This window comes from Macaca thibetana, chromosome 2 (assembly GCF_024542745.1).
Source record: "Macaca thibetana thibetana isolate TM-01 chromosome 2, ASM2454274v1, whole genome shotgun sequence".
In the NCBI taxonomy this organism is placed as follows: Eukaryota; Metazoa; Chordata; class Mammalia; order Primates; family Cercopithecidae; genus Macaca; species Macaca thibetana.
The window spans coordinates 192,075,032-192,363,389 of record NC_065579.1 but is presented as its reverse complement, the minus strand read 5'-3'; the positions used below and the strand labels follow the sequence as shown (position 1 = coordinate 192,363,389).

The 288,358-nt window shown below is 36.4% G+C and overlaps 1 pseudogene; it reads right to left on the bottom strand.

Annotated features, from left to right (window-relative positions):
• Nucleotides 1–61,609: 61,609 nt before the first annotated feature.
• On the bottom strand, nucleotides 61,610–61,700 carry LOC126949467 (uncharacterized; annotated as a pseudogene).
• Between the last annotated feature and the right edge of the window lie 226,658 nt (nucleotides 61,701–288,358).

Sequence of the window (288,358 nt, the reverse complement as noted above, 5' to 3'; positions counted from 1 at the left end):
CACTTCCTTGTCTGTTTCCGTTATCACATTACCCTCTTTTCAGTCCAATGTTTCTGCCTCCCATTTGCAAGGGCATTTGTGATTTCTTCACGAACACCTTGAATAACCAGGGTGATTCCCCCATCTCAAACCCTGTGATTTAATCACCTCTGCAAAACCTCTTTTATTACATAACGTAACATGTTGACAACTTCTGGGGATTCAAATGTTAGCATCTTTGGGGATCATTATTCAGCTTACTACAGTTTAATATTACCCAGTGTCCATTTTTATAGTCTGGTTTTAGTCGACTCTGAAATTCAATTATATTTCAGTTGTGCACAAACTTAAAACTATAATTTTATTACCAACAATTTGGCCAAATGCTGTGTTATTTTTTAGTAATGTAATATGATTATGTATAATACAGATAATTTGGGGTTTAAAATAAGTTATTATATTAAGATTATGCAGAGATCATTCCTATTATAGCCAAGATGTGAAATCATCATTTTGAAAATGATTGATTATGTTATTTTTGCAAGTACAACTTATCAGAATACACCATATTTTGTTAGATAAGGGAGAAGAAAGAAGATGAGGCCAAAAAGGGTTTCTTAGAAAAGAATTGCTTGCTTGGTTATTTATCATTGACATTAGCTATGAAAGAGAAGATGATTGTGTAATCAAGTTTGATTTTTTATAAATTTGGGACCCACACTTTGTATGTATGCATGTATTGAGAAAAGGACATATCACTTTGGGGGCTGAGGTGGGTGGATCATGAGGTCAGAAGTTCAAGACCAGCCTGGCCAAGATGGTGAAACCCTGTCTCTACTAAAAATAAAATACAAAAATTAGCCAGGCATGGTGGCAGGCGCCTGTAATCCCAGCTACTTGGAAGGCTGAGGCAGAGAATTGCTTGAAGCCGGGAAGTGGAGGTTGCAGCAGTGAGTGAAGATTGCGCCACTGCACTCCAGCCTGGGTGATAAAGCGAGACTCTTCAAAAAATAAAAAAAATAAAAACCAGAAACAAAGAAAGAAAGAAAGAAAAGAAAAGGACGTATTACACATTTACAAAGGAGTAGTTTGAGGATTTCTCCCCACCAGATTATAGGAAACCTTAAAAGAAGTTTAAACAAATAGATAAAATGTAAAGTTGGCACTACCCTTAAAGGAAACTAGTTTTATCTTATATGCAATGCAACCACAAAGTTATGAGTTTTGTTCCACAAACTACAAAGGAATATCAGTTTCATTTCCTCATGGACACTTGGTATTCGAGCTAGTTTCACTTCTCTTGCAGTTGGAGCATCCCCACCTCCTAAAACCTGCTCACCCTGTGCTTTAATTATGTTGGTAACACAGACAACTTTTAATCCAGCATCCTCAGAGTCAAACTCTGATCCCCTCCATACCCGATTAACAACCAATTTTTGTTCCATTCGTGTCCACAGCCAACAAACAAATTCACTTCCATGAAACTGCTCCTCTTGTCTATTCTTAAGAGCATTCCAGTTAGCCTTCTTCCTCACAATCTTGCTCAGCTTCCATTCATGTTCTATATAGTGGCTCAGATGTTTTTTTTTCCTGAAATGCTAATTTAATCATGTCACTTATTTTCTAAAAGTCTTTCACGGTAACTTCGGGTTTGAGTCGAAAGTCTTTAATTTAATATACATAGATATCAGGATCTGACTTGCCTGTGTTTACCAGTTACCTCCTCTTAGATCCTTCTCTTTTGATCATCTTCAGGAAGAATTAAGTACTCTTCCTTGGGTCCTCTTCTTGACACTCATCACAGCTGGTCTGTTTTATGGATCTACAATGCTACACGCAATTTTCATAAACTATCATTACTCTTGATGACACTCTTACAAGGTATGGATTAGAAATGCCCCATTTTCAATAAAGAAACATATCTATAGATGTTATGTAACATTTCCTCTGTCAAATATAAGGTATCAAAGCCAGGTGTGGCGGCCTGCCCCTGTAGTCCCAGCTACTTGGGAGGCTGAAGCAGGAGGATCACTCAAGCCCAGAAGTTCAAGGCTGTAGGGAGCTATGATCACACCACTGCACTCCAGCCTAGGTGACAGAACAAGACCCTGTCTTTAAATAAATATTTAAAGAAATTTAAGTAGCAGAGTTGAGATGTGACCCTGTACATATTTAACTATTTTCTGTACTTTCTACTACACTGTAGTTCATCTATCACCAAAATGTTGTGCTTATATCTACTATAATAGTTAGCATAGCTCTCCGCTTTCTCCACACTAGATAGCGGCTCCTTAGGGAAGGAATATCTGTATTCTAAGTATATAATATTGGGTCTAATACACAGTTCGGTCTTCATTCAATGTTTTTTGGATGTTTATTACATTTTGAGAAACTGGTTCTCCCTTCAGGACAGTGTGGCCAGAGAGCAGTGATTTGTATAGACAGGAATGGAAAGGCATGTGAGTAGAAGGATTACAATCAACAAGGAGAATCCAAGTCCATCCCTTAGAAAATTTAGATATAGTAGGCAAGCCCTATAGAGCCTATTTATTCCTAGATTCTGTGCTTTTGGATTGTATATATGCCCTTAGATGAGGAGCCAGTGTGCCTAGTGTGATTCAATTTTGGAGTGACTAACTGAAAAAACTTACATTAACACATTTTCTAGCCAATTCTGTGTCTGCGTGTGTTTAATAACATTAAGATGAAAACAATCATTACTAATATTTTTAGAGCTAATTTTATTTGAAACTCAAAATTAAGCAATTAAAAATACAGATACTGTTGAATTGACCTTACTGATTAATAATAGGAAGAGGAAAAGATGTTTTGAGTAGTTAGCAAGGATAAAATAAGTTGTCAATGCATCCAGAAAAAAAAGGATGTAGGTTTCCAAGGATTTTGGGGAAAACAGGCAAAATAGGAGGCAAAGCGGGAAAAACTATGAGATGTCTTGTGTTTTTGTTACTTTGTTTCTTTGATTGCAGCAGTGGAGTGTTTCGAGAACACAATGGAGTTTATCCAATCAGGGTTAAAATTTCAGTAAGGATCACATGAGCAATACATCCATCCTGATTATCGGACACAGGACCAGGGTGTTACAAAAAATATTATTATTGAGAACAACAAAAAGAAATAAATGGTAGTTAATACTGGAGCCACATGTTGTCTACCTAGTTCTGTCGTTGTTGAATGCCTGAAAATAATCTGGGGGGAGTTTTGACTATGGGATAGAATGTATTGTATGTGAAAAGTCCCTCTATTCTTGCATGCTTGAGAGTTCCCAGGTATAGTATATAACTATTGTTTCTCCCAAATAACTTTGCTAGAATGAGATGTAGACAATTAATCGTGTAGTTGTCTATCACATGTTATGTGTCCTATTCTGCAGACATGATTCTTCCTCTAGAAGAAATTTGAGACTAGGAAATGAGCAGAGGCTCATTCTCCTTGTTCTTTGTGTAAGTTGGCTTATGATGAGAGTCACCATAAAGGCCCATGTTTAGTATCACCCAGGAGATTAGGAACCACATAAAGACAGTAATGGGTCTAAACCAGGGAGCCAAAAAGTGACTCTTACAAATTAAGAATAGTTTGCCACTGTTTAAAATAATCCTGGTTTACTTTTTATGCCTAATTCGGATCCACATCTTAGAGCCAGCAGCCATCCAGATGGTGGTAGTTCTTTGGGACCTGACATGATTTTAAAAGGTCACCTCAGGCAAATTATAACTGGCACCTCTTTCTTATCAGAGACCAAACATCTGTGAACTTGCTCCAGTTCTGAGTCATCCGTGGAGCCGTTTCCCATGGCAGCTCCTTGCTGACTTTCTTTCCGGGTGAACTCTGTGAACGATTTATTTTTCCTATTAAAATTGTCACATGCGTTATATAGACAGTCCCACAATGTTCCTAAAATTTTGCCACTGAAATTTGAGTCAAGAGGTACTAGGTTTTTAATTTAGAACTATACCATAGATTTACTTTCAGTGACATTAACATTAGGGAAATGTCCCCCATAAAAGGTGTATTTTCTTCACTGTAGTGTCACTACATCCCGGCTAACTTACAACATCACCCCAGTGCCTCTATGCTAATAAAAATAACAAAATATGTATAATTGCATTATATATAAATAAAATACTGTATTTAAATTTTATGTTCCGGAAGTTTTGTCCTCTTTCGTTTTTGGGGGGGATCGAGTTTCACTCTTGTTGCCCAGGCTGGAGTGCAATAGTGTGATCTCGGCTCACTGCAACCTCCACCTCCTGGGTTCAAGCAATTGTCCTGCTTCAGCCTCCCAAGTAGCTGGAATTACAGGCATGGGTCACCAGGCCCAGTAAATGTTGTATTTTCAGTAGAGACAGGTTTTCACCATGTTGGTCAGGCTGGCTTTGAACTCCTGATCTCAAGTGATCCACCCACCTCGGCCTCTAAAAGTGCTGGGATTACAGGTGTGAGCCTCCTGTCCCCTTTCAATATTAGACAGTAAAAATGCATTAAAATTATGAGTCAGTTGTTCACGTTTTCACATTATCCTTCAGTACTCTCTGGTTTTTCTGTTGTATATAAGCATTTGTTACATGGATATGTTATGAAAAGAGGCAGATTGGAGAATGGTCTCTTCTAGTTTACCACCTTGAAGTGTGTACGTAAGAATTGATGCTCATATTGAAGATACAGCGGCCATTAATTATGAATGAAAGTTTACGTTATGCTCAGTGTAGTTTTTTGCATTTAGTGAATTTTATTTTATTTTTTTCTTCCACACACCCACTTGAGTAATTACAAAGACTCATGCTCAGTAGTAGGGCCTTGTTCTGAGGTCTAGCCCTATACCTAACATCTGGTTTCTTAGCTTGGTTTGGGTTAATGAACTTTCCTACAACTTCTAAAACATAGTATGACTTGTTTAGGCCCTTGTCTGTTTAACAGTCTTGATATAGGCAACTCATCCTTCTCCGTTTTGTGGATAACATGTTGTAAATACTTTTTGGTGTAACTTTTACAATAATAAAAAATAGAAGTCCCAAATATTTTTAATTGTTCCTTGATTAAGATTAGGTTGAGAGAAACTTAACTGAAAGACGTTTTGAGAAAATACAAGTGATTTCGAAAATAAAAATTACTGGATTAACAATAAGCCTCTGTTTATGTTGATAAGAGAAGAGGCTAACAAAGGTTTATGTATCAGGTACAATGTATTTATATAGAGTCATACATATTTTGTGCCTTATCATTAGAAATTTTAACTTTTAAGTCTGTTTGCCAAATGATAAAAGACTTTCCTATAATTTTGAATTTTTTTATTGTTGTTAGAAGGTTAGTTGACATAAACTTTAAGGGTATGAATATTTGATATAGAAAGCTAAATTCACAAGTACGTTATTTGTAGAAAACATGTTTACTTAGCTTAGGTGGTAAATTATTTTTAGCATATGAGGTTGGATTGCCTCAACATCATTGGATTAATTAACCTGTGAACCCCAACTCCACTGATCCAAATTAAAAATAAATTGATATTACACAATTCACTATAAATCAAAATGCAGAATATTGATTTTTTTCTTTTGAAACTGGCCAAATTATGTCCCTTTAAGCACTACCTCTACTACTCACTCCCATTTACAGGGTATGGTACCTGTAGGCATGTTTTTCTTTTATGTCCACGGGTGATACAGCCATCAATGAGCATGCGACCCAAGCTAGCCAATCAAATTATCTTTCTTGCATACATGGAACTGGGTTTTGTGACATTGGTGTATCACTGTGGACATTTAAAAAGACAGGATATGTCTTGGACAAGGAGAAGCAAATAATACTGGTCTTAGAAACAAATACGAGACCACAAAGAAAGCAAAGATAAGATGTTTGGCACTAAGAAGAAAAAGAGAATGTTACTCAAGTTCCTTGATCCTTTCTAGTTCTTCTTAAAGCCTGGCTACATATTGTCTACCCTGTGTTTTATGAGATACCTTTTTATTATTTCTAATGAATTATCTGCTTTGGTTCAAGTTTCTTTGAATGGTATTCTATTTCCTGCAAACTACGGCTCTGAATAAAAATAGCCTTGTGCAAATTTTTCGGATCCCACGTCTTATTACTGTTTGGAGCCCTTGATGTAAAACATTTATGAAAATGTTACTGAGGCTGTTGTATCTCTTAGACATCTTCCCAGGTACACATGATTGTATTTCTAGTACTAGCTATATCGATTCTCTAAGTTCCTTAACCACTCTGGTGTTTAGTCTTGGGCTTGGTTTAGGTTATTTGATGTCCTCAAGTAGCCTGCCTTTCTTTTAATTGCTCAAGTATGGTGCACTGGTATTATTCTTTGGACTTCCTTGGTGACTGTCATAATAGTTTGTTTTATATTAAAGTCATCGGGGCAAGTCAATGTCTGTTATAGCAAAGATTGCAGATTTAGAAATCACCTAAATGTGTTATAGAAAAATATGAATGTCTGGAGTGGGGTTTGGGACTCATTTTTATTTATAGAATCCGAAGTGCAGCCTCATTTGACAACTGCTAACCACTCTTAGAATAATATAAGCTCCCGAAAGGGACACACAGATCCATATGACCTTCAGTGAAACTCAATGACCTTCCATTTCCCCACTTATAATTCTGGTTTGAAGGACATAAGCCGGCCATAGTGGTAGGTAGCAAAGTTTTCAGACTAAGAAAGAAGGAGGTCTAACTTCCTCATTAAGTGGCCATTTCACTGTTTAAACCTGTATTTCATTTACTCTTCTCTCTTGAAACCCTTAAGAAATACAATGACTTTCTCCCATTTTGGAGGAGAACTTCAAACCACAATGAACTGAAACACTTGGAAGACCTGGCAGAATTAGAGCAGATCCAGTTCAAGGGAGGTGAGAATTAGATTGGTTCAATTAGGTCTTTGTATTTTGTAAACAAACAAACGAACAAAAAACTATTTTCTTTCCTTTGTGACTGACTGTACTACTCATTAAAATGGTGGAATTTGGGGGGCCAAAATCATGTTGGAGACTGAGGATGTTGGTCTCTTTCTCTGTTCCAGTCCAAGTTCACAAATGGTTAAGTCCAGTGTGTTGAAGTAGCAAAGCACAAAGAAATTGCAGGCCAACTTCTTGAAAGAAGACATACATGTGGCCAAGAAACATATGAAAAAAAGCTCAATATCACTGATCATTAGAGAAATGCAAATCAAAACCACAATGAGATATTATCTCGCACCAGTCAGAATAGCCAATATTAAAAAGTCAAAAACAAACAAACAAACAAAAAAACAGATGCTGGCAAGGTTTAGGAGAAAAACTAATACTTTTACACTGTTGGTGGTAGAAGTGTAAATTAGTTCAAACTTTGTGGAAGACAGTGGCCATTCCTCAAAGACCTAGAGGCAGAAATGCCATTTGGCCCAGCAATCCGTTACTGGGTATATACCCAAAATAATGTAAATAATTCTATTTTAAAGATACATGCACACACATGCTCGTTGCAGCACTATTTACAATAGCAGACATGGAGTCAACCAAAATGCCCATGAATGATAGACTGGATAAAGAAAATGTGGTACATATACGTCATGGAATATTATGTAGCCACCAAAAGGAATGAGATCATGTCCTTTGCAGAGACAAGGATGGAGCTGGAAGTCATTATCCTCAGCAAACTAATGCAAGAACAGAAAAACAAACACATGTTCTCACTTATAAGTGGGGGCTGGATCATGAGAACACATGCACACATTTTGGGGAATAACATATACTGGGGACTATCAGGGTGTTGGGAGAGGGAGAGTATCAGGAAGAACAGCTAATAGAGGATGGGGTTAATACCTACGAGATGGGATGATCTGTGCAGCAAATATCCATGGCACACATTTACCTACGTAACACACCTGCACATCCTGCACATGTACACCCGAACTTATTAAATAACAGTTGAAGAAAAAAAGAACACTGAATGTAGTTAGCGCTTAGGTCAATACAAAAAAAAAAGGAAAAAGGAAATTGCAGGTCAAAGCCTGGACAGTAAGTTTTCCATATAATGTCTTCCACATAAGGATACCTGCACGTTTGTAGCTGCGTGGTGAGTTCAAGAACCTGGGATACAACCAGATACAACCATCACTGTCTCTTTTAATTACATACTCAACTAATATTTAACATACTGCCTTATAATTGTGCCTATGCTTTAATAGTTTTTGAATGAATGAAGAAAAATGTTCTTTATTAACTTCTTTTGTAATGTTTTTGAACTTTCAAAGAAAAATGACTTCATGCTTTGGAAAAGACTGCAATCATAATTTTCTTCCTAATTGGGCTCATCCTCTCTGTAATTTGGAGACAGGTAAGTTTGTGCATATGGATTATGATAGTCATGCACATAATAAATCTCTTTTAGTGTTTGGCATCTAAACTATATTTTCAAATCTGATTCTAAAAAGAAAAATGAGGATAGCTAGATATATACATACATATTGCCTAACCTCTTTAAAAAGCCTTGTCATAGTATTAATAAAAAAGATATCTGAGAATATTCTGGCAGAGTTCAGATTCTTGATTAAAAGCAGACATATTTTGTGTTTATGCATTGGTAATTATGTTGTTCACAGGAAAAAAATGACGCACCATTATGTATAATTGGTAAACAGATGGGGAGATATTTGATGGACTTTCTTTCTTGTTTGTTTTCCTTTTAAAGAAGAAAAAAGGTCATTTTCTTCCCCTCACTTAAAGTGGTAGAGAGCAGTGTAACAGATGTGGCCAATTTCATTCTTGGAATGATATTTCTTGAAAAAGAAAGGGAGGAGGCAAAAATATTTTGGCATATATTATCTTCATTCTATGTGGATCATGGACAGAATTTAAAACAAAATATATGTATTTTAAAAATCTAAAACAATAATTTAAATCTTTAGAATCCTGATTTTGCAAATATGTAATACGTAAGGAAATCAGAGTTTTGCAGTATGTATTTTCTGGAAATGTAGTTTTAAAATATGCCAGTATTCATTATTCAAGACAAAAGCTCTGTGATCAAATAAATTTGGGAAAAACTAGTTTAAACAAGTCATACAGATTTCTTTATTGTAGTACTTTTCAGAACCTTTAAATGCTTATGTGGACAGTGACTACATATATGTAGTGTGTATCTCTCTATCTCTCTCTACACACACACACACACACACACACACACACAATCTATTTTATAGAGAGAACAGTTTTCAAATGCGTATTTGACTATAGAACTAGTTTTTTTTTTTCTCCTTAGGGTATCATAGAGAGAAATGTTCTGAAGAACATACTTCAGAACACTGAAATGAATGTTCCTCAATTCACCCATTAAGTCTTCAAGGTTGCCTTTGTTTATTGATTCACTAATGAGTAGACTAAATGGTATTTGACTGGCCTCATGATGTTAAACAATCTCAAATAAATGAATTGTGTACTGGTTGTTATCTATATTCTGGCTAACCTTTCCCTTTTGTCTAACCTGTGGAAGAAATTCATGATTAAAATATGCTTTAATTGCAACCAAGAAATCTTTGTTAGCTGGGGGAAAAAGAGCTCCATTTCTACCTTGAAATTATATCAAGCTGTAACTCTGGGTAGTAAAATACTTAGAGCTTCGATGAAATAAATCATTGTAATAGCAATATTCATCATCATTATTATTTCCTCAGAAAGAGAACTGGCTTCTGGGTATTCTTAGACTAATCCCATCTGCCACCACAAAATTTGGACTTTGAAGCAAATGTATTAGGTATTTCCTAGATCACATCCCTGGATAACAAAGAGCTTCATTAAATGTAGAAAGCTCTCCATAGCCTTTGCCTCCCACTGGTTTAATATATAAAAGATTGTGCTAGATACAGAAATTGTATTTACATTCCTAAATCCACACAGTATCATCAGATGTTGTACGAGACAGGCCGAAGGTCACTGTCTACCAAGCAGTCAGCAAGGCCTCATGTTTGGATTCAACTCCTCTCTTTGATTCATTTCGATTTAAAAAAAAAAAAAAAGCAGCAGTAATAACAATGACACGAAAAATTTAAAGCCAGTTTTTAAGTAATGATAGCCTGCAACCTCTGCAAGAATGCAAAGGCCGGGCTCTGTGTCTCACACCTGTAATCCCAGCACTTTGGGAGGCCAAGGCAGGCAGATCACGAGGTCGGGAGATCGAGACCATCCTGGTTAACATGGTGAAACCCCGTCTCTACTAAAAATACAAAAAATTAGTCGGGCTTGGTGGTGGGCGCCTGTAGCCCCAGCTACTCGGGAGGCTGAGGCAGGAGAATGGCGGGAACCCGGGAGGCGGAGCTTGCAGGGAGCCGAGATTGCACCACTGCAGTCCCGTCTGGGCGAAAGAGCAAGACTGTGTCTCAAAAAACAAAAAACAAACAAACAAAAAAACAACAAAAGAGTGCAATGCAAAGATGTTCCAACTGAATACTATGCTGACACCAGCTCTGGTGCTCTTTCACATCCATGCAAAGCAGAAAAGAAAAAGCTACCTAGAGCATGTGCTGACAAATGAACTAGAAAACTGGGAAAGTCTGCTATGGAAAATTACAAGGCTTCATAATAGTAATATACAGATATGATTTAGGTAATATACAAATATGATTTAGGTAATATACAGATATGATTTAGGTAATATACAGATATGATTTAGGTAAGATACTCAGGCCAGGCAAAAAGCTATTTTAATTTTCTGCGACTCTAGCTTTAGCTCAGGCTGTGTGACCTAAAGCCAAGGAACTATGTAAATGTCTCTCGGAGACATCTTGCCTGACAATGTTGCGTGTTTCTCTGCATATTCTTTAATGGTAACTTTGAAATTAGTGTATATAACTATTCTAATAATCTATGCAATGGTTGAATCTAGTGTGGAAACTGTTGTGACAGTGGCCGGCGAGATGACTGAATTGGAACGGCTCCAGTCCGCAGCTCCCAGAAAGATCAACGCAGAAGGTGGGTCATTTCTGCATTGCCACCTGAGGCCCCGACTCATCTCACTGGGACTGGTTAGACAGTGGGGGTAGCCCACGGAGGGTGAGCTGAAGCAAGGATGGGCATTGCCTCACCCAGGAAGCACAAGGGGTTGGGGAAGTCCCTCCCCTAGACAAGGGAAGCCATGAGGGAATGTGCCCTGAGGAACGGTGCACTCTGACCCAGATACTATGCTTTTCCCACGGTTTCAGCAGCCTGCAGACCAGGAGATTCCCTCAGGTGCCTACACCACCACCAGGGTGCTGGGTTTCAAGCACAAAACTGGGCAGCCATTTGGGGAGACACTGAGCTAGTTGCAGGAGTTGTTTTTCATACCCCAGTGGCACCTGGAATGCCAGAGAGGCAGAACCATTCACTCCCCTGGAGAAAGGGCTGAAGCCTGGGAGCCAAGTGGTCTAGCTCAGCAGCTCCCACCCCAACAGAGTCCAACAAGCTAAGATCCACTAGCTTGAAATTCTCGCTGAGAGCAGGGCAGTCTGAAGTCAACCTGGGATACTTGAGCTTGGCGGGGGAGGAGTGTCCGCCATTACTGAAGCTTGAGTAGGTGGTTTTCCCCTCACAGTGTAAACAAAGCTGCTAGGAAGTTTGAACTGGGTGGAGCCCACTGCAGCTCTGCAAAGCCACTGTAGCCAGAATACCTCTCTAGATTCCTACTCTCTGGTCAGGGCATCCTTGAAAGAAAGGCAGCAGCCCCACTCAGGGACTAATAGATCAAACTCCCATTTCCCTGGGACAGAGCATCTGGGGAAAGGGGTAGCTGTGGGCACAGCTTCAGCAGACTTAAGCATTCCTGCCTGCTGGCTCTGAAGAGAGCAGCAGATCTCCCAGAACAGCACTCGAGCTCTGTTAAGGGAGAGATTGCCTCATCAAGGAGGTCCCTGACCCCCATGCCTCCTGACTAGGAAACACCTCCCAGCAGGGGATGACAGACACCTCATGCAGGAGAGCTCTGGCTGGCATCTGGCAGGCGTCCCTCTGAGACAAAGCTTCCAGAGGAAGGAACAGGCAGCAGTCTTTGCTGTTCTGCAGCCTCTGCTGGTGATACCCAGGCAAATAGGGTCTGGAGTGGACCTCCAGCAAACTCCAGCAGACCTGCAGCAAAGGGGTTTGATTGTTAGAAGGAAAACTAACAAACAGAAAGGAATAGCATCAACATCAACAAAAAGGATGTCCTCACAGAAACCCCATTTAAAGGTCACCAACATCAAAGATGAAAGTTAGATAAATCCATGAAAATGAGAAAAGAAGTGCAAAAGAACCAAAAATTCCAAAAGCAAGAACACCTCTTCTCCTCCAAAGGATCACAACTTCTCACCAGCAAGGGAAAAAAACTGGACAGAGAATGAATTTGACAAATTGACAGAAGTAGCTTCAGAAAGTGGATAATAATAAACTCCTCTGAGCTAAAGGAGCATGTTCTAACCCAATGCAAGGAAACTAAGAACCTTGAAGAAAGGTTAGAAAAATTGCTAACTAGAATAACCAGTTTAGAGAAGAACATAAAATACTTGATGGAGCTGAAAACACAGCAAGAGAACTTCGTGAAGCATACACAAGTATCAATAGCCAAATTGATTAAGCAGAAGAAAGGATATCAGAGATTGAAGATCAACTTAATGAAATAATTCATGAAGACAAGATTAGAGAAAAAAAATTATAAGGAAAAAACAAAGGCTCCAAGAAATATGGGACTGTGTGAAAAGACCAAACCTATGTTTGATTGGTGTACCTGAAAGTGATAGGGAGAATGGAACCAAGTTGGAAAACACTCTTCAGGATATTATCCAGGAGAACTTCCCCAACCTAGCAAGACAGGTCAACATTCAAATTCAGGAAATACAAAGAACACCACAAAGATATTCCTTGAGAAGAGCAACCTCAAGACAAATAATAGTCAGATTCACCAAGGTTGAAACAAAAGAAAAAATGTTAAGGGCAGCCAGAGAGAAAGGTCAGGTTACCCACAAAGGGAAGCCCATCAGACTAACAGCGGATCTCTCGATGGAAACTCTACAAGCCAGAAGACAGTAGAGGCCAATATTCAACATTCTTAAAGAAAGAATTTTCTACCCAGAATTTCATATCCAGCCAAACTAAGTTTCATAAGTGAAGGAGAAATAAAATCCTTTACAGACAAGCAAATGCTTAGAGATTTTGTCACCACCAGGCCTGCCCTACAAGAGCTCCTGAAGGAAGCACTAAACATGGAAAGGAACAACCAGTACCAGCCACTGCAAAAACATATCAAAATGTAAAGGATGTCTATGCTAGGAAGAAACTGCATCAACTAATGAGCAAAATAACCAGCTAACATCATAACGACAGGATCAAATTCACACATAACAATTTTAACCTTAAATATAAATGGGCTAAATGCTCCAATTAAAAGACAGACTGGCAAATTGGATAAAGAATCAAGACCCATCAGTGTGCTGTGTTCAGGAGATGCATCTCATGTGCAAATACACATGTAGACTCAAAATAAAGCGATGGAGGAAGATTTTCCAAGCAAATGGGAAGCAAAAAAATGCAGGGTTGCAATCCTAGTCTCTGATAAAACAGGCTTCAAACCAACAAAGATCAAAAAAGATAACAGAAGGGCATTACATAATGGTAAAGAGATTAATGCAACAAGAAGAGCTAACTATTCTAAATATATATGCACCCAATACAGGAGCACCCAGATTCATAAAGCAAGTTCTTAGAGACCTACGGAGACTCAGACTCCCACACAGCAACAGTGGGGGGCTTTAACATCCCACTGTCAATATTAGACAAATCAGCGAGACAGAAAATCAACAAGGATATTCAGGACTTGAACTCAGCTCTGGATCAAGTGGATCTAATAGACATCTACATAATTATACACCCCATATCAACAAAAATTACATTCTTCTTAGCACCACATCACACTTATTCTAAAATTGAGCACGTAATTGGAAGTAAAACACTCCTCAGCAAATGCAAAAGAACAGAAATCATAACAAGCAGTTTCTCAGACCACCATGCAATCAAATAAGAACTCAGGATTAAGAAACTCACTCAAAAATGCACAAGTACATGGAAACTGAACAACCTGCTCCTGAATGACTACTGGGTAAATAACAAAATTAAGGCAGAAATAAATACGTTCTTTGAAATCAATGAGAACAAAGACACAATGTACCAGAATCTTTGGGACACAGCTAAAGTAGTGTTTAGAGGGAAATTTATAGCACTAAATGCCCATAAGAGAAAGAGGGAAAATCTAAAATCGACACCCTAACATCACAACTAAAAGAACTAGAGAAGAAAGAGCAAACAAATTCTAAAGCTAGCAGAAGACAAGAAATAACTAAGACCAGAGCAGAACTGAAGGAGATAGAGCCATAAAAAACCCTTCAAAAAATCAATGAATCCAGGGACTGTTTTTTTGATAAGATTAACAAAATAGATAGACCACTGGCTGGAGCAATAAAGAAGAAAAGAGAGAAGAATCAAATAGACACAATAAAAAAGGATAAAGGGGATAACACCACTGATCCCACAGAAATACAAACTACCATCAGAGAATACTATAAACATCTCTACACAAATAAACTAGAAAACCTAGAAGAAACAGATAAATTCCTGGACACATACACCCTCCCAAGACTAAACCAGGAAAAGTCGAATACCTGTAGAGAACAATAACAAGTTCTCATATTGAGGCAGTTATTCATAGCCTACCAACCAAAAAAGCCCAGGACCAGATGGATTCACAACCGAATTCTATCAGAGGGACAAATAGGATCTGGTACCATTGCTTCTGAAACTATTTAAAACAATAGAAATAGAGGGACTCTTCCTTAACTCATTTTATGAGACCAGTACGATCCTGATACCAAAACCTGGCAGAGATACAACAAAGAAAATTTCAGGCCAGTATCCCTAATGACCATTGATGTGAAAATCCTCAGTAAAATACTGGAAAACTGAATGTAGCAGCACATCAAAAAGATTATCCACCATGATCAAGTCAGCTTCATCCCTGGGATGCAAGGCTGGTTCAACATACATAAATCAATAAATGTAATCCATCACATAAACAGAACCAATAACAAAAACCACATGATTATCTCAGTAGATGCAGAAAAGGTCTTTGATAAAATTCAACAACTCTTCACGTTAAAAAGTCTCAATAAACTACATACTGATGCAACATATCTCAAAATAATAAGAGCTATTTATGACAAACTCACAGTCAATATTACACTGAATGGGCAAAAGCTGGAAGCATTCCTTTTGAAAACTGGCACAAGACAACCATAACCTCTCTGACCACTCCTATTTAACATAGTGTTGTAAATTCTGGGTAGGGCCATCAGGTGAAGAAAGAAGTAAAGGTATTCAGATAGGAAGGGAGGAAGTCAAATTGCCTCTGTTTGCAGATGACATGATTGTATATTTAGAAAACCCCATCATGTCAGCTCAAAATCTCCTTAAGCTAATAAACAACTTCAGCAAAGTCTCAGGATACAAAATCATGTGCCCCCCTCAGGATACAAAATCATGTGCCCCAAAATCACACGCATTCCTATACACCAATAATAGACAAATAGAGAGCCAAATCATGAGTGAACTCCCATTCACAATTGCTTCAAATAGAATAAAATACCTAGGAATCCAACTTACAAGGATGTGAAGGACCTCTTCAAGGAGAACAGCAAACCACTGCTCAAGGAAATAAGAGAGGACACAAACAAATGGAAAAACCTTCCATGCTAATGGATAGGAAGAATCAATATCATGAAAATGGCCATCCTGTCCATAGTAATTTATAGATTCAATTTTATCTCCATCAAATGACCATTGACTTTCTTCACAGAATTAGAAAAAAATATTTTAAATTTTATATGGAACCAAAAAAGAGCCCATATAGTCAAGACAATCCTAAGCGAAAAGAACAAAGCTGGAGGCATCATGCTACCTGACTTCAAACTATACTACAAGGCTACAGTAACCAAAACAGCATGGTACTGGTACCAAAACTGATATATAGACCAATGGAACATAACAGAGGCCTCAGAAATAATGCCACACATCCACAACCATCTGATCTTTGACAAACCTGATAAAAATAAGCAATGGGGAAAGGAATCCCTATTTAATAAATGGTGTTCGGAAAACTGGCTAGCCATATGCAGAAAAATGGAAACTCGACCCCTTCCTTCACCTTATACAAAAAATTAACTCAAGATGGATTAAAGACTTAAATGTAAGACCTGAAACCATAAAAACCTTAGAAGAAAACCTAGGCAATACCATTCAGGACATAGGCATGGGCAAAGACTTCATGACTAAAACACCAAAAGCAATGGCAACAAAAGCCAAAATTGACAAATGGGATCTAATTAAACTAAAGAACTTCTGCATAGCAAAAAGAAACTATCATAAGAGTGCACAGTTAACCTACAGAATGGAAGAAAACTTTTACAATCTATCCATCTGACAAAGGGCTAATATCCAGAATCCATGAGAATCTTAAACAAATTTACAAGAAAAAATGATCCCATTAAAAAGTGGGCAAAAGATATGAACAGACACTTCTCAAAAGAAGACATTTATGTGACTAACAAACATATGAAAAAAAGCTCATCATCACTGGTCATTAGAGAAATGCAAATCAAAACCACAATGAGATACAATTTCACACCAGTTAGAATGGCGAACATTAAAAAGTCAGGAGACAGCTGATGCTGATGAGGATGTGGAGAAGTAGGAACGCTTTTACACTGTTGGTGGGAGTGTAAATTATTTCGACCATTTGGAAGACAGTGTGGTGATTCCTCAAGAATCTAGAACCAGAAATACCATTTGACTCAGCAATCAAACTACTGGATATCTACCAAAAGGATTATAAATTATTCTACTATAAAGACATATGCACATGTATGTTTATTGCAGCACTGTTCACAATAGCAAAGACTTGGAACCAGTCCAAATGCTTATCAAAGAGAGACTGGATAAAGAAAATGTGACACATATACACCATGGAATACTACACAGCCATAAAAAAGAATGAGTTTATATCCTTTGCAGGCACATGGATGAAGCTTGAAATCAGCATTCTCAGCAAAGTAACTCAGGAACAGAAAACCAAGCACTGCATGTTCTCACTCATAAGTGTGAGTTGAACAGTGAGAACACATGGACACAGGAAGGGGAACATCACATGCTGGGGCCTGTCAGGGAGTGGGGGGTTAGGGGAGTGATAGCATTAGGAGAAATACCTAATGTAGATGACGGGTTGATGGGTGCAGCAAACCACCGTGGCACATGTATACCTATGTAACAAACCTGCACATTCTGTACACGTATCCCAGAACTTAAAGTATTAAAAAAAATACAAAATAAAAACAACAACAACAAAAGTAAAGTGAAACATTTTTCATGACCCATATAAAAACTATAAACCTTGACAAGATCCCATCAAATTATTTGAATAATTTGGCAGAGAATATGTATGTTGTGTCATGTAAAATTGTTAATATTCTGCTGTTTTTTGACCCCAATACATCAGTTTTATATTGTTTGAGATTTAAGAAGAGGAAACTAAATGTAATTGTGGAAACTACTACAAATGGAAATTTCACATTTTGCTCATCTCTCCTTTTCTGAATCTTATTACATGCAATTATAAGAAGCCAATTTACATTATCAGCACTCAGCCTAGTAGTCTTACTGAACAAATCAGTATATTGTCTGGTTATCATTTAATAATGAAAGAGAAAAAGTACTTTCTTCAGACAACAAAAACATAAACTTTAGTGGATATTTCGGTAAATTTTACCACATTATATTAAAGCCATTTGTATTTTAAGACAACCATAATCTAAGTTAAGAGACAAGTGCTAGACATAGAGATTTTGCGACTCATATAACAGAGACTATAACACGAGAGATTATTAAACAAAATGTATAAGAAACTACAAATTAATAAGCAAAATTCAACAGCCCACTAGAAAAATGGTCAAATATGAACAGGTAGCCATTAAAAAGTAAATATTAATGTCAGACTTCTATAATTGTCATGACAAATTACCACAAAAAATTTATGGCTTAAACAAAACACACTTATTATCTTATACTTCTTGAGGTCAGTGGTTTGAAACAGTTCTCAACACCCTAACATCAAGTTGTCAGCAGGCTGCATTGCTTTCCAGAGGCTCTAAGGGAGAATCGTTCCTTCTTCTTTCAGATCGTTGGTGAAATTCAGTTCCTTGAGGTTGTGTTACCGCAGTCCCTGTTTGCCTGCGGGCTATGAACTGAGAGTCACTTACAGCTTCTAGAGGATGCCACGTTCCTTGGCATGTGGTATTTATTTTCCATCTTCAAAGCCAGTAACGATGAATGGAGTTCTTCCTCCACTGAATTTCTCTGACTCTGCTGCCATCTTGTATGCTTTTAAGAGCTCTTATGATTACATTGGGAAAACCCAGGTTCAGGATAATCTTCCTGTCTCAAGCTGTTTAACCTTAGTCACATCTGCAAAATCCCTTTACCAATGTATGATAACATATTCACAGGTTCCGGGAACTGGGGCATGGATATCTTTGTTGCATTGGATGGGGAGCACATTATTCTGCCTACCACATTCAAAACCATTTGACATTCAGTTTAAACTAATTTGTAATCAGAAAATGTACATGTAAGCAATGACATGAAATTGAATTAAAACCACTGAACAGGTTGTAAGTTGTATTTTGTTTCATCCATTGAATTGGCAAAGGTTAAAAATTTGACCATATCAAAAGTTGGCTGGGATATGAGGAAACAAATACTGATGGTGGGGGTATACATTGCTATAGATAAAAAATGAATGGCAGATAGCCATGCCCACATGTATAAATAAAATCTATATATTATGGATGGGTATATTCTAGATATGTTTGTATTTCTATAAATTTGCATTTTAAATATTTTTAAAGTGCAAAAATATAACCATCAAAATTATCAGACTGATTGTCCTAAGAAGAGGGAGGGTAAAGAGAATATGATTTGGGGTCTTAATCAAAAGGGGTGTTATTTTGTATATAATTTATATTTCATTTTCTTCTTTTTTAAGCCTGGAAAGATGATATGTAAAATGATAAAATACTAACAGGTCTTTATTGCAAAAACTGAGATACAGAGTTAGTTTTTTATCTATCTATCTATCTATCTATCTATCTATCTATCTATCTATCTATATCTATCTATCTAATCTATGTATCTATCTATCTAGTCTATCTGCTTGGATTTTTAAAATTTCTGAAATAAGTGTATCTTTAACCAAGGAAAAGGAGATGTCTTTAGACTATACACACACAGGCATCAAAGTATCTTCTGGTGACTACAGAACAGGAGCGGGCAATTTTGGGGGGTAAATCATGCCTGATGCCAGGTGATAGAAACAATGTATATTGGAAAATAGCCACTTTAAACACACTGTGGCTGCTTTCCTGATACAACGGCAGAGTCGGGTCATTGCAGCAGAGACTACATGGCCCTAAAAACCAAAAATACTTACTATATGGACCATTTTACTCTTTTTGCTCGGAAGGGATACCTCATTAGAGCTGGCTAGCGGTTGTGTGAGACTAGAGCCCGTCGCCTAAACACAGTTATGTGGGTTACAGAAGTATTTCGCCTCAAGCAAACCAGGTAGATCCTTAAAAACAAAGGATCCCAGTGTCTGATTAAGTGTCTGGTTAAGAATAAGTGCTAAGGGAATTAAATGCAATAGATTACTGTGCCTACCATCTCACCGTACCTGAATCCACCACTCTCTGCTAAATGCCCAATCTTTTTAGGTAAGATGCTTGATAGTGTAGGTTTTTATTTCTCTTTTGATAGTTTTCTCCTATGCCCCCTTCTAGTCTGTCTTAAAATCTTGCTTCTGTTTTCTCACCTCAGTCTGAGAGTCATGCTCTGTGAATCGCAACAGTACACACGATTGTAAGCTGCTTTTTATACTCTGAACATGATTAAACCTTACCTTCCCACCACCCCAGAACTGAAAGTAAGCCTCAGTTAGAAGGAAAATCAGTGCATGTAGATACTGATATGAACCATTCTAACTCATGCCAAAATACTGTATCTCAGCTCCTTGCTTAAATATGAATATAGTACTTTTATGATGTGATGGCTAATTTTATTTGTCGGCTTGGCTAGGCCTGGCACCCAGATATGTGTTCAAACATCATTCTGGCCGTTTCTGTGTGAGTGTTTCTCGATGAGAGTGGTATTTACATTGGTACACTTTGAGTAAAGCAAATTGCCCTCCATAATGGGGGTGGGCCTCATGCAGTAAATTGAAGGCCTGAGTAAAACAACAGAATGATTTCCTGCAAGCACGGGTGGCTTCCGCAGCAGGCAGCATTCAGACTTGTGAGCCACAGCACTGACTTTTCATTGAATACTATGGTTTAAAGGTTTGTGTCCCCTCAAAAGTCATAGGCTAAAATTCAAAGCCCCAGTATGATGGTATTAGGTGGTGGGGCCCCTGGGAGGTGATTAGGTCATAAGGCAGGAGCCTTTATGAATGGGATTGAGGTTTTATAAAAGAAGCCCAGAGAGCTATATGAGGACCATATGATAATACAGCTAGAAAGTACCTTCTGTAATCCAGGAACGGGCCCTCACTCGACAATGAATCTGCCTTGATTTTGGACATCCCAGTATCCAGAACTGCGAGAAAAAGATTTCTGTTATTTATGAGCTACTCAGTCTATGGTATTTTGCGATAGTAGCCTGAGTAGACTGACACTGCATTCTGCATCTCCAGTCTGCCGGCCTGTCCTTCAACTTTCCAGCCTTTATAAACTGCACGTATTAGTCCATTTTCATGCTGTTGATAAAGACATATCCAAGACTGGGTAATTCATAAAGAAAAGGAGATTTAATGGACTCTCAGTTCCACGTGGCTGGGGAGGCCTCCAAACCACGGCAGAAGGTGAAAGGCATGTCTTCCATGGCAGCAGGCAAGAGAGAATGAGAGCCATGAAAAAGGGGAAACCCCTTATAAAAACGTTAGATCTCATGAGACTTATTCACCACCACGAGAACAGTGTGGGGGAAATTGCCCCCATGATATAATTATCTCCCACCAGGTCCCTCCCACAACATGTGGGAATTATGGGAGCTACAATTCAAGATGAGATTTGGGTGGGGACACAGCCAAACCCTATCACTGCATGAGCTAATTACTTAAAATCAATTATTCTCTCTCTTTTTATCCCCCATATATATATTATATATATATATATATATGCGCACACACATGCACACACCTATTCTATTGGTTTTGTTTCTCTAGAGAACCCTGACTAGTATATATGACTCATAAAGTACGTGACTAATTAAAGATGTTTACTTCTAAAAATTCAGAGTAGATACATGCAGTCAACAAACCCTTAGGATATTTAACATTTAACAACAAACATATGACATGCATTATTTGGGAAGCTTTCAATCATTATAGTAGTCAAACTTCAAGATGGATCCCAATGATCCCAGCTCCCAAATGGTATTCATACTCCTATGTAGCTTCTTCCTACATGAAACCACGATTAGTCTGTGCGACCAATAGAATATGGCAGAAAGATACAGATTCACAGATTCCTTCAATCAAATCACAAGGCCTTTAAAAAGTTTACGGAAGTTGTCCTTTGGCTATTTTAATAGAAGCCCATAGTGGATAAAAAGTTACCTCAAAGCAATTTGTAACTGTGGCTTTTGTTTAATGGAGTGAACCTCAATAAGGTTCAAGGAGACAAAACATATTTTTACAGAAGGTTATATTTAAAGAATCACAGAGAGCTTGACGGAAAGGGACAGAGAGTAGAAAATTAAAGCCCGGGACTTCCAGATTTCTGCAAGTAGGAGGCAGCTGCAAACACGTATTTCCTTTTGTGAAAAAGAAAGGATAACTCAGGTCAGAACCAGGATCCTAGAGGGTGAAGAAGAACCACAGTGAATCATTTGCAGGCAGCAGTTTGACTGAGTCCTAATCAAGGAACTTTCAACACGTGCCTGGATGGATTTAAGCCTCGCTGTGGACCAGTAGGTGTAACTCTTGTTTTCTCTAGTTCCAATGGGAGTTCCTCCTTCAGCTCTTCTGAGCTTGTCCCACCACTGTGTGTTGGTCTTGTGTGTGTTGGAAGGCGAGTGTCATCATCTCTTTAGCTCACAAGACTCCAGATTGAAAAATATCTGGACACAAGGTGCTTTCTTAAGGAATTACACAGAAATAGACTCCTTTGCACCCGGAATTGATGTAGATGATAAGATTCTGGATGTCACACTGAAATTGAATGAGATGAGACTTTGGGGTCCCTGGGAGGGGATGAGAATATTTTGCATGTAAGATAGTCATAAATGATTGGTGCAAAGAAGTTAGACTGTGGTAGCCATCCTTCAAGATGGCCCCCCAAATCCCCAAGTTCTAGAAATGAGATTTTTTTGTAGTTTTTTTCCACATTGTAATAGGGATGGGGTCTGTGACAAATAGAATATATTAGAAGTGATGACATTTCACTTTTGAGATAGATTACAAATGAAACTGTGACTTTTATCTTGGCATTCTCAATCCCCTCACCCTCCACCCCCCAAGTTTGTTTTGTCTCTCATCTCTCTCTCCTTTCTTCACATCACTTACTCTGGTGACAGTCAGCCTGGTATGTCATGAGCAGCATCACTGAGAGGCCTATGTGTTAGGAAACTGAGGCCTCTGATCTGTGGTCAGTGAGAAATACTACTGATGGCTACTGAATGTACTTGGAAATAGGTCCGCCACTCTCAGACTAACTTTCTGCACATTTCATCCTAAACCTTGACTGCAGCCTTCTGAAAACATTCTGAGCCAAAACTATTTGGGGAAACCACTGCCTGATTCCTGACTCTCATAAACCATGTGATAAAATAAGTTTCTTGTTTTAAGGTGCCATGTTTTGTGGTAATTTGTTACATAGCAATTAATAGCTACTATAATCATTCAAGGGTTTATTAATATCTTACCAGATATCCTACCTTGGTCAAGGTGCTATCAGAGATAGAGCATAATATCTGACCTCTCTATAAGTCAGGTCTCAATTCTGAAAACAGAAGCCACTGTAGGAATTTTTAACTGGAAATGTTTGATAAAAGGTTATAGATGCTTAGAAAAATACTGAAAAACTTGAAGTGCATGGTCAAGGCAGAACCCTTAGGGGCTGCTGTTTGAGGCCATGATTGGTATCAGGAGTTCAAAAGGACACCTCTGTGAGTGAATGAAGATGGCATAAAAAAGTGACCCACAGCCACTGCTGCTCCTATAGACCTTGTCTGAACATCTGGTAAAGTGGAGAAAGGACACAAGAATTTCACTGCAGGGAAACAGCATATGACTAGAACATTACTATCAGCATAATCAAAGAGGCACAAAAAATGACTCCTGCTTCATTCCCACCCTCCAGTTCTTCTTCAAGTAAATCTAATTAGTGAAACCTGATTCTCTTCTGGAATCTTAGTAGCAAAGTGATCTGGGAATGTTTTTAGCTTTTGAATTTCTTCAACTTGAATGGAGTTAGAATGGATGTTGAGAGCCAATTCTCACCCTTTACCATAGTCTGTGCACACAAGGGGTTTACAAGCTTAATAGAATGACAAGATTAACATAATGTGACAAGATTAGAGATGGGGCATGTGCTAAATTGAGTGTTACAGCTTAAGTTCAGCAGAAGATCAGAGAAAAAGATTAGAGTGTGATGGAGAATTCAGAGAAAGTTCCATGAAATAACTTAGCTTTCAGTTAGGGCTTGAAAAGATGGTAGGAGTTGAATAAACCTAGATAAAAGTAGTATTTAATGCAGGTGGATAGCAAGAGTGAAGGCAAGAATTAATGCAGGTGATAGCAGGTAGTTAGCCTGACTCTTACAAAGAATAAGGAATGAAAGGTGGTCATAACAATGGACTGTGAAATATATACAGCTGTGAACATTGAGGTAATATCTAAATATATTGCATGTGGGTATATGTGTACTCAATGTCCATAACATTCATTTATGTAATCATGTAAAATTATGTGTATATTGTCATTAAGTAGATTTCTTTCTTTGTCAGATACTAATGGACTTAGACTAAACTAGAGGAATATTCAGGACCACAGATATTTCAACATTTCCTTCCTTCCAACCCTGGTCATGTTTGTGCAGTGACTACGAAAGTCTTTAACAATTTTTTTTTTTCTGATTTGTATTTTGGTTTCCTTATTACAGAAATAAGGCCTTCCCTGAACTCCTTAACTCTTCCCAATTCTTTCCCTATTGAGGGACTAGATCTGTTCTCATATTTTCTTGGCTATTGACCATGGTTCTTCTAAATAGAGATTTTTGATGATTGTTATATGAACCTGGCTAATTTTGAATAGTGCATGTGCCTAGAAATTGCCTGCTGCTGTGTCTCCTCACTTAGGTCAGGTCTTCATCCATTTTGATATATTGATAGTAATAATAATGACCATTTGTTGGGCATGTATTTGTTTGAAATGCTTGTTGCCTGGTGCCATAAAGAAATAGCACTTGAACATTAATTTACTCAGCAAGGCCATTTTTACTTCCTGCAGAAAGGGTACACTCGCCAGCAGTTTTGCCACAAGTGTACACCGAACAAAGAAGACAGGGTCATTTATAACCTGATGCGTCCCCACTACTGCTGTGTCCAGTTTCCATTGGCTGGAATGGGACCTCACATTCTGTATTTGTCCCGATTGGCTAGCAACTTGGAACTTTTTAAAAGAGACAAAGGCAGAGGAGAACAAAGGAAGGAGGAAGTAACTTGTGGAATGCTGAGAAAGGTAAAAAAACACCTTCAAATAAGGAAGAGGAACAGGCTATGACCTACTGCTTGCTTGGACCAGTATAAGTATGCCTGGACAAATATTTAGGCTAAATTGTAGGAGCTAAGAAGATAAAGTACATTGATTTTTTTTTTTCTCCAAAGCTAGCAGATATTTAAGAATGTTAGCACAGGTCTTTGAATCAATTTTGCTTCTAAGAGAAGTTACTATTTATTCCTAATTAAATGGGGTGGAAAGTCTTTGAAAAGGAATCTCTACTTTACTTTTTACATGTTTTATCCCAGAAAAGGTGTTAGGTACTTTCTAAAAACTATTTCTAATCCAAATATATGTTTCTGTTTCCATTTTACAGATGAGAGAACTAATTTAACTCCAGAACCTGTACTCTTTATATCATAAAAATTAAAACACAAAGCACGATCTTTATATGAAAATATCTCAGACCTCACAGCTTACAAAATGTTGCTATTGTTAATTGTTTCATCTGATCCTCAGAATAAGATTGTGAGGCAAGAAAGGTAGGAAAATTCTGTCTTCTTTTTTTTTTAACAGTTTGGAGAAGCAACTAACTTCTCAGTCACCTGCTCTAGAAAGTTGAGTACTTAATAAACATTATTATATTTTGATCAAGTCTTATATAAAGAAAATTTGTGTCCCATGTATATTAGATAGACACATAGAAAGGTAAATAGACTCATGTAAGGTTTTGAAGCTTAGAGAAGTTTGGAGATCCTCCAATATCACAAAGTACATATTTTGCCACAGTAGAAATTGGTAAAATGTGCAGTAGGAATTGGTTATGATAAAATTTCTTTCCCTATAATTGACTTCATTTTGATCCTAGTTAAGTTTTCCATGTGTAGATGAATCCAAATCTCTCACGGATTCATCTACACATGGAAAACGTGGAAAGGGAAAACATCAAACATTGGTCATGTTTCTGAGTCTCAACCAAATCTCTAATGTCTTCTGCTAATTAATGCATCATTTTCAACAGTAGAAGTCTCAAAACAGCATTGTTAGGTTTTTTCTTTTGTTTGGCTCTTTACTACTGCAGACCACAGAAAAGTGATCTTTGGCCAACTTTATAGGTATGTTTGCATCATGTTGGAAGATGAGTTTTCTGTTAGGGTTCACTATCCACATAGATGTTTTAGAAAGTGCTAATGCATGAAGTGACCTCAGAAAATAAAGTTTAACCTCAAATTTTAAAAAATTGAATTTTAGTTATTTGTCAGGACATGGAAAAGAATTATAACTTCAAAATGACCTTCAGTTCTTAAATTTCATCTTTTAGCAATTAGACCTCACAACCAGCCTGCCCTTTTCCGATCAAGAAACAAAAATTTATGCCTATGTAGCATCAGAAATTCCTTGGTTATAATCAAGAGGAACATAAAGGTGAACATTTTCATTAGTGCATATCATGAACATTGTGGAGAAAAGAATTATAACCCACCCCACTGTAATCCATCTTCTCTGAGGAGCCATTTTAAGTGAGAGAAAAAAAAAAAAAAATCCTTGGCTTTTCAGTCACTCCAACTTCTTAAAATAAGTTTTAAAGTAGCACAGGGAAAGTTCTCCAGGAATGAAAAACGCTGCTTGGTCTCAGCTAGAGCCATGAGAAAAATCTGTACGCTAGAGACAAATGATTCTACATCAGGAATAATGCATTCAGTTCTAAAATCAGGGATATTGATTGAAATCCAAGAGATAGATGTGAGTCTTAAGCCTGTGGAAAGAGATCTAATACATTTTTTCATATGTTTAATTAATCATGGTCATTATGAGACCAAGAATTAAAGATAATGCATCATTTGTCTGAGCTTTATTGAACACTTCATAATTGCATAAAATCTATGTGATAATTCAAATATCTTGCTTTTAGATCACAGTGAAGGGATTTTGTAGTTTAAGAGTAAAAATTAAAAGTTGTTGGGAAAGAATCAATTGTAGGCTAAATAATAATCGATTACTATTTCAGTAAAGACCACAGAATTACCTTCTAGACTAACAAATTTATGGGTAGATGTTCAAGTTGCTGTTCTTATTTACTCAAAGGAGTAAACTTTCAAATGATCAGCTCCTAAACTAATCATGCTGCAGAAAATCAGATCTTCTTAACTTGTTGTGGACTCAATTAATATAAATTTCATGTTACGTAGGCAGAGAATTTTGGATTAACATTTGCTTATACATGCTGATAGGCCCACCAAACTATGCAATTATGCCAGGATAATATTAAAAAGCTTAGAATTAATCTTTTTTTAAGCCCAAGGTTATATGAAAAATATAGAACATTTACAGATTAACTTTGCAATAGGCACTTCACACATTTCTCACATTCTTATTTAATCTTTGTCATCGCACAAATGATCTTCTGTGGTGGCATCATCTTCTCTTCTTTACATCTGAATAACTGAACTCAACATCATGTAGCTGGAATTAAGCTGGGCTTTTACTGACACCCACCTTTGTGCCAGTCTTTGGGAGATCGCACATCTGACTAAAACGTTCACACTTCTCTGAATCCATGTGCAGTGTCCTTCTACTATGGCTTGGTGACCTAGGTTTACTCCTGGGGCTTGCTTTGACCAGTGGAACTTCAGCAGGCATGACACAAGCCAAGGCTTAAATGGAGTTTGCATAACTAGACTTGATTTGTGCCTCTTTCACTACCGTGAGACAAACATATCTCAGCTAGTCTCTTGGTTCCAGGAAGACGAAAGAAAGGTGGCCGGGCGCGGTGGCTCAAGCCTGTAATCCCAGCACTTTGGGAGGCCGAGACGGGCGGATCACAAGGTCAGGAGATCGAAACCATCCTGGCTAACACGGTGAAACCCCGTCTCTATTAAGAAATACGGGCGAGGTGGCGGCGCCTGTAGTCCCAGCTACTCAGGAGGCTGAGGCAGGAGAAAATGGCCGGAACCCGGGAGGCGGAGCTTGCAGTGAACTGAGATCCGGCCACTGCACTCCAGCCTGCAGAAGCACAAGTTCAGTCAAGTCCAACTAGGTTCAACCTAGATCAATTTGCTCTTAGATGTGTCCGGATACTTGAGCTGAAAGGATAAATGAATTTTTTTTTTTTTTTTGAGTTGGGAGGTGGTTTGTGATGCTGCAGTCGACAACCAATACACAATTGTAAACTCTCTCCCCTGCTTTTTGCAGATGATAAAATGAAACACAGTGTCTCACAGGAGAAACTTACAGAAGTGTTGAAGCATCTTTGCTGTCTGTGCATAAGAAAAGTTCAACACTAATGTTAAGAGGTAGGAGAGACTGGGTTTAGGCGGTTGTTAGTTTTTCTATGTGGAAACAGTATTTGATGTTCTCTATTAATCTAAGACAAAAGATGAGAACCAAAAGGGAGGAGAGGATACTATCCATGATGTACTGTAGTGACACACCAGCATACTTCTGAGTATGTAAATGTCAAGAGGAAGTGTTCTGGCTCGCTTGCCTGTGTGCGCCCTTCTGGAAGAGGTAAAATATAACAGGCAAGCCTCACTTTTGTAGTTAAAGTAACCATGGAAATTTTAAACGTTCCATCATGGATTGACAAACTGTAGCCCATAAGCCAAATGTAGCCTGCTGCCACTGTTTATTAAGTTTCACTGGAGAAGACAGCCGTATCTCTCATTACATATTGCCTATTGCTGCTCTTCCTCCACATTAGCAGAGGTGAGCAGTTGAGAGAGACATTACAGCACATAAAACTTAACATACTTACTGTCCGGCTCATTTTAGAAAATGTTTGCTGGCCCTTGCTGTAGAGTGCTGTAGGGAAGGCGTGGCTGGAAGACGTTAGACTAGAGCAGGAAGGTACAGTTGATCACGTGAGGAAATTGTGTAGGTGTGGTTGTTGCTGTGGTTGTAATATTGTGGTTGTACTTAATGAAAGAGAAAAGAGACATGATTTCAGGGAATTCTCACTGGAGTCCATTGTGAAATCTGAGGTCAATGCTTCTGTCATTCACTTGTAGAAAATTATTGAATGGCTTATCTACTTTAGAAAACCTTATTTTGATGCAGCATCTTTATAACATTAGTGTCATCCCAAAGATTTAACTTGATTTCTAGGTGGAAATTTGAACCAAGAGAAATGGGACGCTCTGGAAATGTAGCTAGGCCCAGATATATTTTCTATAAAATATCGTGTGTGTGTGTGTGTGTGTGTGTGTTTAAAAGGTATCAGTCAGATATTCCCCCAATAATATATATGTTTGGATCAAGTACAAAGTGTAGACATAACTACAAGGCATATGCTGTCTGACCATATTTCAGAGCACCTTAAATTATTATTTGTTGTGTGCGTCCTCCAGCCCTGACAAATCCCGAAGGACCAAATAAATACTACACTCCTTTGCACTTCAAAGTTCCTCTGAGTTTTACTGTTCAAATTACGGTGGTGGCTGCTTTCCCCCTCTCTATTGCTTGTTCTTTGTCTGTTTTCACACTCCTCCCGGCTGTGTAATCACTCATTCTCTCTCATTTATCACAGCCTTTCCCGGTCCTGACTACACTATCTCCCCATTTTTGTCATGGTGCACTGGTACATTACAAATACAATTAAACCTCTTATGATATTGCAGCTTTTGCCCAACACATCCCAGCTTCAAGGTTGAAAGATTTCTGATATTACCTCCGATATCAGTTCTTTCCCATTTATCGGCAGTGTCTGGACTAATGCAGTAGTGTTGCATTAATTAAAGGAAGCATCTAGTAATACTGCTGTTTTTGCCAGTCTGACACCGAATCAGGAGTCTAATGCCTGCTCATGTTTTAAGAACCATTTATCACCCATGTCATCCCAATGCAGCCAGCTGTCTGAGCCGAGCCTCATTTGCATTTCATCAACCACAGGCTCTGTTTCTCCATCTCACTCTCAAGTGTTTGTATAGCAGCTCTAATTTTTTAAAGCACGTTTTTCAAAGAAGGAGCTTAGCTAAAATTACTATGCTCCATAGAAAGTTGATTTCAATACCAGACACAAGTCTCCATGCTGATTGTGGCCAAAGTGAGTAACACAGACTGTGCCTTGAATTTGTTCTTTCTCTTGGTCAGGTGATGGAGAGATGGGGAGAGCTGTAACCACTACCTCACTCCCAAAATTGGTACAGAAATTTTATTGATATTTGCATTTGATAGTAAACATAAAAATTCAATTTTATTTTCTGATTATGAAAACAATTTATTACAGTAACAAATGAAATATATTTGATTTCATTTCATCATTCATTTTGCACTTGGCCCTCTGTTCTTTTTACTCTCTCCAATCCCACATTACATAACCTTTTCTACCCACCACAGCTTTTTAGACATATCTTGACAATGGCCCACATTTCCCAAAACAATGGAAAATCAACCAATGAAACTATGCAATTTGAAGCCATTTCAAAATAAGTTCAGCATTGGTCTTCATAATTTCAAAATCTGTGTAATTAATGTACACATTTTCTTTTGTATATATGTCTTTAATATATCCCCCTCTTCTCTCTGTTGATCCAAATGTTAATACCTCTTGAGAAAATTTACCTTTTCCTTTCCAAGGCAAAAGTAATACTTCTCCCTTTCCTTGAATCATTTTCATAGTAAATACCTTTTCAGGAAGCTTATGCAGGATGTGTGTGTGTGTGTGTTGGGGGGTGGTTGGTTGAGGTTGGGTGTGTGGAGAGTGGGGTGGAGGAAATTATGTTAACTCACTGTGCCGTAGACTTGTTCACCCTCAATGTTTGGCCTAAACCAAATCCCTGGAGATAATTTTTTAGAGGCAATCATCCCTTTTTATGTTCTCTCTTTTAAACCCAGATGGTCAGCAGCAGTGGACACCTGTCTCCCACTGAGACCATTTGATAAAGGTCATTTAACAGTTTTTCCTGATAATACCCTTCAGTCACCATGGGGTTGGTTTCAGATTCCATTCAGTGACCTAGAAACTTGAAAGCGCTATATCCATAACTAATCCTTTGGGATTTCTGGTCCTCAATAGGTAATTATTTCAACAAGTTTCTTTTTGAAAAGAAAACGATCTTTTGGAATTTTTACTAAATTGAATGGGAAAATAAGAATTTTGTATGTATTAAATCTAGTTTATATCTCAAGCACATTTTAAGATGAATATCGCTTAAATTTTAATCAACCATTAAGAGCACAAGAACAAATACTTTCTAATAAACTATGTAAAAACAGGTTTTAATTTGATTATTAAGAGTAATTTATTGTTACGTATTTGATAATCTTCCTAATCCATTGTAAAAACGCCTTACATTTTCAGAGCTGCAGAATGTGTTTCAGTAATAAAACTTATGTTCTAAAATCCCTTTTAATGCAGTCAGGATACTATAATTTATTGCATAAACACTGTAGACTTATTTTCCACTGACTTGAAAATGCCATATTAGTCCATCTGAACTAACATTAATTTTTCAAACAGTAAACTGATTTTCTGTAGCTTGTATGCTGTCATATATTCACAAAGATTCATAAAAGAAACATTTATTCTTTTACATTCTTTCATATCTATTAATGCTTTTATGTTCTCTTTATTTTCCTTCAGATTTACGAACTAAGACATTAATGCTTGAAGCTGAAACTTGTTCCCTCAGCTTTTGTACATGTAAATCTCTTTTTATATTACAACTCTTCCTGCCATGTTCAAGGCTATTAAAATATGTTCACATTTTTATAGATGGATTGTTTTGTAAATAACATTTTTGTAAATACTTTCCCTTTGACTACTTTAATTTGCTTTTGTGTTTTTTCATAATCCTTATAATATCATGAATTTTGAAAACATGGAATAAGGGCTTCTGATATTAAGAAGAATGGGTTTAATGAAATCAGCTCATTTGGTTTCTGAGTATATTTTGCCCCTCGTTAGCAAAACCATCATAAAATTGTGACTGAAGATGTCTGTTAGTTGTATGGATGCATCATTTTAAACACTGGCTGGGTATGTATATGTAGTCATTTTTTAAGATAGAATTTTAATTTTAGAATAGCTCTAGATTTCTAGAAAATTGACTATAACACAGAGTGTTCTCACATACCCCACATCCAGTTTCCTCTCTCAGTAACTTCTTATACTGGTATGGTATCTTTTCAAAACTAACAAACCAATATTGCTATCTGATATTAATTAAAGTCCATACATTGTTTATATTTCCTTAGTTGTTACCAAATTTTATGAAGCGATTTTGATAGGAGAAAAAATTTACGCATATATGTACAGATTGACCACTTCGAAAGAAAGAGGGGAGGTGAATAATAAGAGACTCTGATGTTTTGCTATAATTTCGACAATCACAGTTTTAAATCATGGCATTTTCCAAAATTTATTAGCTATGTAATCATAGTCAAGCTACTTTGCGTCTTTAAGCCCTACTTCCTTTGTGTAAACGTGAGCAAAACAATAACATCTTTCTCACAGATTGGTGATGAGCATTAAATAAAATGTTGCAGATAAAGTTCTTAGTAAAGTCTGGAACATAGTTAGTCCTTAACAAATGTTGGCTATTTTTGGTATTATTACTAAATTTAAAGGCTGAGAAGCAAGCAGACTGATAGTATTCAGAATGACTCATAGAATATTTACATTGGTTCAGACTGATAGGTATTTTCACAGAGCCAATATTCACATTATCTCCAGGTACAATTTGCCCTATGAGACACCTGATATAGCAAGTAGCCCATCAGCTATCCAGCAGTAAAAACTAAATTAGAGGAGGGAAGTCCTGTTCCAACTGGTTTGACATATTGTGGATGAATTTTTAAGTTTTAGTGAAAATAGTAATGATGGTTTCATCTTCAAAGTTTTGTTTCACCATTTCCCAAATAACTTGCAATTATTGTAGTGTAACCGCTTAAAATTCTGATGAAACGTGGGAAGAATTCTTTTTTCTAATTGATACTTTGTGAGTGCAGCTACTTTGCACTGTGCAGAGAGAAAAAAATATATATTCCAGGCATTCACCAAATCTAACGTGGATGAACAAGTCTTTAAATTTCCTCCTGTCCTCATAAAATTTCAGATCAAATTAAAAAATTGTTTTTTTCACTACTTTTCTTTAAGAAAATGTAAGAGAAAAAGAGAAAGAAACACATGTTTTGAAGGGTAGAATCTTGGCAATTATATCAGATTGAAAAATCCAAATTTGGATTAGCTTCAACCCATCAAAGATTCAAGAACTGCTGCAGTTCTAAGAATGAGCCAGAAAAATGGGTGTGCATCGAGGGGAGGGAATTAGGAAGGGAATCGATAGCCATTCAGACATTTTCCCAGCATTAAGGCTTCACGAATTTTGCACTGGAAGGAAAGATTTATAAATTAAGAAACTGAGTATCCAGTCCACCCTAGGATAAATGCTGCAATGTGCCAAAGCATTCCTATTTGAGTATAGTTTTGTGCTTTGCCAATCATAACAATGGGTGATAGAATAATAAGAGCCTGCATGAAGCACTGTGCTAATGATAATGTTCCCAGTAAGAACAAAAGAGAGGTGATTACTTTTAAACATCATTGAATATAATCAAACACTGGGTAGGCTTGTCTGTATTTAGATGTTATAACTCTACATTTACAGCTATAAAATAAAAAAAGATATGAAATTTCTGTGGTTAAGAAAACTATTTATTATTACAAATGGGAATTTCTCTAGATGGTGAATTCTTCTGAATTAGTTGATTTCATGTAAGTTGATTTGCTCAGTAACACAGAGTAGACTTCTTGTCTATAGGAATGAGGGTGCATTTGATTAAGATCCATTATTTTCTTACATGTATATCTGTTTTCTGTTCTCCCTCAGAATACATTCACAAAACAACACGCATCTCTTCCACCAACTTCTCCCCAGAACACTGCATATTCAATCAATGTCCACAAACATTAGATACAGAACGTTAAATTACTATTAGGTTAGTGCAAAAGTAATTGCAGTTAATGGCAAAAATCGCAATTATTTTTGCACCCACCTAATAGTAACATTGAAAAACAATATTAGTAATTCAACATCAGAAAGGTCTTCAGGAACAGGCATCACCACAGACAGGCCAAACTATTATTTGTAGGGCATTGTAGTAAGTTAGAATTTTATCAAATTCATAAATTAATGCATATTTTGTTAAAGGATATGAACAACCTGTAGTATAAATTTGATCTATACATCGTTGGGAGAACAAAATAATAAAATGCTATAATAGTAGCAATCACGTGGTGACCTTTCCATCACACTTACAAATTTCATTGCACTTGTCTATTTGTTATTTCATGTGTGGATGGGGTAGCTGAGTGGTTGGGTCAACAGATGTCTTATAGACAGGTGACTCCCTTCTATACCCCATTCTGCCATTAGTTGATGTGTACTTTACTTTTCCTTTTTTCTTCCCATTTCACTACTAGTTTAAAATCCTAATCTTGAGTTCTAAATCACACCTAATTTTATTCATGTGTAGTTGTACCTGACAAAGAATCACACCACATAAATCCCATCCATTAGAGGTGTGGTAGAACGGACACAAAACCACTGACATTGATTACTTCAGTGCAGGTGGGGTTGCAAATGCAGAGGATGAGAAGGAGAAGATTTTTAGTTTTTCTTTATATAAGTTTACCTTATTTATTCTAATACAAGGCTCCAGTATCATTTACAATGAAACATTAAAACATTTTTAAAAGTTCAGGTGCTTAATGTTCTTTAAACTAAGCATAAACTCATTTATTGCAACAAAGGCAGCAATTTATTTCATTCCTCAGATTATTGATTCTGATATAAATAAAACTGTTCAGAACTTGCACAGAGATATTTAAACAAGCAAACAAACAAACAAAAACTAGAGAAAAATTGGGAAAAAAAGAAATGCTTTTTTTTTCTTTTATTACTTCATCATTGTTGATGGTCTGAAAACATCCAACTTACATCTCCTGAATTAAAACTGATATTTTCTTGGAGAGTAGTGAGGAGTGGTTGAGGGTAGATAGAAAACATAGTGTATTTTGAAAAATATAAAATTTAGAGAAGCTTAATTCAAACACTCCCTGTGTGTCAAAGAGCTATTAAATATAATTTTCATGATTTTAATATAAGCGAATATGAACTACATATGGTCTAAGTTTCTTTTAAGTTGCACATGGATTTCAAATGTAGGGGAAAAAGATCACTTGGCAAATATGTTTTTGGTTTTGAAAAACTTCCAAATGTTTAAAAAGTACTTTTCAAATCAACCATAGCCATATGCATCCAGGTTTTCTCATCCTCACTATTGAAGGATAAAAAGAACGAGCATTAAGGCAAAATAAATGGAGATGTGATACATATGCTGTAAAACTAAAAATCAGTTGATTCTCTGGGGAATCAGTTAAAAAAATAAATTTGGTCCTTATGGCAATTTAATCCAAAGAATCTAACACTTTTATTCTTAGCGACTTAGGATCATGGATGATATTAATCTGTCACAAAATGATCCTATGACTATTTCCAGAAGTGGAAAGTGCAGAAATAGAAAATGCATATCATGTTGCTATTTCATTTTGTTCCAAGTCTTGTTACTATCAGTGGAAAGCAGTGTTCCAAAGGAATGAACATTTAGATAAATTATGGCATGAAATATAATTTTTAATCCTTCATGCATAGATACATTGATAATAACCGAACATCTTTGGCATCTGGCTTCCAGATACAGTGACGATTCCCTCACGGCATCTAGAAATTAAATAGATGTGTATGAACACTTTTTTCCAAAAAATGTAAAAACGTTAAATGTCAGTTATTTTGAAATAAGTTGTTTTTTAAAATAAGAAGCATTTTAACTAAAAATTACAAAATAGAGTGAAATATTTGGACAATTAGTTGCTCAATGTTTTTTCCAAATAACAGATGAAATATATTTGGATGTTTTTTGTTTTAAATAAACGCAAATATATAGATGCAAAGCAAATCAAACGTTGCTACAAACAAAATATTTGTGTTGTCTACAATTCTCAAATATTGAATAACATTCAGTGAACTTCAACACACGCATTTGATGTCTGTTAAAATTCATTATAATAAATTTCGAATTAGATACCAAAATGAATACACGATTTTCTTATCTTTTAGTGTCTGTTGGTTTTTTCTATTTTCTTTCTTTCTTTTTTATTTTTTTATTTTTCTGAGGTGGAGTCTCACTCTGTCACCCAGGCTGGAGTGCAGCGGTGCTATCTCAGCTCACTGCGACCTCTGCCTTCCGGGTTCAAGCGATTCTGTCACCTCAGCTTCCCGAGTAGCTGGGATTACAGGTGCGCGCCACCACGCTCAGTTAGTTTTTGTATTTTTGACAGAGATGGGGTTTCACCATGTTGGCCAGGCTGGTCTAGAACTCCTGACCTCAGGTGATCCACCCGCCTTGGCCTCCCAAAGTGCTGGGATTACAGGCGTGAGCCACTGTGCCCAGTTTTTTTTTTTTTTTTTTTTTAAGGAATAAAAATAAATCAAGGCATAGAAAATTTGGTGTAAAAGTATTTTATTTATTTATTTATTTATTTCACTTTTTTTAAAAAAATTTATTTATTATTATTATACTTTAAGTTGTAGGGTACATGTGCATAACGTGCAGGTTTGTTACATATGTATACTTGTGCCATGTTGGTGTGCTGCACCCATCAACTCGTCATTTACATCAGGTATAACTCCCAATGCAATCCCTCCCCCCTCCCCCCTCCCTATGATAGGCCCCGGTGTGTGATGTTCCCCTTCCGACAAATGGGATCTAATTAAACTAAAGAGCTTCTGCACAGCAAAAGAAACTACCATCAGAGTGAACAGGCAACCTACAGAATGGGAGAAAATTTTTGCAGTTTTTTTTTTTTTTCTATTTTCATTACTAAGACTAAATAATAGTTATGTGACTGAATACAGGTGATCATTTTACCAACTCTTTTTGGCAATTTTTTGGTCATTTTTGATTAAGTACAATTTTTACAAGTGAATAAATGTAGATTTTATAGCACACATATTTCCCAAAATATAATATAATATATGTGTGTGTATGTGTGTGTGTGTGTGTGTGTGTGTATTTGAGAAATAAAAGAGTATTATACTTTACTCAAACAACATCAAACATGCATTCAGGTAAGTTTGATGAGGAAGGTAATTTTTTAGCCTAACAATGAGAATGTGTTACTTGATAGTATCAGTTATGTGACCCTTCCACACTGATATTTTGGGTGCAATTGCACCCTCTTTGCCCTATACTCTTGGGAGAATAGAAGGTTCTTCTTCACACTTTTCTATTCATCATAACTTCTCCTGTAGGACAACCTAAAAATAAATTTCCTGGAATATATTAAGGAAACAAAAACAAACAAATATAGAGAAAAAAATAAAGGTAAGTGTTTGGGAGGGTGAGAAATCAAATTCAGTGAGGTTTAAACTATATCCCATACAAGTACCCCAAAATTGTGCTTTTGGATAAATTCACCTTGGATAGAGACATAGTCAAGTGATATATTCCCTTTACCTTTTTAAAAAACAATACATATCTCTATCCTTGGAAGAGAGGCAAGGAGTGCAGTAGGGTGACTGTCTTTGATTTCTGTTGGGGTTCAGAGGAAGTGTAACTTGCCTAAAAGATACCTTGACTTGTGTCACATTTAGCTATTCGTTCCTTTTTATTTAGGAAAACAGCCTGTGCCTGCTGTGGCTCGGGCTCTTATTTCCTTTTCTTGGGCTTCTTGGACCTCATAAATGATAACTCTACTTTTAGTCTTGCCTTCTCCAAAGGAACCTAACTACTAGCATCACCTTCATCATCCTAAAGCATGACTCTGCCTAAGAAAACCCCTATAGTTTACATTTACGTTTACTTTATATGTCTCTTAATCTTTTGAGGAATGCCTCTCTATTCTGCATGGTAAAGTTCTATTTATTACAACTATGAAACAGATATTTCCTTCTTTTCTTATTTTTTATATACTGAATTACTTTATTATTGCCAATCAAAATCTGCTTTGCTAAATTATTCAATATAAGCTTGCCTCTTCAATTAGACTTTGGAATTCCTGAGATAAGAAATTATGTTTCATTCTGAAGGTGTGCTTAAATCAATGGAAAGATGGTTTGTCCAAACAGGATATAGAGGAATAGAGTTATTCTGTACACAGTCACCTTTAGTTGCAAGAGTAGCTAGAAATAGGAGTTATACAACTTTTTAAAGACATGACCTCATCAGGCAAATTCTAAAGACTCTTCTACCCTTTGTGGTAAAAAAGTGAATTGCCAGTAATTTTACAAAATGTAATATAAAAATAAGTTTTTAAAAAACAATTTAATGATTTTGAATACTTTCATCCAAAATTGTAATGTTCCCTAATTCTTGAGAAATCGGGCTAAATACGAAGACTTTAAAGAATATCTCATGCTTTCGTCTCTTTGCTGTAATGTTTAAAATTTCTCTCTGAGCAGTGAAAGGACAAACCCAAGCCATGCCATCACACACTTTCCTAGAACAGTGGATCAAATCCCATTTTTCTCATATGAAGGACGTTTCATCACATGGCAAATGACCAACGCTGCTCTTTAAACTGTAAGGCAGCAAAGTTCAAGCACTACCTTGCACAATCAACCGTTTACAGCGTCATTCTCTCACTGTCATTATACAAGTTACTGAAATGAGAGAATCTAAATCTTATATCTGAGATGGGCTCGGGATACAGGGTGTTGATTAGGTTTGGTCATGGTGGGCACAGGGATGACAGCAAAGAGGAACCCCAAAACAATTATTCTTTCTATATTAAATTTAAAATAAGTTGTTTTAATTGTACAATTGAGGTTGGATTTTCACTGAAAATGAAATATTTCAGTAATGAGTTAAATTTATTATGAAAAAATATTTTTAAAAATCTAGTGGCCATCTTTTTCAATTATCTATCTATCTATCTATCTATCTATCTATCTATCTATCTATCTATCTATCTATCTATCTATCTATCTTTATCATCTATCTAAAGGTCATATCTATCTATTGTTCCTTTAAAAATAAAACAGAAAATAGGGGCCGGGCGCGGTGGCTCACGCCTGTGATCCCAGCACTTTGGGAGGCCGAGGCGGGTGGATCACGAGGTCAGGAGATGGAGACCATCCTGGCTAACACGGTGAAACCCCGTCTCTACTAAAAATACAAAAAACGAGCCGGGCGTGGTGGCGGCGCCTGTGGTCCCAGCTCCTCGGGAGGCTGAGGCAGGAGAATGGCGGGAACCCGGGGGGCGGAGCTTGCAGGGAGCCAAGATGGCGCCGCTCACTCCAGCCTGGGCCACAGAGCGAGACTCCGTCTCAAAAACAAAAAAAAATGCAGGCCGGGTGCAGCGGCTCACGCCTGTAGTCCCAGCACTTTGGGAGGCCGAGGCAGGTGGATCACAAGGTCAAGAAATCTAGAGTATTATGGCCAACATGGTGAAACCCGGTCTCTACTAAAAATACAAAAATTACCTCAGCGTGGTGGCGGCGCCTGTGGTCCCAGCTCCTCGGGAGGCTGAGGCAGGAGAATGGCGGGAACCCGGGGGGCGGAGCTTGCAGGGAGCCAAGATGGCGCCGCTCACTCCAGCCTGGGCCACAGAGCGAGACTCCGTCTCAAAAAAAAAAAAAAAAGAAAGAAAAGAAAATAGGGACACTGATATTCATTCCTTAAAACATGCTTAGTGGAGACACTGCAATAAATGGTCTATGAAATGAGAGCCCTTGCAGAAGCCAAGGAGCCTTATAGGTGCTGACCTTGATACTCCACTCTGCAATTCTGCACTTCACTATGTGGGCATTCTGTGCTTCTTACATATATACACACACACACACGTATATATAATATATCTTACATATATACACACACGTATGTACATATATCTTACATATATACACACACATATGTATATATAATATATCTTACATATATATATTCTGTTATGTTTATTTCTAAATGCTCAGTTTCTTTTCTGGAAGAAGACATGTGCTGCCTCAAATTCATTAATTTATGGTCTGAAACTTGTCCCTGACCTTCCTCTGGATGTTTTGAATGCAGTATACATAATGTTTAAAAATACATGGGCTCAAGTATGGCAAATGAAACCATGCAGTAATTTGTTAATTGCAGGTGAAATTGGCCACTCACCTCTTTTACTGAAAGAGCAAGTGATAGTGACTAATTGCACTTCTGAGAGCTCTAAAAGAACAAATTGTTACCGAGTAACGGAGCAACCCAATTTTGTTGGACATGCTGAGTCTCATGTGGAAAGAAAAGCCATGGTAACACGGATTTTGTATATATCCGCATATACACCTAGTTGTGTCTGCTGAGAGAAACTGGAAACAGTGACAACCCAATGGAAATGATAGACATGATACCAGGGCTAGGAGAGGGAACACACAAGATGAGCCTGGCATAGCCTATTATGCCAGAAAGCAATGACATGCTCAAAGCTATGGAAACATCAAAACTGTACAACAGCCAACCTGAAGCATTCTCATTGAACAAATATGCAACACATTAGGTATCAAAACAAATCATGTTACTAATAGATTATAGCCCAATACTATATTAGTAAACTACAAACCCATACTGATACATTAAATAAATAACTAATTGAAAACTTTGATAAGGAATATGAATATGAGATATTTGCATAGTTTCACAATAACCCTCTCCCAAAACTCTTAAAAATGACAAAAAAATAATATACAGGTTTATAATGGAGAAGCTGGCAGATGTCACCTTAAGCAAGTGAACAAAGTTTATCTTTAGCAACAAGGGGGAAAATTGAAATCAGATAACACTGGATGGAATGTAATGAAAAGAAAATAGCATCATTTCTATGAGATTCCTGCACATAACATGATTTTGAAAATAAAAATACATTAGACACACCCAAAAGAGGAACATTGTGCAAAATAACTGGTCTGTAAACTTCAAAAGTATCAAGGTAAGAAATTAAATAAAAATAAATAGGTTGTTCCAGGCTGAAGGAAGTAGCGCAAGACAACCAAATGCAATGCCTGACTCTGAAATAGATCTGTTGGCTGTAAAGACATTTTTAGAGCTATTGATCAGAAAATACAGTGATTTTTACTGTACTTACAGTTTTTCTATAAGTTTGAGATCATATGTCTCTTCTCATTTATTAATTGACTTACTTCCTTTCCTTCCTTCCTTCCTTCCTTCCTTCCTTCCTTCCTTCCTTCCTTCCTTCCTTCCCTCCCTCCCCCCTCCTTCCCTCTTTCTTTCTTTCTTTCTTTCTTTCTTTCTTTCTTTCTTTCTTTCTTTCTTTCTTTCTTTCTTTCTTTCTTTTCTTTTTTTCTTTCTTTCTCTCTTTCTTTCTTTATTTTCTCTTTCTTTCTCTTCCTTTCTTTCTTTCCTTCTTTCTTTTCTTTCTCTCTCTTTCTTTCTCTCTCAATATTTTTCTCTCCCTCCCTTCCCCTCCCTTATTTCCTTCCTTCCTTCCTTCCTTCCTTCCTTCCTTCCTTCCTTCCTTCCTTCCTTCTCTCCCTCCCTCCATCTTTCTTTCTCTCTCTCTGTTTTTTTTTTTCTTTCTTTCTTACAGGATCTTGCTCTGATGCCCAGGTTGGAAGTAGCACAATTATGGCTTACTGAAGCCTCGACCTCCCTGGGCTCAGGTGAACCTCCCAACTCAGCCTCCTGAGTAGCTGGCACTACGGGCATGTGCTACCATGCCTAGCTAATACACGTATTTTTTATAGAGACAGAGCTTCCCCATGTTGCCCAAGCTGGTCTTAAACACCTGGGCCCAAGCTATCTGCCCACCTTGGCCTCCCAAAGTGCTGAGATTTCAGGCATGAGCCACCATGCCTAGCCTCTTTCCCTATTTCTTGACATTTAAAATGAGTGAGCAAATGTTAAAGCATTGATTGTCTTGTCACTTGAGCACATTAAATATTTTAAGGTATAGTAAAATAATGCAGTATTATTTTATTTTACTTGAGGAAATGGAAATGTAAGTCTAGTTAGAAGATATAGAGCTTTTTTGGGCTTAACTCTTACAATTTTATTTTTCAGTTTTAGAAATGTCATTATTCTAACATTTAAAAATTAGTTTTGACTAAGTCAAGTAAGTAATGTAGTTTTTAATTTATTAAGACTTTGTTATATTTGCATATAAGCTGAATATTTATTATTTTATTCATTAAAGAAATACTGACCGAGGGCTTGTTTGGTTCCAGGCAATAGGTCATAACATTTAGCAAAACGGATCCAAATATCTAACCTCATGAAGCTCTCACATTCTAGTGGGGAAGAAAGAAAATAAGTAAATTAGTTATATGTTTCAGATATATGCACAATGGAGGAAATTTAAACAAAGAAGGAGAAAGAGAGTGGGGGGCTCTGCACCTTTCGATAAAGTAGTGAGGAAAGATACCGCTGAAAGGGGGACATTCAGCAAAGACCGCGGAAGGTGACCAACCGTACCATGCACATTCTTAAAGCCCAGGAGGAAGTACTGTTCTGTTTTGGTTAACATGATATGGTTTAACGTGTTTCTGAGTCAGGTGAATTTTCCGATGTGGAAGAGACTACTGAGTAGATTGTTCCATATATAGAATAAGGAAACAAATGTCTGCTTCAGGGGTTGAGCGCCATTTTGAAAAATAATGGACAAAGTCTTTGTTTGGGTATAATAGATGTAAAGCATCCTGCATAGGACACAAGCATATGCAAAAGTCAAAGGAAAAGCTGGGGAGCAGCTTGTTACCATAAGAAAGGGAAAGTCTGAGGGAAACAAAAGGAAGAAATGAAGAAAGAAAGGAACAAAAGAGACAGAGAGAGAAAGAGAAATTGTAAAAGAGACGAAAGAAAGGGCAGGGAAAGAGAGAATGGATAATAGATCAAAAGAAGGAAAAGCCTAGAGCAGGGTTAGGGAAACTTTTTCTCCAAATGACCAGATAGTAAATATTTTAGGCTTTACGAATCAAAAGGGAGCTCTGTCAAACTGCCCAACTCTGCCTTTGTAGTGTGAACGCTGCCCCAAGAAATACATAAATTAGTGTGACAATGTTGCCATAAAACTTTATGCATAAACATTAACATTTAAGTTTTGTATGTCACAAAACAAGTCACAAAATATTTTTTCTTTTTACTTTTTTCCGCTATTGAAAATGAGAAAAATAAACATCCTTAGATGACAACTCTACAAAACGGACCACAGTTTGCCAGTCCCAGGTGTAGAGACACAGAGACAAGCTGCCTGAGCCAATAGGATGCAGTGAGAGGGAGAAAGGAATCAGGTCAAGTATCTTGGCTTGACAATTGGTGGGTTCTTCCTCTTCTCAAAGCTTCACTGTTTTAACCAATGAAGTGAGAATGTTACAATAGATGAACATCAAATTCTCTTCGTACAGTCTCTTTTATTTACTTTATTACTGTTCACTGTTTTAGTTCAATTATTTGCAATAATCTTAGACAAAATATGTTTCACCCTGTGGGTGTTGAAGTTCCTTCTTTTAGGCCCTTTAGGAATTGGTGCCACTGTGATTTCAGTGATGCGTTCCCAGAAAGTCCCTGAAATGACTGCGCTCAAGTGCAATGAGGTACTTCCCAATATGGCCTGGCCAGATGCCAGTAGTTTGTTTCTAAGTAAGAGCCATTCCTAAGTGGTGGATGAAAATTCTCACCCGTAGCAGCTTATCTCATTCACTCTAGTTTAGACTTCTTTAAGAGGCCAGGTGCACTGAGGTTTGGCGTTGTAATGGTGAACATGTGCTCCCTGTTGAAACAACCGTTGCTGCACTGCTTCAGGGTAATGGGGTGTAGAGTCTGACTTCCTATTTAACTATTTTTAGTATGGTTTCAAATTTATATATTTAATGAGGAAATATTCTGGGATATTTCCAATGTTTCAGGATTTAGTGTTTGTAAGGTCTAATATAGTTATGAATGCTAATTCCAGGAAATATATGGCGTCTTATGGTAGCAAACAAAAGATATTCAACTTATTTAGATTGTGTTTCTAAAGACGGTCACTATAATATCTCCCATTCCACTCCCACATCAAGCTTTAGAATCGATTAGGCCCCTCCTCTTGAATCTGGGCTTACTAGTGACTGGCTTTGACCAATAGAAGGCAGCGGAAATGACGCTGTGTAACCCCTGAGGCCAAGTCTTATCTGCAGCTTGAAACTCCGTTTCCTTGGGGTTCTCATCCATCTTCTACTGGAGAGCCATCGAGAGTAAGGGGCACAGCCAGCCCTGAGCTGTTCTAGCCATTCAAGCTGAGACACCCTAGACATGGCTGAATTCATTCACCAGTCAGCCCGGTACTCCAACTGAACCTGACCTCCAGCTGATAACCCAGCTGAATGCCGCCCAATGAGTAAGGAAATGCGACAAGGAGTGGAGGAAATGCTCAGGCAGACACACCCACCCCCTAAATTCCTGACCCACAGAATCTTAAGCAAATGAAATGGTTCTGGTTTAAAGCCATCAAATGTTAGGTTGGTCTGTGGAGCCACAATAGATAACAAAAACAAACTTGACACTAATTAAATTGAGAATGATCAGTTATACCACGTGTACTTTAGGTAATCTGTGCGTGGCTTATCATCAGCTGGCTTCTCTATGGTAAACCGGGCTGAAACCTGTAATGTTCACACTATATACCTGCCTTATTTTCACATTCATTGTTCTTTAGATCATCTTTCTTGCAGGTTAATTTATTCAAAGTAAAATAATGAAGTAGTATATATACAATTTAAAATTATCTACAATAAATTTAACACGAATTAATTCTGGTTTATAATTATTAGAATTAGCCATTTGATCGTAATGCCAATAAAAATGCAGTTCTGTTCTGTGGAATGTAGTGTTCACTTCTCTAAATAAATATTTTTTAAAATAACTAGTACATTAGGGAAAGATGAAAAATTAATTCGTATGCTGTTAAAATTAATTTTTTTCTTAATGTGGACGTGAAGTTGCACTATATAAAACTATTTGTCATGATATGATACATCTGATATTTATTTTAATCAGAGCTTATTTGAGGTTGGCCTAATGTTTTCTTGATGCTCCTGTTTTAAGACAAAACAAAAATGAGAGTGTAACTACTTAAATGGTAACACAAATTGATGTTAATAAATTAGTACCTTCATAAAAGAACTCCCAATTTTACTGCTAAAAGCACAGCAATGTATGCAGCATTATGTAGTTTAAAAGGCACACTGATAAGTGCCTATATTCAAATCCTTTTCTGTGCCCTTTGTGTTCTTATCTTCCCCAGGCCAGCAGACAATCCTGCTTTTCACTAACCTTTGGCACGCCACCACCAGCAGTAAACTGTGCGCTCCTTCCGAGTCCCTGAGCTTCCTTAATTAGCATCACCTGTGGTATGTTCCATTCGGAGCAGCCCCATCAGCCACACGCACCTGCTTTAGTGTCTGCGGGTAGAACAAGACTCAGTGTCGCGGGGCTCCCGGGAGTCCATCTGCATGCCCTGAAGCAGGAACTAACATCTCCAACAAGCTTACTGCAGCCCCTAACCCTACTCATTATGCCTCTGTAAGGTCGAAGTGAAATGCTACACCAGAACCTGAACAGATTCACCATGTAGTGACCCAAAAAATAAAGCAAAACATTTCCTTCATGTTCAAAATAAAAAATATTTGATTTTGCTCAACAAATTGTCTTTCTACCCTTTCAAGATAAAATATATTTATTTTTTATATTGAGGTTTGTACTAAACCTTTTCACGAACCACAGAAGTGGCAAACATTTTAATTTTTTGTCAGTAGGTTTTAAGCACAAACTTTGAAGTACATCTTCAAAATATACAAGGTGATGTTTTCTCTTAAAATATTGTAATGGTATAAAGAATTTCACATGCAAGTTAGGAGGGTAACATTGACACACATTTAAAATAAAAAAAATTTATAGCAATGAATCATAAAAAGGTATAATGAATGTCTGTTACTGAACGATGGATGAAACATAGGTAGTTAAACCAAAGGAATTTTAAAAGGCTTAATTTGAGTTCTTCTCATGAACTCACACTTTTCTTTTTTATGCCTTTTTTCTTTGCCAAGAAGAATTTAGCTGTGACACATAATGGGTATATTTTGTTAAAGCTAAGTTCTTTCAGTGTCAAGCTATTATATCTTCTACATACAGAGAAGAGTTGGTGCCAAGATTTCTAACAAGTAGGTACACATTCGTCTTCAAACAGAAAGGCACTAAAAAGCATTGTGTTGGTAGATTGATGTGTTGAAAGATATGCAATGAAATTCTGACTCTATTAGAGTAACGGCTGTTTTTAATGGGAAAAAAGCCTGTAGATTAACACTCATGCTAAAAACAAAGGGCTTTGATCTTCTTGCCCATTTTGTAGTAAGCAGCACATATAATTATCCTATTATAATTTCAAAACAGAGCAAGAACATTGCCTTAATTATTCTAGGTGTCACCAAACAGACTAATTATATATATTCTGTTTATATATTTTTAAGTAAAATTTAAGAAAAAAAGGAAATAAAATTTTGCTGTTAAATGACTTCCATTTTCAGTAAGAATGTCTTATATATGTAAGGACTAGCCACTATAATTTAATCTTTATTAAGTTTCAATTTCCCATTTCATGCTCCAAATGCATGAATCATACACTTTTAATCTTACATATGAGCAACTGAGGACCTGAATGTATCTTTTTGGGGTTGTACTGTTATTAATGATTAAATATTAGTTCCCTGATTCTCAGTCGAATGCTATTTCCGCTACATGCGGTCACCTTCCTTCACTGACTTTGAGTCTCTGAATGTAAAATGAAAAGATGTATTTTAATAAGTAACAGTCTAAATTAAAGAATTAAAGTTCGACAACTCCTTATACCTTTTTTTTTTTTTTTTTTTTTTTTTGAGACGAAGTTTCGCTCTTGTTGCCCAGGCTGCAGTGCAATGGCACGATCTTGGCTCACTGCAACCTCTGCCTCCCGAGTTTAAGTGATTCTCCTGCCTCAGCCTCCCAAATAGCTGGGATTACAGGCATGTGCCGCCACGCCTGGTTAATGCTGTGTTTTTAGTAGAGACAGGGTTTCACCATGTTGGTTAGGCTGGCATTGAACTTCTGACTTCAAATGATCTACCTGCTTAGGCCTCCCAAAGTGATGGGATTGTAGGCGTGAGCCACTGCGTCCGGCCTGCTTTTACAATTTGTAATGGGATGCATTTCTTTTAGAAAGTGGTCTGAAAACAACCCAGAGTGCTGGATTACAACACGGAGCCTGTGCTCTTGTAGTTGTAAGGGAGTTAGAATTCATTCCACATGTCTTAGTCACCAGGGGTCACCAAGAGATTTAGAAGTTTTTCAGATAAAGAAAAGGACAACTCAGACAAAATTCGAATTCTATAAATCAGCAGAAGGGAAAGGACATAAAATATATAAACAGAAGCTTGTTCAGGTCATGGCATTGCGTTGTAGCAAAACACGGACAATAATGTTTAAAGTATAAGATCAAAGACGCTTGGTTATACTTATGAATGCAACATTAAGGTAGCGTTTTTCAAAATACACTATTCAGAATGTAAGTTCCTCATTATATTAAAAGATTTTAAGTGAAAACAAAAGTGCCCAGTTCAAATATATGTAATGATAAGACTGGATAAAAAAAAGGTGGTACATACATACCCTGGCATGCTATGCAACCATGAAAAAGAATGAGATCATGTCCTTTGCAGGGACTTGAAAGGAGCTGGAAGCCATTACCTTTAGCGAACGGATGCGGGAACAAAACCACAAATACCATATATTCTCACTTGTATGTGGGAGCTAAAAGACGAGAACACTTTGAACCAACACACACTCAGGCCTGTTGGAGGCTGGAGGGCGGGAGGAGTTAGAGAATCAGGAAAAATAACTAATGGGTAGTAGGCTTAATACCTGGATGAGGAAGTAATCGGTGCAACAAATCCCCATGACACAAGTTTATCTATGTTACAAACCGGCACATTTAATTTGCTCCTGAAATTAAAAGTTAAAAAACAAAAAGCAGAAACAAAAAAAAAAAAAATGAAAAAATGGCATACAGTATCCCTTCTTGATATTTGCAGTGACTGATCATATGACAGGTTCTGTGAAGTTATTCAGTAAAGATACGTAACTTTGTTTCACGAGTGTTTCCCAAACTTGCTTGACAGCAAAACCCCATTTTCAAATATTAGCATTTCATAAAACACAGTTGGAAATATTGAGTTAACGTGTAGCTTGTGTTCGGAGAGCTAAGCAGAGTTCTGTTATCCATTCTCAAGCAGAAGTTTCATATCTCTTCTCTGAGAATAAAAAAGGTGCAAAGTATCATTTATGATTACCAGTTCATCTTTAGTGGCATTTATTTTTCCTGAACCAAAAAATAAAAACAAATTAAAAACACACAAATACTTAAAAAAAAAAAAAGTAGCTACTTCAGTATGTAAAAGACGAAACTCACATCTTGGATTCATTCACTTTTAGAGGTCATCTGTCATGAGAACCAATCACTTTAAGTAAGATTATAGATTATCTCCCATCCCTAATACACACACCACACACAGACTGATAGTCTGTTGTGTGTCTGTGCAGTGTAAATTAAAAGTGTCAGGACTGTATGTGGTGCCTGGACTGTATAGACACCTGGAAAGTCATTAGACCACTTTTTATGAGTTTTACTTTCTTTTCTGCCTCTGCCTCTGTCAGTATGGAAGAGGAAGAGAAAGTTTCTTGCATAGAAGTTAAAAGAAAAAAAAAATACCAACTAACTAAACAAACAAAAAAATCCCCAGGGCTCCCTGTAGAACAAAAGCTTTCATACAAGAAAGATACAGAAGAACCCGGCAAAAAGGATTTGTCAATTGGTCATAAGAGCTGGCTGAGAAGTTGTTCTTGCTGGTTGCTAGTAATTCAGAGGAATTACTAACAGCTAGTCTTATCCCTTGCTGCTGCGAGGCCTTAGCTATGAAGGTCCTATTAGGACATAGGTGTTAAACCTTTTTCTGTACAGGGCACATTTCTATTAGATCATGTGGGAATGTGTAAAGCATGGGTAGTTTGCATTTTTCTTTCCTGTACAAGCTGCTCAGGACAGGGGTGGGAGTGAGTATATAGCCCTGCAGAGTCTGGAAATTCCAGGCTTCTTTTGTTCACAGATGGTGGAATGGATAGAACAGCTAAAATTTGCTGGGTATTTTTTCACATACTAATTTAGTCAGTTCAAATCTAATATTGACTTGTGACAAGCTATGTGGTGATCTCAGAAATGTGATTTAAGCAAGTATCACCAAACAATTTAGCGTTACCTTAGTATCGAATTACAAGCTCCAGAGTAAACCAAATCTCAATGATGAAACCATTAATGGTTTTCCTCTGTCCTCAAATATATAGACTCACATTCTCAACAATTCATGGGGCATCGAGCTAGGGCTTTGTTTAATGTAGAATCTGGCCGTGTGAAAAATACAGGCACTGAAGTGGAAAATATTTTTGCATTCTTCTGTGCCAGCATTGCCCTTTTCTGTCAAGTTGCACACACACGTGTCCACAATGGGAGCAGTATTTACAAGCTGCATTTTACATAATTCCAGGGAATGACTATCTACTCTTCCACTGAAGAGAATTCCCTTGGCACCCCTGCGTGCCACTCAGTCCTGCTGGTTCGTTGGTTCTATTGTGTATCCTGCAGAGTGATACATGGCAGCATCTTTGCCTGCTGTAGCCGAAGTGGAGTCATCCATCATTGCGATCACGGGAACTGAGGACCTTATGGACTGGGAGTAAATTATGAAGCTATGAGGAAGGTGATCATTTTTGCAGAAACAGCTATTTTATGTTCCTGTTTTCTACACTATCCTTTCTTTCTTGTCTGGGATAATGAAAGAGTAAAAGCCATAGGACCAGTTTTTGTCCTTTGGATTCATGCTGAAGGAAGAAAACACAATCAATAAAAATGCACTTAACGAGCCTAAGATTGACTGTTTTTTTTCCGTTTATTTTGCATTTCAGGTGTAATTCTCTGTTGACCTGCTGTTAATGCTATGTAGCTGTGGATTTCCCAGATTTAAGTGTGTTATAAATGGATAAACTTCACCACGTGGAATGATTTAAACTAACTGGTTTGAGATCCAGGCTGGGCATGACAAAGGAAAAGTTGTCAATTACCTTTAGTGAATTTCAGTCATATAGAGCCAAACTAGATAACTCATTCTTTTCATACCCTTTCATCTCTCGCATTCTCCTGCAGTGAAAGCATCAATCAATGCCTGAAAATACAATCTGAATTCGTAAGTTACTCCAAAATTTATAATTTTTGCTTTATGTAATTTACATGTTTTTATTGTATCCTAGTGAATTTAGAATCAGTTTAACACTCCTAATATGGTAAAATATGGTTAGGTAATTTAAAGAAAAGTGACTCCCCCAATACAATTTTATAAATTAAAATGAAGATTAATACAATTTAAATAATGCTAATGCATAACCAAGTGGACTGAATATTTTTTCTTCCATCAGTTATTCTACAGTTATACAGTTTGATCTTGTAAAACCTATCAGTACTCATCTGCTTTGCCGTTGTTATACACTCATTGGCTATGTTCTAATAGATGAGTATTATACTGTTATGAACACTTACTACTTCTTTCATACAATTTTTATATTTAAGAAGTGATTATTTGCTTTATTAGAGAAGGCTAAATAGCTTCACTTTGAAGACTTTCTTTAACATAAATAATACGATGACTCTTCCATATAGTTACTTTGCCAAGGCTCTAATAGCAAAATTATGTCACATATAAACCAACAACCTAGTTAATGGAATCTAAATTAATATTTTTAATTCAGAAGGTAGATTGTTTTTTACAGACAGTAAGATTTTAAGGCAACATTGTAATTAAATACTGCATACTGGAAAGAGACTAAACCTAGGTTACATCTGGTTGCTGTATATGAAAGATAAATATTTAATGCAAATGAAACTAGCATTTTTGAAACCAATATTTACCTTTTATTTAGATTGACCACACACATACTTTTTTTGTACCATAGCTAATGAATGTTTATGCAAAGTGCCAACATACACAGTGGTAATAAAGTATAATGAAAATAAATGTTGGAAAAGAAATTAAACTTTCTTTGTATGGGGAAACGTTCTTTATATGAAGCATACCAAAGCAAGCTAATTCTACCATGTTTAAATGCAAATTTTATTGAGACGAATCAAAGGCAATGAAAGGCAGACATAGTAGTTTTATTCTATTTTAAACTACTTTATTGGCTACAGCTGCTGTTTTTGAATGAAGCCAGTCTCTTTACTTTATTGGCAGCAGCCTATATCCAGTCAATCTTTCATTAAGGAACAGAAAGTTCACTACCCTGAAGAATCCTTCCATCACTTTGCTTTAACCGGTTAGCAAAATAACGAAAGGGTAACTGTGTTAAAACATTTTATTTCTATATTTTTAGTTAAAAGCTTAAAATTGGGGTGCTTAGATATGTAGGACTTACAGGAGCACTAACTAAACAAAGATGGTTCTTGAAACACTCTTACATGTTGCATTCATCATTTTCAGTTGTGTGAAGGCTATCCATACAAGGGTAGTCTAGATGGAATACTTTTAAACATTTCTACAACAAGCCTAATTCAGATGCTAGATAGACCAAGATTCTAGGATTTCACATGTCCTTGCAATGAAATATTGAGACTCCTATTTCAAAGATAGATTTATAGGCGTGTATGTAACCTAGGTTGCTCAAATTTCACACGAATATCCAAAAGCAGATTAAATTCATATGGTTTTCTATATGAGACAGAAAAAAAACTTTGGATGTGCCACCTTTGTATGTCTGCTTTTACTAAAAGCTAAGTCGCATAATCCATAGTTTGTGGCCTCTGATGCTTAGCAAGTGTCTTTGCTGTTTTTTGTAAGATAGTTTCCAGATCTACAGCATAATTTAAAAGCAATTTATGTAATTGACAAAGTGAGAGATTCACATGTCATATCTTAAACAGTCATCTGGCTGACACGCACCCTAACATGACTAAACTCTTCCAGTAGTGCATTAATTTGCTGCATGAAGAGTTAATAAAATTCATTATTGAACTAGTTGGAACTAGGGAGGAATGTTACTCTAATCCTTGGCATACATAAATTTCAAATATGTGGATTACAAAGTACTTCACCTTAATTAAATATAGTATAATTACGTCAGTTTTTGAGTCTTATCATTCACTTGGAAAATAATTTCCACCTATAAACTGACATAGCTAATCCAAAAGTTATACAAATTTGAAAGAAAATACACATAATGTCCACATCAGAAGCAAACAAAAAAGTACTCAGCATCGTCTGACTCTACTACTTCCTGCTCAGAATTTGGAAGTTTCACTTGGTAGGTTTCGATGCTCAGTATCTTTATATTGAAGCACAACTATTCTGATATAAATGATGGAGCATGCATGCTTTTCTTCCATCTAGTCATTTGAAATTTTCTCACAAAATAGCCCTTAACTGTTACAAAACTTGATTTTTATATTCCCAAGAGGAACCCCAATTTCTATTTGAAGAACATTGGGATTATTGTTTCATAGGAAGGCAATCATTATGGTGCCTTTGGCACTTGTGACTGATTTTCTCCATTTACATGTTCCTACATATTGTTAATCCTTCCCTTGTGTACTGAAAAGGCATCTGGCATTAGTCAGTAGTGAAGTAAAGATCTTCTGTTTGTTTCAAAGATATGTTTAAGGCCCCATATCTCTGATGTAGAAAATGCATGATTATTCATTTTTAAAGCCAGTTGTGTAATTTAAGATTGTTTTTCAAAATCGAAACATTAAAATGCATAAAACCAAAGCTTGAAAAGGGAAATTAACTTTTAGATAGCTTTATAATAGCAAAGGATTTCCAACATAATTTTTGTAAGAATTGGTGTATTTTATCAGACATATACTCTATCCAGCTTGTTTTTGTATTTTATATAATCACCATAAATATAATTAAAAAACCCTTGTCAGAGTGGGATTTTTACTGGGATCCTGGACAACAATGACATAAAAATACAATGTCAGAAGTGTAGGAATATCTCTAGGACATCTACAAATGATAAGAAAATTTCCAAATGCCCTGTACCCAACGGTACACCCAGAAAAGTCCTCCTTTTGATCTTGGTAACTCGCAATGTTTAGAATCCCAGGCTAAACTTCCCCCTGAACATTTCTTGGACTTTTCATGTAGTCTGTTACCTCTAGCACTTTTATCTGCTTCAACCCTAGTGAAATATTGAATAAACTTGTCTCAAGAATCAGACAAATGATCACCCAGCACTGCCTTAGTTTTAATTTCTGTGCAGTGATTTTTGCAACTTATGGAATTGGAACCAAGACTTGGTCAACTGTTGTCATTTATTTATATCTGACAGGGCTAGAAGGCACACTGAGAACAGCCAACGGATACACTGAATTTAAAAGCTCAGCTAAGGAAATCAGATCTGTAACCATGAAGAAATCAAGAGTCTTGTCATGATTCAAGATACAGATGGAGGTCCACTAAAATTTAAGCTCTATGAGGATAGTTCTATGAGTTCATAGAATTTAAGTTCTATGAGAGCAGATATTTTTGTCTGCTTTATTCACTGCAGTAATTACACTAGAATATAGTTGGTGCCCAAGAGACATTTGTTTAATGAATGGGTGAATCAATAATATATACAACATGAGAACAAAAAATAGAGCAGATAGTTAAACAGAAGATGATGGCCAAGAAGAAAGATCAGGAACTAGAAGTCAAACTAGTTGGTAAAATATAAATCAAACAAGCAGTCACACAGACAAGAATAAGAAAACCCCAAAATATGAAAGCAAGATAGCCAATGGAGTACTTGAGCATAATAAAGACGGCCTTTTTGGGAGTGCTTTTTATGTGTAGATATTGCTCTAAGACTTTCACATGTGTTACTTCTCTTTGCCCCTCACATTATGCTACTGTTAGCATGTTACAGAGAGGAATGTAAGTCACGAGAAGACTCCATCTTGTTTAAAGTCTCTATTTTAGAAAGCGGTAAAGATTATATTTGAGTCAGAGCTTCTGCCCCTGCTATACTGCCTCCCTTTGGACCCCCTGAATATAATGAATATTTAACGGAGCCTGGCATAGGAAGCAGAGAAATGGAAGCACAACAGTAGGAAGAGAGCTTGATTTCTAGCCAAACATCAAGGCCAGCCAGGAAAATTAATAAATCGGATTACTGTCTGGGCAGACACCAAACCTAAGGCTTAGTTGACCCAGGAATTCCTGTTGGAACAACATATTGGAAGCACATGGTAAGATACGGACAGATTATGGGAGCAGGTTGTTTTTGTCTTTTATATCATACTTCAACCACTTTAATTTTCTTAGTCTAGTAATTTCCATTTTGTGAACATTAAGCAATTTGTGGATTACCAAAGATCAGTATTTACATTTTAGTTCCTGATCTGTTGGTTGGTTAAATATATATGATAAAACACTCCTAAAAAGAGAGTAATTGTTTTTCAATTCACTTGCATTTTGTACTTTCTAGGAGCATGTGTGTAATTTGAAAAAGTAAAACAAAAAACCCATACATTTAAGAGATATTCTTTACTTGATTAATTGGCCCACTGTGGTGAATTTGGATTGTTGAACCATTGGATGAAATCAGATGGCCACAGAAATGTCATCTGAAGAGCTGACTTTAAGCTGTAGTAGTAACTACCACTCATTCAGTTCTCATTTGCTATCTGCTTGTATATTAATTAGCGCAGGTTTTCTCACCCTTGGCACTGTTGATATTCTGGGTAAGATAATTCTTTGCTGTGGGGGACTGCATTTTAGGATGTTTAGCAGCATCCTGGTTTCTACTCACTAGATGCCAGGAGCAAGCCCCTGTAAGAGTGAGGTGCTCAGGGCACAGAATGTAATGTGCTCTCGGATTGTGCCTCACCTCACTGTGGTTCCATGTGTGACAGATAATGTCAAATGTTCCTTTAAGGGCTAAAAAAATTCTACTCACTGAACCACTAAGTTAGAGGAATACGAATAGTTTTATCAACTACATTACAAAATGTATAAATGGGATCTATAATATAAAAGCTTATTTCTCATTCAAATAATAGTCCAAATATGTATCACTTGCCATGAGAGACTTTTTCCAGGTGAACATTCAGAGACCCAGGTTATTTGCACATTGTGCCTCCAATATATTCCGAGCCTCTTATTTTCTGCTGGTGGAGAGGGAAAGAGTCAAAGGAAAGAGACGCTGTTCTGCTGTGGCCATTGGAAGCGCACACACGTGACTTGAAAGCTGTATCTCAGAGGTACCAGACTTTGACTCACATTACATTGGCTACAACTCAGTCACATGGCTATTCCAAGGAGATTTGAAAACTGTAGTCTAGCTGTGTGCCCAGTATAAAGAAGAAACACGTATTTAATGAAGAGTTTACGCGTACACCCTAGAAAGCACAGAAACAATGTTTGTGTGAAAAAAAGAGAGAAAGAAGGGGAACGGGAAGAAATATGACTCCTAAAACTGGAAATGATTCAAAAGCACTTTGATAGAGAAATGAATAAATAGTTGGAATGCATTCACACAATTGAATATATGCAGCCATAAAAAAATGACCTGTAGCTAAACATGATATCAGGGATGAACCTTTGGAAGCATCAGGACAAACTAGCAAGTCTTGGAAGTTCACACTATTATACCTAATATAAAATTTAAAAACAATCCCCAAATTCTTCAATATACTCGTTAGGCACATGATAAAACTAGAGCAAGAAGCTGGGAAACACAGAATGCAGAATAGCAGTTATCTTTTAAAAAAGATGCAAGGGGGTTGGGATAGGAGAATGGCACAATGGTAGATGAAAGTTATTGGAAATGATCAATGCAAGTTATTGGAAATGGTCTTGTTTGAAGGCTGAGTGATGGGCTTAATGTTATGCTTCATATTATTTTCTTAGTAACTTAAGTATAATATTGTTTATGCATAAATAATGCATTACAATAGAAAATATTAATACAAAAAGATCCAAACAGAACAAACACATTAGTATTTATTTAGTATGGAACATCATATATTTTCTGAGCATTTGCCAATGGCAAATTTAACCAAATTGGTAAAGCATTATAACTTGTACTAGTTATTGTTAAAACCTTCTTAAGACAGGACAAAGCAGTTAATTTCCAGTATGAATTTCTGGTACTATATTTCAATATAGCTTTAATCACTGTTACTTCGTGATTTATTTTGATTATGGCACATTAATTTTAAGATTTGTTATTACACTATTTTGAATAATAAGGAGGAAATTGTTTTTCACTCTATTATGTGCTTGAAAATGTGATTTTTTTATTTCAGAGAAGAGGCTTTTACCTCCAATATTTTAAAATTTTAATGCTGTCTAAGGCAAGAGAAAAATACAGAAGTATACCTTATGTTAAACTCTACTAGTATAATCTACTTAATTTGATGAGGAATGTAAAAAGAAAAAAACTTTATTGAGTCTGCTGTTAAAAATAGCCTATCTATACACTGAAGAGTTAACTCATATCGGAATGGAAAACCAAGAAATAATCTTTTGGAGCACAAATATAGAGAAATAGCATCAATTTACCCAGATCAATGTTGTTTGTCTGTGGGCCAATTAGTTGACAAACCCTTATTATATTCAAATACCCTCAATTTAGTAACCAAATTAGAATGTGGGTTTGGATGTTGCCTAAGCTGAGGACTTTCTTTCACCTTCTCGGATCCCTGTCTGATGTATTCTTTCATTTTCAGTTTGGAATCTATTGTTGATCATAGGTACTGATCACATTCCGGGGCCTCGTGGTAAGAAAAAAGGTACAAGAAATTCACTTAATCCTTCTTTTTCCTTTTCTCCTTTAATATCATAAGATACAGAATCAGAGAAATGTCTCATAAGTTAATTGGCAATGGATGATTTATAAGACTGTATTAATGACTTAATATATGAGAGCATTTTAAAAGAGATTTCACATGAAGTACAAAATACCCACTACATACCCATAAAAATTTAAAAAACAGAATTCTATTCCCGGTAACATTTAGTTATCATTTAGGTTTGAACGTTCAAGGATATGCATATTGTTCAAGCATCCTTTTTTTTTTGGTAAAAGTACACACAAAATTTCAAGCAAATAAATTTGCATAGGAATGGTCATGATATTTTGACAAGTTCAGGATGGATAAATATAGAACTGACGCAGAAACTGTGATGCCTGACAGACATTGGTGTTTGCCTCATTATTGTCATGGAAATTGTGTATAAAAATAAATTTGACAAGCTTTGTTATGTTTGGTGCAATTGAAAAAGTTGTTTGTGTAATTCTTTTGATGATTAACTGACTAGAGTTTTAATGATGCCATTGAAGAGAAAAACAATGAAGCATCATTCCTAGCAACTGGTACCGAGAAGCATAGAAAATGATCCACAGTTTGCAGATTTACCTTGAATACAGCTGTTGGATGAATATAAAATTTGAAGAGTTGGAAGAAAAATGAGATACAGAACCTAGCATTTATAATGAATTATCAAATGTGAGTAATTGCACTCAGTTGAACCAAAACACTTAGATTTTTGAAGCTGACTCATCATTTTAATAATTTCCTTTTAAAAGCTGTTTTACGCCTAATAAATTCATATAACATCAAAGTGCTTTAAAACACAATCTCTATTTCTTTCATTAGATAAGGAAGAAGTGAAATTTAAAGTAAAATGTTCCCTTTAAAAAATCTATTTTTGCATGATATAGTGATTACCCCACTCTTTATTCTGACTGTCTGGGTTCATGATTTGGCTCTCCCTGGTGGCAATTGTGTACTCATAAAGTAGTTTTTGGAGAAAAATTTGGTTCACAGAAGCAAAATTTGCCAAAGAGAAAGAGCATGAGATTATATGCAGGATGGAGGTTAGACAGAAAAGGAAAAACCTTGATTTCACCCTTGCTGATATGCTAGTTGTTCAGGGCTATGACCCAGAGCCCAGGACCTGTGAATGTAAACTCAACTGACAGAATTCTCCCTGTCAGGGATAACCATGGTATCTGATTTTATCACTTCTACAGGGGAGCAATATTACCAGTACATACTATTGCCTCTCTCAAAGAAGAAATGGCACTCATAAAACTATTGCGTTTTCCTAGATTTATAAGAAGAAAAGGGAGTACAATAAGGCACTCGTTTGATGTGACTCTCCTTTTTTGTTTTGTGTCTTCTAAATTTCTTAATTTTGATTTCCCCGCTATGCCTAGTGTTTACTGGAGCAACTATATTCCATGAAGTAGAAAGAAAGATTTTCATACACTGGGATTTACAAACCCTTACATCTTCTTCTTTTTTTTTTTTTGAGAAACACTAAGAGATAGATAACAACTGGCCATTAAAGAATAAAGTAATACATAAACATTTCACCTGCACTGAGTGAATTTAAGACTTGGGCAGTAGTAAACCAAGCTGTGAGGCATTTTGAATTTTCAGGGTCACATAACGCAGTTGTGTCAGGAGACTATTTACTGGTGAGCAGAGACCCCAAAAATGTAGGCCTTCTGAGCCTTCTAAAATTTGTGTTGATCATTCTATAGACTTTCAAAAGTTTTACTGCGTGTGTTTCTATTCTTAAATGTTTTGTTCAGTTTTGCATGTTTTTGAATGCATATAAATGAAATCATGCCATAAATATTCTTTGAATACAGGCTCGTTAAATTAATTTTCTCTAAGATTTGACCGTATTGTTCCATTTAGCCATTATTCACTGGTTCTTCTTCTACCTAGTATTCAATTTTTGGATATAACACAATTTATTTATCATTCTTCTGTTTATAGATATTTGAATGTGTTCATTTTTTTCTTAATGCAAACAGTGCTACTTAAACATTGTCACAGTTTTCTCCTGGTTATATACAGGTGGCTGTTTCTAGTTATATACAGTTATTATGGCCTAATATTTGACCCCCACACAAAACAAGAAATTCATTTTACTTGGTAATCAAATAAATCAAAAGTTTCACAAACATCAGAAGTAATTCTCATTCAACGCAGTCTCATATTTTTATTCCATTGTATTACATTTATACTCTATACCATGTCATTTTAGGTTGTTAATCTCTGGTCTCTCTCCAAAGGCCACAACCACAAAGCCAAGAGCGTAAAAGTTCTAGTATATTTATCTTGACAAAGGAATTCAGTTGAAGGCTGGTTCACTTTTACACCCATCTATTTGAGATTCTTCTTTTACTGAACATTACTGGACATTAGAAGATTTCCTGCCAGATGGGCATCTTATAAGTATACTGTATATATACAAATGTATATATACATTTTTACACATACACAAGCACAGGATTATTTGTCGATTTCAGCAGGAGTTTAGTATCCAGTCTGCAGTGTGGCTAGAAATGGAAGTACTCAGGTTTTGAAATCTTAGGAAGTGAGACACATATTGGAATTCTGTATTTCCAGAAGTGCTAGATGACCTTGTTTTGGAAAAAATTTCCCATTAAAAACAGACAGAAACTAGACAAAATATAAAAACACATAAAATTATAGCTATTGGTAGAGATTAGAGATCTACCAAGGCATCAAGAAATTAGAACACAATCCCACAGAGTGGCAAAGTCCAGGTTCTCAAGGAGAAGCTCTCTGTGGACATTTGCTACTATGTCCCCTGCCCCTAGTCATTTGCTTACTTAAAAGCAGCAGCTGAAAGGCTGAGAGCAATTCAAATGTAAACATACAGGTAAATGGAAATGGATATTGGCTGTATAAGGCAATGATAAAACAAGCATTTTGGCAATACATATATCACATGATAATAATAGCACAAAAGATGGGAGGAAAAAATGAAATTAAAGTAATATGGTCCTTATGTTTTCTCAGAAGTGGTAATAGTATGAATAATATTAGATTTTAACAGGGCAAAAATCACTTTGAAATCACTAGGACAACTCCAAATGGAGATTTAAAGAATATATAGCTTGCATGCTAAACAGGAGAATGGAATTAAGCAATAAAGGGTAGCTACCAAAAACTACATCAATTATTACAGTTATTGGGAAATAATAAAATATTTTTTCTCTGAGAGCTTGGAAATGAATGAGAATATCTTCTATTACTATTTATTTTCAACATCATATTAGAGGTTCTAGCCAGTGCAATAAAGAAACAAAAGGTATAAAAATGAAAAGGAAGTAGAAAGCTCATTATTTTTGTGACATAACTGTGTAGGTAAAATATGTAAATGAATCTACATATGAACTTAAAATTAATAGGTATGTTTAGCAAGGTCAGAGAATTCAAGATCAATATTAATTATGCTTCTATATACCAGCAATAAACAAGTCAAATTATGTTTAAAAGTCATACCACTTATAAAAGCATAAAAATTATAGCTAATATAAGAAACTTAATGAATATCCACCAAAATGACTAAAATTTAAAATACTGGCCAGGCATGGTGGCACACACCTGTAGTCCCAGCTACTTGGGAGCCTGAAGTAGGACTATCACTTCTGCCTGGAAGGTCGAGGCTGCAGTGAACCATGATCGCACACTGTACTCCAGCCTGGGTGACAGAGCAAGACCTTGTCTCTAAAAAAATAATAAAATAAAATAGGCTGGGAGGGGTGGCTCATGCTTGTAATCCTAGCACTTTGGGAGGCCGAGGCAGGCGGATCACCTGAGGTCAGGAGTTCGAGACCAGCTTGGCCAGCTCCGTCTCTACTAAAAATACAAAAATTAGCCAGGCGTGGTGGTGCATGCCTGTCATCCCAGCTACTTGGGAGGCTGAGGCAGGAGAATTGCTTGAACCAGGAGGCGGAGACCGTAGTGAGCAGAGATTGTGCCACTGCACTCCAGCCTGGGTGACAGAGCGAGACTCCGTCTAAAAGGAAAAACAGTAACTAAAATAAAATAAATAGTAACAGTTCTAAGTGTCAGAGAGAATGTGGAGTAATCGGAAGTCTTTTAGCCTGTAGCAAACCCACCGTTAGTAAACAGGCAAAAGAGAACCTTACGGTTGTTCGCCAAGTGTTTGCAGCAGCATTATTTGTAATATCCCCAAATTGAAAACAGCCTAAATATCCATCAATAGTAGATGACTGATAATAAACAAATTATGGTATATTCCCAAAATATAACACTAAATCGCCATGAAAATTAACTCACTAGGGCTACCTATAACAATATGCATGAATCTCACAGAATTTTGTTAAAATAGAGTCCTAACACAGATAAATATAGATTTTTTTATTCCATTTTATAAAAGTTAGCAAAATTGATCTATGTAGATAGGAGTCAAGATAATTCTTAACATGGAGGAGGAAGGCTAGAGATAATTGAGTGAGGACATCAGAGCGACTTCTAAGGTCCTAGTAATATTCTATTTCTTAATCTAGGCCGATATGGGAAAGGCTAGAAATGAATTTTTATTCATAATCTTTATTTTTCACTCCTCTCTCTGAGCCCTTTGTCATATGACTTTAGAGTTTCTCTGATAAAGGCAGAATCTAGCTCCCTATATGACCTGTTTTGGTTAATAGAATGAGGCAGAAATGAAGGTATGTCTGTTCAAAGCCTAGGCTTCAAAGGCCCTTATACATTTTTTTTTATTTCATTTTAAATTTTTGTGGGTACATACTAGATGTTTAAATATCTCATGAGGTATGTGAGATGTGTTGATAGAGGCAGGCAGTGTATAATAATCACATTATGGGAAATGAGGTATGCATCTCCTTAAGCATTTATTTTCTGTGTTACAAAAGTCTGCAATGCTTCACGAATTTGTGCAGAGGCTATGCTAATCTCTGTATCATTTCAATTTTAGTGTATATGCTGCTGAAGTAAGCACCCTCATGCATTTCTATCTGCTTTTTAGCATTTCTGCAATCACTGTGAATAGAACATGTCTGCGTTAGCCTCCCAAAAGGAGGATGGATGGGCTGTAGAGGAGAGACATACCAGATGTCTTACTTTGGTTGTGTTGTTATAACAAAATACTTTAAACTAGCTAATTTATAGAGAACAGAAACGTATTTTTCATGGAGGCTGGAACCCATGATCAAGGCACCAGCAGGTTCAGATCTAGTAACGGCCCAATCTCTGCTTCCAAGTTGGTGCCTCGTTGCTGCATCCTCTGAAGAAGAGGAAGGTTGTGTCCTCACCAAGCAGAAGAGGTGGAAGGCACAGAAGGGCAAAAGAGAGAGGGGCAAACTCCCTCCACTGAGTCCTTGCATAATGACATTAATCCATTCATGAGGGCAGAACCCTCATGACCTAAACTCCTCCCCAAAGACCCATCCTCTCAATACTTGCCTTGAGGATTATGTTTCCAACACACAAAGTTTAGGGGATACACTCAGACCATAACACCAGGTAAGCTGCCCCAGCCAAATGCAGCCTAGAGCGAGTCCCTGTTGGTATTTGCAAATGCACAAGTAAGCAGCTAACTGCAAACACAGGAGTAACGCTAGACACGTGGGCTCTGCTCTTGGCTGGATTCGGCAGGTTTCCTTTAGACGGGAGAGTTCTGTTTCACGTGGTTTTCGTTCTCTCCCACAGACTGATAGGCTAGACCAGGTGTGTCTTTCTCATGACGATGGCATCAGCTCATGTAGAACAGCATTTTACACAAGGTCTCTTGGATTCTTGACTTGGAACTAGCTCTCCATAAGTTCTGCTTTATTCCATTAGTCAAAGCAAGTTAGTTAGATGACCAAACCCCAAATGAAGGGACAGAGAAATGTCCTTTTTTGTGGAAAAAACTGCAAAATCTCAAGGCAATAGCTTTAATCAGAGGAATTGTGAAGTATTGGAGCCATTAACACAATCTTTGACTCCTAGAAGGATATCACACAGTAAATAAGTAATTACAGCATAATTCATTCATTAAAATTATAGTAAGTATTATGATGAAGAAATACTGCATGGTAAGCTCTACATGGAAAACAAAAGAGAAAACAAATACATTGTTAAGCGTTTCTATTTCAAGATTACAATCCTGGATAATTATAATATTGACTATCACATCTCCATAAGAGGAGCTATTTAATAATGCACATGATATCTCATCTGTATTTTGTTAAATGCATAAAACTGACATTAAGAAACAAAACTAATATCCTAGCTATGTAAAAATCTCTGATTGTTTTTCTATTTAATTTTGAGAGCTAAACAAGCCAGGCTATTTCCTTCTATCTCCGATGACTTTGCACAGAACTTTTACACCATTTGGGATTCCATACTATGTGGTTTTATATCTTTAGGTTTGAGGAACATATATATTGAGAGATTATGAGGGAGTGAGGTAGGGAATTATTAGGGAAAAAATTTGTCCTCAAAGTGTTAGCTTTGCAAAGAAAGAAAAATGCACCAGCATTTATACTTTCCTGGGTATCTCGTTCAGGGCCCTTCTCATTATTCTACTGTCCACTCCTGACCCCCTCTGCAGGACGAGGAAGGAGTATCTCATTTGTCCACGTAATCGGTTGGTGTTTCAAAAGCTCTCTTTTCTCCCTTGACTGCCTTCAAGCAGAGTAAATTCTTCTCTTTTTCCTCTTCAAGTGTAATAAATCTTTGGGGATCTATCCTCTCTTACAATAGGGTGGAAAGATGAGGAAGAAGCTGCTGTTTTGAAGTTTTATCTGCATCTAGGTAGGCAAACTCAAATAAGAGTGGGATAAGCAAAATATCCCTGAGGTATTTTCCGATCTAGTTTTACCAATAATGTATACTTAGATTCTGATTTGGCTTCTTCTGGCTGCTGTTAGTCGATTGGATTTAAGACGGCTGCAAATTCTTTGACATTCCTTCCATTGAGAGTGGGGTCTATACCCCCTGCCCTATAAATTCAGTGAGGAAGTGATGCTATGTAACTTCCAAGGCTAGGCATACAATTTCCATGCAGCTTTTACCTTGTTCTCCTAGGACAATCACTTTCCAGGTGCTTCCTCTTGGGTATCTCAGAATCCAGCTGCCATGAGAAGAGAAACCTAAACCACCTAGGGAGGCCCTGTGTGGGTATCCGGCTTACAGTCCCAGCTGAGGAAGATTAAATCAGGCACCACACAAGGAAGTGAAAGAGGCACCAAAATCATAGACCAGAGACCAGTCATTTTTGTTGGACACTGTCTGAATTCCTGATCCACAGAAGCAATTAATTAATATAATCAAATGGTGTTTTTTTTTTTCAGGCCACTAAATTAGGGCGCATTTGTTATATAGCAATAATGACTGGTACATTTGAGAAAAGAGCATGGATGAGGGACAACCATACATCCGTGCAACAGATGAATCATACAAAGGAAAAGGACAATTCTTGGGAAAGAGAACTCTCAGAAATGTCAATCTGTTTCAGGAGTTCAAGCCTCATCAGGATCCAACTGGCCAGAATCGGTTGCTTCCAGTTAAGCCCCTAATATTCAAAGGCAACTATTAGCGCAAGTCTGAAATGGTTTTGGGAATGTGATTTTAGAATGACCGAGGCCAGACTGTAATCACTAGAAACACGAGTATCATCCACCTGGTCAGCTCCATGCCTGCGCCCCGGAATGATGGGAATATATGTGTATGCAGCCTTAATTACAGAAAATTTAAAAATAGTTGTGTGTGTGTGTGTCGGTGGGTGGGTGGGTGTACTACCTTAGAGAAAAAGACAAATGACAAGAAAACAAATTTATATTTTGAGTTTGAGTTTAGTCATAATACATACTCATCTTCAGATATTCTTTAGATACACACACACACACACACACACATATACAATCACACACATACATATCTCCCAGATTTAGAGCAAACCTTCATCACCTCTTCTATTGTCTTCATTTTTACCTATATTTCTAACTATGAAATTACTATTTATTTGAATTGAAGATCCTAAGATAATTGAATATTTATTTTCTCTAGTACGTGTCAAGTATGTTAAGAATTTAAAATTTCGGTAATAAGGATGAGACAAACAGACAAAAACCTTTAAAATAATTTAATAGCTGAGGTCATCAAAACTGTACTATTCCCAGAATTTAATGATCCAAGTTTTTTGTCCCTCTTTCAATATTGCAGAATGGTTACAAAATTTATTTTGGAATTTTAGTGTAAAATTTACGCTATTTTAGTGCCTAATTCACATCCTTGGGAGAACAAATTAGTTTACCTTTGTACTGGTTTAGACTCAGTTTCAAATTACAGGTACTCACAGGCACTAGCTTAAGCAATATGGAGTATTTATTACAATGATGCTAGAATATCTCATAGAATTGAAGGGTAGGCATAAATTTAGTTCTCTGGAATTGCCTGAAAACAGGAACTAGGAAGTTTTATGCTCTCTTTGTGTGTGTTTCAATTTCCTCCTTCTCAAGGATCAGCTGATTCCAGTTTTCCTGACCACACAGCCAAACAACACTAACAACAACAAAACATGGCTGCTGATGAACCCCCGGTTGACATGTTGCTCCCTGGAGCAGACTTCTCTTTTTCAGTCTCAACTTCAAATTCCTAGGGATTGAACCATGAATAGCTTAGGCTAAGTCACCGTCTTTGGGGGATGGACTCCGATGGCCCTGCCCTGTCAGGCCTGGTGAGAGGACAGGGCCATGCTGCACAAAACAGCTTCCCGGACTGACTACTGCCCTCCTGTGGTGAAACGGGGGAAGCCGCTCCCAAATAAGGGTGGTATGAAAAGACTAGTCAGAGGGAGCTCCCATGAGAAATCAATAATGAATGCAAATTCTGTATTTTGAAATTCCAAAATGAATTAATAGGGAGACCAATGAGTTAAAAAGTCTTGCTTTGCCACCTAATGTGCTTTCCATGTTGGAATGCTATGCAAGGCATCTGCCAGTTACATTAATCCCTTCCAGGAGCCTCCACATAACAACCAGGTCTATATCTATCTAGTCAAGTTCTGTTCCCTTTGCATTGGCTATGCAGTTGATTTACAAGGGATTCCTCCCCAGCACAGTCTAAGGGGATCAAGGGGAGAACCCCACATACCAGCGACACACTATGCTGGATTGTGCCGGTTAACTCATCAATGCATTCTTTTCCAGATGAGTTTGAGTTGAAATCGGTTACCTTGACATTAGAGTCAGTGCAGGTGCAGCAGGCTGTACAGTAATAGCTGGACATCAGATAGGTAAAATGATTTCCATAGAGCCCAGATAACACCTGTTTTAGCAGAAATGACCGGTACTGCTGCTTCTGATTCAGCACATCCAGACCAATAGAGCTGGGGTTGTATGAGTACTGTAAGAAATGGACATTTCAGGCCCCAAGTGGCTTCTAAGGCCTGCTCTTATATTTCCTTATTTACCAATAAATTGTTAAAATATGTTCCCATCACCTGAGAAAAACTGAATATGATTCTGTGCTATGCAACTTAAAAGAACCTATTTGATACACTTCTCAGGAGGCAAACAATTGACAGTGAGACTGAAAGGATGCTCAGATTAACAGTAAATAAATTTGAAAAGTGTTAGTTTTATTGGTCTTAATAATGAAAAATAGTAGTGATAATAACAATGACCACAGTGCTGACCTCTTTATAGTGAGTGCTCACTGTGTTCCATTGAAAGTACGGCATTATCTGAACCTAAACAGCACACCATGTTCCATTGAAAATACAGGCATTATCTTCACCTGAACAGCACATGGGTCCTATGAGGTTGTTTCAATGTTACCGTTCTCATTTTACAAATGAGGAATCTGAGGCTCAGAAAAGTTAAGTTTCCCGAGATCCTGTAGCCAGGAAATGATGAAGCCAAAAATGTGACGCAGAGCCTGAGCTCTTCACCCCTTTGTTGAACTGCTTCTGTGGGACTTTTTAAAGATATGGAGTATTGAGAACAGATCACAATTTCATTTTGAGTAACCAAGTAAAGTGCAATCTAAAGACACATACATAAAGGACTCCCAGTAGCAAATATGTGGTTTACCTTTCCACATATTTTCCAAAATATTTGCCCTTGGATACTAATCCTAAAGTATTTCAACATCTGGTTCAAATTACACATTTTGCTTTATCTATAAAACTGCAAAACGTTATATCATTAGCACCAAGCAAACATGTGTTCCTCATTATGTTTTATTCTATTCATATTGAAATAATTATTAAAATGACTTCAGTTTCTCTATTTTCCTTATTTACTTGTACTATTTTAGTAGCAAATAAAGTGTTTTATGTTAGACTAAAAAGCCATATTGAAAATTTGGGAAATTTTATTCTTTTATCTTGTTTTTGCAAGTCATCAGCTGTGATAAAATTTTAAAAAGTTATAACCCAGAGTTTATTAAAAATAACTCCCACTCTAATAAACCTACTCTTCCAAATGTCACCAATTATTATTTAAGAGAAATTGAAAAGACTTTTAAAAATGGCTTGTCTCTATTCACCATCCTAGGATTCTTAACACTGTGGACCACCTCCTTTTTCTAAATGACCACAAGTTTTAAGAGTGGGAATAGAAATGTGAAATGGGAAGAGGAAAATACTATTTGGAACATTGGTGTGAAGGAGAATAATTATGTAGCGTAGTAGGTTGCAGGTATGTAAAGATTAAATAAAAATTGTCATGTGTCTTTATTTGTTTTCTGAGCTTGTAGAAATGTAGAGATGTTTACTTCGAACAGGAAGGAAATAGAATGGGAAAGTTGGAGTCCCAGATAAGGTAGCAGATGAGCTGTGAAGCAAAATCCGTGATAGTGAAAGAGATGGGAAAAGGTGCCTCCCCATTTTTCCCTGCGACAGGCTGAACATTAGATTTGGGGGAAATGTGACACATCCCTGGAAATGAAAGAGGGTAGAACATAAAGATCAATACAAATCCGGAGAGAGGTACAGATTGAGACCGGGAGAAAGAAGTGAAGCCCTCTCTTCTGATGACCACTGACATGACGACTACTATCCTCTGTTCCTTTACGGTTTTTTTCTTGTTCTTGTTTTTCTCCTCCTTTTATTATTCTTTTAAACAAGCCTAAAATATTTGGTATTGAAACACAGCTCATTTCTGAGAACACAAAGTTATAATTGGATTTTGGATTTCCATGCTGCAACATAAAATAATGTTATAGTATTTTTAAGATAACAAGACAGAAAATATTGTAATGAATCAAAGACCAGGCTGAAGAAACCTGTGGCAGAAAGAAATTGAAAGCATATATTTTCCTGGATATATAATATTTTCTTTAATTATATAAAAGTCAAAAAATAAATTAAAAAGGCAGAACCCAACACCTATTGGCTCCATTTGGCCATAACCAGGTTTATACCATAGGGCCCAACCCCTTCACCTGGAATCTGGCACCTGCACTCTTGAGTGAAACGATTATCTATAGCATCCTCATTCTTTATTTTTGAAGGTTATTAGGAATATTCATTTTTCAGTAAAAACTTACAACTGTCATTTGTTTTACTAATTGAGCAATTATTTCAATCATTTGTTAGAACTTTGCTGTTTTGAGGGTTTATTCTGAAAATAAAATGACCTTGAATGTTTTCATTTTAGTTTGGATAGGAAAAAACAAACTGAATACCGTGGTACACGTATTCATTGAAATTTTAAATTACTTAATTTTCATCCCATGTGTCCTGAGGGTAGAAAAAGAAAAGTACTGATGAAAAACAATTGTAAGACATTTTACACACCACTAAAAAAAATAAATAAATTACTGTAGGGCCCATGTAATACTCTTTTGGAATTTTGTTTTATCTGAATAAGTTTCAGACTGAATCTCTTTAGTTAACTTCATTATCTTAAATTCTGCATTAAAGATAATTACACTGATATATTTTACATTTATGGTCTTTTCCTCCACTCTTTGTGAATGCTATTTTTAACTTTTGCTACTTCTACACCCTGAAAGTCCAGAAAGAACATAACTCTGCATGAAGGCAAACAAACTTTATGCATCTTCTGGGACACCTCTCCCAGAAGGGTGATTTAGTAAATTCATCCCTTGCACCAAATGTTAAACCTCTATTTAGGCAACTGCTGGCAGAAAAATGAAATGCATTTTATTATTCCATGTAATGCTAGATTTTAACGAACTATATTATGTTTGTAAAACTATCTAAAGGCAGCTAATGTAGGTATAAAATGTGTTATCGGGTTCCAAGATGGCCGAATAGGAATAGCTCCAGGCGACAGCTCACAGCGTGAGAGACACAGAAGATGGGTGATTTCTGCATTTCCAACTGAGGTACCAGGTTCATCTCACTGGGACGTGTCGGACAGTGGGTGCAAGACAGTGGGTGCAGCCCAATGAGTGAAAGCCAAAGCAGGGCGAGGCATCGCCTCACCCGGGAAGTGCAGGAGGGAAGGGAATTCCCTTTCCTAGCCAAGGGAAACCATGACACACAGCACCTGGAAAATCTCGTCACTCCCACCCTAATAATGTGCTTTTCTTAGCAAATGGCGCACCAGGAGATTATATCCCGTGCCTGGCTTGGAGGGTCCCATGCCCATGGAGCCTCCCTCATTGCCAGCACAGCAGTCTGAGATCTAACTGCAAGGCAGCAGGGAGGCTGGGGGAGCGGTGCTCACCATTGCTGAGACTTGAGTAGGTAAACAAAGTGTCTGGGAAGCTCGAACTGGGTGGTACCCACTGCAGCTCAAAGAGGCCTGCCTGCCTCTGTAGACTCCACCTCTGGGGACAGGGCATAGCCAAACAAAAGGCAACAGAAACCTCTGCAGATGAAAATGTCCCTGTCTGACAACTTTGAAGAGAGTAGTGGTTCTCCCAGCACGGAGGTTGAGATCTGAGAACGGACAGATTGCCTCCTCAAGTGGGTCCCTGACTCCCGAGTAGCCTAATGGGGAGGCACCCCCCAGTAGGGGCAGACTGACACCTCCCACAGCCAGGTACCCCTCTGAGATGAAGCTTCCAGAGGAACAATCAGGCAGCAACACTTGCCGTTCAGCAATATTCACTCTTCTGCAGCCTCTGCTGCTGATACCCAGGCAAACAAGGTCTGGAGTGGACCTCCAGCAAATTCCAACAGACCTCCAGCTGAGGGTCTTGACTGTTAGAAGGAAAACTAACAAACAGAAAGGACATCCACACCAAAACCCCATCTGTATGTCACCATCATCAAAGACCAAAGGTAGATAAAACCACAAAGATGGGGAAAAAACAGAGCAGAAAAGCTGAAAATTCTAAAAATTAGAGCACCTCTCTACCTCCAAAGGAACGCAACTTCTCACCAGCAACGGAACAAAGCTGAACTGAGAATGACTTTGATGAGTTGAGAGAAGAAGGCTTCAGATGATCAAACTTCTCTGAGCTAAAGGAGGAAGTTCAAACCCATCGCAAAGAAGCTAAAAGGCTTGAAAAAAGATTAGACGAATGGCTAACTAGAATAACCAATGTAGAGGAGTCCTTAAATGACCTGATAGAGCTGAAAACCATGGCACGAGAATGATGTGACAAATGCACAAGCTTCAGTAACTGATTTGATCAACTGGAAGGAAGGGTATCAGTGATTGAAGGTCAAATGAATGAAATGGAGTGAGAAGAGAAGTTTAGAGAAAAAAGAGTAAAAAGAAATGAACAAAACCTCCAAGAAATATGGGACTATGTGAAAAGACCAAATCTATGTCTGATTGGTGTACTAGAAAGTGACAGGGAAAATGGAACCAAGTTGGAAAACACTCTGCAGCATATTATCCAGGAGAACTTTCCCAATCTAGCAAGGCAGGCCAACATTCAGATTTAGGAAATATGGAGAATGCCACAAAGATACTCCTCGAGAAGAGCAACTCCAAGACACATAATTGTCGGATTGACCAAAGTTGAAATGAAGGAAAAAATGTTAAGGGCAGCCAGAGAGAAAAGTCGGGTTACCCACAAAGGGAAGCCTATCAGACTAAGAGCAGATCTCTCGGTGGAAACTCTACAAGCCAGAAGAGAGTGGGGGCCAATATTCAACATTCTTAAAGAAAAGAATTTCCAACCCAGAATTTTATATCCAGCCAAACTAAGTTTCATAAGTGAAGGAGAAATAAAATCCTTTACAGACAAGCAAATGCTGAGATATTTTGTCACCACCAGGCCTGCCCTACAAGAGCTCCTGAAGGAAGCACTAAACATGGAAAGGAACAACCGGTACCAGTCACTGCAAAAACATACCAAAATGTAAAGACTATCTATGCTAGGAAGAAACTGCATCAACCAATGAGCAAAATTACCAGCTAACATCATAATGACAGGATCAAATTCACACATAACAATATTAACCTTAAATGTAAATGGGCTAAATGCTCCAATTAAAAGGCAGAGACTGGCAAATTGGGTAGAGTCAAGACCCATCAGTGTGCTGTATTCAGGAGACCCATCTCACATGCAGAGACACACACATAGGCTCAAAATAAAGGGATGGAGAAAGATCTATCAAGCAAATACAAAACAAAAAAAGGCAGGGGTTGCAATCCTAGTCTCTGATAAAACAGACTTTAAACTAACAAAGATCAAAAGAGACAAAGAAGGCCATTACATAATGGTAAAGGGATCAATTCAACAAGAAGAGCTAACTATCCCAAATATATATGCACCCAATACAGGAGCTCCCAGATTCATAAAGCAAGTCCTTAGAGACTTACAAGGAGACTTAGACTCCCACACAATAATAATGGGATACTTTAACACCCCACTGTCAACATTAGACAGATCAATGAGACAGAAAGTTAACAAGGATATCCAGGAATTGAACTCAACTCTGCACCAAGCGGACCTATTAGACATCTACAGAACTCTCCACCCCAAATCAACAGATATATATTCTTCTCAGCACTACATCGCACTTACTTCAAAATTAACCACATAGTTGGAAGTAAAGCACTCCTCAGCAAATGTAAAAGAACAGACACTGTAACAAACTGTCTCTCAGACTACAGTGCAATCAAACTAGAACTCAGGATTAAGAAACTCACTCAAAACTGCTCAACTACATGGAAACTGAATAACCTGCTCCTGAATGACTACTGGGTACATAACAAAATGAAGGCAGAAATAAAGATGTTTTTTGAAACCAATGAGAACAAAGATACAACATACCAGAATCTCTGGGACACATTTAAAGCAGTGTGTGTAGGGAAATTTATAGCACTAAATGCCCACAAGAGAAAGCTGAAAAAGATCTAAAATTGACGCCCTAACATCACAATTAAAAGAACTAGAGAAGCAAGAGCAAACACATTAAAAAACTAGCAGAAGGCAAGAAATAACTAAGATCAGAGCAGAACTGAAGGAGACAGAGACACAAAAAATCCTTCAAAAAATCAATGAATGCAGGAGCTGGTTTTTTGAAAAGATCAACAAAATTGATAGACTGCTAGCAAGACTAATAAAGAGGAAAGAGAGAAGACTCAAATAGATGCAATAAAAAATGATAAAGGGAATATCATCACTGACCCCACAGAAATACAAACTACCACCAGAGAATACTATAAATACCTCTATGCAAATAAACTAGAAAACCTAGAAGAAATGGATAAATACCTGGACACATACACTCTCCCAAGACTAAACCAGGAAGAAGTTGAATCCCTGAATAGACCAATAACAGGCTTTAAAATTGAAGCAATAATTAATAGCCTACCAACCAAAAAAAGTCCAGGACCAGACGGATTCACAGCCAAATTCTACCAGAGGTACAAGGAGGAGCTGGTACCATTCCTTCTGAAAGTATTCCAATTGATAGAAAAAGAGGGAATCCTCCCTAACTCATTTTATGAGGCCAACATCATCCAGATACCAAAGCCTGGCAGAGACACAACAAAAAAAGAGAACCTTACACCAATATCCCTGATGATCATTGATGCAAAAATCCTCAATAAAATACTGGCAAACTGAATCCAGCAGTACATCAAAAAGCTTATCCACCAAGATCAAGTGGGCTTCATCCCTGGGATGCAAGGCTGGTTCAACATATGCAAATCAATAAACATAATCCAGCATATAAACAGAACCAAAGAGAAAAACCACATGATTTTATCAATAGATGCAGAAAAGGTCTTTGACAAAATTCAACAGCCCTTCATGCTAAAAACTCTCAATAAATTCTGTATTGATGGAATGTATCTCAAAATAATAAGAGCTATTTATGACAAACCCACAGCCAATATCACACTGAATGGGCAAAAACTGGAAGCATTCCCTTTGAAAACTGGCACAAGACAGGGATGCCCTCTCTCTCCACTCCTATCCAACATAGTGTTGGAAGATCTGGCCGGGTCAATCAGGCAAGAGAAAGAAATAAAGGTTATTCAATTAGGAAAAGAGGAAGTCAAATTGTCCCTGTTTGCAGATGACATGATTGTATATTTAGAAAACCCCATCATCTCAGCCCAAAATCTCCTTAAACTGATAAGCAACTTCAGCAAAGTCTCAGGATACAAAATCAATGTGAAAAAATCACAAGCATTCTTATACACCAGTAACAGACAAACAGAGAGCCAAATCATGAATGAACTCCCATTCACAATAGCTTCAAAGAGAATAAAATACCTAGGAACCCAATTTACAAGGGATGTGAAGGACCTCTTCAAGGAGAACTACAAACCACTGCTCAATGAAATAAAAGAGGACATAAACAAATGGAAGAATATTCCATGCTCATGGATAGGAAGAGTCAATATCATGAAAATGGCCATACTGCCCAAGGTAATTTATAGATTCAATGCCATCTCCATTAAGCTACCAATGACTTTCTTCACAGAATTGGAAAAAAACTACTTTGAAGTTCATATGGAACCAAAAAAGAGCTCACATTGCCAAGACAATCCTAAGCCAAAAGAACAAAGCTGGAGGCATCACGCTACCTGACTTCAAACTATACTACAAGGCTACAGTAACCAAAACAGCATGGTACAGGTACCAAAACAGAGATATAGACCAATGGAACAGAACAGAGCCCTCAGAAATAATACCACATATCTACAACCATCTGATCTTTGACAAATCTGACAAAAACAAGAAATGGGGAAAGGATTTCCTATTTAATACATGGTGCAGGGAAAACTGGCTAGCCATATGTAGAAAGCTGAAACTGGATCCCTTCCTTACACATTATACAAAAATTAATTCAAGATGGATTAGAGACTTAAATGTTAGACCTAAACCATAAGAACCCTAGAAGAAAACCTAGGCAATACCATTCAGGACATAGGCATGGGCAAGGGCCTCATGTCTAAAACACAACAAGCAATGGCAACAAAAGCCAAAATTGACAACTGGGATCTAATTAAACTGAAGAGCTTCTGCACAGCAAAAGAAACTACCATCAGAGTGAACAGGCAACCTATAGAATGGGAGAAAATTTTTGCAATCTACTCATCTGACATAGGGCTAATATCCTGAACCTACAAAGAACTCAAACAAATTTACAGGAAAAAAACAACCCCATCAAAAAGTGGGCAAAGGATATGAACAGACATTTCTCAAAAGAAGACATTTATGCAACCAACAGACACATGAAAAAATGCTCATCATCACTCGCCTTCAGAGAAATGCACATCAAAACCACAGTGAGATACCATCTCTCACCAGTTAGAATGGCAATTATTAAAATGTCAGGAAACAACAGGCGCTGGAGAGGATGTGGAGAATTAGGAACACTTTTACACTGTTGTTGGGACTGTAAACTAGTTTAACCATTGTGGAAGACAGTGTGGCCATTCCTCAAGGATCTAGAACTAGAAATACCATTTGACCCAGCCATCCCATTACTGGGTATATACCCAAAGGATTATAAATCATGCTGCTATAAAGACACGTGCACACATATGTTTCTTGTGGTACTATTCACAATAGCAAAATCTTGTAACCAACCCAAATATCCATCAATGACAGACTGGATTAAGAAAATGTGGCACATATACACCATGGAATACTATGTAGCCATTAAAAAGGATGTGTTCATGTCCTTTGTAGGGACATGGATGCAGCTGAAAACCATCATTCTCAGCAAACTATCGCAAGAACAGAAAACCAAACACTGCATGTTCTCACTCATAGGTGGGAATTGAACAATGAGAACACTTGGACACAGGAAGGGGAACATCACACACCGGGGCCTGTCATGGGGTGGAGGGTGGAGGAACAGATAGCATTAGGAGATATACCTAATGCAAATGACAAGTTAATGGGTGCAACACACCAACATGGCACATATATACATATGTAACAAACCTGCACATTGTGCACCTGTACCCTAGAACTTAAAGTATAATTAAAAAAAAATTCTAAAATATGTTTTTCAAAGTAGCTCAAGGAAATGCATTTCTGATATCACTGTTACATGGAAAAAAAGTAAGTCTTTTCAAAATACTGTGAAAATAAAAGTGTTAAATATTATCTAGGGCTACTAAATGAGATGCTTAATGTTCTTTTGTAGCTATCATGATTCATCAAATTATTTGGTTATTTTTGCTGTTGGAAACGCTTTAAATATATATTCATAAATTTTTTTAAAAGATTTTTCAGGATTAAATCATCACTTCAAACAAATTAGAATGAGATATATTGAGAGTACTATAAATTGAGTCAATATTCATTTCAACCACTTTCTAATACAATTTTCTTTAATAAAAAATCTGGTAAACTAAAAAGAAATGAACAAATTATCAATAGATAAATAGATGAACACATACATACATAGATAATTACCATTTTCAGATTCTTTTGCAGATGGACTCCCACACAGCTGTGGTTCCTCTAAGTAGTTATAACTACATCAAATCAGAGGAAGGAAGCAAGCAATGAATGAGAGGAAGCAACTATATTGAGGGATGTTGGCTTCTTTAGAAAGCATGTAGCACAGGTTCAGTGGGTTTATGCCTTGTATTCTGGTCTAGTGGAAGTCCTAGCATATAATTCTTAAAATTCTTAGTGCCTAGTACTATAAAAAATAGTGTTGGGCTTTCATCTGAAGATAATTAAATATGATTGAGCTTTTTCTTAATTTCTGTTGTTACTGTCCTTCTTGGAGATTATTCCTGTTCTCTAAGACTCTAATAAATCTCTTTCTATTTAAGCAAATCACACAGATTAGTAACGAAAGGGACACTGATTTAGGTTAAAAACTACACTTGTAAAAAAAGAGTATCAGAATTTGGTACCTAGTGATACAGGGGTGAAGCAGAGGAAGACCAGCTCCTAGGCGGAGAGGAAGAATTAAGTAGGTGGGGAGAGAGAAAGAGAGAGAATCTGAAAGAAAGACTGGGGGTAAGCTGTGAGGAATGAAAGTAATAGCAACAGTCCCAGAAATGTCAATGAATCTTTCCAATACTTAACATTAATGGTGTTGTTCATAAAAGTAGGCTGCCCTGATGGGATTTTCATGGGATAAAATGCAAATTATCCCATGCCATTAGATCTTACTGTAGAAGCCACAGATACCAGCCAGATCACTTCTATTCTCCATTACCACCTATGAAAATTAACATTGAGTGTCAATTTGATTGGATTGAAGGATGTGAAGTATTGTTCCTGGGTGCGTCTGTGAGGGGGTTGCCAAAGGAGATTAACATTTTAGTCAGTGGGCTGGGGGAGGCAGATGCACCCTCAATCTGAGTGGGCACCACCGAATCAGTTGCCAGTGTGGCCAGAATAAAAGCAGACAGAAGAACCTGGAGAGACCAGACTGGCTTAGTTTCTCAGCCTCCATCTTTCTCCCCATTGGATGCCTCCTGCCCTTGAACATCAGACTCCAAGTTAATCAGCTTTGGGACTCTTGGACCCTCAACCACAGACTGAAAGCTGCACTGTGGGCTTCCATACTTTTGAGGTTTTGGGACTCGGACTGGCTTCCTATCTCCTCAACTTACAGACAGCCTATTGTGGGACCTCACCTTGTTATTGCATGAGTCAAAACTCCTGACTAAACTCCTCTATCATATTAGTTCTGTCCCTCTAGAGAACACTGACTAATACACCACCTGTGGTGTCAAATGTGTAGGCTACTTACCCAGCTCACTACTATCCTCCCTCAGTGTCCCAGAACTCCCCAATAATTTGTACTCTTGATTGGAAACAGCAGTTCAGATGTAGACACATGTTCATCTAGGATAGTGTGTACCTTAAATTTTATCAATTTTTTATTTATTTTCTGGACACGGGCAGATTTGAGACTAATACATAAGTCCATATCTTATTATGCTTCTTTTTTTCTTGAGTGGAAAACCTTGCCTTCCTGTTCTACTTCATCCTATACCAGTGCTATTGTATCTGTTTGGTAGACCTTTTCCTCTTCTCCTTTAGCTATTTCCTTTAGCTTTAAATGTCTATCCTTCACTGCAGTACTTCTCAAGATTCATCTCCTTCACAAAGACTTTCAAGATTACTACAGCAGGGACTCTCCATATTTACTGAATAATCCTGTGGCACTTATTGCTATATAAAGATAAGCTACTTTTTTTTTGACTGTTTTATTTAATTATGCTACTTTTAATTTTTTGACTGTTTTATGTAATTATTTGTTAAATTCCAACTTTTATATTAGACTCAGTGAGTACAGGTGCAGATTTGTTACATGGGTATATTACACGATGCTGAAGTTTGGGATACAATGATTCCATTACCCAGGTAGTGAGCATAGTACCTCACAGTTAGCTTTTCAACACTTATCCCCTTCCCTCTCTCCCCACTCTAGTAGTCTCAGTGTCTATTATTACCATCTTTATGTCCATGTGTACCCAATGTTTAGCTCCCACTTATAAGAGAGAACATGTGGCATTTGGTTTTCTGTTCCTGCGTTAATTTACTTAGGATAATTGCCTCCAGTTGCATTATATTGCCGCAAAGGACATTATTTCATTATTTTTATGGCTGTACAATATTTCATGGTGGATATATACCACATTTTCTGTATCCATTCCTCCATTGGTAGGCATCTTGGTTGATTCCAGGTCTTTGCTATTGTGAATAGTGATTCAATGTACATACAAGTGCATGCATCTTTTTGGTCAAATGATTTATTTTCTTTGGGATATATACACGGTAATTAAATTCTGGATCAAATGGCAGTCATGTTTTCAGTTGAGAAGTCTCCAGACTGTTTTCCACAGTGACTGGACTAATTTACATTCTTACCAACAGTGTATTTACATTCTTACCAACAGAGTTCTGTTTTCTCCTCAGCCTCACCAACATCTGTTGTCTTTTGGTCTTTTAATAGTATCCATTTTGACTGTTGTTAGATGGTATATCATTGTGGTTTTGATTTGCATTCTGTGATGATTAGTGATGTTTATCATTTTCTCAAATGTTTGTTGGCTGCCTGTATGTCTTGTTTTAAAAGTGTCTTTTTATGTCTTTTGCCCAGTTTTTAATGAGGTTATTTGATTTTAACTTCTTGAATTGGTTAAGTTCTTTATAGATTCCAGATATTAAACCTTAGATGTATAACTTGTGAACATTTTCTCTCATTCTGTATGCTGTTTACTCTGATGATCGTTTCTTTTGCTGTGCAGAAGCACTTTAGTATAATTAGGTCCCACTTGTATATTTTGTTTTTATTGCAATTGCTTTTGGAGATTTAGCCAAAATTTTTTTGTTAAAGTCAATGTCAAGAAGAAAAATTCCTAGGTTGTTTTCTAGGAGTTTTATAGTTTGAGGTCTTACATTTAAATCTTTCATCCACTTTGAGTTAATTTTTGTATACGGTATGGTGAAAGGTAGTGGTCCAGTTTTGATCTTCTGCGTATAGCTAGCCAGTTGTCATTTATTGAATAGGGAGTTCTCTCCCCATTGCTTGTTTTTGTTGGTCTTGTTGAAGATCAGATGGTTGTAGGTGTGCGGCCTTATTCCTGAGTTTTCTATTCTGTTCCATTGGCTTTGTGTCTGTATTCTCTTCTGTTCCATTGACTATGTGTCTTTTTTTTTTTTTTTCCCACCAGTACTATGCTGTTTTGGTTTCTGTAGCTTTAGAGTATAGTTTAAAGTTGGGTAGTGTGATGCCTCCAGCTTTGTTCTTTTTGCTTAGGATTGCTTTGGCTATTCAGGCTCTTTTCAGTTTCACATGAAGTTTAGAATTTTTTTTCCTAATTCTGTGAAGAATGATACTGGCAATTTGATAAGAGTAGCACTGAATTTGTAAATTGCTTTGGGAAGTATGGACATTTTAACAATATCGATTCTTTCAATCCATGAACAATGAATGTTTTTTCACTTTTTTCTGTCATGTCTCATTTGTTTCAGCAGTGTTTTGTAGTCTTCCTTCGAGAAATCTTTCACTTCTTTGGTTAGCTGTATTCTTAGGTATTTCATTTTCTTTGTGGCTACTGTAAGTGGGATTGTGTTCTTGATTTCACTCTCAGCCTTGATGTTGTTGGTGTAGAAATGCTACTGATTTTTGTACATTGATTTATTTCCTTTATTAAAGTTGTTTATCAGTTCTAGGAGCCTTTTAACAAGGTCTTTAGGGTTTTCAAGGTATAGAATCATATTGTCAGTGAACAGAGATAGTTTGACTTTTTCTTTTATTATTTGAATGCCTTTTGTTTCTTTATTTTGCTTGATTGCTCTGGTTGTGACTTCCAGTCCTATGTTGAACAGGAGTGGTGAGAGTGGGCAGCCTTGTCTTGTTCCAATTTCAAGGGGAATGCTTCCAGCTTTTGCCCATTCAGTATGATGTTGGCTGTAAGTCTGTCATAGATTATTCCTATTATTTTTAGGTATGTTAATTCAATGCCTAATCTGTTGAGAGTTTCTATTTTGCAGGGATATTGGATTTTATAGAAAGCTTTTTGTGCATCTACTGATATGATCATAGGATTTTTGCTTTAAATTTTACTTATGTGGTGAATTGCATTTATTGATTTGCATACGTTGAACCAGTCTTGCATCCCAGAAATAAAGCCTACTTGACTGTGTTTTATTAACTCGTTGACGTGCTGCTGGATGCAGTTTGATAATATTTTGTTGAGGATTTGATAATATTTTGTTGAGGATTTTTATGTCTACGTTCATCAGAGATAATGGCCTGAAGTTTTCTTTTTTGAAAACTTCACGAAGTATGCCAGAAGACATATTTTCTGGTTGTTGTGTGAAGTGTTCTTTAGATATCTACTAGATCCAATTGGTCAGGTGTTATGTTTAAGTCCAGAGTTTCTTTGTTAGTTTTCTGCCTCACTAATCTGTCTAATGCTGTCAGTGGGGTGTTGAAGTTTCCCACTATTATTGTGATCTATTTTGTAGATGAAGAAGAACCTGTTTTATGAAACTGGGTGGTCCACTGTTGGGTGCATGTGTATTTAGGATAGTTAAGTTTTCTTGTTGGATTGTACCCTTTATCGTTATGTAATATCTTTCTTTGTTCTTCTTAATTGTTAGAGGTTTAACGTCTGTTTTATCTAACATAAGAATAGTGACTCCTGCTCTTTTTTTTTTTCTTTTAGAGGATATATATATATTTTTTTCAACACTTACTTTGAGCCTCTGAGATCATTACATGTGAGATGGATCTTTTGAAGATAGCAGATGGTTGGGTCTTGTCTTGTATCCAGCTTGCCACTTCATGTCTTTTACATGAAGCAATTTGTCCATTTACATTCAAAGTTAGTTTTAATAAATTAGATATTGGTCCTGTCATCATGTTTTTAGCTGATTGTTACACAGACTTGGTTGTGTAGTTTCTCAATAGTGTCTGTGGACTATGTGCTTACATGAGTATTTGTGGTAGCAGGTTTCAAATTGCTTTCGATTCCACGTTTAACAGTCCCTTGAGGACATCTTGTAAGCCTGGTCTAGTTGAAACAAATTCTCTTAACATTTTCTTGTCTGAGAAGGATTGTATTTCTCTTTCATTTATGAAGTTTAGTTTGGCAGGGTATGAAATTCCTGTTTGGGATTTCTTTTCTTTAAGGATGCTGAAAACAGGTCCCCAACATCTTCTGGCTTGTAAAGTTTCTGCTGAGAGGTTCACTGCCAGTCTGATGAGATTCTCTTTGTACATTACCTGATCCTTCACTAGCTGCCTTTAAGAGTTTTTTATTTGCATTGATCTCAGTGAATCTGATGACTATGTGTCTTGGGGATGGTCATCTTGTATAGTATCTAGCAGGAGTTCTCTATATTTCTTGAATTTACCCCTCAATCACTCTTATGAGATTAAGGAGATTTTTTTTTTTTTGACTGTATCCTAAAATATATTTTCCAAGTTATTCTCTCTCCTTCTTTTTCAGGGATGCTCGTGAGTCACAGATTTGGTATCTTAACATAATCCCATATTTATTGGAGATTTTGTTCATTTTGTGAAAAAAAATTTCTTTATTTTTGTCTGCTTGAGTTGATTTGAGCTTCTGGTTGGTCTTTGAACTTTGAGATTTTTTTCCTTGACTTGGTCTATTCTGCTGTCAATACTTCTGATTTCATTCTGAAATTCTTGTAGTGAGTATTTCAGCTCAAGAAGTTTAGTTTGGGTCTTTCTTAAAGCAACTATTTTGTTTTGCATCTCTTGAATTGTTTTATTGGATTGCTTGCCTTCCTTGAATTGGGTTTCAACTTTCTTCTGGATCTTATTGATCTTCCTTGTCATCCAGATTCTGAATTCCATGTCTGTCATTTCAGTAATTTCAGACTAACTAAGAACCCACTGCTGAGGAGCTAGTGGGCTCATTTTTGAGGTAAGGGGATACTCTGGCGTTTTGAATTCTTGTGCTGATTTTTTCTCTCCTTGGAGTGGGGGCGGTCGTTTCCTTTAATTGTGGCATAAATTGAGTATAGTTAGTTGGCTTCATTTCTGGAAGTTTTCAAAGAAATGTTGTTTCTTTGCATGCTATTACATTCTTGCCTTTGGTTTTGTAGGAGAGTGAATTAGCATTTTTTAAATTTTTATTTATTTTTTTATGTCATAGCTTGGGCTGTGATCCATTAGATGATGCTTGAGAGCAACGGACAGTATATAGGCTCTTACTCAGTCATGTGGCTGCTTTGTGTATCCTCATTTTCGCAGCTGTGCTTTGTGGTGTGAAGGGGAGAGAGGTGACTTCTCCATCACTTCCACTCCTGAGCCTTGGGGGAGCTATCTCTGATCACTAACATTGTGCCCATGTTTTGTGTTTTTGTTGTTAGGTGTTTTAGGCCATGGGACTCCCTCAGACAGTGGTCCAGCTGGGAGAGATTGGCCACACGCTTACCAGAACAGCCCTGTGGAGAGAGGCATGTCAGTTCCCACACCAGCCCATGAACCTGTGTGACTCACTGCTCTCAGTTTTCTGAGAGTGTGAGTTTCTCCACCCAAGTGCTGGGCACAGATCCTGGTTTGGCACTCCAGAGATATGAGTCACAGCCTTGGGGCACCAGGATCTGCTCATGGCTTCCTCCTCTGAACTCTCAGGGTTGGGTTCCAGGTGCACTGGGAGATCTGAAGGGCTTCCAGGCTGCTGGAATGCACTGAGGTGGAGCCAAGCACCCAAGCTGGGCAGCAGAGGCTGCACTATGTACACACACACCTGTGAGGCAGCCAGCCAGGTGCACTGGGAGGGGCTGGCAGGCAGGCCTGCGTGACAGATGTGCCCTAGTCCTGTGGGAAATTTGGCCCTGCTTTCTCCTGTTCTGGTGGTGAGCTAGGGCCAGAGCCTCTTAGAGGGGAAATGGGCAGCCCTGGGGGTTGGGCGTCTATGTCGAGGCAATAATAACAACAAAATCTTCTTGTATCTAAAAAATAGATATTCCAAAGATATAAACTAAGAGTAATAAAAAAAAAACAGAGCTTAGCAAATGAAGGTACTTAATAAATGTGTTTAAATGAATGAAGAACCAGGTGGTTGAGATACTGTACCTCCAAGCAGAGGGCATTGTAGGTGGGTACTTCGTAGCTAATTAATACCCATGGCTAATATGGTCATTCAGAACATACTTTACTGAACTGCAGACATGCATTCTCAGTTTTCTACGTTGCTTCATGACAGTGGACATTGAACTTCTAGAAAATTCTACATAAAACCTCCCTCAACATCTCTCTATATTGGTAGCAAATAATTATTTCATCTTTCAGGTACCTTCTGAATTTTTATTAAACTCATAATAGGTTTTCTCCTTTCCCTCATTTCTTTCTATGAACAAATGTCCTCAGTTTAGCCACACTCTAAAAGATACTTGAGCCATGATTAAATAATTCAAAGTCTGTATTTGAACTACCTGTGTTCAATAACAACAGTCAAAGAAAGTTTTATGCAAAATGCATGCCTCACCTTGTGTAGAGCTCAATAAAAGTGAAACATGAATGAGAAAAGTGAAGTACAAAATATGGCTTTCAGCCCTGAAATGACCCAGCTCCTCAGAAGACACAAAGGTCAAATTGTAAAGGCACGCCAATATATTTTGCCAAGTATACTGAGGCTACTGCATTTAGAAAGCTAATTTGCCTGACTAAAATTGTGACAAGAACAGAGGTTGGCACAAAACTCAATACGTTTCATGTGGCAGACACTGCAATAAATAATAGAAATGAAGAAGTGAGTGAATTTAGTCCAATTTTATTATAAATTAAAGTCAGACTAATATCCTATGTTATTGACTAAGTGTACCATGCCTATGAAAGTGCAGAAAATTACAAGGTGGATGTGAGATAACTTAGTACTTAATCATCCTCAAAAATAAAAGTTAAAAAATGTTTCTGACCTTCACTTTCATGTGTGAGATTCGATACCTGTGCAAATCTACAAATGGGCTGTTTTTTCATAGCGTGAGCATAATTGGGCCGTAAAGTGCATAAGGAGGATTCGCTCAGACGACACTTGACCATGTGAACCTAACGACATTTGACCATGTGAACCTAACGATAGCTCTGCCACCTGGGACTGGCTTTATTTTCACAGTACATTTCACAAATAAGGAAACTGAGGCACAGAACAACCTATCTGGAGTAGGTCACAAGGAAAACCTGTGGCAGATATCAAATTCTGATTCTAGCTACTAGAAGCTGAGAAGGATTCAAAGCCACTCAGTCTTTTCACCTCCTGGATTTGTATTGCTTGGGCCATGTCACCATGGATATAATGGCTGATGTACATAGGCTAAGAAATTTTCTTTCAAGACAATTTAACCAATTACTCAGAGAGTTGAGGCTATGAAAACCTAGCTTCAGTTCTTCAAATAGCGTTTCAAAGGCCTGAGGACATGGATATGTATACAAATGTATACCTGTGCACTTTTTCAAAGTTAAGGGAAGTCACGTGTGTGAAAGAGAAAGGCCACATAGGGCAGCGGACGCTCTTTAGTGGATATGCAGTCACTTTGGCCTTATCTATGGCCACCCTCATAACTGAAACATCTAATCAACCATAGACATGGCTACTGTGTATTTTAAACTGTCTACAACAAGACTAATGCATTATTTAAAGAAGGTAGTTCATTTCAGACATGACTATATATGATTTCTTAAAATATAAATGCCTTGTGAGATTCTCCATTTGAATTAGTACACAGATATTAAAAGTACCTTTCATAGACATGATGTGTAAATTTTATTATCAGTGACAAAATTCAGTTGAAGCCAGAAAAATAATATACTGTTTTCAGTATATTATTTTCAAAATTCTCAAACACTTTTAAATTGCTTTGGGTAAAATCAAGACAGTCTTGGACAAAACATACAGTCACATGAAAAACAATTTAAAGAGAATGTGGGTGGAAGGGAGAAATAATTGCCTTGATGATGTTTTTGCAGACTATTGTGTGATAATTTTATTCAGCAGCTGCTGTCTCTCAAAATATTGTATGATGTCAGAAATAATGAGTCATGTGTATTCCTAGATCAAGACATTCACTCCAATATATGTTATCAAGGATGATTCCATCTTGAATTTGAAAAGCAGACCAGGGACACTGGCTTCCTTATTATTGGAAATACATTGAAATGTAGAAAAATATTAATATGCTGATAAAATTTATATATGTATATAATCTTTCCAAGAATATCTCTAAGTAAATGTATATGAATAAATGCAATTACCTAAATACACATTTCCATATATATTTCCATATTACAATACATCTATAAGCTTATTTCTAGTTAACATGTAGTATAGAGCAATTACCTTTTAAAGTTTTAATTCTATGATTAGATGCATTTAACAAAATAATAACGCTAATGCTGATGCTGCTGATAATATTTGAGTTGACTTAAGCATATGAGAAGAGAAATAATTAAGATTTTTGGCAAGAATTGCTGTTTCCTAACAACAACTGGCTCAGTTTAATTCCTAACAAGGTCATCATCTAATCCCCAGTAAATTTGAAATCTAAGTTTTAAGTCAGGAACAGATGTGATGTGTTAACTGCAAACTTGCTTGTTTTGTGAGTTGATAGTCTACAGTTGAACTGCTTATTCATCTATTAATTTAATGAAATGGAGATTTTTATTTTTATTTTTCACTTGGTCAGTTACAACTTATTTATTATTTGCTTTTTTGAGATGACGGAGTCTCATTCTGTCACCCAGGCTGGAGTGCAGTGGCGCAATCTTGGTTCACTGCAACACCCCACCTCCCAGGTTCAAGGGATTCCCCTGTCTCAGCCTCCTGAGTAGCTGGGACTACAGGCACTGCCACCACACTCGGCTAATCTTTGTATTTTTAGTAGATATGGGGTTTCGTCATGTTGGCCAGGCTGGTCTGAACTCCTGACCTCAGGAGATCCGCCCTCTCAAAATGCTGGGATACAGGCGTGAGCCACCACGGCCAGCAAGCCAAAACTTCTTTCTTCCCTGTTCTTACAAGGTAGTGTTTATTCTGCTATAAGATAACCTCCATGCGGCTGTGTGAAGAGCAATTTAAACACCAGGGAGGGATCCAATGTTACTCTTTCTTCAGCTCCAATGAAGGTGTCTCCCTGTCTCACACAGTTTTATTAATAAGAAGAAATCATCAACATAAAAAGGCAGTCTGGTCAGAGGTCCCCTTCTGTTCTCTGTCTTCCTTCCTCTTTGTCTTGTCTCACCTCCACCTCTTTGTCTCCATTCCTTTAGGGATCCCCTAAGGGCCACAGAGAACACAAGAAGTAGCAGTGAAACCTGTGCTAAGTGACACCGTGGCCAAGACATAAGCAGAGTAGATGCTCATAGACGGCACCAATTCAAGAGGAAGCGGCTGCTCATAGTGATACTCACTTCCCCGCCCACGTTTCTGTTCACTTGGGCTGTGCAGCACCTCTTCTGTGGTGTCTCTTATTTTTCACTTCCTGACACATGGTTGCCCTGTATTTTTATTTTTGACAACAGGTGTAGCTTTGGGCCTTGCTTCTAAATGTGAGCAGCAGTGACGTGTGAAGTGTGACAAACCAGCACTCAATTCTCCATGTACTCTTCTTAGTTATGACCTCGAAAGCTTTTCTCCGCATGAATCTTCACATAGATACAGGGAGTAAAGTCTTCTAGTAACTGGCATGGTCGTGTAAAAGAGAAATAACCTTTTATTGGATTAAACTAGTGATAATATGTGAAAGCTGTAAGTATCCTAGCTGTAAAAATGTATATTCATGCCAGACATGAAATAAATGCTCAATAAATGTGTTTTCTCACTCATAATTCAAGCAACATATTTCATTTCAAAGCAAGAGAAGACTTTAGATAGCAATTCTAGCTCTTAAATCTTTGTTTCCTATATAAAATGAGCAAAGATTGATTTTTAAATTCCATTTTAATAACTTTCAATAAATATCAATATTGTGTGAACATTCTGTTCTACTGTTAAAACACTGACAGAAACTGTGATGCTTAGCTTCAATTCCATTTGATTTTATTTAAGCTGCAGCATTTCAAAAAGCAACACTTGAATTTTCCATGCACCGAATTCTATGTTGAATCCATGATAATTAAATGATGTGTAGGCTCTGCATTTAGGCATTATAAGTAATCTAGAGAGAATAAAAAGTATACAGGAGCATATTCATAGGTTACATACAAATATCACAGCATTTTATATAAGACATTTGGACATTTGCCAGTCTTGTTATCTGATGGGGGTCCTGGAAACAATTACCTATGAAAACTGAAGGTCAATTGTAGTTTCCTTTCCTTTTTCTTTTTTATTTTTCTTTTTTGAGATGGAGTCTCGCTCTGTCGCCCAGGCTGGAGTGCAGTGGCACAATCTAGGCTCACTGCAAGCTCTGCCTCCTGGGTTCACACCATTCTCCTCCCTCAGCCTCCCGAGTAACTGGGACTACAGGAGTTCGCCACCATGCCCGGCTAATTTTTTGTATTTTTTTAGTAGAGACAGAGTTTCACCGTGTTAGCCAGGATGTGTGGTTTCCTTTCCTACAACACACACAAATACACACACAGACACACACACACATCCATGAACACTGAAGGTCAACTGTAGTTTCCTTTCCTACAACACACATACACACCCATACCCCATACTTAAGACTCACTCATCCTTAAAACTTCAGTTCAAAACATTATTTAAATTTTATCTTATTCAGATCAACTTCGTGTCACAATTTGGACAGCCTCTCATTCTCCGCTGTCCATAATGACCTGCCATGTGTGTCTTCCAGTAGTTGTAACATATCATATACTCATTGCTTTTTTTCTTTCTTTTTTTTCTTAAACTAGGCTGTTTGTTCTTCTGAGCAGCCTCAATGATTCATTCATTACTATATTCCCATTGCCTTACACATATCTGACAAATAGTAAAAGCACAACAGATGCCAGTTAAATGAATGGTAAATATAAATTAATATAAATAAATAAATTTTTCTTAAATTATCTGTTGCTTCTCAAGTTTTCTTTTCAGATTATCAATTTATTTAACAAATATTGCATCAATGCTTACTGTGGAGTAAGAGAATGTAAAACATTTATTTGTAATAAAATTAATTTATGTTACACAAAATTAAATTAGTAATTAAATAAATTATATCTGTTAATTTTTATATTCTATCAGTTAACATTTGTTGGGTATTTCTGTGTGTGGTATCCTTTTTAAAATGGAAAGAAAGGAAACAATGCTCCAATTAGGACATAGGAGGCATTGTGATACTCTTAATAAACTGAATACTATTGTAATTCACAATGGTCAATAAAGGAATTCCTTTGTCTTTACTTATGGTCTGGGGCTATGCCAGTGTGTTTATGCTTATAGTCAAGTAGCTAGTGTGCAGCCCTTCAATATAGAGGGTCTGTCCCTATGGTTTAAGTCACAGTTTTGATGGACCAAAATAATCAGGGACACTTGGATTCCATTCTTGTGCTTTGCAGTGTTGGCAGCCTTCCAAGATTAGGACAGATAATGTTCTCATTAAGCTGGTGGATGAGATTATCTTCCAAGCCGTTGATAAAGTCTATGACAATAGTAGGCCTGAGAACTGACCCCAGTGGGACAGCTCTCAATATGCGACCCTAGTTTATCCCATCATAATTGATCGTCACCTACGGGTATGACCTTCCCATCAGTCATACATTGACCTTACAAAATTTTCCAAATTTCTTCATGAAAAATGTCATGTGAGTCTGTGTCAGAGTCCTTACTAAGATCCAGATCTATTCAATGTCTTGCCTTTTTTTTAACCATCACTATCACAAAAATGTTAAATTGTTCTGGGGTGATTAACTTTCGTAAAATCATACTAAGTTATAGTTGACACCTGTGGTTTTGAAAACTATTTGGTAGCTAACAATTTTATGATTATATCTGGTGGCAATCCAAATATTAAAAGTAGGTGGACTAATCTTTACTTAATTTTTCTTTTCTTTTTTTTTATTTTCATTAGGGACAGGGATGCACTCTGTAGCCCAGACTGGAATGCAGTGGTAAGATCGTAGCTCACTGTAATCTCGAACTGCTGGGCTTCAGTGATCCTCCACATTATCCTCTTGAGTAGCTGTAATTACAGGTATGAGCTGCCAAGATTGGCAATTTATTTATTTATTTGTAGAAATGGGGTCTCTCTATTTTGCTTAGGCTGGTCAATTTTTAAAATATATTATTTTAAATTCTATATTTTTCTATTGCAACATGTCCATCCTATAGCCTCATACTTCCTAAACCTCTTGCTTTGTCTCCCTGACTTTGCCCATGGCTCCTCCCTCAATATTGCCTCTGTGCTGGATCAGAATTCGCTCAGTCCTGCTCTCATCAAAATCACCTGACTTGTGTGTGTTCCGTTCGTCACGTATTAACTTCCATTTGAAATATTCCCTTTGAAATGCTTTCTGTTTTGAGGATAAAAACAATTCTACATCCAAAGTGCCTAGCAAAGAGACTGGCAGAGTGTAGGCGCTTAATCAGTAAATACGTGCTGTAGGGTTTTATTCTTAGACTTTTCCTTGAATATCACTTTTGTTTTTGCCTTTCCCCAAAACACTATATCTGGTTGACAAAGTGCTCCCCAGGAATCCATAGTAGCAGAAAAGCATTTGCACTTTCTTTGCTCGCTGCAAGTGGCCAGATGCAGTAATTTCATCCTCTTCTTCAGTTTATCTTGACAGAATTTGCTTTCTGTCCTTTAATGCAGTCATTTACTGAGCTCCCCAGACATTCCTCCTCTTTCCTCAGTGATTTCAGCACCTGGTCTATATTTTCACCCTCTGCCTTGCCTCCTGCAAAGTTTATGACTGTAGAGTATAATTCAATCGCTTCACAGTTTTTCTGTCTCCTTGACTCCAGTAATTTAATTTTTACCAGCCACAAGCATAACCATATAACCCTCCAAGTTCACGAACACTGAAATGTTGTATTTTCTCATAGGTGACATGCTCTTACTTGTGTCTAACCATGCTCATCTAAGTATTACTACATTTAGAAAGTAATTTTAGAGATACTCTTAACATGAAGAGTGTTCAAAAGGACTTCGATGATCATCTTACAATTAGACAAGCTGCAATGGGAGAAGATTTGACTGGAAGGACCTTAACGACAGTTCCAACACCAGTGAGAGCTTTAAAACTGCCTTCAGATAGCATTTTTTGACTCTTGATCTAATTCCCATCCTAATCTCTATACCCAGTGACTGCAAACTTATTTCCCTGAAATTTAATTCAATCCCACACATATTTTTTGAGCATCTTTTATTCACGAGATATAGTTCTAGGAAGTTGGTATAAATCAGGGAGCAAACAGATAAAGCTGCCTGCCATTTTGGCACTTCCATCCTTTGCTTGAATTCTCTTGCAGAATGTATCATGTATTGTCTTGTATATATTGTTGATAATTTCATGGGGTTTCTGTGTTCAACAGAATCTTAGAACCAGACAAATTATTTTGTTTTCTAGTTTATGTACAGATTTAAATCTCAGTTTACTGTTTGTGGACAGGTTAAACAAGATAATGTTTAGAGTGCCTTGGATGATGCCTAACATATAGTAAGCATCATGCCTGTAATCTCAGCACTTTGGAAGGCTGAGGTGGGAGGATTGCTTGAGGCTAAGAGTTTGAGACCAGCATGGCCAACATAATGAGACTGCGTTTCTGCACTAAAAAAAAGAAAAATTGTCCTTACCATGATTAGTGTTGGTATTTTAGAGATCATAGTAAAAGTACTGCTTTTAAAATTATAAGTGCCCAATAAATTGTAAATATTTGTTTTATCAATACTTTTGCATGGTACCTCCTTACTGAATAATAAGCTCCCTGAAGTCAAAGATTGTCTCTTTCATTCAATCTCTCTTTTTTTGTGTGATTTCCTATATAAATGGCACATCATTGACATTCAAAATGTTATTTGCTGTGTTGCATTTAGTTAAAATACTGTAATTTCATCTTAATTAGCTTCTAGGTTTTTATTTATTCTCAAAGTTTTCCAAACTATTTTTAACACCTACCATTTTGAGAAAAAAGAACTCAAAGAACTAAATTATAAGATATTGTGGATCTAAATGTTTACTAGGTTTAAAAAAATGTCAAATTTCACTCTTCTGTTAAGAAAATTGTATTTGATTTTCTAATTATAATTGAGATTTACTTGGAGGATAGACAAATTATGATATATATGAAAGTTTTAGCTCTTCTTATTGAACTGAAATGTAGGACATCTTGTCTAAACCTGGATTTTAATTGAAGGAGAGGCAAATCTGAGAAATGTACACATAAAAGGTCATGATGAGTAGGTTTTTTTTTTTAAAAAAAGATACAAATAATCTAGTTTGAGGACAGTGAAATTCAGTTTCCAACATTTCCATAGCCCAGGTTTTCTATATTTGGTATGCTAATGATTAATCAAATCACAATCAGTATGCATTTTAAGCCACAATGCAAATACTGAGCTTCATTTGGTGATGTAAATACATGATCATAATTATGGAAATTTTATTGGGTGAAGGGCAGCAAATATTAGTACAACTAATGTGGTCCTTATTTGTGAGGTTCTAACTGCCTCAATCTGCCACAGGCTGCTAAGGAAGCTGCCACGCTGTCTGTTTTTTCATTGTCATTGCTAAAAAAACTGGAAAAGAACACTCTTTGTAAATGAGCTAACCTACTTCTACAAAGTCCTTTGCTATGCTTTTCTAGATAACTTTATGATACCTTTATAACAAAGTGGCTCAGTCTGTCTTGCTTCAGTTCTCTAGGACATCAAAATGAATATTTAGAATTGTCTTACATATGAATAATGAATCATTTCAATAAAAAATAATCTGATGGCCATTGTTTCATGGGATTATTCTTTAGATTTGCTGCAACATGGTAACTGAGCTTTTCTTTTGAAAGTGTGAGATTTATTTTTCAACACTGACTGACGACAATAGCCTGTCTCTGAAGGAGTTAAACCTAGCTGCTAAGGAAGGCATTGTTTTATCTCTGTAAGAGCCATTTACTGCACTGTCTTCCACCTTGAATTAGAGGTGGGCAAGATAATCTTATCAACAGTTCAAAGCAAATCCATCTTTGGATTTCGAATTATGAGATTGCACTATATATTGCAGATGGTCTCTCTTGCATTATTTCCAGTTATTTCCAGAATTCTACAAAGCAGATTAGATGTTTGTTAGATGAGAAAACTGAGAGAGATATAGTTAAATCACCTTGGCCATTTGCCTTAATAGTCAAGCTCTCAAATTATTTTCTTCATTTTTAGTCAGAAGGTTATATTTTTTGCATAGGATGATATTAACATATACTATAATATACAATGTATTACAAAGCTTAAGCAGTAGAGAAATATATGATACAGGAAGAGATAGACCCACATAATCACCTTCTCCTTCCAATAACTGTTTTCAGTTCTCTTTCTTCCTTTTTCTACACATAATAGCCATATATATTTTCATTCTTTTTACTATTTACAAAAATGTAACAATAATGGATTCTATTCTCCACATACTATGAAAAATTTGTTATAAATTTTTCTCCCCTTAGTAATGGGGGGGGGAAATAATATTATTTCTGTGTGATCATGTTTTTGTACATGTATTTGGATTATTTTAAGTTTTTTACTACTAGTAAAAATGTTACAGTAAGAATTCTTGTTTATAGATTTTTACTCTCAGGTAAACTTTTGTTTAATTTACAAAATGTAGTATGTATCATAAATAATATGTAGTTGAATAATTACATATGTATTTCATTCAATGCACTATGTGAAATAAATATATTATTTCATTCAATTCCTGACAATACACAAGAATTATTGACTAAATGTCAGAAGATGATTTAAAAAAATGAGATCACATTTTTCTAAATTTAATCTATGAAAATACCTTTACTACTTTTTTTGAAATAAATTGGTCAATATTGTGTATTTAACTGTTTAGTAAACCAAGTAAAAATGTATTTATCAAGTATTCACAATGGAAAATGTGTAAGCTACTCACTTGTGGAAGAAGGGAAGAAAAAAAGAATTAAGACTTATTTAATCTCTGTTATGCTCCAATCATTGTGTGAGACATTTTTTACTGTCATTCTAAAATCTACAGATCATTATGTACATTATGAATTACTACTAATTTTATTGTAATATAATCTGATGCTTCAAATGGTAAAGTAAATGAATAAGCAGATAAATAAAACCCAAGTTTACAAAGTTTGTAAGTGGTAAAGTTGAGATTTGAATCAAGTATCTGATCCTAAGATTAAAACTATTCTTATTTCGCCACACTGCATGTGATATGAGGCAAAGATATGAAATGTTTTGTGAGTAAACAGTCTATTATCTACTTTGCTTATAAGTGGCATATCTATACAGAGAGATATAGATAAGATATATGGTTTCTTATAACAGTGTGGTTTCATGAATTTATTTATACATTTTTTCCTGTAAAAAGAAACTTAATTCAGCTGATTGATTTTTTCCCATGGGGTACATTAGGGTAAAGGTATCAATGTTGCAAACTTGGACAGAGACTTCATTTTAGAATCCAAATATTAAGTTTCTGTAAAAAGCTAAAAGTAAAAATGCAATCTCTTTAATAAGTCCAGGTTACTACTAACATTGTGGAAAATGTTAACACGAACATTAATGAAACACTTTGTAGTGTAAAACAATCATAGAGGATTTGCCAGGAATTAGAGCAACATGATGAAGCACAACATAGACAAACATTACGCGAGATTATTTATTACACATAGCTCAGAGTGGTTACTGAGGACTCCTGTCATATTCTGATAAACTGTAAATCATCAGTTCAGCTCCCGCATATTCGGTACAATCCCTTCTTTATGGTAAGTGCATCTACCCTTACGACCACAGTGGCGGCTTTTTCTCCCACACTTGGAAACAGCCAGTAAATATCGAGAATTTATACTCACACAGAGAGATCTTCTGTGAAATCTTATATGTATTTATTTCATCTTAAGAAATAGTGTAACAGTTGATCACATGTTGCAGAAACTCCTCCATGACAGTAAACTGCACATTCCTATTAAGTGAAATAAACTATCCCAGATGCCAGAATCCCACTGAGGGAAGTTTTCTGTGAAAGCATTCGTTGCAGAGACATGGACAGCTCATTCCCTAGGAAATATTCATTTACTATAACGTCAGGGTTTTTATTGTACCACCTGCAAATTTATTAGAATAAAACACTGTATTTAAGGAAACTTACCCTAGCAGTCATAAGGCAGAAGCAGTTAATGACAGGTGTCTTCTAAAAGAAAAGCATTGAATGTCATTAAACTAAAGCAAGTCACATGCCTCTGATTGTGAGTAAATTGTGTAACCATCAGTAAATCCTTGTCTCCCACAATTTTGGGGAAGTGCTATTATACATGGAAAGCAAAGGGGTCAGTGCCTTGGTAAAGTTTAGCAGAATCTTTGTTTCTTACTCTTGGCTTTTTGAGTAGTATAAAACACTAGCCCAGAATGTATACATTTTAGGAATGAGCTCATCCTGGTCACTGGTAAGCATCTTGAGTGTTTTGCCAAGCCTACCACCAAAAGGACTCATTCCGATTCCAATAGGAACTCTTCTCACCCATGAAATCCTCCAGAATCTGGAAGATCTCACCATGTGATTGAGATATAGGGACCCTCCGACACAGAACAACACTTTCCAATTGGTCATATAGTGGAAACTGATTGAAGAAGGAGGATACTGTTTGCATGGAAATAATCTCACTTGCCTTTCTTTTACTCTTTACATTTTTTTCAGTTGAAAAATGTACAAACTATAAAGCTTGACACTTATGTAAGAATGAGAAACAATGGGAAAGGTAAAGAGAAGAGATTTTATAGCAAAATACCTGGGTTCTGCCTCTGACCAGCTGTGTAACCTTGAGCAATTCCTTAACCTTTGGAACTGTAGCTGAGCCCCATTATGGGAATTAAGAAGCCAATGTATAGAAAGCATTTTGCACACATTTGACTGATTCAAGTACATACTTAATCTATAGGGGTTACAAAAAGTTTCCAAGGAACTGATTTTGCATTACACTCTAGTGGACGAGGCCACTGTGAACTTAGATAGTATACTACTCAAGCGTGTGTTAGGTCTGGGGATTGTAAAACGAGTTGCTTGAAATTAGGGCATAAGTTATGTAGCAGAAAATTTGAATATTTAAGTGTTATTAAATTAACTGATGACAAGTGCTTCTTCAAACTGATTCTATAACTCTCTGTTATTGCCCCTTGAATAACTCTCTGTTATGGCCCTGTTCTGCTCCTGGAAAATAACGTCAGCCAGAAGGGTTTTGAATACACAAAGTAGATAGAAATAGTTGCTAAGGACAGCATTAAAATTAAGGGATAGTGATCAGGTTTCTCTGTAGCTGTAGGTCTGGCATCAGGCCCCCTCTGAGAATGCGCAGTTAAAGCCCTCATGTGCCCATTACGGAGTGCCTAGCTCCGAAACAAATGTTATGGTCGCTTTGATGGCACTTTTGCATCAAGATTTTGGATCTTTTCCTGCTACTCTTTATCTTTGAGCATACAACGACTACCCAGTGCCTGAGATCTCAAGAGACCAGAACAATCTCGCCAAATAATTTGTTGGCTCTGTGCCAAAGATCTTCATTTCTGGACCTGGGAGTTATGGGTAGTGGGTGGCAGTGAAGCAAATGCATATGCTTAAAAATTGGCAGAGTACATTGCATTCCGTACCCTGCCATGCCATGGCGTGCAGGAGCAAAGACAGAGTTGAACAGCCGGCAAACCTCTCCCTTCACTTGTCCCTTGGAAGACTCTCCATATAACGGTGTAACAATACTATATGGCAAGAAGCATGTGATCTCAGCTAAAGTAGAATCCTCTGAGGATGCAGCATTGGAATACTCCTAACGATTGTGAAGTAGAGTGCATCTTTAAACCAAATGTAATGTTATGGTTTATGTTTACAAATGCATGTAAGCAACACAAACCTGACCTTCTCTATGCCCCGCCCTGATGAGGAGAAACAGTATCTTTTTGTTCAATCCTATGCATTTAAAACATTGTTTTAAATATTATGTATGCATTACTTTGATAACATGAAAAACAAAATCATACATAATTTATTATAAATCCACTAGAACCCAATTTGTCTCTAAGAATGTTTCACCTAATCTCCTCAAATTATGATTAAAGAAGTGTTTGGCAATATCATCAGCACAGGATAAAATGGATGTCTGTTTTAAATATTACTTGGCAATAAAATCAGTTTGCTTTCCTATCTATCTATCTATTTATCTATCTATCTATCTATCTATCTATCCATCCATCATCGTCTATCATTTATGGAGTGACTAAGATGAAAATTAGGGCTTTTGTTAAAATGTAGCCCATCAAAGACTGGGTATCACACTGCTATATGAAAATGGCTGATGGGACAGGTGATAGGGTACACTGGGTGATATGGTTTGGCTTTGTGTCCCCACCCTAATCTCATCAAGAATTGTAATCCCCATGTGTCGGCGGAGGGGTCTCATGGGAGCTGTTTAGGTCATAACAAATTTCCCCCTTGTTGTTCTTGTGGTAGTGAGTTCCGACAAGATCTGGTTGTTGGAAAGTGTGTGGCACTTGCCCCCTTGCTCTCTCTCACCTGCCACCATGTAAGATGTGCCTTGCTTCTCCTTTGTCTTCTGCCACGATTGTAAGTTTCCTGAGAGCTCCTCAGGCATGCAAAACTGTGAGTCAACTGTTTTCTGTACAAGTTACCCAGTCTCAGGTAATATTTTTATAGCACGGTGAGAACCAACTAATACACTGGTCATGTCTTCCAGTCAACAGCTGTGCCCATACCCACTAAAACATTATTTGTGTAAGAGCTAAACAGTTCTTTTTTTTCCCTTACTTTTTATATTGTAGTAATTTTTTGACCTAATTATTTGGAAACTAGTGGAGAACATTCTCATATACCTATCACCAGGCTTTCCCTAATGTTAAATACTTACAGAATAATCATACAATTATCAGAACTATGAAATTGACATTGGTACGATACTATTACACTACAAATTATATTTGAGTTTCACCAGCTTTTCTTTACCACTTTTTAAAAATTATTTCTGAAGACAATCCAGTGTTCTGAAGACAATCCTGCATATCTCTTTAGTCCCCTCCAAGCTTAGCACCTCAGACTTTCCTGTCTTTCAAGACACTTTGAATAAGTACTGCCCAGTTATTTTGTAGATTGTCCCTTAATTTGGGGGTGTCTGATTATGTCGTTATGATGCTAACTGATTATTTTGCCCATTAATTGATGCAGTTTTGTCGTAGTGTTGATGGTCTTTACAATTTGATATGTTTTTGCAGTGGATGGTATGGGTTTTTCCTTTCCATGTTTAGTGCTTCCTTCATGAGCTCTTGTAAGTCAGGCCTGGTGATGACAAAATCTTTCAGCATTTGCTTGTCTGTAGAGGATTTCATTTCTTCTTCACTTATGAAGCTTAGTTTGGCTGGATATGAAATTCTGGGTTGAAAATTCTTTTCTTTAAGAATGTTGAATATTGGCCTCCACTCTCTTCTGGCTTGTAGGGTTTCTGCTGAGAGATCTGCTGTTAGTGTGATGGGCTTCCCTTTGTGGGCAACCCGACCTTTCTCTCTGGATGCCCTTAACATTTTTTCCTCCATTTCAACCTTGGTGACTCTGATGATTATCTGTTTTGGGGTTACACCTCTTGAGGAGAATCTTTGTGGTGGTCTCTGTATTTCCTGATTTTGAATGTTGGCCTGTCTTGCTAGGCTGGGGAAGTTCTCCTGGATAATATCCTGAAGAGTGTTTTCCAACTTGATTCCATTCTCCCCATCACTTTCAGGTAAACCAATCCAACATAGGTTTGGTCTTTTCATGTAGTCCCATATTTCTTGGAGGTTTTGTTAGTACATTTTCATTCTTTTTTCTCTAATCTTGTCTTCATGCTTTATTTCATTAAGTTGATTTTCAATCTCTGATCCTTTTCTTTCACTTGATCGATTCGGCTATTGATACTTGTCTATGCTTTGTGAAATTCTGATGCTGTTTTTTATTAGCTCTATTAGGTCATTTATGTTCTTCACTAAACTGGTTATTATAGTTAGCAATCCCTCTAACCTTTTTTTCAAGGTTCTTTGGTTCCTTGCATTGGGTTAGAACATGCTCCTTCAGCTTGAAGTAGTTTGTTATTACCCACTTTCTGAAGCCTACTTCTGTCAATTCATCAAACTCATTCTCTGTCCAGTTTTGTTCCCTTCCTAGTGAGGAGCTGTGATCCTTTGGAGAAGAAGAGGCATTCAGTTTTTTGGGATTTTCAGCCTTTTTGTGCTTTTGATTTGTTTTGTTTTGTTTTCTCATTTTCATGGATTTATCTACCTTTGATTTTTGATGTTGGTGACCTTCAGATGGGGTTTCTGTGTAAATGTCCTTTTTGTTTATGTTGATGCTATTCCTTTCTGTTTGTTAGTTTTCCTTCTAACAGTCAAACCCCTTTGCTGCAGGTCTGCTGGAGTTTGCTGGCGGTCCACTCCAGGCCCTGTTTGCCTGGGTTTCACCAGCGGAGGCTGCAGAACAGCAAAGATTGCTGCCTGTTCGTTTCTCTGGAAGCTTCATCCCAGAGGGGCACCTGTCATATGCCATCTGGAGCTCTACTGTATTTGGTGTTGGGAGGTGTCTCTCAGTCAGGAGTCATGGGAGTCAGGGACCCACTTGAGGATGCAGTCTGTCCCTTAGCAGAGCTTGAGCGCTGTGCTGGGAGATCTGCTTTTCTCTTCAGACCTGGCAGGCAGGAATGTTTAAGTCTGCTGAAGTTGTGCCCACAGCCACACTTTCACCGAGATGCTCTGTCTCAGGAAGATGGGAGTTTCATCTATAAGCCCCTTACTAGGGCTACTGCCTTTCTTTCAGAGATGCCCTGCCCAGAGAGAAGGAATCTAGACAGGCAGTCTGGCTACAGTGGCTTTGCAGAGCTGTGGTGTGCTCCGTCCAGTTTGAACTTCAGGAGGTTTTTGAGTGACTGTGAGGGGAAACCACCTACTCAAGCCTCAGTAATGGTGGATACCCTGCCCCTCACCAAGCTTGAGTGTCCCAGGTCAACTTCAGACTGCTGTGCTGGAAGCATGAATTTCAAGCCAGTGGATCTTAGCTTGCTGGACTCCGTGGAGGTGGGATCCGCTGAGCTAGACCACTTGGCTCCCGGGCTTCAGCCCCATTTCCAGGGGAGTGAATGGTTCTGTCTTGCTGGCTTTCCAGGAGCCACTGGGGTATGAAAATAAACTCTTGCAGTTAGTTCGGTGTCTGTCAAAATGGCCGCTCAGTTTTGTGCTTGAAACTCACAGCCCTGGTGGTGTAGGCACCCGAGGGAATCTCCTGGTCTGTGGGTTGCTAACATCATGGGAAAAGTGTAGTATTGGGCCGGAGTGCCCTGTTCCTCACAGCACAGTCCCTCATGGCTTCCTTGGCTAATGGAGTGAGTTCCCTGACCCCTTGTGCTTCCCAGGTGAGGCAACACCTCGCCTTGCTTCCGCTTGCCCTCCGCAGGATGCACCCACTGTCTAACCAGTCCCAATGAGATGAGCCTGGTACCTTAGTTGTAAATGCAGAAATCCCTAGTCCTCTGCATTGGTCTCGCTGGGAGCTGCAAACCGGGGCTGTTCCCATTCGGCCTATCTTACCATCCCCCCTAATATTCATTTTTAAAATTCCTTTTGTAGTACATTGGATAATGGTCATACACAGATATCTAGTCTTAATTCCTGGAATTTTTAAATGTGACCTAAACGGAAAAAGTGTCATTGCAAATATAATTAAGAATTTTGATATGATATGAGGTGATTCCCTTCTGTTACCCAGATGGGCCCTAAATACAACCAAATGTAATGGCAAAAGCTGGAATCACTTTTGCTGCAACCTACTAGCTTCCAGGAACTGTGAAAGAATAAATTTTAGTTATTTTAAGGCACTGGGTTTGCGTCAATTTTATATAGTGGCCTCCGGAAATTACCACATCCTTCCTGGTCTTCCTGTCTTGCTGGCTATTAATTTGAAATTGGGGATATTTTGAAGGACAGCCTTGTTTGGGAGCGGAGGCATGCCTTTTCATGCCAATTCTCAATGTTAAGTCACCCCTGGATAACGAGTAATTAATGTATTAATCTTAAATGTACTTAGAAAAACTTGGGTTGCCACATCATTTTATAAGGCGGCGTAAATATTTTGGCATGGTGAATTGTTCTTATATTACAGATAATATTTGATGACATGATGAACTAAAGAAATGCCGGGGTTTTTAAAAAAATGCCGTAACACACCGAGGAAAAAGCAAATATGTGGCAAGGATGCTTTTCTCAGTAACCTGACATGCCTGTCTACAACCTACACCATTTTACTGAATTATTCCTATGAGGTTAAAATATTTCTATTAGGTTAAAATATTTCTATTAGGTTTACTGGGAGAATCTGGATAGAGGAATACACAATTTTATTTTTGTTATCTAATTTAATTCAACAACACATAATGAAGCACATAAGTGCACACACACACACACGTGTATACATATATACATATATGTATGTATGCATGAGTAGCCAAAGTGGTTGGGATACGGATCAGGACGATCCAGTGCCTAATTTTAAATTGTTTCTATTCAACAGTAAAATAGATTTGAGTAAAATAATTTTTATGGCTAGAGATACATATCAAATAATTTTACACATGAAAAAATGGTATTGAATATGATTAACAAAAATACAAATATTTTAAATGCACTTTAGTATTTCTATTGTGATTTGGATCCAGAATTTTAAAAAAGCTTAAAACACCAAACTCCTCTCACATCTCTTAATGTCTATGTCCCTCCGTGGCGAGGCTCCTGGAGATTTTATTTGTCATGAAATGTTCTCATTTATCTCCCCCATGCACAAGAGGAGGTTGAAGTCAGCCTTCTCACCTCACCCCTCAATGATACTGTCAGGCAAACATCCTCAATGACTGACTTGCCAATTAATTCAGTTGTCTTTAAGGTTTTCTTTCCCTGTTCCTCTGTTGCATCTGACACTGTTGACTCTTTCCAACTTGAAACATCCCTCCCTTGTCTTCGATGAAACCATGGAGATTAGAATAATATACTAGTTTATCACTTGCCCAAAATATAAACTCAAGAATGCTTGTATAAAAATGGATAAATTACTTTTCTAATTTTATTATCTCATAATTTTGATATATAATCTGACATGTTTTTAAGTGTAAGAGTATAATAAAATTTGTGCACATGTTAATATATAGAAGAGGTCAGGTTGCATAATTTCAAGTTGCTTTATGTTATTTCTCTACTAACTAATACAATATTTTTATAAGTCAATAGTACCTGGATTATTTACAACAAAATATTTCCTACATTTTCTCTTTAAGAATATGTTGGAGACGAGGTGTATTAAACTTACATTATAAATTAATACTTTTTTGAGAGATTACTATTAATATGCTGAAGGAATTGGCAACACATCATCTTTAAACACTTATCCCTTGTAAAACTATACTTTTGTTAAAATCGTGGAGTTTTATTCCAATTGCAATTTTATGTTGTACTTGAGTACTTTTCATTTTGTTACATTAATATAAGGTGGTATTCATGTGCTTTTCAATTCAATTCTACTCTCGATAGTTTACATATTCCAAAAATATTGCTTTAGTTTCCTTTTCATTCTATTTATATTCCCAAACTAAGTAAGTTACCTTTAAAATATGAATGTTTAGCTCTTTGTAACTCAAAGATAAAAGTATTTTTAAAATCTTGATCTCCATACTGTTTCTTCCATCATTCAATACTTTAATTTTTCAAATCTTAACTAATTCAGTGGAAAAATAATTTTATTTTAATTTTTAAAATTTTTATGAATACACAATAGCTGTACATACTTAAGGGGTACATATGATATTTTGATACAAGGACACAATGTGTAATGATCAAATTAGGGTAATCAGGAAATCCATCATCTAAAATGTTTATCATTTCTTTATCATTTATCATTTCTTCTTTATCATTCCATAAAGAAGTGGAATATTCCACTCTAATTCCACTTCTTTAATTAATTTGAAAACTACAATAAATTATTGTTAGCTATAGTAATCCTATTGTGATACCAAACACTAGATCTTATTTTTTCTAATTGAATTTTTCTACCCATTAATCAGCCCCTTTTATTTCCCCCAGCCCACCACTCTTCCCAGGCGTTGGTAACCATAATTCTACTCTCTGTCTCCAGGAGATTGATTTTTCAGCATTCACTTAGAAGTGAGAACATGCAGTATTTGTCTTTCACTGTTCCACTGTTGCATCTGACAGTGTTGCTTGGCTTATTTCACTTAACAAAACGGCCTTCAGTTCTATCTATGTTGTTGCAAATAATGAAATTCCATTCATTTTTTATGGGTAAATAACATTCCATTGTATATATGTGCCACATTTTCTTTATCCATTCATCTGATGATGGACACTTTGATTGATTTTCTATCTTGGCTATTGTGAATAGTGCTGCAATGACCACGGGAGTGCAGATATATCTTTGATTCACTGATTTCCTTTTTTAATAATGTATATTCAGTGGTAGAATTGCTGGATCATACGGCAGTTTTGTTTTTGGCTTTTTGAGGAACTTCCATACTGTTTTTTAGTGTCTGCACTAATTTACATTGCCCCCAATGGAGTATGAATGTTCCCCTTTCTCCATGTCTTCATCAGCATTCATTGTTGTTTGCATTTTTGATAAAAGCCATTTTAACTGTGGTGAAATTATATCTTAATGTGATATTTTGAAGGTAAATATGTCAAGAATTTTTAACAATGTAAGACTATCTCCCCAAAGTAGTCTGGGCAAATTTCCAACATAAATGGGCTCTAAAAGCAGGGTCAGGCCTTCAGGATCAATTTCATCTCTTGGTTTCTAATTGAAAAAAAGACATAGATTACCCAAATTCCTATATTTTAAGTTTTCTAGCATAAGCTGGATCAAATTCTTTGGAATTTTTGTTTAAAATTGTGAAATATATTGAACTTTTAAAAGGTGATTTAAATATGTGTGTGTGTGTGTGTGTGTGTAATTTAACAATAACTAAATGGTCTTAAAGTTCTTATCAATCAGATTAATAGAATATGACTAGCATATTAAATTGCCACTGTGAGTCCTTCTATTTTGGCACCCACTTTTCTATCTTCCAGGCTAAATGTCATGGAGAATTTGGATTCATGGTTCATTTGTTTTTCCATCATACTCCTGTTGGATTTTCTCCTAAGAAATAGAAAGACATGAGATTGAAGAAGTTAATTGTTCAACCCAGGTTATAGATGAATGGCATTCCCGAGAAATTAGAGAAAATATCAACAAACTCCTATGGCATGCCAGGAAATCAACCAATCCAAACTGAAGCAGAAGGCTGGCAATTCAAGGAAAGAGATCTCAAGAAAAAAGAAAAAGGGTGAATAGATTCCTTGGGATATATATTGTATGTTAGAGGAGTTTAAACTTCTGACAAAGATTTGAGGATGAATGCAAAGACTAAGTAAATAAGAATTACTTTAGTTATCAACTCCAACATGATAATGATAAAAGAAAGGAAATGCAATGAGGTTACATGTTACAGATTATCTGTAAATAAAACTTACCAAGATGAAATAATATAAATCTCAATTATTAATGAAAAATAATAATGCAATAAATCTGGTAAGCTATGGGACTCAGGGGATTTTGGGCGTTTATGTGTATTTGCGTATTTGTGAATTTATTTCTGTGTACAAAATGTGGAGCATGAATAAGAGCTAAATATTCTTCCTATATTTAGGAGGTCAACAAATTAGAGCTCAGAAAATGAGGAAAAACAATAAAACATGACAGTTAATATCTGGACAAACATAAAAAAAACAGCCAAAGTGTTAAAAATAATTTGCTTCTCTAAGAGAGGCATAAAGGATGAATATTTAATTTTAATCCTTTGTCTAAGGATTCCAGAAAAAAATCAGCATCTAAAATGATACACAATAAATATCCTATCAATAAATATTCCATCTATATCCCATGTGCTTGTTGTTGTTTTTTTCTTTTTCTTTTTTCGAGACAGGGTCGCACCGTGTCGCCCAGCCTGGAGTGCAATGGCGCAGTCTCGGCTCACTGCAACCTCCACCTCCACCTAGGTTCAAGCGATTCTTGTGTCTCACCCTCACGGGTAGCTTGGCTTACAGGCGTCCACCACCATGTCCAGTTAATTTTTGTAGTTTTAGTAAACACGGGACTTTGCCATGTTGCCAGGCTTGTCTCGAACTCCTGTCCTCAAGATTTGCTGTCTTGAGTGAGAAATGATTTGTTTGCCTAAACCAGTTTCTGTTTATTTATGTAATAATTAAATTGGTGTAATTTGGATCTTTTAACCTGATTTTTTTTTTTTTTGACAGAATGGTCAGTAAAGACAACCATCATATGATATATATTTAGCCTTTACATCATTTTATGAAAATATTTGCATTTATAATAACCTTACTGGCACTAAACTATATACATAGAAATATTTACATTAATATCTCCCATTTATTTCTATTCTTAATAATCTATCCTCAGACCTTCTTGTATTCCAGGAACCAAGTATTTGCTGTTGATTCTCCATAAGGTAGAAAGAGATGTAGACCTCCAACTCTACCTCCTTTTCATATTAAATTATATTCAACTGCCTTCCTGGGCTACTTGGAAATTCATGAAAATGGATTAAAATTACATCATTTTTTGAGTTATATTTATAGTATTTAAATTATCTTCTTCCAAGTTTTATCACTTCTGGGCAATTGGCTATAGCTTTTATAGCTGGTGAATTTGTTCTCTTTAGAATTAGATTGGTTTGCCCTTTGGAAAAAAAATTGTAGTTTCATCTGTGATTTAAAACAATTTTTATTAGATTCTGAAATATTTCTGTTAGGTCAGTGTTTCTGAAGTTACTAGAGTCATATTTTTTGTTGTACCCACAGTAGATCCAAGATACAATCAAAGGTATTTTTCACTAAAATGCTGTTGTTTATTTTTATAAATTTGATGACAATATAATCCAACGTAAATAGTAATAGAATTATCTAACTTTTCTATTTTTAAAGGAACATGTTAACTGCTTACTTAAAGAATATTTTAAGCCCCAGAACTTATTATAGTTTTGATTTAGCAAATCTGTCATTAATTAGATGAATGGATCTGTGCTCACTATTGATCTCTATAGCTTTGAATAATAAATAGCAATGGCATCTGCTTATATGCACCCAAAGCTTTGTGTGACTTCCAAGTATTGAATTATGTATTTCATATAAATGGATTTTGTATTTTATGGGTTATTTTCTTCCAATATAATTTCCACCTGAATTCAATTTTCATGTGAGGAGTCAGCTATCACAGCCTAACATAGACAGCTAGATAGGATACAGGGAAAATTAATGCATACTGGTAATATGGATGATCAAACATCCATCCATATTTGAAGTAATTTGTTGGGAAAAGTATTCACTCATGTAGTTTGTGAATGTGGTAATCAAATGTGACCAAAATGCAATATGCTATAACGGAAATTCATGCAAATAAAAACACTTTCAAGTGTAATTTAAATCCATAAATATATAATAGATTAAAAAGGGAAGTAAATGATTTTAGTAGGACATTCTTGTTTTCTGAGAACAATCTTATTAAGAGAAATCAATTGTTCTTACCCAATAAAATGTCTTTTTTTAAATGTAAAATAAAATGTGGTATAAATAAATTAAATCTTATACAGTATGGCATGTAAAACTATTTTTATATATTTAAAACTCATGTCATACCAATTGTGAGATAAACAAATGAACATAATTTACTCAAAAGATTTTTATTTTTGATATAATTCTTCACGCACTTTTAGTCCCTATGTACATAAGTTTTAATTTCTGACAGGACAATATTCAGTACCTAGTTATGTTTTACTACCATATTTTAAATATTATTACATTGCAATAAAAGAAGTATCAGTTACATTGTATGATGGGTTAGTAGTGCTAACTTCATCACTGCATTTACCCCTTTGTCTTTATTAAAAAGTTATGTAACTATCCCATGATATATAAATTTAATCAACCTTTAAGATCATAAGCAAAATCAATGTAACATTTAATTTTTTTAATATATACAAATTCTTTTTACCACCCATTATATTTTAAAATGAGGTAACACACAAGTGAAAATAAATTATTTTTAATAAAGTTTTACATATTGTATATAATATTTGTAGTGCCTCAGTCATAGAGATAATCCCCAGAGATGTGCGTATCAAGCATTATGGCTAAGTGAACTACATGATATCACTATGTCTGCACACATAAAGTTTACAAGTTAGTGAACACTTCATTATCCTCAGAGAGAGGACAAACTTGTTTGATCGTTATTGTAGATGTTTGACTCTGGATATTTAAGAGAACATTTTGCTCAATTTTGCTATGCTGAAGAGACAATTTAATGAGTAAAATAATGCAGAATGCTTAAAAGATATTTTTTGGAGCATGGAAAACCAGTTTTAAGAAACTTGAAGTGTTATATGAGATACATCCCCCATATCTGATATGGTATGAGTTGTCCTGGTACAGTGTTGAGTGGTTTCAGGGTACCTTTATGAAGGTTATACAGGAAAAATGAATTGTAATTCACATATAAAGTTTTCATTATAAAAAGAAAGAAAATCACTCTTTGTCACGTCAGTAAAGGGTTTTTTTTTTTTTTTTTTTTTTTTGAGACAGAGTCTTACTCTGTCGCCCAGGCTGGAGTGGGATGGCTCACTGCAACCTCTACCTCCTAGATTCAAATGATTCTCTTGCCTCAGCTTCCTGAGTAGCTGGGATTACAGACGCACACCACCACGCCTGGCTAATTTTTGTATTTTTAAGTAGAGAGAGGGTTTTACCATGTTGGCCAGGCTGGTCTAGAACTCCTGACCTAAGGTGATCCTCCTGCCTTGGCCTCCCAAAGTGCTGGCAAGCATTTTAAAGGTGGCTAATTAATATGACAATATTAACAGTTGACATTGACCGGCATTTACTATGTGCTAAATACTGATAAACACTATGAATTGTTCAATTTAGTTTACTTGATTATGGTAATGTCTACACAACAACGATAGCAAAATATTCTAATACAGCAAAAAAGTGACTCAGATGTATTTTTAGATGTTTGAAAAGGTTGTGTGACTGTAACATGTGGCTTACTCAATTGATTGTATGCATGCAGATGGTTAAGCCTTTGTTTCCTTCCTTGAATCTCCTAACACTTTTTGATTAACAACAATAACAACAACAACAACAAAAAACCCTCAAATTTGAAACACTCTGTTAACTGCAAAACCATTGGGAAAGGTTTTTCGTCAAGACAAAAAGAATGAATAAGACCTGCTATTTAAGAGCACAACAATCAATATTTAATAGACTATTTAATAGACTACAGTCAATAATGACTTAATTGTACATTTTAAAATAACTTTAAAGTGTAACTGGATTGTTTGTAACTCAAAGAAGAAATGCTTGAGGGAATGGATGGCCCCTTCTCTATAATGTGCTTATTTCCCACTGCATACCTGTATGAAAACATCTCATGCACCCCATAAATATATACACCTAATATGTACCTACACAAATTATGTAAAATTGAAGAAAAAAGACAGTGTAGTAAATTCAAGTGTGACGCAGCTCTCTTTTCCACAATGATAGAGAAAATACAAGGAGAAAGTGATACCCAAATCAAAGAATGGAGATGAGTTGTTTAACATATTCATGGCCCAATTAAGGACTAGAACATCAGTATGAATACCTCTAAAACTAGAGAAAAATTTCATTTGTATATGACCATAAGAGAAACCAAATAACACGATTCTATTATGCTAGCTCAATGCAGCCATCTCAGCCATGGTATATGTATATTGGAGGAGAGGAATAAATAATTAAATAATGGGCAGAGAGGAAAGAAGAAAAAAGCACAGTCATGCATTTTGCAAATTTTCCTGACGACCACAGTTGCATGAATATAAACAGATATATAATTGTATATGTAAATATTATGTTAAAATAAAAATAAATTGCAGGATTAACATTTATTGGATGATTAAAGAGGAAAACGTATCTGAGAGAGCCAATTTGGGGAAGCCTGGAAAATTCAGTGAAAACTGGAAATCTGATCCTCACGCTTCTAACCCAAGATCCAGCAATGTGTCCTCACTTGCATCAACTCGACCATAAGCTTTATGTAAATAGTCTTGGAAATAATGGCAACGGAACTAAATAAAAAGTTTTGGATATCATAATCACACAAAGTTTGTGGGCTGCTAGAATTCCTCTTGGCTTTTACATTGAAGATCTCTGAGGGGCAGCTGATGCTGTCAGAGTGAGAAGAAAAATCACCTGTGGATGATGTGTTCTGGTGGACCATTCCAGTGGTGAAAGAACAGTCAGAACTGAGGTTCAATTTCTTGGAGTCTTTGCCTTTGAGATGAAATAAAAATCCTGTCTGGCTGCATACCTCTAAGGGGAAGTTTCTTTCACAGCTGGAGCAGGCCCTTTTCTAAGAGCCAGGGAAAATATCTGTACCCCAAGAAGAAATCACAAGCCTTCCTGAACTTCTTTGTGTCTCTTTGCTGCTCAAGGTCAAACGAAAGGAAACAGACCATCAGCTTTTAAGAGAAGTGTGTACAGGAAATAACTATTTACTTGACATGTGTCTGTACTGAAAATTCAAGTATCAGGAGACCTCTAAAGCTGGTACTTTTTAAATTTAGGTTAGCTGTTCTAATTTGTTTATTTCCTGAAACACTGACACATTAAATGTGATTCTCTAATGGTTTGTAATGGGTCATATGAGACATGTAAAGCCAAAAAAATTGTTACTCTTCGACTCTTCACTACATCCCTTCAAGCAAGATGAAATGCTGAATTATAATTAGTTTTGTATATACTAATTAACAATATACCAAAAACCTTGAAAAATAAATAGTCAACAGAGTACCTTTTCTACCAATTTCATTTGTAAGCCAAAAGACTACACCAGCCTCCTAAATATTGGCAATACATTCTTGCTTGTTTTTAAAATAATAAATATGAAAATACCTTGATTACAGGCTCTACAACTTGAAGTATATGTTTTCTGGCTATTTCAACATAAGATTTTTGTTGTCATGGTTGTTTGGCGCAGCACTAATGTTTATTTAGACCTTCACCTGACCCTTGCTGATGCATATTTGTTAGACAACTTTTGCTTACAAGTGATAGAATAAAATGATGCCTGAGAAGGTGCTGGGTGATTAATAATCAATGACTGGATGAGAATTCAGATGAAGTTTGTTTTTACTTGCTGTATCTCTATCTCTATCTCTATCTCTAGTTCTACCTCTATCTCTCCTTTTTCCTTTTCTATTTCCTTCTACTGTGGATGAAAATTCCAAACAAGAGGGTAAGTGGAAAGCTAGCTGCTACAGCTTCTAATTCTCCCACTACTGTAACTTCACCAACTCTCATTGTGTAACTTCACCAACTATCATTGTGGAAAAGAGAGCTGCATCACACTTGAATTTACTACACTGTCTTTTTTCTTCAATTTTATATAATTTGTGTAGGTAGAAAAGTCCCAGGGAAGACTGTGATTAGCCTAACTACATCTCATGCCTACTCCCAACCAATCTCTGTAGTATAGGATTGAGAAGATCTCATTGGTCAACGTGGTTCATAAGTCCACTCGTGTCATGGGGATGGGATACCAACTTTAGCAGCACCACTACCCTCATGGTACAGTTAGGTTTTGTATCCCCACTCAAATCCCATCTTGACTTGTAGGTATTCCCAGGTATCAAGGGAAAAACTAGGTGGAAGTAAACTGAATCATGGGGTTGGTTTTCCCCATGCTGTTCTTATGAGAGCGAGTGAGTTTTCATGAGATCTGATGATTTTTTAAGGGGCTCTTTCCCATTCGCTCGGCATTTCTCCTTCCTGCCTCCTTTTGAAGAAGGTGCCTTGCTTCTGCTTCACCTTCTGCCATGATCGTAAGTTTCCTGAGGCTTCCCCAGCCCTGTTGAACTGTGAGTCCATTAAACTTCTTTTCTTTAAAAATTACCCAGTCTCAGGTAGTTCTTTAGAGCAGTATGACAACGGACTAACACACCCCACTAGAACCAAGGCATTAACAATGGGGTGTTTCCTCCAAGGAAAAGCTGCTGGACACACTGTTCATGTTCACTGTGGCCGGAACTTAAATTACAAGCCAGAACTAGAAATTACAAAGCAACCCGGTATGTATCAATATTAAAATCGTTATTTAGTACTACAACAATATATTCGGGTCCAGTCAGAAAGTGACACCAGTAATTATTTTAACAGAAAAAAATTAATGTAGAGAATTAGTTAAATCAGTACTAAAAGGCTGAAAAAACAAAGGCAACACTGAAGTATCGGAGAGGGGGAATGCAAGAAGCAGCTATCATCTCTAAGTCTGAAAAAATCCACCTTAACAATAAAAAGCTGGGATTATTAGAAGCTAGAAGAGCCAACAAGTATACGAAAAAATGCTCCACATCATTAATCATCAGGGATATGCAAATTAAAACCACAATGAAATATCACCTCACAACTATTAAAACAGCTATGATCAAAAAGTTAAAAGATAAATGTTGGTGAGGGTCTGCTGGAAGGGACACTTGCACAGTATTGGCGGGAAGGTAAATTAGTACAGCCATTGGGGAAAAGAGCCTGGAGGTCCCTCAGAAAGTTAAAAATAGAACCACTGTATTATTCAGCAGTCCTACTACTGGGTATGTATCCAAAAACCATAAAATTAGTTTGTCAAAAAGATTTTTGCACACCCATGTTCATTACAGCATTATTCACAATAGCCAAGATATGTAAACAATCTAAATATTTTTCAATGCAAGAATGGATTTTTTAAAGTGTAATACACACACACACACACACACACACACACAATTGAGTACTATTCACCCTTGAAAAAGAAGGAAATTCTGTCACGTCCCATATGTGGATAAACCTAAAGGACTTTTATGTTAAATGAAATAAACCAGGCACAAAAAGACAATATACCATGTGATCTCACTTACAGGTGGAATATAAAAGAGTCAGACCCATGGAAACAGAGAATAAAATGTTGGTTACCAGAGGCTGGATAGGGATGGAGGGGCCAGGAGAGGATTGTGGAGGAATTGGTGAAAGGACAAAAAAATTCAGTTAGAAAGAAGGAATAACTTCAAAAGATCTATTGTAAATTGTGATAACTGCAGTTAATAACAATATATTTTGTATTTGAAAATCACTGAGAGTAGATTTTAAGTGTTTTTATCACCAAAAAATAAGTGAGATAGCAGGTATATTAAATAGCTTGATTTTGTCATCTCACAAAGTATACATATATCAAAAGATTATGTTGTATATTATAAACATATACCATTTTTACTTGTCAATTAAATTGTTTTAAAAAGATTAACTTATTCATACAAAAAAAAGTAAAAGCTAGAAGACTGGGTCAGATGGAGAACCCAGAACTGGGGGGAGGGAGTATTAGCCCACTAGTGCTGGTATCTGTGGGGGGCCAAGACACTTGTTCTTGAGATACAAAAAACTGACCTGGAAACAGATGTTAAAGATTACTGTTGAAGTAACGCTGAAAGGAAGAGAATGCAGAACACGAAGTAAGTTTCTTCTTCCTCTTCCCGCCTTCCAGTCCCTTTCTAGTTCCCCCTATTGGCAGAGCCTGAAGAGATCCCAGGTGGCACAGTAGAAATGTGGTTTATAATTCCCCAGACACAGTGCCACAAAGAAGAGCATAAAAGGGTGGCTTTGAAGCTGTGAGACAACAGCTTGATAATCAGCACATCGATGGCAACATCAATTCTGCATCAACTGGAGAATATTTTATGCATCCACAGTGGGTTTTATCTGTATCTCTAGATAGAATAGTAATTAGAACACATACATCTATGTGCAAATTGCCACCGGCTATCTGTTGCACTCAATCCTTTTTCACCACTAGTTTTTTTTTTTTTTGAGACGGAGTCTGGCTCTGTGGCCCAGGCTGGAGTGAGCGGCGCCATCTTGGCTCCCTGCAAGCTCCGCCCCCCGGGTTCCCGCCATTCTCCTGCCTCAGCCTCCCGAGGAGCTGGGACCACAGGCGCCGCCACCGCGCCCGGCTCATTTGTTGTATTTTTAGTAGAGACGGGGTTTCACCGTGTTAGCCAGGATGGTCTCCATCTCCCGACCTGGTGATCCGCCCGCCTCGGCCTCCCAAAGTGCTGGGATTACAGGCGTGAGCCACCGCGCCCGGCCCTCTCACCACTAGTTTCTTTAAACTTTGTAGTTTGACACCAAGTTCTTTCTATTCTGGTTAGATATTTCTAGAATCATATTCTACTTAAACTTTGGAGCATATTCACCATGTTTTCAGAAAGTGAAATTTCTGAAGCTTTTCTTTAGATTCTAAATTTGGAACTACCAGCAGTTCCTTCTGAGAGAACAGGTACAACCAGGTTCATCATTTTCTTTAATAGTATTTTTTCCCTCTGCCTCAATGGTTGCAGCTTCAAAAGAAGCTGTACTAGTCTCATCTCTGTACTTTGGCCTGACAAAGAATATATTGACAATTGGAGTGAAGACTTCTTTTGTAGCTATCTTTCTTGGAATTTCTCACCCTAATCTCTCTCCTATATCGGGGAATTTATTACAAAAACTGAGCATTTGAAGTTCTCTGAGAATAGTGTTAAAATCTAGCATATTTAAACAGAAACAATTTTTTACAGGAGTTTTGTTTCCTTTCAGTTCATACTGAACATTTTGTTTTAAAAAATACCAGTTTTTTAATTTTCAAAGAAATTATTGTTTGAATTTAATTCTACTTGTTTTCTTTTCTTTCAATATACATTTACTTTCTCCATAGGATATTTCAAACAATGTATCACAAATACTGAAATATTTGGATGATTTTATAGTCAGCCTTAAAATTGATAGATAAAAGAAAAAATAGAAATTAGTATTTTATGACAACAAAGATATTCTGAATTCTATCAGGAGTACTGCAGCAACCTTGATAAGCCTGCATAAATGATTTGTTCTTGAAAATTCACTAAATAGCAGTGGAAAAGTTTAATGTGGAATCTAACCACAGCTAATTATACACATTAGCTATGTTGAGTAGTTTGCTAGCCCAGATAACCTTTAAACTTTGGCTGTAATGGTAATTTACCTAATGGAAAGGCTTAATAGAAATATTATAACAAATGTACCTCCTTAGGTTTACTGAGATTGAATTGGGAAGTTAGAAGACATGAATGTGCTGTGCACACATACTGACAGAAAACCATGTTATTTTAATGATTCATAATTTCTAATTAGCCATGATTATTCTGAGTGGTTGTGGATATACATTTTAATTGTATCACATACTGTAATTTCCAATTTCCGCAGAGACACTGATGAAGTGAAAGTCGTATTGCAAAGTCATCATTTAAATATTTGAGAAATGGAATGCTTTAAGAGGGATAAATTTCCACAGCTTAATTATAATTTTTATTGATCTCAGAAGTCAATTTTGCCTTGGTAATGCAGATGGCTGTCTTTCTTCTCTTCCCTAGCTCAACATCATTCTGGGAATTTGAAAATGAATGCAGTGCCTCTATCATGCATTCAGCATTTAGAAGACAAAAGAGTTTTAGAGGAGCTGAAATAGGGCAAGTGGAGCAAGTAAGAAAATATCTTTTTTATAGTTTGATAGTATAGTTTGGGTTGAAATTGAATGCTGAAGTTTCATTGAAAGCCATACCTTCATATTCGTATTATACAAGATTATTTCATAGAGCCACCTGAAGAATACTTAATCAAATTCAGCTTGTTTGTAGGATTTAAATTTGAAAAGAGTTACTAGTTCTGCAAACAAAAGACAATTGCTTGAGTGAGACATGTCTCCCAACAGCTTGTACTGTGAGAAGAGGAAATAAAGCAGGTTATTAAATGTGTATCTCCATTATGATTAGAATTATGTGAAACTACTTGATGGTCTCCTCTAGATGTAAGGACATTTTGTGCACTTTGTAGATCTTGTAATATATGGCACATATGAGCTGAAACAGGTCTATTTAAGACAGTCCTCTTGAAAGGGTAAACATCTCTTCATTTGAGGCCCAGAAACTCAATATAATAATTAATATCCACTAAGCCAACACAAGGAACAGTTTCTTAACTTGGGATTTTATGAAATCAAGCAGGGGATTGGTTATGAACAAATACACCTGCATTTGGGTTGATAAATAGGTATAATTTACAATAAGGTTAACCAAAGCAAAAACTGCTTATCTAAAGGGTAGATGATATTCAGTGGAGTTTGGGGTGATCTTTCACATCCTCTTCACCAAGGAAATGATGATAATACTTGCCAAGATATGACCAAGAGAATAATCTCTGCCTTAGATTTTTTGGATTTGGATTTCTTTTTTTGCATTGTTTGATTTGATTTACACCTCTTATGTTTGTCTTGTGCAATAGCAATATGTTTAGTTATAGGCCTTCCGTATATAGATCCCAGTTACTAATTGCAAAAAAGATTGCTTGAAATTTACTTAAATTACTGTCACAATGCTAAGTAAAATTGTTATGAATTCTGAAAAATGCATTAATAGATCAGTTAATAATGCATCCATACATAGATCGCGTATATACTATTATACTTACTTCAAATTACCAAAACATTTTCATAGCTATTGCAATTAAAAGAAATATAAGTGGAAATGTACTTAGTACAGTGCTGGAAACACACTTCAAATTCTATTATTTTTATTATCATTATATATTCCCTAATAAGAACTACAAGTAGGGTAAGGCACTGACATTAAAATAGTATATGTGATCCCTACCATCTTGAAATGCATGGTTTAGCAGCAAAATCACACAATTACAAAATAAAATAAATACAAATTAATAAGTACTATAATAGTCCAAGTGTAGGTGGCCTTGAAAATACATAACAGGGTCAAGTTACCTAACCTAATGGCTTACTTTCTTCTTGTATGGCTGAAGGTCTTTATGCAAATAGTTTCAGTGCTCAATAAATTCTTTTTAAATGAAAGAATGGCTTAATTTGAGCTTTCTCTGTCCCATTTCCAGTTTGTTTTCAATGCTTTCTACATTCCCTCTTTGCACATATATTTTACTTTCCAATCTTTTCATGGGTAAAAGCCCCTTTTATTTGGGTGAGAGTTGAGGGAGCAAGTTATGCTCCTTGCTAACTATTTTTAAAACCTTCTAATTATCTTCTCTACGTGCAGCAACTTAGAGATTTAATTGTTTTGCCATTTTGCACCCAATGCTAATTAAGTTAATTTCTTCGATATGTAGTATTTTATTACTTCACATAGATCCTGGGGTAGAGATATAGACAGACACAGAGATAGATTAGCTTAAAGTTAACGTTCCTGAGAAAAAACCAAAAATGCCTATATTGAGGGTTTATCACTGGAGACATCAGTGATCAATGACCTTTCTACAAAAGAAGACAAGGTTATCAAAAAAGAACGGGTCTTCCAATTACAATCACAAGTCAAGGGGACATTTCCCAATTCCTATGAAGTGAAGCCATTTAACTACAGTTCAAGGACCTCAAGGATTCCATCACTGGACTTGGAGGGGATAAGGGTGATATTTGTAAACATTGCAGACAACTTTTGCCCTCTGCGTCCATCTGTGAATCTTTCTGGAGAGCGGATCCATACTTTTTAATCTATTTCTCAAATGAGGCCATGACTCTAAAGTGGCAAGAATCCCTGGTCTCAACAGTGCGACAAGGCGACTTAAATCTACAAGAGAGCACCGAATGACCTGAGGTGTAGGACCAGTTGTCTCTTCCGGTTGGAACTAGATGGCTAGTGGTGAGCCCCTGTTCTATTTTCTTTCAAAACTCAAAGGAATTCATCACAAGTCACTTTTCAGTATGAGCCAAGCACCAAAAACGTCTCTATTATGACAGTCTCCTTAAAGATTAGCTGGTTGATTTGAAACATAAAAAGCCTTCTAGCGGGTGGTTTTCTCAAAAGAAGTTAGTCGGGAAATAACGTGAGGAGATTGGAAGGAAAATCTTTACGACATTCGATGCTTTTCACGTTATGTAGCGGGGACAGGGGGATATTGCTTCATACCTGCTATGCCATGGCGTATCATGTGACCTGATAACCTGAGGATACCTTGAACTTACAGGACACTCAGCCCTACTGGAGTGTCATCTTTATACATAGGTAGCCGGGACATGCCATGAACTTTGTGTCACCCTGTATAATCTCATGAGTGGCAGCACTTTGTAGTAATCAAGAGCTCAGACTTGAAGCCAGTTTTCCTGGTCTCAAATACTGGCCCTGTAATTTATTTGTTCTTCCTATTCCGAGCACCTTTCTTAATTATCTCTGCCTCATTGTAAAATAAGGATAATAGTTATGTTACCTACTGGATGGCATAGTTTTTAGAATTAAATATTATTATGTGTTAAGTACTTAGAAGAGTATCAGGCACATAGTAAGCAGTATTATGTTGAAAATAAAATCTGGTCTTAAAGTCCGTGTTGCTAGAAAGGTAATATCTACATTCCTAGTGATATGGTTTGGCTCTGTATCCCCACCCAAATCTCATCTCTAATTGTAATCTCCACGAGTCGAGAGAGGGGCCCGTAATCCCCATGTGTCAAGGGAGGGAGGTGATTGGATCATGGGTGCTGTTTTCCCCATGCTGTTCTCATTAAAGTGAGTGAGTTCTCATGAGATCTGATGGTTTTATAAGCATCTGGCATTTCCCTTGCTTGCACTTCTCTCTCTTGCCGCCTTCTGAAGAAGGTCCTTTCTTCACCTTCACCTTTGCTATGATTTTAAATTTGCTGAGGCTTCCCCAGTCATGTGGAACTGTGAGTCAATTAAACCTCTTTCCTTTATAAATTACCCAGTCTCAGGTAGTATCTTTATACCACTGTAAGAACAGATTAATAGAGCTAGAATTCTTAGTTTTGATTTATGTGATTGACAGATACTGCTTCTCTCCACTGAGTCTTTGAACCTCTCTACTGCCTGCTGCAGCAAAAATTTTGGGCTGAGATAAGAAGAATGAAAAGTAGTCCCAGGTGCTAAACCAGATGTGGTCCTGGCCACTAGAGCAATTGTTAATAAAATATGCTTCAGACACCACTGCTTGTTGGCGTTACGGGCGGGTTTGCTGTAAGGAGTAGGAAAGTGCCAGAAGAAAGAAAGAGCACCCTCAAAAGAAGATGATAGGAATATGGTTTTGGACAACTTATCAATGTTAGTGATTTTGCCTGGATTTTGCAGTTCAAGAAATCCTGGATGATTCACACATGCATTGTCCTAAGGGTATCTTGGTGGTAGGAGTGAACAAGGGGGTCATGCTACAATCTGAATCTGACTCAAGAGGCAGTTCCTTAACTTCAAAGTGAACACTTTTTCCTAAGCCTTGAGATATACAAATAAATGATACCATGCTTCATGCTTTAATCGTAAACCTCTTGATTTAAAAATGAATCACTTCTCAATCTCTTAATCTAATTTGAGCCAAAAGACACTGGGACATTCTTTAGTAATAATTTTAAATTAATCTCTTTAAATGAAAGTTGTGAAAAATTTTTCTGTATGTTGCCATGCAGTGCTGATCTCAACAGTGAGATGTTGCAGTTGTAATTCCAACTGGAATCACTCGCCGTACTGAAGATTTCTGCTTACTAAAGATTTTAAATTAATGTGCTCCCAGCGGTTAGTAGAGTAATATCATTAGTTCCACTGAAACTCCTTCTCAATCAAGTTTATCACTGAAGTAAATTTTCTGGATAAATCAAGTCCCCTAATGATACTATTGATAAAATAGATTGTGCAAAGACTGACTAGGTAAAAATTATCCTCCTGATTTATTATGTCTCTGTTCACAGAATAAAGAGATGTATGACGTGATGATTCCCAAATTTGGCCCATCCTGAGAATTATATAGGGAATTAGGCTATGGGGTTTTATTTATTTATTTATTTTAAATAAGTGTTTCAAGTAATTTTAGAGTCAGAAAACGTATCAACATAAAGTAAAGTAAAAATGGTTAAAACTTTCTAGAATATTTTGGGGAACGCAGATGGTTTTGGGGGACTTATAAATATTCTCTTCTGGGCTTTATAATCATTGCTTCTATAAATGAAAAAACTAGAATGAGGAAGCATGAATGAAATTAAAAGACTAAAGGATGCAAGCTTTACAAACCAATTCAATTCAACAAAGCTGACACATTTTTACATAATGAAAACAAAAACATAATTGAAAAAATTATAGCTTTAATTCAAATCTCAAAACAATAATCATGCACCTTAAGAATCTTAAAATGTTAGCAGAATTTTGTGAAACTGACAACATGACAGAAAAAATTATGTATTTGTTTAGTGAAAACTCACAGGAAGAATGGAGACTAATATAGCTTTAAGTATCGACTAGGATTCCTCCACAACAGTCAAACAGTTAAATCAGAAACATCAATTTATTGGCCGAGCACAGTGGCTCATGCATGTAATCCCAGCACTTTGGGAGGCCAAGGCTGGCAGATCACCTGTGGTCGAGTGTTCGAGACCTCCCTGGCCAACAGGGTGAAACCCCATCTCTACTAAAAATACAAAAATTAGCTGGGCTCGGTGGCACATGCCTGTAATCCCAGCTACTTGGGAGCCTGAGGCAGAGAATCGCTTGAACCAGGAGGCAGAGGTTGCAGTGAGCCGAGATCACTCCACTTCACTCCAGCCTGGGTGACTGAGCGAGTCTCCGTCTCAAAAACAAAACAAAACAGAAACATCAATGTATTGAAATTAGAAAATGGTAAGGGATGAGGTGAAGAAAATTTATGTTTTTCAAAAAATTTAGGTTAATAAGATCGATTATGAAAACACATTAACCGCCAAAGAGTACAAAGCTTTTTACCTGTAATACAAATCAGTGAACCAGAAGTTACTTATACTTTGTTCCCAATGTCAAATTCCATCCACGGTACTCTCTACCGTCTAAACATAGTCCCATCGCTCTGAATTCCAATACTAACATCTTAATTGATATTCTTGTCTTCCCAGATCATTGGCCTATACTTTTCTATAACTCCCATCTCTGAGATTTTTTAACTATTTCACTTTTCTAGGTCTCAAACTGATCTGTAACTTTGTTTTTTCAATGCCTTATTTTATTAGACAAGTTTCATACACACACACACACACACACACACACACACACGGAGAGAGAATCTATATAGTATCTATATAATCTCTGTCTTACTCTGTGTGTGTATATGTGTGTGTGTATGTACATATATGATTTATTATGAGGAACTGACTCACATAATTATAGAAGCTGAGCAGAGAAGTCCCATGATCTTTCTGGAAGCTGGAGATACAGGAAAGCTGATGGTATAAATCCCAATCTGGGAGCAGAAGAATGTGAGATGAGATGTCTTAGCTCAAATAGCAAGGCAGGAAGAAAGGAGTGAATTTCTTCTTCCTCTGCCTTTTGTTCTATTCAGGTCCTCAACAGATTCAATGATGCCCACTCATAGTGGCTCATACTGGGGAGGGCTGTGTACTCTACTGAGTCCAGTGATTCAATGCTAATCTCAGCTGGAAACACCCTCGCAGACACACCTCCCACCAAATGTTTAGTTTAGGCACCTCGTGGTTGACATAAAATTAATCATCACACCTACCAACCCCCAAAGTGTTTTATAAACTTAAAGGCTTATGCATAAATGCCAAAGATTATCTTTATAGAGATATTTTTCTTTAATCTCAATTTAGAGACTATTAACTAGAAATACACAGCTTCGTGATCTCTCGTGCCATCAACCTGCCCCCCGCGTTTGCATTCATCACCATCATCGTCAATATAACTAGGCATGTTGTCATGGTTATAAGCCCAAACTGCTCTGGAAACACCATCACAGAAGTTTTTCTTTCTCATTTCAATTTTAGCCTTTTTTTCTCCCAGCATTTATGTCCCTGAAATGGGAGACATCCTCATTAAAGAGAATTTCAGAATGATTTCTAGGCCCTGATCTTTGCATAACTCTATACACTTACTGACAGACCAGCTCACCATGGAGAAGCAGGTGGTTCCAATTGTGCAAATTCTTGTTTGTTTTGGTTATTTTGGCCATTTGTTTCATACATGATCATATCATTTTCATTTCGTACTTGAAGACATGGCTGACTAGGAGTCCATACCAGTAATACAACTTGTTACAGCTGTGATATTTTCTTGCTCATTTGTGTTTGCTTGCGTGTCTTCCAACCAGGTTGCTCTGCAGGCAACTACTAAACACTTGTCTACTTTTGCCACTATTTAGATATTCAAACACTCATAGCTGAGACTCTTATGTAATTGCCTTCTTTTGACACTGTTTTGGATTCATTCCCTTATTATTTCCTCTTTTGCATACTTAGCATTCCTATAAATAATCTAGTCATTTAAATATCAATAGGTCAAAATATAATACAAGCAAATAAGTAAATGAAAAGGCCACTTCCAAACACTCCTGCCTGTCAATATAGAACCCAACTCTGATAGATACCATAACCAATAGTCTTTCCTTTACAACAAATTGCGTATCTTAGTTTCTTTGTGCTGCTATAACAAAATATCCCAGACTGCATGATTTGTACACAACAGAAATATATGTCTTCTAGTTCTAAAGGCTGGGAAGTCCAAGATCAGGGTGCCAGCATCTGGCGAGGGCTTTTTGCTGCATTCTCACATGGAGGAAGCAGAAGCGCAGAAACAGGCAAATACTGTCCTTGTATGACAGAAGTGCAAAAGAGAGAGAGCCCACTCCCACGAGCCCTATGGATGGGGCTCTAACTGATTCACGAGGAAGGATCCCTGAAGGCCTAATCACCTCTTAAAGGCCACACTTCCCAATATTGTTATTCTGGGGATTAAGTAGCAATATGGATTTCAGAGAGAATAAAAGCATTCAAACCTTAAAACTGCCTCTTACCTATGGAGTTGAATTTAATTGTACATCTCATTTCTTTTTTCGTTTTAAAACTAACAGAGTATAATAAAGATCTGATTCTGATTTGACTTATTGATATGAAATCCTAGGATAAAAAATAATGCCCTTATTATATCTCATTTACTAGAAGTTAAATAACACCATTGTACACCATTTTAAAATAAGTACTATGGAAACTAGTAATAGAAATGACACTACAATTTTTATGTAACCAAATCTACATAATCAATTTTGTTGAGTGACAGAAATCTATAGGTCAGTCTCCAACATCTTTAAAAATATGGGAATCTTTAACAATCAAAAATGTAATACAATTTGTATTAGAATACCTTAGAATCTGACAGAAAATTTACCCATGAACAAGTAATGGGAAGAAAAAAACATGTGTTTCTCATAAGACATGAGAAATACACCAGACACTTAATCAGAGCTTTTTGGATACAGCAATAATTGATTTCACGTTTGCAGTGATGTAACAGAAAATTTTTATCTGAATATTATCAAGAAGGGATAAATAGAAAATTAGAACAATCAATATACTCTGATTATCCTTGAAAATAAATATAAAATTTTATCCTTAATAAAACTCAGATATCCAAGTCACCCTCCCACTCTTTCGTTTGAATGTTTTTCAGGTAATAATTTGAAACTATAAAAACTCAGAATGAAACTGATTGTAACAGTATTCAAATTAATATAACTAATATAAAATCATATTTTCAATTATAATAAAATTCCTAATGCTGGTGATATTTTTTGAGAGCCTATATTATCCCAAGGATATCATGGCAAATTTAGAGCAAATGAGTTCATCAGTCTTCATTTGTGTAATATTCCTTGTTTAGTCTAGAAAGAGGACCGCTGATTGTGCATTTATAATTTTAGGTAGAAACTTGTGTTAAAAGATTATTCAGATTAATCCTGTTGTTTTCATTCTTGTTCCTCAGAGCACTAAAAATTTTGCTTTAGCTTTTCTAAGCCATTGCATATGGCTAAAGGATTTATTCTCTACCCTGATCTTTTATGCTTACCCCTGTTTGGGATCTAATCTGCCTCCAACAATTCTTCCCTAACCTCTGTTCATTGCCACATAACTATAACCAATTATTTGTAATGACATATTCTTCCATTGAAGACAGCAGGAGTGAAAGATTGGGGAGAGGGGAGATAGGGAGAATAAGAACATCCACACTTGCCTGTACATGACTTTATTAATGAGTTGATTCTACATTTTGAATACTTTGTCAACAGAGACTATGATTCCTAGCCCTCAGCACTGTTCCAAAGCACTCCCGATTTCCCAAGAAGCATACCCCTGCCAAACTAATTTACAAAAAACAAGTTTCAACTGACTTTCTTAATATAATTCCTAATATAATCTTCACTTACAGCTTTATTCACTCATAACCCAGAGTTCTTTTTCTAATGAATACAAACCATTTTTGCATACTTTAGCTAATTTACAAATCGTTTTGAGAGTTGAAAATCATTAATTAGGCTCTGTCAGTAGATCCTTTATTAGGTCGCTGTGAACACACATACATCTCTATGACTAGCCTTTCTTACTCTGATTCTATTACTGTTACTGTATTACGACTATATTACTATTATTATTACAGAACCTGGGCTAACGCCCATATCAAGATATCACAGAGTTTTTCTTTCTCATTTCAATTGCGGCCTTTTTTCTCCCAGCATTTATGTCCCTGAAATGGGAGACATTCTCATTAGAGAGAATTTAAGAATGATTTCTAGGCCCTAATCTTTGCATAACTCTATACACTTAGTGACAGACCAGCTCACCACGGAGAAGTAGGCGGTTCCATTTGTGCAAATTCTTGTTTGTTTTGGTTATTTTGGCCGTTTGTTTCATATATGATCACATCATTTTATGATAAAACCCATCAAGATATGGGCTTTAGCCCAGGTTCTGTCACTAATCACGTGACTTGGACAAATCCGAGGCATATTACTGTGAAACAGAGGAAAGTTAAGTTTGAGCACCCATTACTTGTGCATGCTTCTTTTGTTACTACAAGGGAACTTATCAGTATGATGCATGATTATATGTCTTTGTAAAATTTATAGGAGTGGTATATTTTGATGATAATTGATAAGATTAAAGCTTCTTTTTGCTCCAAATTCCCCTTTGTTAGACTTTTCCCCTCATTTGATCGCACTTTAGTGGTCATTAACACTTTTTGGATCTGCCTAGGGGAAGTTGAGTTGAGGAGATATTTAATGTAGGTATATGGGGTATATGTATGTGGCTTGTAGCCTTTTTTGTAACTAATTAGGTAGGTAGCCCGTGTGGAATGACTTTTAGAAATATGCTTCCGATCACTGTGTTGCTATATCCAAGATGATGATACGAAGGCATAGAGCCAGTGTGTCAGTCAGTTAACTAAAAAACAGTTTTTTCACTTTCCTGATTTGTGCGATGCTTGCAGTGTTGAAAATTTTCAATTGCTGTAACCTAATAAGGGGAGTCATATCTCATCATCTTTTTGTATTCTCTTTGTTAGAAGCAAGTGATATATTCTACCAAATTCGAGGACAAGAGATTACACAAAGGTGTGGAAAACAGCAGGCAGAAAATCACTGGGGGGTCATCTGGGGGCACTGACCACCACGCACTTTCTTAATTCGTTTTTTCTCTAACACTAATAGTCAGGATGCATTTGGTTGAAACTCAAATTGAGTAAGCTTAAGCAAAAAGTGTGTGTACTAGCCTCAAGGAATCCAAAGAAGCATAGAAAAATGATTACCTGAAAACACGGATGCTGCTAAACCACAGAAACAATAGGAATCTGGAACTCAGATACCTCCAAGACCACTTCTTAGCTTTGCTTCCCTTTGCAAGATAACCCAGCTTAGATGATTGCCCAGCCGTGGACAATCAACTGTGGTCAAGGAACTGGGTACTCTAATTGGCCTAGATTAGATCAAGTACCCTCTTTGGACTAATAAAATCTGGTTAAGAGACTCCATTTTAAGAATGTATTAATTGAGCCTGGGAAGTTGAATCTGTGGTGAGCCATGATCACACCACCGTGCTCCAGCATGGGCAACAGAATGAGACATTGGCAAAAAAAAAAAAAAAAAAAAAAAATAGAAACAAGAATAATTTATTAAGTCTTAGGCAAGTGGTAGAGGCAATTTCCAAAATATGACTGTTAACTCCAGACCACATATAATTATCCTTTGATACACATGGAATTGGTTCTAGCACTCCTAAGAATACCAAAATTTCCAGATACTCAAGTTCCTCATATAAAATATCATAGTATTTGAGTATTACCTATGCACATCCTCCCATATTCTTTAAATCAGTTCTAGATTAGTTATAACACCAAATTTAATGCCTACATATCACTTCATTCATACAGATACAACACAGCACTCAGCATGTGTAAACTCAAGCTTTACTTTGAGAATCTTTGTGGATTTATCTTTCAGAATATTTCCACCCACAGTCTGGTAAATCTATGGATGTGGCACCCACAGATACACAGGGCAAACTCTCATTTATACATTATGACAAATCTTGAAGAAGTGTTTTTGTTTGTTTTGTCCTTGGAGTAGTCACAGGAATTGTTTCTTTGTAGTAGAGCCATATTGCATGAGAATTTATCTGCTAATACTTGTAGACCAAATACTACCAGACCAAAAACTTGTAGTAATGTGTATCCTAATCATTGTTATAATTCCAGGATTTAGCAGGGTCTGGTACCTGGGAGGTGCTTAATGTATAATTACATGATAAATCAATCACTTATTAAAAAACTAAATCTAACATAATATTAATATTTAGAAAACTAAATTTAATGTTTCTTGATAGTACTAGACTGAGCTTGTATGGCAGTTCAGGAGCTCACGTGGTTTGAACTCTGTTCTTTCACAGTGGGTTCACATTTATTGCTTCTTGAAGCCAAGGTGAACACTGAGGAGGGAATTTCCATAGTTTCTTACTTATTAGCAAAGGCTGCCTGGGATTAATGGCAGTCCAGTTGTGTCAGCCACTTCAAATCTTCTGACAAAGTCAGGTAAATAGAGAAGAGTAGAGGAAAGGTAAATTTTAGTACAAGATTCCAGCAATAATTTAAGACAAAGATGGAGACAGGGCTGAAAAACAACATCACTGCACATGAAACTATAAACAAGATTTTTCTGTTTTTCCGGATTGGTTGCCCACCACTGGAAAAATCAAGGTGATTCTTGATTAATTCCAAACACAAGTTAGCAGCTGTTCTTAATTTCTTCTTTCTTCTTTCTCCTTTCTTAATGTCTCTCCACCTTTTCAAAATCTCTCTTTAATAGAAATATTTGACCTCAAGTTTTCATCTCTGGTTTGGAAAATTATGCAAGCTACAAGCTGTGGCCCTTATTTTTAGAAGTTATGTACTAGAGATCTCCTGTCTACTCCCAGCTCTTCCATCTTTTCTATGGCTGTATCAACTTTTCTGAATGCGTTCTTTATGTAAAAGGAGCAGGCGAAACCAGGTACATAAGGAAACTTCTAACTCTAACATTTTGTGGTTTGACGTATCTCTTATGTTAATAAACAGGTAACACCTGGTCACAGCATATGCCTTCACAATCAATTGTTGGAACTTTCTTTTCAAAAAGGGATGAGAAGGGAAGTGTACAGAAGGAAAAACATAGTTCACGTGGTAGGGCATTGTAGCCTTTACACTGGGATGCTCCCCGTTTGGTCTGTAAGTTTGTGTGTGTGGGTGCCTGTGTGTGTGCGTGCACGCGTGTGTGTGTGTGTGCACATGCCTGTGTGCCTGTGTGTGGTGCATTTTGCTTATTTTTAAAGTTGACATTTTTTTCTGTGAAATTTGAGTGACTTTATGGTTGTCAATATGAAGAAAGAAAAATTTAAAAGCAGGTAAAAATTGATTTCTATTATTAAAGTAGTTATCTAATGGGGGTAATTCTCAATCTATATCTGAAAAATGCATAAAAACATCAAAGTAATAATTTAAAGTTTCAAAAATTAAATAATACTGCTGTAGTGATAGTGGGAAAAATTTCATCAATTTTTATATAGTTTATTATTAAAAGTTTTTTGAAACAATGATACAACAATGATTTAACAAACAATGGTTTATTAAAAATTCTTTAGGATTTAAAGGAAGCACATGAAAACATGACTGACTTACTCTTCACTGTTTATTCAATAGTACTCCATTTCAATTTTTGTTTCCCTTTGTAAGTTATCAAAAAGGAGAGTTATTCCTCCTAATGTGAATCAGGGGACATTTAAAGAAAAGACATCCCTCATTTTTAGCCTAGTCATTTAATTCCCGGCCAAGGAAACTGGACAGGCCTCTATTCATTTGGAGGCAGGAAGATGGCCAAAACGGGATACAAGAAGGTTTCAGAGAAATAATTTTCTCAGTTCCCCAGGGGCTGCTGTATTTCTCATAGGCTCTCCAGTGGAAAGATTGAAGAATCACACTCACCGGATTTTGATGCTGGTAATATTAAGATTTTGTTGAAATGAACAAATATCAATTGATTTTAACTTGATCTTCACCTCAGCAAAAATCAATGTTTACTATCATCTTCTCTCCAAACCATATGCATCTCTAGCTAATAGCATATTTTATGATGTCAATTTATTCTGAGTTCTAAATAAAAGTGAACCAAGCATTAATAAATTATCATTAAGGTCTCCATGAATATTAGAATTAACTCAAGTAAGTTTTATTTCAAACATTTAATGCAATGTGAAATTATTAAAAATTTGAGTAAATAATAGGCTATTTTAAAAGCCCATGACACTAACTGTGTCCTTTTGCCCTTCCTCCTCTCATTACTATTTCTTGCCTTTGAATATATTTCTAATGTGGCATCAAGTTCTGGATCTATAAAATAGAGGTCATGCTTTTCCCAAAAGAGAACTGTGAAACTTTGACTAACCACAAAAATCACTTTCAGCTTTTCAACACTGCAATTGTGCCAACTTGCCAATTTTAACTTTTTAAAAATTTTATTTCATTTAACTGGGAAATTCAGGAACTTCCTACAAATGCAAAAGCACTTTTAAAAAAGTGTCACAATATTATATAAAGTAAAGTAACGTAAAGAATGATCTTTATGAGCAGTTTCCCTAAAAATGTGGCTATGAGTTTCTGGCAGCCACCACCTTGATATGCATGCTCACTGAAGCTTCTGACCTGAACATGTAACAAGAGAAAGAGAAGGAGAGAGAAGATCCCCAGGCAGTTTTGGTCTGTTGTCCTGTTTGAGTATGTCAAAGGGGTAGGGGTCAGGAGAAGTGCTAGGGAGGCTTCAAGTGCTGACAAGGTGGGCATCTGTAGTCTAAGGTCAGGCTCAAACTCATCAAATAGCACCACATAATTGTTCACTTCTGGGAGGACAGACAAGCAGATGGGTCCTGCTGACACAAATCAAATCATAGACAGGGGTGACTCATTTTGAGAAGAAACATCATAAATACAAGGAGGCAAAAAGGATCAGCAGTAAATGAAGACGGGCCTAAAGGTAGAAGTTATTGCCAAATCATTATGGAGAGCCTATATTTTATGGCAAGTGGTAGGGAACACGTGCGTTATGTGTTGAGCTTTCACATCTGTCTACATTAGCAAGCATAGTTTCTTTAAAAACTAAGAACAGCAATTAATACTCTTTCTTGATTTAGCATGTCTAATAAGCAGTTGCCTATAATAACTAGTCTTATTCTGAGCTATCATTCTTAGCATTTTCCTGTCTTGTAAAACTTGCCCCCACAAAAGATGACAAAAAAGGCACGGATTTCCTTAAACATGGATCAATTTCATTGCATTTCCTTTTCATCTCCATCTTTTTTCTTTCTCTTATCACCTAGCAATACTTGATGAGTCCGTTTTACCACAACCCCAGTTCCTATATCTACTTGTAAAACACCCTACATTTTCTCTTTCATTTTCAAAATGTTTCTCACTCTAATAGGCAAGCAATATTTTATAGAATGCTTTTTATAATACCTTCCCCACTGGGTTTTCAATTTGCCTAGTTACTTTTAGATACATGCTCTGAAGTTTTGCCGTGGCTTCTGTTATTAGTCTGTTTTCATGCTACTGATAAAGACAAACCCCAAATTTGGTAATTTATAAAGAAATAGGTTTAACAGACTCACATTTCCACGTGGCTGGGGAGGCCTCACAATTATGGCAGAAGGCAAAAGACATGTCTTACATGGTGGCAGACAAGAGCGAATGAGAGCCAAATTAAAGTAGAAACTCCTTATAAAACCATCAGATCTTGTGAGACTTATTCACTACCACAAGAACAATATGTAGGAAACTGCCTCCATGATTCAATTATCTCCCATTAGGTCCCTCCCACAACACATGGGAATTATGGGAGCTACGATTCAAGATGAGATTTGGTTGGGGACCCAGCCAAACCATGTCAACTTCTATTACATGTAAGCTTCTTAATTTTTGTGAACAACACATGGGAATTATGGGAGCTACAATTCAAGATGAGATTTGGGTGGGGACCCAGCCAAACCATGTCAACTTCTATTACATATAAGCTTCTTAATTTTCATGAACAACCACATGTGAAGCACCTCATATTTCTCCATTCATGGCAACTATCATCAAAGGTCAGTATGTGACACCTTTTATTTTACTCATTTAATTTATCGCTTTTCCCCCCATTCCAAAGTTCATCTCCTTTCTGTACCCCATAGTCGACTCACTCAAATGTGTTTGTTATGTATCTTAAAATTTGTATGCCTCCCTGTATTGTTGTCTGATGTGGATTGTAGACTGCCAACTTTTCATTGTATTCTGACTTGGCAGAGAGCAGAGAGAAGCAAGCTTTCTCTGGACTCTTATAAGGACACTTTTCTCATCTGAGGGCTGGGCTCTCATGACCTCATCTAATTCTGATTACCTCCCAAATACTCCACCTTCTAATTCTATCAAATTGCAAGGTAAATTTTTAACATGTGTATTTGGGGAATGCAATCATTCAGTCCACAATACACAGTATATAAATACATGGGAGGAAAATGATGATCTCTGACCATTTATTTTATATATATATATAAAATATATAATATATATGTATATGTATGTATAGCACATTGATTTGTACAGTTTAGACCATTATGATATATATTTCTTTTTCCTACAAGGGGAAATGTACATTTACAGAAACTTTTCTTTCTAAGATCATATATATCAGGCTAATGAGTGTGGGCCAAGGCTGCATGTATTACTTCTGGCCTTGAGTGTTTAATTGCTGTGTTGGACCCCTCCAGATCTTTATCTTTCCACTCTTCACAATGACTGACAATGATTGACAATGATTGAGGTGGGTTATACTCCATCAGTCTCAGAAGAATACAACAAGCAGAGTCAACCTGAGACGGACTGGCGGTGGGAACAAAAATCAGACTTACGTTGTTTCAAGTGTGAGGGATGTGGAAGTTACCGCAACATCACCTCATTTCTCTTGAGGGATACAATCATCATAAATGTTCCTTCCTTGTCTCGTAGGAGAATATTTTTGGGCTGTATAACCAGGAATAGTAACACTGTGTCATAGGATATATGCAGTTTTAATCTGAATAAGTACTGCCAGAGTGCTCTTCAGCAAGATTAAGCTGGTTTGGTTTTTCCACATCCCCACTAATACTTATTATTATTCAACTTTCCAGTTTCTGCCAATCAGATGGTTGTAAAGTGGTAAATTATTTTACTGTAATTTACATTTCTCTGATTATAAATGAGCTTGAGGATCTCTTCATATAGTTGATAGCTATTTGTGTTTCACTGTCTGTTTATCACCTGCTCATATCATTTGCCTGTACTAGCTTCTTCTCATGGAATGTATGTTGAATATGGTATAGCATATTGATTTGTACAATATAGGCTATTTTTTTTTCCTAAAAGGGAAAATATACATTTACAGAGACTTTTCTTTCTAAGATCACTCATAACTATTTCTTATGTAACTGAAAGGACTTTTTTTTGTACACACTAATCCTTGACATCACTGTAAAATCTGATATGCTGATCTTCCAGCGTTGCTTGGAATGTTTTCTTCTTTTGAGTTCTTTGTATGTTCTACATTCTTTATCTATTCTATTCTTATTGCTACCTTTCAACTCCTTTCATAATTCTTTTTAGAGGTTTATGTTCAGCCTTTTGGTCCTGTCTCCTGCTCCTTCCCCCACAAGGACTCATGAATCCAGCTATTTCCTTTATACTCAATATGAAGTCTCCCACCTTATATTTTGCTGTTAAGGTTGCAACTCTAACTACTGACATAATGCCTCTACCTGATTGTCTTATCATTACCTCAAACTCAGCAAGTTAAGATGAAAATAAAACTATCACCTGGAAAAGCACGTCTAATTCATATATACACCATTCATGTCACTTGTAAATCATCACTCCTGTCAAGATGGAAACCTTGAAGTAAACTTTGATGTTTAATTCTCTTTTATCTGCTAAGCTTGGGTGATGGATTTGCATTTCTCCATTGCGGATATGCTTTTGCTTTGCCCTCTTTTCTCTGACACCACTTTTCACTCCCCATTGCTGCTTCCCTACCAAGAAGTTTACCACCTCACACTCAGAGCAACGGAAAGCCTGCTGCCTAGACTCTGTGTCTAGGGTCTTACATGGCTTCACACAGATGCCACATTTATTACACTGTTGTTGCTTTACATATTTACAGACATTTTTTGCTTTTTCTAATAAAACAATGCATAGCAATATTCTGTTATTAGAAGAATTAAATAATGCAGAATTGTGTAGAATAACATAGAACATTCCCCTTTATATTCACTCACCCCAGATTAGTCTTCCTATCTTTTTGTCCCAGAGGAAATCACTGAAACTGTTGGTGTTTCCAGGTACTTAAAGGATTCATTTATGCAATTTTATGCATGCATACATAAAGCTTATTTCCGCTGTAATTATTTATAAGTGGGTTGATACTTTATTTTTTAAAATAGAAAGGTGCTTTTTTTTTTTTTTTTTTTCTTTTTGAGACAGTCTCACTCTGTCACCCAGGCTGGAGTTCAGTGGCACAATCTCAGCCCACTGCAACCTCTGCCTCCCGGGTTTAAACAATTCTTCTGCCTCAGTCCCCTAAGTAGCTGGGACTACAGGCACCCGCCACCACCCCCGGCTAATTTTTGTATTTTTAGTGGAAACAGGGTCTCAACATATTGGATAGGCTGATCTCAAACTCCTGACCTTGTGTTCTGCCCGCCTCGGCCTCCCAAAGTGCTGGGATTACAGACGTGAACCACTGCACCCGGCCCACTTAGCCTTTTATATAGAAGATCTTTCTATGCTAGGAGATGTGGTCAAATCAGCTATAATTTCTGTCCAATGTAAATGACAAGTGGAGGAGAGGAGACTGAAGGCAAGAGAACTGAAGGAAGCTTTTACAGTAGTTCACCTGAGAGTCAATAAAAGTTTTCCCTAGGTGAGTAACAAGTAAAATAGGAGAACTGGACATTTCATTTAAGAGTGACTTAGGAGATATAATTACAATCAAATTTGTGGAATGTGTCATAGATGATGGTAAAAACTACCGGTTTTCTAGTGTGACAGATGAGAGTATAAGTGATTAAAATAATTAAGATATGAAACACAGGGGAAAAAATCAGACAGAAGAGGCAAGGGATATTGACTCTTGGGAGTGCAAACAACAGGCACATTGACTTTAACTCGTGAGGAATTATAATTTCAGAATTTAGATTCTCCCTGGGAATTTGATAATGAAGAGAGGAGTTTTATATTAAAATTGTGCAGCCTTTTTATTCCTGGTAATTTATTATCAAAAGTTTATTTATTCAACATATTGTGGCAATATTGTCATAGTGTCTTTAATTTCATTGCTTATAAAATCTCAGATAGGCTCTGTCAGACAGCTTGGCTAGAAACTTTTGGACAGGAAATAGTGTGGGGGCTGAATATAAAGTTTGGTCACAGGAAACATTAAGAGTTAATTTTATTAATATATTGTTCTGAGAAATTTTAAAGCCTTCTAGGTGTAAAATCTATCCTTTGCACTGGTGATCCCAAAAGGAGCCACAGTGAATTAGCTTTTTGTAATCAAGGAAGGTAGGGACAGGACTGTCTATATGATATTGTTTGGCTTTGTCCCCACCCAAATCTCACCTTGAATTGTAATGATCTCCACATATCAAGGATAGGGCCAGGTGGAGATAATTGAATCATTGGGCCAGTTTCCCCCATACTGTTCTCATGCTAGTGAATAAGTCTCATAAGATCTAATAGTTTTATAAATGGGAGTTCCCCTGCACAAGCCCTCCTGCCTGCTGCCATGTAAGACATGCCCTTGCTTCTCCTTTGCCTTCCACGATGATTGTGAGGCCTCCCCAGCCATGTGGAACTGTGCATCCTTTAAATCTCTGTTTTAGAAATTACCCAGTCTCGGGTATGTCTTTATTAGCAACGTGAAAACAGACTAATGCAATAAATTGAGACCAGTAGTGTGGTGCTGCTGTGAAGAGGACATCCGTAGCTGTGGTTGGCAATTGACTTATTGTTTAAGGCCAGAGGGTTAAAAAAAAAAAAAAAAAAGTTGAAGGCTGGAGTGGAGTATTACTTTCTCAGTCCTTCAATTCTCATGATTAAAAAGCAAACAAAAAAACGCCTCATACATTCTTCCTACTTCTGTGATTTCTCCTCCCCTGGAAAGTAGGATTCACTTAGCTGATTGCTGAGTTTATCATAAGAAAATGGCGTAAAGAGCTTGTGATCGTTTCATTTCCTCGTCTTTGGGACATAGCTGCCTAAAGGAAATGTATATCCTGCCATGGTCTGTGGCATGTGGTAAAAGGGGCCTGCCCCCGAAATGGGAGCTTATATTGTCCAGTACTTCTTTTGACATAAATATTCCTAAAATGAGATCCATTGTTAGGAATTTCCACTAGCCCAAAAATGTAAGACTTACTCTCCAATGTTAGCTTTACTAATTAATAGACCCACATTCTTAGAGTATCATTTGCTTTACTCTTTTATTTCTCAACTTGCCTAGTATTTGAGTAAAGGGGGGAAATGATCCTGCTTATTGGGAAACACCTGAAACTCACTGCTCACATACTCACGTCTGCTGTGGTAGTGTGACGGCAGCCACAGATACTACATAATGAAATAATTGTGGCTGTGTTCCAAAAACCGTCATTTATGGACATTGATATTTGATTTTTACACAATTTTCACATCATCAAATATTGTTTTTCTTTTCTTAACCACTTAAAAATGTACAAAGCATTCTTAGCTTGAAGGCACCAGAGTAGACCCACAGGCAATAGTTTGTGAACCTTAGTTATAGTGTCAAATACAATATTTTGGTATTATTATCTCTTCCTCAAGAATTTTCAGAAACTTTATTTTGTATGTTTCAGTCCTTCTTTCTACTACTGGCTTCCTGATACTCCATAATTTGGCTTTCATACCTTTAAAACACCAAAAAGCATATCATCCCATTGTAGTTTCTAGCACCTGATTGCCTCTCAGGAAATAGTGTTTTTTTAAAAGTCACTATTTTTTTTTTTAAATGTACTTTCTCTTCGCTATAGTTTGAATGTGTCCCCCAGAAGTTCACCTGTTGGAAACATAATCCTTCTGCCCTCATAAATGGATTAATGGATTGATGAGTATTCTGCCCTTATGACTGGATTAATGTTGTTATCACAGGAGTGAGTTTGTTATTGAGAAAATAGCTTTGTTATAAAAAGAAGCTCTCTCTTGTGCTGTTGCCTTCTTGCCATGTGTTGGTCTCTACCATAATATGATTTAGCAAGAAGGCCCTGACCAGATGCCAGAACCATGCTCTTGGACTTCCCAGCCCCCAGAACAGTGAGTTAAATACATTTCTTTTCTTTATTAATTACCCAGCCTGTGGTATTCTGTTATAACAATAGAAAGTGGACTAAGGCTCTGCTCTATGAAACTTGTTTCTTCAATATGCTTGGTCACTTTTTCTTTTCTAAATTTAAATATTATCTCCTCTAAGATACCCTACTGAACTACTTTAATTCCATAATATTTCTGTTTTATGCTGAGAAAAAAATTTTGGTGGAGGTTAATATTGAGACTGTTTTCTAGTTACTATTTTATATTATGGTTTTGATAAGAAGAAAGAGAAGGAATAAATACAAAATGAACTCAGAAAATGTGGCATTGACATTTAGAGAGTATTAGAGAGTATTTTTTTTTTTTTTTTTTTTTGGTGGGGGGGAGTTTTACCTTGTTGTGTTTTTATGTAAGAAGATAGTGGCCAATGTATTTTTCAATATCTTTTTGTGGACAGAACAGAGAAAGCATGGGAGATATAATTTATCTAAACTATTGGCTAAGCATACATTTCCATCACAACAATTCAGTATCAATCCGGTGTAGACCACCAAGTTCAGGGGTGGCTATGGGACAGTAAAGTTAAAAAGAAAATAGAGTTAAGAAGGAAAAGAAAGGAAGAGGCACACCTGTTTATTCATTCTTCCTAGTAGCCTTTATTTAACTCTGTCTTATCTGTGAAAGACAAAGTAAATTTTTTGTGATGAATAGTTTTCTACAGTTTTTTTTTTAAAGGAAATATGTACTGCAGTAAAAGGGGAAATATTTAAAGAATGTTTACTCTGCATCCCTCTTGGGCAGCTATGAAGCTCAGTAATATTTTTAATATTCTAGATGAATCACCTCTGCAGTTATACTTGTCATCTAAAAGGTGAAAATATTGTTTGGGGGAGGAAATAGCTTTATGAAAATATTTTCAATGGTTTTCTTTTTTGCACAGTGAGAAATGTTTGGTTTCATATCTCTAGGCATCTATTGCCAAATAAGGATCCAAAAATTGTGCCAATTTATACTCTCATCAATTATGTAGCAAAATAACACATAATCTTTATAAAGGCATTTTAAAATTCCACTTTTATTTGTATTAAAGTCAGCTTTTTCTCCCTCATTCCCCAACATTAAGTTGAAGTTGAAATGCTGTGTCCAAAATTGTATTATTTCATTTTTCATTTCAACTACTATTTCATTTCATTTCAACTTGATATTCCTTTTCCAAATTTTTGATTTGACATTTAATTGTTTTTATTTCTTAAACCTAGGAAATTTGTCACTAATCCATTGAAAAAATATAACAATCTCATTTGGATTTTTATTTCCTTATGTCTATCCAGTATCAATAATTATATAAAACATTTCTTTTCCTGTATCATCTGTCTTTCTTACAAATATCGATATGGTTCTTTTCTGTGATCCAAGAATTTGTTCACTACCTCACCTTGATTTATTTTCCCAGTCACACTTTCTTTTGCAATTAAATTTATGGTCCCTTTCACCTTCAATGCTTTTCAGACAATGTTGACTTTTTTTCTGTATCATTGTCAAAAAAGTTTTTTTAAGTATTTAGAGAGTTTCTTCTAAGTAACTGCCTTTAATACAGCAAAGCTACTTCTTTTCTAATATTTCAAAAGGAAAAATCTAAAATAGAATAATGTCAAATGAAATTCCTTCACTAAAATTCATCATATGTCCTATTCTCTCTGTGTAACATCTTTGCTTCTGTCCTGGTGCACTGCATGCATTTGGCCTTGTCGGCAACATGTATAAACATGGCTGGGAGCCGTGGTTGTGGGCCAAGATGTCCTTGATTTGGTCAAAGCTGCAAAAGATATTTGAAAAGGATAGCTATTTTATAAAGAAATGAGCTGGTTAACATTTGTTGGCAAAAGTAGAACATTTAATTAAAGTATTTATTTTCAAATGGACATTTCTGAGATTAACTTAAAGGTTAGTTGTACTGGAATCTTTGTATTGTGTACAAAGCTAGTATGATAGCAGTTTGCTTAGGTATAAGGACAGGGGTACCCATTTAACCCAAAACATGCGTCATAAAGCTTCTCTTAGATGACTATGTCTTTACAGTGGAACTATGTCTACTCCCACTATATTACATTGTTTACTATGTAAACAAAATCTTAATAAGAGTACAAAACTAAGATCAACTATACTATTACAAACACGTATCTCTCTAATGTCAACATAGGCCTAGCTAAATAGGTATATGTTTGAAAATTAAAGGTATGTCCTGTACATGTAGTTATAGTGCTAGTGTAGTAGTTTTTAAACAATTATGTCTAAGTAATTTCTTTGTGTGCTTTTGTGATTTAGCATTTTCACATAGTTACATATTTTAATTATGAAAATCAAATGTAAAATATTTTTTTAAATTCTTGACTTTGTAGAGATAAAAGAAGGCCCTGATATAGAGATTCAGAAACTGACAAATGTCCTATAAGATACAATAATATCTGAATTAAGACAAACTCATAGAAATAGTTTTATTGTCATCTTTTCTGAGTTGCTTTCTAATTTGCTTTTTCTATAAACTCAGTTCTCCCTCTCCCTTCTTGCTTTTCTCTCTCATTTGCTGCATAAACAAAAATTAGGACAAGACTTGGAAACAGGAATAAGTTGAGATCTTGCTTATCAGTTTTAAATGGCAAAATTATTTTCTTGATGGTTTTATGTTGTACTCAATGAAAGGAACTTTCATGCCAGGGCTAAGCAGCTAGTCAGCAAAGATGGAAGTAGAATGTAGACAGGAAACATGGAAGTCTAGAAAGGAATCAAGGCACAGAGAAAGGCTCAAATTGTGAGAAATTCAAGGACTGAAACAAAACAGTACTAAAGATCTGCAAACCATCCCGTTATCAAGAAATATGCATTTAAAATAAAATTCAAACTACATAGACACTGAAGAAATTTGGTGAAAAAGACTGAGAGGTCTTTGACCTCTGGGAACTCACAGTCAAGTGTGCGGCGTCAAATCAAACACGAGGAAACAAGTGAAACTGACCATTTTAGATAGTAAGAAAATACGTCAGAAACAAGTTTATGTGATAGAGATTGCCACGTGAGGGCTATGTTAGGGTCTCCAGCAAAAGTCTCTCTGAGGAATTGATATTTCGTAGAGCTGAATAATGATGAGATGGAAGGTGGGAAAAGCGAGTAGAGAGGCACTGAAGAAGAACACAGCTTGTTGTGTCAGAGGAGTAGGAGGAAAAAAATGTAATAAAGTGTGGCTGGAGTACATTGAGCAAGGAAAAGAGACAGGATGGCAGACAAGCCGTGCAATTTAATAGAGGGCTATAAAAGCCAGAGCAATGTATTTATATCTGATACTAATTGTGATGGAACCGAATGAAGGAAAGCATTAGACAGAATTAGGAGACTCCTGGAATGGACCTGACAAAAGATAATAGAGGCTTGGATTAGGATAATAGCGGTAGCAAGAAGCAGACAGATTAGTTTAACATATGTTTTCGGTGCATACTCTGTCAATAGGTTTTGCTGTTGAATGGACGTACAAAGTGAGGAAAAATAAGGACTTAAGGTAACCCCTTAGGCTTTTGTCCAGAGCGTTACCTGGTTGGCGGTATTATTTGCTGAGTTGGGAAAGCTGAGAGAAGAGCAGGTTTGGTTGGGGAAAAAATGAGATTTTGGTTTTGTCTACATAAAGTGTCTGATGCTTATTAGAAATACACATAGGAAAATAAAATAGGTAGGTAAATGTATTAGTCAGGGTTAGTGGAAAGGGTGTGGATTAGAGTCATGAATCTGGGAGCTATTAGCATATCTCGATGTTATATCAAGCTCTGGGATTGTATGAGATCGTCTAGTTGGGAGCATGGCAGTAGACACGGAGGCCCAAAACTGAGGAGTGGTCCAGCACTTAGCGATCAAGCAGAGAAGCAGAATCGATCGAGAGGATACTGAGAATGAGTGCCTGGAGGTAAGAGGAAATCTGAGAAGTGTGATGTGACAGAGGCCAAGAGAAGAAAAGTTATAAAAAAGAAAGATAAGGCCGGGCGCGGTGGCTCACGCCTGTAATCCCAGCACTTTGGGAGGCCGAGGCGGGCGGATCACGAGGTCAGGAGATGGAGACCATCCTGGCTAACACGGTGAAACCCCGTCTACTAAAATTACAAAAATGAGCCGGGCGCGGTGGCGGCGCCTGTGGTCCCAGCTCCTCGGGAGGCTGAGGCAGGAGAATGGCGGGAACCCGGGGGGCGGAGCTTGCAGGGAGCCAAGATGGCGCCGCTCACTCCAGCCTGGGCCACAGAGCGAGACTCTGTCTCAAAAAAAAAAAAAAAAAAAATATACATATATATATATATATATATATATATATGATAAAATGAGTGAACTGATATTGAGATTTCAATTAAGAAAAAGCAAAAAAGTGACAAGTGGACTTTTCAGCCCGGGACTCTTTAGTTATGTCCATATGGATAGTCTCAACAGAGAGGTGGAATGAAAGTCTATATGGACTTAACTGGAGCAAGTATGCGAAATGAGGAAGTAAAGGAATTACAGACAACTCTTCAAAATGCTTACTATTAATATGGATTGAAAACATATGTGGAGAGGAGATGGAGGATATTGGATATTTAAAGGCTTATAGGAATGATTTAGTAGAAGGAGAGAAATTTCGGATGCAGGAGAGAGAGAGGATATTTGCCTAGTGGGGTATCAACTTTTGATAGAGGGAAGGGCAATTCATCAGTAATAACAAAATAAAGGAAAGAGAGAGTGAGAAAAATGCTACTCAAATTTTATGATGCGAAGATGGAGGTTTTTCTTCTGTTTGTGTTTATTTTCTTGTCAGCAGACAGCAAGAGGCTGGAGAAAGTATGTAGTGTTCGAGGTAAAAGGAAAAATAATAATTACTTACATAAAGTGTGAAAATAGGCATTGTTGAGTTCTACTGAAATGTATTGTCTTGATTTTAATTAGCTCAATCAGTAAATATGTTTATTGTTTTGTTCCCACTGATATCAAGGTTTAGGTACAGACAATGAGTAGGCAGATAGGTTTAATAGCCTAATCAGTATTATATTTTCAAAATACATGTAATACTAAAATAACCAAAGTAAATATTCCCATTCAGACAAAGGAAAGGAAAACACAATACAGACAGTGGAAGTAACAATGCTGACATCCTGATGAATAGACATTGTGAGGAACCCCATCTTCTGGATGGAGAGTATCTTGAGTAGACCCTGAGCCACTTCTTGACAGAACTTTCTTTGTTTAGTGTTCTCTATGGCTCCTCGTTCTGCCTTCTAACAACTCATCCTTTTCTGTTATTTTTCTGGCTGTAACTGAAATAGGCATTGGCAAATGTGACCATCTTGCCCCTGAGCTCTTAGCCCACGTTCTGAACTACATGGTTCACTATAGCTTATAAATAATCAGTCTCTTCTGTGAGGCTGCTAATTCTTTGTTAAAAAAATAAATAAATAAATCTCTCTCTAAAACCTTTTTAATAATCTTGTCCAGTATATTCCAGTGACCTCCATGTGTCAAAATCTAGGCTCACTGTTCTTTTCCGAATAGTGTTCTTTTTTCTAGGCATTATTCATAATTTGTGATGTGTGTTTGCTTTCTTAACCCTATCCGCTCTTGTTAGACTTAGTAATGAGTAGGTACCTTGAGCATGTTTTTCAGTGGGAAAGCCATAGGCTTTGTCAGTTTTCCTAGAGCATTTTTTTCCCCGATTCAAAGTATTTGCTTGGGATTATATCCTGGGTCCTTTTTCAGGAATACCACACAACCAAATCTGAAGAGGTACTAGTAAGGCTATTGGCCATTTCCTTGATCAAATTCAGCTGCAACTCTAAAATTGTGAGCAGGCCCTTTTAGATCCATGGTCCTCTCATCTTTATGTTCTACCTTTTGGGGTTGAGAAGTAGTTGCCTCTTTCAACCCTGAAATACCCTGATATTATCCATCCCTTCAATGCCTTCTTGAGCTTACCAAGTCTTTTCTGAGCTTATCCATTTCTTGAAAACATTGTGAAATGCAGATGCTTTGTTTTCTGCCATTTTCTAGAGCTACAGGCTGATCTTCTTTCTAAGTTACAAAATATAACAGTTTTATCCAATATTTTATTACTTCAAAACTCTAATCCTATTACATCTACCCTTCACATTTTATCTAATTCCTCACCAATATATCACTAAAAACAGTACCACATATTTTAGAATTTTTTTCACGTGAGCAACACTCCTCCATGTACAAAGTTTAGTATTTTTAGTAGCAGATAGTTCCAAAGTCTCTTACTCACACTGCAGTTTAAAAGCAGGCATTACATGAGGTCCTGGGCAAAATTAGACTCTATCATTGCACATGCTTTTAAAATCTCTGTGGCAGGAAAGAGGACATTGGGATTTCATGTTTGGTTGTTAGAATGTCTTCCTGAAAATAAAGCAATTGCTTTGTTTATATTTTGTTAGCCAAAGCAAGTCACATTGCCAAACTAAACTTCAAATTGTGCAGGAGAATGCAATCCTACCAAACCTAGAAGGAGACGAGTCCCAGAATATTGGTGAAAAGCCATAACAACTAACACATAGACTATTAAAAATATTTGTTAAAAGAATGAGAAGTTGCTGCAAGGAAGTAAGAAACCCAAAATAAAACACATGGATATGTGTTTTTCTTTTTTCTTTTTTTCTTGTAATAAGAGGCAATGACAGGGTACCTAATGATTTGGTGCCACAAGACTGGAAGGAAATTATTTACCTGGGTAAAAATACAAACATAACTTGTGGGTGACCTGTTCAAAAAAATTTGAATTCAAAAGCAGATGTCTAATAGCAATTAACTGGAGCAACAGATGATTAAAAACCTCTTTCTGAGAGTGAAGACATCATATAAAATAGTATAGTTACAAATAGCCTGATTAAAGAAGTATTTAGTTGTACAAGAAACCATGTCATAATCGGATATATTAACTTTTCTTTCTCCTTCAAATGAGATATTCTCCTTGTATAGGTAGGAGTCGAAGCAGGTAATGCAAAGGAAAGATGTCTGGACTGGAGTCATGAGATCTCCTTACAAGCTTCAGTGTATCATAAAGAAGTGTCTTTCAAACTTGAGTTCCTCACAGTCTCTGTTGTGGTTGTCCCTTAGAAACAATACTAAATTCTCCATCCACTGCAGTCTGGCTCTGCCCCTAAGGCTCAACTCAAAATGTCTACTATAAGTTATTTTTCTCTCTGTCCACATTGTTTCTTTATTATTTTATATGTTCTTCACAAGTCACCAAGATTATCGCCTATCAATTAGTCGCTTTATTTCCAGAGTGCCTCCCTCTTCCCCAACTCCCCAAACTCACTTCCCGCATGGTTTCAAGAGTGATCTAGCCTGCAGAAATGCTTGCTGTTTGTTTAATTGAACTAAATGTTCTTGAATGATGTTCTCTATCAATTTGGAAGCAGGTTGGGTGCGGATTCTAAGAAGAGAACAAATATTTTTGGTTTATTTGTTTTTGGAATCCATACCTACATCATCACAAGGAAAAACTATTTTGTGACATATTTCTATCCTTCCTGTCAGGACCAAGTTTAAGTGTTTTCATAAACATAATCTAATAATTAAAGTCATACCAAATGATATGCTTCCAGATGCTATGCCCTCATATATTGGTTTAGTTCAGAAGACCTTCATGTTGAAAGTTTGAAAATATTTGAGAGTAGAATGCCCACAACTCTCCTTTTCTTCTAGAAAAAGTGTGACACATGAGGAGGTATGCTACATTCCAAAAGGACTGCTTGAGTGTTCTAATTTATGAAGACAAATCCAGAAAATATGTGTGGGAATGGCTACTAGTGAGAGGTGACAATGTGCTAGCAGCCCTCACTCTCAGCGCCTCCTCAGCCTCCGGCCTCGGCTTCCACTCCGGCAGTGCTTGAGGAGCCCTTCAGCCCACCACAGCACCGTGGGAGCCCCTCTCTGGGCTGCCTGAAGCCAGAGCCTCCTCCCTCTGCTTGTGGGGAGGTGTGGAGGGAGAGGCGTGGGTGGGAACCGGGGCTGCACTCGCAGGCCCCGTGTGAGCACACAGGAGCAGCCAGCAGGCACCCCTGGCCCAGGGCAGTGAGGGGCTTAGCACCTGGGCCAGCGGCTGCAGAGGTTGCACCGGGTCCCCCAGCAGTGCCAGCCCATGGGCACTGCACTCAAATTCTGGCCGAGTTTAGCTGCTTCCCTGTGGGGCAGGGCTCGGGACCTGCAGCCCGCCATGTCTGAGCTCCCCACCTGCGGTGGACTATAGCGCAGCCTGAGCCTCCCGGAAGGGTGGGCGCAGCCCCCCGCTCCATGGCACCGGTCCCATGGACAGTCCAAGGGCTGAGGAGTGCAGGCGCGACTACGGACTGGCGGGCAGCTCTGCCTGCAGCCTTCGTGCAGGATCCACTGGGTGAAGCCAGCTGGGCTCCTGAACTAGATGGGGACTTGGAGAACTTTTATATCTAGCCAGAGGATTGTAAATACACCAATCAGCACTCAGTGTCTAGCTCAGGGTTTGTGAACACACCAATCGGTACTCTGTGTCTAGCTAACTCTGTATCTAGCTAACTTGCTCTCTGTGACTCCGTGTCTAGCTCAAGGATTGTAAACACACCAATCAGCACTCTGTCAAAACGGACCAATCAGCTCTCTGTAAAATAGACCAATCAGCTCTCTGTAAAATGGACCAATCAGCAGGATGGGGGGGGCAGATAAGGGAATAAAAGCAGGCTGTCGGCGCCCACCTGCGGCAACCCGCTGGGGTCTTGTTTTTTGGCTCTTGGAATAAATCTTGCTGTTGCTCACTCTGTGGGTCCATGCTGCTATTATGAGCTGTAACACTCACCGCAAAGGTCTGCAGCTTCACTCCTGAAGCCAGTGAGACAATGAACCAATCAGAAGGAAGAAGCTCCACACACATCTGAATGTCTAAAGGAACAAACTCTGGACACACCATCTTAAAGAACTGTAATACTTACTGCGAGGGTCCGCAGCTTTGTTCTTGAAGTGGGTGAGACAAAGAACCCACGAATTCCAGACACACTAGGGATAAAGAATAATAGTGGAAGAAACAAAAAGTTGGATCAGCTGATGTTACGGATACGGGCTGAGTAAGTAGAGACTCTGTATTTAATATTGCAGCTCAGGGAGTTAGAATGGGCTTAAAACCATTTGATTCATTGGCTCTAACATGAACCAAAAAAGTGGTCCACAGTGCGCAAATTGGAAATGCCAGCCCTGTCTTAGTTTAATGTAGCAGAAGATTCAAAGGCATGGGGAGGTCGGAATATTAGATTCGTCATTTAAGATTTACCCACCACCGTGGGAGGATCCAGAAGGCATACATTTCACCAATACTGTGAGAAATAAATTGGTGAGAGGAGTCTTGGCATCCTTGTAGAGCTCTGTGATCACTCCTCTACAGTCAAGATCTTACGGTGGGAACTTCAGTCACTGAATTGGGAAACCTAAATGCAATGGAAGCAATTGGATCCCAAGGTGGCAGGGGCCAAGTGGTACCACACAGCTGCTGCAGGCAAAGAGAATGTGGGTACCATAGCAGATGGTAGAGTCAAAACAGCAATCAGAAGAGTCTGGCGCATGTAGAGCTAGCATAGCTGGTTGATGGTGGTGTTCCTACAAGTGAAATATACAGGATTCTGTCTTAGTCCATTCGGGCTCGTATAACAAAGTACCATAAACTGAGTAGTTTATAAAACCACAGAAATTTATTTCTTACATTTCTGGAGCCTGGAAAGTCCAAAGTCAAGACACTGGGAGATTTGCTGTCCACTGAGGGCCTGTTTCTTTACAGATGACTGTCTTCTCCCTGTAACCTCATATAATGAAATGAGAAATCTCTGCCAGTCCTCCTCCAGAAAAGAACTAACTTCATTCATAAAGGAGGTGTACGCCTGACCTGATCACCTCCGTAAGGCCCCCACATGCTAATATCATCACTTTGGGGATTAGAATTTCAATATATGATTTTTGGGGGTACATAGCATTCAGTTCATTGCAGAGGCCTGCTAAATTCTTATTTCTTCTATAGAAGTGGAAAAGTTCTAGGTCAAGTGAACAAAAATCCGACCTGAATTGTACAACCAAGAGTCATAAGCCCTCAATTGTCAGACTTTAGTCAGAACTCATTAAATTAAGGTGAAGTCTTAAGAAAGAACCCTAGGATGCTGCCAGAAATGCAGACTATCAATCTTTCTCCCAACCCTCCCTAAAGGAAGCTTTGATTTTAGGATGGTATGTCAACTTCTAAGTACTTTAAATATTGAATTAGAAACTGGAATTTCTATAATAAAGAAATTCCTATAATAAAGAAATGTAGATATACTTAAGATGTTTAAATGTAAACATGTTTTCTTATTAATTATACAACTGGTAACATTTTTAAAAATTCTATCACAATTGTGAAAGACTATGGTGTGTTTTCTATTAGATAGCTATGATAAAAAATAATGTTAATGCTCACATTTATTTAGAGCTCTGTTTTGGTATTTTAACTTTGTGTTCTGGGTTATTTCTCAAATAAATGAGAAACTTAATTTGATGTATGCATATTTGAATATTGGCATGATTGGACATATTCAAAATTATGATTTTTTTCTCAATATAATTCACAATAACTATTATCCTGAATAGGTAATCTGCAACTTTTTTATTACCTCTCAATTTTCTTTAAAATTTTCCATCCTTAATATAAAAATTAGAGCATAGAAGATTTAAACATGAACCTATTACAAAAAAAAATCCACACTTTTGGCTTTGATTTTTACAGTAGTACAGATGTGTACATATATGCTCAGAGCAAAACGTCCTAGTCAATTTCACTTCCATGATTCCATGATGGGGGGAAGTAATATATCTTTGATTTTGGTTCACATGTTTTTGATTCAAATATATAGCAGCATTCTATTCCATAATTTGAAAATAAATTTAAGGATTTTTAACAGTAAAATCATAATCTCTATTATCCGACCCTTAGGTGATTGAATTAGATAGAATTTCATAATTTGATCCACTTCAGAATTAATAATGTGTTGTCAATAATAATATTTATGGTTAAATTTTAAAATGTAATAGAAGAAACACAGTGAGCCTGACAAAGCTTGTTAGTAGTTGTAGAGTTCTGATGGAAGGATAGGGTATTTTGTAGAATCAGCATGCCAAGGAGAAATATCTCCACTTGTAAGCTTTGTCACAGGAGATTAATTAACAAAGTAATATCACGTCTTAATGGAACACCTTCATATAATTTTGCAGAGCTGAGATTGAGTGTCACTAATATAACGTAATTAAAAGTAAGTATATTATCAAAACTAACATATAGTCTGAAATGATCTAGCAAAAAGGCATATATTTTCCTCAAAAAGGGAAAAATATATTTGACTAAGTTTTTCATGTTGAGTAGAAAACTTTTTTGATGGGGTGTGATCTATACCTTGTTTTATAAAATTTCACTACTAGGCGTTGTAAAGAAGCACTATATATAAGAAAATCTATTATTCTGAACCATCGACACTTGTACACTTGCTATTTTTGTCTGAAAAATGTAGCGAAATAAAACTCAATTTGTGAATTGAATTTTCTATAATATAACTTCTGATAAATTCGGTAAAGTGTATTCTGCTTGGCAAATTTCCTTAATTTACATTATACAGTTTCAAATAACCTTGGTCAATATTCTAAATCAGCTAGCACCCAACTATACACCTTTAAAAAGAAGTTTGAATAGGTATTTTTCTCAGAAGGAAAAACGTGTACTTGTATTCTCTTCTTTAATAATTAAAATTATGATTCTATAAGATAATACTAGTTTTTTTTCATTTAGTGCCCTCACAAAATGACATTTTCAATTTTTAATTGTTGATAGGACATTTTAAGCCGTAAGTATCAGAAAACATAAAAAAAAAGACACCTGTGACATCTATTGAAAAAAACTTTTTTTTTCTTTTTATGAAATTGAGATAATCCAGAAAATGTTGCCGTGACATTGTTACAGTTCAACTAGAAGTATCTATTTTTTAACTGTTTTGCCTTGATTTCTTCATTAGTTATTAAAGTTTGCTTAGGCTCTGAGCATTATTTCTCTCTTAATGTATATTATTCCTATCATTGATGTATCTATTAAGTTGAGACATTAAAAAATAAATCAGGGGAAAAAAAACAGTGCTTAGGCAAATAAGCCATATAATTATTTCTATCTAGACACAAAGAAGGTCATATAAAATGGAAAAATTCATAGGACATAAATGCATGGAAGGGGAAAACTCTAAAACTTTATTTAATATGAACATATAAAATTTAATAATTTTGCTCTGAAAGGCACCATAAATCTGTAAGGTAAGCCTAATTCTTTTTTATATTGTGAATTTTCTTTTTAAGCAAAAGTGCATGTCCTTTTTTCTCCCTCGTTCACTGTAGAATAAAGCATTTTAGAAAAAGCAGAAAGTATCCTGTCATCTCCCATTTCTCTCTACAATTCTGAGTGTGCTCACTTAATCGCACAGGAGCTACAAGATTTCTGCTTTAAAATATTTATCAATACCATCTGAAATAGCAAGTCTATTGACACCATTTTTCCAATAGTATGGGCTCACTCTGTATGTCTGTTCATACTTTGGTAATTCTTGCAGTCTTTCATTTTTAAAAACTATTTGTATATCTGTGTTGGTGATTTGTGATCAGAGATCTTTGATGTTAGTATTGTAACTGTTTTGGTGTGCCATGAATTTCACCCATGTAAGATGGCTAATTTCACCCACACACATGTGTTTTCTGACTGCTCTATCAACTGGCTGTTTCCCATCTTTCTCTCTCTTTCTCTCTCTCTCTCTCTCTCTTTCTCGCCCCCCACCCTTTGGGTCTCCATATTCCCTGAGATACAATGTTGAAATTAGGCCAATTAATGACCCTACAATGACCTCTAAGTGTTCAGACGCAAGAAGGAGCCACAAGTATGACGGTACCTGCTCTTTCTTTTGCTCAGAGGGCTTTTGCTTTGGCTCTAGTTGACATTCCCTCATCAGTCAGCCCTCATCAGTCAGGCTGTCTCGTGTAGGTCCTCCTTGGCTACCCAATTTAAAGCAATGCCTTCATTGACTCTTTTCCACATTATTCCTCATAATACATTTTTAACATCTAAAATTATCTTGTTTATTTACTCTTTACTTCCACATTGTCTGTCAATCGTCAGTTAAGTTTCATAAAGGCAAAGAGCTTGTCTTGTGTTGCACAGCACTGAGAATATGCCTGCCACAAAGTACGTGTCCCACAAATATTCTGTAATGAGTAAATGAATGAATGAAATAATTAACTAAGACTGGTCTTGATGCACATTCTTCATGTTTCTAACAATATATAAACTGGATGATGTATTTCTCAGTTCTTTAAATCAATTGACATTAAAATGAAAATAGGAGTTCAGTAACAGAAACCAGTATCAAAGCATAAGTTTGGACTTTGTCTGCACCCTACTTGGCTATATGATGGCAAATATCTGAAACTGCTGTTTCATAACAGACAGAAATATTTTTTAGGATTTAATATGAATCTCAATTTCAATTGGAAATAAATAGTATTGCATGGACCAGCCATTCATTTACATGTAACATTAAATTGCGTGATTGAAATATGTAAGAATTCAAGGGAAAAAACCATGATGTCTGGAATGGATTATTAAATGATTTATAGAACTCACTCTAGAATTTAAAAATTTTTTTGTACTTAATCTGAAAAGGAACTTTTTTTTTTAATAATTCCTGATGCTACAGTGAAATCAATAAACAGAATGTTTAAGAAGAAAGTGGTAAAGCTAGTGGGGTATTTGGCAGCAGAATATAATGAGATTTGTTTTATTGGTTTCAGTTTGCAATGCTGTCTAAGAGCAAGTTATCATTGTCTTTTAAAATGTTTATATGGTCAACACTAGCACTGAGCAAATGGGCTTTCGGGCTGGCTTGTTGTTCTACTTAGAGAAAATATAATTCAGACTACAGCCATGGGAATAATTTATTTGCCAGGGTTAAGATTGCTCCTAGATATACGGCCCTTGTACCAAATATTTAAGAGCAAGAATTTACTGCATTGTCTGCTTTTATAAAAGTTTTACATTCGGAAAATCAGAGTCTAACTAGAGAAATCAAGTAGAATTAGCAATGGGAGCCAAAATATTTCTTCGTTTTGTTTTCCCTATGTGTCACAACTAGTCTTTAGAGAACTCCTGTGCGTAAAGAACAAATATTGCTATTTCTGTAGTCAATGCAATGAAGATATAAAGTTTGGGATTCACGTTTTAGGGTCTGAACTCTCAAGATCTTTTAGCATCCCTTAAAAAGTTTTTCCAAAGCTGTTCAACTTAAGGTTAAAGCAAAATTCTAAATTCTTTATAGTGATCTAAATCCATGAAATTATGGAAGAAGTGCATGAAAGAATAAGTTAGAATGAGGATAATGATGATGAAGAGGAGTGGGATAAGGGCATTAGAATTGTAGAAGGTGAACGAAGGTATTATAGCAGTGAAGAAAAACAAGATAGGGTACTATCAGGTGGCAGACATTTAGATAAATGACTCCATGTTAAAATATGACAATATTATCATGGTCCTCTGTGACAATCCTGAGTTAATTGATTAAAGAAAGATACTGTAAACTACAGAGAAGTCTATCTTCCTCACATCACATATGCCCAGCTGCTACAGCCGGAGTTTCAGCTGAAGTCAACAGAATGGCTTTCTTAGCAGTGAGATCTTTCAGAGAAATGCCCATTTAAACAATTATTCATTCAATCAGCAAATATTTATTAATCTCTATGACCTAGGTACGGTGATATGTGTTGTAGATAAAGTTGTAAACACAACAGACAAGGACCCTTCCATACTGATGAGATTTGATGAATAGTAAACAAACAAAAAATATAAGGAATTACTATAGATCACATCAATGTCTAAAGGATATAAAAAGGTTGATATAATAAACAGTAAATATTTACTCTGTCTGGAAAGATTCTGTCTGGAAAGACTCTTCTGAAGAAGTGATTGAAGGTTGTTTGAGATGTAATACCAATAAGATGAGAGTGGGCCTACCATACAGTATATGAAAGAGAGAGAAAAAAATCTAGCAGAAAAAATAATATGTTCAATTAAAAGTGACCTGTATCTTTAAGGAACAGAAAAACAACAAAAGATCCAAGTGGCTGAAATCTGGTCAAGAAAGCACAATAGTATGAAATGAGGTTGAAAAGGAAGCAGATTAGAAAAATCAAATCAATAGTGTTTGGATTTTATTCTACCTCCAATGAGACTTTTAAATGAAAAGAGTGCTATAATGTGGTTTATACATTTAAAACATCACTCTGGCATCTATATGGAGATAGATGAATGAATATGAAGGCAGGGAGACCAGATAGAAGAGAATTACAGAGAACTGGAAAACATGGCATTGGCTTGCATAAAGAAGGCAGCTGTGGAGATGAAATGACATAAGACACAGAAATATATCAGATATGAGTAGGACTTCCTGATAAATTAACACAGAGTTAGAGAAGGGAAAGATTCAAGGTTACAGAAAGGAAATAACCAAGGATAAATAGCAAGCTTGAGTCACAATGTAATTATCTGAGACAGAAAATATTGAGGTAGGGAAAAAAATTCTTATTTTGAAAGTTGTGGAGAAAGAAGACTAAAGCTTTTCATACAGATTCTTTAGGAGTTTGAGATTGATAGTTACTGTGGAATAAATGTTTGTGTCTCCCAAAATTTACTTGTTGAAAATCTATTCCCCAATGTGAGGTGTATTAGTCAGTTTCCACACTGCTGACAAAGACATACTGGAGACTAGGCAATTTACAAAAGAAAGGTTTAGTGGACTTACAGTTACACGTGGCTGGGGAGGCCTCACAATCATGGCAGGTGAAAGGCACATCTCATATGGCAGCAGACAAGAAAAGAGAGCTTGTGCAGGGAAACTCCCACTTACAAAACCTTTACATCTTGTGAGACATATTCAGTATCATGAGAACAGCATGGAATAGACCTGCCCCCATGATTCAATTACCCCCCACATGCTCCCTCCCACAACACATGGGAATGCAAGATGACGTTTGGGTGGGGACACAACCAAACCATATAATTCTGCCTCCGGCCTCTACCAAACCTCATATCCTCACATTTCAAAACCAATCATGCCTTCCCAACAGTCTCCCAAAGTCTTAACTCATTTCAACATTAACTCAAAAGCTCACAGTCCAAAGTCTCATCTGAGAGAAGGCAAGTACCTTCTGCCTATGAGCCTGTGAAATCAAAAGCAAGTTAGTTACTTTCTAGGTACAATGTGGGTACAGGCATTGGGTAAATACAGCCATTCCAAATGGGAGAAACTGGCCAAACAAGAGGGCTACAGGCCCATGCAAGTCCCAAATCCAATAGGGCACTCAAATCTTAAAGCTCGAAAATGATCTCCTTTGACTTCATGTCTCACATCCAGATCATGCTGATGCAAGCGGTGGGTTCCCATGGTCTTGGGCAGCTATGCCCCTGTGCCTTTGCAGGGTACGGTCCCCTTCCTGGCTGCTTTCATGGGCTGGCCTTGAGTGTATGCGACTTTTCCAGGTGCATGGTGCAAGCTGTTGGTTGATCTACCATTCTGGGGTCTGGACTAGGCAGTGCTCCAGTAGGGATTTTGTGTGGGGGTCCAATCCCACATTTCCCTTCTGCACCGCCCTAGCAGAGGTTCTCCATGAGTGACCTGCCCCTACAGCAAACTTTTGCCTGGGCATCCAGGCATTTTCGTACATCTTCTGAAATCTAGGCAGAGGTTCCCAAACCCAAATTCTTGACTTCTGTGCACTCGCAAACTCAACACCATGTGTAAGCTGCCGAGGCTTGAGGTTTGCACCTTCTGAAGTCACAGTCCAAGCTCTACGTTTGCCCTTTTCAGCTATGGATGGAGTGGCTGGGATGCAGGGCACCAAGCCCCTAGGCTGTACACAGCATGGGGACCCTGGGCCTGACCCATGAAACATTTTATCCCCCTAGGCCTCTGGGTCTGTGATGGGAGACGCTGTCACAAAAGTGTCTAATATGTCCTGGAGATATTTTCCCCCATTGTCTTTTTCATTAACATTTGTATCCTTGTTACTTTTGCAAATTTCTACAGCTGGCTGGAATTTCTCTTCAGAAAATGGAATTTTCTTTTCTATCTCATTGTCAGGCTGCAAATTTTCTGAACTTTTATATTCTGTTTCCCTTTTAAAATTGAACACCTTTAACAGCACCCAAATCACCTCTTGAGTGCTTTGCTACTTATAAATTTCTTCTTCCAGATACTCTAAATCATCTTTCTGAAGTTCAGAGTTCCACAGATCTCTAGGGCAAGGACAAAATGCTCCCAGTCTCTTTGCTAAAACATAACAAGGGCCACCTTTGCTCCAGTTCCCAACAAGTTCCTTATCTCCACCTGAGACCACCTCAGCCTGGATTTCATTGTCCATATCATTATCAGCATTTTTATCAAAGCCATTCAGCAAGTCTGTAGGGAGTTCCAAATTTTCTCACATTTTTCTGTCTTCTTCTGTGCCCTCTAAACTGTTCCAAACTCTGCCTGTTACCCAGTTCCAAAGTCGCTTCCACATTTTCAGGTATCTTTTCAGCACTCCACACTCTACTGTTGCCAATTTACTGTATTACTTTATTTCCATGCTGCTGATAAAGGCATAACTGAGACTGAGCTATTTACAAAAGAAAGAGTTCTAATGGACTTATAGTTGCATGTGGCTGGGAAGACCTCACAATCATGGTGGAAGATGAAAGGCACATCTCACATGGTGACAGACAAGAGGAGAGAGCTTGAGCAGGAAAATTCCCCCTTATAAAGCCATCAGATCTCTTGAGACTTATCCACTATCATGAAAACAGCATGGGGAAGACATGCTCCCGAGATTCAATTACCTCCCACTGGGTCCCTCTCACAATGTGTGGGAATTCAATATGAGATTTGGTTGGGGACACAGCCAAACCATATCATGAGGGTATTTGAAGGTGGGTCATTTGAAAGGTAATTAGAGTTAGATAGGTTATTAGGGTGAAGCACACATGAAGGTGTTAGTGACCTTATTAGGAGTTGGAAGGATCAGAGCTTTCCTTCTCCCTCATGTGAGGACACAGCAAGAAGACAACTACAGTCATTAATTGCTTAATAATGAGGATATGTTCAGAGAAATGTGCCTTAGGTAATTTGGTTGTTATGTTAACATCATGGAAGGTACTTACACCAACTGAGATGCTACAGCCTACTCTACACCTAGGCTATATGGTATAGCCTCTTGTTCCTAGGCTACAAAGATCTGTACAGCATGTTAGTGTGCTGAATACTGCAGGCAACAGTAACACAATGGTATGTATTTGTGTATCTAAACATGCCCAAACATAAAACTGGTACAGTAGGAATACAGTATAAAAGATAAAAAATGGTACTCTTGTATAATGGCACTTATCATGAATTGAACTTGCAGAACTGGAATTTGTTCTGGGTAAGTCAGTGAGTGAATGGGGAGTGAATGTACCCTACCATAGACTTTATAAATACTGTACATATATGCTACACTAAATTTATTTAAAAATTTTTTTCTTTAATAATAACAGACTGTATATAAAAATTTTATTTTTTTAATGGTTTAGCATTTTTGTAATAACACAGCTTAAAATACACACGTATTATACAATTTTACAAAAATGTTCTCCTTATTTCCTTATTCTTCTATAACTTTTTTCCTTTTTTTTTTTAAGTATACTTTTAAAACGTTTTTGTTAAAGCTAAAACACAAACACACACATTAGCATTAGCCTACATAGGATCAGGATCATTGATATCACTGTCATCATCCTCCACATCATGTTGTACTGGAAGGCCCTCAGGAGCAATAGCACCCATGGAGCTGTCACCCCCTCTGATAACAATGCCTTCCTCTGGAACACCTCCTGAAGGATTTTTATGTAAGTAGAAGGAACACATTTTAAAATAACAATACAGGCCATGTGCGGTGGCTCACGCCTGTATTCCCAGCACTTTGGGAGGCTGAGGCGGGCGGATCACAAGGTCAGGAGATGGAGACCATCCTGACTAACGTGGTGAAATCTCGTCTCTATTAAAAATACAAAAAATGAGCCGGGCGTGGTGGCGGTGCCTGTGGTCCCAGCTCCTCGGGATGCTGAGGCAGGAGAATGGCGGGAACCCGAGAGACAGAGCTTGCAGTGAGCTGAGATTGAGACACTGCACACAAGCCTGGGGACACAGTGAGACTCCATCTCAAAATAATAATAATAACAATAATAATAATAGTAATAGAAAAAAAGAAAGAAAATGGAAGAATAAAAATTGAAAACAACTAACATATTAATCATTTTGGGCTGTCATACACTGGGTGGCTAAAATAGCAGAAGTTTATTTCTCAGAGTTCTGGAGGTTGGCAAGTTCAAAATCAGGGTGCCCATAGGGTCAGGTTCTGATGAGAGCCTGTTTCCTGGCTAGCAGATACAGTCATGTGCTACAATATGACATTTCAGTCAATGATAAACCACATATACAGTGATAGTCCCATAAGATTATAATGGAGCTAAAAAATTCCTATCATTTAGTGAATTGTAGCTATGGTAACATCACAATCCCTTAGTCGTGTGTTTGTAGTGATGCTGGTATAAACGAACCTATTGCACTGCCAGTCATGTAAAAATATATGACATACAATTATGTACAGTATATATTTGATAATGATAATAAATAATTCTGTTATTCATTTATGTATTTAGTATGCATTGTTATTTTATTTTATTTTATTTTGAGACGGAGTCTCGCTCTGCGGCCCAGGCTGGAGTGAGCGGCGCCATCTTGGCTCCCTGCAAGCTCCGCCCCCCGGGTTCCCGCCATTCTCCTGCCTCAGCCTCCCGAGGAGCTGGGACCACAGGCGCCGCCACCACGCCCGGCTCATTTGTTGTATTTTTAGTAGAGACGGGGTTTCACCGTGTTCGCCGGGTGGTCTCAATCTCCTGACCTCGTGATGCACCCGCCTCCGCCTCCCAAAGTGCTGAGATTACAGGAGTGAGCCACCACGCCTGGCTTATTCTTGCATTTTCTAAACTAATAGAACCTTAATTTTTAGCTACGTATGTGGCCTCCTAGAAGAAAAATTACATTTTCCCAACTCACTGACAGACGTGACCATGTGACTTGGAATGCAAGCATAAATGAAGGAGTACAACTCTAAGAACTACCTTAAATGAAAGGAATGTGCTCCTCTGACGATTTTGTTCCTCTTCTTCTCATTTGGGCCATGATTGGTTAGTGACTGACAGATTCACTGACAGTTCGTCCATCAAGAAGAGAGGTCTAGTTCCTCTTCTTTTGTATCTGTGCTAATTCTAATGAACTCCTAAAGCAATGCTGGTTATTCTGGCTTTTTGATCACACTTAGAGCAGCAAGGATGTAATGGTCATCATTATCATTCTTGATGACTTTTGAAAGGGGAATTTGGTTAGCATGACTGGTAGTCATTAATACTGAATGGACTGCAGAGTGAAATGGAAGGTAAGGAACTATCAATAAATCATAAATCCTCAGTCTGAGAAGTTTTACAATGAATACTGGGAGTGAAATGCTAAGCCATCCAGAAAGAGATATAGGATAATGGATGTGATTGAGACATGAGACATGGTGGAAACTGCTTTTATCTTAAGTCAAATAATTCAATTTAGAACCATGTAGATAGAAAAATCAGAATGAAATGGAAGAAACAAAGTCTTAAAGGAAATTGGCAGTTGAGGGAGGTATGTAGTTCAATATGGCCTGGCACAGAGATAGGAGAAACCTTATCATCCTCACCAACCCCTGTCCTCTGTGCACTCACTTTTCTTTTTGTAACTGTTTTATGTTGTTACTTACCCATTCTGGAGATCAGATATTGCATTCTTTTAAAACATCACTTTTTCACCTAAGAATGTATTGTTAAATGAAAAAAATCAAAGGGCAAAAATGATAGATGACTGGGTTGGTTGATGGATAGATAGATAGAAAAGAAGAGCAAATAATAACAACTGCTCCTACAAGAATAATAAAACGGAAAACTGAAATTATTACTGACAGAGTTTGAGAAAGAAGGGAAAACAAAGGGAAGTGACACTGTTCTGAATTATCTTTTTACATAGTTTTAACTCTTGGAAGCATGTTAACGTTTTACATATTCAAAAATTAAATATAATTCAAAACAATGAGAAGAAACAAGAATTAATTTGGAAACAAAAAAACCCCAACTTTGTCTTGAAAGGATTATATAGTTACAACAAAGAATAAAAACAAAGCAAAGGCAAATTAAAGAAAGTTGAATCAAAGCAACTTTTGAACATGGTATATATCCTAAATTCTGGAGTGAGATGTGGGGATTGAGGGAGGAATGCCAAGAAATGATGAAATCTTTTAGTAGATGTTTTCGTACTGGTATAGATGAAGCAATCCTTAAATTATGATAGATTTGTAGGATTGAGCAAATAAATAAATCTATTGATATTGGTGGAATCCTGGCTTCTTACTATGGTTTAAGGAAAATGTAAATATGGTATGAGGTGAGGAGAGAGAAGAAAGAACCATGTTGGGGTGGATTGCAGTTGGAAATACCAATATGCATTTATGTTGTAAACACTAGTTCTGTCTACTGCCAAGATAAAGAAGACAGGAACTCCAGAGGCAATGAGCATGTCTAGAATCCACACACCTCTACATTTTCCATGACCAAATAGCAGCTATCCTCGGGGAATTTTCCAATTCATATTCTAGAACAGTGCATATTAAGATGAGTATGGAATAATTTGTTACACCAAAAACTTGAAATGTGCCTAAAAAATGATGAAGCCCTGTTAAAAGGGCGCTTCCGTCAGCTTGAAGGTACACCCACCAGCCAAGACTAGAACAAGATGATAAAGCAGAGAGGGTAATGAGCGATAAACCGTTGGGGAAAAACTAGAAATGAGTGAGTCCATACTCAATCAATAAAGAAAGAAAAGAAGGAAGGAGAAGGGAGAGCTGTTCCCTAAGGTAGAATGCTGATCCATAAAGGCTGAGAAAATCCAGAAGTTAGAAAATCATTATATGAAAGTCATCAAATTTTTTTTCAGTGAAATATGGAGGGGGATTTTGATGAGAAGCAGTATTTTGCACGGCCTTACAGGGTCTCTTCACAGATCCCTTGTAACATGCAAAAATAAATATGGTAACTCTATAGCAGAGAAACCAGAAATCCCATTATCTGTTGATGCAAATTGACATTGACATTGAGGAATAGACTGTATTGTGAACCTCCTAATGTCACCCTGAGGAGGACACAATGTCTCCTAGATAGAATTCATATCCAGCATACATATTCTGAATCTAAATGTGAGAAAAGTTCCAAAAAACCCACTGAAACACACTACTGAAAAGAGACAGGAGGGTTTGTATGCTTCAAAATTTACTATCGGGCTAGGCACAGTGGCTCATACCTGTAATATCAACGCTATGAGAGGCTGAAGCGGAAGGATCACTTGGACCCAGGTGTTTGAGACTAGCCTGCGCAACATAGTGAGAACCCATCTCCACCCACCCCCTGCAAAAAAAAAAAAAAAAAAAAAAGTGTAGCCAGATGTAGTGGCACGTGCCTGTGGTCCAAGCTACTCAGGAGGCTTAGGTGAGAGGATTGCTTGAGACAAGGAGGTTGAGGCTGCAATGGGCCATGATCATGTCACTGCACAGCCATCTGGGTGACAGAGTGACACCCTGTCTCAAAACGAAGAAACAAACAAAAAGAAACTGTCACAAAAGACAAAGAATGTCTGAGATAATGTTCCAGATCAAAGAACATGACAACAAAATACAATATGTGATTTTGGACTGCATCTTGGACTAAAGGAAGGAAAGCTGTAAAGAGCGTTACTGACAAAGTTGAAATATGTCTGGTAGGTTACATAAAGATTATGCCAAATTAAATTTCCAATTTTTTTTTTTTTTTTTTTTTTTTTTTTTTGAGACGGAGTCTCGCTCTGTGGCCCAGGCTGGAGTGAGCGGCGCCATCTTGGCTCACTGCAAGCTCCGCCCCCCGGGTTCCCGCCATTCTCCTGCCTCAGCCTCCCGAGGAGCTGGGACCACAGGCGCCGCCACCACGCCCGGCTCATTTTTTGTATTTTTAGTAGAGACGGGGTTTCACCGTGTTAGCCAGGATGGTCTCCATCTCCTGACCTCGTGATCCACCCGCCTCGGCCTCCCAAAGTGCTGGGATTACAGGCGTGAGCCACGGCGCCCGGCCAAAATTTTTTAACTATACAGTGGTTATGAAAGAATATTCTTGTTCTCAGGAAATACACTGTGAGCCATGTAAGTGTAAAGCAGTAAGAAAAAATGTGCAGATATACAGACATGTAGATGCATACAATGATAAAGAAAATTAGGCAGAATGTTAACAATTTATAAATCTGGATAAAGGATACACAGAGCTCTGTGTACAATATTGCAGCTTCTCTATGAGCATGGAATTATTTCCATGAAAACAGTAATACAGCATAACTTTTTAGAAGTAGGGGTTTTGTCACATACTGCAGGATAGACATCCAAACACTTGTGAAGTGACCATATAAATGAGTTTAAAAAGTATATATTGCACCCCAATGGCAATGTTTTTTCTCTATGTTTCTAAATGTACCATCTTTATATGTTCAAAATGTAACATGATTTCATCAAAGAATGAGAAAGTAGACTGATATTCAAAGATGCAAGACAGAAAAGAGAAAATAATACCAATTACCAAAGGGAAAATATTTTTGAGAAGACTACTAGATATGTGCTACAGGTTAGAAAAGCATATATCAAAATCGCTGTGACATTTTCCAATGTTTTCAAGCATCATGCTTAGCTTAATCATTTAAAAGCTTAAAATATGTAAGTTTAACTCCTCAGAAGCTGTACTCTCAGTCTCAACTTGTCTTGACCATAATATATCAAATTTACCAATGAAAGCAGATTTTATACTGATTTCTCAAAGTAGGAAACCTGCTATAAACTTCAAGAGATATAAATTTTTGCAACCACACTTGTGTCAAAGATAATATGAAGAATGTTGCAGCATCCTTATTGAGTATTAAATTCAGCTTATGGGTAGTTGAAAATTGATATCCATTAAGAAGGGAAATTATAAAGAAATAAACATTCACTGGTATATCATTATTCTTCTAATATTGTAGTTGCATTGCTCATATAAAGAATGTAACAATATTTAAAGGTCCTTATTTTGAAAATTTTCTTTCTTTCTCACATCATTCTCCCTCTACTCTGAACATGAGTTCTGGTACATTATCTGCTTTCAAGCGTGAATAAATATATATCTAATATTTTTTTTAAAAAACCTACTTTATTGCAATTATGTAGTCATTAATTATACATTACAAATGAGACAGATTGATCTTCACTTGTATATGATGTTTTTGGAAATTATGCTGAATGTGAACTACATAGTCAGCACTTTCTAATATATAGAAGACAAACTCTTCTTAAAAGATTGAGATCAATTTTCTTGCATTTTGCTGTGGTTTTGCTGCTTTTGCCTTATGTCTTGAAATGAGAGGTTAGGCCAACAACTAGACAGGTTCTGCATATTTTAAATGATGATGTTTTGCCTTGAGGTTGTTTCACGCTGGCTGTTCATGGAACCTTTGGGGATTTAAACATTAAAAGAAGGGGAAAGTGCCAACTCTAATTTTATGCACTACCTTATTCTGTTAATTTGAAAAATGTTGGGTTGTCTTAGTTAGAAAAGGTTAATCTCAGGAGTCTGGCTCATAAAACCTGTGCAAACATAGATGACTAATTTGGGTAGGGAAGACAAAAAAAAAAAAAAAGCACATAAACAAATATATATGGTTGAAGGAAGTTAAAGAAAATTCTTTGGAATATTAGACATCGATATTTAACAAAACAAATTTAAATACACCATAAAAACTTAGCCCAAAGCAGCACATAATAGAATAATACTGTGACATTCTCAGTTCTATTGATGTTTATGTGGGAGTTGCAAGAACCACAATTTATTAAGAGTAGGGAAGAAAAGATACTATCTTTTCCTCACCCATTGCAAGGTTCATGGGCTGACAACCCTAGAACAAAAGACAGATTAAAAATAGAAACATATAACAAATTCATTTAGCTAAGGTTTTTCCTGACATGGGAGCCTTCAGAAATGAAGAACAAAAGATACAGGAAAAAAATCATGGTTAGATTCAGTGAAGAAAGGACAGTCATGTAGAAGCATAATTGGTCAAAAATAGTATGCTCTAATGGCAATAAACTCAGGATGAACCCAGTGAGTCCTGCCTGTTAAAATTCTTCTTGGTCTCCAGGTATAGAGCAAGACACCTGTGACATGAGAATATTTTGACCTATTTTCATGACAGAAAGTTCACATAATTTCTCTATAGCCAGCTTTCATACAGAAAGTCAGAAAAAGATTGGAGAGTAACCTTTCTGCTTCTGCTGTTCTCTCAATTTCCAAGATGTCATATTCGGGGTAGTGTGTCCGAGCTCCAACATAAACGTCTATGTTATTCTATAATTGATATGCTTTGTTGTGTCCCCACCCAAATCTTATCTTTAATTGTAGCTCCCGTAATCCTGATGTGTCATGGGAGGGACCTGGTGAGAGGTAATTGAATCATGGGTACGGGTTTTACCCATGCTGTTACTGTGATCATGAATAAATCTCACAATATCTGATGGTTTTCTATAGGGCAGTTCCCCTGCACATGTTCTCTTGCCTGCCTCCATGTAAGATGTGGCTTTGTTCTTCCTTCACCTTCCACTATGATTTTGTGGTCTCCCCAGCCATGCGGAACTGTGAGTCCATTAAAACTCGTTTTCTTTATAAGTTACCCAATCTTGGGTATTTCTTCATAGCAGTATAAAATTGGGCTAATACAATAACAATGACAAAATTATAGATAGATTGGTTTCTCTATTTCTCACAAGTAAACTGTGAGCTATTTTTTTCTTATTTTGTACATGAAGAAATTATATTCTAGAAATTGAATTAATGTATGAGCTCACACAGCTCAGAATTGGCAAAACTATGATGTACATTTTGTTCAATTCTTCAGAAGAGATAAATTATAGAGTTGTATGTGAACAAGGTCAATCTTATCTGATTAAGTGGCAATGTTTACTATGGCTGGATGAGAGTCACGGAACTTACTGTTGTTTTACTTTGGACTTTGGAGTATTGAGAAAACTGAAGCTCAGTTCTATGCATGGTTGTGACTCCCTAAGCCCAGATGAACTACTGAACTCTGTGTCCCAACATCACTGTTTGCAAAACCATAGTATGAATTAATCTCTATCTGCCTTCACATTCCATACACATTAAGCTGACTTCTTACCCTGACTAAGCCAGGTAGCTTATATGGGATTCCCTGTCAGAGACAAAGAGTGGTAGAAGCAATCCAGGGGCTGGAGTCATATAAGGAAATGTGGATCACTTGCTCACAGCCTGCTGTGTGTAAAGTTTAGGATGGGTCACCTGGAAGTGGGAACTTTGTTAGCAGGTGAAATAATCATCCCATCCAATGGATCATCTACCCAAAGGGATGAGGCATTCAGAAATAAACCACGTACAAATACAGAAACAGAGATTGGGTGTCATTAAAAATGAAGAGGCTGGGAGCAGAGGGCAGCAAATGTTAACTCATACAATTACTTGAGCTAAGTAGTAGGTAGATGCAGCACTGAGAATTAATGGAGAAGGAGGCTCAAGAAGGAGACCCAGACCTGGCTTGTAGTATTATTTTTGCTGTATGATCATTACTACTACTTGTTGTGGGCTGAATTGTGTCCCCCTAAAAGTGTATGTTCAAGTTCTAGCCTTCAGTACTTGCGAGTGTGACCTTACTTAGAATATTTCTAGGGATTGAATTAATGTATGAGCTCACACAGCTCAGGTCCTTGCACATGTAATTAAATTGAGATCATACTGGATTAGGGCAGAACAAACTAAAAATGGACAGTGGAACAGAATAGAGATTCCAGAAATAAATCCAAATATATAAGTAGTCCCCTTCTTATCTAAAAAGAATATGCTCCCAAATCACAAGTGGATGTCTAAAACTGCAAATAGTACCAAATTCTATATATACTATTTTCTCCTATACACAGATACTGATTTAAAAAGTTTAATTTATTAATTAGATGCAGCAAGAGATTAACAAAAATAATAAGAATATAGAACAACTATCATAATATACTGTAATAAAAGTTACATGAATGTGGTCTCTCTCTCTCTTTCTCACAATACTTTATTAAATTGTACTCACCTATTTTCAGACCACATTTGTCTGCAGATAAATGCAACTGCAGAAAGCAAAATTGCATTTAAGGGTGGACTACTGTACAGTTAACTATTCTTTGTTGATTGTACATTAGTAAATAAAACCACAATGGGGAAAAGATAGTCTCTTCAATAAATGGTGCTAGGAAAACTAGATGCAAAAGAATGAAGATTTTTATCTTATACCATACACAAAACTCAACTGAAAATGGATAAAAGACCTAAATGTAAGACCTGAAACCATAAAACTCCTAGAAGAGAACACAGGAGAGAAGCTCCTTGGCATTGGCCCTCACAATATATATATATATATATTTTTGTATAATACACTAAAAGCTCAGGCTACAAAACCAAAAACAAAGAAGACATAGATATTGCCAATAGGCATATGAATAGGTGCTCAACATCATCATCATCAGAGAAATATAAATTAAAACCAATATGAGATATTATTTCAAACCTGTTAGTGTGGCTTTTATCAAAAAGACAAGAAATAACAAGTATCGACAAGAGTGTGAAGAAAAAAACAACACTTGTACACAGTTGGTGGATTGTAGATTGGTGTAGCTATTATGGAAGTCAGTATGAGAGATCCTGAAGAAATTCAAAATAGAACTACTCTATGACCTACAAATTCCTCTCCTGGATATATGCACAAAAGAGGTAAAATCGCCATCTATTATGGTTTGACTGTGTCCCCACCCAAATCTCATCTTGAATTGTACCTCCCACAATTCCCACATAACATAGGAGGGAACCAGCAGGAGGTAATTGAATCATGGGGGCGGATCTTTCCCATGCAGTTGTCATGATAGTGCATAAGTCTGCCAAGAACTGATGGTTATATAAAAGGCAGTTCCCCTGCACAAGTTTTCTTTTTCCTGCCGTCATGTAAGACGTGCCTTTGCTCTTCCTTTGCCTTCTGCCATGACTGTGAGGCCTCCCCAGCCACGTGGAACTGTGAGTCCATTAAACCTCTTTTTCTTCATACATTACCTAGTCTTGGGTATGTCCTAATCAACAGCATGAAAATGGACTAATACACTATCTTATATCTGCACTCCATGTTCATTGTCGCATTGTTCACAATAGCCAAGATAGGGAAACAAGCTAAGTGTCCATTGATGGACAAATGGATAAAGAAAATGTTATACATAGACACAGACACACACACACACACACACATATTTACACACAAACAATGGAATATTATTCAGCCATTAAAAAGAAAGTTTGCAGCATTTGCCACAAAATGAATGGACCTGGAGGACATTATGCTAAGTAAAAGAACCCAGACACGGAAAGAAAATATCATATTATCTTGCTTATATGTAGAATCTTAAAAAAAAAAAAAAAAAGCCAAACATACAGAGATACAGAATAAAATAGTGGTTATTCAGGGGCAGGAGTCAGGGGAGGAACTGGAAGATGCAATTCAAAAGGTATAAATGAGCAGATATGTAGGATGAATTAGTGCAGAGAGCTTATGTACAGCATAAGAACTATAGTTAATGGAATTGTATTGTATTAGGGACGTTTGTTAACTAAGTAGATTTTAGCCACTCCAATCACAAAAATAACTATGTGAGATGATGAATATGTTGATTTGCTTCACTATAATAGTCATTTTACTAATGTCTAGATGTATCCCATAATATCACGTTGTAAACTTCAAATATACATGACAAAATTTATTTTTTTATAAAAGTAGACCAGGCATGGTGGCTCATGCCTGTAATCCCAGCACTTTGGGAGGCTGAGGTGGGAGGATTACTTAAGATCAGGAATTGGATATGGACCTGGCCAACATGGTGAAACCCCAGTCCTACTAGAAATACACACAAAAAATTAGCTGGGTGTGGTGGCTCATGCCTGTTGTCCCAGCTACTCCTGAATCTGAGGCACGAGAATCCCTTGAACCCAGGAGGCAGAGGCTGCAGTGAACCAAGATCACGCTACTGCCCTCCAGTCTGGGTGAGAGACTGTCTCAAAAAAAAAAAAAAAAAAAAAAAAAAGTAAGGAATTTACAGTCACTGAAGGTTTTAGTATAAAGATATCAGAGTTCAAAATTCAGATATTATTTTCAAGAGTCTGTAAATATCCTTTAAAACATAAATTTTTGCTTGCTTCTGTCCTTATAGTAATAGAGCTAGAAAGCAGAGCAAAATGTGGGCACACACACAGGGAAGAATGCCATGTGAAGACAGAGGCAGATATTTGAGTGATGCATCTAGGCGCCAAGGAATGTCAAGGACTGTCAGCAACCACCTGTACCTAAAAAGAGGCAATGAAGAAGGAAGAATGCTTCCTTAGAGACTTCATTTCAGATGTCTAGCCCCCAGAACTAGGAAAATAAATTTCTGTTGCTTTAAGCAACCCTGTTTGTGGTACATTCTGATGGCAGCCCTAGGGACCTACTACATTACTGCCATCATCTTGGCTGTTTCATACGGCCTGAGGAGCTGAGGAATGGCTTTCTTCCAATTACATACACAGGCATTGGGGTGAGTGTCCTATAGGGGCTCAATATTTCTTTGGTTCATTGGTATTCCCCAAACCCAAAGTGAGTCCACATTGCTTTCCAAATCAACTACTACTATAGGACCAGAAGCTAGAAGAAATTTTGTGTTTTAAGGAGTATTACAGACTCTCGCAAAAAACATCTGGATTCAGAATTCTGATGATCTCTATGCTAAAACTATACATTGTGACTGTATTTTCCCCCATTTTACTTTTTTGTTTGTTTGTTTCCCTAGCTACAAACCCCACTTCATTAAGTAAGAATTAAAGGCAAGATAAAGAAAATTGAATCAGTAGACTTAAGAGTGGGGCAAAAGGGGAAAGGAGAATGAGAACAAGATTATCACTTAAGTTCAGAGTGATGTATGGGGCACACATTTTCTTTCTAACAGCATGTATTAAAAACAACAACAAACTAAGTATGTGATTTAGGAAGGCCATACAACAAAACCAATTACTAATAGTACTTTTACTGATACTACAACCAAACAGGAATTTCTTTCAGGACTTTGTTATAAAGAACAAAATTCTTGAGCACACTATACAATAGACTTAGGGCTATTTTTATAATCATCCTCCATACAGTTTGAGGGTTTCTCCCAAACAACATGGCAGTGCATAATCATAGCTGCAAACTTCTGAGCTCAAGCAGTCCTCCCAACTCAGCTTCTAGAGTAGATGGGACTGCAGGCATATACCACAATGTCTGGCTAATTTAATTTTTTTTTTCATACAGCCAGGGTCTCACTATATTGCCCAGACTGGTATCAAACTCGTGATCTTCCTACCTCAGACTCCCAAAACTCTGGGATTATAGGCATGTACCACTGTGCCTGGCCTTTGGCATGGTTTTAAAAGGGCTGTTTCAGCAGACAATCTGAGGGTAACTGAACATAACTGACCAGGATTTGATCTACTGGATTGGGAATTCACATCTGACCATTGTCCCAAGAGGTTAATGTCCTACGGTTTGGGGTTGATGTGCCAATCCGCATAATCTCCAAAACATCTCCTCCTTTCCTTCCCCTTTTCTTCCCTTCCTTTCTGTTGCCACCTTACCTCCTGTAAGAACAGTTCATTCATCCTCTCTGACGTCTTTGAATTTCCAGTGGTTATTTGGTTTAGGTCCTGTTGTTGGAACACTTACTGCACTAAGTAATAAATGTACAGGGAAATAAATGATTCTATTTCATTTGGAGGAGAGGAGTTGCTCCTACTATCTACTCATAAGGGGGGCACTAAAATGATGACAATTACGTGGAGGCATGGATCAAGGGTCCTGAAGCCAAAGGTGGTCTCATAGTGGCCAATGAAAGAGAAATGAAAGCAAAGGGGCCTAACTGTGGCCTAAAATAAAAAGTTCTAAATTTTGCTCCAATTCTTCAGCCATTTCTGAAGATTATTTGTGTGAATAAATTTAGGAATCTAGAATTTAACATAAGATTTCTTTGTGAATCAGAAATTCACGTTTTAGCTTTGGCTCAATGGCTATCATTTTACTTGTGAACATTTAGCCAAGTATGTAAGAAGCTTAATTTCTACATTTGTAAAATGGGAAATAATTGTCCATGATTACCTTTGGGGAACTCAGAGAACTTGAGATCGTAAATGTGAAAGTACTTTGAACATTATGAAAGCCAATAAATATGAGATAATATTGAAATTTCAGTAATCAAGAATGTTGTAGGACTGTAGTCACCCTGTTGTGCTATCATATACTAGAATTTATTTACCGTATCTTACTATATTTTAGTATCCATTAACCATTCCCACTTTCCCCACCCCCACTTCCAAGCCTCTGGTAATAGTTATTCTATTCATTATCGCCATTAGTTCACTTGTTTTCATTTTTAATTTCCACATATGAGGGAGAACATGTGAAGTATGTATTCATCAAAATTAAAACTAAAAAAAAAAAAAAAAAGAAGAAAAATTTGTAGGAATGTGGTAACAGAGAAAGTCAAATAAAGTGTGGCTGAGATTTTTTTTTGTCAGAATCTATATTTTATCATGATATTTTAGGCATAAATGAGCTAACTAAATCTCCATTGGAAGTATTGTATCATCTCTGTCAAATATGTTAGTAGAAAAATTCAGTATTCTGTGCTGAAAAGTATTATTCTCCTAAATAGTGTTTTCAAATACTGTTTTCTAGGTACCACTTTTATCATGTACAAATATGTAAATCTGGAAAGAAGACACAAAATTGCACTATATTTGCCATGGTAGGATTATGAATGGTTTATTTTATTTGTAAAAGAAATGGCAATCAATGAATATTATTTAAAAGTTGCCCTCATAGGGAAGAATTTCTGCATCTTGAACTAAGGATAAATAATACAATTTATGTAGAATTTTGCTTTTGGCACCATTCCAAAATGAAAACTTTTGATATTTTATTATTCATGAAATTTCATGAATAATACTTCACTTTCAGTTGGTCATCATCACAACTTATTATCAAATTGCATTCTTGTGAAAGACACCACGCAAAATAAAATAATGGAGACGAACCCTGCCACTTTTCTATTCTGTGAAATAATTGCAGAGGAGAGATTTATCTCCAGACTTTTGGTCTCTCTCTGTTTGTTACTAAGGAAGGAGGGCCTTTCCTATTTTGTATCCTGAAAATGCTGTGATGCAGGAGAGATTTCAGAGAAGACAAGCCACATTGCATGTCAAAGGTGGACCTCTGAAAATGGAACCATTTCCCTAATCTTTGCCCTGCAGACACCTAGAGATGCACATGTTAATGTGTCACTCCTTATATACATGAAACACGTTCAGTACGAGCGAACTGAGGGGGAGGCGTCTGCGGCAAAAACAAGCCCCGATTCTCCACGAGTTTTCGCCTTTTTCTTTTTTTCATTTCTATTGTTCTTATCCTCGTCACTTTTAGAAATAATAGTTTAGAAATACAATTTAGCAATTATATTGCTAACTATAAATATAGAAATTATATATGATTATATAATACATATAAATATGCAATATAATTACATATTACGTAATGAATAGAAATGAAATATAGCACTACTGTTATAATGGATCAAGCACATGGCAATGATAACAATTACTGTTTTCCTCAAAGAGAAAAAAGTACATCTTTACCCGTTACAAGTCCAGGATAGGAATCCCTGGGTCTCTTCTTGGTGCTACCATCAAATAAACTCCCTTATCCCAGGTGCTCTGCTCTTGAGGAAACCTTCTCACCATTAAGACTGATACAGAAGAAATAACCACTGAGTGGCTATATAGTCATAATTATTTCTGAAGCATATGTGGGTGTTGTTTTAAAAAGCAATAAGGTATAAAATGAAGCTCTTTGCAAGTACTTCACCTGCATTTAAACATGAATACAGATACCTATGTATATAATTAGATGTAATTGAAATAATATGGGCCCTCCAGGCGAGACGCTATGTTGTTAAAGGGCTTTCAGTTGCTTTCTAAAGAGAATTAAATTTCCTGGAAAATAGAAGGCTTCGTGAAATATGTATCACAAAGGATACATTTTTCCCAACCTCCACTTTTACCTAGTTAACTAATTATCATTTCCAAATATACACATACACACAAATTCATTCATATATATTCTGCTCAAAACTATTTCAGAAAAAGCATTTTTCAGGTATTTTTAATCTTAAACTACATGCGAACCTACATTTTTTTAAAAAAGGAAAGCAGATTTTAGGTATATCTAAAAAAGGAGTTTTATCATTTCACTGTCCAAGTAAACATCCATAAAGTGTCAGTAGATATGCATGTTAGACCCACGGTTCACCGTAGAGGTGGCGGTAGCATTTTGTTTATTTTGCTTCTGAGGGTAGGGATGGGGTCTTTACGGAACGCTGATCAGAGATATTCTTGGACTCATACTCTGTTCTAAATATCTGTACTTCTTTCCACATGCTTTTGGTTCTTCACACCATTTTCTGTTTCTATTTTTGTTTCTCATCTGTATTAGGATTCTCCAGAGAAACAGAACCAACAGGATGTGTATATGTATATGTACAGAGAATTATTTTAAAGAATTGGCTCGTGGAATTGTGGAGCCTTCGTGGATCCAAAATCCGCAGGGTAGCCTGGCAGGCTGGAGACACCAGCAAGAACTACAGTTTGAGTCCAAAGGCTGTCTGCGGGCACAATTCGTTCTTGCTCACGGGAGGTCAGACTTTGCTCTACTAAGGCCTTTGACTGATTGGATGAGGCCCAACCACATTAGGGAAGGTAATCTGCTTAGTCAATCAACAGCCATTGATTTATACATTAATCTCATCTGAAAATGACCATTACAGAAACATCCAAAATACTATTTGACCAAATACCTGGCTACTATGACCCAGCCAAGTTGATAGACAAAATTAGCCATCACATTACCTACTGAAAATAGTCATCTTGCCATTGTCCTCTGTGATTCTTTAGGAAGTACTTTTCAAAAGACACAGCAGGGAATGTTTCTCTGTGATAAAACCATATGAAGTAGGGGGAGAATATGCCTTGTAATTTAAATCATAGTTTTGCTGTTCTCCAGATGATTTACTTTAGTGAAATTATTTACGCAAAGCTTGCTTTTTTATCTGTAAAATGAGGATAGATCTTTCCATTAATTTGCATTTCATTAATTTAGTCCTATTTGAGATATATAGATTGAATTATTAGTTTTCTAATATCTCTAGGATTAAACATATTTTCTCCAAGCTATTTTTTCTTGTTAATTTTTAAAAATTTACATTTGTATAGTACCCAAAATTTTCAGTTAGATTATCTCCTTACAATTCCATTGGATGCAGTGGGTTTTATGGAAAAATATCTGGAATCCTGTCCTAGCCAAACCTATTTTCCTTCAGTTTATTTTCCTCACTGTTTAAATTTTAAATAGACGAGGATATAAAAGAAGAATAAACACTAAGTAGCAATTACCTATAATAGTCTTAATAGTATAAAATTTAAAACTGTAATGAAAATTGGAGATTATACTTAAAAAGTAAGTTAAACTTCGACAGTAACTACGATCTATTACAGAAACAAATTCACTTACAAGGAAGTAACAGGAAGACAAAGTTTCTGATGTTTTCCTCAAATTCCAGTTTGATCATTTGGTGTCTCCTTGGCTCTTATCTCTTTCTAAGGGCAACCAGTTGTATTTTAGGGACACTCAATTAAAGTGAAGTTTTAATTAGAGTTGTTTGATTAGTAGGTAGTCGTTGAAACTTTAAGACAGAGTTTAGGTTGCTTTGCTATTTAATTCATCCAAAATAGTCTCACATCTTACATTTTGGCTACCCTTTTAGTGAGAAGTGCAGTGATATGTACATAGGATATTACAAAAAAAAAAAACGCCCAAAACATTGTGACATTGTGAATGTAATAATTACAGTGCTACCTCTGTCATTATTTTAAGAAATTATTACTGGGAGAGAACAAAAGTAGATATTTGAATGGTTACTAAATAGAGAATTACTTTTCAAGGAAAATTGTATTCACGTTCATTCTCCTAGTGGTATTAAAGAGGAACAAATGTATAGCAAGAAAAAAATAGTACATCGCTCAGTATGTTTTTCATAATTAAAAATGCATCTATAATTCAAAATGACTGTACTTAAAATCTTCAACTGATATGTAATATGTTCACAGATTAGAAGACTATATAAAGTCCAAGGATAAAAATTATATAGAATGCTTACTCATGTGTTCATATAAAAAATTGATATGCATATACACATACATGACATCATATCAAATGATGATGATATATATCAAATACCTACCATTTTCCCCCCAGAGAACAACAATTTACTTTCTCTCTTGGTCAAACTTCATCACTATCTTTGGTTTTTCAATCACAAAACTTGTACAGGCAGAAAATAATCAACAGTTTTACTCCAGAGTGTGTGCAAATGTTTTCATACAGCTCTGTTATTAACAATAATGACCTCAGCACAATGGATTTCCAGGGGAATTAATGACGGAGGTTAATGGCCCGAGGCAAAGCCAGCCAGTCATGAATCCCTAAGAAATGCCTTGTGCTTTGATCATTATTGCTTCATTACAACATAAAAATAATCAGAAACAATTACAGTCAGAACTATGGGAACAGTTCAGCCTTGAAAATTAACTCTATCAGGCTTGAAGTTGAAGATTCCATTGCTTCCAGTGAATTTAATATAAACAATCCTGAAACCAAAAGAATTAATACAAATGATACAGAAACACAATGTGATCCTGAGTGGCCAATATTCCAATTGAAATCAGAACCGTGGCTGGCTAAGCAAAGAAAGTGAAATGAGCCTGTACAAATAAAACACCAAGCAAATCGACCTGAACTTAGAGTTTTTAAAAAGGGATATTTGTCTCATGCTCAGAAGAAACGAAAAAATGCTTTCTTCAATGGTACTGTATTCTGATGAATTCCAGTAAAATATTAAAACGGAAGAAAAAAATAATCCTTTAAAAATTTTTGAAATAAATTCCACTAGTGTATATATATATATATTTTTAATTTGTGAGCAAAAATAAAAATTATTCTTCATTTGTACATAATGTAAACCTTTTGCAAAGCAATACACTGTTGCATTAAAAGATGCCTGGGTAAATTCTTGAAATTGAACATGTATATTTCATAAAAATAAGATAACATTTTTCTGCCATATTGCTCACTAACAATGTCCTCATCAAGAAAACCAGTAACTTTTTCCATAATTCCCCCACTCTTAATTGAAAATCAGTATTTGACATAAAGTAGTTCTTTATAAAAAACTTTTAGATCTCTTCTCTTTTTTTCCCTTGGCTTTTCCCTTCTCCCAGGTTTATCAAGGTATCGTCTACATAAAAATCATATATATTTAAGGTATAAAACTAAATGTTTTGTATAAATATATACTGTGAAATGATTACCACAACCAAACTAATTAACATAGCCACTACCTCCCACAGTTACCATTTTTGTGTGTGGGGGGTGTCTTTGTGTGTAATGTGAGCTTTAAGTTCTACTCTCTTAGCAAATTTCAAGAATACGATACAGTATTATTAGCCATAGCTTTCACGCTGTACATTAGATCTTCAGAACTTACACATCCTGAATAACTGAAGTTCTGTACCCTTTAACCATCTCCTCATCGTCTTTCCCTCCTCCCTGCTCCTGGCAATCACCATTCTACTCTCTGCTTCTATGAGCGTGTGTTTTTTGGATTTCACATATAAGTGAAATCATGCAGTATTTGTTTCTTTATCTTTCCTTTTTTTTTTTTTTTTTTTTTAGATGGAGTCTCGCTCTGTGGCCCAGGCTGGAGTGAGCGGCGCGATCTCGGCTCCCTGCAAGCTCCGCCCCCCGGGTTCCCGCCATTCTCCTGCCTCAGCCTCCCGAGGAGCTGGGACCACAGGCGCTGCCACCACACCCAGGTAATTTTTGTATTTTTAGTAGAGATGTGGTTTCACCATGTTGGCCAGAATACTCTAGATTTCTTGACCTTGTGATCCACCTGCCTCGGCCTCCCAAAGTGCTGGGATTACAGGCGTGAGCCGCTGCACGTGGCCTGCATTTTTTTTTTTTTTTTTTAAGAGGGAGTCTTGCTCTGTGGCCCAGGCTGGAGTGAGCGGCGCCATCATGGCTCCCTGCAAGCTCCGCCCCCCGGGTTCCCGCCATTCTCCTGCCTCAGCCTCCCGAGGAGCTGGGACCACAGGCACCGCCACCACGCCCGGCTCATTTTTTGTATTTTAGTAGAGACGGGGTTTCACCGTGTTAGCCAGGATGGTCTCCATCTCCTGACCTCGTGATCCGCCCGCCTCGGCCTCCCAAAGTGCTGGGATTACAGGCCTGAGCCACCGCTCCCAGCCTTGTTTTTCTTTTTGTACCTAGTTTATTTCACTTAGCATAAGGTACTCCAGATTCATCTATGTTGACATAAGTAACACACTTTTCTCTTTTTTAGAGCTGAAAAATAATTCCTTTGTATTATATATACCATATTTTCTTTATTCATCCATTGATAGACACTTGTGTTGTTTTCATATGTTGGTTATGATGACTAACGCTGCAATAACTACGAGAATGCAGATATCTTTTCCAAATACTGATTTTATGTTTTTAAAAATAAGTACTTTAAAATCTAGGCTGTTGGAACCTTAAAATATTTTGAGCCTTCAGGAAATATAATTATGGAACCTGGGTCACCTAAGCTGGCAGCTGTAACCTAAGCAGCTGTAACCTTTGTTGCACTGATTATAGACTAACCTTTGTCTTTACCTATGTTGTTTTGTAAATTGCTGTAAATGACTAAAGAACTCCAAGAAAGATGTCTTCCCTCTAAACTGTTGTCCTTTATTGTAGATTAACTTCCCTCTTCTCTTTCTCACACAAAAAATTCATGAGTAGCACATTGTCTAAGTTAGACAGTTACACACACTCATAAACTGAGAAGGAAATAAAACCGAGCTATAAAGAAAAGAGAACAAGCTGTAACTAATTAAATTTCTGTAACTTATAAACCATGCTAGTATAGAAAACGTTATAATCCTACTAAGTTTCCTTGTTTTCTGACTAGTTAAGCAAGACTATAACTTTCATCTTCAGAGTACTAACCCCATTTTCCTGAGGTCTGTGTTTCCTGGATGACAATCCTCAACTTTTAGCTGAAATAAACTCTTTAAAACTGAATTTTGATTCTTTCAGCTACTTCAGGATGACAACATATAATTAGAAGTGGGATTGCTGGGTTATAATGCAGCTCTTTTTAAAATATTTGGAGGCATCTGTAAACTTTCACATAATGGCTGTACTAATTTATATCCCTACTAATAGAGTACAAGAGTTCCATCCTTGCCAATATTTGTTATCTTTTCTTTTTGATAATAGTCATCTTAATAGAATGCTATGAGGTGATGTGCTATCATATGAGATATAAGGTGATGTGTTATGATGGTCTTAATTTGCATTTCCCTAATGGTTAGTGATGTAAAGCACCTTTTCATATACCTATTGGCCATTTATATGTCTTCTTTTGAGATGTCTACTATGGCCCTTTCCTAGTTTTTAATTGTGTCCTTTTTTTCTCTCTATTGAGTTCCTAATATATTTTGCGTACTAATCCCCTGATTCCATAGATTGTCTCTTCACTCTGTTGATTGTTTCTTTGGTTGTGGAGAAATTTTTAGTTTGATGTGATCCCGTTTGTCTGTTTTTGTTTTGTTTGAGGTCATATCCAAAAATTAATTACGCAGCTCAATGTCAAGCAGCATTTTCCTAGTTTTCTGCTAGTACTTTTATAGTCTCATGTTTTAACTTTCTGTCTTTAATCCATTTTCAGTTGATTTTTATATATGATATGAGATAAGGTCCAATTTTATTATTCCATATGTGTATATTCAGTTTTCTTAGCACCGTTCATTTACTAAAGAGATCTTCTTTTTCCTGTTGTGTATCTTGACACTTTTTTCAAAGGTCATTTTACTGTAAATATATAAATTTACTTCTAGGCTCTCTACTCTGTTGTCTTGGACTATATGTCTGTGTTTATGCCACTATCATATTGTTTTGATTCCTATAGCTTTATAGTGTATTTCAAAATCAGATAGTGTAATGCCTTTAGCTTTGTTATTATTCAGGATTGCTTTGGCTATTTGGGTTCTTTTGTGGTTCCATGTGAATTTTAGGATTTGTTTTATAAGTCTGTAAAAAATGCCTTTAGAATTTTTATAGAAATTCCCTTGAATCTGTTCAACACTTTGGGTAGAATGAACATTTTAATAATAATAACATTTTCAATCCATGAACACAGAAGATTTCCACTTATTTTTGTCTTCAATTTCTTTCATCAGTGTTTTATAGCTTTCAGTAAAAGATTATTTACCTCCTTGGATTCATTTATTCCTAAGTATTGATAGTGATAGGAGGTGGGCAATTTCCTAGGCAGACAGGAATGAGTCCCCAGTGAAACTCAACCTTTGAGCCACAGACAGTCTAAAGTCTGAAAAACAAGCTACAAGTTCCAAATAAATTTGTAGACCCATTGAGAGCTCCCATTTACATTTGGTGTGCTCTCTCCCAGTTGGTCCTTATCCTTCACATATTTTGTATATATCTACCCATACCCTTCCTACACTATTATGCCTATTTCTGAATGGTGCTTTTTCTAGCATAGCAACAGACCAATCAGCATGTGCTTACCCATTTCAAGTCCATAAAAACCCTTAAAATCAGCCTTGTGGCCATCAACTCACCTTCAGGTCCCCTGTCACTGTTGAGAATTTTCTGTCACTCAATAAATTCTACGCTGCCTTACTCACTCTCTGTTGTCTGTGTACCCCATTCTTCTAGGCTGTGGGACAAGAACACAGAACTCATTAAACTATGGGAGTAAAAGAGCTGCAACATTTCTTGGGGGCTTATCTGGGATTGTAGGAAGCCTGAGTAAAAGCAGACCTATGGCTCTTTACTTCCACTTCTGAGGCTTCTCAAACTCAGAAATTTTCAAAAACGGATAAAACACCAGGCCTCTGTCAGTCAGTTAAGAGTGAACAGCGTGGCTGCCGGTCTACAAGACTCAGAGGATATGCTGTTGAGAAGGGCTTGGTCAATCCCCCTTAACCCTCAGGTGCTGGGAATGTTGGCCTTGTTCCAATCCACCTTCCTTTCACGGAAGTCTAGCCATTGCATGGGATCGGAATAAGGTCCTAGGGCAACAGCCAGATGTCTGAGGCTACACCTTGACATTACTCAAGCGCCCCTAGACCAGCCCCAGTCCATAGCAGCCCATTTGGTTGTCTGGCAAAGACTTCCAATCTTTCCTATCATATTTTTTTCCTTCTATTCTTCTGGGAAATGTTATGTTATGAGAAATGTTCATGTTAGTGTCTCTTTAAGAAATTGGTTCTTTTCGGGAAAGCATGCCTGGCTATGCCTGATAATGTTAAATGAGATGGCAGCCAAATTGGAATTAGAGAGAAAGCATATGCAGGGACTGCCTGGATCCATCTTAGTCTTGAGCTTACATAGAATTCAGACAGTGAAATCAAAGGCAGTCGGCGAGGAGGGTCCAGCCTGAGCATAGGTAAGTGTAACTGCTTCTTCCAGCCTGATCCTCCCCTGGTCATGAATGGCAGTGGCACATGCATCCATGACCAAGGTTAGCCTGAGGGATGTCTCGGACTCTAGGATAGCAGAGGGAAAGACCAAGAGACACCTTTTTCTCCCCCTCTCTTTCCAGATGGTTAGCACACCACCTTCAGCCTGCACTTCTCTTGAGTACATCTTGAGACACTGGGACTCCTCTGATACTCAGACTCTAAGAGAAAATGCCTGGAATTTTTCAGTACCAAGGTATGGCCTGGCTATAATATGGAAGACAGGAAGGCCTGGCCAACTGGGGAATGCATTAATTATAATACTATCCTACAGCTAGATCTCTTCTGCTGGAGAGAAGGAAAATGGTCTGAAATTCCACATATACTGGCCTTCTTGCCCTATGGGATAATCCCAAGCTCTGTCAGCAATGTAGAATTGACCCTGCACTTATAACGGTGATATCTATCAAGGCAGATTCAAACCACACATAGGAGAAAAACCGGTCTGCATCTTTAGATAAGGAGTCAAAGGCACCTGCACCAGCCCAGATCCCAGCTCCTCTTGGACCATCTTGTACCCTTTATGTAGGTCCCCATGTAGACCCTCATCTCATCCTGTCAGAAGAGATCAATATGGACACACTCTGGCGTCACTTCTTCCTTTACAGGAAATGCCTAGTGGATATGATTATTTCAGAGTACAAATCCCCCTTCTTTACAAGATGTGAAGCAAATGAAAGGGGATCTAGGAAAATTTTCTGACAGCCCTGACAGGTATATTGAAACATTTCAGAACCTTACTCAAGTGTTGGAGCTTTCATGGAAGGATATTCTGTAACTTCTCATTCAGGCTCTTACAGCTTCAGAGAAGCAGGCAGACTTACAGGCCACTGAGACATTTGGAGATAAAGTGTTTGTTTATTATTGTGGCACCTCCAAAGAAGGGAAATAAATTAGGGAGCCCTTTCTGATAGGCAAGCAGGCTGAACCCACTGATGATCCTGGATGGGACTCAGCTACTGTTCTAGGAAAGTGGCAAAGAAAACATTTGCATACATGGATATTGGAAGGTCTGAGGAGAACTACAGCCAAGCCCCTCAATTACACTAAGCTATCAACCATAAACCAAGGGACTGAAGAGCATCCCTCCATGTTTCTGAAAAAATTGGGAGAGGCTTTAAGTAAACACACCTCTCTCTCTTTTCCGACTCTATAGAATGACAATTGCTTTTGAAAGACAAGTTTATAACCCAAGCAGCTCCAGATGTTAGAATAAAGCTGCAAAAGTTAGCTATTAGACCAAGTAGTACTCTACAGAGTCTCCTGAAAGTCGTCACCTCATTATTTTATAATCAGGACCAGGAGGAAGTCCAAGAAAGGGAGAAAAGGAACTAAAAAAGGTGGAGGCACTAATAGCCACTATACAGGCATATACACCACAAGACCCCCAGGGAGCTTCTCCTTCTATTAGCAACTGTTATTGTTGTGGCTCCTTCATTCCCATAGTTTGGTGAGTGGAAGGAAGGAGCACCCAGCGGCTTTTTCCCTCCCGTGCTTGGCAAATGGGAGGGTTGCAGATCTTTTATTGCCACTGCCTGCATCTTAGCAAATGGAAGGGTTACAGCTCTTTTGTTCCTGCTACCCACACCTCAGAGAATGGTAGGGTTATAACTCTTTCATTCCTGTCACCCAAAGCTTGTTGAGTTTTGAATTCTTGTCCCACAACCAAGAGGAATAAGGTATGCTGACATCAGAGAGTGAGTAAGGAAGAGAAGAATTTTATTGAGTGACAGAAATGAAGCTCTCAGTGGCAAGAGGGAACCCTGAAGGCAGGTAGCCATCTGAGAAGCTGATTCTGTGATTTTTGTAGGCTTACAGTGGGGTAGTGTGTGCTGATTGGTCTATGGGTGGCCTTGAAAAAACACCATTCAATTGGTTAAAAGGCATCATCCAGAAGGAACCAATCAAGGGAGAGTGGGTGAGACAGGGATAGAAGTTCTCACTCCAGTCATGGAATCTATCCAAAACTGGCAGTTTGGTTTTCAGGTTCAGGCTGTCTTTGGCTTCAAAGTCAGGCTTCACTGGGGACTTGTCCCTCTCTGCCTAGGAATTTGTCTGTCTCCTGTTGCTGTAATGATCAGTGTGATCAAAGGGGCCATTATGAAAAAGACTGCCTTAGAAATCAGAAGAAGTCCCAACACCCTGTCCAGGCTATAAGGGAGACCACTGCAAGGTGGACTGCCTCTGGAGATGTAGGTCCCGAGGTTCAGAGCCAGTTTCTCAAAAGGTCTAACAGGACTGATAAGTCCCAGGGCTCTCCTCCCCCACTCTGATGGCTCAAAGTTACATTATGTCATCCAGGAGCCCCAGGTGACTCCTGAGGTATTAATAGAAGAAAAGAAGGTGGACTTTCTACTCAATACCAGAGCTGCCATTTCTGTTCTCCTCTCTAATCCAGGCCTCCCCTCCTCTCTTGGCATGACCATGAGGGGCATCTTAGGAAAGCCTCTGAAAGACAGTTTCCTCAACCCCTTCATTTTAGCTGGGGAGACCTTTTGTTTACTCATGACGTTTAAATTATTCCTGGATGCCTGACTCCTCTGTGAGGTAGGGATATTTTAGCTTGTATGGGAACCACCATCCTTATAGCTCCAGGGAAGACTCTTTGCCTTCGTGGAGACTTATATTAATCCAGGACTTTGAGCAATTCAGGAAAAAACTGACTAAGCCACAGCAGCTATACCACTCCAAATCAATCTCAAGGGTCCCACTTCCTTCCCTAACCAGAGACAACATCCCATAAAAACAGCAGCTAGGAAAGGGCTAGAAATAATCATTAGTAACCTAAGGATTCAGGGCCTTGTTAAACTCTGCAACAGCCCTTGTAATATCCCAATATTGGGGGTACAGAAACCCAATGGGGAATGGAGACTGGTCTAGAACCTCCACTGTATTAATGAGGCTGTGGTTCCAATTTATCCAGGGGTTTCCAATCCCTATACTTTAACTCAGATACCCAAGAGAACTAAATCCTTTATAGTCTTGAATTTAAAACATGCCATTTTCTGCATAATGTTACACCTCAGCTCCCAGTATTTGTTTGCATTTGAGGATCCCTTCAACCAGACCACTCAACTAACCTGGATGGTGTTACCTCAGGGATTCTGAGACAGCCTTGACTGGTTTGGGCAGGCATTGTCAAAAGATCTCTCTGAGTTATTTCATGCTCAGGGTGAAGTCTTATGATATGTAGATGACATTCTCCTCTGTGTCCCAACTAAGGAAATTTCTCAGGAAGGCAGTAGGGCTCTTCTCAATTTTCCTAGCTGATGAAGCATATAACATTTTAAAGTCCAAGACTCGGCTCTGTCAGACTTCAGTGAAGTACCTTGGCCTGGTTTTGTCAGAAGGGACCAGGGCACGGGCAAGGAGAGAATTGAACCAATTTCTTCCTTCCCTCTTTCCAAGATGTTGCAGCAATTAAGGTGATTCTTGGGCATTGCTGGATTCTGCAGGCTATGGATACCTGGGTACAGGGAAATAGCTCACCCTTTATACCAACTAATAAAAGAGACTAAGGAGTTAGGAACGCACTCCTTGATCTGGGAACCTGGGGCTTTATCAGCCTTTGACCAATTAAAGCAAGCCCTACTTGAGGCAGCAGCCCTAGATATTGGAAGAATATCCATCTGCAGCTGAGTAGGGTGCAAAACTTTTGGCACCAATCAAGTGAGAAGTTTGCTCAACTTTAGTTTTTCAGAGTCATGTAAGCTGAAATAGTTGAGAGGTCTATGGTGTCAGCTATTGTTTGTGATCTTAATCTTCAGTCCTCTTCAATTATGACACAAGCAAGATTATATTTTTTCTCATAAGTTGATGTGTATGGTCTGCCACTGTGAACTTCATTTTCAAGATTATCTTTTCCCTTCTTAAAGTGAGGTATCTATTTGTAAACTGATGATTTCATTGTTCCCATAAACTTTTTGTAAAGCATCAGTAATTTCACCATTCTTCCACTCAAACTTCACTATACGATTGATGTTTGTCCTTGCTTCAGTTTTAGCAGAATTTGTGTTGCTGTCATAGGGGCCTTTTTCAAATTGATGCCTTGTCTTTAGTGCTTCAAACTAGATCCTGTTCAGGCATGTCATGACAAATTATTGTGTATTTATTTTATTTTAGTGTAAATAATTGAAATCCATGCAAGACTTTTATAATATGCATTTTCCATAAAATTTTGGCTTGTATCTACAAGAAACACATTTTAAACATAAACGTATAAATATGTTAAAAATAAAAGTATGGAAAGAGGTGTATACCATGCAAGCACAATTAAAAATAAAGCCGGAGTAACTATATTAATATCAATGGAAGCAGACTTTAGGAAAACTAAAATTAAAGAAAGACAAAGAGGGATATTATGTAATGATAAAGTGGCCTGTCTTCCAAGAAAACATAATAAATCTGAATATGCATTCAACTTATAGTATAATTTCAAAAATACATGAAACAAAAGCTGATAAGAACTGAAAATAAAATGTATCCAATTCACAAAGACAGTTGAAGACTTTAATAGTCATCTTTCAATAACTGATAGAATAAGTAGACATAAAATCTGTTAGCATATAGCGAGACCTGAACAGTGCTATCAATCACCTTAACATTGATAGAATAGTCCAGACAACAACATTAAATACACATTTACTTCATGTACTTAGAATATTAATCAAGATCTATGTATTAGGAGCCACAAAACATATCCTAATAAATATTAAGAATATAGATATCATGCAAAGTTATGGTTTTAGGCCATAAAGAAATTTAAAAGACTATAAAAGGATTAAACTAGAAATCCTTTACAAAAACATATCTGGAAAATTATCAAATGTTTGCAATTTTAAAAAATCATACTTCCATGGGTCAAAGAGGAGATCTAAAATAAATGTAAAAAGTACTATGAACTAAGTGAAAATAAAATTACAATATGTTAGTGTGTGCAGGATGCAGTTAAAGCAGTGCTTTAAGATAAATTTATGGCATTAAGTGCTTACAAGAGAAAAGATGAAAGTTGCAGATCAGGAAACTAAACATCTTTCACAAGAAACTGGGAAGGCCAGGCACAGCGGTTCACACCCATAATCCTGGCACTTTGGGAGGCCAAGGCGGGCTGATTGCTTGAGTCCAAAAGTTCAAGACCAGCCTGGGTGACATGACAAAACCCTGTCTCTACAAAAAATACAAAAATTAGCCAGGTGTGGTGGTGTGTACCTATAGTCCCACCTACTCAGGAGGCTGAGGTGGGAAGATAACTTGAGCCTGGGTGGCAGAGGTTGTGAGCTGAGATTGCACCACTTCACTCCAGTCTGGGCAACAGAGGGAGTCCATACCTCCAAACAAAACAAAACAAAAGCTAGGAAAAACAAAATGAAAGCAAATTACACATTAAGCAAATAAAGAAATGGAATAATCAAGATAGATAACAGCAGAATCAAATACATTTAAAACTAAAAATAATAGAAAATTCAACCAAATCAAAAGTGGCTTCTTTGCAAAGATCAGTTACAATAAACATCAATATTGTCCAAAGAAAGAAAAAAGAAAAGAAGAAAAGTCACAGTTTACCAATATCAGGAATGTGAAAGAAATCATTACTACAAAGTCCACAGACATTGATAACAAGGGAACAGCATGAAAAACAAATAGATAAAATAACTATTTGAAAGAAACGGTAATGAACTGCATATTTGTGTCCCTGCCAAGACTCACGTGTTGAAACCCTAATTCCAATGTGATAATGTTTGAAAGTGAGACCATAGTTGATGAGAGGGGAGTCCTCATGTATGGGAGTAGTGTTTTTATAAGCAGAATCCAGAGAACTAGCTAGGTGTTTTTTCTGCTGTATGTAAAAACATGAAATCAGCAACCTCTAATCTGGAAGAGGGTTCTCACCAGAACCCAGACATGCTGGTACCCTGATCTTGGACTTTTAGCCTTCTGAACAATAGGGAATAAATGTATATTTTTTACAAGCCACTCAGTCTATAGTCCTTTATTATAGCAGCCTGAACTGATTAAAACAGATAGGATCTATAAGACTTCACCCAAGAAGAGATAGATACCCTAAAGATTATTACAATAATTCAAAATTTGGATTAGTACTTATAAATCTTCCAATGAAAGAAAATTTCCTGTACAGATAGTTTAACTGATGAAGTCTACCAAACATTCAAGAAAGAAATAATTCAATTTCTGTACGATCTTTTCTAGAAAATAGAAGAGGAGGGAATACTTGTAAGGTTATTAAATTATTTTATAAGGCCATAGTTACATCAAAACCAAGATAATAAAAAATTACAAATCATCATATTCATAAGTATGTATAAAAAATCTTCAAAATAAATCAATTCTAGGAATATATAAGTAAAGTAAAACAACATTTCACAACCAACCATAGTTTATTCTGTGAGTGCAAGACTGGTTTAATGTTTGAGTATCAACCAATGTATTTTATCATATTATTAAGTTGGTGCAAAATGTATTGCGGTTTTTGCCATTACTTTCAATGGCAAAAACAATTTGGTGCAATACCTTTTGCACCAACCTAATAGACTAAGAAAGAAAAGACATATGATTATTTCAACAAATGCAGAAAAAAAAAAAAAAAAACTTGACAAACTCCCTATTTCATTAATGATTTAAAACTCGCAGTCAACTGGGAATGGAAAGGATGTCCTCAGCCTGGTTAAGAGCTTTAACAACGGACCTGCAGCCAATATCTTACTTAAAGACTTATTTTTCTGTTCCTAAGATAGAAAAAAATAAAAGGGTGTCAGGTCTTATCACTCCTATTCACCAACACACTGGAAGTCTTGGCACAATAAAGCAATGAAAGAAAATAAAGGCATCTGGATTGAAAAAGAATATTCAAAACATTCTCCATTCGCAGACCATATGATTGTGTATGTATGTAGGCCCAAAGAGGCCACAAAAACGTCCTAGAATTAAATGAGTTTAGCAAAGTTGAAGTGTATAGGTCAATTTATTAAAAAATCAATTGTATTTCTCTATACTCGCAAAGAACAATTGGAATTCAAAACATTAAAAAAATACAATCTACAATAGCACCTTCCATAGCCATTATTCTTACCCCTCTGACACACACACAGAAAAAATACAACTATTGCCCCATCTAGCTATATATTTTATTCAATTTATGCCCAATTACTGCCAGATAATGAATTTCATATTGTCTTCTTTAACACAGCAGCCTAAAATTGAGTTGTGCTTGTAAGAAGATCAACCCACTGGAGACCCCTTCATTATATATGAGAAAGGCCTGAGGACATAAGAGACCTTAGTTTCCTCTGGAGAGTTGCCTGTTACAATGCAGTCTCCAGCTACCTTGTGCACATCTTACAACTCATGTTTTAGTTAGTTGTAATGTCTCTGAGTAGATAGACACTAGAGACAAGGATAGACACAGCAAGGCAAGCACAGCAAAACATGATTTCATATTTTCCAAAGAAAAAATGTCACTTAGGGAAATATAAATATGATATACACACACACACAATATACATGCACAGTCTCTCTATACACACAATATATATACACAATGCATATATTATATATGTGTGTATTTATAATATATATGTATATATAAAACAGATTTTCTGTCTCTTCTTCACTGAGTATTCCTCAAATACCAGAAAAATAAGATAAAATAGAAGTGGAAAAGGATAAACTTGAGGAATGTTACAATGGAAATTATAAAGGTAGCTAAGAAAAATTAGTATTTGAAAGACATCTACCTTATTATTTTAAGATGTATTACTATGATTTTTATGTTAGAGTGGCATTACCCATTTTACCTTTTAAAAAAAATATAGAGAGTCATAGTTAATTTTGTTATCAAAGAGTGTCACTAAAAATTTGTATTCTCCAAGTTCATTCCAAGTTTGCGACAGTAGGGAAGGCTGCCAACTTGTGGTAAAGAAGGATCCTCTTCCCTCAATAATATCAGTAAAATGTGTGTGTAATAGTGTTCCATTAAGACAGATGTTATGCTCTTGACTTCCCTTCTTGACACCAAGATCTTACAAAATATACCAAGTTTTGTTTGCTTGTTTTACTCTTAGCTGTGTTCATTTATACTTCAGCAAAAATAAAACAAGCGTTTTCAGTATTACTTCTCTTGATAACATCATTTACTTTCACAAAAATATATTCTCTATATATGACCTTTAAAGTACTTCTCTTAGAAGTGTTTGCAATAACTGTTCTCAAAATTTCTATTCTCTGAAAATATATATCTTTGTTCACATTCAGGACACACATACACACAAAAACAAATCCATAGTCTATTTAAATGCAAAATATAAAGAAAAGCTGAATTTCTTACACAATTGAGCAACAATTAGTTTTTGAGCAAATATTATGTACCTGGCTCTGAAAATAAATTTAGATGGTGGTTTATGCCCACTTCAGGGTTAGTTTCTAATTAGAGAGACATGTTTAATATGTGTTAAGCACTAACAAAGTAAGTATGTATGTAATTTTTCATACTGACCAAGAAATATATGCATCAAGTTCTACATGGAGGAACTTCACATAAAATGATATCCATAACTTCTCTCTGACTCCAGAGGAACAGGACAAGGCTCATCTGACTGGGGAACTGACGAGAAGGAGTTCGGCCTCTTTATCCTTGTCTTGTCCTGTCCAATCTGCCTGCTCAGGTTCCGCCTCCCAGGTTCACGCGATCCTCCTGCCTCAGTCTCAAGTTGTGATTGTCCAAATTTGTGCTGAAGTAATAAGTTAACAAACTCAAAACTAGCTGCAATCTCAGTGCAGCTTAAACTCTAGGTCAAAACTTCCAATTCAACATTTTCTTGTAAGAAAGATCGTATTTCAAGCCTTATTCGTCTCATTTGGTTCTAAATTTGTGTGGGAGGAAGAAACATTAACTTTTGTCACTCTAAAACACCACTTTTGGCTATTAATGCAAAGAGAAGCAACAGAAACTGCAGAGCCCTAGGAAATGCCAAGAGAAGGTAGCCTGAAATGGTTTATACTGGGCTTGAAGGATGAGCAAAACTCAGTTAAGTGTAAGAGAAAAGGAATTCAAGGCATGTGGATGACATGAGGAGGAAAAATAACCACAGAGGTAGAAACGAAGGTGCTTTATAGGTTGGTCAGGGAAGAAACTGACCTGGCTTTGCTGGATAATTCTCAGGCGTTTATAGTGACCATATAAAAATGAAAGCCTTGAAAAAGTAGACCAAAGAATAAAACTTGATTCTACAGGTAACAAGTAAATATTTCATGTACTGGAAAGGGGGACTGAAATGATGAAATAGTTTTTTTAAGGATAATTCTGTTCATGATATAAAGGAACTGGATGGGGAAGAAGGGGAAATGGGCAGTTAGACCAAGAGTAAAAGTATCTGCTGGCAGAAACCGTATTCAGCCTTAGACTCTAACAATCAGAGTGTAATGGGAAGAAAGAAGGACCTTCTTACACAAACTGCCTATGTTTCATGGGAAAATTTGCTCTGTGCACATACCACTTTTAGAAGAGCAGAGAAAAGTAGGCCTATGGACTATGGACTTAATTTTTTTTTTTTTTTTGACAGCATCTTGCACTGTTGCCCAGGCTCAACGACGCCATCTGGGCTCACTGCAACCTCTGCCTCCCAGGTTCACGTGATCCTCCTGCCTCAGTCTCAAGAGTAGCTGGGATTACAGGCACACACCAACACACCCGGCTAATTTTTTGTATTTTTAGTAGAGTTGGGGTTTCACTATATTGGCCGGACTGATCTCAAACTCCTGATCTCATGATCCACCCGCCTCAGCCTCCCAAATTGCTGGGATCACAGGTGTGAGCCCCCGCTCCCAGGTGGACTTTGCATTTGAATAGTGTTAGTAATCATTCGGAAAGAGGATTGGATTACAAATATACATAATCGGCTTTGATTACCAAGCATTAATTTAGAGAAATTGAAATTTAAAAACTTAAATTGGTCTATAGGATAGTTTTGATCTGTCTCTACATATAAGGAAACTAGGTATTAAATGGAATTTGTTCAGGTTACATAATTTGTGTACAGCTGGGATGATACCAGGCATATGACTTTCTATGTCCAGTTCTCTGTCCGCTAAGCCTTGCTGCTATGGGCTTACTAATGCCAATCACATGTTATGGGGTGAATACCCCAAATAACATACAAAATAATGGTGATAAATACCAGGATAGGTTGCCCCTTAGTAATAAGTAAACATATATGATAAAGGAAGCATTCAGGTTATTCAAAGGTGATGCCATTGAGATGTAAAAGATTGATTTCATGTCCCACATAATAATCCTGGATGCCTTTGCTATTTTATATTTGTATTCTCATTTGAAAATGCTACATATTTAATCCAGAAAGGAATTTGATCAAGTTGCTTTGGTAGTGATCTGAGGTTTTGCAGTCTCACCAAATGATACACAGGCCCTGTTATAGCTAATGCAGCAAAGGAAATACCCCATATGTAGCTGGGACTAAAGCAATGTAAACATATTTGTGTAATGTTTCTAGACCCCCACGCAGCAGTACAACTCGATTGCAAACATCATCCAGAAATCTGCAGTTCCTTTTAGTCACTCTACAAAGAGCTGCTGTGTCTTCGGTTTTAGTGAACAAACAATTTGCTATGTGAACAGCTGAAGCAAGCTGTGTCAACAAGACAGAGTTTGAATTATGACATGCTGCTGTGTCTATGAAAGCAGAAGAAGGGAGTACATGATTATGGCCTAGAGCATGTGGTTAGGAAGGGAGTAATGGTAGCTCTCCAGCATCAGTTGCTGATGGAAAACATCTGCTTCTTTCCCTGTCCCCTTGAAAGATTCTCTTGGAAAATAGGCCCCTGATGCTATCACTCGGAACCAGGTCAGTTCCTCATTAGACTTCTGGGGCAACATTTGAATCTGTTGAGACATCGTTAAAAAAAACAGCATGAATAACTTGTGTGATGAAATAAAAGGGAATGTGATAAGAAAATGTGAAAGCTTACTGCATTCTCAGCTTTAAAATATCATCTGTGCTTTAGCTCCTAATTTTCACACTTCACAGCTGCTAATGGATCTCAGTGGAACTAAAATAAGACTGTTGAAAGCAAGATAGGTCTTTTTGTCATCTCTGTCATGTTTCTTTCCTTATTCTCACATAGAAAGTTCTTACTTGCCTCCAAGTCCCTTGATATCAGCTTGGTTGCTTTTCTTTTCACTTTCTAATGCGAGACTCTGTCTTCTTCTTTTTGGAGGAAAAGCAATGTCTTCTGCAGCCACCAAAACGATGGGGATAATAAAGGATGATGGGTATCGATGGCTTTCCATGTCTGGATTGATTGCTGTGAAAGTCACTGGAAACAAAGCAACGTAGGGAATTTGGTGAGGTGCCCTGGTACCAAGAGCTTGAGGCAAATATTTCAGGTGTTGGAAGATCCCATAGTCCCTTAGATTTGATATGTTTCCAAGCAAAACAAACAGCATTCCCTCAGGCCTCTTAAGATGCTTAACTAGTGCAAGGAACAGAAAATTCTAGCTGATTCATTAATGGCACAAGAGATATGAAATTAAAAGGAAAACGAAACGGAGTTCACTCTCTTTAAAAGCACTGATGGCTTTGCATAATAATATCAACCTTTCTAAGAGAAAGACTCCTGGGGTTTCTCAGACAAATGTCATCTCCAAAAAAGTTTTAAATTCCTTTGTTCATCTATTGCATTTCCTGTTAGGAGTCTAGAGTTAAATGTCATTTAGATATACTGACATAATCTCCTTTGAAGGTTTTAGACCTTATAACTCCATGACCAAACTGTCCTGTTGTACAGTTTATCTTTCTTTTTTTTTTTTGGAGGATGTTTCTAACTGCTGAAGTCAAATCCTACTTCCCTGAGCGGTGTTGCTGTTGTGGTTTTTGCCTGTGTTGCTTTTCTTGTTGTTCTGTTAAGTTTTCTCATTTTTAAATTCATGCTAAGGGTGAGGAAATAGTTTATCTGCCCAAAGTACAATAAGAAGTTTTTAATGACTTTCTTTAGACTATTTCTATTTCCTATTTTTTTCACATTTTCTACTAGCTAAACATTATAACATCTCCTTTGAAAAGACCTTGTTAGTAAAAGGCCAACAACATTCATCTCATCCAAACCATGCTAGCAGGCATTCAAAATATTCTAGTTTCATTATTTCATTGTTTGTCATTATGAGATAAAATTTTTCTAGTATGCCTTGACTGTGACTTATCATCAATAATTTGAACTTATGACTCTGCACCAAATAATACAAACTGTAGCTTTGATTATGTGGCGCGTCCCATGTTGCAATGGCACTTTTGAGTAGAACAGAAAAGATATTCACTGCCAACAAAAAATACCGGAAGAAAGAAGATTATTTTCAGAATGTAGATGCAAAGTTAGGCAGAAGGTTTATATATAAATACTTCACATCACACTCAACCAACTCAAAGTCTTTTCATTTAAAACAGTCACTTCACAAGTATTTGGAATCTTCTAGGTATAATGGAAGGATTATGGGCTTTGTAACTGAACATGGTTGATTTTGATTAGCTATATGACTTTTGAGATTTACCCTCTCTGATCCTCAGTTCTCATTTATTAAATGGATTTAATAACAACAACTGCAGAGTGTGGTAGTGAGGATTAAATGAATTTAGGATAGCATCTGGCAAACACACTGAATATATCATATTTCAGGCACCGTAAATGTGCAGTTAGAATATAAGTCTACTTCCCTTCTGTCAATAAATACTTCCATTTAATAAAGCATCTGACGGCAGGAATTTTACAATTTAGTTGAAAAAAGTGAATAAAGCAACATAACAAGATTGATGTATAAATTTAGTCCAGTTTATGAAGAATTTTGAAAACTATGAAGAATACTTTAGAATTGATGTGGTATACGGCTGGGAATAAATTTGATTCATTGAGCAGAAAGTAACCTGCTTGTAGTTTCGTATACGGTTGGCAAAGAAGAGTTAGAGAGAAGCAGCAAGTGGGGCAGCATTTGCTCAGAGTGGGCAGCTCTAAATCTTTGCTCCAGTTGATGGGACTATTTGGAAGTGAGAGATGGGAAACCACAGTGATAAAATTCCTTGGGCTTGTGCAACAGCAATTATAAACAGAAATAGCTGTGGTATTTATGGGTTCTACGAGTTGATGCGAACAGGCTTTGTTAATATACACTGAGTTTCTAATGAATTCCAGACAAAGAGTTCCAAATGAATTAGAACTAATATTTCTGTCAGAATAAGACAAAATGAAATGACATTAAGAGTAAGACAATGGAAGATGCATATATAGCAGCACTGGGACCCAGATTTACTAAGAAATAACCTTACCATTACCAGTGTGTGACAAACATATTGGAAATAATTGGATTACATGGGTGCTATGGCCGTACATACTATATAATTTTCTTAATTTCTATTGTCTCATATATATATATGTACACACACACACATACACATACACACACACATATATATATGCACACACATACATATATGTATGCCATTTTTGTGGGTATATATAGAAAAATATTATGTTAACAACCAGCAAATAAAATATACTTTATTCTACATCTTGAATTAATTTCTTCTTGAGTTTTAAATAAGTTCTCATTACAAAAAGAATTTCATTTTTAGTAAAATGTCTGTAAGCTGGGTGAGCACAACTGCTATGGCTAGCCATTAACTCTCTTAAAAAGAGAAGCAAGATGAAAGAGAAGTAAGCAGAGAAAGTGGAGAAGGAAAATATATTAGTTAAAAGAAAAGTAAGGACAAAAACCATATAAAATGGAATCCAAGTAATGCAGCGGCATAGAAGCCATGTCAGAAATAACATTTTGAAGTAGGGAATAAGGGTATCCCATACCTTGACAATTCAAAATGGAAGCAAATTGAGAAAGAAAGGAAGCATTGATTTTGGTGGAAGGTCACAGGTGGCCTTCCTGATAGCAGTTACCACAAATGGTGAAACTTAAGTGGTAAAGAAACCAGGAACTGTGAATCTAAACTCAGAGAAATAGAAGTGGTAAGTGCAGACTAATAACTCATTAGACTCTAATGATCTGTCATTAGAGTCTAATGAGTTATTAGAAATAATAGTTTTTTGGAGGCACCATGGAATATATTGTTTTGAAGAGAAAAGGGTATTTATTTTTGAAGTAGGAGATCTGGGTAACCTTATGGAAAGAGGGAAAGGAGCTAATTCAAAAGATACTGAAAATGCATGGGGATGCGAGTCAGAGGAGTTACTGATAAAACCTAGTCTTTTGTAGATGCCAGGATAAAAAGGAATCAAACATTAAAATATTATGCTAGAATACAAGGGAGCCATTGTTTTTCTCAGAAATGAAAGGGGATTAGAACAAAACTTTGAATAATTTTTTTAAAAAGTCCGAATAGCTACCATGAAGAACAGAGTAAGAAGGGAACAAGAGATGGATATAAGGATGATTGAGCTATAGGTAGGGCTCTATGAGCTTAGTTACAGTAATTATTATATGTAATCAATTATGTGTGTGAACTTTATATATCAACTTTCAACACGGTGGAAGACAGAAGAGAGGAAATCACAGGTATACACATGATTAAGCATTCAGGAATGCAGTGTAGCCCAAGGAGATGAGTGATTCTAGGGTGCTTTAAAGGGGACCTTGGGATGACAGATCACAATGTTCAGTCAAACCAGAGAGGTGAGTGGACTCAAGAGAGAGGTGAGTGGACAAGAGAGGTGAGTGGACTCAACAGAGAGGTGAGTGGACTCAAGAGAGATGAGTGGACCCAAGAGAGGTGAGTGGACTCAAGAGAGAGGTGAGTGGACTCAAGAGAGAGATGAGTGGACTCAAGAGAGGTGAGTGGACTCAAGAGAGGTGAGTGGACTCAACAGAGAGGTGAGAGGATTCAACAGAGAGGTGAGTGGACTCAAGAGAGAGGTGAGTGGACTCAAGAGAGGTGAGAGGACTCAATTTCATTTAACAAACATTTATGTAAGGTCTCCAGTTTCGAGACCTGGTGCTAAGTCCCAACTAAGTGAAGAGAGAAAAAGACCAGGAAAATGAACAGGTGCTGAAGGATCAGAGGTCACAATGAGAGTAAAGAGTCAAAAAAACACAGAGCAGATATGAAAGTGGAAAGTGAAGTGTATTAGAAACTGTCAGTACAGAAAAATAATTCAAGTTCCAACTATAGGCAAGGTCTGAGATAGGGCTTTGTCAGCTGGCAACTCTTCAAGTCATGGCAGTGGAGAAGGTTAAGAAACTCTGGTGCTAGAATGCCATACAGATTTCAAAGTAATCAATTAAAGACTAAGTAGAAAGGTGCAAAATAGTCTGAGAAAGAAAACTTATTGATAAAATCAATAATTTACTTTTATGAAACGGTCAAGAATAGTAGCCACAGGAATTACAGATAAGAAATATGGAGGACATCATGGACTTCAGGAAAGGAAGTTTTGAATAACAGCAACGATTTCAAAAAGTACTGTAAACCAGCAAGAAAAAATAAGACCCATACTGACCACTCCTAGTTTACTCACTTTGAAGGGTCATAGAGTAGATTTGTGTTTAGCTTTGTAGGAAATTGCCAGATAGTCTTCAAACGTGTACTATTTTATAGTATCACAAATAATTAGTGAGAGTTGTAGTTGCTCATCAGTTTTATCAAAATTTGGAGTTTTTATTATTTTGAATTTTAATCATTCTAGTGGTTGTGTAATGATATCCCATGGTGGCTTTAATTTGCATTTGCCTGATGATTATTGATTTTTAGCACTTTTTCATGTGCTCATTGGCCCTTTATGTACCTTTTCTTTATGAAATGTTTGTTTAAATAGTTTGCCTACTTACAACGAGTTGTTTGATGTCTCATTATTAAATTGTAAGATTTCATTATATCTCATTTATTATTGTATCTCTCTTCTTTCATTTAGGCATTCTTTAATTTTTGTCAGCAATATTTTGTAGTGTTCAGTGTAAAGCTATTGCACTTTTTTTTTAGGCACCTTATTTTTTATTTCAGATACAGAGGGCACCTGCGCAGGTTTTGCAGGTTTGTTACATGGGTATATTGTGTAATGCTGGGGTTTGGGCTTCTAGTGAACCCATCACACAAATAGTGAAGAGTGAACAGAGTACCCAATAGATAGTTTTTCGATCCTCACTCCCCTCTTTCCCTCCCTGCTTTTGGAGTCTCCAGTGTTACTTATTTCCATCTTTATGTCCCTATGTACCCATTGTTTGGCTCCCACTTAAGTGAGAACATGCAGTATTTGATATTCTCTTTCTGGGTTATTTCACTTAGTCTAATGGCCTCCAACTCTATCCATGTTGCTGCAAAAGACATTATTTTCTTCTTTTTTATGGCTGTATAGTATTCCATCGTGTATATGTACCACATTTCTTCATCTAATCTACCATTGATTGGCACCTAGGTTGATTCAATGTCTTTGCTATTGTGAATAGTTCTGCAATAAACATGCGAGTGCAGGTGTCTTTTTGATACAACTTTTCCTTTGGGTAGATACCCAGTTGTTAAAATTATCCTTAAAATTTAGGTTTGTTTTGATAGCAGTTACCACAAGTAACTGTGTTTTGGTGCTACCATAAGTGCATTTTTAAATTTTTCAGCCTTATTTCTTAATTATTTGTTATTATTTATAAATACAATTAATTTTACACCAACCTTATATTTTGTGACTTTGCTAAATTCACTTGTTTGTTCTATTATTTGTTTTCTAGATACTTTAATATATTTTACTTTAAAAAACAATGTCATCTGTGAATAAAGAGTGCTTTACTATCCCCTTTTTTATCTATTTGCCTTGTATTTCTTTGCCTTGCTTTATTGCATCGGGAAGGACATCCAATACAGTGTTGAATAAAAGTGATGCAGGCAGATATGCTTTCCTCATTACTAATCTTATGGGAAAAGTGGTTAGTCTCTGACCTTTGAATATCATATTAGTCATAGTTATTCTATATATTTTTTTCATAAATTGTAGGTCTTCTCTCCTTATTTGCTAAGAGCTATTAGATAAATAATTATTGAATAGTTTCAGAGACTTTTTTCTTCCATCTATTGACTTGATAAAATGATTTTCCTCTTCTTTCATTAATATGGAAAGTTACACTCACTTTTTAAAATGTTAAACCAACTTTGCATTCCTCACATGATTTCCCAGTTGGTCATTATGTGGATTTAACAGGTATTGATGAATTTGATTTGCTAGTATTTTGTAGAGAATTTTTGCATGTATGTTCACAAAGGATATTGGTTTGTAGTTTTCTTTCCTTGTAATGACCTTGTCTCATTTTGTTATCAGGGAAATTATTGTTTTATCAGACAAATTGCAAGGTTTTCCTATCTAAATTTCTTTTAAAATTTGAAAAAAAAATTGCATTATATTTCCTTTAAATGTTTTATAGAATTTACCAGTAAACCCATCCTGGATTGCAGATTTCTTTGTGAGAAAGTATTGGTAATTTCGTGTGTGTGTGTGTGTGTTTGAATTTTTTTAGAATTCTGTTTTTATTTATGCATTTAATTTAGTTAACGTCCTTTGCAGTATTTTCTAGTGGTTACTCTAAGGAATTGCAATGTGTATCTTTAACATTTCACCATTTACTCAGTGTTAAAACTGTAATACTTCATGTAAAATTTAAGAAATCCCAGCCATATAGGCCCTCACACCTTTCATCCTCTCTGCTTCAGTTTTCTGCCATGTTACAGTTATACAAACCACATAATACATATTTACACTTTTAAATAAAATTACATATATTTTAAAGAAATTAAGAGGGTAAAGCCTTGTATTAGATTTACCTTAATATTTACTATTTCCAGTGCTCTTTGTTCTCTTCTGGATATCTGAGCTTCATTTTGTTATCGTTTCCCTGTCTCTTAAGGATTTTCTTACAGCCTTCCTTATAGTGCTGTTCTTCTGATGATGAATTAGATTATGTTTATCTCCTTTTTTTCCTTGAAAGTTATTTGCAACAGGTATAGACTTCTGGGTTGACAGATTTTTCTCTTAGCACTTGACGTGTCTTTCCACAGACTTATGCACTCCATTATTTCTTACGAGAAGTCTGCAGTAATTTATATTTTGGAGCTCTTCTTTTTAATGTGTCATTTTTTTTCTTCTGGCCGATTTCAAATCTTTTTTTAAAGTTTTTTTTTTTTCCAGCAATTTGGCTTTTGCTTTATTTCTCAATTTCCCCTCTTTATTTATCTTCTCTCCTTTTGAAACTCCAATTAAATATCTGGCAGACCTACTCTATTCCTCCAAGAATAGACCCCCATTTAGTTTCTGCCTTTGCTTGATTTCCAGTGCTTTCAAGTAGTGTTTTTATTTTCCTCCAGTGCTTATAAGCTTTATTATATTTTAAAGTTTAAGTTAGTGGTAGCATGCATGCATTCTCTGTGGAATATTTTTCTTTTTAAATAGTTAGTATATGCTATGAAGTCAAATCCCTACCCTCCAAAAAAGATTAGGTGAGTTTATTTAATAATTTTACTAATTACCTTAGCACTATGGTTTCAGAAATTTCATGGAGACTTCTCTAATATTACATATATAAAAATAAGAAGAATAATATTTCCCACTTCCAAGTATTGTTATTAGAATAAAAGAGGTTACATGTAAAACTTCTATAACTGTGTCTTGCATGTGCATTTATTACTGTAAACCATATATTAGGATTATATAATATTTACATTTTTGTTAATATTCTCAAAAGGCAATGCTAATCTACTACTTAACAAAACATAATTTTTTACAATTATAGTTATACTTTTTTGAAGGCATTTAAAAAGGCCTTTTCCCTAGCAGTATTTGAACCTTTTATTGTTTTTATCTCGGTGTGAATGAATTAATCAAATTCCTTTCTAGAAGCAAGTTCTGCAGGGGTAGACCAGACCAAGGGGACTAGGTAAGTTCTCAGTGTGTGTCAGAGAGACAGGGGTAAAAAGCCAGGGAGCAACAGCTGGTTTATTTTTCTATACTACACTTTCTAGTGTTGCCATATGACTCTTTAAGATGCTGTTCTCCATATAACAACATTTCTCCCCTGTACAGATACACACACACACACACACACACACACACACACACACACAATCAACAATTGCTATTCGGAACACAGGAAGTGGCTAGAGTTTTATGTTCTAGTGGGAAATTTTTATCAGAATGATGAGTTGGAGGAAGGTCATCAAATTTCATGATAAATTGCAAGCCAAGGACAAAGGAAAAAGAATGTGCTTTAGACAAAACTTTATCTTATTCAAGTGATCTGGCAGAAACAGCCACAGTAGACAGAGCCATTAATTTCTTGGTTTAATAGTTTGAGGTGAATTGCTTCAAGGAAAGTTCTGCTTAGAACCAAAGCTGTTGTAGACCTTTTTAGGCAGCGTAATTAAAGGCAGAGTGATTACCTCAGTGGTAATGACTGAATTTTGGACGTAACAATGAACAAGTGATGTTAGGGATTGCTGTCATCATATTAAAAAAAAAATAACTCTTTAGGCTAATGAGTTTATCAATGGTAGAAGGAACCAGTGATCTGAAACTGGGTTGGGAGATGTAAAGGAATTAGCATTAAATGATCTAGCAGAGAAATAAAATTAATTTCAGACCCAAACAGCCTTGGGTTGTTGTAACCATGTTGTGAAACATTATAGACTAGAATAAATGTGACAGTTCTGCTCATTAAGTAAGCAAACAGTAAACAAAAGTAGAAATTCTTTAAAATTATTCTTAATATTAGAATCAAACACATTTATTTACATAGATGGTCATAAAATGTACAAAAACTTCTCAAAAATTGAATGTCTTTTGCATGTTTTTACAATACACAGTACATGTATTACATTATAATGTGTGTGTGATTTGTAATTCCAGTAAAAATTATGGTGATTTTATTTTAGAAACTCTTCTTCAAAATGCAGAGATAAATTTTGGGAGGTCTTACTACATGGAAAATGTAGACAAAATTTCTTTTACTAATTGTATGAAGGCATAAATACTAAGTGAAGAGTGTGAAAATATTAGTCAGCACCAGTAGGATTCCAGTAAACAGGCGAAAATATGGTTGAACAATGTATTTGCAGCTACAGTTTGTAGCCATTAGCTTCATAGATTCATGCTGAAATTGCTCTCACCTTTATTTAGGATATTTCATATAATGCTGGAAATTGACCAAGAATACAGTTTTAAAAAGTAATAAATGTCTGCTAAAAATAAGCCCTCTGTCAACAAGTGATAAAACGGGCTTGTTCATGAAAATAATAGTATTAAAATACAGTAAATATTAAATAGTGATGAGTTAAACTACTACTGATAAAAAAATGCCATTCAAAACATGAATGTTTTTGTGGTTCAGAATAGATGTTCTACAAAGCTAAAATTCATTAAATAGTAAATGTTTCTAAGTTGATATAATCATGTAATAATCACGGGCATCTATTTGATTTTGAACTTTGATGACATGCAGTCCTCAACAGTCTAGGCTCCCAGAAAAAGAAAATTAAATAAAAATTAACTGATAAAATCATTTTGAGTTAAAATGTAATTTACACATGCTGATGCAATAGGCTAAATGTTTATGTCCCCCCAAAATTCATATGTTAAAATCCTAACCCCTAATGTGATGGTATTAGAAAGTGGAGCCTTTGAGGGGTGATTAAGTCATGAAAGAGGTACCTTCATCATAGTATTAGTGTCCTTATAAAATCAGCCTCAAATAGCTTCTCACTTTTCCCACCAGAAATACTAGAGGAATTAGCATTAAATAATCTAGCAGATAAATACAATTTATTTTACTAACTGAGGACACACTGGGAAGGTTGCATTTTTAAACAAAAAAGTGAGGCCTCACTAGACACCAAATCTGCTACTACCTTGATCTTAGGCTTCTCAGCCTCAAGAACTATGAGAAATAGATGTCTATTGTTTATAAACTACCCAAATTATGGCCTTTTGTTATAGCACTCCAAATGAACTAAGCCAAGAAAAGTATGCTGAATAATTCAGAGAATAAGGCAACTACAAGTATCTTTTTGTTGTTGTGATGAACCTTATCAATTAAGACTAATTTAAAAATTGTGATTTTCTCCTACATAATAGTCTCCATATTTGTTCCTTCCCCTTAAATACTGCCATCCCCAAATCCTAAACATATTTTCCTTAGGAGTCTGATATGGTGTGGCTGTGTCCCCTCCCAAATCTCATCTTGAGTCGTAGCTCCCACAATTTTCATATGTCATGGGAGGGACCCGATGGGAGGTAATTGAATCATGGGGGCGGTTTTTCCCATGCTTTTCTCATGACAATAAATAAGTCTCATGAGATCTGATGGTTTCATAAAGGGGAGTTTTCCTGCATAACTTAGTCTTCTCTTGCCTGCCACCATCCATGTAGGATGTGACTTTGCTCCTCCTTGCCTTCCGTCACGACTGTGAGTCCTCTCCAGCCATGTGGAACTATGAGTCCATTCTCTTTCCTTTATAAATTATAAAATATCAGGTATATCTTTACTAGCACCATGAGAACAGACTAATACAGAGTCCAGAGTTGATGCCAACACACATCTGAAGACATTAATATAAGGGGTGGGCAGACTCCTTTCTTCAAATACCAGGACAAGGGAAACCTTTAACACCTTCAGAACAATCAGAGAATGTTACTAAAAAGCAAAAGCTGCTTAATGACCAGAAGGAAAAAGCAGGCATCATTTCAGAACAAGAGCCCTTATTTTAAGCAATAAAGATGTTTGTTTCTTTAAATAAACTTTTCAAAAATAATGATCAAACATACACTAATAACAACCACATGCTAAAGATCTTTTTCCAGGTAGAAATCAGATCTTCTTATATTAGTAATTTAAGAGTATGTTGGTAGAATTTAGCAAACTTTAAGTTCAGAATCTTAAAAAAATGCATGAATTATATTTATCTCTCTGTCTTTTCTTAGAAAACAGCATATTTCACTTATAATTTATCAATTTGTTCTTTTTCTCTTAGGCTATATGAATGAGAGGCTGAAAAATCCCATAAACATGAGAATATTGATGTTAGATAACTCAAGATCAAATTATCTGATGGTTTTCAGGTTTGTGCCTCATTAGGAGGGTTTGATAGTGACACTTTCTCAATAAAGAACTTTAATTTTGCAGGCATAGACATAGCTTTTGTCACTGTATCTTAGAAACGATTTTTACAACTCTTAAGAAGTTGTATAAAAATTATTCTTATTATTTGTATCATAATAAGGACCAGAAACATTATTACAGAAATACAAAACCAGGTAGCAGATATTTAATAACAATTTATAGAATTAGAGATTTTATCCTGTCTGACCCTAAGTTCATATCTTCTGCTCTGTACATCTAGCTCAGGGTGCCAAGACCAAACCAAACACAGGAACGAACAAAGAAACCCAGGAGGGTTTATGCTCTCATTTTCCCAAATATCTGATCATACAGTAGGTTAACTGGTAGATGATTACACAAAGGTGCTTATACAGGTTAATTGGTGATTAAATAAAACTGTTAGAGGGTTTCTTAGTGAATTCCTGTCATTTTCAAAGTATTTTAAACTGGATAGAATCTCGCCAAGTCTTCAAGTGTATGAAACAACGATTCATGGTTATTAAGAGCAAATGCCCCAGAGAGATTAATCTGTGCTATCCCAACAGGCTGACCTTTTCCAAAGACATAGCAATTTAATTATCTACTTTGAAAAGCACAATTATAGTAAAATTCAAAACCTGATTTATAATCTCATCTATAATGCATGTAAATAAGAGATTTTGAGTTCCTTTTTCTAGCACTGTTATACACGTATATGTAACTAATAAGTACTAAACCAGTACTAAATAGTTCTTGCTTTTTAAAACTATGGGGTTTTTATTAAATACCAATATTTAATAAAAATAAAATTTCAAATTATGAGTGCTTTTCAGTATGTCTTTATTCTAAATTTTGTATATTACTTGCATGCTGATAAATAAGAGGGTGCTTCTAAAGTTTGTGAACCTGGATAACTTGACCTGGATAGAATTTCTGCTCAAGTGCAAACTGAGGAAATGGTATCACCCTTCATTTTCTACTTAATGATTCTGTATTTTATTTCATAGAAGCATAAATTAGAAACCACAGTAAGTTCTTGAAATTTGCAGCTCACTGTAATATGCACTTGAAAAAACATAAATTGTGCTCTTATTCAGATAATCAATTTTAAATATTCATTGAAGACGTATCTACTTACCACCATACCCTTCCCTCCAATCAGAGGAGGCCAAATATTGGAAAGTGTGAACACACACACACACACCCACACACACCCCAAATAACAACTCCTGTGATGCCAGTCTTCACTAAATACCTTAAATACTTTCCCAGGGTGATGTCTGTTTCCTTATAATGTGTTTGAATATTGGAGGAAAAAAATTAAATGTGGTAAAAATAAGCGAAAGGTTAAAAGTCTAAAATTAATTTAGTTTTACCTATTTTCAAATGCTTTATGAAACATTTTAGATACATGTTAAATAACCAAAAAAGTTAGTAATGATAGGTGTATATTGAATTTTATATACCAAAGTAGAGAGTAAAATAACAACAATTCTGAGTTATTTGGAGAAGGGAGATACAGACTGCTCATATTAATTTCCCATAAAAACGTGTGGGTTTTTTTTTAAAATTCAGCATCACAAAGTAGTTAATAGCATGCATTTATTTTAAAATGAGATAAAGCATCAAAACAGGATATTAAATATGTATCTAGGAGGTCTTCTAGAGGATGGAAGGGCTATGAGGAGGACTGAGAAAATGGAAATGAGAAAATGACTTTAAAAATATGAAGAGGATTTTCCAGAGCTGAAAAAGGGATGTTTTAGACTAAAAGATCCTACCAAGGGCCAAGCAGAATAAATTTTCAAATGCCTTACACCATACACATCACCAACAAATTTCAGAATGCTAACAGTAAATGAGGGAATAAAAAGCTTTCAGAGAACAAGAACAGGTTACCTCCAACAGAATGTGATAGACAAGTGATTTGTAATAGTGGATTTAAAAGTCAGTAGAACAGTGCTATCAAAGATTTGATAGAAATGATTTCAAACCCAGAATTCTGCATGTAAGCAAGCCCCTCATAGTTTATGAAGAGAAAGTAAACATAATTTTAGAAATACAAGAAGTCAAAAAGTTTATGTTCTTTGAATAATTTCTTTAAATAATTACTAAAGAATGTTGCCTGGAAAACTGCAAAAGGAATACCAAAAGAAAAAAGCATGATATATAAGGAAAAGAAAACCTGGAATAATAGCTGTTCTGCAGATAGAAAAGTTAAAAAGCAATTGGTCGAATTATAGTGCAATCCCGAAAATTATAACTGAATGGCTCAGAGAAGTGTGTCTTCAAGAAGGAAGTAAATTCCATTAAACAAACTTTAATGATTAAGATGATGGACTAGCTTAGCAATATGATGAGGAAATCATAATATATTTTTGCCAACAAAGAAAAATTTTTTCATAAACTCTGGGAAAAAAAGAATTGCACAAGAAATTATTGGTCCAAATATGAAGCAAATTAAATAGGTATTAAATTATTATATAACCTATATTTCTGGCATATGCCTAATTCTTATTCTTTTTAAATAAACAATTTCATAGGAGTTTCAAGACATCAAAAAACAGAGACAAGTCAAGTCTAACTTTTTTTTTTCTAATAAAACGATGCCATATGAATCAGGCGAGGCTATCGTATGCCACTAATAAACCCTGTTGTCTCATGACTTTTAACATAATGCAAGTTTATTTTATTTCTTGGTTTCATCACAGATGAATAAACCCTGGTGTCTCATGACTTTTAACATAATGAAAGTTTATTTTATGTATTTGTTTTATCACAGATGAATGTTGGTCAAGTTGCTCTCTGTGTGCTTTCCTGTAAATTGTTACCCAGAGAAATATGCTCCTTCCATTATGTGGGTCTGCAATTCAATGTTCTTGATTTCTGGATGCACTGCCAAGAGAAACAGTGCAAGATATTTGAGAGGTCTGTGCTAGAGTGATAGCTATCTCTTTCACCCACATTCTACTCAGTTCCACGGCCAGCCCAGCTTCAGGAGCATATGGATGTGGGTGAACATGATAGTTTCAACTGTAATTGCCGAACAACACTACGGTATTATCTGTATCGTTCGACACCTGTTAGTCTAAGGAGAGAAACAGCCAAGTGGCACAGCTCACTTAGTCTTAAAGAGACATGAGTTTGTCTTCACCTGAACACACAGCTTTGTAAGATTAGCCAGTCAACTCTGTAATTACAAACAGTGCAACTCTTTCAACCTCATCTCTTATCCCCTGGAGCATTAATTATGAGCTATATGACCCCTAATTAATTATGACCCCTAATCACAGCTCTCTGACCTCATTTGAGATAGTGTCACTGGGCATATCCTTCTTTATTCTTAAACAGAAAATTTTAAAAGACACAAGTACAATATGTGAAAAGAATTAGATGTTTCACATGAATTCCACATTTTAAAATCTTTCCCCCCTTAATACAAAATGCGTAATATTTCTTCTGGAATGGGGAAAAAAGATCTTACTGAGACTCATATTTAAAATGATGGTTTTCACTTCCAATATTACTCTCTTCCATGAGAATGAAAAATATTATTAATTGTAGAGAGTGTTAAAGAATTTCAATCTTCCAAATCTGGCATGATGTTGAGCAATGGAAAATATAAAATAAATCTATCTGACCTTAAAACGTGCAACATTCTCCTTTGAATACCCCAAAGGATAGCATTATTTTTTCTTCAGGTCCAATTACTCTAGTTAGTTGCAGAAATGGTGTGTAAATGAACACCAAATTGGCAGCAGGATTTATTGAATTTCAATTTTTAGATCCTATAGGTGAAGCCTAGAATAATTAATTAAAGTGACAGAATAAAATAAAAATGCCATAAACTTAGGAGATGTAAAAGTAAAATGAGGTAAATTACGTATTTACTTCTTCAGGTTAAGACTGAAGAGTAATTTTTTTTTTATTTATAGAACAAGGACTAGAGCTTAGAACCAGAGCAAAAAGTAGGAAATATAAGTAATAAAATATAACATCTTAAATGGAAAGTTGGTAGCAGGAGACAGGTAATCATGGTGAATTCATTAGTTTTGCTGTTGGAGAAGCAAGATAATGTACAAATGTAGTAAAGAAAATATATTGATATAGTATGTTATTCAGATTTTGGTTGTTAAGCAGAAACCAAATAGCAATGGTTAAATCTGGCCACCTCTAGGAGATGAGAATGAGGCTATGAGGCAAATAATATTATTTTTTACTTAATACTCTCTTTATTGCTTAATTTTTTTACATGTTAATATCTTACTTTACAATAAAAAGTAACAACTTTGTGATTATAATAATGTCATAAGGTATATACCACACTGGCCTCGGCATTCTTTCTTGGCATGAATTCAAACAAGGCCATGAAGTGATTGCATTCTTAATTCATGAGAAATATTAAAAGGTAACTTGTTCAAGCCTCTTTGAGATAGATGAATGACTACTAGAAATATATTTCTTAACACTATTTTAATGCCTTTGATAAATGAAAACTCACTATATTTTAAAGCTGGGTCCACTTAGTATAACTCTAATCATTTTTATGTTCCTTATTACATATCAAAAGCTACCTTATTTCAATGTTGCCCATCTATTCTTGAGTTAATTACTGGCAAAAAACGTATTTGAATTGGGGGGATTAAATATTAGACATTAGACTTATAGAAACATCTATATTTCAAAAGTGGCAATAAAACACATTTATACAAATTATACCAGTTTGTTAACAATTCACTAAATCCCATTTAACCACTATAAATGGGCACCGAGGGATACATCAGTTTTGTCATCTGGTGGAATCGCTCTCCCCTGCTAACAATAATAGACATTGTTATTAAAGTGTACTATGATCCATGAAGAAGTGCCAACAGCATATTTCAATTCAATAGAAAATTACCTCCACTGCTACTTTAAAGACAAACAAAACTAAGAAGGGACTAATCTGCATCTCCATACTGTTGAAAATGTATGGTCATTTAGAGGATATTTATGCTATTGAATATCTATTTTATAACCTCTTCCAACAGCACTATCAATCTTGGATTTTCTCTATTACTATGAATTTACAATCATCTTTATTTTGTTGTAATTGTGGGGGATTTGTCTCTTATTTAACTGCTCTTTACCTCAAGGAGAAAAGAATACGTCAGCAAAATTTTCATTCTAATAATGCAAGTTTACAGATTACATATATCCTTTATAATATGTGTTATAATTTATCTGCAAGAAGAAATATAAACATAGAATGAGCTCAGCAAAGGTCCTTTGTGCTCAAACATTTTGCATTCCTTCCAAGGGGAAAGAGAATAAATAGATTCAAAAGTTGATGACATACCCTCTTGCTTCAATATTTAGGAGACACTGTGGCCACAGTTTGTGTGTGCCTATACCAGCACAGCAAAACCACTTTTCACTGCAGCGTTTCCCACCTGAGGAAGTGGTCCTCACACAGGCCTGCCACCCTCTAGGTCCTGTGGTCCAATGAGCTGAAGCCTCTTGACTCTGACCTTTCAGAAACAGCTGGATGGGACACATGCATGTGTGTGTTTGCTCACATTCACATGTTCATGAATGTGAAACTCTAAATATCATCAAAGCTTTCATATCTGGTGGCTAAACTTTACCTATCACCCCCCCAAATTCCTTAAAATAATCAAAATGATATATTCTTTTAGGCAAGCACACGTAAGAACAATTTATCTTTTTCAAAAATAGACAAGGGGGTTCTGGACAGATTGTAGATGTAAAGAAATAGTTTATTTTTTTCTATTCTTCCCAATATCCCTATAAAAACAGATGGATGACATCTACAACAAACCCAGACCATCATTTATCTTCACAAATGAAGAAATGAAAGCAGCTAGAGCCAGGCGTTGAACCCAGGCAGTGCTACTCCAAAGCCCAAACTCTTGCCGACGACGCTATGCTACAAAATGTGTAGGAGGCTCCCATCAGTGTTTAAAGCTTTGTGGGTTTACTTGATTACTTTTATATAAAGATGGTAGTATGATAAGAGCAGACAAGCAGGATTACTTCCTTTTCAGTGTGTTGTAGGCAGGAAGAACAATAAGCTTTTACAAGGCAGCTTTCCCCTAAAAATGTCACTTATGTACGTGTGTTTGCCTGTTTGTATTGTTCCCCTTACTTTCAATAGTGGCCACTGGAATATGTTCTGTGATCATCTGGGATCAAGGGATTGTTCAGGCAGACGCCAGCACAAAATATCACCAGAAAGTATTCCTCATCTCTACAACTTCATGGTGACAGAAAAAGGAAATCGTTGAAAAGGAATGAATCTGAGCATTTAGCATTCCAATTCTATAATTTGCTGTACAGTGCAACATTAGAAAATTTTTGTAAAATTTTGCAAAATTATGTAAGCATAATTACATCCAAAACCCATAAAAGATGTACTGTGCAATTCTGGTATAAAGCTGTGGTGACCTGTTATCAGAAAACTAGTGGAGGATTTTAACCAATATGAATGAAGGAACCTCTATCTAATTTTCCTTTGCTCCAGGGACTGTATATTTCTCATTGTTGCTTTAAAACTTCTACTCCTTTATTGGCAAGTCTTCACTTCAGTACCTTTATTACTTGTTCTTAGTCTACATTTCCACATTTCCAGACTTTAAATCTATTTTATTTGTTTATATTTTTTAGACTGAGTCTTGCCCTGTCGCCCAGGCTGGAGTACAGTGGCATGATCTTGGCTCACTGCAACCCCTGCCTCCCAGGTTTAAAGAATTCCCCCTGCTACAGCCTCCCAAGTGGCTGGGATTACAGGCACCTGCCACTACACCCAGCTAATTTTTGTATATTTAGTAGAGACGGGGTTTCGACATATAGGCCAGGCTGGTCTCGAACTCCTGAGCTTAGATGATCGGCCCACCTTGGCCTCTCAAAGTGCTGGGATTACAGGTGTGAGCCACCGCGCCTGATCATCCACACCTTAAATCTGATTCTGCCCTTAGAGATGTGCAAAAATAACTGCTGCTGCCTGCCTGCCTTATTACTGCAGAAATGGTGTTCTCATTTTAAAATCTGAGCTCTCTTTGTTCATCTGTATTGTTGCAACAACAGCCTTCTCTTTGCTCCTAGGAGTCATGATGTTTTATTCTTGTGTCTTTAGCAGGGAGAGACTCTACACTTTTGCATCTAACCTGAACAAAGAATTTCCTTGAGATATTTCCTGTGTTTCTGAACCATTAAACATCCTCCTAGAAACAGTACTTCAGTAACTTTATTTTCCAGTCAATTCACTTGCAAAGTCATTAAGGCAAAATGAAAACATCAGCATGAGTCTTCATTTGTTCTGCCTTCTCACCAGACATGAAGGGCCATACAGCTTGTTCAGGCGGTTGGCCACTGTACTGGACATCAAAGCTTAGAGTTAGGGAACATAGAACGGCGAGAGCCAAATGCCAATGCATCCATGTCAAAGAGTACCAGATTAAAAACAGGTAGATAATCACACTTCAAATCAATAGTGCAAATCAGGCAAGGAAAACGATGGTTCCTGGTTTGAAACAATGCAAGATAAATACCACGAGAACTTGGTGAAGAATTTCCAAAGCAGACAGTGGTGAAGAAACAGAAGAGCATGAATGAAACAACACACAGCTAGGAGACTTATCTCATTCAAAAGCACCTGTACCTGGGAGATTTGTAAGTGTTTTTGAATGAGGACTGAAATAGACATTTTTATTTCTTTTTTTTTTTTTTTTGACTGCTTAAGCAAGAAAACCATTTCAATAGTAAGAAATCAATGTGAGACCTCTGTTATGAGAATTTAAATTATAATTTGGCAAGTCAATTGGAAAGTACATTTCTGTAATATGGATAGAGTCAATATAAAAATATAATAACTTTTCTGTTTTCTTTTATCAGCTGCTCTTTGTAAATTTAAGATATGTGAGAATTCCATAATCTTTCAGATGCTTTTTCTTCATTTCAGAAATAAATTTGTGCATTGATGACTGGAGGAATTTGTGTGTCTCACAATTTCACCTAGAATTTTCAAATATATCTAACATGAAAAGAAGAAGTTGTGTATTATATCTATATAAACACAAAATAGAACTTAATAATTACTATTGTCTTTACGTGGCAGAGTTAGTACATTTTTCAGGTATTATATTAACAGTAAAAAATTTCAGCCCTTCCCTGAGCCTCCTACACAGAATCTGTTTTTTTTCTATTTGTTTATATTTTTAAGTATATCCCATTTGTGAAACATTCACATTTGAATAATAAAATTTACCCTTCTGCATTTGAGTAAAAAAAGGAGTCTTTTAATTCAAAATGTGTTTTAAAAATATATAAAACATGTTTCTTTTGGCCTAAAAATGTAGAAAAAAATTAACCAACATATGCCTAGTCTTCAAGGCTGGCTAGTCAAGGATAAAAATAATAACTTAATTAAAAATTCAATTCATTTAAAAATGTTATTTAATTTTATTTTTGAGGCAGAAGAAAACATTTATAGTTAGTTCTGAATTATTATTGAAAAGCTTGCTATCCTCTCTAAATTCTCATCAATTTTAGCATCATTATAATGTCCTCCGATCCTGCTTCATACAGGAACATAGACAGCTACCAAGTCTACCAGATGGGACTCCTTCTTTAATGGTCTGTTGAAGGATGGGAATCACTCTTCTCCCTCTAGGATCTGAGCGTTCTGCTACTCCAGGAGGCCCACATTCTGACAGCTAAGGAAGTGAGAGGCCAAGATCCGAATTACTTGTGAAGTGTAAATCGCATACCTGGCACGATGGCACTAAAAATGCCTGCTGAGCTATTGAGTCAGCTGTCGAAAAATAGTACGTTGGAAAGATGAGTGCTTGACTTTTAATTGTAGCTATCTGTACTGCTTTCACCAGAAATAAAGACTACACTAACAGCTTAGCCATTTCTCCACTCCCTACCTCCCACGAAAAGACAAGAAAGTGTAAAGGGAAATTACAGAGCAACATGGCAGCGTAATTCCAGATTTGTAAGTTTACCAGCTAATAAAGCCACGAGAAGACAGGCGTGCACTAGGGAATGCTTTTGCACTATTGTAGACAAAACAATGCTTGAGGGAATAACATGCTAATAAAACACTGTGAGTTATGATGATTCCACATGATCAGAGCAGCAGAGCTCTCCCAAGGAGATGCATTCATACCCCAACAATTAGGGAGGAATGGTTCTCCTTTCTTGTGAAAGAAGAACATACGACACTGCAAAATCATATTTGAGCCATAAATTCACCCTTCCTTGTCATCTTTTATAAACATGAAATAATTGTTTTGGGTTAGCACATTTAACAATTCATGCAGCCAAAACCTAGGTATGTCCTTCAAAAGACAAGTTCAAATTTGCTCAATTTCTATCTGCATAGATTTTTGTCACTGTATCCTATAACAACCAACTTATGTAATTGATGAAACTTCTAGATTGTCTCTGGATAAAGACACAGCTACACAGCCCATGATTTTAGTTCTTATCTACTCACAATTTGGTTATTTGAGTAAATCAAAGCAAGATTACACTTACTGTCTGAGAAGCAGTGGATATTGTGGAAAATATTCAGACTTTGAAATAAGTTAGAAACAGTTATTTTCAAATCTTTGCTCAACGATTACTTGATGACAACTTTCTTTACATAAACCTTAATTTTTACATTCATAAATTTCGGATTATTTTTGGCAGCGATTTGTGAAAACTGAAATAGTAAATTTTAGGTTCTTAGCACATAGCAGATGCATAATATACACTCACAGTATTTTTATTATTTTGTAGTTGTCTTATGATCATAAAAGTCATGATAACAGGATTATTAATTTTATATTGCTGCTATGACAATATCAGAAACTTAGCACATAAAGCAACAGAAATTCATTATCTTCCAGTTCTGAATATCAGAAATTCCACAGCAATCTCAGCAGGCTAAGGTTAAGGTATCACTAGCAGGGTGTGTTTTTGTCCGGAGCCTGCAGCAGAGAATTCATTTTCTTTGCCTTTTCCAGATTCTAGTGGCTGCCCACATTCCTAGGCTCTTTGCCCCGTCCTCTGTCTTCAAAGCCAGTAACGTCAACTTTGTCCTTTGCTGTTGCTATGGTTCTGGTTCTCACGTCCACTTTTCTCTTCTCCCTCTAAGGATCTTTGTGATTATATTGGGCCCTGCAAGATACTCTACCTATATAAGGAGGGTTGATTAGCAACCTTAATTATATCTGCAACCTTAATTCTCCTTTGCCGTGTAACATAATATGTTCACAGCTTCCAAAGATTAGGATGCAAACATCTGTGGGCCATTATTTTGCCTACTGCAGATGGCCACAGATATAAGCAATGTCTAGACTGTGCAAATACAAACAAAGCCAGATCTGCGATTCCCATAGTCATACTGATTGTTTTTGTTGTCTGAATTATTGTTGAGAAAAACAGTTTGGTCTAGTTATGGCCTGAAGACTTACAAAATTAAATTCCTGGTTTTTTTTTTTCATGACTGAATCATGATTCCATTTTCTAGCGATACCTCTGTATTTACTGCTCATCAATAATAGGCCTATTATAAACGTATATACCCACCTAAACCAGCTGTCCTTTCTTAGTGCAAATCAATATTAATTTCGTTTTGGGGCTTTCACCAGATCAAAAAGACGGGTAGAATGTAGCTTTTCCCTTTCTCGTTTTTTTTGACCTTATCTTAAGGAAGCCTCAGGGAAAAAGAAATCTATTTGATTTATATATTTATGACATATGGTAAAAGATAAAGGGAAAATCAGTCATTATTCTAAGCAGAATAAAAAACTTAAATTTTAGTTTTCCTTTAAGACACATGAGGCCATTCTCTTAATACCCATTTTTTTTCATTAACATTGATGTAATTCACAAAAGTAACTGACAGCAAAAAATAATATTTGTCACATATTTTCAAAAGTGAATTGCTTAAAAGATGTTATAGAGTTATGCCATTTTAGCTGAGAAACATCCCTCAGGCAACTTCTGCCTTCAGGCAAGGGACAGAAAGGAACAATTCTTATTCTACGGCCTACTGCAAATAATGCTTAGAGCCTCAGTTTCCACAGTTTTCTGGCAGCTGACCGGTCCTGATAAAGAAATGTGTTTTAGACAGCTTCACAGATGCCTAAACTGAACAGTCATAAGTCAAAAATTGATCGGACTCCAGGAACTGAATCTTGGGGTTCTGTACAGTCTGAAGAACTGTAGTGTATGACAACCACTGCCGTTTGGAGAACAGATTACAGAGAAATTGAAAAAGTCTGGAATATGTATTTTCTCACTAGCCATTAAAAGCTGATAACCTTGGGTAAATTAGATGGGACATTTTTGTCATTCTTCTCTCTGGATTAACATGTGGCTCAGTGTAAAACCCAAGCAGATAGGGTTGCTCATCTGCTTCCTCAGTTGGGGCCTACACAATTGCTCTAGAATTCTTACAGGACCCTGTGACTAAAGGCTTGATGTCTTAGTTCAGTGCTCATCAAAAGCAAATGAGCGTGAAACTCACCCTGGAATCTTGTTGAAATGCACGTTCAGTAGGTGTGAGGTGGTGCCTGGAGTTCTACATATCTGACGAACTCCCAGGAGAAGTTACAGCCAGTTGGCCAGAGCGACACTTAGTCCACTAAATCCCCTGCACTATGGATTTCTCTACTTTTCTGTATGTTAAATGTCCCTAATGCATTTTGTCTTCCTCAGTTTGTCCATAGCCTCTACAGTGATACAAGACATTTTCAATTTTGCTGATGGATTTCATAATGTAGAATAGGTCATAACTTAAATATGTATTAAATATTTATTATACTTAACATGAAGAAAATGTGGCTGGCATATATTCTTTTAAAGAAAGTTTTTCTTAAAATCTACTTTCCAAGAATCTCTGGTTTCAATTTCTAAACTGTTATTTTTCTATGTTTTAGTGTCTTAGTCATTATAAGCCAGACACATTTGAACATGTATTATGCATTATGTATTCTAAGAATAAAAGATGAGCAAGATAATTTTATTGTTTTTAATGATCATAGATGAGAGGATGGGAAAAGGAACTCTGAATCATTGGAGAGAGCTAAAAGGATCTCCCAGCAAAGTATGTTCCTAACATTTCTAGATGGCACAGTCTAGTTAGGGGGTAGAAGTCAATCTGCTACGACAGCCATCAGAAAAACATAAACATCATGATTCGTAATGATTGCCTTAAGGACAATCTAGAGGTTCATGGTTCAAAACTGACATGATCAAGCCAGAGGGTACAATCTGAAGAGAACATGTATCCAAAATGGAAAGAGAACATAGCCTTACTAACACTCTTTTCACCATTTACATTGACTTATATGGGGACAAGCTTAGTGTTAGAGGGGGCCAAGGATGCATCTCTAAGGAGTTTAAAGACTTGAAGGAGAAAACAAAAACATTTAGCTCTAGAGAGAATTTGTAATGCTATAAAAATAATGTCCACTGATATACTTAAGCTGGTTTATAATAACAGACTAATGACTAGAAATGAAGTATACCTTCTTAGATCTATTGAAGAATACTTTCCCTTGGATAAGAGCTTACTTCATTTAGACTATAACGACTAGTATATGACTATACAAATATGTTGTTTAAAAACCTAGACATATTAAGATGGGAGGCCAGGAATCATAATACACCAGGCAGATGTAATCCTATATGATTTAAAGTGTAGCAGATATTGTGGGTGAAGCAAACACCAAAGACAGAGCCACATACAAGAAACTCTTTTATGGAAGAGACGGGGTGCATGTCACAAAGTAAGTAATATTTATATTGTGCCTTTATGAAGGATAAAATTTTGCCATGTGGCATTAAAAGTAATTAAAAGTAATACAACTAAATAATAAGTTTAATGAAATGTATAGTTAATTGAGATGTAACGTGGGCCAAGATACAATTTTGTGCGGGGACAGTGTTAGAAAATGAATTTCTAAAGAATGTTAAATACTCAACACGACATCTTTCCCTTTATAGTTAACATCATCATAATGCTGAAGAGAAAAACTTCCTGGGTCTTGCCACCACAATTTCTGATACAGAAACTGTCTCCATATTTACTACTAGATTTTGGATATCTCTTGAAAATTAGAATTGGGATCAGAGAACATGGAAATAGTACAGAAAGGTTTTAATACTGTTCAGCATTGCCCAGTACGTAACAGAATTGAATAGATGCTCAGAGTGTGCTGCTGCTCTATGAGACCTTCAATAGGGTGGGCCCCTTATTCATTGTGCAGGAAGATAACAGTAGGATGTGTAAAGTGGTTCATGGTGCACTGGTTACCAACTTGTCTAAGTCTGGTAAGATAGAACACACTCATACACAACAAGTTACAGGAAATGGATTTATTCACTAAAGAAAAGCAGCAAAAAAACAAAACAAAACAAAAAAACCCAGAAGCCTAGAATTTATTATGAGCCAGCCTTCAAAGCTCAGAAAGATGCCAGGGGCAGATAGAGTGTCACCTGTTTGTACCTCACAGCTGAGAAACCCTGGAAAGTAGTTTTCTCTAGGTTTTATACCACAGGGTCATCTGACTCACTGAGATACATTGTTGAAGAGCATTCTTTTTCTAGGGCAACGCTAGAATGGATTCCAAGCTGTTCCTGCTGGTCTCTCTCAATCTCAGGTTGTTATACTCCCAGCACATCTACTTATTCTTGAGAACTATAAGTGAGAAAGAGAGGAGAACTGGGTTGGTCAAAAACTCCCCAGAGAACTGCCCTTCGTGTAGGTGTAGAAAAAGAAACCCTAGTGGTAATCACAGAGACTTCACATCTACATCAAGATTCATATCCCATGTATTAATCCATTCTCACACTGCTAATGAAGACATGCCCAAGACTGGGTAATTTATAAAGGAAAGAGGTTTAACGGACTCATGATTCCACATGACCAGGGAGGCCTTACAATCATGATGGAAGGAAAAGGAGAAGCAAAGGCATGTCTTACATGGCAGCAGGCAAGAGAACTTATGCAGAGAAACTCTGCTTTATAAAACCATCAGATCTCATGAGACTTATTCACTATCATGAGAACAGCATGGGCAAGACTTCTCCCCATGATTCAATTACCTCCCACTGGGTCCTTCCCATGATATATGGGAATTATGGGACCTACAATTCCAGATGAGATTTGGGTGGGGACACAGGCAAACCATATCATCCCACCTCTGCAACTTATTAAGTATATGACCTCTGGTAAGTTATATTTTCTGTGCAATTGAGGATGACAAAAGTTCCCAAGGCATAGAGTGCCTGCAATAATTTTTAAATTCCAGGAAATACATGTGCTCAGAAGGTAGTCTGTGCTTTAAAACAATGTTAGGTATTATCAGGGTCTCCCATTGTAATACAGGTTGTTCTTTTATTCATCTATACACCCCCTGTATTCTCTCTTCATTTTTCTAAAGTGTGACTTTTATAATGCTTGGTTTTCCTTATGTTATTTATTTCCATTCTTTGTAAAAACTCTATTCGATGAGATTTGCTGTACAGAAGCAAATCTTCCATCTTGTTCTCATGCACAGTGACTGATTTGCATTTAATGCAGGCATAGCTCTTTTCAAGCATAAGTATAAAGCCCCATATTAGAATGAACACATCTGTTTATCTGTCCGTGAATAGATTTAACTTTGGCTTAAAATATAGCCGGTTTGGTTGTACTATTTAGCTTCTTAAACCAATCACTTCTTTATAAACTGGCACAATCAATTATCTTTTGGCAGCACTGGTTTGCTTCCAGATTTAAAAATATTTCAAGAGCTGTATTCTACATCCACAATTCTAAAGTTAACTGTGTTTCAGAATGAAGCTGAGGCTATGAACAGAATTATGTTATGCGACAGACCAATTTTTATTTACAATTTATTTATTACCATGATTTTACAAGTTTGCTTAATTCTCTGTGGATTGACAACAGAGCAAAGATCATGGAAGGACTTAAGCATAACACCTTTCCTCACCTGTTTTAGCAAGGACAGACTTTGGCCTGGTTCATTTTTCAGGTGGTAGGATATATTTTTCATAAGACAGTGATCTCTGTAATTCCTATTCATATGCCAAATTAATATCTTAGAAATCTGTTGGAAATTGCCAAAGATAACCCATTCTGAAAATAATTACTTGTCATAGCTTCATGTGTAGATATGTGATTAAAACGTAAATCAAATGTAAACTGTTTCTTGATGTTCTTCAATAAAGTTAAAAATCACAAGCAGTCAACTATCTCTTGAGCTATAATAGAACAAACACAACATAATAATACTAATACTAATAATAATATCAAATATTGAAACAAAAACTTTATCCCATAGTTTAAGTCATTTCATTTCTATTTAAATATATGTTTAATGTCTCATTTTTCTCCTATACATTTCAAGTAAATTTTATTAAGGTTAATTTACCCATAATAAAATGAAACCATTTTAGAGTACAATTCTGTGAGTGTTGACAAATGTATACAGCGGGCTAATCACCACCACAACCTACAACATTCCTACCATACCAGAACACTTTCTCATGTTTCTTTTCTGTCAGTCCTTGCTTCTTTCAGGTTCACCCCCAACCAACAACTGATCTACTTAGGTCTCTGTAGATCAGAATTATCTTTTCTAGAGGAATCATATTACATTACATGTACTCTCTTTTGTATGGTTTCTTTTCCTCAGACTAATGATTTTGAGATTCATCCATGTTATATGTTGTTAGTTTATTCTTTGTTATTAGTGAATAGTATTCCCTTGCATGAACATGATATAGTGTGTTTATTCATTAATTGATAGGTTTTCTTTTGCTGTTGGGTATAAGACTATTATAAACATTCAGTACTAGTCTCTATGTAATCATAGATTTTTATTTACCTTCAGGAAATATCAGTAGTGAAATTGCTCAGCCTTTTAATAACTATATGTTTAATTTTGCCTTTTGCTCCACATCTTCACCAACACTTAGATTTTTCTTTTTAATTTTACCCATTCAAGTGAATATTTAATGCTCTTTAACCATGGTTTAGATTTGCATTTTCCTGTTGACTCTTGTGATGTGTTTATGCAAGTCTTTTGCCCATTTTAAAATTAGATACTTTTTCTTTTGAATTGTGCAAATTCTTTATATGTTATGTGTACACATCCTTTGTCACATGTATTTACTAAAAATAGTTTCTCCCAATCTGTTGTTTACTTCTCATTTTCTAGTGGTATCTTTGAAGAGCAGAAATCATTAATTCTAATGATGTACAACTTATTTTTTTTTACTTTTGTGATTACTGCTTTTTGTTTGGTGTGTAAAGATTCTTTACCTACCTCAAGTTTTAGAAGATTTTCTCCCATATTTTCTTCTAGATGTTTTTTAGTTTTAGCACTTAACTTTAGGTGTATAGTCAACTTCTAGCTAATTTTATATTTGAAGTAACCAAAAGCTTCTTTTGAGGAAAAGAAGCCAAAAGTAAAAAATCATATTTTGAAGAAGGATATCTAATTTTTCCATCATTTGGGGGAAGATAATCCTTTCCTCCACTTGGCCATATAGACATGGGTCAATTTCTGTACTCTCTATTTAATTCCATTGATATATTTTTCTATGTTTATGCTGATATCTCATTTATTTACTATAACTATAATAAGTCTTAATATCAGTTATTAAAAAGTCCTCAAATCTGTTCTTACTTTTCAAAATTGTTTTGACTGGCAATGTCTTTGAATTTCTGTATAACTTTTAGAAGCAGTTTGTTCATTTTTACAAAAAAAACTATAATTATTTTTAAAATCTTGATTTGGGTTTCAATACATCTATAAAAAAATTGGAAAGAATTGATATATTAACGATGAATTTCCTAATAAATCTTGATATTTTATCTTCACTTATTTAAGTCTTCTTTAAATTATCTTAGCAGTATTATAGTTTTCAGTATACAAGTCTAACATATATCTTGGTAAATTCATACAGAAGTATTTCTCGATTTTAGATGTATTTGTAGATAGTTTTATGTTTTAAATTTTATTTTTCAATTGTTCATTGCTATAATATTGACTTTTATATATTAATCTTGTATCTTTGTGACTTTGTTAATCTCAATATTTTTTCAAGTTACATACAAGGTATTTTGTAGCTATTTTAGAATTTTTCATGTATACAATTACATCATGTGCAAAGGCAATTGTGATTTCCTTTAATATACCTTCTAAACCTACTAGACACTGAAGCATAATGTTGAATAAAAGAGGTAACAATGGAATTTTTCTGTCTTCTTTCCAAGAGAGTGAGTGGGTGAAGGGAATCATTTAGTCTCTCATTATTAAGTTTGATATTAGCTATAGGTTTTCATAAATGATATTTGTCAAATGGGGGAAATTTCTTTCTATTTGTAGTAGACTAAGAAGGTTTTTTTGTGTGTGTTTATTACAAATGAATGTTTAATTTTGTCAAATGTTTTTGTCACATCTATTGAGAAAATTATCTGTTTTCTCATTATTTTATTAACACTACATATTATTTTTTAATACTTTTTGAATGTTAAGCCAATCTTGAATTTCTGGGATAAATCCTACTTGGTCATGATGTGTTAACAATTTTGTGTTTTGTTGGATTCACCTTCTTAACCATTATTGAAGGGTTTTGAATCTGTTTCATAATTTTCTTTTTATGTGACGCCTGTTTTGTTTTCATTATTAGGGTTATGTTAATCACATAAAATAAATCAGAAAGTGCCTCCTAATCTTATTTCTTGAAAGAACTGTCTATATTGATTTATTCCTTAAATGTTGGCTGGAATTGATCATTGAGGACATCTGGCCCTGAAGCCATCTTTGTGAAAGAGGTTTTTAGTTATGAATTCAGTTTCTCTAATAAATTTGTGGTTATCTAAGTTTCATATTTTTTCTTGTGTGAGTTATGGTAATTTATAAGTTTATTTTCAGGAATTTGTCTATTTCATTTTTTTTCAAGTTTATGGATAAAAATTATTAAATTCCTTACTATAATGACTTTTGGAACCATGTGATATCTGCTCTTTTACTCTTGATACTTATGACTTTTGTATATTTTTTGTTTCCTAGTCCATCTAGACATTTATCAGTCTATTGATAACAAAAAACACAAGTTTTTGTAACCTTTCAATTAAAATATAACATACAGATATGGTAAAATACACAAATCTTAAACATATTCCTCAGGAACATCTTACAAATGAATATGCTTCCATAACCACCACCCTAGTTCAGACGCAGAATTTTATCAGCAATCAAGAGCCTTTATCTTATCATCTTCCAGCCCATATTTCCCCCAAAGTTAACCACTCTTTTAACTTCTACTACCTTCAGTTACTTTGCCTGTTTTAGAATCTCATATAAATTAAATCATATGAACTATACTTTATATGTCTGGATTCTTGGTTAATATATTTTTAACACGTATCCATGATATTATGCACAGCATTAGTTAAGTTGCCCATGAAGAAAAATAAATAAGCAAAAGAATGAAAACTAGACCCTGGGCTTCCCGTGTCCTTGCGGAGTGTTCTTTCCCACCATTCTCACACTCATTTGTGTGTGAACATCCAGATTCTAAAACTCTAGAGAATACAGACTATTTTCTATACTTCCCAAACAATACATTCACAGTCCTGAATTTTTACTTTTTAATAGAAATGCATTGACCCGGCTGGAATGGTCAAGATTTGTTAGGATTTTACCAGCAAGTAGAAAAAGAACGAAGCTGGGCCTTTTCCAGTTACCATCTTACTGACCGTGGATAAGTCACTTAATTTTTCTGAGCCTTACTTTGCTTCTCCATGAAGGAGGAGTAGTATGACTTGCCTTATCCTATTAACAGAAATACAGCGGGACTCCAGTAAAAACATGCAAAAGTACTTTGTCAAGAGAAAATCAACACATTTTTTACAAATGTTTTGTTAACATAATAAATGAAGCATTGAAGCTTAACATCCAAATCTTGAAAGCTAAAAAAAAAAAAAAAAAAAAAAAAATCCCAGCAGTCTGTTTCTGTCAAATCTGTGCCGGTATTCAACTGGGTAGGTAGGGGAGATGGTTGGGATGGGCTAGGTCCATTCTCTGAGACACACACACATGCTAAGACAGGAGTTACGTGCCAAGATGGGGCAAAGTGGAAAGACAGAAGGAATTAGAAGTTCCCATATGGGGTTTGTTTTTAGTTCATGAGATACATATTTCTATTAAATACATTATCATAAAACCGCTTCTAGCATTCGAAATTTTTATTTTATTTTTAAATTTACATACAGTAAAATTTTGTCTTTCTGGTGCTGGCCACTGGTTTCATTAATTTTCTGTATTGTTTATCTAATTTTGAGTTCATTATGTCCACTCTTACCATCATAGATTTCATCTTTTGATTTACACAGAGGCTGATTCTCTTTTCTTTTTTCCTTTTCTTTTTACCTTTTGTGGAAGGTGGGGTTAAAGCAGAAGCTTAGAACATTAATTTCAGACAATTTCTCTTTTCTAATGAAGCATTGAAATATATCAGTTTCTCCCTCAGCACTATATTATTTGCACCTCATACTTTCTGATAGGCTGTTTTCAGTGCTATCTAGGGGAAAATGTTTTCTAATTTCTCTTCAGCTATCATGTTACTTATGAGTTTCATAGACTTACAACATTTAATTTCTAAATACTTGAAAATCTTTCAGATTTGTTTTATTTATATATAACTTAAATCTTTAATTTTTACGTATTATTATAGTTATTTGAAGTTTATTTTTTCTTTCATTGCTGCAATATAAAAATCTAACTGAATTTTGTATATTGATCTTTCTTTTTTTTTCTTTCTCTTTTCTTTTTTTTTTTTTTTTTTTTTTTTGAGACGGAGTCTGGCTCTGTCGCCCAGGATGGAGTGAGCGGCGCCATCTTGGCTCCCTGCAAGCTCCGCCCCCCGGGTTCCCGCCATTCTCCTGCCTCAGCCTCCCGAGGAGCTGGGACCACAGGCGCCGCCACCACGCCCGGCTAGTTTTTGTATTTTTAGTAGAGACGGGGTTTCACCGTGTTAACCAGGATGGTCTCGGTCTCCTGACCTCGTGATCCGCCCGCCTCAGCCTCCCAAAGTGCTGGGATTACAGGCGTGAGCCACCGCGCCCGGCTCTCTTTTCTTTTCTTTTTTCTTTTCTTTTCTTTTCCTTTTTTTTTTTCTTTTCTTTTCCTTCTTTTCTTTTCTCCTTCCTTCCTTCCTCTCTCTCTCTCTCTCTCTCTCTCTCTCTCTCTCTCTCTCTCTCTCTCTTTCTTTCTTTCTTTCTTTCTTTCGTCTTTTTTTCCCGAAATCTAACTCTGCCTCCCAGTCTAGAGTGCAGTGGCGTGATCTCAGCTCACCACAACCCCCGCCTCCTGGGTTCAAGCCATTCTCCTCCCTCAGCCTCCAGAGCAGCTGGGATTACAGGTCCGGGGCCCCCCACCTTCCCAGCTAATTTTTGTATTTTTAGTAGAGACAGAGTTTCACCATGTTGGTCAGGCTGGTCTCGAATTCATGACCTCAAGTGATCCCACCTCAGTCTCCCAAAGTGCTGGGATTACAGGCATGAACCGCCGCTCCCAGCTTGATCTTTCATCCAGGGACTTTGCTAAACTCAAATATTTGTTCTAGTAGTACTTTCTTTTTTTCTAAAAACTTCAGATTTTTTTTATGTACACATTATGTTTCCTTCAAATAAAGAAAAATTTACCCATCTTTTCCAATCTGGATTATATTTATGTATATGTCACATAACAGATTTGGTGTAATTTTCCATCTTTTACATTTCTTGTGGTTTGTTTTATTGCTATATATATATATAAAAATGGGGAATAGTACGTGTGCTCTTGAAACTGATGTAAATGTTGTTGCTGTTGAATGAGGTTCTCTTCAAATGTCAATCGGTTCATGTAAAATAATAATGTTCACATAGTCTAGATTCTATTTTTTTTTACTTGTTTTCTCAATTACAGGGAGAGGAGCGCTATAGTTTCTAACTCTAATTGTAGAAACGTCGGTTTCTCCTTTCAGCTTTGTCAAGTTTTGCTGTATGTGTTTTAAAGCTGTTTTCCATGCGTAGTGTTTAGAATTCCTTTGATTAATTTGAAGAATTAATCCTTTGATCCTTATAAAGTGATCTTTATCCCTGGTTATATTTCTTTTTCTAAGCTTGACTTTGTCTGACATTAATATAGCCAATCAACTCCCTTATGTTTAATGTTTGCATGGTATAGTTTCCTCCCATCATTTCACTTATTGACTTATTGTATGTTTGTATTTAAAGTGCATTTTTCCTTCCCTTAGTGGTTAATTTTATGCTGTTTCCCAATGTCTGGAAACAGTTGTTGAATAAATATTGCCCCCTTTGTTTCTGTTTACAAAACAAAAATTTGTGTATAGTGGGATAACAAGTTCAGTACCATTATTCCTTCATAGCTGAATGTCTATATGTTTATACATTTTTACCTTCTCATTGCTGTGTCCTGGTATTTTTAATCTATACACAGTGTTACCATCATGTTAATGACTACTGTACGTCCAGAACATAATACTTTTCTTATCTCTTGGTAATACTCTTTTACACGGTGAATAACAGCTTGCATTCTGTTTTATGATTCCAAGTGAAATGAGTATTGACTATATATAAATGGCATTTATCATCATGATGCATTTGGAAAAACTTCAAAGGACTAAAATATGTATCTATCTACACACTTTAAAATGCGAACCACAAAATGGATGATAATCTAAGCTCTTCCAATCGTGAAATATGGACAAAAAAGACATACCATGATTTAAGTATAATAGTAAATACATTCAAAGGTGAATTACAAGTTGATGATAAAAAATTGCTGGCAACTAATTCCAAATGGAAAACATAATTAATTATTTACTGAAATATTAAAAATTAATTTCTTTTTATTTATGGTATTTAGATATACAAAATAAAATTTCAGTTATATTAAGAAATTGCATGAAGTTTATATTAAAAATCTTGTGGTAGCAATTTTATTAGCAGTTGTGGTTTAAAAGGTCTTACCTCACTATAATTGGATATGCCAAATTTTATTTTAGCATGTCAGTATGTCTTCCATATTTGGGATTCTTTTTTTTTACTTGAGCTAGTGAATTTATTCTATAAAGCTTACATTTTCAGATTTGACCCTTAAACCTCATAAAATTGTATTTTCTTAATTATAATAAAAGTTCTTAGTGAATAATTCCCTAAATGTTCAAAAGTTCTACTAATTTACTTTTCATTCCTTTCATCTTTTTTATATAATGATATAATACCTTCTTAATTATCTTCTTGGTACACTGCCTATAGCATGTTTTAAGATAAGTTTTCTTACTACTCTAAAATTGATTCCCAGGCTGGATGACAGTTATATTTTATATATACACACATATACTTTTAATATATGTATATATGCACACATACATATGTATATTTAAACATATAGATAGCTATAGATGTATAGATGTAGGTCATTGTTTTAAAATCAACGTATTAAATCACACCAAAATTTTATGGGATGCGATCATTAGTACAAAAGTTATCTGCTATTGTAGGTAATCTATTATTTACTATCTACTATTAATGAACAGACTATGATATACAAAAAATGTGTTTGCATCTTCTAATTTCCGCCACAAAGAGCAGTTTTGGTAATATTTTAAAGTAGTTGCCATAGAAAGAAATTCTGGTAAAAAAATCAAATTCTATGAGACTGAAAATTTCTTACATTTGCCCCTTTTAATAGAGAGCCTATAATTTTATGGAACACTGAACTGGAGATGTGGAAATAAATTAAAAGTGTTGGGAATATGGATTTTTAAAAAATAATGTTTATTTTGAAACATTTTAAATTAGAGGAATTTTTTAAAAAATCACTATAATGAATATCACGTACAAATTCTTTTAATTTTTTTTTTACACTTGTCTTAGTCCATCTTAGCTGCTAAAACAAAGGGCCATAGACTGGGTTGTTATAAATGCAGAAATTTATTTCTTACAGTTCTGGAGATTGGGAAATCCTACATCGAAGTGCTAGCAGATTCCATTTGATGAGGGCCCAGTCCATTATTAATAAACAGCTGTCTTCTTTCTGTGTTCTTAGAAAGTAGTAGGGACAAGGGAGCTCTCTGAGATCTCTTGATAAGGGTACTAATCTCATTCATGACCTCGTGGCCTAATCGCCTTCCAGAGCTTCACACCCACATACCATCACACTGGGCTTAGTAATGAACATATTTTGGGGAAATAAACATTCAGTCTATAACAATACTCATATATTTTTAATGAGTAAATTGTACAGATAAAGGTAAGCCCTTTGTGTGCCTCAAATAGACTCCACTCCCTTTCCTTGCCCCGCAAAGGTAAACATTCTAAATTCACTATTTCTAATTGAACATGACACAACATATTCAAGAATCCATACATGTGTATGGATTCTTTGTATTATATTTTAAAATTTCTGTAAGTGGTATCACACTATAGTCACAATTGTACAACTTGATTTTTTTATTTTGCTAAAATATTTATTTGGGATTTACGTAGTTTTAGTTTTTTACTTTAACTGCTATACACTATTCCAGTTATATAAATGTACCCCAATATATGTATCTGTTCTCCTGTTGTTAGACATTTAGATGATTTCCAAATTTTCTCCATTACAAAAAAATGTTAAAATGAACATTCTTGTAGGGACATCTTGTGCCATATTTGGGATACTCTAAGACTATATATAAAAGTGGAATTGCTGGTCCAGGTCATGTCCATCTAAAATATTTCTAAATATAGATGAGTGATTGTACAAATTTTCATGACCACTAGAGTAAAGGAGAATTTAAAAAATGAATCAATATTTTACAAGACTTCCTTTTTACTTTTTTTTTCAGTCTCACTCTGTCGCCCAGGCTGGAATACAGTAGTGCAGTCTCGGCTCACTGAAACCTCAGCCTCCTGGATTCAAGGGATTGTCTTGCCTCAGCCTCTCAAGAAGCTGGGATTACAAGTGCATGCCACCACACTTGACTAATTTTTGCATTTTTAGTAGAGATGGGGTTTCACCATATTGGCCAGGCTAGTCACAAACTTCTGACCTCAAGTGATCCACCTGCCTCAACCGCCCGAAGTGCTGGGATTACAGGTGTGACCCACAGCACCTGGTCATATACAATATTTTTTATTGTAATATTTTCTTTATTATATGTAGGAATTTAAATACAATACATATTTTTATAAGTTAAAGTATTTCAGAATAAAATTGGAAATTATTTTTTGGTACATGCTGATATAATTAATTAGCAGAGTAATTCTTAGCAGTTAGTAATTCTTCATATGTTCCAAATTCTCCTTGATTGAATAACCTTTAATTATTCAATTAAAGTAGTACAACCCCTTTCTCAGGCTATATTATGTTTATTTCTTCTGTAATAGTGTCAACATAAAAATTTTTTTAGTGACTACTCTCCACACTGAAAATACCCTCAGATCACTTCAATTTTTCATGGAAAGTTTTAAAAGCGCTAAATGGAATGTTTCATACTTCCTGCTGCACACAGCCTCTGACTTCTCAGTATCATGCTGCATTTCCTTCACACTGGGCTGCCCACTTGATTTGTGTTTCTTCTCATCTCAGGTTACTCCTGTGCTGTCTTTGGTCTCCTGAGATGGATGACGTCTCCTCTTTCCACATCATCTTCCTACAGTGTTCTATGTGCTACAAAAGTAACATGATCAAAGGGACCTGAGGGCTTTATTCCTGATTATGATGTAATTATTTACTGCAGTGACATCTCATTTACCTATATAATCCAGGTCCTCCCCAATCTGAGTAATCAATCATTCACAAACTTAGATATTCTTAACTACAAAGGAGACACATATTTGAAAAGTTTTGATCTAGCCGCAAACAACTTTTAAATGTGTTTTCTTGAGTTTTTGTTGCCTTACATTATCTTGGCTAAGAAATTGGATGTATTATTTATATTAACATAATTGCAATTCAATACTTTGCTGTTTTTGGCATCCTAAATATTCCAGCCAACAGAGACTATTGAAGTTTAAAATACCAGCAATACAACTCACTATATTCTGTTCTATGTATATTATACTTATATTCTATTCTGTATATTTAATTCTCTATGATTCAAAGACTTGTCTGTATTATGCACATTAGTCCACAAAGAATTTACTCAAGAAATTGTTATAGGGTGGTGGATTATACCATCAATACACACTAAGCAGTGAAGCAAGTCATTATTAAATTACTTCAATGATCTTACTGGAAAAAAGTGAACAGACATTTAAAAATATCTTGTATAGCTCTGCTGTTTGATTGTTTCTTATGTTTCCAGATAAATAATCTTCTGTATTCAGAAAATCAAACTTTGTTCCTATGTATTTTATTTGATGGCTTTGAGCATTGATTCTGGAGCCTGACCTGGAAAGAATTTTGGTGATATGTAACAAAATAAGTCACCATGCAATTACCTTTTCACCCAGCAATTCCACTTCAAAGAATCTACCCAATATATGCCTCAAAGAATATGAAAATATATATATGCACATGGTTACTCATATCAACATTGTTTATAATTGCAAAATACTGGAAACAATCTAAATACTCAGATATGGAAGAATTGTTGGATAAGTTATGTTATGTACACAAAATGAAATATAGACATTTGTAAATTGGTATGAGATAATTTGCATGATATATTGTTAAGTGAAAAAAAATTGCAAAAAATAATTGTATCCTATTCTTCTTGCAAGAAAGAAAGAAGTATAGGTTATAGTTTGGCTGTGTCCCTATCCAAATATCATCTTGAATTATAGTTCCCATAATCCCCACGTCATGGGAAGGACCTGTGAGAGGTAATTGAATCATGGGAATGGTTACCCCCATGCTGTTCCCATGATAGTGAGTTCTCACAAGATCTAATGGTTTTATAAGGGGCTTTTTCCTCTTTGCTCAGCACTTCTCTCTCCTGCTGTCATATGAAGGATATGTTTGCTTACTCTTCCACCATCCCTCAGGATTTCAAGTTTCCTGAGGCCTCCACAGCCTTGCAGAACTGTGAGTCAATTAAACCCCTTTTCTTTATAAATTACTCAATCTCAAGTATTTCTTCATAACAGCATGAGAACAGACTAATACACATTGATCTTCTAATTTATGCAAAATAAATACAAGAAGCACAAACCGGAAGATCAAGAAATTTGTTCCCTATAGAGGGTGGCAGAGAATGGAGTAGAAAGCAGGAGGAAATAGGAATATGGTAGTAGGGATGCAGTAGAAACCACACTTCTATAAGTACACTTCTTTGTTTGTGTTTAACTCTTAGACTTCAGTAATTTTTCACATGTCCATAATAACAAATAATTGAAAGAAACCAGAGTTGGACAGGTTGCAGGATATGAACAGTAAACAATGGACCTAATTATATTAGAAATTAATAACATAATAATATTTTCACACTGAAGAGGATGGAAAAGAAAATAATTTAAGTAATTTTTGGGGAAAATAAACATTTTTGTTGGAAAGATGGAAGACTAAAAAAACAAAAAGGAAAAAGAACTATGCGAAATATTGTAGTCAGGTTAGTAAACCTTACAGAGATAAGGTTTAACATTATCTAACTGCTTGATATATATAACAGGATTGAACTCATAGGTAAATCTACTGCAGAAAATGAAGGCCCGGCAGTACACGGTGGCTCTTGCCTGTAATTGCAGCACTTTGGGAGGCCAAGGGAGGAAGATTGCTTGAGCTCAGAAGTTTGAGACCAACCTGGACAACACGGCAGGACAACATCCTTACAACATTTTAAAAAATTAGTCAGACGTGGTGGTGCATGCCTGTGGTCCCAGCTGCCTGGGAAACTGAGGGGAGAGGATCACTTAAGCCGGGAATGTTGAGGCTGTAGTGAGCCATGTACATGCCACTGCACTACAGCCTGGGTGACAGAGCAGGATCTTGTCTCAAAAAAAGGAAAAAAGAGAAAAGAAAATGAAAGCTCATATTATCTCTACAGTGTGGGATTGATATCAGAGATGTAAATATGAACTCTTGGTTTATTTTCAACAAAAACACACACAGAAAAAATAGATCTATAGCTATGCATGGGTTAGTATACATATATTCTAACTCTGTTGAGAAGTATTAGGAAGTAGTGCTTTCTGGGAGCAGTGAGAACACCTCGGTATGGTCTGTCTTCACATTGCCTTCTCTCCTGCGAGTGTGAAATCTCTCGCTTCCTCTCTCTCTTGTAAGAATTATCCTGGATAATTGATCATCTCAATGTCCTTACTGTAATCCTGTATTTTGGCCATGTAAGATATCATTCGCTTCCAGGGTGGGATAGTTAATTTTTATGTGTCAACTTGTCTGAGTCACAGGATTTCCAGAAAGCTGGTTAAACATTATTTCTGGGTTTGTCTGGGGGGTGTTTCTGAAAATGATCGTCAGGCATTGAACTGGTAGACTAAATAAACATAAGGCCCTCTCCGGTACGGGTGGGCATCACTGAATTTGTTACTGGCCTGACTAGAAAATAAAGGTGGAGGAAGTTAGGTTAACTCTGCCTATCTTGCTGAGATGGGACGTCAATCTTCTCCTGTCCTTGGAGCTCCAGGTTTCGGGCCTTTGAATGATACCTCCAGCTTTACTGGGCTTCTACCTTGCAGATGGCATATCATGGGATCTCTCAGTGTCCATAATCATGTAAGCAAATACCTTATAATATATCATGTGAATCAATAAAAGATTCTGTGTGTGTATGTGTCTGTGTGTGTGTGTGTGTGTAATTTCCTATTGGTGCTCTGTCTGTAAAACCATTACTAATGCACAGTCATGAGGACATGGATATCTGTTTTTGAAGAGGAGTGAATTTTCAGCATCCCACCATATTTGCGACTCCATACCAATGTAAATAATTAAAATGAATACATAATTTTAGAAAGAAACAGCTCTTCATTAGAGATGAATTCAAATTTTTTAAAATGTAGAAGAAATGAAAGAAATAGAAAATCACCTAGGGAAAAACACTACATTACAGTAAAGTATTGTAAAGTATTTCTTCAAAGTGTATTATCAATTACAAAGTGAAAAATAACTTTATCTGGAGAAACCCAGCAGGCACCACATAATGAACATATCAAAACTAACAACACGAGTGAACTCCCATTCACAATTGCTACAAAGAGAATAAAATACCTAGGAATACAACTTAAAGGGATGTGAAGAACCTCTTCAAGGAGAACGGCAAACCACTGCTCAAGGAAATAAGAGAGGACACAAACAAATGGAAAAACATTCCATGCTCATGGATAGGACGAATCAGTATCATGAAAATGGCCACACTGCTCAAAGTAAATTATAGATTCAATGCTATCCCCATCAAGCTACCATTTACTCTCTTCATGGAATTAGAAAAAAACTACTTTAAATATCATATGGAATCAAAAAACAGTGCACATAGTGAAGACAATCCTAAGCAAAAAGAACAAAGCTGGAAGCATCACACTATCTGACTTCAAACTATACTACAAGGCTACAGTAACCAAAACAGCATGGTACTGGTACAAATATATAGACTGATGGAACAGAACAGAGGCCTCAGAAATAATGCCACACATCTACAACCTTCTGATCTTTGACAAACCTGACAACCACAAGCAATGGGGAAAGGATTCCCTATTTAATAAATGGTGCTGGGAAAACTGGCTAGCCATATGCAGAAAACTGGACTGCTTCCTTACACCTTATACAAAAATTAACTCAAGATGGATTAAAGACTTAAATGTAAGACCTAAAACCATAAAAACCCTAGAAGAAAACCTAGGCAATACCATTCAGGACATAGGCATGGGCAAAGACTTCATGACTAAAACACCAAAAGCAATGGCAACAAAAGCCAAAATTGACAAATGGGATCTAATTAAATGAAAGAGCTTCTGCACAGCAAAAGAAACTATCATCAAAGTGAACAGGCAACCTATAGAATGGGAGAAAATTTTTGCAATCTATCCATCTGACAAAGGGCTAATATCCAGAATCTACAAGTAACATAAACAAATTTACCAGAAATTACAAAAAAAAAAAAAAAAAAAAAAAACTTACAAGAAAAAACAACCCCATCAAATGTGGGCAAAGAATATGAACAGACATTTCTCAAAAGAAGACATTTATGCAGCCAACAAACATATGAAAAAAAGCTCATAATCGCTGGTCATTAGAGAAATGCAAATCAAAACCAGAATGAGATACCATCTCATGCCAGTTAGAATGGCGATCATTGAAAGGTCAGGAAACAACAGATGCTGTAGAGAATGTGGAGAAATAGAAACACTTTTACACTGTTGGTGGGAGTATAAATTAGTTCAACCATTGTAGAAGACAGTGTGGGTATTCCTCAAGGATCTAGAACCAGAAATACCATTTGATCCAGCAATCCCATTACTTGGTATATACCCAAAGGATTATAAATCATCTACTATAAAGACACATGCACACATATATTTATTGCAGCACTATTCACAATAGCAAAGACTTGGAACCAACCCAAATGCCCATCAATGAGAGACTGGATAAAGAAAATGTGGCACATATACACCATAGAATACCATGCAGCCATAAAAAAAACGGATGAGTTCATGTCCTTTGCAGGGACATGGATGAACCTGGAAACCATCATTCTCAGCAAACTAACACAGGAACAGAAAACCAAACACTACATGTTCTCACTCATAATTGGAAGTTGAACAATGAGAATACATGGACACAGGGAGGGGAACATCACACACTAGGGCCTGTAGGAGGGTTGGGGGCTAGGGGAGTGATAGCATTAGGAGAAATACTTTATGTACATTATGGGTTGATTGGTGCAGCAAACCGCCCTGACATGTGTATACGTATGTAACAAACCTGCACGTTCTGCACATGTATCCCAGAACTTAAAGTATAATAAAAAAGTAAATTAAACAATGACGGTTGTCAAAGGAGACGTGTATATCAATACTAATGTTCATAACAATTACAGCAAACTGAAAACAACCCCAATATCCATTATGAATGATAATTGGACATTGGACATTGGATAAACTAATTTGTTATAATCATATAATGAAATCCTACTCAGTGATTAAAAAAGAGATATACCTGGATGAACTTTATAACATCATACTGAGCAAAAGAAGCCTGACACAATATTCATACCATATACATCCAATTATATACAATTCAGGAAAAGGAAAAATATACATACCATATATACATGCTGTATAATTCCAATTATATGCAATACAGAAAAAGGAAAAATACATGAATAGAAATAGAAAGCAGAACAGGAAGTTTGAACAGAAGCAGAAAAGGAGATTAACAGAAAGTAAGTATGAAAGAACATTCTAGAGTCATAGAAATGTTTTGTTTTTGATAGGAGTGTTGGTTAAATGGATGTATACATTTGTCCAAACTCAAAACTGCACATCTAAAATCAGCACATTCATTTTATGTAAATATACAATAAAGTGGGGGCAAGGAATGAACTGAGAAGTGGATAGAAGAGAAAGAGAACCCACCACCCCAATTCCGTTACAAAATAAATTTCAGGCTTGTGCCTCTGTGGAAATTCCCCATACTCCAGACCCTGAAGTATGCTCGCTGGCATATGATCAAAAACAAGGTCACTCCAATAATCACAAATACATCTGAATTTCTGTCTTACTTAACATTACACTGTTTTGGTTTCTTTAAAAATTGCTATATCCCCAAAACATTTCAAGAAAATAAAATTTTCAAGAAAGTATACTCTATTGTTTTTACTGCTGGCAGTTTCTGATACTACTGGCTAGCCGCTACATACTTAGAGCTTATACGATCTGTTTGCAATCAGTTTGGGAAAAACTATGACCTTGCTCGCCCATAATACTCTGGTAAATTATGGTTGTCTTATTTCATCCCTCTCCTCATCTTTCCTAACAAATTTACATAAAAATCCTATAGATTTCCAGTTCATAAAATTATGCTTTCAATTCTCTGTACACACATGTATACTTCCACCCCTTTCCAGGTCATCTTAGTCCAATGACCCAGAATATGTTTTTTATTTTCTTTCATTTATTTTCATCATATGATTTTCAATTTGAATTTAACGTGTTGCCAAGTGACCTTTATTTTTTGCCCCCTGGCACTAGTTAAATCAGATTCCTTCGTGTGTATAGTTACTATTTTTCTTGGTTGGTCTCCCTGAAATTATTATTTTATTTCTGTGGACAAATCAAGGCCTAAATTATTTCTCTTTTTAAGAAAAAAAGTGATAAAAAGACTAGAGCACTACTGTTTTGTGAAGAAAAGAGGTAAGTTTACTTGTGACAAAAATAAAATTAAGAAATGTAAATTATACTGAATTTTAAAGAAACCATATACTTTGAATAAGATTCAAAAATATATTAGACAACATAATTTGAGACACCAAAAGAGAATAAAAATTATTCCGTAAACATAGGGAGAAATGGATTATTGAAAGTGAATAGCTGACAAAATTTGGATTGAATTGCCTACAATAAATGCTTCACGGAGGATCTGGAGGCCCAATTCCCCAATAAATGTAGTAACATAAAATCTGTGTGAGCTCTGAATTATACACTGAGGAGAATCTATAGGGATTTAAGTTGGGTTAGTAAGTGTCAACTTCCTGGGACTCTGAAATAAGCTGGAAATAATTTGCTAAGAATTTTCCTGAATATGAAGTGGCTTTAATAAGATAGTTTGATGAGTAAATGAATCAGAAAATTGAGGACTGAATTTTCCTTACGTTTTATACCTTCTTGCAATGATAGCAAGGTCAAAACATTTGGATTACAATTTAAGAACCATCAACTCTTTAGGTAAAGACTAGTAAAACCAAGTCATTGTCAGGCACTAAAACAAAATCATGAATCATACTAATACAAATGCAGTTCGTGGTCTTAGATCTCACATTTGCAAAGAAAAAACTGGGCTGCACTGTTGTGCATATTATGAAAATACGAAGATCAGCAGCAACATTCTGACATTAATTGTGAGCTGTGCAGAAAATCACATCTAATAATCAAATATGCAAATTATTTTCAAAATAAAATCAGGTGAATTTAAAGGTTTTTTAGTAAATATTATATACTTCCTTTGATTGAACACAATAGAGTTACAGGGACCATAAGGCATTACGCATGTTGGAAGCCTCTATTAAATCTGTGCCAAAATCCTGTGTTTTGCTATGATTACAACTTATTGTTGTGTTTTACTTTCTTAAACGTATTTTGATTGCCAATATAAGCAAATATCCAGAGCAAGGTATTGTCCTTATGAATGTCATCAATAAAGGTGTTACAGCTGAAAAGGACTTCAGATCATCATATATAACCCTTTTTCATATATTAATGTTTACTCACATACTCTAGCATATGGAGTACTTACAATGTTCCATACATTGTTCTAGGTACTGAGCACACAAAGCAAACATGAGAAACAAGGCATTGGCCTTGACTTTTTCACTGGAAACATCTCTGCTCAATATACAAAATCTATGAAGTCGTGTTTTTCATGAGGATGTTGAAAACATGCACAAACAAATTTTTTTTCTATTTATCAATGTATTTATTTATATCAGATAATGTTATGGTGACTTAGCCCATAACCAGACTAAACATTTCTGTATCATCTCTGCTTGTTCATTGTACCGCAATACAGAAAGATTTTGTTTGCCCTATCAAATTATTTATTATTATCTTCCATTTTCCTTCTGGATTACCCTGTGAGTGTGTAAAACCAGTATCTTCATCATTTATGCCTTCTTCATGTTCTAGAAAAGAATAAAACTTAGAGGTTTCTCAACTAAAATCCATGTTTATCATCAGGTAATCTTAACAAGTGCCTGATATCTAAATATAATTCTTATTCTAATATATAGTTCTGCCTTTCCTCCGGCCAACGTGCCTTCATTCCTGATGCAAATTCCTACTGGAGGAGCATCAGGGTGGAACCAAAGTTATAAACAGTGAAGTAAATTGACTAATATTTAATTGTACATAGTTGAAGGTTTTATTTGGCTCTTCACATGTTTTATCTGCTGCATAAAAACAATTAATCTCTTTCAGACTAAGGCATCTTGCAATTTTGAATTTTATTTTGCAAAATAGAAACTAGTCTTTATTCTGTTGTTCCTTATTGGTGATTCATCAAGTTGATCTCCTCACCAGAACCTTTTATTTTAGTATTTTATTATAAAAATTAACAATAAGGGATATTGAAAACTCTGAGAAATTTTTAATCACCGATGATCATAATAAATAATTAACATAAAAACATGGCCTCTTAAACCTTTAGATCACATAAATTGACTCACAGCAACCAGTTAGTTGCACAGACATTAAAATAAAATTTTCTACCAAATTAGTTGACTATTGAAAAATACACTAGTATATTTCATAGTATTAGGGAATTTCAATTTATCAAGAGTCAATATTATATTAAAGTTTCATTAAGGGCTGAAGAGAGTTGTCTCTCAAATCTGCTCACATAAATGTTAGGGTTATGTTTTATTTTCAAATCATAGCGTTTAATTGGAGGAAAGGGAGAGGAGAGGGAGATGTCAGTAGGTTTGCAAAGAAGTATTAATTATTAAATCAAAAACAAGTATGTTTGGAAAGAAAATTAACCTTTTCCTTTGCACTAAAAATAATAATGCACCCCAGAAAGTATATATCTACATGGCAGTAAATAAAGGCTTCCAGGTGGAAATACTGTAAGGATTATCGGAAATTTTGTTTAAATTTTAACTGCCATGTCAGTGGGGAGGCTTTTTATAACAAACAGAATCTCCAGCTCAAAATGTATTAAAAATCATTAGCTTCCTTAACAGGAAGTAAAGAAGATGGATGTCATGGATTGCTGATTCACTAGCTTAACGATGTCATCAGGGACTTCAGTTCTCTCCATCCCTTTGCTCTGCGGTTCACATAGTTGGCTTCATTTTAAGGCCAGTTACACTTGGGATCATATAAAGGATCTCAGCAGCAACCAAGAATATGCATTCTTAGTAACATCCAGTAGAAAGAAGCCTCTTCCTTCCTCAGAGAATGTGGCCCTTGCCATAGGTTGAATAGCCAGAATTTTAATCATCTGGAAAATGGCCTATGCTTGATTAAAACATATCAGGAACCACCCAGCTTCTCCAAAATAAAATGGGCTGATTAGTTTGTCACCAACATCTTAGCAAATTGAGGTTTTATTAGGAAGGAGAAAGTGGGGAATAGATTCAGGATATGCAAATAGCTATGCTTTCTACAGCTGTGGTTCTGTCACCTCCACGACTCTAAGTACATTCCTGATATCCTCTCATCAGGAGACTAGCACAATAGTTCACATACGTTTGGTGCTCAGCAGATGCTTCTTTGTCCTGCCTGATGGGGAATTTAAAGAAGCATTTTCATTATAGATAAGAAATGAGAAAGAAGTGGCAGCAGAGGAGTAAATATTAAAATGCTGAAAAACCTGACTTGCTATCTTGGATTTAGTAATGGCCATGCTGGGCATAATCAAAATGTGTATGAAAAGGTTTAGCAAAAAAATGATGTGGTTCTGTGTCATAGAGGCACTATGGACCATAAAACATAATCCATGCAATCAAAAATAATTTCAACATAAATCAAATCCCTTACTTACATTTGTCAAATATCATGAGGAATCATAATCCTTAAAAATACTCTTTATGTTCCTCCTTGTTTTTCTCAGCCAGCCTCAGCCTTTATGTATTTTCCATTGCTTTGTCTCTCCCATCAGACGAACTGAGCTCTCTTTTGCTTCTTTCAGTTTGTGGCACTTTCATTCCTTTTCTTCCTGTCCAGTCTTTCACACATAAAATTTTAGGGTCACTGTTTTAGAAGGTGGAAAGGGCTGTTTATACTTGTACATTAATATTTTTGTCCTTACGACAAAAGAAAAATCAAAGGAGAATTGAAGCAATGAGAATGTGAGTAACCAAAAAAATTGAAACTCCTTGTTCACCAAAATTATTTATCCCTAAATAATAAAAATGGATGAAATATTTGAACCAAACTAAGTGCTATTAGATAAATTAGGCAGAATGAGCATGATGTCAAACTTGTGGAAATTATATGTTAGCATACATATATACATATTCTTATAACCACAGTTTTTTTTTCTTTTGCTTTTTAGTAACACTCAATTCTGGTGATGATACACAGCAAGCAGTGGGACAGGAATTCTCATACCCCAGCTGCTTACAAGGTACGAGACTATTTCTAGACTAGAGCCTTAAATTGCTAATGTCTTTTGATTCTGCACTTTCACTTCTTTGAGTCTAACTTGAAGAAAAAGAAACACAATGTAAAGAAGACAAGTCCACATTTATTTTGCTTAATGTCATTGATAAGTACAAATAGTTATAAATAATCTAAATATAGAATACAAAGGTAATGGTCAAATAATTCTGGTCATTCATGGAATAGAACAGAATTTGGGTATTAACAATGGTATTTACAACATTGAGCAGGGCACAACAAGCGATGAAAATAAATTGAGTTCTTAACAACGTTGTTTAGCACTTAACTCACCTAATTTTTAGCAGGTCCTACTTGAACTTCTTGTTTTGTTTGAATCAATTTGTAGATACTGTCAGCCTAAAGTATTTTAACTAATTCACAAACCAAACCTAAAAATATATTAGAAAAATTGCACATTATAACCAATAGATCTACGTAGAAATTTAAGAGTCTTTAAAAATATACGTTTTAAAAATATACATTTACATATACATTTAAATATACATTTCTCTAGACTTCATATATAAATATTTATGAATAAGAATATAAAGGAGAAATCATCTCCCTTATATTTCCAGACATGTTCATTTTAAGTATTCAATGCCCATTACCTAATAAAAAGTTTTCTTAGTAATCTACAAATAGAAAAAAATTTTCCTGAATATGATAAATGTCCCCGTAAAAATATTACAGATATTTCTTAATATTTTAAATATTTTCTAACATTCCCTAATTTCTAATATTTAAAAGCTTAGAATAAAACAAGGATGTCTGCTATTACTTCTACTTTTCAACATTGTTTTTTCAACATCACCGCTTATATCAATAATTAAAAATAGTCCTAAAATTTGTAAGGATTGAGATAAAAATATGCTTTTTATGTAATATGATTTTCAACTCAATCAACTAAAAAAATAAATAACAAGACAAATTAGGAAGTAAACGTAGGTATCTAGATAAGAATACTAATATGGTTTGGCTTCGTGTCCCCACTCAAATCTCATTTAGAACTGCGGTCTTTGGTCTCCATGTGTCTAGGGAGGGAGGTGACTGGATCATGGCAGTGGTTTCCCCTCATGTTGTTCTCACGACGGTGAGTTCTCATGAAATCTGATGGTTTTATAAGGCAGTTTTCCCCGGTCTCTCTTGCTCTTCTTCTCTCTCCTGCCACCATATAAAGAATGTCCTAGCTTCTCCTCCATCTTCTACCATGATTGTAAGTTTCCTGAGGCCTCCCCAGCCATGTGGAACGGTGAGTCACTTAACCTCTTTCCTTTATGAATTGCCCAGTCTTGGGTATTTCTTTATAGCAATGTGAAAACAAACTAATACAAACAGTATAACAACAACACATCCAACAAAAAGAAAGCAATGAATCCACCTAGGAAATGTGTGTGGGCTGTGGAAATAGGGCAGTAAACTTCTAATATCAATAAAGTAGAATATATTTTTAATCTACAAAAAGACATGTTTTACTATATAAAAATTGCTATTATTAATATATAGATCTATAAAAAGGATCTGAAAAAAGTGGAAAGATATAACCTGTTCTAGAAAGGGAAGAATCAACAGTGTAAGGATATCATTTCTCCCCAAATTAACTTTTAAATTAAATGTCTTCCCAATCAAAATCCCAGTGGGAAATTAAAACACTGGTTCAAAAGTTCATCTACTGAAAAAGTGTAAAAATGTAATTTTTTTTACAAAGTAAAATATTAATTATGTTAAATATTAAAAACAGATGAAAAATATGCTACTATGTTAAAAGTTATAATCAATGAGTAGTAGTATAATAAATGAATCTCATTTTTTTCTTAAATGAATTTAGATTTCCTATAGTAGACACTTATCTTTTGAATTTTATTTGAAATATTATTAACAGAAATCTAAAGCAATAAAATATCTTTATTTCATGAGATAAAAATTAAGATACAGATTCAGCAATTAACAAAAAGCATTTAATTTAATTACAGAACACAATTCATAATGAATGGCTAATGTAAAAGCTTGTGAAGCATTCAAATTTGATGAAATATTTTAGAGAACATTCTCTGTATAAGACATCTTTATAGTGATATGATATTCCTAATGATATTAAAATGTTGACAATTTTTTATATGGATGAAAACTATAGATTTTCCTATTAAGAACGACTTCAAGTTTATAAGAAGTTATATCAAAACACATCTACATTAATGAATAATTATTATTCTCTGTGAAGGTGTAGCTTTAAGTAAAAAACTACTCAAAATTTATTCCCATGTTTCTTGATCTCTCAAATATTTCTTGTTTGGACAATTTGTATAAATCAAAATAAATCAAGAAATTAATTCAGAATAATGTCATATAGATCAAGAACACTTATATCATTTAAATCCTCTCAAATCCTCTCTCTGCTTTCTATTACAATTAAATCTTCAACTATTTAGGTATATTATACATTTTTGGTATCACATTTTGTGACCAAAGATTTTTTAAATTTTTGTATTATGTAAATATAATTAAAATGAGACACTCTTTTTAGTTATCTTTATTGTAAAATTAATATTCTTAAAGAAACAAATGAGCAAAGAAAGAAAAATTATATGTATATAGGAAATAAGATATATTTTTAATGAGGCAAAGCTAGAAAGCACAAACAGTAGTATATAAATCTGCAGTATTTAAACGTGTAGTAGGTTAATAGAATAAACATGACTCTAAAACTGAAATAAGCAGAGACAACAGGATATACATAATAGGCAAGGAACATTGACCTCCTCAGATAATTAAGACAAAACTATTTATTTTGTGCTAATTATATCTCAGTCTGACCTTGTGGTCTGGTCAGTTTCCCTTGACAGGCTATTAGATTCCTTTTCAGATATTCCAAAGGGCATCCAGGTTTCAGAAGCTGACAGAGAAGAATATCAATATCAAGAACCAGTAGAATGTATCATAGCTGAATCAGGTCACAAGATTTAGGAAACAAGATGTTGACAAGGGTATCGTATTAGGCAGCAAACTGGATCAGATGCCTGAACTGAATATAAACCTTAGATTTTATTTAAATATCTTAGGAGACGATAAGTGTATCCTGGGCTGTATTACTTCATTCTCATGCTGCTAATAAAAACATACCTGAGAATGGATAATTTGTAAAGGAAAGAGGTTTAATTGACTCACAATTCAACATGGTTGGGGAGACCTCACAATCATGGTTGTAGGTGAAGGAAGAGCAAAGGCACATCTTACATGGTGGCAGGCAAGAGAAGTGAGAGCCAACTGAAGGGTGAAGCCCCTTATAAAACCATCAGATCTTGTGAGAACTCACTCACTGTCACAAGAACAGTATAGGGGAAACTGCCCCCATGATTCAATCCTCCTGGTCCCACACTTGATACATAGAGATTGTTACAATTGAAGGTGAAATTTGGGTGGGGACACAGAGCCAAACCATATCATGTGCAGAATAGAGGTCTTCTGAAAACTAATCCGAAGCCAAATTTGGGTAAGGCAGAAAATATTTATTCCAAGACATAAAACTAAAGAACTGAGGTATAAGCCAGGGGCCAGGAAAATTTTTTAAATACATTTTTAAATTTTTTCTATTATTTATTAAAAATTTAGTGGATACATAGTAGATACATATATTTATGCAGTGTATGAGATGTTTTCATACAGGCATGCAATGTGAAGTAAGCAAATAATGGATAATGAGGTACTTATCCCCTCAAGTGTTTATCCTTTGAGTTATAAACAATTCAATTACATTACTTTGATTATTTTAAAACATACAGTTATTATTTACAATAGTCACCCTATTGTGTTATCACATAGAAGGTCTTTTTCCATTTTTTTCTGTTTTTTGTTTGTTTGTTTGTTTTTGTTTTGTTTTGTTTTGGTACCTCTTAACCATCCCCTCTCCGCCACAACCCCCCACTAACTTTCACAGCCTCTGATAATTATCCTTCTATTCTTTATGTCCATAGGTTCAATTGATTTGATTTTTAGATCCTACAAATAAATGAGAACATGCAATGTTTGTCTTTATGTGCCTGACTTATTTCACTTAATCTAATGACCTTTATTTCCATCCATGTTGTTGAAAATGACTGGATCTCATTCTCCTATATGACTGAATAGTACTGTATTGTGTATGTGTACCACATTTTCTATATCCATTCATCTGTTGATGGACACTTAGGTTGCTTCCAAATCTTAGCTATTGCAAACAATGCTGCAACAATGATCAGAGTTCAGATATCTCTTCAATGTACTGATTTCATTTCCTTTGATATATACCCAGCAATGGGGTTGCTGGAGCATATAGTAGCTCAATTTTTAGTTGTTGGAGGAACCACCAAACTGTTTTCCATAGTGATTACACTAATTTATATTCTCACCAACAGTGTGCAAGTGTTCCCTTTTCTCTTCACCAACATTTGCTATTGCCTGTCTTTTGGATATAAGCCATTTTAACTGGGTGTGATGATATCTTATTGCAGTTTTGATTTGCATTTTCTGATGTTGAGCACCATTTTGTGTGCCTCTTTGCCATTTGTGTGTCTTCTTTTGAAAAATGTTTATTCAAATCTTTTGCCCATTTTTTTCGATTGAAATATCAGATTTTTTTTCCCCCTAGACAGTTGTTTGAGCCTCTTATTTATTCTGGTTAGTAATCCCTTTTCAGAGGAGTAGTTTGCAAATACTTTCACCCATTCTGTGAGTTGTTTCTTCACTTTGTTGATTGTATCCTTGGCTGTACAGAAGCTTTTAAATTTGATGTTATTCCATTTGTCCGTGTTTGTTTTGTCTGTGCTGGTGAGATATTGCTCAAGAAGTTTTTGCCCAGACCAATGTCCTGAAAATTTCCCCCAAAGTTTTCTTATACTAAGTTTATAGTTTGAGGTCTTAGATTTAAGTCTTTAAACTATTTTAATTTGATTTTTGTATATGGTGAGAGATGAGGGTCTAGTTTTATTATTTTGTATATGGCTATCAGTTTTTCCAGTTTTATTATCCAGTTTTATTAAAAGAGGTTGTCTTGCTCCCAGTGTGTGTTCCTGACACCTTTGTCAAAAATGTGTTCACTGTAGGTGTGTGGGTTTGTTTCAGGGTTCTTTATTCTGTTCCATTGGTGTATGTGTCTGTTTTTAAGACAATAACATGCTGTTTTGCTTACTATTAGCTCTGTGGTATAATTTGAGGTCAGGTAATGTGATTTCTCCAGTTTTGTTCTTTTTGCTTAAGATAGCTTTGACTATTCTGGGTCTTTTGTGGTTCCATATAAAGTTTAGGATTTTTTTTTCATATGTGAAGAATGTCATTAGTATTCTGTTAGAGATTGCATTCAGTCTGTAGATTGCTTTGGGTAGTGTGGACATTTTAACAATATTGATTCTTTCAATCCATGAACATGGTGCATTTTTTTGATGTTTTGTGTCATCTTCAATTTCTTTCACCAATGTTTTATAGTTTTCATTATTAGAAATATCTCACTTTTTTGACTTATTCCTAGGTATTTATGCTTTGCTATTCTTAATGGGATTACTTTTTAAATTTCTTTTGCACATATTTCACTGCTGATATGTAGAAATACTATTGCTTTTTGTATGTTTATTTTGTATCCTGCAACTTTACTGAATTTGATTATCAGTTCTAATAGTTTCCTTGTGTAGTTTTTGGTTTTTACAAATATAAGAATATATCATCAGAAAAGAAGGATAATTTGACTTCTTTCATTTTGATTTTGATGCCCTTTCTATCTTTCTCCTGTGTGATTGCTCTAGCTAGGACTTCTAGTATCATGTTGCATAACAGCGGTGACAGTAGGTATCCTTGCAATGTTCCAGGTCTTAGAGGAAAGGCTTTCCGTTTTTCCCCACTCAGAAAGACACTAGCTGTGTGTCTATCATATATGGTTTTTATTATGTTGATGTATGGTCCTTCTATATCCAGTTGTTTGGGGATTGGTATTTTTTTTTTTATCATGAAGGAATGTTGAAGTTTATCAAATGCTTTTTCAGCATCAACTGAAATTGTTATATGGTTTTATCCTTTATTTTGTTGATATGATGCATCACATTTATTGATTTGCATATGTTGAATCAACCTTGAATCCCAGGGATAAATCTCACTTGGTCATAATGAATAATTTTTCTAATGTATTGTTGAATTCAATCTGATATTATTTTATTGATTTTTGCATCAGGATTTATCAGAGATATTGGCCTGTAGTTTTTCTTTTATACGTCTGTGCCTGGTTTTATTATCAGGGTAAAACTTGGAAGTATACCCACCTTCTCTATTTTTCAGAATAGTTTTAGTAGTATTGATATTAGTTCTTCCTTAAATATGTGGTGGAGTTCAGCAGTGAAACCATCGAGTCTCAGGCTATCTTTACTGGGAGACTTTCTTACAGCATTGATCTCATTATTTTTTATTGGTCAGTTCAGGTTTGTTATTTCTTCCTGATTCAGCCTTGGTAGGTTTTATGTATCAAGGAATTTGTCCATCTCCTCTAGCTTTCCCAATTTATTAGCATATAGTTGCTTGTAGTAGCCACTGATTATCCTTTGAATTTCTGTAGTATCAGTTTTAATGTCTCCTTTTTTATTTCTGATTTTATTTGGGTCTTCTCTCTTTTTCCTTGATTAATCTGGCTAAAAGTTTGTCAAATTTTGTTTAACTTTTCAAAAAAAAAATTTTTTTTTCTTTCATTGATCTTTTGTATTTTTTATTTCAACTTAAATTATATCTTTTCTGGTCCTTATTATTTCTTTCTATCTACTAATTTGGGGTTTAGTTTGCTCTTCATTTTCTAGTTCTTTAAGATACATCATTAGATTTTCAATTTGAAGTTTCTTATCTTATTAGATATAGGCACTTATAGCTATAAGTTTTCCTCTGAGTACTGCTTTTGCTGTATTACATAGGTTTTGGTATGTTGTATTTCTATTAATATTTATTTCAAGAATTTTTAAAAATGTTCTTAATTTCTTCATTGATCCACTGGTCAGTCAAGAGAATATTGTTTAATTTTGATGTATTTGTATAGTTTTGAAAATTCCTTGTTACTGATTTCTAGTTTTATTCCATTATGGTCAGGGAGGGTGCTTGATATTATTTCAAAAAGTTTTTGAATGCTTTAAGACTTATTTTTTTACCTAATATATGGTCTATCCTTGAGAATGATCCATGTGCTGAGAGAAAAAATGTGTATTCTGCAGCTCTTGGATGAACTGTTCTGTAAATATCTATTAGATTCATTTGATCTATAATGCAGATTCAGTCTGATTTTTTCTAAATTGTTGTTGTTGATTTTCTGTTTGGAAGATCCGTCCAGTGGTGAAAGTAGGGCGTTGAGGCCTCCAGCTACTATCATATTGTAGCCTATCTCTCTCATTAGCTCTAATATTTCATTTATATATCTAGGTGCTCCAATGTTGGGTTCATATATATTTAAAATTGTTACATCCTCTTACTGAACTGACCCCTTTATCATTATATAGTGACCTTTTTGTCTCTTCTTACAGTTTTTGTCTTGAAATCTATTTTGTCTAAGTATAGTGACTTCTGCTCTTATTTGGTTTCCATTTGGCATGGAACATCTCTTTCCATCCCCTTTTCAGTCTATGTTTCTTTATAGATGAAGGCTGTTTCTTGTAGGCAACAGATCAGTGGGTCTTTTTTGTTTTACCTATTTAGCCAGTCTTTGTCTTTTGTTTGGAGAGTTTGGTCCATTTATATTCAATGTTATTATTGATAACCTTACTCCTACTATTTTGTTATTTGTTCTCTTGTTGTCTTCTCTTTCTTTCATTCCTGTCTTCCTCTAGTTAATATGATTTTCTCTGGTGATATTACTTAGTTTCTTAATTTTTCATTTTTTGTGTAACCATTGTATTTTTTTTGGTTTGAGGTTACCATGAGGCTTGCAAATACTATCTTAAAACCCATTGTTTTAATCTGATAACAACTTTACACTACTTGCATAAAGAAACCAACAAGCAAAAAGAAATGTAATAAAAACTCTACACCTTAACTTCATCCCTCACTTTTTAGTTTTTGGTTATTTATATTTGTATCTTATTGTATTGATTATATCTTAAAAAGCAGTTGTGTTTATTAATTTTGATTGTTTCATTGCTCAGTCTTTCTACTTAGGAGTTGAGTGAAGGTTTCGGTGAATAACATCTTGCTTGAAAGACTGCTGCTGTGTTTAAAAAGGGTCAATTTTTTTTAAAAAAGTAAGTTATTCATAGTTTAGCACATTTGAATAAAGTATGTTTTTGTAAGCAAATTTACTTTTCTCTTTATCTGAATTCTCCAAAATTTTGATTGTTATTTTATGACAATATAGTTATTTACATAAGTTTAGTAAGAGTCTTTTAGAACAGAACATTTGGAGACACTGGTTATTTTACCAAAATTTTGACTAAAATAGTATATTTTAAGGTAAAGTTCCAGCAAAGACAACCTAAGAGGAGCCTATATAAGCATTCAATTATTGCTGCAGTTTATGTGAATAATCAAGCAAAGTATGATGAGTTCAAAACTTATGTTACACACAAATTGGTCTTACTGTAATTTCTCTTTAATAGAAAAGGAAGGCTAGAACAAAAGATATAAATTGTTTCAAAGGAAAAGTGTAACACTTGACACTAGATTTTAGCCCTAGCTTTTTTTTTTTTTTTTTTTTGAGTGCAGATTGAATCATAAATTATTTCTTGGCTACAATAATTCTCTAGAGAGTACCAGATTATAATTTTTCTTCATATCTTTTGTTGGTGCCCTAATGGAATAAATGTTCGTATGATTGTCATTTTGACACACAAATATTCTTATGATTGTCAAAATATTAATGTTATTGATTTAACCTTGTTTTACTTCCAAGGAAACAAAAATCATGGTGTTCTGAAGGCCGGAGATGCGACCTTCTCTCATTTGGCATCCCATTGGGCCCAATCTGTTTTTCACTGCAAATGCCCTGCTGCTAAAACTATACAATCACCCTCCCTCTAGGCCCAAGGAATGTCATGTAAGAGATGGGCATGTGAGATTGTAAGGGCTGGTTTTGAGGGATAGAATTAGATCAAGATCAAAAACTACCAATCAAGGATGGCTACAAAGATACCTAAACAGCTGGTAGAACAAGCGACTTTGCCTTCTTAGCTATTGTGTCTCACCCCTGCATCTAGTCAGTTTCATAACCTTGCCTTAATTTTAAGGGGTAAAAAAGTTTGTCCACATCCACATCCATTCCTATCTGGCTTAGAACAATTAATGAGCTGTAAGTCATTTTGTTGTGATTATATAGTTCCTAATTGACAAAGTTTTGATTGAATATTGTTGAGGTGAAATAAAATGCTTAACTCTGCACCTTTCTTTAAACATTCAGTCATTCATTTTTTCTCATTAATTCAACCATTATTTATCAAGCACCAACTGTGCTTGGGTATGGGAATGCAACTGAGAACCAGAAAGTGATATTCTTTTTCACAGAAAACCTAGAAGCGGGCTTCAAGAGTAAATAAGGCAATTAAAAATAAATAGTGATAGTTGAGATGACAGAGAATCACCAGTCCCAGGCATGGTAGATCTTTCTAGAGGAGTGGAAGAATAATGTAAAACATGTGACTCAAAAATTAGAAAAATCAGCAACCATTATTCCTGTAAATCATGTTTTCATGTGTGATGTGGGATGGAGTAGGAAGGGGAGGCATGCCATGAGAGGTGTTGGAGGCATAACCACTGGAATCTCTGAGGAACCTGAAATTTAAAAGGGTGTGGCTTGTTTGTGGGACTGAAATTCTTCACTCTGGCTGGATCTCAGAGTTTGATGTTTATGGTGAGAGTTTAAAGAGGAAAATAAAATCAGATGCAAAGGGGTTTCTGCACACATTGTGTACACTTTGCATACTTCAAGATTGTGGATTTTTTTTCTTGAGATTGGTGACAAGTTGTAGAAAGGTTTAAAGTCAGGGAGTGCCATGATCTACTTCACATTTTAGAGCAATCTCTGTAGCTGCAGCAGCACAGGTTACCTTCAGTAATGCAAGGATAGAATCAGGAAGACCAGATATTGGGGGCAGGAGTAATGTAGTACTTGTGGTAATGTAGTCAGTGGAGTCATTGTAACATGTAGATGGAGGTTGCTGCTCATTCACTATTACAGTAGCCAAAATTGATTATGGCCAAAAATACAAAATAATTATTGTACTTTCATATTTCAGAATTTAAAATCTGTATTATTTCTCTGCCTGGTCAATTATCAGCTATATAATTGTCTTCTAAAATTTCCCACGTTCATCAAATCTGGCCATGCTTTAATCAACACTCAAGAGAGTTACATTTAAAAAATAAAAATAGAATTGCATGACTCCCTCACTTACAATTGTTCACTGTCATCCCATCAATCTCTGGGTAAAGGTATTTTTAACATGTCTTTCCATTTTCTGTACTACAGCAAACTCTTCTGCTTCTGGCATTATCATATACAATCTGCCCTCAACACTCCAACCACATTTACCTTTCCATGGCCACTCTTATCCACCAGATTAGATTAGTTCCTTTCTCCTAGACAGTCTCATATCATTTGTCTTTTCCTTCTTATGACCAACTGGTATTATAAGCAATGATTGATAGCTTCGGAAATCTAGTGAACTGAGCTGATATGAACCCACCTTTTTTCACAAACACACTAAAATGATGGATGAAGTGTAACAACAAAAAAGCTTAAATGCATAAACAATCCTGAAGGAAGAAAAGCTAAATCCCTAGGCTTCCGCACTGAAGAAGAAAATATTAAAGCCAGAGAAATGAGCAAAATCTCACACTGCCATAGCCACTGTGTTTTTTTTAAACCCAAGTTTAGGATCTGAGGGTTGGTAGCTAGTCTTTCATGCCCATAAATGAATGCCAGGAGATAACTGTAGCTAAAATTTATTTCTGTCCATGAAGACCGAAGCTGCAAAAGCTGAAAAGAGAACCTGAAAAAGGTTGAAAAGACAATGGGAATTTTTTTTTTTATTTCTTTCTAAATACTAAGGAAGGGGTGAAAAAAAGTCACCTATTAAAAATAAAACCTAAACCTCTTACATGCGTAATTATTCCAACTAAATCTTCACTTTTATTATGATGCTATAATCCTGAGGCACAAAATTAAAATGGAAACTGGTTTAGGACTGCTTTGGCCACAGCAGAGGTCCATACAAACATCTCCTGAGACACTTGCAGGATCCCTAGCTTGCCGCCAATATTAATAGAAAGTCCCAACTCTTGAAGTGTACAAGATGACAATACAGGACCGTTTGCATCTGGCTTTACTTTCCTCTTTAGATGAAACTCTCTCCACTGATCTAAAGCTTTGAGATCCAGCCAGAGTGAAGAATATCAGTCCCACAGACAAACCAAACCCTCTTTTATTAATAACCCCTGGTACTTTAGATGTGTCTGTGGCTGTGCCCCGAAGGCTTGTGAGGACCTGTCCCTTTTCGCAAGGTGTTTACGTCATGAGACTCCCATAAAACAAACGTGTCTCCTGCACAGATTTAGTTTGTGCATACCCCAGATTCAGGCTGGTTTTTCTGCTACCTGCGCCTCAGTTGCTTGTCTTAAATCCTGGGTGAACAACCCTAATGATGACTGATACTCTTACAGTAAAGTATCCCTGCTGTTCTCTACATACGTCAGGCCCTTCTACGTAGACCCAAGATGACAATGCTACATCAATTAACAAAGGAAGACTGCCACAGCAGCATATTCGCCAGAATGGACCTGCGAATATACTGCCTTTCTCAGCAGCTTCCCAAAGTGCAAAGGGACACCTTCCCCCAGGAGTAGATTTTGATCAGTCAGAGAAAAAGACAGCAAGAAGACAGCAGATACATTTCTCTCCTTTTATTTCTTTACCAATGGACTCTTTCAAAATGCAGCATTCCATGGAGGCTGCCTGGAGATAGCATGCATGACTGAGTACGAGCTGTGATTATTGGAAAGCCATGGACAGCTCCGTAATGCATTATTTTATATTTGCTCCAATTCTTTCCCTAGCTCCCTTTCCTTTTTCTTTCACCTCTCCTTTCCCATGTAGTTGCCTTCCAATATAATACAGTCACGCATAGCATAACAACATTTTGCTAACAATGGCCTGCATGGGTAGTCCTATGAAATAATAATGAAACTGAAACATTTTCATTGCCTAGTGACATCATAGCCATCTTAACCTTGTACTGCAACGCAATACTCACGTGTTTGCGGTGATGATGGCATAAACAAACCTACTGAGCTCCTGGTCATGTAAAAGTATAGCACGTATAATTATGTATAGTACATAAATGTTGATAACGATAATGAACAACTGTTACTGGTTTATGTATTTACTATACTATGATTTTTAGCATTATTTTAGAATGCATTCCTTCTACTTATAAAAAACAAACAAACAAACAAAAAAACTAACTGTAAAACAGCCCTAGGCAGGTCCTTCAGGAAATATTTCAGAAGGAGGCATTGTTATCATGGGAGACAGCAGTTCCATGTGTGTCACTGCTCTCGACGGCCTTCCAGTGGGACAAGACGTGGAGGCAGAAGACTGATATTGATGATGCTGACCCAGTGTAGGCCTAGGCTAGTGTGTGTGTTTGTGTCTTAGCTTTTACCAAAATGAAGTTTAAAAAATTTGGATGATTATTTTTTGTTCTGAATATTTACCAAGAAACAACTTACAAAGAGAGGAAGCATCGGGGCACCTCAGTGTGTCTTTTTAAAGCTAACGTCATCACTGAGGAAAAAAATTAAAACACAGAAAAAGTTGTTATTCTTAAGAAAAAGTTTGAGTGTTTTGAACAAATCTATGAATTGCTTTGCAGTTTCATGGTGTCTTTATTCGTAATGTGCCTTCAACTATCCAGCCATGTGCACATATTTTACTGAGCGGGCACTTAACACAGGCCGAATCACCTAGATCTATTCAACTGATTACCTCTGCCTGTTAGAATACATACGTGGTTCCTAACTGCCTCTCTTAAACTCTAATGATGTATCAATAAATAGAAAGATTTGAAGCAAATTGAGACAATTATCTAATCATCCTAGCAAAAATTCCCTTTTCACCTGGCCAATAGAATATTATACATTTCCAGAACTTGTGAAGTTTGCCTCTGTTCAGTTAATTAGGAAAATGAGTCTCTAAACAAATTAATAATGTAAACCAGCAGATTGTGGTCTCCGCAAGAGTCAAGGGCAAATAACTGCTCTCATCTATTTGTAAATTCAGTCAAGGAAGGATAGTTTTGTTGTCATAAATAATATTTTATTATAAAATTTATTATATATTAATTGTATAAAATAAATTAATATCACATTAAATTAATATTTAATTAGGGAAAATTAGACTTTGAAATATTTTATTCTCATTGCTCTATCTTAACTACTATATTTATTTGAATGTTCTAGTAGCACGTAGAATCTAATAAAATATCAACTATATAGGGACCTGAAAATACATTGTAGCTATTATTCATCTTTGAATTTTTGATATCAGAAAGTTCATTGTCATCGCTAACCTAGTAAGCATAAATAATAATTCTTCTGAATTTAATTAATTTAAATAATTACATCATGTACATTAACCAGTTCATGTAATCCAAGTTAAATTTTACATGCCTACTGCAAGAAGTTCTAAATCCCTAATGCACATCTCTAAAAGACCTGATTTCTTTCCCGAGACTTATCTCATCTTTTTATCCATCTATCTCTTTCTTCCACTAACTAAAAATTCTATCTCAATGGCTATAAATCAATTGCATCACTAGTCCCATTCCATCTATGAGAAAACTCCAGCTCAGAGACGTTAAGTGACTTCATTAATGCCACACAGCTAATCAGTTGGAAAGAGCCAGGAGTGGAGTCTAGAAACGTCTAACTCCAAATCTATAGTCTTAACACTGCACTATATTTGCCATGTACTCTCTGACATACAAGTCATAAAACTATTTGTCAATTCTCTGGGAAATTTCTACATGCCACTCTTGCTCAGCCTGTTCCATATACTCAGAGCCTATCACTTATGTCAGCCTTTTGAATTTTACAAATTGTTTATATCTTATTAAAATAAGATACCATTCCTTATGCCTTTTCAATTCTTCTCAATATAGAGTGATTTTTCATTTTGTACAATTCTTAACCATTGGACCCATTCCCTTATTATGACATTTGTCATTATTTACCAGCATTGTTTTTACATTTTCTATAGGTATTCTCTCATCCACTAATTTAGGGGCTCTTTGATGATAAGAATTACCTTGATATACTTTAAATACACCAAAATTTGTTGTGATTACTGAAGAAGTAAAAACAGAAAGTATAAGCTACCAATTTTATTCCGTTTAAATACTGGCATACCTCAGATATTGTGGATTCAATTCCAGGCCACTGCAATAAAGCAAGTCAGACGAAGTGTTTGGTTTCCCAGTGCATACAAAAGTTATGTTTATACTACACTGTAGTCTAGCAAGGGTGCAATAGTATTATGTCCATCTTATCATTTCTGCCTATTCAATATGATATTGGCTGGGGGTTTTCCATAAACAGCTCTTATTATTTTGAGATATGGTCCATCAATACCTAGTTTATTGAGAGTTTTTAACATAAAGGAATGTCGAATTTTATCAAAGACCTTTTCTGCATATATTGAAATAATCATGTGGTTTTTGTCTTTGGTTTTGTTTATGTGATGGATTGTATTTATTGATTGGCAAATGTTGAACCAGCCTTGCACCCCAGGGATGAAGCTGACTATTTAACGGTGGTGCATAAGCTTTTTGATGTACTGTTGGATTCGGTTTGACAGTATTTTATTGAGGATTTTCACATTGATGTTCATCAGGAATATTAATCTGAAGTTTTCTTTTTTTGGTGTGTCTCTTCCCAGTTTTGGTATCAGGATGATGCTGGCTTCATAAAATGATGTAGGGAGGAATTGCTCCTTTTCCATTGTTTGGAGTAGTTTCAGAAGGAATGTTACCAGCTCTTCTTTGTACACGTGGTAGAATTCAGCTGTGAATCCATCTGGTCCTGGGCTTTTTTTTTTTTTTTTTGGTCAGTAGGCTATTAATTATTGCCTCAATTTCAGAACTTGTTATTGGTCTATTCAAGAATTCAACTTCTTCCTGATTTAATCTTGGGAAGGTGTGTGTTTCCAGGAATTTGTTTATTTCTTCTAGATTTTCTAGCTTATTTGCATAGAGGTGTTTATAGTATCCTCTGATGGTAGTTGGTATTTCTGTGGAGTTTATCAATTTTTATTGTGTCTATTTGATTCTTCCCTCTGTCCTTCTTTATTATTCCAGCTGTCAGGCTATTTATTTTGTTAATTTTTTCAAAACACCAGATCCTGGATTCATTGATTTTTTTGGAGAGTTTTTATTTCTCTATCTTCTTCAGTTCTGCTCTGATCTTAGTTATTTCTTATCTTCTGCTAGCTTTTGAATTCGTTTGCTCTTGCCTTTCCAGCTTTTTTAATTGTGATGTTAGGGTGTCAGTTTTAGATCTTTCCCGCTTTCTGATGTGGGCATTTAGTGATATAAATTTCCCCCTTAACACGGCTGTAGCTGTGTCCCAGAGATTCTGGTACATTGTCTCTTTCTTCTCATTGGTTTCACAGAACTTCTTGATTTCTGCCTTAATTTCGTTATTTACCCAGGAGTCATTCAGGAGCAGGTTGTTCAATTTCCATGTAATTGTGTAGTTTTGAGTGAGTTTCTTAATCCTGAGTTGTAGTTTGGCTGCACTGAGGTCCAAGAGACTGTTTGTTATAATTTCAGTTCTTTAGCATTTGCTGAGGAGTGTTTTACTTTCCATTATGTGACTTATTTTAGAATGAGTGCCATGTGGCACTGAGGAGAATGTATATTCTGTTGATTTGGGTTGGACAGTTCTGTAGATGTCTATTGGGTCCACTTGATCCAGAGTTGAGTTCAAGTCCTGAATATCCTTGTTAATTTTCTGTCTCCTTGATGTTTCTAATATTGACAGTGGGGCGTTAAAGTCTACCACTATTATTGTGTGGGAGTCTAAGTCTCTTTGTAGGTCTCTAAGAACTCATTTTATGAATCTGGGTGCTCCTGTAGTGGGTGCATATACATTTAAAATAGTTAGCTCTTCTTGTTGAATTGTTGCCTTTACCGTTATGTAATGCCCTTCTTTGTCTTTATTTTTATCTTTGTTGGTTTAAAGTCTGTTTTGCCAGAGACTAGGACAGCAACTCCTGCTTTTTTATTTTTTTCTTTCCATTTGCTTGGTAAATTTTCCTTCATCTCTTTATTTTGAGCCTGTATGTGTCATTGCACATAAGATGGGTTTCCTGAATACAGCACACCGATGGGTCTTGACTCCTTATTCAACTTGCCAGTCTGTGTCTCTTAATTTGGGCATTTAGCCCATTTACATTTAAGGTTAGTATTGTTACGTATAAATTTGACCCTGTCATCATGGTACTATCTGGTTATTTTGCACACTAGTTGATGCAGTTTCTTTGTAGTGTCATGGGTCTTTATACTTTGGTGTGTTTTTGTAGTGGCTGGTACCAGTTTTTCCTTTCTATATCTAGTGCTTCTTTCAGGAGCTTTTGCAAGGCAGGCCTGGTGGGAGTGAAATCCCTCAGTATGTGCTTGTCTGGAAAGAATTTTATCTCTTCTTTACTTATGAAGCTTAGTTTGGTTGGATATGAAATTCTGGGTTGAAAATTATTTTCCTTAACAATGCTGAATATTGGCCCCCAATCTCTGCTGAGAGATCCACTGTTAGTCTGATGGGCTTCCTTTGTAAGTGACCTGGCCTTTCTTTCTGGCTACCCTTGACATGTTTTTCTTCATTTTGACCTCAGAGAATCTGATGATTATGTGTTTTGGGGTTGATCTTCTTGTGGAGTTTCTTAGCGGTGTTTTCTGTATTTCCTGAGTTTGCATGTTGACCTGTCTTGCTAGGTTGGGGAAGTTCTCCTGGACAATATCCTGTGTTTTCCAGCTTGTTTCCATTCTCCTCGCCTCCTTCTGGAACTCCAATCAATTGTAGGCTTGGTCTTTTTACAAAGTCCCATATTTCTTGGAGACTTTGTTCATTCGTTTGTATTCTTTTTTCTCTAGTCTTGTCTGCATGCCTTATTTCAGCAAGGTGGTCTTTGAACTCTTATATCCTTTCTTCCACTTGGTCAATTTGGCTGTTGATACTTGTGTATGCTTCATGAAGTTCTTGTGCTGTGTTTTTCAGCTCCATCAGGTCATTTATATTCCTCTCTAAACTGGTTATTCTAGTTAGCAGCTCGTCTAACTTTTATCAAAGTTCTCAGCTTCTTTGCATTGGGTAGAGCATGCTCCTTTAGCACAGCATAGTTTTTTCTTACTCATCTCCTGAAGTCCGCTTCTGTCAAATCATCCATCTCATCCTCCATCGACTTCTACACCCTTGCTGGGGAGATGCTGCAATCACCTGGAGGAGAAGAGGTACTCTGGTTTTCAGTGTTTTTTTGTTGATTCTCATCTTCGTGTGTTTGTCTAGGTTTGATCTCTGAGTCTGCTGACCCTTGGATGGGGCTTTTGTGGGGGCTTTTTGTTGTTGTTGTTGTTGTTGTTGTTGCTGTTGCTGTTGCTTTCTGTTTGTTTCTTTTTCTTTCAATGGTCAGGTCCTCCTTCTGTAGGGCTGCTTCGGTTTGCTGGGGATTCACTTCAGGTTCTATTTATCTGGTTCACTCCTGTGCCTGTCAGTCAAGGAGGCTGGAGAACAGCAGAGATGGGTGCCCACTCCTTCTTCTGGGATCTCTGACCTCGACGAGCATCAACGTGATGCTGGTAGGATCACTCCTGTATAGGGTGTCTGAAAACCTTTTTTGGAGGGTCTCAGTTGGGTGGCACAGGGAACAGGACTTACTTAACAAAGCACTTTGTCCCTTGGTGGAGGGGCTGTGTTTCGCTGGGGTGAAACCCCATCATCTGGGCTGTCTGGATTCCTCACAATGACCAAGAGGAAAGGCTAAAGCTACCAGGCCACAGAGACCATGGCCACCCCTCCCCCAGCCCCTGGATCTCCCTAGAGGCTCAGGCCCAGGGAGATCCAGTTTCTGTCCCTGAGTCTCTGGCTGGAGTTATTGGAGTTGCTGCAGGGAAGCCCCACCCAGTGAGGAAGGATGAGTCAGGGTCAGGCCTGAAGAGGCACTCTGGTCACAGTCTGCCACAGCCAGTGTGTTGGGCTCTGGTGAACATGTCTTGGGTCCAAGTTGTCCAGACTCCCTGGCTCCAGCGAGGGAAAAGAGTGGCCTGGACTACAGAGATGAATGTCGCCCCTCCCCCACCCAGGGAGCTTAGCATGTTAAGCAGTTGTGAGTCCCAGTGCTGGCTGCTGCCCCTTTCCAAGGAGCTCAAAGGGCTTAGACAGCAGGCAGCTGCAGCTGTGGTGCTGGTCGCCCCTGCCCCCGGGAGCTCAGTAGGCTTGAGCAGATTCCAGCCAAGAAACCACTGAGAATCTGTGAGGCTCCAGGATTGGGACGCTAGGCCCCGGTGGGTGGGTTCACGAGTGGGATCTTCCAATCAGTGGATTGGTCCGTGGGTTGCCCAGTTCCATGGAAAAGGCAAGGCTTCCCCAGCTGGGTAGCAGGCTCATTCACTGCCTCCCCTGGCCGGGGGTGGGGGCTCCCCTTCCCTGTGTGGCTCTCAGGTGAGCAGTACACCACTCTGCTCTTCCTCACTCTCCGTGGATCACACCAGCCTCCCAGTCAGTTCTGATGAGAGAACCTAGATACCCTGGTTGCTGGTGAGGTATTCACATGCTTACTATGGTTCTTTTGGATGGGAGCTTCTGATTGTTGCTGCTTCTACTCAGCCATCTTGCCGCCTCCCCTCTTGACTCCTTTAAACCAGAGGTTTCTAATTTACCCATATACATCAGAAAAATCACTATAGCAGGTATAGCATTACAGAATGTATTTCTTAAACAGTAATATTTGAAAGTCAAAAATATTACTTGTACCCTGGGCTACAGAATGGATGTTGTGGTAACAGTCATGAAAATAATATTAATGTATTTGTATATTTCCATTAGAGCTCTTTGGTGCCCAGGTACATTGCCAATGAGTAGTAATATTATGAAGGTATCCTTTTCTCTGAGCAGTAGGCCTCAACAATGTGCTTCAAATACTTAGTAAACCTTGCTGTAAACAGATGTGCTGTCATCCAGGCATTCATCTTTCATTTCCAGAGCACAGGAAGAGTAAATTTAGCATTTTCAGAATGAAAAGTGAACATTGGCTACAAATAAAGTCATTAGCTACATTAGTCTGTTAAAAGAGAGTCTGTTCTTTGAAGCCTTGAAGCCAGGCATTGACTTCTACTCTCTAGCTATGAAAGCCCTAGATAGCATCTTCTTGAAAGTTTGTTTTATCTACATGGAAAATCTGTTGTTTGGTGAAGCCACCTTCATCAATGATCTTTCCTAGGTCCTTGCTGCAGCTTCTACATTAGCACTTGCTGCTTCACTTTGCACTGTTACTTTATGGGAACAGTTGTTTTCCTTAAACCTTAAGAACCAACCTCTGCTAGCTTCCTCCATTGCTTTTGCAGCTTTTTCACCTCTCTCAGACTTCCTATAATTGAAGAGTTAGGGCTTTGCCCTAGATGAGGCTCTGGCTTGAGAGAATGTTGTAGCTGGTTTGATCTTCTATGCAGACCACTAAAACTTTCTCCATGTCAGCAATAAAACTGTTTTGCTTTCTTATTTGTATGTTCACTGGAGCAGCACGTTTAATTTCCTTCAATAACTTTTCCCTTAACCACTTGGCTAACTGGTACAAGAGGCATAGCTTTTGGCCTCTCTTAGCTGTTTACATGCCTTCCTCCCTAAGCTTAATCATGCCTCACTTTTAATTTCAAGTAAGAGACTTGCGACTACCTTTCATTTGAACACTTAGAGGCCATTGTAGGGTTATTAATTGGCATAATTTCAATATGGTTGATTTCAGGTAATAGGGATTCCCAAGGAGAGAAAGAGAGTTGGAAAAACAGCCAGTGGATGGAGCATTCAGAACACACACGTTTATTAAGCTATTCAACTTATACGAGGGTGGTTTGTGATGTTCCAAAACAATTATAATTTTAACATCGAAAATCACTGATCACACATCACCATAACACATTTGATAATAATCAGCATAATAATAAATGTTTGAGATATTGTGGGAATTTCCAAAATGTGACAGACAGAAGTGAAGTAAGCACATGCTACTGGAAAGAATGGCACTCATAGACTTGTTCAGTGCATGGTTGCCACAAGCCTTGCATTTGCAAAAATTACAATATCTGTAAAGTTCAAAGAAGCTAAGATATGCCTCTACAAATTTTAACTATATATATTTTTGAAGACTGAAATGTTTTTCTTAACAATCTTTAAATTACAAAAATGTGTTCACATCTATAGTACACATATTTTCCTATTTTAAATAGTAGTTTATATATTATCAAAATCAAAGTGCAAATAATATTCTTTAATGAACTTAGAATCTTTAGTAATATTCTAAGTTTGGAGAGCAGGGATGAAAGAGAATTGGCGTACACACTGTGATAACTGGGGGAATAGACTGGATGTCATATTTGCTAAGAAGTCTGGAGGGTCTTTGGAGAGAAAATAGGAAAGGGATTAGGCTTGACCTGGACTAGATTGGACTCAGGTCCTGGGACACCGCATTTAGACACCGTGAAGGCAGGTCGGCAGAAGCTCTTTTATTGTCTCAGGTGAGAAATGTATTCATTGAAGCAGAAAAGACTTAATGAACATGAGTTGATTTTAGAATGAGAAGAATAATTTTAGATTGAAACTTGTTGGTTTTTTTTTTTTTTTTCCTATTCAAGTCTGAGGCAACTGGACACAAGTTTATCAAAAACAGGAGCTCTAAGAAACTGCAAAAAGTCAATAAATATAATGCTCTTATGTTTAAAATAATGTTAAAAAGTCAGGAACTTCTGTCATTACAGAGAGCCCAAGCATGATTCCAACGCCTTGGTAGAAATGGAACCATTTGTTATTTTAGTAAAAAGAAACACAAGCAGTGATGAAGGTTAGCAGATTACTATCAGTAATAATAAAAAAGGTGATTCTACAGTTAGAGCAAAATATTTTGGGCCACATAATGGGAAGCCAGAGCAGAACAACAGAGCTTGGCTGTAACATAACAGAAGAAAGTGATACCCACAGGCAAACTTCAAAGGCTGGTAAGTAGAACCAGCCAGTCACCCAAATCCCTTATGGGAAGTGGGAGGAACTACGTGAAGTAACTAGAATTCCCACAATTCTTCTTGGAAGAACTTACAGACAGAAAGTGTGTCTGCTATTATTATTGTTGTGATCATGCTTTCCTCGTTGCCCCATTGTCTAATGCAAAAGTATGTGTTACACATGTAAAAAATAAAGTGCAACAATGATTACAATGTCATGAAGTTATTTTTTAAATTTTCTTTCAATTATTAACAAAAGCAAATTAATAAAAATCTAACTGTTCTGAGCCATAAGTCTGAGTTTAAAATCAGCAGAAGGGTTCTCGGTTGGGCTTCGACTTTCATAAGAACTTCATCATAAACGCCCTGGCTGACACCATCTTTTGAAAACATGCGTCTCCCCAGGAATGCCCTAGCATGTGCACAATGGGACATGCTGACATTGACCATGACTATTTCCTGTCCTTTCCATTTAGGCTTGAGTTCACTATATCAGCTATTTTCTTGTCCTTTCTGGCCTCTAAACATTGAATATCAACTTCTAAACAGCATTGAAAAAAATAGTACCACCTGTCTCTGTTCCCAGAAGGAGTCTCATTGGATAGGAAAAGGTCAAATTAAATTTTCATCTTACATGATTTTGTGCCCAGATGTTAGCAAGGAGGCCTAAAGTCACTATGAAAAATCCTAAAGTGCATATATCAATCTCTAGATGAGCTGATTCATTTCAGATTGTACACTAGCATCCTTCCTTCTCTTGTGTACCTGTTTGGTTAATTATTTCTCCCTGTTATACTATAAATTTCACAAGGTAACCCTGTAGCACCTTTTTTTTTTTTTTTTTTTTTTGTAAAATAAATCATTGTCTTTTGTCAAAGGCATGCATAATTGCAACAAAATAACAGTTCAAAACTGCTTACAATTGGCTTTTTACATTTGACAAATACTGAAGAGAATAATTGCCTAAAGACAATGTATAACCTTGATTTAAATGACTTATTATGCATACTTCACACGTATGCAGTGAAAATAATCTTCCTCCCTTCAAACAGTTCCTCCTGCTGACAAATGAATTTGTTAGGTGGAAAACAATGTACATTTATAATTCCCTTGTCTGTTTTATAACTTCGTGTATCTTACATCTACTCCCCTTTTACCTCATTGCCCTACTTTTTAATCCAAGAACTCATATTTCATCTATGTTAACTTTCTAAAATGAACACACAAGTCTAAGGAAAATAAAGTATACGATACAAACAGGGTAAGTAAACGAAGGTAAGAGTAGTGTTCATATTCTTTCCCTCCCGTAAATGTAAATAACACTGATGCTCTTGTGATGTCTAGATAGAGGGTAGGTAATAGCATGAACTACTGCCAAATAGCATTTAAAGTCCTATAGAACCTCACATTACATATATCCCAATTAAGTAAACTGTATGTTTTGCTTTTTTCCCCCCTTTCACAACAGACAAATGATTACTCTCTGAATGTTATGAGGGTTTTGCAAAAACATTTTCAGGATTTACAAATAGTCTAGTGGGTTCGTTTCTTATGACTTTCAAGCTTTCTATCTTAAATGTTATCATATTGCTGATCAAATGAATTAAAAACCAAATGAGATATTGGGAGAGGGAGGTTTTATTCCCCTCGCCTAAGAACATCATCAAATAGGAAAGGAAAATGCCTATTAGAGGGCAAACGAAAAAGACTTCAAAATCGTTGAGAACACCTGTCATGCTTTTTGGTTTTATTAGCTGCTTTTCCCTTAGTAAAATGTAGACTGCAACCATCATTAAATTGTATTTAAAGTTGTGCAGATGGTGGTCAATATTAATAGATGCTTACTGTATCAAGCTGTCAAAAAGTCCAAAGTAAAAATTGCTCAATGATGGAATGTAAGTAGAGAGGAGTGTTCCAATTGGTCTAAGCAGTTTGATATATGAAGATAGAAAGCAAAATAATTAAGGATCAGAAGTAGAGGGCAAAAATAGCTGTCTCACAAGCAATGCATTTGGACCTTTTATCAAAAAGAAACATTGATATAAATATAATATGAATCTTGTAGCATAGGAAGGAGGAAAAATACCTCTGCTAACTCAATGTCTCTCAAATAGGAATCCATGAATGAAAAGCCAGCAATCTTTACAGGGTTCTACAAATGTGGTATGAGAAGTTTTTCAGAATCATATTAATATTTTCAAATAGCACATTTTTACAAGATGTAAGTAACCACCATAAAATGTAGTGTAGTGAGGTAGTTCAAAGGGCGCCTTTGAATGTCATTGGATGTAACTGGATCCAAATGGATATTTGGATACAGCTATATAGATAACCATTAGATCAGATACACCCACATATACACATATGCATATGTATGTACATGTGGGTATATTTGTATACACACCTACTTATACATGTACACACATGGACACACACATACACACCTACAAACATGTACATATGCATGCACATACATGAACATATACACGCACGTACAGGCACACATACATGCACATATACATGCACATACATGCACACATGTGCACATGCATGTACATACCTGCACACATGCCTGTACATATGCATACTCAAATACATGTACATATACATACACACAGGCACATGCATGCATATGAACATGTACACACGTGCGTACATACATGTACATGCACGTACATAAATGCACACATAAATATACACGCATGCGCACATGCATGTACATGTGCATGTACATACACGCACGTGTGCACATATGCACGTACATGCATGCACACGTATGTACATGTACATGTACACACGTGCACATACACATACACACACGTATACACACACAAACACGTACAAATACATGTACGTGCATGCATATGCATGTACAAGCATGTACATGCACAAATGCACGCACATGCGTGTACATTTGCATAAACATATACACACGCATACGTGTACATGCATGGACATATGCATGCACATGTGTGTGTACATATGCGTGCACATGTGTGTGCATATGTACGTATACATGTACATGCATGCACAAACATGTGCGTACATGTGCGTGCACATGCACACGCATGCATGTTCATGCACATGCAATGCACATGCTCGCACATGCATGTGCACATACATGTATACATATGCATGTGTGTGCTTGTACATACATGTACATACACATGCACATGCGCTTGTACTTACATGTGGGTATATACATATGTATTTACATACACATGTACACACATGCACATGCGTGTGTACATACATATGTACACACACGTGCACATGCATGTACATATACATGTACATGCACATGTACATGTACATATACATGTATATACCTGTACATACATATAGCATCTATGTGCCAGGTACTAATCTAAGACTAAGTGTACAAGAGCAACAAGACAGACAAAATCTTTGTTCCCAAAGCGCTTGTATGTCTTATGAGAATGTATGGGGTAGTAGCAAGTACTATCCAGGGAATCAAACAGGGTAATGTGATGACAGAACATGCCTGGGTATTAACAACAGAAAGGTGGTTCAGCAAATCCCTCTACAAAGCGATGATATTTAAACTGAAACATACATGATGAGAAGGAGCATGCCAAAAAAAAGAAAGAAAAAAAATGGATGAAGAGAAATCTAGTCTGAGACTTTTAGTTCAAGGACTGTCAACAGGAATAAGTTTTATGTGTTTTAGAACAGAGAAGTGTGCGTTGGGTGGGACTTGGTGAGTGACCATATTAGACAGGTGAACAGAAATCAGGCCATGTGGTCCAGGATAAAGAGTTTTTGAATTATTGAAAAAGCATCCATGTTTTTAAATTTTAATATTGCTATTTAAAAGGTCACTCAGGCTCCTAAGTGGGTAACGGATTATTGAAAGGGAAGGGAAAGGAAGACCCTATTCAGGGGCTGTAGCGATCGATTCAAGAAAGAAGCATCGCTTATACTGCAGTGCTAATAGTAGATACAGAAAGAAGTAGGTGGATTGATCTGGTGAATGTGGGTGAAAGAGAGAAGCGTTTGGGTGACAAGACTCTGGTAATCCTCTGCTCATACGGACAGGCTGTGTTCTCATTTACCGAGTGGCGAAGAATCAGAGTTAATCAGTTTGATGGGAGAAAGGATGCTGAAAATCAGAAATTCAAGGGTAGATATTTCAATTTTGAAATGTTTATTATTGGTCATCTAAATGAAAAAGTCAAGTAGGCAAAAAAAAACAAAAACAAAAAACGGTTCTCAAGTTTTATGGTAATGTTTAGGACAAATCAATGACATGAAAAAAGAATGATAATGCCGTTGGATGCTTTAGAATCGTTTAGGATCCTGTGAGACACTCTTGGAAAAGTAAATGTCCTAATTTATGAACACACACAGTGCTAAAGTTCTTTGTAAAATAAAGAGCACAGTATCATTCTTTTAAACAACTCATTGGACTTAAAAAAATTTTAAAGCTAAAACCTAAAAAAGCCACACATGAATAACTTTTATTCAATTTAACAATTTGAACATTCTTGCATTTATAATCTAGATGCTAATAAAATTAATAAAATATAGTTAGTTTTAAATTATCTTCAAGGTATTTCCAAATAGTGTTTTCTAAATAACATCTTTTGACATTTTAGTATCCGTTTATATAGAGTCACGTTAAATGTTCAATTTCCACTTACAAATTTTGTGGTTTTTTTTGAGACAGAGTTTCACTCTTGTTGTTCAGGCTGGAGTGCAATGGCATGATCTCAGCTCACCACAACCTCTGCCTCCCCAGTTCAAGTGATTCTCCTGCATCAGCCTCCCAAGTAGCTGGGATTACAGGCATGCACCACCATACCTGGGTTTTTTTTGGGTTTTTTTTTTTTTTTTTTTTTTTTTTTTTTTTTTGGTATTTTTAGTAGAGATGGGGTTTCTCCATGTTAGTCAGCCTGGTCTCAAACTCCCAACCTCAGGTTATCTGCCTGCCTCGGCCTCCCAAAGTGCTGGGATTACAGGTGTGAGCCACCATGCCTGGCCCCAATTTTTTAAATATAATTAAGGACTTTCTGTATTAAAACTTATTTATGTATTCCTCTCTTGTTGGATATTTATGTTGTGTCCTAATTTTGGTAGGAAGTGTTAGATATTTTTGACATTTAAATGAATGATTAATTTCAGATAAAATGCTATCAGAAAGCTTCTCCTACTTTTATTAAATACCTTTTGCTCAATGATTGCTTTGTGTCAAGACATTATTCATCCTTCACTTTCCTCCCTCTTTCTACAGAAATTGCTGTTAACAAACTTTCACCAGTGATTTTTCAGTTAATCCATTTATTGCAATTTATAAATGCATTAGATTTATGCTGATGATCTTATTTAAATAAATTCCTTGTACTTTTTTCTTCTTCAAATTAAAATATGGTTTTATTTAACTTCGTAGCTCTTAAAAATGTTGGAATGCAATTTAGTTTTAAGAGTTGAATGCTTTGAACAAGTCACAACCCATTGTATTTTTGTGGATGGAATATGGGCAAAAGAAGGAAAAGGAGATATTTGCTGTTATTTTTAAAGTGTGACTTAAAAAAAAATCAAATGTACAGCTGAATCTGGGGAAATAAACATTCTTTATGGATTATCTCTGATGCTAAAAAATGACTTAATGATAGTTTCTAATAGGAAAGAATCCCTTTTATTAAATTACATGTTTCTTTGGTTAACATTAAGCCATGGTTTTTAAAATTTAATTAATTTATTTATTTTTAGATGGAGTTTTGCTCTGTTGCCCAGGCTAGAACACAGTGGCGTGATTTCAGCTCACTGCAACCTCTGCCTCCCGGGTTCAAGCAATTCTGCCTCAGCCTCCTGAGTAGCTGGGATTACAGGCACTCTGCCACCGCACCCGGCTAATTTTTGTACTTTTAGTAGAGATGGAGTTCCACCATGTTGGCTAGGCTGGTCTGAAACTCCTGACCTCGTGATCCCCCGCCTCAGCCTCCTAAAGTGCTAGGATTACAGACGTGAGCCAGCGAGCCTGGCCAGCCGTGGTTTTTTAACCAGCTCCTGCCACTAGTCTGCCACCCTCACTTAAGGGATCTCCTTGGCAGGAGGTTTTCCTTATGAGTAGATGGACGGTGTAACCCCAGCCACTGCCCTATCACATCCAGTCTCCACAGATAATCCAGAGTGGCCTCACTAGGATATGCATCACACCATCATTCCCCACCATGCTTCTACTTTAAATTTTCTAGGGATTTTTAAATTTTATTTAACATAAAATCCAACTCTTTACCAGGGTCTAAAAAGTCATATACATTTTGTCCCTGCTCGCTTCCCAAATTCATCTCCCACCAGATTTCCCCCTGAAGCTCGGCATACACTGGTCCTCTTTCTCTTATTTGAAAACAAATGGCCTGGCTTCTGCCTTAAGCATGCTTTCCCTTCTGCTTGGGATACTTGATCCCCAGTTCTCTGTGTGCCAGGCTTCTTCTCATCACTTAACACTGCACTTGTCATCGCCTCAAAGACACATTTTCCCACCCAATGGAAAGGTACAACAGTACCTGGCACACTGAGCAGAGTTGGCAAACGTTTATTAAATCAATGATTGAAGGTTAGTGATACGGTTTGACTGTGTTCCCATCCACATCTCATCTTGAATTCCCACATGTTGTGGGAGGAAGCCAATGGGAGGTAATTGAATCATGGGGGCAGGTCTTTTCAGTGCTGTTGTCATGATAATGAATCAGTCTCATGAGATTTGATGGTTTTGAAAAATAGAAGACTCCCTGCAAAAGCTCTCTCTTTGCCTGCTGGCAGCCATGTAAGACTTGAATTGCTCCTCCTTGCCTTCCACCATGATTGAGAGGCCTCCCCAGATGTGGAAAGTTGAGTCCAATTAAACCTCTTTCTTTTGTAAATTATACAGTCTCGGGTACATCTTTATCAGCAGTGTGAAAACAGACTAATACAGTTAGTTTGAGAGAAATTTAAAAATGTTTTAATCTAGTAAAATTGGCTTCTATCACCTTTAACGAAGGCTAATGAAATTCTCATTTTGTACCATTTCTAAAAACTGTCATTAAAATCCTCACATATTTCTCTGTTGATTTACTGCTATGAGGTAGATGACATCATCTAGTCACTTAGCTAGTTACCCAGAAAATTCTGGAATAATTATAGGCAATGAGGAGAAGAGAACTAACATATATCTAAAAATCCATTATGTTCTGAAATTTTGGAAAGTTTAGTTTATTTATTAGACATAGTTCATTAAAACAGATATAACTACTCTATGGGCAGCACACAGTTCCTCTGAGCCCATCCTATAGGAAATCTAAAGATGGCTTGATAAGTGGTTGATGCCTTGAACAAAGAAACTAGTTTTCCTTTTCTCTACTAGAGAGCTCTGTTTGAGAATAAAACATGTGCCTGAGGTAGATATTATTATTTCCTTGCACACGTAAAGAAACTGAAGCTTAGAACCAATAACATCTCTAAGGTTAAAGGGTGTGAATGTCAGCACATTAATTCAATCTCTTCAGTCACATTTTCTTCACTTTGCCAGGCTTTGCTACCTCCTGAAATAATTCCTTGATATCTTCTCTGGAATGTTCTACACACAAATAAAAAACAAGGTGTTAAAAGCAAACTCGTCATCAGTGCTCCTCTTCATATTATGTCTATTTCAGAGAGTGAAACTGTCGTTTACCTAGTGAATTACTCCCCATCTAAATAGACAGTTAGTTATTAAATCCTGTGTGCCCTGATTTCTAAGTATCCCTTCTTTCGGTAACAATTTTGCCAGGAATTTGCCTTCCTTTTCTTTACCTCTCCCACAGTTTAGTCTTTCAACTCTCAGATTTCAACACAGAACTAGAACTGATCCTTCATTTCCACTTTATTATCCCTCCAAATTCTACTCTTGTGACTGAAATGGACCTTGCTAAAGGAAAATGTCACTATTAATTATTTTTTTTTCCTTGAAATACTACTGGCAGCTCCCAATAGCCTCCAAGATAAAGTTTAAATGCCTTGGCTTAGTTTATAAAATTCTCCATTTTTAGGAGCCCAGCTTCTGCTCGGTACTACCCAACACTGAACTACTTGAAGTTTGTAGTGTATTTTATAGGTTTCTAAGTATTCCTTCTTTCATACTTATTGCCCTACAGTCTAGATATCTCATCTTCTGGACCGATTTCCACTCTTGCAGCTATCAACTCAAATGTCATATCTTTGGGAGTGTTCCTGGACTGCTACATTTGAATTCGAGATTTTTTTTCTATCCCTCTTCATCTTTGAGTTCCTATTTCTCAGCTTTTATGTGCTGCGTGGGAACAAAACAGTTAATGAGCTCTTGTGGGCAGAATGATTCTCTTTCAGTTGAGTGCCCCAATACCCAAGCACTTAGCATAATGCCTAGTTTAAAGACTCTTAAAACATGTTAATTAAAAGCATTAAAAATGTGTAAATGAAAAAGTACTTTTTCATAATTCACAATTTTGCCTGGTTTTGATCCTTAGTAGACATCTTGGAAAAGTAAACCCGCTGAACGAAACAATCACTATTTCTGCTAAGTCCAGTTACCCTTGTGGTTACCTCCTGGTTAAAATTCGACTAGCTTCTAGGTGGTCTACCTGCTGCCTGATTGTCATTCCTGCAACATTCTTTCTCAGGAATGAAGCTCCTGAACGCCTCATGTCAGCCTTATCACGGAATCTCAGGAAAGTTGGGATTGAAGAGATAATGAGATTACCTAGACCAATCTTCAAAGGAGCCCATATCATCTATTTTGACAGGTGTAGTATTCCATGATAATTTATCTATCTGTAAATGTGCCATGACAAATTTGATGGAAGTAATGAAATTTTAGTAATCCAAGACAGCTCCACTGTGATCTCTGCTATTGAATATGTTTTCTTGGTGATAAGGAACCTAGGGAGAAGAGATTAAAACTACTATTTTAATAAGATTTTAGGGGGAGAGCTCCAGATTTATGATATGATAGCAAATTGGCTGCAAGTGAAAAAAGAATACATGAAATTGGTTGTTATAAAACAGAACCATAGTGAAAGATTTGCTAATAATTTTATGATCGAGGGTTCTGTATCATGGACTTTCTTTTCATTTAGAGACTTGTTATAATCCAAACAAAGAAAAACTTGGCTGTTCATGCAGGAGGAGGGAGTAAAAGGTAAATAACACATTTAAATAATTGAAAGTTCTCAAGAAAGGTTAAAGGGAAGAAAGTTTGTAATCTTCTCTTAATAAATTTCTCTCTTTGGTTCAAGACCCAGAGAGACAAATGTGATCATTCTAGCCAATTACAAGAATATATTCTAAACTTTCCTTACCTTTACCATTCTTTTTTCTATTTTTAACTCATCAAATTTTCCTTCTTTCTGAATCCCCTATAAAAACCATTAACTAGGACTGTTAATACACTTTGGCAATTTCTTTTATTTTCATGAATACAAAGTTAGAAATAAAAGTTACCCCCAATACATTAAAAAGGGCATTGTAAGTTCTATAACTAAAGGACTTTAAAAAACAGTAAAAATATTTTCAGCCTGATTGCAAAACATCAGTCCCAATTTTATTGCCATATAACCGGGAACTTACACTTAAATAAAGGGGAGATTAGAAGGAATTCTGAAAGTCAATATAAAAAAAGATTATTCTAATTATCTAATTTTCTCATAATCTGCCAACTTTACTGCCATTGTTAAAGTGCAGACTCTCATCATGTCTTATCTATCCAAATACTATGTGATCGCTCAAAAGTGCAGAAATATATGTCATGTTAAAACATATTTTCCCATAGCAATATTTTCCCAGTTTCTTATCTTATTAGCACAATTGATATTAAATGAAAACTAATAAATGCATTTTCCAGAAAGATTCAAAGAGAAGCAAGCGTGCAAATACACACATTAGCCCCAGTTCCAGAATGGTTTCCTCTCTGTGATTGCAATGGATAATTTCACTTTATTATAGACTTCAGGCAACTTCTCTCATATACAAAATCTTAGATGGATTTGGTGTTTTCAGTATCTTGAAAATAAACCTATCAAGTCTTTTTATTCCTTTCTTTCAAAAGGCTAACATCAGTACATGATTTGGGTGTCAAAATAAGTCCTATGTGTAAAACAGAAAAAGATGAAGGAAAAATATTCCTGTGGCTAAAGAAAAACCAAATTATCACTAGTTGGCCCTATCGTCTCATAATTAAATGCAAAATGGTAGAGAACTATAAATCAGAGATGAGGGGCTTTCCCAAGAGTGGATGGCACTTTAGGACACTATATCTTATATTGGGTAATCAGTTTCAATTACCTCAATTATAAGGGTCTGTTTTAAACCTTCCCAATAATATAATACTTAAACAGTTATTGAAAATATCTCTGGTTTTCATAATAGGATAAATCTCTTTGCTGTCTCTACTGAGCTGTGATCCAAAGGAAAGCAATCACTCAGTACTATGGAAGAAACAGCATTGTTTGTTCATATTTGTTTCTTTCTTCCTGATGTATTTATTTATCAAGTAAATTAAACCAGTGAAAAAGATGTTAGACATTTCTGTTACAACGTGTCCTTAAATGCCAAAGACCTGGACACATACTCATGGCTAGGAAAGAAGATTCTAGAAATGCCTAGTCACATCAAGAGATGATTTAGTTGTTCTTGCTTTTCTCATTAAAACTTTCAAGGTGAATGAATATGTGCTCCTAAAAAAATCACCATCTAAAATCCTGCTTGTTTGAAACATTTTCAAAGTCAGCCTATTGATACCATCTTAACAGACACACAGCTGGAACTTTTCTCCTATAAATCTAATGACTTTTTTCTTTAATACTTTACCTCCTTCAGTTCCGCCTTTCTAGACAGCACAACATACTGAGTGGTGATTTATACCAGGATACAGTCTGTTCTTGCCTTTGCTTTGTCCAGATTGTACGAAGGTCACAATGAACAACAACTTCTCTCATGTACTTATGTGGTATTACAGAAGCCAGGGCTTCTCTCAGCGTGAGTTTATTATTTGGAGACTTGAGTCCAGACTTCTTTAGCTGCTTGATTTATTTTTTGCCTTCCCCTAAATTAAAAATACTGCTGGTGCCTATATTTCACTGCGTGTTTTCATCAAGTTTTAAAGTTTTATTTGCTTTCTTAGATTGCTTCTCCTATGACATTAAGGGGAGTGGAAATTGCAGTGAGTTTCTTTATCATATTAAATAAATATCATCTCAATATTAAGCACAACTCCAGTCTTTATCCATTGGCTTTCTTCTATCTTTCTCTTTTAAGAAACATGGAAATTTAGGATTGGAAGGAAACTAAAAGTCATCAACCTCAGGTTCTATTTAATGTTGGACATCTGGAGTTCTGCTCAAACATGTCCTGCAATGCAGATCTTATTTCCCCACTAAACAACACATTCCTCTTTCCCAAGTCTCTCATTGTTAAAAGGTTTAACTTTGTACCAAAACTTAAACTGTTACTTTCATCCATTTGTTTTGGTACCTTTCCAGAAATATAGAAATTCTAAGACATCTGTCCTAAAACATCCTTGAAGATAGTTCTTGTATCTTCTTTCCTCTGTCTGCTCCAAATACTTCCTCACCTACACCACAGGTCATGAAGCAACCCATCCAGGGGTAAAACTTTCTCTTATCAATTTGCTCTATAGGTTGTCAGCCTTCCTGACATACCAGCCACTGCATCCATTCAGCTACATGCAGAAGAGAACGTAATCATATCAACATTTCATATATTCTATATGTTATATTACGATTAGTGTAATCTAAACTTAGAATCACCTTTCTTAAAAAAACACATTGTATCGTAATTTCCTGCAAGATAAAATCACTAAAATCAAATTATGTAACTTCTATCTTTTTTATATATATATATATATATATATGGGTTTCGTACCTAAATTAGAACAATTGGTCACATCTGTTTTGATTACGTTTGATCTTGTTAGGTTTAACATAATCTTTCTTAGGGACTCCCACCAAAGTACCAGGTCAAGGCATACTGGGAACTCAGATGAAAAAACTAAAGCAAGATATAATGAAGACCGAGAAGCCTTTAAAACTAGGCAACTTGTGAATAACCCTACTTTTTACTTGCTGATGGAAAATCTGAAAAGGGAATGAAATTAAAAGAAGAGAATTCTTTCCCAGCCTTTAGACTAAAAAATGTGTGTGCTTTTGTGTGTAGCAGAAAATAGGAAAATATAGTGTCAGGCACTGTAATTTAATCAGTTATGTGTTAATTATTGTATAAACCTAGAAAAAGTTAAATCCTTATCCTTATAATTTTTTATAAATTATAAAAAATTCAGCAGTATAATTATTAGATATAAATCCAAAATATGGAGTCATAGAATTTAGTATTTCTATATATTGAATATCAGATATCCTAGGAAAAGCAGGTTATGTAATCCATAGACCATTTAGAGACAAGAGCCTGTATGTAAATTCAGGTCCTTCTGTTTCTTTCAGTTTCAGGAAAGTAAAAGAACCAGCATGACTGTGTTGTGGTAAATAAATAAAACTGCAAATGTTCTCTTTGTGAAAGAGGTAGTGCAGAGTGGGCATGGGTCCAATTGCCTTACTAAACATAGAAAATGGAAATTTTATTCCCAAATAATTTCTTGAATGCCAGTTATAGAATGTAGTAGTCAATGTTCTAGTCACAAGGCTAACAAACTAACTCCTCACTGCATGGAGCTTACCATCAGAGAAATAACAGAAAAATTAAACAAATATTTACCAGATTATAACAATTAGAAGAAGACAAAAAATGAAATGTGGATAAAGAATTTCAAGTGGATGTGCTGTTCAACTTTTAAATAAGATCACACAGTAGTAATGAAATGAAACATTAGAGTACTATTTGTAAGAGGAGGTAAAATGAGTCAAACCAGCATCTGGAAGAAGAACATTCCAGGCAAAATGAACAGCCAATGCAAAGGCTGGAACATCCCTGGGGTATTTAGGAAACTGCAAGAAAGCTAATTGTGTACTGAACCTGGTGATCAAGAGGCAAAATAATAATATGATGAGGTGAGAGAGAGAATGGAGGCCAAAATTGTAGGGCCTTATAGACCTTTGAAATACAGGCTTTCACTTTGAGTGAGGTGAGAAGGCATGGACAGACTGACAGAGAAGTGATAATTTGACTTACATTTTAAGAGGATTAGTCTGGCTGCTCTATTGAGCATAGACTGTAGGGGGAGGGCATGTGAGTGAAATCAGGGAAAGAATTGAGAATGCAATTGCAATAATCTATCATAAAACAGGGTAGTACCAATAGAGCTGGTGAAGAGTTGTCACAATTCCTAAAAATACTTAGAAGATAGAATATGTATTAATATCAATTACATTGGAAAGTATTTGAGAAAGAGAATGATATCCACGTAGATCTTTACTGCCTTAATCTTATCCCCAAGAAAAGTTCAAATAAATCAACTTATGGAAGAGTAAGATCTCCAAAAAAATTACAGAGCCAAGAATTCAGCTGTATTTTTTTTATAATATCAGAGAATCAATCTTTGATTAAGGTAAGAGCAAATAATTCATCTCTACTTTTGCCCCATGTATTATTTATAATATACTAAATATTAACCTGTTTTATAATTACATGATGGATAAAACTAAACCAATCCAAAAATCTCATGTAACCTAACAAGTAAACATAAAAAACTTAATGATTATAAAATCGCGTATATGATTCTTAAATAACAAACTTCAGAGACTTGTTCTTTTATGGAAACCACAAGACTGAAACTTTTCCCTTTTCTTCAGTTTTTTTTTTCCTCCTGCTTTCAGTGTGCTAAAGCATGTCTATTATTTCAAACTAGGAAAATATTTACTGTTGCTTTTTGGTGGTAGAGACTGACACTGTATGCTTGTTTTATAGTTGAAAATTAAGGAAGAGATAAGTTACAAACAATGAAATCATGTTCTGTTTTCCTGAAACTTATAAATATATATCTCCTGGTAGGCAACTTTATGAACTGGCTCACGATAATTCCCACCTGCTTAATAGTATTCTCGTTGCTGTAAAATCCCTTCCCCTTGAGTCTGAACTGGACCCTGTGACTTGCTTGTAACAAAGAACAGGTCAAACGTGATAGGCACCACTTCTCTGATTAGTGGCTTCCATCTTGCCAGCATTCTCTCTTGCTGGTACTCCCTTTTATGCCCTCTCCTCAGCTAGCTGATATGTTGTAAGATGCTCTCTGGAAAAGCTCAAAGAACAAGGAAGTAAGGAAGCCTCCAGGCAAAAGCTCATGAGGGACTGAGTCCTGCCAATGATAGGGATTCTTCACTGAAGAACGTTGAGATGACTGCAGCCCTGTGAGATCGCCAGAGCCCGAGGACCCAGATAAGCTACACCCAGATTCCAGACCCACCTGTGAAATAATAAATCTGTATCAACTTAAACTGCTAGATCTTGGGGTAATATGATATGCAGCAATAGATAACTAACACCGTACATTTAGTCCATAAATTAATTTATAGAACTGTGAAAACAAGAGTGAATAAACACTTTTAAGTAGACCACTTAATTACTTTAATATCTTAACTTTTTAATGCCATTCCTAAGAGAGAATGGTCAACTATAAATGAAGCAACAAAAATAGACTTTTGAGAACAATAAACCCGAGTATATCAAGGTGAGGGAATGATTCAGTCAGAATGAGAACATAGTAAATAGCTGAAATGGAAGCTATAGCTTTACATTTTAGTTAATACCTGTATTATATAATAAAAGTGTGGCAGCAACTATGAATTCATTATCATTCTACCCTGTTAATGTTTTGTGATTTTAAGACTCTTTAAACTCAGAGGAGTGTGTTAGACTCCCGTAAGAGTTTGACAAATGGATAGAAACCTTCCTATTTGCTATTCCTTCCCCTTTTTTCTCTATTTCCATCCCCCAACCACTAAAATTTAGTCTTACACTTAAATTATATTGAACTAGAAGACTCATTCAACACTAAGAGGCTATAAAATACTATATGGCAGATATAATTATCTTCATATATTATAAAGTTAGACACGGAATATAAGCAAAGTTTAATATAAATATTGAGTAAAACTATTAATGACATATTCTCTGAGAAATGTGGTCCATCTCTAGTTACAAACAAGGAAAGGATTATAAAGATGGGTTTTTCCTAAGGATTTGGTTTCTGCGACTCAATGTAACATTCTTGCTTTACACTCAATTACCTTAAACAGTAAGTTCTTGTGCAAGTTTTAAACAGAATATTATTCTCAATGCAACTAGCAACCACCCATTAACAGTGGCAATGGGATAACTAGCGAGTTCTCGTGCCTATTTTCAATGTCTTTCACAAGATGTGTGTTAAATTGAGCTTTATTCTCCTACAGTAGTTTTTCTGGCTACAATACTCAAAATGTAGAAGACTTCTTTATGCTACAGCTTATAGTTAGTTTATTTAGAACCCAGTGCTGCTACTTGTTAGTAATGTAATGTTTGGGGAGTTACCTAATACTTCTGAACTTTAATTTTTGTATCAATAAGATGGTAGTCATAAACTATAGCACAAATGGTTTTTTTAATGCTCATGCAAGATAATAAAAGTGGGAATTACCAACTAAAATCTTAATTTAAAAGCATAAGAGTATTAATGTAGTATTATGTAGTGTGCCACACTACAGTGGAGGAGGAATGAGTGTACGAGTACTTGCTCTCTCACTTGTGGAAAGAAAAGGGGTTATTATAATAAATACATATTAAACCCAGTAGACTGGTCATTTTAAAATTTGTCTTTCTTCTGATATATTATTAGGATCCATCATGGAAATGTACCTTATTCTAATAAAACCAGTACCATCAAGGAAGATAAGTGAATGTCTCCTACAAATAAAGAGTTAACAGTAAGTGGTCCAACTACATTGAATTAAAATAGCAGCTTGTGGTCTTTGCATTCATATCTTTAAATTCTATCTTAAAATAAATTACTTGAAATAGAAATATCTGCAGTTTTCTCATGGAGCTCGCTAAGTCCTTGGCCCTGGATTAGCTCTTGTCATGCACCCTGGGGAGAAGCTTCCCGTGCATTTGACTGCACAGAGGTAAGAGACCAGGTAAGCATGTTCAAAACAGATTTTTTTTTCCTTCAGTGAACAGGCAGTAAAGACCTCTGAGATCCTTGTATTCCGCTTCTTAGATCACCTAGAATAACTATTTATAGTCGAAGATGGAATTTGCTTAAGAATGGCAGCTAAGGAAAAATGACTTTAATGGGACTGAATCAGGTGTCAGTGGGTTTCTGGCTCTGTGGGCTCACTTGGAACATTGAAAACCCATCACTTACGCACAGAGTTTATAATCAAGGCCTTCCAGACTGCCCACTTAGTCCTTTAAATGACTTTCTAAACTGTACCGTCCTTTATGGCAATAAGAATGCCATCAACAGTCAACAAGACATTTTAGGTAACGTCTGTTTTTCTGCAACAATTTAGTTATAATTTTTTAATATATGTAAAATAATCTTATTGTTAGAGGTGACAGAATAGAGGCATTTCTGTCACTTTCTTCCCTGAAACCTATAAAACTACAAAATGCATGAACCTCAAATAAGGATTTTCTGTCCTCACTGAAGGCATGAAAAACCAACTTGATTCAAGCAAGCCTTAATCTATAAGTAAGTGCCAAAAACAGTGATACGGGGACCAACTTGGGTCATGAGGCCTAAACTAGGTCTCTGTATATCTCTGTCTGTTTCTGTATGTCTGCGTCTATGCCTGTGTCTGTGTGTGTGTCTGTCTTTGTCTATATCTGCATCTACATCTATATGCTAATATGCACCAAACTAGATGGTACACACTGAAATGTCTGTAACCCTAAATAGTTGACGATGATTCATCATTTATTTGAGACGAGAAGCTTCATGATCTGAATGGGTTATGAAAAAATCCGTGAGCCTCATTCCACATTGCTGGGTGGCAGAAAATGAGGCCAAACAAGGAGTCGTTAACACATATCACCAGAACAAGGCTGCCCATAGAAGGAGCGAAGGGGACAATCAGTGTCGCAATAGCTGAGCCTGGAACGCTAAATGCAAAAATCTAAGGTAATTGAAAACAAAAGCTTATGAGAGAATGATTCACTCTAGTCCAAGCTTATTTCCGTTTCACCTGAAATGCTCAACGCAATGAGTTGATGATGGTGCACGTACCTGCTTATATTTGATGGGGTAAGAAAGTATTCAGAGATGTAATTCCTTCTCATGTTATTCTTCGGCAAAGAGCCTATCCTAACAGCTCTTTTGGCCCCATTAGAAAGTGAGACAAAATCAGAAGGGAATCTGTGTCAAAACTAGATGGAGATATTTTAACATAAAAGGAGGATAAATGAAGGTTATCTATTAGAATAAGAGTAAGAAAAATTTAAAATATTTTACATAAATGACATCAGAGAAATCTTAGAAAGGTGTTTAAGACTGAGTCTCACTCTGTCGCCCAGGCTGGAGTGTAGTGGCACAATCTCGGCTCACTGCGACTTCCACTTCCAGAGTTCAGGCGATTCTCATGTCTCAGCCTCCAAGTAGCTGGGATTACAAGTGTGAACCAACGTGGCTGGCTCATTTTTGTATTTTTAGTAGAGATGGGATTTTGCCATGTTGGCTAGTCTGGTCTCAAACTCCTGGCCTCAAGTGATGTGCCCACTTTGGCCTCCTGAAGTGCTGGGATTATAGGCATGAGCCAACTCTCCCTGCCAAAAAGGCCTTTTTAAGACAAAATATCAAAGAAAAGATAAAAATCAAATAAAAATAATAAAAAAGGAGATACAATAAATAAGCAAAGTAAATAAAAGGTGAACAGAAAAAAAGAAAAACAAACATGAAATTAAAAATCATCTTACAAACAGCAGGAATTATAGTAGACGGAGCTGAAAACATAGAATTGGGCATAGAAAGGAGTTGAGGTAGTAGAACCAGATCAAAACATATTCACGTATCACTGGCAGCCAAGAACTTTCAAATAACTTGTCCTTGCATAATACTTCATAACCCTAGGATAGCTCAGGTTCAGGGAGGGACTCACGAACGGCCGGGGATGAAATTGCCAACACACTGAGTTGGAAAATCTCAGTCAAAGGTCGATAGAATAGTATCAAAATATTTATTCACATCACATCAAAAAAGCAAATAAAATGCAACTTAATTTTCTGTAGCTGATGCAATTCTCCTCACATGTTTCTCAAGCTCTTGGACAATTGTGAAACCTTAACTCATCCACGTATTTTCTCACTGTCTCTTCTGGTATATGCAGACTTCAAACAATCCCTTTCCGGTAAACGCTCACTCTCTCTCTCTCTGCTGCTGCTTTCTGCGTCCTCTTAAGATGCCATCTTGCTCTGTGGAAGAGGTTACTGAGTCTTTATGAAGGTAAAACAGAGGGCCTCACATTCACATTGGGATCCTTTTATGCTCTTTGAGTCTTTGATGTTCTCTTCAATGTTCCATCTTGCCCTAGGGCAGTGACACCACATACGACCCGAGTGTGAGGCGGTCAAAGTTGTGGCTCATACATCTTAGACCCAGAAAAGAAAAGTTTTTGCCTTGGGTCCTACCTATACCTTAAAGAGTTCCAGTCTGGGCCGGGCGTGGTGGCTCATGCCTGTAATCCCAGCACTTTGGGAGGCCGAGGCGGGCGGATCATGAGGTCAGGAGTTCGAGATCAGCCTGACCAACATGGAGAAACCCCATCTCTACTAAAAATACAAAATTAGCTGGGCATGGTAGCACATGCCTATAATCCCAGCTACTAGGGAGGCTGAGGCAGGAGAATTGCTTGAACCTGGGAGGCGGAGGTTGCGGTGAGCCCAAGATCATGCCATTGCACTGCAGCCTGGGAAACAAGAGTGAAACTCCATCTCAAAAAAAAGAGTTCCACTCTGACCTATTCTAACTGCACCTCTCTCCTGGGGTGAGGAGTCCATTGAGTGGTGGAGGCATGAGCCTGTGTGCTCACCTTCTAAAACATAGTCTAAATACATTGGATCTCAGAATTCCATGACCAAATGGCTCCTGAGACCATTTCCAAGCTGAACACAAGTCTTTTCGCCTGGCCCATCCTTCTAGGGGCAGTGTGTAGCACTTATGTACGAACCTGGGCCACAAACTTTAAAGGGGCCACATGATCAATGCTTTCTGATGTTCACACCTTGTATAATCCCACACTCTCCCCTTGAGTGTAAGAGGAACCTGTGACTAATTCTAACCAGAAGAATATGACAAAGGCAATGAGATGTCACTATGTGATTACATTATGCTACATGACAAAAATGAAGGTATATCACTGTCATGATTAGATTAGATTGGAGCGATTAGATGTTGCTGCCTGACTCATGAGAAAGTCCTCCTCTCCTTGTTGCCTTGTACAAAACAAGCTATGAATCCTCTCCCCTCAAGGAAATGAATTCTGTCAACATACTACGGGAGCTTGGAAGAGATTCCTTCCCCATTTATGCCTGAAGATGAAGATGCTGCTAGGCTGACACCTTAATCGCCATGTTGTAAACTCCTGCTCAGAGCACCCAGCTAAACTGTGCCTTGATTACTAACTCAGAAATTGTGGGTATAGTTTGTAGTATTTTTTTTTTTTGTGCAACATACAAGACTATTACAGCATCCCTAAGCCAAAGAGGTGGCCAGCGGGAGGGTTGTTGGGAGAACTAAATGCAGTTTGGATTTGTAGTATATAGGTGAGACCATTGTTTTTCTATCAAGAAAGTCAGCTGTGAAAAACTGGAAAATGATCATTTTGTTGTAGGAGGAACTCTGCGTTACTGGGGCTATAAAGCTTATAGCTACACTTTGAAGGCAAAAGGCTAAAAGGATACATTAACTAAACCTACAGATTTACTAACAACCAAATGAAAACAGAGTTCGACTAAAATCAACGCAATATATTCTTGTTACTTTAATAGAAAACTTTTTAAAATGTAAGTTTGTATGCTGAGTGTAGTTTGCTAGATGTCATCATAACTCATGATCTTAGCTAGCATTCCACCAAAATGGTACAGTTCTGAAAGTGCTGCATAGATAAATAACTTTGGGAAATGTCACGTTAGATTACCATGAAAGCAAAAATATCCTGAGGCTGTCTGTACAACAATCACTATAAAACATGTCTACCTACTGCAAAAAGGAAATCACGGTTAGATCAAGTGGTCTAAATATAAACATATGTAAACATCTAGCAAAACCAGATTTCACTGAAGTTGGGAGGTAAAGTGAAAAGGAGAATCCAAAGTTACTGTGGCTTCTTCTCTTCTCTTATTTCAAATAGTAGTAAGCAAGGAAACAGGAGAGGAAAAAGAAAGAGGCGGGCATGAAGGTTAGTGCAAGGAGGTCATTTGTGTAAGTAGTTGGGAAATTTAGTTTTGATGATAAATTGTGTTTATTTCAAGTGTCAGAGAAATCTAGACATGTCTGGTGGCCTAGTCAGGTAGATGCATAAGGAGCTTTTTCACTGCAGGAACAATACGCCTCCTTGGACAGCCCGGAAAGAGAACCTAGCACATAGGTGATATCCAGTCAAAATGCCCAAGATGTTCGTAAATGTCCAGTAAAAAAAAGAAACCTCCGGCCGGGCGCGGTGGCTCAAGCCTGTAATCCCAGCACTTTGGGAGGCCGAGACGGGCGGATCACGAGGTCAGGAGATCGAGACCATCCTGGCTAACACGGCGAAACCCCGTCTCTACTAAAAATACAAAAACTAGCCGGGCGTGGTGGCGGCGCCTGTGGTCCCAGCTCCTCGGGAGGCTGAGGCAGGAGAACGGCGGGAACCCGGGGGGCGGAGCTTGCAGTGAGCTGAGATCCGGCCACTGCACTCCAGTCTGGGCCCCAGAGCGAGACTCAAAAAAAAAAAAAAAAAAAAAAAAAAAAAGAAACCTCCAAGTGCTGTTGCCAAGTGACTGACTAAATCTGAATAAATCTGGAGGGAGACTGGGTGGTTAGCAAAGAGAGCCTATGAGAAGTCAAAAGGTGAATCAGAATCTTCTAAGTTTTGCAGAGACCACAGGACACGTGGTTTCACCAGCCATGCCCCAGTAGAGCGGCGAGAAGAAACACATCTGGTGGAAACACAGGTGTTTACCAGGAGGATAGGGTAAGAAAGTGCAGAGACTAATTTGTGAGCAACAGAAGAAATGTCCAAATTCTTCACCCAGCTTCAATGGGAGAGACTGAAGCGTGCAGACTGTGGGTGGCTACGGTAAGCTGAGATGTGTTTGTCCACACAGGTGAAACACCACTTATGGACCACAAAAGATAAGTGAAATGGACTTAAAGGGAGCTAGAAGCACAGAAATTCAGGCTGGCAAAAACACAGAAAAATAAGGGACATGACTCAGAATATGTCCCTATTTTGTATACCCAAGATTAATGTGTCCCAGGAGCAGGGGCTAAATGGTCAAATGGGAGTCTTATTTAAATTCTAGCTTATAAATCAAAGTTAATTTTTACTTTAAAAATCCAATGGCTTTTTCATTTGTTAGAATTTAATATATAGGGCAATGCCATGTGTGGAAAGACATTATGTGTGTGTTTGTGTGTGTCTGTGTGTATTTGTTAATGCATGAAATATCTCTGGAAAGAAACTTGAGCTGATAACAATGATTGCTTCTGGGGAAGGAAACTGGGAAGTGGTTTAGGAAGGAAAAGTTGACTTATTTTTAACTTTGTACACAATTACATCTTTTGAACATTTTTACCATGCACATATTTCCTACTCATAAAATCCATAAAATTTAATTATGAACAAAATAGAGCTTAGTCAGTGTGTTAATGACATTTTCAGAAACCAAAAATATTATATATATGTCAATAAATGAGAGAGCAGCTAATCCTTGTCTTTTATTTATTTACTTATTTTTAAATAGGAGCAAAGGTGAGGTTACACCGAGAAACCTATTGTTTCAGAGTAGACAACGGTGTGATTATAAAGATTCTGCCTGGGCGCGGTGGCTCACGTCTGTAATCCCAGCACTTTGGAAGGCTGAGATGGGCAGACCACCTGAGGTCAGGAGTTCGAGACCAGCCTGGCCAATGTGGTGAAACCCCGTGTCTACTAAAATTACACAAACTAGCCAGGCATGGTGGCAGGAGCCTGTAATCCCAGCTACTCTGGAGGCTGAGACAGGAGAATCATTAGAACTCAGAAGGTGGAGTTTGCAGTGAACCAAGATCGCACCACTGCACTCCAGCCTGAGCAACAAAAGCGAAACTCCGTCTCAAAAACAAAACAAAACAAAAATTCCTAAAGTCTTACCAGCCAAAATCTATTTCTCCCTTTAGCCTTCCTGGATCACCATAAAAATGATTTGATTATGGGATGATAACTTTTTAATGCTTCATTTTTATTTTTCCCTACCTTCCAGGAAACTCAGGTGGGCAATGCTAACTTGTAGTCTCTGGCACAAATAATTTTCTATTTCTTCTATACAAATTCTTGTTTCTTTTTATCTTTTAGTTTAAGTGGCTATTTTATGTAGTGGTTTTTATTAGTAATCACCTTGAATATGCTCTGGTGGTAAAGACTGCTTAAATTTTAAGAAGTAAAACCAAGTAAAATAATGGATTGGACAACCAATTCCAAGACAGTATTTTCAAAAACTCTTAGCTAAAATTATATGTATTAAGCTCCCTAGAGTTCATATGGCAATGTGTATAAATTCCCTTTAAAAACAAAAGTGTTTAGTCCTCAGTAATCTGTCTTCAGTTACTAGAGAAAAAAATGCTTTGTTGGTCAGTCTTAAAAGAAAGCTAATGACTTCCTGGGCAGGATAAATATAACAGGCACATCTTGAAGACATACTGAGAGCTGGCTTACTGTATAAGCTTGCTCACCTGGGAAGTTATAAACTTAAATTGGCCTTCAAGCGTTTTCGGGAGACATTGAACCAGGCCTAAGCACTCAGCGGCATGGCCAAAGGAAGTTTGTATTCAGACTTTTCAAGGTCTGATCTACCTGGTCATATGTGGTTCTCAACTAAGGGTGCTTTTGCCACACCACCCCTACTCAAGAGATACTTGGTAATTTCTGGATATATTCGTGGTTGTTACAATGGGGTGGAGGGTGAAATGGACATTTAGTAGGTATGGGCCAGGATTGCTGCTAAACAACCTACAATGTATAGAACAGCCTCACCACAACAAAAGATTGTTGATTTCAAAATGTCAGTAACAGCCCGGTTGAGAAATCCTGGTCTGGATCTATTCCTCACTTGGGTTTTGCTGCCTCTCTGGGTGTCGTACAAGACAATAGGGCACACCTTTCTCTCTTCGCTTTGCTTGATAGTGAGGAGAAAGTGGAGAGCCAAGAGTGGAAACACTCTCACGTTCGGCCTGCTTTGGGCTACAATGCTGATATATCAATGCCCAGGAAAACTTTCACAGTCTGAGGCTGAGGCAGTGAAATAAACAGTAGTTCTCTGCCTGTCATTCTGCCAGATGGCTTCCCTCAGGTAAGAACTTATAGCATGCCATTTGCTTGAATAGAGGGGAAGAATAGGGCAAAAGGCAGGGGGGTAAAAAAATGGATTCATATTGTTAACAAAATAGTATTTCACCCCTCCATACGACAGAAATGTTCCAAGGATTCAGTGAGAGAATGTGTGGAGTATCTGGCTTCTTCTGGCATATCAAGAGTCTAAAGAAAAGGGGAAAACAGAATACATGTAAGACAAAGGTACTACTTTGGCAGAATTAGGTGATGATGAAGTCACTGGATGAGATTTGGAAAGCTCAAAAAATCTAGATAATTAAATTCATGGTTCTACTTCAAACCAATGTTTTGGTTTTGGCATTATCTATTTATTCAAATATTTCTTTTAATTAGGGGAGGGAATAGTATTTAGAGTCATCTTTTTTCTTTTTTCTACTTTGTATTTTCCTAGGGCTGCTAAAGAATACAAAATTTTTAAGGAATTGAAAAGTAGATATATGGGTTTGGCTAATTTCCATATTTGTTAAAGTATTCTCTGAATACATTAGAAATACACATCATGTTTCCAAAGACCTGGTAAAAATAGACATGAAACAGGACACACACAGATGTTGAAATTCTAAAATATTAGCAGTACACTTTCACTAATCTTTACATACCTCACCTCTTTTTAAATTTTTCTTTAAAAATGATAGACAAATATTTAAGAACATTTTGACATTTCTTTTTAAAACAATGCTTATCTAATAATTGTGTGTAATGATATACAATCAATTTTTTAGTGCTATGTGTTGGAAAACGGAATTCATTGCTATGATAAACATACACTAAATGCTTCCTTATCATTAGATAAGGAAAGGACAAACAAAATTTTTTGATTTTAACACTTCCTTCTAAGGAAGACTGTAGCAAGAAAATATATTCTAGATACAGATATAAACAGAGATCATCATTCATGTAGAAAGACAAATGAAGAAATACTAAGGATTACGGTACTTATAAAAACTTCATTGTAATGTTCTTTAACTCAATTACGCAGACACTAGTAAGCTAGTAGTGTCTAACCTAGTGGATCTGGCACAATTGCCTTCCCAGAAAACTATGACTAACTCACACTATGTATTCAAGTTCTTCCTACTCAATGTCCTAAGGAAAAACAAAATAAAAACCAGAAAATAAAACAAAATAGGCTTTTATTTTCTTTTAAGAGGGGACTTTTAAGACATGGGTTTCCCCCTCCCCCCCAAAAAAAACCTTTCCCTAGAGGTTTCAAATATTCAATATTTAGTCTGAAATTATGAAGATAAGAAAAGAACTAATGAAGCATACAGAAAATGTCAATTAATAATTATTTGCTCATGTCAAAGTGTGGTAAGGATTTTAAATGCAGCTATGTGCTTGACTGTTTGAAGCAAGGGCATGGCAAGAAGGTAACTACTGAGAGGCTCTGCAGGGACAAGTTTCCTATACCCATATATTTTGTTCCTGACCCCATAGTGTAGGGATATAATAAAAATCCAGAGATGCTCAATGTTCACGACCTTTTGGAGCAGTGTTTTCTTCCTACTTTCTGAAATAGGTACTTCTAGGTACTTTTAAAAATATCCTTTTCAGTAGATCTTAATTACTGGACTTTCTCAAGTGTGTACTAGATTCTCATCTCTTTGTAAGCAACACTCTTTCTCGAAAAGACCTCAATGATCCTATTTTTTCTTAACATCCAGATACACACAACTCCCAAATTCAGATTTCAAGCCCGGATCTCAAGCTTCCCTAGGTTGTCTATATCCAACTATCATGCTTCTGATAATGGTACGTGGGCTTGCAATTCCATAGGCAAGTGCCAGATCATGGTGATAATGTTGTTTGTTTGCATAAACTGTAGGTAAAATACCTTGTTTCCTCTCTATAGTGAAATACGTCGCCATTTAACAAAATCTAGGACATTTGTTTTTACATTTCAAATAATGAAATCATATTAGTGATGGTGTTCAGGACACACTGTCTCAAAATATGGCGCCTTGGCATATGGCATATTGAATATGAGAAAATGGCAGAAGCAGGAAGGTCTCAGACCTTCCCCTGACACTTTCCCCAGAAGCAGGTTATAAAACCTAGAAAGGATTTTCTGAACTTTTCCCAAAGCAAGTCATGAGACCCACAGGTGAGAGGTGTCCTTGCTATACTCAAAAAAAAGGAGTATCCTTAGCTCCAAAGACCAAAGAACACAGAGGAAATTGAACAAACCAGCCTTGCTAAGACTCCCCCAGTATACTACACTTACTTCATACTCTGTCCTGTGGTGTTTATTCACAACTGTTCACTCTTCATCAAACCTATTGTTAAAAAATACCCAGGTTTAACTATTTCTTTGGGTCTTCACTTTTTGGGAGCTTCCCATATATATAAAATTTATATGAAATTAACTATGCTTTTCACTTGTTACTTTGTCTTTTGTTACAGGGACCTCAGCCATGAACTTAGAAGGGTAGAAGGAAAAAAACATTTTTCCTCCTCTCCATTAGGTTTTTATAAGAGACAATGAAAGGAACACTTACAGGAGAAAGACATGAAAATTCAGTGGTCTAGGCTTACAGTGCCTACCTCTAAATACCCAATGACTTACATAATAGCTATTTATCTCTGCCAGTGAGTTTAGAGACGTACAGAAACCATCAGATATCAGAATTCAGTGCAAAAGTGGAAGCGTCAGGTTTTTCTGTAACTCCTATACTTGCAGTTTACTCCCCTGTAGACTTGCAGTGTTTATCTTTATAATGGTAAGGAAAAAATGTCACCTTCTGTTACTGCTTCATGCCTATTTTATGTGGTACAGAATAAACCGAATAAAATGAAGTTGGGATTGTTCCATAAAGCATATTCTAAACCTCTTCTTCCTAGTAGTTGAATTAGAGTTTTTAGTAGTTAAGACACATGGCATCATAAAAAAATAAAATCTGAAATAAAAAGAAAGATGTTTTGTCCAGGATTCAGAAGAATATCTTGTCTCAATTTTGCCATATGCCCCATAAGATCTTGTACTAAGCTTGTCTCACTTACTGCTGGCTCTTCTGGGCACCAGGGTACCATACCTAGCAGCTAGCACAGTAGCTAAGAATAAGTAGGTGCTTTGTTGACTAAATAATTAGGTTTTGGAAATTTTACTTTCTATCAAAATACCACAAATTACTCTTCCATAAAAATGGAAACATTTTATTAGATCAAATCATTAATATGAGTATCAAAGGAGATGATGTATTATTTTCATGGTCTGTAAACCCTTAGTGTCATGCCAAATTCTTTGGTGTTATTCTGTTTTTTACTAACTAAAGCAACTGAATTCAACAACAACAACAATACAAAATGCTAGAGCTAAAAGCTTTGTAACTAACAATGTCTTCTGTCCTGAATACCCCCACTGCCCTCCCCGCTCAGGCACATAACAAGCTTGAATGATCTGAGCTACCTACGTTCTGCTTTATTTTGCTCTTCTCCTGAGCATGGACAAAAAGAATCAAACAACTTATTTAATGAATGTCACTATAAATTCCTGGTTAGATTGCAATAATACCTCTGAAATCTCTATACCTTAAAGCAAAGGCATATTTCTTCTTCACACTTCATGTTCATTGGTGTGGGTTCTTTTCCACGTCGAACTCAAGACACAGCAGCCACTGTTTGGAGTATTTGTCAGTTGTTGTGACCGGAGAAGAGCGGTTTGGAGGGTTTTCACTGGACATTTAAATCGTCTTTCCAGAAGTGGCATCCGCCACTCAATTCATTCAGTGTCTGGAAACAGTTACACAGGGAATGAGAAGTGAAAGTCTGCCATGGACTCAGAGGGAGAAGAACTCTGGGGAAATACAGGATGAAGAACACTAATAGATGCTGCACCTGGATCTTCAAAGAATCCCCCAAATCCTACTTGTCCTTAATCTTTTCTCTTTTATTTCTGTTTCTGACAAAAGCAATTTCCAACCTTCTCACCAGTTTTCAAACCCCCAGTTTACCAACTGTCATCCAGTCTCTTAAGATGTCTGTCCACCTAGTTCCTGGAACGCTGGAAGCTCTCAATGCCCACAGGTGGTAAGCTCTGTGAGAACAGGAATCGTCCTGCCTCCTTTGCAGTTATCCTCTCTGCCTACCATGGTAGCTGTTGTCAAGTAAATATTTATTGAAGGGTTTTTAGTTATTACATAAATCTGGACTCTTCTGTCTAGGTTTCAATGATCATTTTTCAATTATTACATAAATCACTGGTAGGTTAATCAATGGCCCATCAAGTGATATCCAAGTCTGAATGCTTGCACCTTTTAAATGGTAACGTTCATGAATCAAAGGGGTCTTTGCAGATGTGATTAAGGATCTTGAGAAGAGAAGACTTTCCTGAAAAATGTAACCATACACATCTTTATCATATGGAAACAAAGGGATACAGACACACATGAACACAGAGAGAAGGTGATAAGAAGACGAAGACGAGAGAGGTGTGAAGATGCTGCCCTTGAGGATTGAACTGTTGTGGCACCTTGGTGCAGCCAAGGAATGCTGGCACCATCCAAACCTAGAAGAGGCAAGGAATGGACTGTTCCGTGGAGTCTCAGGAAGGAGCTTGGCCCTGCTGACACCTCAATTCCTCTGCCAAGTGATAATGAGTTTTAACTTCTGACCTTCAAAAGTGTGATAGAATAAATCTGTATTGCTTTAAGCCATGAATTTTGAGATAATTTGGTATAGGAAACTAACATACATTGGATAGATCTAACATTTTTATTTTCTAGAATTTGTGCACTGAGCAAAGAAAAAAATTCCTATGCTTGAAAATGTTTAATACTAACCTGGAAGTAAAAAATGTGTTTTAATTTTTATCCACATGTACTTGTTACATTTTGAGGAGTTACAACATTGTTTTACTTCCTTGCAAGGAGTAGATTTATAAACTTTAGAGTGGAGTCTTTAGAAAATCAAAATCAGACTCTGTCTGAATGTACTTGTCTGTCTCCCAAATTTCGATGGTTTAAAATATACTCATTATAATTGCTGTGGTTTGTGGAGGTAAAATTGTATATGGTTAAATTTCCATAGTTGTGGTAGCATTGAGGCTTACCAAAATTATGAGTTTGTTTATCGGGTTAACTCCCAGCTCTCTGTTCTTCTCTTTTTACAAATTAATAATATTCTATATGTACTTGTTTTGCTTCTGCATCAGTTCCTAATATTCCTTTCTTCAAATTACCAAAATATATTGGCATTGCTATAATAAAATGAAAACCTAATCCTTTGCAAAACACAAAGAATATGTAGAACTCTACAAAAGTCTTTCAGACTTTCTTTAGAAGCCAGGTCACAAACACGTAATGTTTCTTTTTCAGGTGTGAAGCCAGGTCACAAACATGTGATGTGTCTTTTTCAGGTGTGAAGGCAGATGCAATAGTCACATTCAAATGACAGTCACAGAGTCTCATAAAACCTAAAATACTGAATTGCAGTTTAGGTAACTGTTGACAATGGGTTATGGGTTATGTGAAGAAATTGAAACTTTCTCTTACATATCTGCTTCCTTGCTCAGATACCTTTGCACTAATTTTAAACTCTCAAAGTATGTACACTTACAATTCTCTAGTAGTATATAAAAATATTTACATCCAAATTACTTTAATTCTAGTATTTGTTCATTAATGCTATATTTGTTTCATTACAACAATATTTTATTTTTATAAAAAAAAAAGGATTTTAAGAAATTTACCGTGATAGATTTGGAAAATGTAGATTTCTAAAAATCATTTTTTTTTGACTAATGTAATGCCTTTTTGTAACAATTGGATGCAATTGTAAGTTGCTTCCTAGAGCAATAAAAAAATAATTTGTGATGTGATAATTTGTTGGTTTATAAAAGTCATATTGCTGCTTCTGGAACGGATTTACTAACAGCCATCAATGCATTGGGAGGTTCCAGCTTACTCTCCTATTTCTGGCTGGTCCCAAAACCAGCAGCACGAAGATAATTCCTTTGTTTCTATTTAGATTGTGAATCCCCTGTGCCTCCCGAATATTAATCAGTGTTTATTTCACTTCTCTTCCCTGCCTGCCCTCTACAGTCCTCACGACAATATAATAAGACACAGCTGATGCTGTCTGTTTATTCCTGTTGAGATATTTTTAACATCCGACTTTTTCTCTGTTACACTCAGCTTCACCCACTCTCACTCTAATCCTAGCTCTATTTCTCTTTGGCCCCTGAGGGAGCCTCATATATGCACAAAACACCCTTTGAAGTTAAAGGGAGCTTCCCCTTTCAATAGTCTTCATTATCCAGGATGCCAACAAAGAATAAGTGCCTCCCAAACAACTGAATATAGGAGCTGTGTCTCCTCTGTGCTGGACAGGACCCTCTTCTCCCCGTTTCTTCCACAACCTAGAGTGGTGCCAGGCCCCCTGTGGGTGTTCCTTAAATGTTAAATGAATGGATGAATGAAACCCAATGTGAGGCTACAAGAAGGAAAACACAAAACTAAATGTTAAGCACAAAAGCAGTCACATTTTCCAGTTGAATCAAAAGCAGGCTGTTTCTGATCAAATAGTAAGGCATTTAGCAAAAAGAAGCAATTGCAGATGGAACCAATAAAGTGATCCCAGAAGAGAACTGACTTCAAACAAAAAGGATCAGTCTCATTCTTACCATGTCTGTATTTCCCAAGAGAGCAAGACCCCTGTTTTTTGTTTTTGTTGTTTTTGTTTCTCTCTCTCTCTCTCTCTCTCTCTGAAACACATTTAATTCTTCTGGAATGTTTTAGATGCTATAAATCAGCAAAAAGTTGTATCATGGAAAAGCTACAGTGAACCTAGAAAAATGAAAGGTGACAGTGGGTGGCTGGTAAACTAAAATCCTGAAGAACTGTAGAGCACAAATTGGTAACTGCTATGTGGACATGTTTTTCCACATTTTTGTTACCACAGCATGACAGCACTTTTTGAATGTTCATGATGCAAGTACTAAGAAACAGGTTCCAGACATCATAAATATTTCAAAAGCTATTGAGAAAATGAAAGGCTAAACATACGAGACAGAAATAAAGTGAGAAACAAGGGATGAATTCAGGAAACAGACACTATGTCTAAAGATGTCACCCGAGAATCAGAGGCTTTATTGCTCCAAATCAAAAAGTTCTGAAGGGAGGAAAAGAAAGAACCTCACTTATGGCACTCATCTGTACCTCTCAGCGCAGGCAGAGCAAAACGGGAATCATAGAGACAACTGAATATTGGCCACTGTGACAAGGGAGAATGTGAGCAGCAAGTCAAAATGCTCCACGTTCACAATAGCATCAGAAGAATAGACAGAGGTTTCTCAAAACCACGGGGAGCAAACCAACAACAAAGGCAGGGTATACAACTTGAAGGAGGTGGTTAACACATGAGACACATGAAAACCAGCATTCAGATGCCCAAATTCTCTTTTCTCACCAGCCTTTGTCACAGCAACAGAATGATGTTATCTTGGGAGCCACGGAGGCATCAAAGGGCAGTTGCTCTTATGGTTTACATGAAATCTCAGGTGCTTCTTTCCTGGGGTGAATAATGGGTTGGATTTGAGCATTGCAGGAGAACTGGGAAACACGCCACCTCTATCCCTGCCTATTTGCACTCCACTTCTTAGGGTGCCCCAAAACTGACTAATCAAAGCAGTAAGACACTTCCTTCCCCCAACAGTTGGACATGGAGATGAAAACACCCACAGCTGAGAAAGGAAGCCTTTTAATTATTTCAGTTGTACCCAAGCTGCTTATTTCCATATGCAAATCTCAGTCAACTCATTTCAGGTGGACTCTTCCAGAAAAAGTCTCATTTCCGCAACTCTACTATGCACATGGCTAGAGTTCCCCTAGCGATGACACTCTTTCAGGATCATCCCTACTTACTGCCATCTTCAAAGAAACTTCCCAATTTGGAACTCGTTTATCTTTACACATTCATGAAGTTCCTCTGTAATAGTTATTCTCTTTCATGGCACCCTCCATAGGCCGGGCTTTACTACACCAGACTAGAGAGCCGTTTTCTCCCACCTCTGAATATTCTGCTACCACTCATCCTTTAAGATCTAACTAGACTAGTGCTTCCTCCAGGAACCTTTCCCCAGCTAACACCTGCCTCCCACCCCCACCCCAGCTTCTTCAGGATTTAGCAACTTTTCCCTCTCTTTGTTCATGGCAGTTGCAACCTTTGTTCTGTAGACCAGAGATATTTACATAGGAGTTACTTTCTCCACTGTATCATAAGCTTCTTGAAAGAGGATCAATGAATTATTCACCTTTATGTGTGATTTATGAAAAAAGAATAAACAAATAAAGAAGAGTTTATCATTCCCTTTACTTATGTTCAGTGGCGTGGTACCAGTGCTTCAGTACTCGATACCGGGTCCATTGCAGATACCGCTCTTTTCAACTTGGCCTAGACGTTCTGTTACCAGAAAATGGTCCCGATCCATACCCCAAAAGAGGGTCCCTGGATCTCCTGCAGGAAAAACCTGAGGGTAAGTCCACAGAACAAAGTGAAAGTAGAGAAGTAAACAAATGAAACATTGGCTACTCCATAAACAGAGCAGTGGTATGGGCTGTTTGAATGAATATACTTATAGTTATTTCTTGATTATATGCTAAACAAGGGGTGGATTATTCATGAGTTGTCTGGAAAAGGGGCACGGATTTCCCAGAACTGAGGGTTCCTCCTGTTATTAGACTATATGAGTGACTTCTGGACATTGTCATGGCATTTGTAAACTGTCACGGAGCTGGTGGGAGTGTCTTTTAGCACGCTGATGCATTATAATTAGCATATAAGCAGTGAGGACAACCAGAGGTCCCTTTCATCACCATCTTGGTTTTGGTGAGGTTTGGCCCACTTCTCTATCTCATCCCATTTTATCAGCAGGGTCTTTGTTACCTGTCTCTTGTGTCAAACTCCTATCTCATCCTGTGACTAAGAATGCCTAGCCTCCTGGGAATGCAGCCCAGTAGGTCTCAGCTTTATTTTTACCTAGCCCTTATTCAAGATGCGGTCACTGTGGTTTGAATGCCTCTCTGACAATTCCAGTAGCTAACGTAGGCTTTATTAATGGAAGCTATGATTCCCTTTACGCAGATACACCTTCAGTTTTGCAAACCCTACGGGGCCTCCAAGGTTAACCCCATGTTTAATCTCCTTCCCTGTGTATTTTGTAACTTTCGCCCCCTTACACTTTGACTTCTGTATCTACTGGCTTTTAGAAATATCCCCAATGTACCATTGAGCCCTTGCAAAAGCTGTTTCCTTCCTCTTCCAAGGAAACATTTCAACCTCATTTTCCTGTTTTTCTTGTTTTTTTTTTTTGTTGTTGTTGTTCTGTTTTTGTCTATTTCACTGTTAATCATCCTCCAGCTTTCAATAATTACTACCTCAGGAAGCCTTCACTGACCTCTCCACCTGACCTCAGTTCCTTTTTTCATATTTTAATACACTTTTATAAAATTGTGTTCAGTTACTTCAGATCACTTTTTATATTCAGTAATTGTATATTACATATAGTCAACACCATGATTATTTGCAGAAAACTTGGCATCCCACTGCTATAAATTCCCAAACAGCAAGGACCATTTCTGGTTTCTTTCTGCTTATCTTCCCTACTTTCTGCATCTTGAAGAATACCCAGTAAAAAATTGGCATCCCACAAATGTTTGTTGAAAAAATAAATGAATAAACAAACACTTTGTATTATAAACACTGGCTATACCTGTAAGATAATACATTTCAATTTGTTAAATTTTGACTCTTCAAACCTATCCAGGATTGAATTCATGTTCTTTCACTTGTCACCTAGTTGACTTGAAAAATCAGTCAACCACTCTGATTCCCAATTAGCCTAACTGAAAAATGAGAATGATAACGCCTGCCTCACAAGGTTGATGTGTACACAAACGTCCCTGACACTAATTGAGTATGGTAGAGGTTCAATAAAAATCATTTCCTTTCTCTTTCCCCAGTGAATTCTGGAGCTTAGTTGCTATGGCTTATTTGACTCCATATAATCAATTACCAGGATTGGAAAAGAAGATTTTTAAACATATAGACTTCATAGTCAAAAGACTTTGTATTTGTTTGCTTTCATTCATTTAATAGAGAAGTAGCTGTGGCTTTATTGGTGATGAACTTTGATTTTATTCTGAGCACAATGGGACGTAAAGAATTTTCTTAAGAGATGCAAGGAAGTTCTCAACTACTCAATTTAGTTCTACAAACTGAGAATGACAATGAGATGCATAGAAGTTTGTGGCATTAGACTTATGACAGAAACCAAAATAATCTAGAATGTGTTACACTAGTGAACTATCACTAGCCTAAATCTTTAAAAAAAATAGGAGAACATAGCTACAATGGTACAATTGCAAACATGTTCTAAAGTGTCTCAAACAGTTGGTACTAGACCAGGTCAGTGGTACAAACAGTTAAATATGTCCAGTTCCCACAATTCCAAAGCTGGATAGGCCTACAACTTTTTATGATGATTTCAGGGGTACCCATTTCTTGCTATATTCTCTCTTCTCTTTGCCTGAAAACTGTGGAACTCCAGAACAGACTTGCAAATGTAGAAGAAATGGCCATTTTAAATATTTAACCCAGAGACAGAGGTAAGTTAGGCACAGGAGGCCTACATTGTTGGATTTGAGAAATTTTATGGAAAACTATTTGCCTAAATTCTTTCCTCTCAGGTGACACATTGACTAAACTATTGCCAGAAAAGATGTCACCTTTTAGGTAAGAATTTTTTTTCCTTTCCAAGAAAAGAAAAAATAAAGAAAAAAAACAAATTACAACATTCTACGATATAAACTTTTGAATTAATTACTGTTCTGAGCCAATTGCACACAAAAAAGTACTTAAACATTTATTTTCCAACATATTTTTATTGAGAAATTGCTACGTGCTCGTTACCATAATCAACAAGATAAAGGCTGTTCTTATGCCTTACAGTAACAAGTAAAAAGACATATGTAAAAGACAATTTCAGAAATACATATGACGATAACCAAGGGTAGCATGATTAACCTGGATACCTGGTTACCTCAAAAAGAGAAGGGGTAATAAAAGTAGGTCCACAAGAGAGAGAGAGATCGGGACAATTTTGTCAATAGTTAGTCTTATGGTATGATGTAGAAAGAAAAGAAACAAGTACTTTTTACATTATCCTTCTAAAGAAAATCTATCTTTCTAAGAAACAAATTTTTCTCTTATCTTTAACTTCTGGTAGAAGCAGTATAAACTATTCGTCTTGTTTTTTTCATTTTTTCCTGTTACCTAGTTCTAATACAGAAGAGAAGCATAATCTCATTTTTAAATTCAATACTTTGAATTAAATGTTTGAGAAACTTACATAAAATGTTGTTAGAAAAAATGGAGGAAAACATTATATAAATTCTTTCTTTAAAAGGAAATATTTGGATGTTTTCAAAATAAAGTATAGTACTATTATCAACAATAGTACTAGTTGGGCAGAGTGACTCATGCCTGTAATTCCAGCACTTTGAG